Source organism: Melozone crissalis, unplaced genomic scaffold, assembly GCF_028551555.1.
Source record: "Melozone crissalis strain CALT ecotype California unplaced genomic scaffold, PUWL_Pcris_2 ptg000042l_1, whole genome shotgun sequence".
NCBI classification, from domain to species: Eukaryota; Metazoa; Chordata; class Aves; order Passeriformes; family Passerellidae; genus Melozone; species Melozone crissalis.
The window spans coordinates 13,048,797-13,337,154 of record NW_026535820.1 but is presented as its reverse complement, the minus strand read 5'-3'; the positions used below and the strand labels follow the sequence as shown (position 1 = coordinate 13,337,154).

Below are 288,358 nucleotides of genomic sequence, written 5' to 3'. Positions count from 1 at the left end.
TGTTCAGGTGGAGAGTGGAATAGCCCTGAACCCTCCCTTTGCAGAAGTCTTGGCAGAGGAAGGAATGCATCTCTTTTCTTGATGTCTGAGAATATGTCCTCAGCTATGCCTGAAGTGTGGCATCCCAGATACAGACTGATGAAAGCAATTGAACTGATGTTCTTTTCCTTCCTGTGGCAAGTGGAAAATGCCAGTGTAATGCTCAAGGATCAAATAAAAGGATGGAGAATTTTAGCCAGGGAGTTCTGGTTGGAGTCTCTGCTGTTGGTCACTCTGACTGAACAAGGCAAGAGTATTCAGTTTTCCTCTTTTATTTCTACTTTCTAAATCAAATGGGGCATCAGGCAAGCTATACTATTCTTTGAGTTAGCTGCACATCTCTTGGGGTTCAGTTTTATTGTTTTATATTGGCCTTTCTTTGATTCATCTGAAAATTCTTATTTTGCTTTTCTGGCTCAGAAGTGTTTCCTCCCTGTGTGCTGCTCTGCAGTTGGCTGCTGTTGTCTTCCCCAGAGAAAGCTGCATTTCTGTCTTGCCATGTGGATAGAGTATGTGAAGTACTGTAATAAATGGCACTATAAAAATGTAATAGAGTTATGCTATTTGTGTATATATAGTGATCTGTGAAATAAATTACTAATGAAGTGCAGTTTCATTTAGGCTTTATTACTGCTTCACATAGAAAAACCCCATGATGAATGATTCTTTGTCATTTCTGTCATAAACACCATTTTTCTGGGTGGTATAACTCCTCCTCCTTAAATCGTACTCAGCCAAAACTTGTCATGCATGTGTCACTTTGAATAAGCATTTTTAGAAACCATTAGTTAAGGGAGTTGAGGTTTTCTGGGTTTTTGTGTGCAAGTGTTTATTATAAATAAATGACTTCTGTCTCAGCCTTGGTTAGTCTAATGTGTTCAAGAAAAGTTCAGGGACAAGTTAGGAGCTTGTTGGGATGTGTTTTCTGATCGTTTTTCATTTTCAAGTGTTGTGATTGATATCAGGCAGCTATTTGAACCCATGGAACAGAAAGCCTTAGGAAAGATGTCCCAGAATGGAAGAAGTCAAGAACTATTCTTCTGATGTTCATGTTGTCCCTACTCCAGCTAGATTTTTGACGAAGTGGAAGAATAGGGTCATTGCTTTTTTTCCCCTTGGGAAAAGATAAATTGTATCATGAGTTATAATTACAATTTAAATTGATTTCAGATGGCATATTAGTTTAAATTCTATTTCAGTAGCAATGAGGCCTTTGTGTAATTTTCTGTATTAAAAAGGCCTGTAAAAGAAGTTGGAGCAAGTTGGCAGTTATGGTAGATGCATTTTATCAAGGATTTTTTTTGTTTTGATTTGGATTCAGAGGGAATAAGTATGTAGACATTGTTCAAGTCATAGAAACAAAGAATGTCCTGAATTGGAAGGGACCATGAGGATCATCCAGTCAAGCTTCTCACCCTGCACAGGACAGCCCCAAGAATCATAGCATGTGCATTGTCCAAATGCTTCTTGAGCTCTGTCAGGCTTGGTGCTGTGACCATTTCCCTGGGGAGCCTGTTCCAGTGCCCAAACACCCTCTGGGTGAAGAACCTTTCCCTAATACCCAACCTAAACCTCCCCTGACACAACTTCAGGCCATTCCCTTGTGTCCTCATCACCACAGGTCATACCTGAGAAGCAGCCATGTCCCAGACTTGTCTGTTTAGCAGACTGCTCCAAAATCTTGCATCACTGCATACCAGGAACCTCATGACTGAAATTTGAACATCCAGATTTTCAGCTCCTCATTAATCTGTATGGATTCAAAGACTCAAAATCCTTGAAGCTCAGCTGATAAAGAAACCTGTTGGGTGATTCCCTGGGAGACCCACATGACTGAGCTGGAAATACAGAAAACATGCAGGTATAGAAACTATATGGAAGGAAAAATCTCTGCACAAGATATTTAAGTTATCACAAATTCCAGCAAGGTATTTTGCTTTACAGCTCTAATTAGAACAATCTACAGCTAAGGAACAATGGATTTTTCATCAAATACCTACTTCTGACATGGATACATCAAGCTGATCATTACATGTAACAAGCCTTCTTGACTACCTCTCAGCAAATACTCACCTTCAAAGCAGGAAATTTTTCTGTATATCTAGATTGCTATATGGCATCAGTGAGTCTTCAAATATGAATTAAACAATGTATATTGTGCAAGGATGGGTAACAGGTCTGTACAACAGGCTGCTGAAAATGAATGGCACTTGGCAATGTTGTGTCTACACCAACTTTCCATGTTGGTGCCCCTGGGAAGTCAAATTCCTGCTCTTAACACAGGGGAATGGGCAAAAGGAAGGGAAACACACCCACCTACTTAGCTTCCAAAAAGAAATGTAACTTTATCTGAAGAGCAGCAGAAAGCTGAAGTGATTTTACTAATCCTTAGAGTGCTAAACGAAACGTTCTCTCCTGAGTGCTCTGAAAAAAAAGTGTGTCTTTCCAGACTCCATGACTGCTTAACACCCTTCTGATCTTTGACAATTTAACTCTGTCTTGCATTTTCTCTTCTGGCGATACTGCAAATCTTGTGATTTGCACCTACCCTGTCCTTTCACATAGGATGTGAATTTCTTCCTACAAAAATACTTGAAATCCTCCTCAGATGTGTGTTAGGTAGCACTGCCATTTCATCAGACCAAATCTGTTCTGGAAGAGCATTTAAAACAGTAGAGGGAATCACTGTAATAATTACATCTTGTCTCAGCTTTACTTGTTTAATGAAAGAAATTTACCAATTATCTACCTTTTATCTACAGTTTATAGATAGTCAAGTTAGTTACCTAAATTTAAAACTTCAGTATTCTTAAGGAATAACTTAAGGTATGTAGTATTGCAGAAGGTCGTATGAATATTTCAGGTTTGTAGCAGGTCAGTCTACTGAAAAGAAAAACATGATGTACAAATCAAAGGATTCTAAAATGGGTCAAAACCCACCTTATTCTCTTTCTTTTAATTTCTAAATCAGCTAATCCCAAAATAATTATTGCCTCTTGGGTGAGTGCTAGTACTGATATGCAATCACATCACATCATCCTTTTATTTTACGGTCAGTGCAGGTTCTGTGTTTCTGTCTTGGCCTGTTCATTTTAGGTTGGTGCAGTTTGAAGCTGTCACCTTGTAAAGATTCCTTCTCCCCCTGCATTGAGAAAAGGCATGGGATGATGTCACCTAGTGATTTACTCTGTTCCTTTGAAAATATTAAGAAGTAATTTTGGGGAAGGTTATCTGCAGAATTCCAATTCAAACCTTTGTTTTCATGCAGTATGAATCAGCTTAATATTTGTTCCTGTAATTTGAGCAATGATAGCAAAGATAACCATTGGTTTTGATGTACACAAATTACTCCCACTCCCAAGCACATCAGTTGGAATTCTGTGGTGGAGAGTGGGTAATGAATAATACAAAATATTACTTCACTTGTAAAAGGCAAGAAGAGAAGTCTGGTATCTGACATTCTGAATGCGTAGTACTTAGTAGATACCTTACTGTATATTAGTATTTTAGAAGAGAGTGAGTGAGTGAAGCTTGATTTTCACAATTTGCTTTTTGTAGCAATGTAACCATCTACCTGCTTGTTTTATTAACTTCATCAGTGCTCGAGGATTATATGTGCCATTGGTATTTTGCAGAATTTCATTTATAAAAAGACCAACTGCAGAAATTAGTGCTGCATGTATTATTTGTTTCCAGCTTTATTTTAGGTTTCTCTCCATGGAATTATTGTGCAGTGTTAGTTAAATGGTTACCTTATCTTACTTTGCTGCCTTTTTTGCTTATACTGCAATCTTTTAGCTTTTTACTTTTCCATTCTCTATCAATCAGTAGCTTTCCAATATTTATTGTTATGTTCCTGTAAATGTTTGAGTTTTACACTGAAATAGTTTTAGGGTTATGACAAAAGCATTTAGTTCAGAGAACATTTGCAATTGAAGGTTAAATGTAACATATGTCATCTGCACCTAAGCAGATTTAAAAAGCTGTTAAATTGGCACCCCTGTGTGTGCAGTAATTGAAGGTCATTTTATGACACATTTTTCCCTTTAGCTGACATTTTTTCTTTGCTTTTACTGGATAATGTGGACAGCATGGTGTTGTTGTAATGTGCCTTATTTGTACAGCTTTATTAGGGTAGTTCTAATGCAGGTATCTTAGATAGATACCTGTTAAAACTACCCTAATAAAACTTTGGAATTTGTTCATCTATCTAGATGATAGATATTCGTGTACCATCTAGATAGATGAATAAATTCCAAAGATTTAAGCTGCCTTTTCCATAAAAATCTGGGTCTGATTCCTGAGCTGAGCTAGCCAAGGGTTTTCAGACAGATTACTACTCCCAGCTGACCCTTTGTCCTTATGCAGCAAGTTAATACTCATTTTACCTAATACACCTGTATGCATGGTGTATGTGTGTATTTCACAGTCATGTATTAACAACAAACATCAGTTTCACTTTATGTGAGTTGAAAGCTGAAAGATTTTACATCAAAATCCCAGTTGTCTTTAGCTACAAGAGAGCTACTCTTTCAGCTTCCCTAGGCAGTCCAGAAAGGCTCACTGCAATTGCATTGCAATCTGGCTGCTCTGATTGATGTGGTAATGGAATTCTTGTTTGCTTGTTTGCAGTAGTCCCCAGAGGTCCTCCTCAGTATCAGTATGTCTACATATGTGAATAGGAAGCTTTACATTTTTGATTAAGTGTCATGGTTTCATATTTCTACAGGCTTGGTCACTGTATTTCAGAAGTGTGAATCAGCGTTTTCCACCCTGCCACATCCATGTTGTGGAAGTTCTTTTTTGATTTTTAAAGCCTAGTTACAAGGTCTTATCACACTTAAAACATGTCTCACCTTTTAAGAACACGTTTTACAGAGGTGTTAGCAGAACTATTGCATTTGCTTTTGTCTGTAGCAAGGCTAAACTCAGTTGGAACATCTAGTAGGACACAGCAATGGTGCTGTGCCCCTTGAAAGCTAAAAAATACAAGATTCACAGCTGTCTCTACTGCATCCTTTCCCATAAGTCCTTCTGATGTGTGAGGGGCCCTTCACTCAAGGTTGTTCTTCTGATGCAGACTGGTGAAGCTTTTGTTCCCCTCTTGTTCCCTTCAAGCAAGTTTTCTAAAACACAGTGCACAGCTGTTAGGACTTAAAAAAAAGAGGACTTTGTATGCAGAACAAGTTCCTTTTACATGTGACAGAATTATTAGTACTTCAAAAAGAGAACTGATAAAGCACCCCCCTGTCAGCCGGAAAGTGTGTGCCTCACATAAGTGCCTTTTTAAAAGACTGTTCTAGGAGCTGTGTTATGAGAGCATAGCTAATGTGTGGACATAAGTGGTAATGTAAATGGGCACAAGAGACTGGTATGCTGCAAGTCATGGAGCTGGTGAGGATGCTCTGCAGCACTGCAGCGTGCAGTGTGTTCCAACTGCGCCTCCCTTGCAAAGTGCTCATGATTGAGTGGTCTGCAGTGCCTCCAGTGTTGCCACTGTAGGGCTGCACAGGAATTAGATGGAGAACTGAACATTCCTTTCCATTCTGAATCTGAAGACATTCAAGGACTTGAAGCAGGATGTTGGATGCAGGTGCAGCAAAAGGAAGAGCAAGCAGAAGTGATCCATCCTTGCTTCTGCAGCGCTCTCCTCCTCTTCTCCCTTACTCCCACCCTCTCTCTCTGCTTCTCCCCTCGCCTTTCCCTCCCCTCACCCTTTTCCAATATATTTGTTTGGCTTAAGTACAAAAGCATAAAAAAAAGTTGAGACTTTTTTCCTTATTATTTCAGAACATTACTACCCTTTGAATCTCAGATTTCATTTAGTTCTCTCTTGTGTTCAGGACATGCAGCCATTTTTTTGTTTTCTAGTGTTTCAAGCAGTGTTTTCTAGTGCCTAGAGAAAAGAGATTGGATGCAAGATTTTCATTTTTGACAGTCATCAAAAATGACACACTAATTTTAGATGCTTACATGTAACTTCCCCTCACCTTCTGCTTCTCAAAGGTATATGTCTATAATTTTATTATTAAAGGCTAAGTGAATAGACTCTGGTTGTTTATATCCCTTTTCCTGCACTCTTCACAAAATGTGAACATTCTTGGATAATTCAATAATGTTTCAGTTTCTCAGAGTCTCTAGTCATCTTTCCTTAAACAATTTCCATACATGCTTGCCTTGATCACAATCCATATGTGCTTTTCTGCCTGTTTTTCCCCCAGGCTTGCTTATGTGCCTTTTCTAGTACCTTTATAAATACTTGGTTTTTTTCTGTGTGTTCTGACATGCTTGGGTTCACTAATTAGGTGAACTTTGTATTAGGGGTTTTAATTGTTACTTCTAGAACTTAAATGCAGTGACGTGGTACTATTTGCTGCATGCTCTTGGTTTTTTTTTCTATTTTGCATGGATTTTGCTTCATTTTAAAACATGCCTTATCTTTTCATTTTGCCAGATTTATTACTCGCCTAAAATTCTTCATCTAATTTCTTGCATCTGAGCTCAAACAGATTGGATTCTATTGTCTTTTTTGACACTACTGTGTATTGGAATGAATATAGCTATCCCACTTGTCTTCTTGATTTAGACAAGGTCTAAATTAACAAGTCACATTTCATTTTGAAAACATATGCTTGCAATTCTTCAGTTTTACTCCGCATATTTCCCACTTTAGTGAAGATGGAAAAGGTCTTTGTTTCCTTCTCTCAAAGATGCTTCTTGCTTTTCTCCCCATGTCTGAAGCAATTATTCCTGTAGTAGTAGATATTTTCTTTTTCATCCTTTGATGTTTTATTTCTCAGTTTAATCTGGTTATTTTTATATGACTAAAGTAATACTCAGAATTGCTTTCACCATCTGTCTTAAAAATCTGTCTTTTCATTTTGTATTTGAAGGCAGACTGTTCATGTTATGTCAGTGATCAGGTAGAAATGACAAAGAGCTTTTCTTATAAGAATTGATAACTTCATAATCAGAACTAAAGAAAATGAGCCATAATCTGGGTCATGTTACCCTTTACTGTGAGGAGGTGAGACCCATGGAAGAGAACTTATGCAGAGTGAACATGAACACCCAAGCTGAGGTACATCAGAATTGCTGAGAGAGCCATGGAATGAGTTGGTACCTATCCATGTCACCTCCCCGACCTGAATTTGTGGTGGCTGACTTTGCTGTTCTTTCAGCAGCTCTTGAGTCAGACCATGTATTTCTGTCTGCTGTATTTATGTATGTATATAGTGTTGGGTGTATCTCTTACCAGTCATGTATCTCTCAGTGTTACTGTGGATGTTTTGTGGTCACAACAGCAGAAAGGCCCTGGTAATTGCATCTTGTCAGAAGTATTTCCTTTATATTCTTGTTTATATACTTCTTACTCAGAAACTCCTCCTCTGTTGGTTGTAAATACATGGCAACTGGTTAAAGAAAGGATAGATTTTTCATCAGCCATGGCACTGTGTAAATGTCTGCATTTTTCTGTTTGAGATGAGCTGCTGAGTGTTCCTTATCTTCAGGCAAAGAAACAATTGCTGTCCTTTTGTGTCTGTGGGTTTTTGCAAGGCTTGTCTATTTTTTTTTATGTTCTGTGTCTTCAGCTGGATTACTTCTTTCACATTCCTACCATCTGTGTCCTCAAGACATGAAGTCATCAATGTTTTGAACTAAACTTGGTGATTACTGACTCCTTAGCTATTCACTCCCCTTCTTTTTTTGCCTCTCTCCAGGATTACACTGTGCTGTTCTCTGCATGTTTCTCTTTCCTTTTTTTCATGTATATCAGAACTCTTGACAAGCTTTTGCTTCTCTTGAAACAAAAGACAGGCAGAGAAGAAAAGGGGTGTGGTTGTTGCCCTCAAGGGGATCAGCATGTGTGTAGACCTCTTCTATAGGCTGGATGACAGTCTGGTTCAGATTTTAGGGGTCAGGGTCAGAGAAGAGGCATGAATTCCATTCAGTGGCATGAATGCCTTTGTGATGTGAGTTTAACAGACCATCCCATCTAACTCAGCACTCAGAAGGCCACACCTAGAGTACCTTGTCCAGTTCTAGGACTTTGCCTAGATAAGAGAAGGGCCAGGGGCACTTTTATCAGTGTGTATAAAAGGGTATGGCCCTAGCAGAGGCAATAGGTACAAACCAAAAGGCAGGAGCTTTCATATGGACATGAAGAAAAACTTTTTTTTTAGTAAGGGCATAGGCTGCCTAAAGAGGTTGTGAGTTCTCCATCCTCAGACATACTAAAAATTGATTTTTATCTCCATCTGAAGTGTGCTATTATATAGTTCAATAACATGAACATGTTAATACTTTCAGTGTCATTCTCTCAGGTGTGGCAGATGAATGAAAACTTTGTGCCTTAACTTGATAGGTTATCTGTCATGTTCAGGTACTGCCTTTGGATGGGGTTTTGTGCAGCCTGGCCTAGTGGAAGGTCTCAGGCCATGGCAGGAGGTTGAAACTTGATGATCTTTCAAGGTCCCTTCCAATCAAACCATTCTTTGATTTACTGTAGGATTTGCTGTTTGGTACTGGAAATTAGGTGGGTTATTCCATTTCTAGTTTCTAAATCAAATTTGAAAAGAAAATATGGTCATGATTATAGACAGCTCAGCAGAAACATCTGTTCAGTCAACCTTTAAGCAACAACAACACCAGGGAGGCTGCACTAAATGAAATACCCTTTTCATCAAATAAATACTGTTAAGTCATCATGTTCAATATTAAGTCTGGCTGGTTTAGTTCAGAAGCTGTGGAAAGAACCCAGAGGAGGGCACTAAAATTTGCATGAGCCATAAAAATGTCTCAAGAAAAATTACTGGACATGAGCTTTTTAATCTACTAGAACAAAATTAAAACTGAAAAGCATCAAGTGTAATACAATCAATTGCTGTATTTCATACAATAGACAACTAACCCATGAAGTGTTTTGCATACTAAAAGTTAGTATTGATTGCTGCCACAGTTCAACTGACATAAATAGAAGATGATGGATGCACATAGTAGTAGCCATAGTTATATCAAAGAGACTGAAATATTTATGGACATTAAAATTTCCTTTTTCAGTCTTATGCCAGCTAAACTAAATAGAAATAAAAAGCTTTTATTTGACAGCTTTCCTAGTAACTGGCTATTATGTGGTCTTTCACAGGCTTTATCTACATGATCTGTTCCTTACAATTATCAAGGTTAGTTCAACCTCTGCTTTGATCTGATATTTGTTACCATATGGTACCACTCAGATATGACTAAATGCTGAAAAATACAACATCTTTGCTTAGCGCTGAGTAGTGTAGCAGAAACATTACCAGCAGAAATGCAGCCATTGTTTAACAGAACTTGCAGATTTTTTGTGACAGCTACAGCTGCTTTTCCTTTTGACCCAAGTGTATTCACACTCATTCTCTATTATAGACTTGCCAACTGTTAGACCATCCTTTTAGTTTGGTCCCATTTATCACAATCTCTTTTGAATAGTAGTTGTATAAGTGGAAAAATGACTTTTAGATAGGTAATGGCATACTTGAACAGTCAGCAGTATTCTATAGGAAATGGAGAAAGTTACTCAATTATTTTCATACTAGAAATACAAGCAAGTTCACTTTAAAGTATTTTGCAGATGGATAGAAGTTAAGTTTTATAATTGCCCTGTATTATTTAACAAGGAGAGCTCTAGCTGTGGATAACTCCTTGACATAATTGGTTCTCAGGTCATTAGCCAAAGTAGTGAACAGGATAATGATTGTTTTGTATTCTTGTAAAGAATTTAGGCTTTTATAAGTGCAAGCAGATCTTGTTAGTTTCTGAAGAATGTGTCAGTCAGAACATGAGCAGTCCAGAGACTAACAGGAGCACACATAGTAATAAGTTCTGTTTTACTTTGTAGTACCTCATGCTAAAATATCAGCATGGACAAAGTATATGGCCTTGTAATACTAGTCTCTGCAGCCATTCAGTATTTTCCAATGAGAATTTCTGTCTCTTGGGCTTAATGAGAAACCTCTTCCACAGGGTTGTCACACTCAGCCTCAAGGGAGAAGGTATCTACCTTGACTTTTAACATGGCTCAAGCTATCAACTGCTAGTAAAAAAGTTGTTGATGAATAAGTAAGGGTCCTTCCAGCCATCATGAAGCATAACTGGTAACAGATACGATGAGTTTGTGTTTGAGAATGATGATTCCAGAAACTGAGTGTAGTCTAAGGTTTTAATTGTATGCAGGCAAGCTAAGCCATTGTCTTATGAGATCATAGTGCTTCCAAAGGTCTGTCCAAGTGAGGGGCTCTTCCAGATACAAATCACGGGCTGTTATGTTAGACTGCATAGAGTGACTCACTGGAAGGGCATGAAGAGGTTAGAAGCCTGGAAGCTAGAATACAAGGACTGACTCTTGAGCACCTTTCTTTGAAATTGGAGGTTGACAACTGGTCAGAAGTTAAGTATCTGCAAGAACACTTTTAGGTTTTTTTTAATGATATTGTAATAGATGGCAATTTGTTACACCATCTTGAAATAGAAAACATGGCAATAAAGGAAAATTTATCTCATCTTCTTTACACTAAGGCAAAATCAACGTCTGCTTTTCTTTTATATTGGCTAAAGCTTTTTCTGACTGTTCAGTGGTGGATAATTCACAGCCTCTCCCAAGGAAATCTAGTGCTTCATTGTTTTCACTGATAGAAAGCTTTTTCCTCAGGGTCTGATCTGAATCTCTCTTGTTGTAATTCTGACTGGTACTCTATGCTCTTTTTGGCATGTACATGTAGAGTGTGGAGATTGCTGTGTTCCTGTTTCTTTTTCTTGAGAAAAAGCCCATAATAATGCAGTCTTTGTAGACCTAGGGCCTTAAGTCTGTTCTTAGCCTCATTTATCTCCTTTGCATTTTGTATGGTTTCTGAGTTGCATCAGTCAGAATTTAATGTATTGCTGCAGCTCAGCTGGTAACACCAAGGAAAGCAAAACTGATTTCTCTGCTTTTGCACAGTACTCCTGTTTCTAACTTAGAGTTGTGCTCACCTTCTTTGCAGTTGCAAGGTCAACTTATATTCAGTTTGTGAACAATTCATCAATACAAGTACTCTTTTAAAGAACCATTGCATAGACACTTAATTTCCTCATTTTGCATTTCTCTAGTTCTGTGTTATACAAGTGTCAAACTTTGCATTTGCCACTATTGCAATGCCCTGCTTGTCCCTGTTGTTTCCAAAGTCATTCACAAAATCATCAAAAGAATTCTGATGCTCTCTGTACATGCTCTCTGACTGATAGTATTTTCAAATTACTTCCATCTTTTTGTCATGCCTCTGAATACACAGACTCCCAGTTGATAATAAATAAACAATAGTTCCCTAAGTAGAGTTCTTTGAGTAGTTCTTTGGTGACCTAATTGCAATTTATATATTCTGGCATTGCTTGAGAAAACATTAAGCAACACTGCATTGTTATGATCAAGATACACAACTTGTGCTGCTTCTCTTCTATCACAAGGCCATTTATTCTGTCAGAGATAAAATAGACTGATCTGATGTAACCTTCTCTTGAAAAATCTACATTGGCTGTAGCTCAACTCTTGGTTAATTTTCAGGCAGTTGTGTAAGGTGTGATACCTTACATGGGTTAGTGGTGGGCTTGGCAGTGCTGGGTTAATGGTTGGACTCAATGGTGTTACAGGTCTTTTCCAACCTAAGTGATCCAATGATTCTATCTTCTGCTTTAACCATTGCACATATTTTCCAAAGCATGAAGACAGAGGGAAGAAGCAAGGTATTTAAACATAGGTTTCTTGGGTCAGCTAACACCTAACTTCTTCAAAATGTTTAAAGTGCCATAGATTCTGGGTTGTGTCTGCTCAGAATGTGTCCACATCAGTATCTTAGGGCAGCCTAGAGTGTCACAAAAAATAATGGATTGTCTGTTCATAGGCCATGGAGTTCTGAAGCTGGCTAAGTCTGTAAGTCCTCAGCTCTTCCTATTCCCTTCTTTAGACAGAGGTGATACATATATGCTATATATGTATAACTAGCATGTATAAGTTTGTATTTGTACTCATAATTTCTTCAAAATTTGTCTTTTAACAGTTCTGAAATAGATTCCTATCTGGACATTTAACAGGCTACATTATCAAGCCCAGATCATTTGAATGCATTTAAGTAATATTTGTTGAGCTCCTTGCCTGTTCAAGATCAGTTCTGACCCTTTTGCTTTTAGTTGCTGGTATTAATTGTATTAAGCACCTCAACCCAGTAGATTTGTGGTGAACGTTCATGCAAAGAAAGAGGAAGTTTTATCATTAGCTTTGTCTCTGTATTCCTCTAGTATTCCCCAGTGTTGCACAGTGTACTTTTTCTTTCATCCTCTTCTTGCCTTTAATGTACTTACACAATTATTTCTTCTGGAGTTTGATGTGTCCCTTTCCAACTGTGTCTAATTTTGGCCCATTATACCATGTTCTGCTGTGGTATTCTTCCTTAGTAAGTTGACCTTGTTTCCATTCTCTACATGCTGTGAGATCAACAGTGAGATTCTAACTAAGACAATGTGGTCTTATTGTACAATCCCCATTACTCCTTTGCAGGAGGCTTTGCACTCCATGTGGTCAGCATTGTTTATTTAAAGAACTGTGACAGTTTTTTTTTTAACTCCTTTTTCACTATCACCATGTTCTTCAGGATTCTTCCAACTAATTCTGCATTTAGGGAAGAATGCCTACTTAAGTCATATTTTTAAAATTCTTTTGTCATTTCTTTCTCTTCTTCTTTTTTCACAAACAAGCCTAATCATTTATATTACTATCAGTCATGAATTATCACATAATCATTTTGCCACTTAAGTCAAAAATGTCAATTGTCAGCTAAATCTTCCAAGTCCTCCTACATACCATTTGCAGTTCTTGCACTAGTGTTCAGCCATCAAAGACTGAAATAAATGTACCACTTCCATCACATTTTCCTCTTCTTTAACCCCCCGTTTTATGAATAAATTTATTTTGGTAGTGGATCACAGAACAGGATTTATTTGAATTTGATTTGCCCATCATATTGGGCTGTTTATATAAATATAGCATTCAAATTCTGAAGAAACAAGCAAGTCTGTCTATAGAGCATGTTCCTTTTCTCCACAAGGGATGTTTGAAATCACTGTTTACCTATTGCCATATCGCCAAACCTTCTTGGGGCATCACCATGTGTTGAAGATGACAAAGCCATTCTGCCTTTAGCATCTGTTAAACCCCCACTTCATTATCAGTATATGTCTATCACTGCTGATAAAAATATCAACAGATCCCTAGGTTCTGATGATTCCTACAGCCTCCTTGTCACTTCTGATCCACTCAGTCTGATGTCTGGATATATTCTTAAGGTAAAGGTGGTGGGACATCATAAACAGTGAAAATTGTAGTTTTTGCACATGTCATACCTACCAACACCTTCCTGAGGCTCATCACACAGTCTCTGTTGTCCTCATTCCCTCATTTCAGATGTAGGTCAAGTCAATACTTGAGCATAAAGCTCTGCAACGTGTCTGCCTTCAGACAGAATGTCAGTCACTAAAATTGCTGTATCTTCAGATGCTCCATCTGCACTGTACAATAATCACAGGTCAGTGAAATGCTGGTGCCCAGCGCTAGAGAATCAAATTTGTTACAATTTCATGTTACAAAACAGCAGTGGTGTCTCTTTGCACACATAAACAAAATGTTATGTTTCCTGTGTGTGATATAAATGCTCCTAAATTTTTCATTTGTAATATTTTAGAATCTTTAATGAAAAAGCATCAAAATGTATTTTCTTATATCTTCCATCTTTTGTAGATACCTTTGGGAAAGTATGTGAATTATGGGATTGTTCCCCCAGATAAAATATAGAGTTAGTAGCAATTTTTAGAAAGGGTATAAAAAATGAATGGTACTGGACCCTTCATTTAGATGAAGCTTCACTTCCTTTGCTGATTTTTTGATTGCTTTTGTATTTTTATTTTTGGTTGGTTACTTTTGGTTTTGTTTGGTATATTTGTTGTAAGGCTGAGAGAATTGGGATGACTGGGCCTGTGAAAAAGATGGGGGCAAACTTTTTTGCAGAACCTGTTGCTGTGGGACTGAGGGGTAATGGTTTTAAACTGGAGGAGGGTTGATTCAGATTAGATATAAAGAAGAAAGGTTTTTATGAAGAAACCTGGAAGAGGTTGCCCCTGGAGGTGGTAGGTGCCTCATGCTGGAAACTTTCAGAGTCAGTTTGGATGAGGCTCTGGGACACCTGATGGTGAATGTGTCCCTCTGATAGTTCACTGTGTCCCTGCTTATTGCAGATGGGTTGGACTAGATGACCTCTAAAAGGTTCCTTCCAACTCAAACTATTTTATGATTCTAGTCAAATGGCATGATATTAACACATAAGCTTCCATGTAAGAAACATGGTATACTACACAAGAACTGTGTACAGTGGATCATTGGAAATTTTATAAATACATTAGGAGAATCTTGAGTCATTTGAAAGAGATATAGAAATAATAGATTGACTAATTCCTTGTCTTTCTAGCCAAAATCAGATAACCTACCAGAATACACTTATGCAGTACTTGCTGTACACTTAGTAAACACCAATGTGCATCTTCAGGTTGAGCTAAAAAAACAACCCCTACCTTATCTTCAGAAGAGAATTTTCAGTGGAACTTGGAGGAAAATAATTGAAGTAGTTGTTCTAGAAAGGTTACTCAGTTTGTTCTGATAAGAGTGTTTGACATTTGTTTTGTAATGCAAATTGATGCTGGGTTTTAAAAGATATGTTTTGGGATTGGGTGGTTTTTTGTTTGCTTTCAATAAAATGAGGAACTTTCAAAAGCCATTGTGAATTCAGCATGAAAGTATTAATTAGAAAACATAATTCTAGCATTGTGCTTAATCAGAAAAACCCAGAAATTTAAAACCCAACAGAATGAAACATGAATTTTCCAAGAAATGTTTGTTGTTCCAGCTCATTAACACACTGTCTCTGTTGGACAGCATTTTTAAAATACCATAAAAATTAACAGTGTATTTAAGAACTGCTTTATTGGCATGTTTCTCCAAATTCTAATTTAAAGCTGGTGGTTAATTGTGCTGTCTCTATCATCAGGGCTTAGAGAAGTGAATACACTCCATGGCTTCAAAATTTCCACTTTAACTTGTTTGATTCAGGTGAAAATGCATTCTCCAAGTGAAGTACGAAAATATTTCAGTGGAGATTGTTAGCTAACATTATAAAAGGATGACCTCTTAGTCCTTCAAAGTTTAACAGAGCATAAAAGATGTTAGCCTGATTTCACATGACTAGGGTATTGAGAAAAAGCATAAAACGTCTTTTTTAGTTTTGTTGTTTCTGAGGGACTTCTTCAAAACAACTAGACATAAAATTACTTGGGTTTTGTCTGTTCCAACTTGTTCAAACTGTTTTTCACTGTGTAGAAATCTTTAAATGAACTGAAAATGGCTAAATTATTGAACTTTTTTTTAACTTAGTTTAGGTGGCGGTATCTGCTGTCTGCATAGTGCTTTATTCTTTCTATAACATTTCCAAAATTTCTGTTTCATTTGCTTTATCTCTTTGGCCATTATGAGTTTCTTTAACATTTTTGTCCTCATCCTTTTCTCTTTGAGCTTTTTCTGGTTGAATAAATCCTTCCTGTTCCGTTCTCAGCAAGTATTTTCTTTGATCTCAAATTCCTAAGCAAGTTGGGCGAAGTCACTGGGGCTGCACAACTCTTTATTTCTTCCATTTTTGATATTAGTGTCCATATGTGTACCAAGTCTAGATAATGATATCTACTTTCATACATCCCTCTACAATATTTAAGCCTGAAGTGATTCTTTCATGTCATATTAAAATAGACCATTGTAATCTTCTCCTCTAATTAATTAGTGTGCTTCCACATTCTGTATCATTAGGTGTTCCTGTGTTTAGATTTTGGTTGTTCTAGCTACATAAATCTTCCATGAATTATGTAGACCTGTGAACACAGGTCTCTGGAAAGGCCCTTCTCTGCCAGTTAGTCAGAGGCAATGACTACCATGCAGTCAGTCAGCGACTTCATGTATAGTTTGTTGTTCTTACATTTCTTAACCTAAGCATCTTTAACATCATCTTTTCAGTCTTGTGGACATAGTTCCCCAGTATTGTAAGCTGCTGCTGTTCATGCCTAAAGTGGTCAGCAAAGTGTGCATCTGGTTTTTTATACAGTTTACAAATGGGCTGTTATTCCATTGTTAGTTGACCTATAATATTTTCTCTTAGGTAATCAACATAATTCTCCCTTTTTGCTATTCTTTTGGGAGTTTGTTTCCCCTTCCTTTTTTTCTTTTACAGATACTTACTACTTGGCATTTTTTCTGGTCCACAAGAACTAATGACCTTTACCCATGACCTTGCTAACACTTCCTTTCTGCTGTGAGGTTCCAGCCTGTGCTTTTTTTCTCAGGTGAACTAGATCACATTTGAATTTGTTTGGACCTTTTCCTAGCATTTAGCTTGGGATTCACAGTTTCTTTTTGAAACTTTGTTAGGAAATTCTTACCCAGAAACTTGGCACTTTTTTTCTGAAGTATATTAGCCAACAAAAATAAAAGGTGGGGTAACTCTTCCTGCAAAGCTTGATTTTCTCCTGTCCTTACAACAACTGGGTTACAATGAAGCTAATACTGTTCTTCTTGTGTTCACATGGTAATATAACTTGGCAGTCTTTATAATGCTCTTCATTTATGCAGTCTGGTGAAATAGCTCAATCACACTTGGCTGCAGTTTCAAATTATGTTTAATGCAATCTGATAGTGGATTGCTGCTGACAAGTGGCAATCTCTTTCCACCTATTGTGGTACATTTCAGCTTTGCATGAAATCTAATAGAGGTGTGACCTTAGAATAAGTTGGATAATTTTGCTCATTTAACAGAAAGTTATTGTCCACAAATCATTACTTTCCTATGAGATCTTTTCATGTGGCTGATGATATGGCTACACTGTTTGTCATCAGTTGAGCCATGGAGTTTCAGGAGGCCCATACCTTTGAGCCTGCAGTTAAATGTGGTTAAATATTATTAGAATTTAATGTCTGTATGACTGTTTTTTGCAAAACACTGCCAGGCTTAGAGAAAAAAATCTTGAATTTAATGAAGATTGGAGTAGAAAATATATTGGCAAGTGAGTGTTTCCATTTCATCTCCTTTTATGTTGAAACTTAAGGTAGCTTCAGCACCATTCTTAGAGGAACAAAGCGTTGTTTGTTTAGTAAGTTGTGATTCTTTTCTTTGTGACATTGCATCTCACCTTCTAGAAAATTGTGTAACTGCTGGTTTTGACCCTATACTGGTTTGTTTGTTCAGGTGCAAGAGAGACTGGTATTTAAAAATCCCTGTTTAATGTATTAATTGTGCAATTTAAGTATTTCTGGCAAAATTCATTTGTGCAGGAAGAGGATAAAGTGTCAAAGTAGTTTGATTTATACAATAAGTACACGCTCTTTATCACCTTTCTCACCTCACTGGTTTAATTATCTTGGTCCTTCTGCTGCATGTTTCACTGTATCTTTCGGTTTTCCTCTAGTTTCAGCATTAGTCATAGCCTACCTGTAATTAATATGCATGTCTTCCATAACCCACATCATGAGATGTATAGAAACCTTACATATCCAACCCACTTAAACCCTACTTCTGTGACATGTTGGCAAAACAATGCCATGTAGCAGGAAAGCACAGGCAGCAATTCTGTAAGTTCATATCCTGTGAGGAACTCTGTACCACACACATATTATTTCCTTACTATAATCAAATGCCTTCAGCAATGCCTGTTTTTCAGAGTCCGTGCTAATTGCTATTTCTCTGGTTACTACTTAACATCTTTCTGGTTTACTTCTCTGAGATAATTGTGGGACAGGATGTCAGCTAGGCTATGAGTAAATTAACAAAGACTTCTTGAAATAGGGCATCTATTATCAGTGAATATAGAGCTCCATGAGGTATCTGCATCTAAATATCATTCAATGTTTCTGGTATGCCTCTGTCTTTCTCGCTCTTGTTTGAAACAGGCACTGAGAACTAGGGGATATTAGCACTGAGAACTAGGGGATATTACTTAGCTAAATCATCTGCTAATATGCTGGAAAATGTGCTGGATTTCACTGCTAGATTACAAATAGTGTTGTCAAACGTTTATCTCTTACTTACTGGGAAGGATGTGAAATAGCGAGAGTGCTTGTTCTAGCAACATTACCTCTACTGCTGTTTCCTTTCTTTTTAATTTGCTACTTTTTTTACTGTCTATTTATTATGCTAAAGGTGATACCCACTGCTAATTTTCATATAATTACTTTTTTCAATTATTAGAATTCTTTTGAAAACCGAAATATCCTCACAAGCCTGAAAATATACACTAAGTTTTGTGGTAAAAGACAGCTCAACAGTCAGATTGCTTTTAAAAATTATTATAGAAAATACTGTGATTAAGACTTTTAATGTTGTCTGATCACTGCATATTTGACAGATGTAGAAAACACAAATAATTCTAATGTTTTTTCACAGATTCAGTTATGAGTTTATATCAGTTCTTTTGTTAAGAAATGCCTGTCATTCACTCTTTGGCCAATACAGCTTATTAGCTAACATGAGCATTGTGTTTATTTAGAAGCATCAAACTTACTGTCTTCATTGCATCTAATTAATTTGTTTTGCACCATATTATAGGCAGATGCACAAGTACAATAATGATCTTGATTTTTGATTGCATACAATGCCTCTAGACATAGACTCAAGACAGGGCTGTGATTAAAGCACATCAATCAGTTGCAAACTGAGTTATCATCAGTAACACTTATGACTGAAGAGAGCACATTGATGCTGGATTGGTTCACTCCCATTTACAGTAACGACTAGCATGAAAATGCTGTTTTAGTAGTAGTCATTTTGTGTTCTTCCCACTGCCTACACTTCCCCCATTTCCCCTAATTGAAGCTGTGTTTTGATGTGATCTTAGCTGGCGCTGTTTCTGACGCTGTCTTCTGCTACCACGGCTTATTTTCTAGATGGGGAGCGATGGAGTTTTGCGCCTCAGTAGCTCCGCTCTAAATAACGAGTTCTTCGCGTACGCGGCGCAAGGGTGGAAACAGCGGCTGGCAGAAGGTAACTCTCAGCTTGCTCTCAGGTCTGCCCAAGGTTAATTGTTTTTATGAAGAGTGTCTCTTTTTTCTACATTTGAGGAGTACTTTTAGAATAGAAACTGTAATAGACCAGTAATTCAGCAAAAGAGAAATTGCTGATTCCATTTTGAATTTAGAGTACATTTTTGCAGCTTGCTGTGGCAGGTTATTTTGACAGTTAAAAAAAACCCAAGTATTTTCATCAGTGTCAGCCTTGGAAACATGAATGCATGCAACTACACCCTGCCAATATACCCTTGAAATACTGATGGTATATGGTAAATTAAATCTTTCTATGTTACTCTCTGTTTTGATTTTCATTAATTTCATTTGACATTGTTGGATGATTGTATCAGAAATCACTGTATGTCATCTTTGTATTTACAATTTATAATTATCCATATTAAATTAATCCTTGACAACTTTTATTCAATATGTTAGTATTTGTTTTTTAGGAGAATTTACACCAGAAATGCAGTTACGCATCAGACAAGAGATTGAAAAGGAAAAGAAAACAGAACCTTGGAAAGAAAAATTCTTTGAAAGGTTTTATGGTGAAAAGTAAGTACTGAAGCAAATAAAAGGATTTTTTTATATTTTCTTTTAGGAGGAAATGAAAATATAATTCTGTGCTTCACATAGCATGGTCATATGCTGTAAAACTTAATAAAGCAGTTATCAAGAGCAGTCATTCCCCAATATAAGAAGTTGTGGGTAGAATTATAGTCGTGTGTCTGCACTTGCATTACAATTGCATTTTTAAAGAGTCATAAGTCATCCATAAAAATTCATTCCAAAGAGAGCTTAAGACACAAGCATGTGAATATTTTTAATTATCTTTTAAAAGATAGCATTAGGGCAATTCCTCCCTCCTGCAAACTATAAATACAGCTTCTACAGTTGAGAAGACCAGTAGAAATATTTCTTTAATATGTTTTTATTTGTTTTATTTTTTCTAAGCTAGTTGCAGAGTTACTGAAATCAAATAGTTTTTGATTTTTTTACTGAGATGTCCCATTGGCCTGAGAAGAATGTATGACATAGAAAAAATGTTAGCTAGAGACAAATGAAAGTGACAATGACTAGTTTAATTTTAGAAGTGAGATGGAAAGAATAAATAAACACTTTTAATTGACTAAAATTAAATATAGTATCACTCCAGGTGCACAACTGGGGTGAGTCAGCACAATTTCATTGATGATGATGATGCAGCAATGGCATTCTTCAGCAGCTGAGGATTCAGTGTTTATCTTCATTTGTTTAAAAAAAATTAAGGAGATTCACATCTTCTTAAAATCCAAGATTTTTCCTTTTAGAAATTATTTTTAAAAGCTAATTCATCAATACTTAGAATTATATCTCTGTTTTTAAAAATACTAAGAATTTATTAGAAAGTATAAACTAGCTATTTAACAATTAGTGATTTTTTTCTTTTTATTTTTAAGTGTTTTTAATTATATCCCAGAACCACAGAGTGGTAAGGTTGGAAGAGACCACAGTCGTTCATCTGGTCCAAGCTTCCTGCTCAAACAGGGTCATCTCAGAGCACATGGCAGAGGATTGTATTCAGGCAGTTTTCCAGTGAGAGAGACTCCGCACTCTCTGGGCAATCTGTTCCAGTGCTCAATCACTGCATAGTGACGTTCTTCCTCACATTCAGGTGGAATTTCCTGTGCCTCAGTTTCTGCCCATTGCCTGGGAAGAGCCTGACCCCATCCTCTTGACACTCTCCCTTTGGGCACTTACAGAAATTGATTAGGTCTCCTTTCAGTTGCCTCTTCTCAAGGCTGAAAAAACCCAGCTCCCTCAGCCTGTCCTCCTAAGAGAGATGCTCCAGCCCCTCAATCATCTTTGTTGCCCTCCACTGGACCATCTCAAGAAGCTCCATGTCTCTCTTGTACCAAGGAGCCAGAACTGGATACAGCACTCCACCTGTGGCCTCACCAGGGCACAGCAGAGAGGCAGGAGCACCTCCCCAACCTGCTGGAACGCTCTTTGTAATGCTTCCAGAATACCCATGACCATCTTGGCCCCAAGGGTATTGCTGGCTCATGGACAGCTCATTGTCCACCAGGAACCCAGGTCCTTCTCTGCAGAGCTGCTTCCCAGTAGGTCAGCCCCCAGCCTGTGCTGGTGCCAGAGTTATTCCTCCCCAGATGCAGGACCCTGCCCATCTCTCCCACCTGTCAGGCTCCTTCTGAAGGGCTGCACAGGCTCTGGTGTATTGGCCACTCATCCCAGCTTTGTGCTGTCAGTGAACTTGCTGAGGAGGCATCTACCCCTTCATCCAATTCATTGATGAATAACTTAAACAATATTGGGCGCAGTATTGAACCGTGGGGGACACCACTAGTGATGGGCCTCCAAATACAGCCTGTGCCACTGATTGCAACCTGCTGGGATTCAGTCAGTTCTCTATCTATCTCACTGTGCTCAATCAAATGTATGCGTTACACTTAGCAGAAAAATTGTTCAATGGGAAGCATTATTACATAAGTTGTCTTAGTTTTGCTGTCAGATATTTTTCACTTAAGAAATCCAGGGCACAGGGAATCCTTCATATAATTGATTATCTTAAAGATTAACTAAAATGTTTCTGTAGTAACAGTACTACTTCTCACAATCAGCTGTCTTGGACCACTGGGAAATGTAGTGAAAATGAGGCAAGAAATGGACAGATCCATTTTAGTATTTTATTTTGTGCGCCATTGCTAGATGCTTTCCCCCCAGTGTATTTTTTCTACAGCACCTTATCTTTACATATAATGGAAATTCTAGGCTCTAATGTGTCAGACTGTCTTATTGTAAAGTGCTTAATTTCTTAGTCAAGAGCCTTGAGACTTCAGTTTAGTCCAGATGTTGATCCTTTTAGTATCAAAAAATACTAGTTGGGTTTTCAGATAAAGAACATAATGGCTTTTCATTATGCATGTCAATAGAGGAGTTGGTGACTAACCTTTCATGGAGGAAGGGGCTGTGTAAGATCCTGGTGTAGGGCCTTCCACAAGAAGTAGAAGTTTATTACCAGCAGTGCAGGAGTTCTTCAGTCAAAAATTGCTGTCACATGCACAGAGAATGATGCTCATAATTCTGCAGAGCCAGCAGTCCTGCTGTGCTGGCTGAATGCTGGATACCATGGTGCTTGGCAGATAATTGCTCAGTCTGTGATGATACATGTCATTTGGTTTCTTAGGTTTCTGACATCAACATTGTTATGCAAAATGTCATATTCCACATCATTTCCATTTTGACTGAAGTATTGAATCTAGTCCTCCCTGCCCTATCCCCTGCTTGCACTGTTTCATTGCATTCTTCTGCTTGGCTGTCATGTAGACAGATGTACTTTGCTCACCTAAATGCTTTTCCTCATTGTTTACTCACTGACTGGTAGCTTTTACTGTAGATTCCACCTTGTGTTGGTTCATGGGGCAGTCCTGTGCCAGGACAAGAGCTGGACTCAGTGATCTTGTGGATCCTTTTCAACTCAGGATATGCTGCGGCTCCGTGATTCTCTTACCTTTTTTCACTTTGGTTTTTAAACTAGCTTTCAGTATGATTGGGGTGTGTTTCATTTCAGCTATGTTGATTTGACTGAACTCTCAGAATTTGTAAGCTTCCCCAAGCTTTTTCTCACATTCACTATCTGCAAAATGAATCTGTCTTGCAGGCTAACTTGCTCACTTTACAGAGTAGTATTTTTGCTCTGACTGAAGTGAATTTGATCTTCTAATATTCCATAAGTAAATTCAAGTTTCACCTTCTACTTAGGGAAGGACTATTAATAGATGCAGAATCTCTGTAAGCATTTTTATGCACTCCAGTTGATAGCAATCAAAGACTTTAGGGTGCCTTTTCCCTGTTGGCTCTCAGCATTGCATCTTTTGCTCTTTTCTGTACCCAGGCTGTTTATCGTGGCACTGTCAGTTGCAGTTTGCTTCTATCCATTTTTGTTTTTTCCACTTTCTCATATTTGTTCATTTTTCCCCTCTCTGACTTTTTTCAAAATACAAAATATTATTCTGCACTCATTTATTTAGGGTCAGCTGATGCATCTTGCTAGAAATCCACATTCTTCTGGCTTGTTGCCCCAAGATGGCAAGGGTTTTACTCTATTATGTCAATATATTATTTCTTTTCTCACTTTTGAGAGTTACATGTCAGGATAGTACTATCAGCTAGATCAAATCTTTAATTTTGGGTAGACCTCCTCCAAATTTTATTGCTGATTTAATCCTTTTCTTACTTTGGTTCTACCCCCCCCCCCCCTACTATTTATCACAGCACTAGGATATCAGCATTCATATATCCTTGAGTAGCTTTTTGGAGTTTTTTTACTGGATGACTGAGTGCCCTTACTTTACCAGTTGAATCCTGTCCTTAGCACTTTCATTGAAATCTGCTTGCTGCTGCACTCATATTTTTTGTGCTGTTTTGCAAACTTTGGGTGTCTTTTTCTCTAAGGGAAAAGACAGATCAGCTGTTTATTTTGCAATCTGAGATTGCTTTAAACATGCTGATCTTGAGCCTTCTTTAGAAAGCCTTTTTCTTCAGTTTCTTCTTCAACATAGTAGTATTTCCAATACTGAAAAAAAATGATTAAGATTCAGTACGTGTTCTGCTGACCTTAATCTGCTTTATCTTATTTCCCTTACAGTTCTTTATCTTCAATATGTTAGAAGAATGTGTGTATTTGTGTAGTGTCCACGTGACAGTTTCATTCACCTTTACTCTGTCCTTCATTCCTTTGCTGATTTTCAATCCATGAAGATAACCATCAAGCAGTATCTTTTCATGATGTAAACCAGCTAGAGAAAATGGACCGTTGATTCAGTTTTCAGTGATGGAGTGGATTTTTTTTTCCTTTCCCATTTTCCTGAGATAACTTTGTCTCCTTAACACAAGGAATTCTAGAGGAAGTTACTTACTTACCAAAACCCTGGTAAACTAAATTTTACTCACCTAAACTTACAGCCTGAACTTAGACCACGTGGGGAACTTATAGTCTATACAGAAGAAAGACACATCTTCTGAAATGCATTCAGTGTGGGAATTGTGAATTTGCTGCTCTGAATTGCTCTCTAGAGGATCCTTCCTCAGTGTATTGATGGCAAAGGGAGACTTTGTTCATTATTAGTGTCTAGTTGTAGGCAATACTAATAATTAAATGTGCTTTTTGGGATGCCAGTTCCAGGCTGGGTTGGTTTGGGGTTTTTTTCTTGGATTTACAGCTCTCACTGTAATACATCTGTTCAGTGTTTTTAAAACGCACGGCCACAGATTTTGGTTTTTTATGTGTTCTGTACTTTCATCTGAATAGGGCTTTGTATATCTGTATCCTCTGGCTACACACTGACAAGCAATTTTTGCTTCCATAGCTTCTGAATATCTTTTATGCTTGCTTGTTTCCATTTTATTCTTTATTTTCTGATTAAATGATAACAGAGATCTGTTTAGTAGATTAGAAGATCCTTAAGACCATGAAATTTCTTTTAAGGCCTCCCACCAAGCTTTTGTGTATTTTCTACTATTATGGAATTGCTGAGGCATAAAGTCTGCTTGGAAAATCTTCTTAAAGGTGCTGAGCGTCTGTACTCCCACTGGCCTTAGAAGGAAATGAGGATGTCAGAGCCCATACATTTTTTAAAACAATCTTTTTTTTTTCATCTCTTGGTTTTAGTTTTGGGGCTTTTTTGATGTTTTAGTTCTGCTGAAGTAATAAAACTTTATTTAAGCTAGTATTTTCAGGATCAAAGATAAGAAAATCTTCAGAAGCACACATAGTATACATGGTTCCTTTGCACTTCATCTCTGAGAATGAATGCATAGATTGTAAATATGTATCTTTTAGCTCCTTAAGAATGTTAGACTTCTTTCATATTCAGCTATGTTGACCCTAAAAGCAAGTGAAGGAGGGGAAAAGCCCCGAGTTCCACCCCTTAAGGTAAACTGCTCCCACTAGGAGATGATGCAGTTGTGCATTTCTTCTGCAATGGATGCTGTACCAGTGTTGCAATATTGTGCTGGTATTAAAAAAAAAAAACAAAACAAAACAAAAAACCAACCACCAAAAAAAACAACAAACCCAAAAAAAACCACCAAAAACCAAAAACTGGAATGTAGACAGAGAGATTACTTATATTAAAAATATTCATGGTTTTTAACACTTCTAAGGAAATCTCAGTAGTTAGGTTTCCAAAATACATAAAACTGTATATAAATTAGTTACCCACCACTTAAGCAAGCCACTATTGTAAACTTGAAAATATGTATTTTTTGGAAATAAAAAATGTGGGTGACAAAGGTTAGCCTATTCCCTTATCCTTAATGTGATGGAAATACCTATTTTAATTTCTGCTTTTCTTTAGGTTGGGAATGTCAAGAGGAGAGTCAAAGAAGCTCACTGCAGTGCAGAGCAATAATGAAGATGAAAGCAATTCTTTGTGCAGATCTTCTGGCACACCTGGTCCTTCTAAGCAAGCAACCTTTGGGGATCAAGAGGAGAAAGGTGCTAAAGTTCAAGCTTTACCAGAGAGAGATTATAGTCCATCTCATTGTAGTATGGAGCAGGTTCCTGTCAAGGATCTAACAGCAGATTCTGAGGATATACTGATACCTGAAGAATCAGTAATTCAGGAGGAAATTGCTGAAGAGGTCGAGACAAGTATTTGTGAATGCCAGGAAGAGAACCATAAGCCAGAGCATGAGTTTTCTGAGGAGTCTGTAAGTCCAGCTGGCACAAATGAGGAAACAGAGGCAGTACAGCTTGCAGACAGCACTGAGTCCTGTGTCATGATGAATGATGTAACTGATACTGCATCTCGCATTGAAATTAAAGTAGACTTGAAGTCAGAATGCCCTCAGGAGGAGATGTCAGTTGTGATAGATCAGCTGGGGGATTGCATATCACCAGCACGATCAGCTTCATCCACAAACTCTGTCAGCGGTACAGCTGACAAGGATTCTGAGTCTGCAAAAGAGCTAATTGTGCCAGAAATGCAAAGTGCTGCTCTGGAAGGCTCCTTGTTCACTGGTGGAGGCATTGCAGTGGATATGGAGCTTCATAGTGACCCTGAGGAGCAGTTGTCTGAGAATGCTTGTATTTCTGAAACTTCCTTTTCCTCGGGAAGTCCAGAAGTTTGTATTGCCTCTCCTGGAGGAGACACTCAGTCGACTTCAGAGGAGCCCTGTACTCCAGCATCTCTTGAAACAGCTTGCTCATCTGAAGTGTCCAGTTCTGAAAATATTGAAGGTGATATTCAGCAGAAGGCCAGTGATGAAAACTTGAACACACCCTTAATGTCGGAAATCTCTCCGATGTCCACCTCACCTGTAACCTCAGAAGCATCTTTGATGTCAAATTTACCTTTAACATCAGAGGCATCACCAGCTTCTAATTTACCTTTAACATCAGAAACATCTCCAATGTCTGATTTGCCTTTAACATCAGAAACATCTTCAGTATCTTCTGTTCTTCTAACTTCTGAAACATTTATGACAAATAGTTTGCCTCTTCCATCAGAGATATCTCCAGTCTCTAATTCCCCAAGCAGTGAAAGACTTACTCTGCAACAAAGGAAATCACCTTTGTTGGAAGACTCCCTTCCCACTCTGAAAGAAGAAAGCTCTGTCATTCCTAAGGTGGTTCAAGAAGAGAATCTTGTTCAGCCAAAACAACTTCAGAGTGCCCCTGAAAATATGAAAGTTGGTCCACTAACAATTATACCTGATACTTCAGTATTGGAAGAGTCCCAAAGCAAAAACCTCGGTCATCAGCCATGTAAGACACATTCTGAAATTGAGAAATCCTACATTGCATCCATCCCAGAACACATTCCTCCAGAGGTGATCAAAAATAAAAATCACAGTGTTCAGCAAAGAGGTGACAAGAAAGGTACGCTCTTGCCCTCAGAGGTGTCTGTCTTATCAGAAGGATCACTTGGCAAAAATATCGAATTGCTTCCATCAAAGGCACATGATAAACTATATACCTCATCTCTAGAGAAAGCTACATTCTCTGAAGTGTGCAGAAGTAAATCTCACAAGCTAACAGGCAGCACCCAAAGTCGTCTAGAGAGTTCACATTCTTCCAAGTCTTTAGAACCCACAAAATCACCAGAAGCAAGAAATGAAAGTAGAGACCCAGAGATCCCAAAGAGGAAAACAGCAGAACAGCACGGTTTTGGAATCTGTAAAGAGAAGAGAGCTAGGATAGATGATGATCTGCCTACTCGCAGTGCTTCCTCAACAAGCCCATCTGATAAAGAACAGCCGCCCAGAGAGGAGCCCCGAGTTCCACCCCTTAAGGTAAAGTAATGAATAAACAGGGTGGCTTGGAAACAAAATGTTTATTGTGTCCCTCTATGAACTGCATACAGGCACAGTACATGGTATATTTTTGGGGGATGTATAAGGGTTGTTAGTACTGATGGTTTTGCTTTACTATTGCATTTCCACCATGCCAAATTACTTCTGGTACAGATATGTATACACTTGTTCAGTAGGGTTCTTTGCTAGAAGATTGATTTTGTTTGTGGCAGAGCTCTCCAGGATCCATTGGTTTAATCCAATTCAAGATCTTCCCCACCACTCACATGCAGCACTTGTTTTTCTAATTTTATGCTTGTTCCCATCTGTATTTTGTGCTTGTTCCCATCTGTATTTTGTGCTTGTTCTTCTGTGGATGTCTTCTCCAGCAAGCATGGCGAATAAATGTTATCATAACCATTACTTAGAAAAATAACCAGCACCTTTATCCAGCAAGAGAACCAAGAGCCAGAATAGTTGAAGATCCTTTTGCAAGCCTAAGGCTTGGGGTAGGCTGAAATATAAGATTTCCCTGAAGAATTAACTGGAAACAGACCTATCAGGGGGAAGTATCTGATTTATGTATATATAGATACCTTTGTTGATGGCAAAGCAAAGGGCAAAAAAATACACCACCTAAGCAAGCACTCGTGTGTGTATTATACTGCTATGTAAGAAAGGATATTTCAGTTGAAAAAGGTTTTTTTTCAAAACAGAGAGTTCTGTAGATTCAGTTATATATAGGTTCAGTGTTTTGAGCCTTTTAATTTCGTACTTGATGACACCAGCCAAGTTTAAGATCCAATTTACTGTATTTAAGCCATTGACTTTGCAATACTAGTTCCTGATTATTCAGAAATGCCCTTTTCTGCATTTATTTTTAACTTCTGCAGTCACTGAACATTGTTAATATGGCCGGGAGGGCAAATAGACTAATAGGCTTTAATCACTAGTGCAGAAGCATATTTCAGTTAATTTATTTTTAAGAGCAGTGATGCAATTGGAAGTTAGCCCCATTCTGAGTTTAGTGATATTCTTTCATATTTGGAAGGTTCTATCTAGCCTAATAAATTCTAATAACTCTCTAAGAATAAAGGAACTAGATCACTAGGGAATAAAGAAAGGTCATTACTATAATAATAATAATAAAAAATAACCAAGTACTTAGAGCTCTAGGAGTTCTGGTAAAGCAAAGTGGAAACTGAAAAGAGTTGCTGCTGAAACTGAAAGCAGAATGTTTTGAAGAATTGTGGGCAGTCAATTCTAGTGTGCTTTTTGTGTAAAAAAAAAATGGCTCTTGTATCATCTCACCAACAAAAATGGCTCTTGTATCATCTCACCAACAAACCCCTATCATTTGCAATTAAAGGAGGAAAAAAGAACCCAGTTCTTCTAAGTCATTCTGTTGTATGGCTGTCACTTCCCATCATATCTTATGACTACTTTTTCTACAAATACTACTTAGTTTTCTACTCAGTTCCTTTCAGAAGATAAGTCATAGCATTAACCACTAAGTCCTATTGCTAGAGACAGCCAGTAGACATATGTCCATTTTAAGAAATTGAATTTTGTTTTTCCAACCTTGGGGTATCCTGAGAGATTGTATGAGTTACAAAGCGGTTCCAGGGTTCTTAATCCTGAAAAACTATATGCCTAATTGGAAACATCCTAATAATTCCAGTGATTTTACAGGTTATTGTTTTGCTTAAAGTGCTAGGTATTTAAATTTTTTATATTTGTGGGTTTGCTATTTATAGTCTTGAGGATTTAATTTTTGAGGTGTAGTAATGTAAAAGTTATCCAGGGATGTACTAAAGTAAGTCTCTTAAAAATGCAAGTGAAGAAAGAAAAGACATATCCTTTAGTGATTTACTTCTTTTACACCTTTTAAATCCTCCATCATGGAAGTTGGAAAACAGGCTCCGTGGAGATACCACTACATCCTGTCTAATGGCAAGATTTGTTGCCAGATTTATAAGCAAAACACAGCCTTAATCACTGGTGACCAGGGAGAAGGGCATTATGTGATGGTTACTTTTTCACATGTTTGCAGGAAGGGGTTGCTTGCAAGTTCTTGTCCAGTATCACTGCACGAGGCTTGCTGATCATCTCAGGTGGATGCACTGAATATAAAACAGGTCTGACAAATTGTATCTGATAAGCATCATGCTGTCATCCAGTTCAATCTTTCTTCCTGTCAGAAGGATCAGTGTGAGTAGGCTAATACAGGTGTCAGTTATTCACGCTACAGGATGATAAAATATTGAAGCATAAATATCATTAAGTTTTAGCAGGTTTTTGTCCACCTGCATTGAACAGTTAATTCCTTTCATTACCTTTCTCTGACCCGTAAAGAGACAGCTGGTTATTTTAGTGAGTTGATGATCTTATTAAAATTTACTGGGTTTTTTTCTTTTTCTTCCTTTAGATTCAGCTTTCAAAAATTGGACCACCTTTTATCATCAAGAGCCAGCCTGTTTCTAAACCAGAACCTCGAGTTTCCCCAAGTACATCAGTCAGCAGTGGGAGAAACACTGGGGCTAGAACTCTGGCAGATATCAAAGCAAGAGCTCAGCAAGCAAGAGCCCAAAGAGAAGCTGCAGCTGCAGCAGCCGTGGCAGCAGCTGCCAGCATAGTCTCTGGTGCAATGGGGACCCCATGCGAAGGTGGGAAGACAAGAACGCTGGCACACATCAAGGAGCAAACAAAGGCCAAGCTATTTGCAAAGCATCAAGCCAGAGCTCATTTACTCCAGACTAATAAAGAATCAAAGTCACAGTACAGCTCAAAGGAAAGTAGTACCTCATCTCTGGAGATACCAACGACTACTGACACGAAGATTGAAGGTTCTACTGGTGTCATTATAGTTAATCCTAACTGCAGGTCCCCTAGCAACAAGTCTTCTCATCACCGTGAGACCACCACTTTATTGCAGCAGTCCCTTAACACAGCTACATTACCAGAAACTGCTACTGAGATACCTGTGCACAGTTCTGATGAAAATATACCTGTGCCACAATTGTGTGAGAAAATTATTTCATCTACCTCTACTGAAAGTAACAGTGTGCCAGTGCTTTATAATAAAAGTTCAGTCTCTGTGTGTGTTTGCAGCACTGCTATGTCTGGAGCAATTAAAGAACTTTCTTTTGCAAGTTCTGTTGATAAATCCTCTGTGTTAATGTCTGTTGACAGCGCAAACACAGCAATTTCAGCCTGCAATATAAATATGCTGAAAACCATCCAAGGGGCTGATACTCCATGCATAACTGTTGGACCAAAATGTATTGATAACAGTAATGTACCGGTCTCCATAGACAGCACAGTCTTGTCAAACGCCATCGATGACAAAAGGTTGCCAGTGCCCAGTAGCAATGTGAATAACGCGGTCTCCGGTCATTATGCCACTGTGCCAGCTTCATCTATTGCAAGTAACTTGCCAAATCATCTCGCTGGTAGTTCTGTGCTGATTCCCCCAGTGGGGGCTACCAACAGATTTCCTTCTGATAAGATAGCCATAACCAGGTGTAGCGAGCAGAGCACTGTCTCCATCCACACTACCGTCAGGTCAGCTTTAAGTTGCAGTGAGGCCCTTGCAGCAGCAGATTCTGTTGCAAGGCCACCTATCTCAATGTTTACTGGTAACATGGTGACAATAAACTCTTATGATAACGCTACTAAATTGAATGCTGATCTCTTAGAAAAAAGCTCTGGAGCACGAAGCCGGATGGATCTCTCTGGTAAATCTCATCCACTGAGCTTTACACAAACTGCCATGAATAGGTCGATACCTTGTAAAGTCATTGTTGACCACACTACGAACCAGAATTCCAGTCTGTCACTTTCTTCCTCTATTGAAAACGCAGAGAACAGCATTGACCTGCAGAGCAGACCTGTAAGGACAGAAGCTGCCTTACAAAGTATAGCTTGTCCTCAGGTGTCTGTCATAAGCAGGCCTGAAGTGGTTGCTAATGAAAACCTTGAGCACAGTTCCAGCTTTATTGCCATTACAGCAAAGCAAGACAGCAAAAATTTGCAGGCAGGTTGTTCAAGTCTTCGAGAAGTGCCTCTTGCTCCTCAAGATAAATTAATTGAGGTGGTTACTACCAGCCAAGGCTTTGCTGAGCAACTGAGAGGTCCTTCAGCACTGAAAAATGAAGCCAATGCTGCCTGTGCCAATCAGTACAACACTAACAATAGAATTTGTTGGCGTGATGAGGAGGCAATGAATACAGACCAGCCGGTGGTCAGCCATCTTACCTCTGGTAAGCATAAGGAGTACACAGAGCAAAACTGCTTGAAAAATGTCAAAAGCGAACCTTCCAGTTACACACAAATGTCAGAACTGCAATCCAGGAGTCTTTTGACAAGCATTGCTGTTCCCGTTAAACTGGAAACTAATGAGACTGACAAGTGCTTCAGGATGGACACCGAGGATTTTACGGTTCCTGAAATGCCTGCCCAGAGTGCAGAAATAGCCACGAGTGTGCAGCCACTGCAGACCTCCAAGACATCCATTGCGGACTCCATGGAAGACTCCCTGTCCCTGACAACGGAAACCCTAAAGAGAGTGACGAGTGCCGGGGGCTCCAGCTGTCGCTTGTCGTCAGTGGAGGCCAACAACCCCTTAGTGACACAGTTACTGCAAGGCAATCTGCCTTTAGAAAAAGTGCTGCCACAGCCCAGATCAGGAGCCAAACTAGAAATTAACAGGCTTCCCTTGCCTTTGCAAACTACCTCAGTATGTAAAACAGTAGTGGCTGAGAGAAATATCGTTGAACATGCTTCCAACTCTCCTAATCCAGATGGTAAAGGATTTACAGCAGGCAGCATAGCCCCGCTACAAATCAGAAAGCGTGAAAACCATCCGAAAAAGAGGATGGCCAGGACTATAGGGGAACATGCTCAAATTAAATGTGAGCCTGGGAAGGTGTCAATGGACACAGATGTTAAAGTGGCTCCTTGTGTAATTAGTTCCAGCATGAATCAGCTAGGGCACGGACAGCCATTTAAGCAGGAGTGGCTTAACAAACACGCCATTCAGAGCCGGATCACTCACAGCCCAGAGATCAAGCAGCAGAAGAGACCGTTGCCTTCATGCAGTTTCCAGCAGAGCTTATTTCACATTGATAAAAATGGCAGCTTTCACGCAGAAGCCAGTACCTCACATAGACAGCATTTTTACCAAATGTCCATGGCTGCAAGAGGCCCCATTCCTACGGCAGCTTTGTTGCAAACTACTTCAAAAGGCCCACCTGGCTGCAACTCATTTGCTTTTAGCAGACACCTGGAACAGAAGGGTTTGGGAGACGTGAATATTTCTACAGCAGCTCACCAGCTGAGGCTAGGAAGTGTGTTTTCCCCTAATATTCAAATTAAGGAAGGTGATGACATTGCCAGTGCCTCTCAAACTCTGCAGAGTAAAACATTAACGCATCCCCCTGCTCCCCCTCCGCCCCTGCCACCTCCTCCCCCTCCTCACCCAAATGCAGAAGTCCCCTCTGATCAAAAACAACCGACAGTTACTATGGAAACCACTAAAAGACTTAGTTGGCCTCAGCCAGCAAGCATCTGTAGCAATATAAAATCTGAACCTATTTCTTTTGAGGAAGGTTTAAGCAGCAGCTGCGAACTGGGCATGAAACAAGCTTCCTATGATCAGAACGAAGTTAAAGAACAGTTAAAAGCATTTGCATTAAAAAATGCAGATTTCTCTTCCTATTTACTTTCTGAGCCACAGAAGCCTTTTACCCAACTTGCTGCTCAGAAAATACAGACGCAGCACCCACAGCAGCAGCAGCAGCAGCAGCAGCAGCAGCAGCTCTGTGGAAATTATCCAACAATACACTTTGGTAGCACAAGTTTCAAAAGGGCGGCATCTGCAATTGAGAAATCGATTGGGATTTTAGGAAGTGGTTCAAACACTGCCACAGGCCTGTCTAACCAGAACGCGCAGATCCCGGTTCAGAAATTTGCTGACAGCAGCAACGCCGACGAGCTGGAACTGAAATGCTCCTGCAGGCTGAAAGCCATGATCGTGTGCAAAGGCTGCGGAGCCTTCTGTCATGATGACTGCATAGGGCCTTCCAAACTGTGTGTAGCTTGTCTGGTGGTGCGGTAGGAGCTCAGTCAAAGATGCAGTATCCCTTATAAACGTGGGGGAGCAGGACAAAGGAACAGAGAAATTGGAACAGTTTAGGCCACTAATGGTTTGCAATTAGTGGATTGATTTTTTTAACTTTTTTTTTTTTGTTTATTTGGTTTTTTGTTTTGCTTTTTTTCTCCTACATGGTGCTTTCAGAAATTAGTTATTCTGCCTGAGTGCCATTTTCTAGGAAGAAGAGGAAACCTGTAGAAGTAGTTTAAAAAAAAGATAGCCTTGTTACTTAGGCATCTATGAGCTCTCTTGCTGTGCTAAAAAGAAAAAGAAAAATGCATTAATGCATGTAATTCGTAGCTTCTATTTATTTGCACAAAGTGCAGCACATTTTTTCTCCACTGTTTGATATTTGATATGAGCTGCAGGTTAAAGATCAGTGGAACAATAGCACTGTAAGAAGTGGAGTAACTATGCAGAATGAATAACACACTGAAGAGCAGCTGGTGTGAGCGGGGTAGTGGCAAGGTGTGGGGTGCCGACCATTGTAGATTCTAAGTCAGTTTGCAGTCTTTCTGCTGACAAGATTGTTTTCTTCAATTGACTTTCACTATCTAGGGCTAAAATATAGTCACTTCACCTAACAAAAGAAATTTTAAAAAGGAATTTAGATGGTTAGAGAAGTTTCCTTATGTGCCTGCCAGGGACCGTGGAACTCAAATCTTACTCATCATCTCTTCTTTGTTGATTCCTTGAGAAAGATTTGTGGTGAGTTAGCGGGACCAACACTGGAAACACATCGGCTTCAGCAGAGTCTGGAGAAGGTACCTTCTCTGCTGGAGATTAGAAATCTCTTTTCTCTTCCTGTTTCTCGCTCAAATGGTCTTTATTTGTATTTGCCTCTCTAATCTGTCCACTAGGTTTGTTAGTCCCAAATATATATAAAATTAAGGTCAGACATAAGTCATTGGTTCTCGAGGTTGTAGTCTTTTTGTGGCCTAAAAATTATGCATTCTTCTGATGAATGAATAAGGAAAGATTTTAATTACATATTGGTTGAATGTTAGCTTATCATTTCTTTTTCCTCTTATGTGAGTTACTGTATCTAAATAACATCTGAGAGTTTTGCCATTTAAAGTAATTCTTAGAAGTACTTGCAACACTGACTTTGTTTTCTTTTTTTTCTCTCAAAGAAAGTCAGACCCCTTTTAGAAATTTGGAAGCAAAGTGTATTTTTAAAAGGGATACTGCATCTTTAAAGTAATCTTCAGTAGTTATCCAGTACTGTATTTACATTCAGGACTATAGCTGCATTCCAGATGTGCTAGCCACCATAACAGCAGAAAAGAAAAACGGTGATTTTGGAGTCCTATTCACCTAATAGGAAAATATTATAAAGGGATAAAGCACATGCAGTTGCTGGGGAGATGAAAACACTTTGGGTTTTTCTTTACTCCCACTTCCAAGAACACAACATGTGGAGTTCAAGTCACCTGCCAGTATGTGGTTGGGTCTGCCCAAATGTCAGCATCAAGAGAAACAGGTTTTTTTACCATCACAGTAGAACCTCACTAATCCAAAGACCTTACAGCCTGCCCAAGAAAACTGATTTTCCTTGCACAGTTTTAAGAGAGCAGTGTAGTAAGAATGTGTGAGATGTAAGACTGCTTGGTTTCTTTGTGCAGCGAACTGTTGCGTTCTGAAGTACCAATGTGAATGATAGAGCTACATTTAGGAAATGACAAGTATGCTGTATTTTAGAGCATACTTTTTTTGTCTGATCTTTGTGTGCTTTTCATCAGCTGTAACTGGTCTCCCTGGCTCAGGGGCATATTAGTGAGGTTCTGCTGAGTGAAGGAACCATATTTATTTTCTTGCGGGACCATTTTCACAAACATGATAAATGCCGTTTGTTGTCTTAAAAGTGAGCTGGAATATCTACAACATACATTCCTGTCATAGGAAGCTCTATGGTGCACCTTGATGTTCTCTTTTATTGTAATTAGCAACATATCAATATTATTTTTGACACTGTGTAGTACAAAGGCCATTTGTAATAACTAACAAGTTTGTTGCTGATACAATAATATTTTCTTTTTTCTATACAAAAGTGCTCCTTAATATGACATGTGAACTAAGGAACAGCTTCTCAGCACTTTCAGGTCTTCTGGTAGGAAAATAAGCCAGCCAAGCAAAAACCTAAAAGTAACCAAGTGAAAATTAGCATCCACTGCTATGCCAGCTGCGGGTGAAACAGCAACTGGGCAATACTCATGAATAAGCATGAGTGTAGTCAGTTAATGTATATCAGATTCATAGTTGAGGAGCCTTTGTATTGGAATTGTATTGCATTGTATTTATACTTGGTAGAGCTAGGATCTTCTATTTAAAAAAAAAAAAAAAGAGAGCAACCAGTCTTAGACTTCTATTTACCTATGTTTATATAAGCCTGCTGGGAATTCTTATTTCTAGCTCAGGTTTTCCTGTCCACAGCACATAAGTCAATATTTGTTTGTACTTGCATCTTGAAATAGTTCTTGTATCGACTGACATAATACAGAAATAAATTCCGGCCACAGCATAGTTTTCCTTTGTTCGGAGGGTAAGGGTGTGACTAATGTGGTAGGTCACTCATTCATGTCATGTTGTCATTTTTGTATCAGGATTGCAACTTGCATGTGTGAGGTCATGATAAAATGTATTTTAAATGGCATTAGACTGGATGGTGCTATGTTACATTATACAACTGACCAAACTCTTCCATAGTGCAGTTCCACTCCTTTCATTTTGGAGTCATTGGAGATGCACCAGGAATAAATTCAAGCAATTAGTTAGCAACGGTGGTGAAATGTTGTTACAGAATACGTTTAGGGTATGAAAATACTCAAAAGCAACCGCGGTGATGCGAGAGCCTGATTGAATCCTAGCGTGACTGAAAACCTTACGTGGATTTTGGTATCACACAAATGCCTAGGGGAGAGTGACCTTAGGCCTTTGGTAAGAACACAGTCACATTTAGACGTTAATTTTGAATTACTCCTTTTTTTGTTGTTGTTTGATTGTTCAGGTTTCAGGCTCAATGTCATTGTGTTTTCTGATGACCAGGCCGTTTGCACCGTGGGTTGTTAATAGTTTATGCACTGAAAAGTGGTGGAAGAATTACTTAAGAACACACTGCTCTGTGTTTGTGTGTACGTACGTATGTGTCCCAATGTCCAGCATGTATAATTTACCTTTTTTCTTTTGTTTTTAAATCTCAAAAATTGTTCCCCTACCCCTGGAGCAGCACTTTTGGGTGAGAGGGAGAAATGCTTTTTTCTTTCCTCCCTCTTTGTTGTTTTAATTGCATACCTGTGAGATATGCAGATAACGTTAGGGCATTTGCAGTGAGTGTGTTTGTGTGTTTCTGTTCCGAAATAATTTTCCAAGCAGAAACTCCCTTTGAAATAATGTTGAAAAATAATTAAGAAATGGTGAACTGGATGCTCCCTGTTTGCATTTTATTTATCTGCTGAGATCTAGTACATGAAATAGCATTTAAAAGACAAAAATAAAGGTTGAGCCATAAAGTGAAAGGTATATTCTCTGTACTATAGACTTTCTTCTTGAGGGTGGTGCATGTTGTCAGGGTAAGCTACAGAACGTGCAGATGGTTTTTCAGGGCCCTGCAATTCCTTGCACAGTTTTTAAGCTGGTGCATATGGTGCTTTATAATGCAATTTCTGAAGTAAAATTACCTTATGCTGCACCCCCTTCCCCTTGTGAACACACGCACAATTTCAGAATCGTTATTGTAGCCTCTGGTTTAGCAGTTTCTCCAAGGTGTGGTGAAGTACCAGGATAAACACTCGAGATGAGCTGAGAAGTGTCACCAAAAGGGATCATTTTAGCTGACGCACATGAAGGGCCCTGCTCTGAACACTGAATGACTTCTGCAGTCTCCTGGCAGCAGGCAGTGGCTCATCTTCCGTGGCTCTGCGTAGCACCGGGGGGGGGAAGCAGCCAAATATTCAGTGGCTTTATCATGGACCTGTGTGGCTAAATGTTTCTGGATCTATGAAATCCTGTTGTCTTCGGTCATCATGCTTTGTCACTGTAAAACCAACGAAAAGAAAAAAAAAAAAAAAGGCATTTTTTAGTCTAATTTAAGGAGCTGCTTCTTTTATAGCACATAATATTTCGCTTTGTACTATATTTGATAGTTAAAGAATAATTTAGTCCGTAGAATAACTTTGTTGTATTTGTACTGTTCATGAATGTTACAAGAAAAGTGCTTTACTTTGTTGCCATAATTCTCTTGTACTGCTGTAAAATATTTTTTCTGCTTTATGGAAACTTAACTCGGTTCACATTTTCAGTACAGGGTTTTTTGTGTGTATGTAATTTTTTTTTGTCAGTATTCTGAATGTTTACATCTGTTCAACATTAGCCATTCTATGCCTTTATAGGGCAGTATTACTCCTGCAGTATAACAGCAATGTGAAATCCACTCGTACCTAACATGCATGAGAAATACAGATTTATTGGGGAGATCCCTAACGTGCATAGATACTTTTTCTATCTGCATTCAGTGAAGTAAATACCCTCCTTCAGTCCTCTACCAAAGAAAATGTTATCCCCACAGGACAAGCTCGGAAAGTGGTTCTCTGAATTTTCAGAAGGGGGTGTAGTTGGTTTCAGCAAGATTGCTACAGTTTAATGCTGTTATGCTTTGCTTTGTTACCCCACCAGATGTGACTGGGTGAAATAAGCATTTTAGCAATTTTTTGTGTTTCAAGACAGTGTTTTGTTTAGAATTCAGGGATCATGCTTTCTTTAATGGTGCTGTTTGTTTTATTATTTTTTTTTTAAGAAAACAACCTTTTGTTGCCTACAGAAATGACCATTCACAAAACCATAAATTAAATAAAATAATTTGTCTTCATAACTTTTCTCCCTTTCCTTTCCCCTTTCCCTGTCCCTTGAAAATAACAACTTGGGCTTCAATATTAAAATATTCTGGAAAAAAAAATAAAGAGATAAAATAATATTTGTCATTTGTTTATTTATTTTATGTTCAGTGCCTTAGGCAGGAGATCCTCCTTGTGCACGTCCGTTGTATGTACAGGTTGATGAACTAGAAATGGGAGAGAGAAATCATCCCTTTGTAAAGGATTTTTCAGTTACAATGATGTAAGGCACAGTTTGAATTAATTCTGATGTAATTTGATTATTAATCATCTTATACTAGTAAAATGAAACTAGATGTTGTATACTAAGTTGTTTAAGTAGAACAGTTTGTGGATGAAAGGGATTATCTTACTTCAGGTGGTTTATGCTGGGTGTATTTTAGTGCTTTGCCTCTGTCTGCAACCCCGTCCAGAACATCCTTCACAACAGCAACCATCCCAGTGTGCACTTCCCTGATCTCCCATTCCTACAGCAGAAGAAATTAAATGTCCATGTTGCATGAAAGGTGACCAGTCCAAGTTATATTCCTCAAAGCAGTTATTTCCTCAGGTGTGGAAGGCCTTTCTGAGAGGGAAATTCAGTGGCCATTATATTAAATATAAAAAGCCACAACATTTTCATCATGTTAATCTGCACAGAGAGCTTTGAGGACTGATGGTGAGGGTGCAAATGTTGCAGGATGAACAACAAGCAGCTTTTTCACAAGCTTGCTCGCAAATATCCTAAACACCATCTTTTTTCTAGCCTCCTGTCATTATTTCAGATGTGACACCATCTGAGGGTCTTGTTAGCAGCAGATGACAGCCCTGTCTGCCAAAATCTGTCCAAATGCAGAAATAAGGCAATATCAACCTCTGTAATTTATAATTCAGTGATCTTTTATTCATATCCAATAGCCATCTAGCAAACATCTACTGTCATGTAGATAATTTAACTTAGTTTGTTCTGGTTAGAATTGGTTATTTTTGCATGGGCCTGTGCCAAAGCAGGGACCAGCTCTGTTTCTGGCAGTAACAGCTTTTTAAAAATTATTTTATTTTTCACCTAAGCATTGTAGTGTAAATAATTTTTTTAAAGTTCTACTAGCTAAAGATTAACGTTTGTCCTTTCCTTAATTTTAAGCCTGTAAAATAATTTTGTGCATTTTTATTCCATCTTAAAAAATAAGTATTCGGTTTTTCTGAGGGGTTTTCCAAGGACCTCGCAGGTGTTGCGAGGTGAAGCCTTGTGGTTTCTTTTATGTCAGCGAGCCCAGCCTTACGCTGGCGGTTCAGCCAGCAGATGGCATCAGGAGAAAACAGGCTGCTGTGGTCTCCGAGCATTGCTGTCCCCCGGCAAGATGCACAGCACAGAGAAAGCCTGCTGCGGATACTGAGGGTTTCTAGCTTCGTCTTTCCTTTAGCTGTAGCGAAAACAAGCCTTCCTTCCCCCTCCCCAGTCCTGGAACTTGGCTTTCAGTAAAAATTATGCCCTGAAGCTCACATCATCCTTTCCTGCTCTTGGCACTGTCTGAGTTGTGCAGTCTGGAATTGAAGTAATGACACACTGGAAAAAATTCTTCCCCAGGCCAGAGACACAGCTTTTTTTTTTTTTTCCCCACCCCACAGTTTTCTTTGTTACTCGTGGATGAAGAGTGACAGGATAAAGCTCTTTGTATTGAGGGGCTCCACAGAATATAATATGAAGGTATTAGCACAGCTTGGTGTGCAGAGGATGTGCTGTTACCAAGCCTGGCCTTTGCTGGATGGCAGGCTTGCACAGGAAGGACCATCAAGCATGGAATGGAATGGTTTAGGTTGGAAGGAATCTTAAAGACCATCTAGTTCCAACTTGCCTGCCATGGGCAGGGACAACTTCCACTAGACCAGGTTGCACAAAGCCCCATCAGCCTGACCTTGAACACTTCCAGGAACGGAACATCCATATCTTCTGGCAATCTGTTCCAGCATCCCACCACTTTCACCCTATCAGCCTAACCTCGAACACTTCCAGGAAGAGGGCATCCAGCTTTTCTGGGCAATCTGTTCCAGCATCCCACCACCTTCACAGTATAGAATTTCTTGTTAATATGTAATCTAAATCTACTTAAATCTAATCTAAAGCTATTCAGTTAAAATACCTTGGAGCACCACCACCTGGGAGACAGCTTTCTGTGCTGAGGAAGGTAGATAGTCACATGTTACCTGCTGGTAACTGCTTGTGGAGGCAGAGTACATTATTTGTACGGCTGGGTTTTTATAGAAACTGAGCTAGACATAGAAATAAAGCCACATTCATTGAGATAATTCAGGAACCTGGACTTTGGCACTCTGCAAATACATAGAAGGTACTGATAAGAGAAGCTTTTATCTCAGTTAAGTGTCAGGCACTTGCTTTTAAGTATTGAAGGTTCATGATCAGAGCTTGGGAGATGCCTCTTGATTCACCGTCAGTGCTGATGTCAACCGTTGTTTCAACAGCTTCCAAAAAGTACAATCTAGATAGTTTTCCCCCATGACTATGTTGGTCAACATAGTCATGGGGGAAAACTATCTAGATTGTACTTTTTGGAAGCTGATGATACTGGATAAATGTGAGTTTCTGTGTACAGGTCACGTTTATGTTCTGTGTCTTTTGTCCTGATCTTATAGACCTTATTCAATCCATCAGTTTTATCTCCATGTCTTTCCAACAAAAACTGAAATCTTTCTTTAAATATCTCTGGCATCCTCACACGTCTGCCAGCAGGACAGAGAATAGTTTAATATCCCACATAGAAAAAAACAGATTCGGAAATACACTGATTATCCTGGATAGTTGGCTTCTATTAATAATGAATCATTGCTATATTGAGAAAAATAAATGACTGTTGATATCAAAATTAAGGGGAAGATGTGAGGGGTTGGTCAAATATTGGTCCTTGCTGTAGTCTTTTTTGCTTCTGATTCCCAACTGCTCAGATCCATTCAGCAAATCACTTTTGCATTCCCCTTGATTGGGAATTCTCAGCCCAACATCTGTTGTGCAGAATCTTTGCTATTGCTGTTCTGTGCATTTCTGGCATTTAAAGGAGCAAGTCTGGACAACGGTGGAGAGACTTGTAGGCAGTGCCTCAATCTTCACTCATCTACCACTGCATTATGCAGAATAAGATGGAGTCTTTGGGAAAAATAATGGAGTAGCTGTGGAAATGCAGTAACACACTATTCCTCGACTTCCTTACTTGAGTGAAAATCTCCACGCCTCAGTTTTTTTTTTTTTTAATGAGGGTGAGCAGGAGCTGACCTGCAGGAGTCAGAATAGACCATCATCCTAACTTCCATCCAGAAGTGAGCATTTACAGTTCAGCAAGTCCAAAGTGTCCTCAGAATATTAGGAAAACAGAACCAACAAAGATAAAATCATTGAATTTTTAAGGTTGGAAAATATTTCTAAGATCATCCAGTCCAACTCAGTGTCAGCCTAGTTTGTCACAGGAAAGAAGCATGGATAATGAGATAGCATGACACTAGAGAAAAATAATCTTAGTTGCATTTTTGGAACAAGTGCACCTGCCAATTGATTTAAATTTTTAATATCTGCAGAATTGCAAGCTTTAAGAACAACTTTTATAGCTCTAAATTCAGAGAGAAATTGAAATATTTAAGGAAAAACAGGCCCACATCTAGTTGATAGGATAAAATTACGAAAATTCATGGCTACTTTCTTAAAAACTATGATTGAAGGTATTTTTCTGGTTATAAAATTTAAGTTACTGTATGATCAACATTATTCTAATTGGTGGGCTTTGTTTAGATTTTCTAAAATAGGAATTTCACAGCATTAGTTTCTTGGTTATAAAATTGCTTGCACTGCCACACAAGTCTGTTCTTTGTTGCATAGGACAGCTCAGAAAGTAATGCAAAAATACATTCAGTGTCACCTAGTTCAGATAAGTGCATCATGTTTCCTATAAAGAATTAATCTAAGTTGGAGAGGAAATCCTTTTTGTCTTTTCAGCTCCTTCAAAATCAAGTGAAAGGGCAGTGAAAATAGCCATGGGATTCAAGGAATTTGAAGGGTATTACTGGATTTGGGGAAGGTACCTTCTCCATTCTGCATCTTCTAAACTTTTTGAGAAATAATGTCAAGACCTTTATGAAGTGTGGAGGTGACAGCAAAGAGGAGTTATATGTACAATGGTGCCAGTGGTACTCGAATACTTAATAAAAAAGGATTTAGAGAAGCTTGGGCAGAAAATGAAATCACTCTTGTGAGGAATAGAAAGGAATACGTGTGAGGTGTCAGTCACAAGGGGTTCTTCTCTCTGGCATCTGATAATTGTGACACAGTTACAAAAATAAAAAGATTAAGGACAACTGGAGCAGAGCAAAGCATTAGAAAAGTGGGCTATGAAGTACATTTAAATCAGGATTAAATATTACAGAATTTCTTCTGCTGCAAAAAGAAGGCTGATTTTATTCGCGTGATTTAGAACATAAGAAATAGGACTGCCAGAAATCCAAAGGCCAGTTTGTCTCTGGTGCTCCTCAGTAGTCTCACGCTGCTGAGGGTGGTGCTGGTGGTGGTGGTGAAGGTCTGCTTCACCCACCTGGCACAGCCTTCACTCATGGGCAGTTTGTTTCAGTGCTTCACTGCTCTTACACTTAATTAGAGGGCTTATCCTAATGTTTAACCCAGATCTTCCTTGCTGCTGTTTAAGCCCATTCAGTCTTATCTACTTTTCACAGGCATGGAAAATAACTTCTTCCTAGACTCTTTCCAGTCCATTAGATATCTAGGCAGCTTATTTTTCTCTCTTGCTTTTCCATTGTTTAATTTAAATAATCCTGATAATCAGCCTTTCTTGATAGGTCATGTTTTCAAAACTCCTAATATTTTCATTGATCTTCTGTGGACTCCCTCCAGTTAGTTCAGATTCTTTCTGTTTTCAGATGCCAAGAGTAAACTCATTATGTCAGGTTCAGGCCAAGCAGAAAGGTGGGACTGGTCTGCAAGCCCTAGAGGCTAAAACTGTACCCTGTGTCCCAGATCAGTGTTTGGTTTGTCAATGACCTCTTTGACTTGGGTTCAGTTTGGGCCCAGTAACTCCCTGCATCCTTTTCAGTAAAACTGCTTTTAGCTTCTTCTTCCCCATACTGTATTTGAAGAATTGTTTCTAAGTATAGAATATTCTGTTTATCGGTACTTAGTGATATCATAAGCTTTTAAACCATAACTTGAACTTGTCCAAATAATTTTAAAATCCAATTCTGTGTCTCAAGAAGCTTACAGGATTTCTTGGGTAGGTATCATCTGCAAATTCAGAAAAAGAAGACCATGCTATCACAGGATAGCTCCTGTTGAAGGGCCCTCAGTAAGCCATCAAGCCGAGTCTTCTGCTCAGAACTTGGTGTCCCATCACTCATCTCATTGACTGAAATGCTTGCAATGAGCCAAGCCAGAACTGACTCTGCTGCAGTTGCTGCCACGACTGTGTCAGAATGGTTTTCCCCCATTTTTGACTACCTGGTTTACAGTCTTGCCTAGTTTACTTATGAAACGGTCATGGAAATAATGCTAAAAGCTCTTAAGTCCACAGAGCCTGTTACTCTGTCAGAGTGGGAAGTGAGACTGGATTGGCTCAGTTTCTTCTTGACCAATTCATATTGACTGTACCTGTTTTATTTTTTTATCTGTGGGGGTGCAATGAACCATAGTGTTGTGCTAACACTCTTTCAGAGGATTAAATGAAGCTGATGATACTAACTCCCTGTCACACCTTCAGTTTGTTTTTTTTTAATCTAAGTGGTTATTATGTTCATCCTTCCCCAGTTTTACCTGCATCACCTAATTTCACATGTTCTGGAAGATAAGTCCTGTGGCAGAATTAGCTGCACTTCAAGTGCTCCCCAGGGACAGTCCTGATGCTCACATCAGTATAAAACATACAGCTCATAGATATTCTCCCTAACTTAAGACTGAGATGTACCCTTTTCTCACTGGTGCCAATTATGCTAATTATCTGATAATAATCAATATTTTTAGGGGTGGTTTTCCCTCTTCTTTAAGTTGCTGACCAGCTGGCACTTTGCTATTCTTCCTAACTGCTGATGTCCATCAAGAATGCCCTTTTTGTTGTTGTATTTAATGTCCTTCCTGATCAAACTTGACTTTTTTGTTTGGCATTTCCGATTTCAGCATTACAGGCTTGTACTGTCGTTTATCACTTTTTGTGCACTACTTTTCCTCAAGGAAAGAAGTGCTCCAAAAGAGGAAACATTGTTAAAAGTTGTCCTCTGGCTATCACTTATCACTTCTCTGCAGTAAAAATTTACTTGCTTCTTCAAAACCTTGTTTGAACTGAAAAAGAAACACCAAAAAACTTTGTGACAATTGAAGCCCATCACGTAATTTTAAGCTAAATTTTAAAATACCTCCCAACCATTATTGTAAATTTCCAAAATTTAGAATGTGAAATTGGTTTCAAGGTGTTCAAGATCAATAATATACAATAGACAAGAGAGGAGCTATGATATTCAGATCATAAAGACAAACTATGAAGAAAATAGTACCTTGACAGAGCATATGTTTTTATCAAATTAAAGCTAGTCCTGAAACAAAAAGAAGGGTCCATACTGAATATCAGAAAATGAACTGTAATGCTAACTACAGAAAAACAATAATGAAATAGTGAGCATAATGTCTATTTGTTCTAAAACATTAAGAGCCCAAGGAATTAAATCCCTTTTATACACCCCACAAAGATCATTTCAAAGGACTAATTCACCTGTCATAAACACAAAATCAGCTGAACTTCCTCACTTTCTTACACATTTTGCAGAATTTAGTATTTTTGACTGGTTTTCTGTGGCTATACAGCTGGTAGTTATTTGCTCCAGTGTTAGGAAGTGTAAATGGGTACCAGTTCACTATTACAGGATTCTAAATCAACTTAATGCTCATTTTACCTGTGAAGAGATCTCTGTCACTTGTCAAGAAGAAAGAATCTATTTCCTCTAATGTTAATATATGGTTTGGAGCCTCCTCATGCAGAAGCATTACATGTACATGAAGTAAAGACTGGTTCAAAGCATGCACACAGAAAATAAAGAAAACCACCGGCATTATTTATGTTTTGATCCTTTTTTTTCCTTAGAATAGACTGAGATTTGTTTGGAACTGAAATGCATATGCAGAAGGATTCCAAAGTTGACCATCCAACCAACCAAAGTGCAGCAAAACCCCCCCTGCAGTTGCCACTATCAGCCCTCTGCAGTGATGCCCCCCCTGTCACTTTGCCAAGAAGGAGCTGTTGCAGAAAATAAATAAATTCTCTATCCTTCGACCAAGCAGGAGAGGTCTCAGCTTTGGCAGATGCAGGAGTGTGAAAAAAATAAATAGTAATCAGACATTTAGAAAGGAAAAACACTTCTTCTTCATGCCTCAAAAATAGTCTTTCTTCTGCTTGGTGCAAAATGTTATTAAAGAGTATGGGGTTCATACACACAGAACTTCTATCAAAATCAATGTCATAGAGAAGTCGGTTTATTATTGCTTAAATTATAAGGTTTTATTTAAAAAGTGCTTGGTATTAAACAATAATCTTTCCTTATATTTCAAAATTATTATGTTTTAGTTGTCTCCCTACTTGCACTCTAAAACTTATTCATTACACTTTATTACCTTATTTACTCTGGAACTTATTAATGTACTCATCCTCCTACTAAGAGTTGCATGAATTCACTGTGTTCACTCTGGAGCAACAGGGAATGAGCAGAGTTATGTAGCACAAGCACACAAAGTGTCCCAAAGTACATGGGTGGAGTAATCCTGATTATCTCTTAATTACACATGCATTTGTGTGCAGTATGCATGCAAGTTTCATTGTAGTTTCAGGGTATATCTGCCAAAGACTTTTTCTGCTGAAATTACTGTCCTGGTAGGCAGGAGGACCTTGCCCTGCAGTCAGTGTGGACAGCAGGCCATACTGCCTGAACTGCTGATGTCTGGGAATGCTTGTGAGCTCCAAGGCCAACTGGCAGAGCCAGCACTGGGACATTCCCTGGAATGGGGCTTCTTGGAGCAGACCAGAACCTCAGCAGAAGTTGTTCCTACAGTGTATTAGTAGGCATGACTGTGTTTAATTGCTGAAAAAAATCCTGGGTGCCTCTTAATTTACAGTCACAGAAGAAGCCAAGATGGCTGTCAGGATGCACAGGGTTTATTTCCTGTGTGTAAGCTGCTCCCATGTGAAAGCACAAACAGACAAGGAGTCTGAGATGTACCATTTTACAGGCATACCTCAGCCATCAGGGAATGTGGGCGTATCAGAATTGCTGCACGTGCACTAGAAACACACTTTTAGCCTGAAAATTTCAGGCACTAACATGGTAATCCTAAGAGTGGGGCTGAGTCTGTGCAAAGAATTGTTTTAACGTTTGATCTTATTCTTCCTTCTATCCCATTTGTTGCTGTGCTTTGGTGAAAAGCTGTTAAGTGTAAGATTAACATAGTTGCAGATTTCACTCATGATCTCCTCACTGTTGTGTTTCTCAGTTTTTTTCTCATTCAGCAGCTTAACAAGCTTATGTTCCCAAAATGAAAATACAGACGTAGCTCACTTATACTGTTGGGCTCAGCATTACACATCTATCACCTCAACTCTATTTCAGTATAATCTGGTTTTTTTTCCTTTTCTTTAAACATGCTGTGTTAGTCATCTGTACTTCTGAAAGCCAGAATTTACCTCACAGAAGGCAGAAAGAAAAATTCAGATCTCTAATAGAGGCAAGAAATTCCTTTCTCTAGTATTTACAAGACATTTTGGAATTTTCATTGTCTTTTGCAAAGACTCAGTGTTGTATTTTTCCTCAGGCAAGAACACCCACAATATCAGTGCTCTCAGCTTTTCATGATCTCTCCTGTGCCTCAGAAATGTAACCTTTCTCCAGCTCCTCTTCTAACCCTCTGGTTCTATCTCTTCCATATCTTTCCCTTCCTTCTCATTTTACTGCTCTTACTTGCCCAGCGGTGTGGTGTCTCCTGCATCTGCTGCTTTTGCTCTGATTTTTTAATTCCTTGGAGTTTCACTTGTTCAACACTTGGCTGCTAACATTGAGACAAGACTTTGAGACAAGTCCTCATTTCTCAGTGATGCTTCTCTACGAAAGATAGTGGAGACACAGCTGGATGTGTTTGGGATGGAGGGGGATTCTTTAATACATCCACAAGTCCAAGGATCTGCTTGGGAGAACCCCATGGGATACCCTTTAGAGAAAACAAGGTCCAGAAGAACTGGCTGATTTTCAGGGATGACTTATCTGAGCTCAAGAATCACCCATCCCTACAAAAACATAATCAAGCAAGCCAGCAGCAGCAGGCCTGCATGAATGAATGAGGACCTCCTCTCTTTGGGAATAAAGATGTTATCTTTTATTTTCAATTTAATCTTTCTAACACGAGGACTGCCCCTTTTTCCTATCTTTACTTTGAACTTTTTGCCCTGTTTTGGTCTGTGAATCTAAGTCCTCAAGATAAGGCAGTGTGTAAAAACCACATACCAACTGTTGCTGCCATTTTGTGTCTCAGAGCTGTCACGTGGAAAAATGCATAGAAATATGGGGGAAATTTCCCTCTAACACTCAACTAGAACTTTATTATGATAAAGAAAATATTATTAGTCTCATAATTATTAGTTATTATTTATAAATAGTAATTTTATTATTTATTATATTCATTATTGTTTTTTCCTATTTTTCACTATTTAGCTTTCAAATATCCTTCTTCTGTTTGTTTCTCAATTACAAAACAGGGGGAAAAAGCCCACAAAAACTGTTTATGGAGTCTCAAACTTCCCAGCATAATTCATCTTGATCTTGGCTCATGTGAGCTGTGTGAAAGGATGATCCCAACCAATTTCTGCTGAAGGAACATTCAGGGAAGAAAGAAAAAGGAAGGTTCTATTTGGGACCATCCTGTTCATACCATCTCTGGCTTTCCTCAGGACTCTGTTATTCAGGTTATACAAGGCAATGGAGTTCCTGTCATGGGTATTAACTGATCTATCAATCTTGATGAGCAGGATTTACAACTAAATTACTGGTTCCCAAAACACCTGATGAAGACATTTGGTGAGTAGAATTCCAAGGTGTGCTTGGTATGCTGAAGAGTTAAATATGGGTAGAGCCCAGATGACATTTCCAGTAAAAATCATCCTTTTGAACACATTGTATGCTATATTCAAGAGAAGTAATCCTGAATTATACCTGTTCAAAAAAAATTTTTAGAAGTGTTTGTATAGGATTTCAAGTGTGTGCAATAATTTCTTCCTCTTTTCAATCCCTTGTCATTGCTTTGGGATGGGTGAATGGACTCAGGGAAGTTATGTATAAAGCAACATTTTGTTGGGCTAATCACCCATGTTTCTGTAGCCTGTGCTAAGGAATGTAACTCCGGCTTCTCAAGTCTGTTAAAGGATTTGGATTTGGGATTTTAGGATAAAAAAACCTTCTCAAAATCACAAGCTGGAGTTCTGACCCCATTAAGAAATATCCAAAAGGAGACATAGACTATTAGATTTATACATTATTTCTCATTATTTTTATGATCTATACATACCTGATATAGCTAGTTTAATTAAAAATAAAAGTAGACAGATTATTCCGGGAAGAAAATGCTAATTCTTTCCCTTTTGTTTGAAACATTTGACTAAATGTAAATCCCCATTATTTGAATTTAAATGCAAATTACACTTCAATATGTAATTAACCTTATCTTTATTTTAGTCGTCCTAAGAGCTATACTGTACTTTAAAAAATGTAATTTGACTTTCACAAAAGCATGGTTTCACCAGTCTTTGTGCCTGCAATATGAACAGAAATTCATATTTTTCTCATGAAAACTGAGCAACAGCTTATTGAATTAACACAGTAAATATCAGCCCAAGTTAAAATTCACAAAAACACAGGCTGAGTTAAAAATTTCTTACTCTTACATGGATAATCACCAAATTTAATAGATTGAGTGAAAAAATTAGTCTTTTTTTTCTTTCTTTTGGCAATAGACAATCCCAGTTTGATTTAAATTTCTTTCTTTTGGCAATAGACAATCCCAGTTTGATTTAAATTGGAATATAGAGATGGTATTAACTCTTTCTTCGGCTTTTTTGCAACTACCACTAAACCCCACCAATTCAGGTGTCCAGAGCTAATTAATAACTTTGAAAACTTGGTAAGAATTTGCCAAATAGCTGTAAAATTACATGCAAAGGGCTGGAGATAAAAGACTTTGAAGGTTCATAGTATCTAAATACTGAAGATAGGTAAAGAAATGACCTGAACGTGGATTTTTTAATAGTTAACTATTTGGTGAAGGTGTAAAAAATATATTGGCTAGAAGCTAAACTGAGCAATTTAAAGTTATGTTTTTAACAATGAGAGGAAATGGATAAATCTCTGTAAAGAGGTCCTGAAGCATCAAGAGTTGTGGCCAATTCTCCATCATCCATTGTGTGTTTATAAGTCAAACATTTCACTAGGTCTTATCTATTTCAACCATAACAACTGAAAACAGGTGTCATGGGTGGAACAGTCTCAAATGGGGGAAATTTTACTTGATTTAAAGTCAATAAGCACCATCTTCTGATTGAGGTGCTTGGTGGGGATGTCATAAATGAGAAAGTTACTCTTTCCTTCCTGTTTCCCAGGCTTAAGGCAAACATCTCTACTTCTCTTTCTAGCAACACCTGCCTTGGATTTGCTGTGGATTACCCTAAGCCCCTCCTTATTCATTCCATGGGTGCATGGGCAGGTCCTGCACTTAATGGTTTCTTTCTGCTATTTCGTGCTCATTTTCCCCCTGCTCCATGGACACAGTCCCTCAGGGGTGCCCCAGCTGCAGTCCCTTGAGCTGTCCCCACTCTGACGTGCAATGCCTCACCTCCGTGCCCCAAAATCTCTCCTTCCCTGTGGCTCCTTCCCATATCTGCCCAAAATCCCCTCCCCATGTGCCCTCTGACCTTTCTGGTTGCCTTTTCTCCTTTTCCAAAGCGCATTGGAGCAGAAGCACCACGTCTCCTTCAGCAATGAATACTTGCAGGCTATGAGATGCTCGCACCAGTTTCAGAGCTGGCTGGACCTACCTGTTTCCTACCCAGGGCAACCCCTGACCTTCTCCCATGCAGCCCCCAGCTCCCCAAACGCTGCCTGTTGTGCTCAGCACAGCAGCTAAGCTTTTCTTTTTCATAGGTCAGTGTACCTCAGGCTTTACAATCAAAACATTGTCCAGCCCGTGCCTAAAGCAAGGCTGAGCAGATGTCATTTTCAGGGCTCTAAAACAGCTTGTGGTTTGTGACTTATTCTGCCTAATATTTCCTGTTAGCACAGAATAAAGTCATGTTTGGAAGTACCATGTTCTTCTAAACTTATGAGAATTGTTTTCAGCTACTTTGTCATCCTGTTCTGTAATGACAAGAAAGCATATTCCATTATGTCAAAAAAAATAAAGGAATGTAAAAATGTGTATTTTCTCTGAAACTAGAGGGAACATTTCCATTTGCCTTCAATCACTTCCTATTTGGCCTGATTTCAGTAATTCAGGAACTCTTTGCTCAGTCTATAAAACTTCACTGATAAAGCCACACACTTAAAAAAAGGTCCCACTTCAACAAGGCAGTTGTGTCAGTATGTAGCTGTAAACACACTTAAGTCAGTCCTTTTCTTATCAGAAAAGCCCTTTTAAATGCCTAAAAAATAAAGTAGAAATTAGGTTCTCTGAGTGTCTGAAATAGGCTCTTTTTCAACACTCAAAAGCTGCTTTTGCAATCTTTTTGCTACTCCTTTGCAATCAACACTCCTATTGAGTACCATTAGGTGTCAAGGTTTCGCCTTGAAACATAATCTGCTACTGGATTGCAACAAAAACCACTAGGGCAGTCTAAACACAGGAAAATGAACCCTACTGGTGACATTTGTTACTGATGATGTGGGGACCTGATAGATGATTCAATCTGAGAGTGCAAATTCAATACCTGACCCACATGTCACTATACAGAGGGTTTATGTAATTATCATTAGCGTGTTGTTATTTATCCGTGTGTAGATCCTGCTGACTTTTTATTACTTGCTGCTAATGTTGTCATTAAAAATGCATACCAATTAACATAATTTTAACAGGCGACATGAAAAATATCTAATTTAGCTTTAAATTTCAACAGTTTCCTTTATTTATTTTACTTTCTCCGCAGCAATTTCAAAATAACAGTCTGGGTAGGCAATACATAGGTAAATAGTAGCCAAGTTTAGTAATTCTCTTACCTCTGTAGGCAAGGGTGACAAGCTTGTCCTTTTGTGCTAGGCAAATCACAAGCCTATCACGTCTTTGGCCAGTCATTTCTTTCTATTTAAAAAAACCCCAACCCTAGCAGAAATGTCATCTCCTGTTGCAGCATTGCAGTTCCAGGCCCCTCATGAATCACTTGAGTAGATAAAATAGCATTTGTCAATTTCATTATATTGGATTTATTGAAACCAGAAAATTAGGAGGATGTAAGTATATATTAGTCTCTACTTGCCATTTTATTGCAGTACTTAGTCACCCAGAATGGCAAAATTTCTAAAGGTTTACTAAAACCTTTGGAAATAATTTTCTTTCTTGCTTTATTTGATTGAGGAGGCTTAATGATCACAATTTTATAAGGCTCTGTTTCTTATAACCGTAAAAGCCTTGACATTTCTTTTTAGATCAGCTTCTCCGAGCCTTATACTGAATACAGCTTTCACATAAGCTTCAAGATGAAGATAGAAAGTGGGGAATGATCTTAGCAGCAATCTAAAATCAACAATTTCAACACAAGAAAATGATTGCTGTACTCAGGAGAAACCCATTCCCTGGAACTGCTGCCTCCTGTTCTGCCAGGAGGGCTAAGTCCCAGGGGCCTCCCAGATGTCAGAGAGAGTTAAGGACCAAATGTCAGAAATGTTAAAAGGAACCTGTGGCTGGTGATTGGGTCCCTCAGGCGAGACAGTAGGTTGCCTGAGTCTCAGCTTCTTGCTGAAGAACTGTATCCACACACGGCTCTTTCAGTAATAATAGTCACTTGCACTTAACATGTGTAGCACCTTTAGTTCATGTTATCTTCTCTAGCTTGCCTTTGTTTCTGAGCAGATGTGAAATCAGAGCAAGCAAGGTCACAGAGTCTTTTTCCATTATGCATACTCTTGATTCATTAAACAAGAATATGAATTGAAATTGAGAGTAATCATTTTTATACTCTTTCTTTTGATTCTTTTGATTATTTGCATAGACCATGATGAATTGGCAGGGACCCACCAGGATCATGGAGTCTGACTCTACAGCTACAATGAGTTTGAAATACATTTGTGATTTTCAATTTGAACAGAGCAAAATAGTGAGCACTGCTATTTCCAAAACATGCACCTTATCAGTCAGATCCAGTGCCCCACCAAAATCTAATCTTTTTTCTGGCCACTGGACCTGGTAAAGTCCTGATATTTCACCTGATATTGCCATCTGGTGAAATATTAGTCACGTTGCAGTTCCCTTTATCTGGTAAATAAACTACATAGTGTATTTTAAAGGAAGAGAGAGACTTGGAATTTGGAACTTCCATCCATAAACTATCTAGTCTTTTATTTCTTTCTTCATCCATTCCAGCAGTTGCATCTGAAAAATCTTCCAGCATTTCCAATATCTTTCCTGGTTTCCACAGCAAATATCCCAGAACTGAAGCCATACCTATCTCTGCCCTGACGGGGAGTAAGATCCTGAAACACGAGCTCAGCCATACGGAACAGAAGTGAAACATGATATTGATGGAGGTCACTTGTGCAATGGAGGAAAGAAAGTGCTGACACAGTGAATATATTTGTTTGTTTTTATCCATGCTAAGCTCTTGAATGGCTCGATAGGAAAGATTTGTGGCGTATTTCAGTGTCTTTCAAAAAGGCACACGGTGCTGGAAATTGGCTTTTGCAAATGTCACTGGAAAAGGAACATTCTGCTCATTAAGTGTGTGCATAACAAGACTCTGCTCCAAGTGGAAGCTCCCATACACTTCTGTTTTCCGGCTTTCTCCCTTTTTCTTTCCCCTTTTTTATTAATATTTTTAACATGTGTTCTCCTGGCAGGACTTGGCAGATCAAGTGAGACTTACTAGCACTAGACCAATAATGTTAGCTGAAACAAATGTATAATATCCTGTAGTACATTATCTGGTACCACAGGCTTTAGCTCCTTTCATAGCACCACACTTGGGCCTTTGCATCATTATTCTCCTCAGTATGAGGAAGACTAAAGATGGTGATGAGATGGAAAGTGCTCTATTACACTTTCTAGCAGAATATTCATGGGTAGTGGTGTGTGGCTGTGAGTGTGAGGGCTCACAGTGAGGTGTTCAGGGGAAAGGGCTCAAGGGCAGGATGTTGAAACCCTGAACCAGGAGAGAGAAACTGAAATAAGGTGAGGACTGTCAAAAGTTCAATCATTTTTAACATTACTTCTGTGTTATTTCTCATGATGGGGATGGAGCGACTTCAAAAATTATATTGATTACAATTTAATTGGGCATATTTATCTTGGAATGAGGAGCATTTTTCAGAAATGGGAAAATTATAAGTATATATAGCAATCAATCAAATTCTACTTACAACTGTTAGCTTCCTATTTCAGAGATCAAATACTGGGAAAAGCCCTGCAACATGTGTGAAATACATTCTCTGATAGAAAAGTCAGTGAGTTTTACTAGTTCATCCTATGCTTTGTTTTAATTCACAATTTTAAATAAAGATCAGGAATAGCAGCTTCATAAGAGACCTCTATGGGAGTAGGTTTATATGTTAATTTTCAAAATTATCCATGAATAATTTAGAACAAACATTAGATTAGAGAAGTGGCACTCTATCTTCCAATAATAAAATTAAAGAAAAATTAAGAAATAGGTAAGTTTATTTCTTGAACCAACAAAGCAATATTTGCCTGATGGATTAGTCCTATTTAATCAGAACAGTGAGCAGCTGGATAAATCCTAGCTAGGAGAATATTAGGTCATTTGTTAGCCCTTCAGCCAATTACAGCTGCAGCTGCTCTGTGCTATCTTTTTCTTCTCATCAGTGAGCTGCTGCTTTTTTTTCCTGGAAAACATTAGATGATGAGCCTTCAATAGATAAGAATGTAGGGCACAGAGGTCTTACAGCATCAGGGTGCTGGTGGATAAAATATGGTCCTCCTCATCACCCGCAGAGAGGGTCAGTGAAACTTGTTTGTGGAACTGGAGAGCTGCAGGACCAGGGTCCAGTCCTGACTTGGCAAGAAGACAGCTGGAGTGCCTTTTTCTCTTCTGCCTAAGAACCCTTTTTTCTTCTCTTTTTTTAAATTTTTTTTTCTTAAACAAACTACCTAGTTCTTGGGGGTTTATTTTTTCATAGGGGTTTTATATTTATTTAGTTATTTTCATTTAGGCTGTCATTGTAATGGTAGTGTTTGTGCTGAACAGTTTGCTTTGGGGTTTGGGTTTTTTTAATGGGTTTTATTTTGTTAAGAAGCAAGCAAATCCAGGTCATAAAATAGCTGAAAAGTCTTGTCAGTGCTCCTGAAAGTGAGGGTGAGTGGGGTCTTCATCCCACGGTAGTGAAAAAGCTGGCCAATGTCATGTCATCACAGAACCTCTCTGCATTATTTTTCAGCTGTCTCAGGAGTCTGGAGAAGTCTCATTTGTCTGGAAGCTGGCTAATGTTGCCCCAGTTTTCAAGAAGAGTAAGGAGATTACTCCTATTTAATAATAGGGGCCTGTCCATCTCACTTCAGTGATGAGTAATATTATGGAAAAGGTTATTCTGGGAGTTACTGAAAAACACTTGAGAGATAACATGGTCCTCAGTCATGGCCAGCACAGATTCACAAGGGTACAGTCCTGCTTAACAAACTTAATTCCCCTTTATGACAAGGTCACCCATCTCGTTAACCAAGGGGAGATGTGGGGGCTGGTGGTTTCAGCAAAGCTTTTGATGCTGCCTCTCACAGTATCCTTCTGGGTAACCTGTCTGGCACACAGGTGGATAAACACATCATGCAGTTGGTGAGAACTGGCTCACAGGTAGGGCACAAGGGATTATAGTGTATGAAGTCACTTCACACTGGTGGCCAGTCAATAGTTGCATTCCCCCAGGCTCCATCTCAGGGCCCTCTTTAGTGTTTTTATAAATGAGCTGGGTGAAAGACCCCAATTACATTAAGTTTGCTGGTGCTACTGAATTAGGAGGAACTGTGCTATAGAGACCTTGCAAAGAGATCTGGATAGACTCAAGAGCTGGGCAGTCACCAACTGCATGGAATTTAACAAGATCAAGTGCTGGATTGTCCGACTGGGACAAGGTAGCGCCTACAGACTGGGGAGCAAGAAGTTGAAGAGCAGCACAGTGAAAAGGGACCTGGGGTTCCTGGTCCATGGCAAGTTGAACATGAGCCAGCAGTGCTCTGGCAGCCAGGAGGGCCAACCCTGTCCTGGGGGCATCAGGCACAGCATCACAGCCAGGCAAGGGAGGGGATTGTCCTGCTCTGCTCTGCCCTGGGACCGCTTCACCTCGAGTGCTGTGTGCATTGTCAGGAAATACAATATAAAATAGACATAAAGTTGTAAGAACATGTACAGAGAAAGGTGACCAAGATGGCAAAATGTCTCGAGGATAAGACAGAACCACAGAATCAACTAGGTTAGAAAAGACCCTGAGATCTCCGAGTCCAACATAACTAAAAACACCACCTTGTTAACTAGACCATGGCACAAAGGGCCACGTCCAGTCTTTTCTTAAACACCTCCTGGGATGGTGACTCCACCGTGTCCCTGGGCAGCCCATTCCAATGCCCAAGCACTCTTTCTGTGAAGAATGGCCTCCTAAAGATATAATACCAGGGGCTGAGGCTACTTGGTTTTTTCACTTGGAGAAGAGAAGGCTGAAGAGTGGCCTCCTCATAATCTACAACTTCTCCAAGGAGGACAGAGGTGCTTCTCCAAGAGGCAGAGGTGCTGCTCTGCTCTCTGGTGACCAGCAGTAGGACACAAGGAAGGGGAAAATGCATGTGGAGAAGTTCGGGTTAGACTTTAGATAAAGTTTTTTCACTAAGAGGGTGATGAGCGACTGGAACAGGCCCTCAAGGGAAGAGATCATGGCGCCTAGCCTGTCAGAGTTCAAGGAGTATGCCAGTGATGCCCTTAGCCATATTCTTGTGTTCTAGTTGGTCCTGCTTGAAGAACGGGGTTAATGCTCCTTATAGGGCTCTTTCAACTTGAGATATAGTATGATTCTGTGAAATATTTGGACCATGTCACGTGAACTAAGTGTTGAGTTTTAATCAGTTGTACAAGGTGAGATACTGTTTCTTTAGCGCTCTGTAGAGCAAAGAGGGAGGTATTTCGGTACCCAGCTTGGTCAGTCGTGTTTTGTCCCCTCTCTGCCTCACCTGGAGCTTGCAGGGAGCTACTGGTGGTAGCACAGGACTGGACTACAGCTTTGTCACAGCCAGCAACATTTGGAGTTCATGGGACATTCAGTGGCAAGTTATACTTTGCATTTTATTGACTAGCTCTGTCTCAAACACCAGCTTTGTGCTGCAGTGCATCCCCAGGTTACTCCACATGGTAATAACAGTATGTGCTCCTTCTTGTACTAATTTTAAATTATATTTACACAATGCATGAATGTGAATCAATGGAAGCTTGGTATTCCTATTTCAAGGTAGGAATAGCTGGTCAATATGAGCTGATATTATTGACTGGCCTGTTTATGTTTCTGTTATCAAGACATACAGGTAATGAATATCAATGTACAAGAGTCTGCTGAAATGCTTTTACAGTCAAAATCATGGAGGCTGAACATGGAAGGCAGTCTCCCATGTTGGAAAGCAGTTGCCCATATTTTGGTACAATAGATTCATCTGTAATCTAAAGTATACATAAAAGAAGAAATGTGAAATACTCTGTCTTAAAGGCAAAACATGAACATATGTTTCACAGTACACTTCTGACATGTGGTGTCTCACACTCCAGGGAGATTTTTTTTTAACATCAGATGCAGAGCTGGTGTTACAACGATGGAGTTTCCACACGGAAGCACAGTGGAGCCTCTTTTCTAGCTATACTCTACTGCCTTGCACTGCTACCTCCTCCAAATTTGACAGACTGACCTTCTCCTGCCTGTCCTCAGTGGTCTGAGGTCCTAAGCACTTGCTCTGATTCTTGTCTTTAAATCTTGATCTAATCAGGTATGTGTTTCAAGGAGACAATTAGGATTGAATAGCAATTAGGAATGGATAATATGCCATTATTGTAAATCAGGATTACTAAGCATTTACATCGTTGTAATGGCAATATTTGTAGAGGAGACCAAACCAATGACTAGTAAGGGAAAATTAAGATTAATCATAAGCCAATTGTTGGCTTTGTAACATGGCCTCTGCAGCAGCCATGGGGTCCATCTGGGCTGTCTCAGGAGCAGAACAGGGACAGAGCTGTGACTCTGGGAGCTGTGATATGCTCCCTGAGACGTGACATAGAAGGATTAGTAGATCCTGACTAACAGCAGACTGACTGTGCTGACTGGCGTCCTGTGGATGACTGCAGCACAGGCACCAAGTCTATTGTTTGTAATTTGAAAACCCTCTGTTTCTCTTCTCTTATTTTATTAATAGTCTGTAAATATGTCTATACATGCCCTGAGCAGATGTGAGCTTACTTCACTGGTGACAGCTACAGCTTTATTGAAGCTACATAGCCATGCTAATGAGTCAACAACGCACAGCAACAACAACAAAACATTGGTTTTCAGCAAGACTTATTAGCTTGGGCCCAGCTTTAGGCAGGCATGACTGTCTAGTTTTCATTCAGAGCTCTCTTATTTCTAGCTAACTCCAAGTGTGGGCAGAATATAATAATGGGAGTACACAAAATGCCATGCAGGCATAACTCAGTTCCTCATGATTTTAGAAACATGATACTCTTTTAACACTTCAGTTTGAGAATGGGTAATAAAGTTAAAAGGTAGCTAACAGATGAATCAACTCTCCCTGTTTAGAATGGGATTCCTCCTAGAAAATCTCTGTGGTTTATATTTTAGGGTCCTTCATATGAGATCAGTCATCCATATGCTGTCACCTCTTTGGAACCTGGAATGACATTTTATGGTCATGAGATGAACTTCCCATTTCTTGCAAATAGAGAGGCTAATATGGTTCCAGGCACAGGTCACCAGGAGACCAATTTTTTTTTGTCTTGGTGGCAATATGGGAAGAATAATAATGAAGTGTTATATATGCACTAATCTACAAGTGGCTCTAGCACAGTTTACACTGGAAAATCAGAACTACCTCCTTGGGAATAAAAAGGTTTTGTGTCCATCCACAAGGGGATAGAACCTTGCCTCTGTGAAGCTTAGCTGGGGATGCTGACATAAGGGCTACCAGCCTTTATTTTTGTCTCTCATAAATAAATGAAGTTAGAAATACAGAATGGTGGTGTGAATATCTAAATTCATAGACATGAACACTAATATTGTTCCACACTGCTTATGTTGCTTATTAATCCTCTCTGGCAGATTAAGGAACAGGCATTGTGGGGTTTAATCTATGTGCTATGATGAACCTGAAAAATGTTGAAAAAATTTTGAATTCTTTTTTGGCACTATTTCATCAAACTGAATGCAAATTATTTATTATTTGAAATATGAACTCCACTTTCTTTTCTACTTTCAATCAATCTCATCAATGCCATTCATTTTCTGTATGCTGTGACTTTCTGGAATGATCTTATTGCAGAATTATCAAATATGCCTTTGCTTTATCAGGCTCATAAAAAAATTATTGAATGTTGAGTTATTTATCTTTCTTGAGGAACAAGGAATTGCTGATTTTCAAACTGGGTAGTATAGGGGTAAATTTGGTTTAGAGTGAGATAGTATTCCAGTTAGTGGAAGACCATTACAGTGACTTATTACCCTGCACCAAATACATTTCTTTGCTTACCACAACCAAGCTCTTTATCTGCATGTAAAAACAAATCATCTGGAGTGATCCCATATGCAAGGTGCTGACTGCTGCAACAAAATAATTTCCTATGGGCTTTATGCAGTTGGTCCATATCACACCCAGGATCATCTCATTAGATAGCCCACAATTATTACAGCAGTCTGTGGTATTTTCTCTTTCCAAGAGGCATCCCTATAAATGATGACATTAGATGACATTTCGTTAGAAAACAGTGCTAAATTTTAAGCCATGACCTTCTCAAAGCACCAAATCAATAAGCAAGTTGCTAGTAAAATTTTTTTAGCATCCAACCTTCTCTTCCTTCTCCTTCATCTTCTCCTACATCTTCTCCTTGTTCTTCTCCTTTTCTTTTTTTTTTTTGTGACCTGAGTTTGCAGGCGATAATTTGGAAGGCTCTATTTGTGTGTTTCAAATCATTCAGCATTTCTTGTGCAGAATGGCGTCACCCAAGAACCTAAGACAGGAAAAGGGTGGCTGATGGCCTTTGGTAAAAAAGAAAATGTCAATTGGTAGGTTAAATTCAGACTTGTATGCATCAATTCTGTTGCTGGCCCAACAAAAAGGAATATTCTACACAAAGCTTACTTGGATGACAGCCTGTTTGGGAAAAAAACCATAGTAAGCTATTCAAATCTTACCATACATAAAGCCACACTCACAAGGCACTTTTTATTTTTGATCATTTCATTTAAAAAAGATAAGAGTATGCCACTGTATACTGATTAATGCTCCTATACTTTGCAGGATATTCAGAGTTACAGTTGTCTAAAACCTGTATTTCCACCAGTCCCACTGCTTGGATATTCAAGGAATACGAGCTGCCTTCTTCAAACTGGCAGTTCCCCAAGAGTCAGCAGTTGGAACTCTGAATAGAAGAAACAGATTCGGATTTTGCTTGGTACAGTCATGTGTTTCACTCATCTCTGTCATGTTTACCTCGTGCAGATTGTGGTAAGACAGTTGTCGCTCACGGATGCGTTGCTTTTTCCCCATGTATGCAATGTGTGCATGGGAAGGGTTTGGAGAACAGGTGGGGATGACACAGCCATGTGTTGCAAGAATATTCATAGTTTAGAGAGCCAAGAGGGGGTGCAACAGTCTAATCTGACTTCTTGCATCACGTTCTTCTGTACATGTGTGAAATTCTTGGAGAGCAGACATCCCATTTTGATTGAAGCATTTGTTTCATTACCCATGTTATTCAGTAGTCCTCAAAACCAAGGATCTCACTTCTCCTGAGGTAGTAAAACCCTCTTATGTTGAAGCAGGAGGGAGGCATTGGGGTGTTGAATCATAAAAAAATGTGCACACCACCAATGACTGGGTTCCTCTCCAGACCCACACAGCTGTCCTTAAGCTCTTTGTAATCTGTGCAACTGAAAGGTTTTCCTTCCAGTTTCTTGAAATTTTGCTTTAATTTTTTTTTCAGGTCTCTTGTATCAGAACCCTTGCATTTTACTTGCTGTCACATTTTCTTTCACCCTGTGAGCTGACAATCCGGTCTTTGTTCCCCCAATGATTTGGCTTCTTCTTCTAATTTTCAGCTGTAATTCTCTCCGTCTGTTCTTTGTGTCCAACCCCCTATTTCACTCCCCCACCAGCCTTGGTCTGTGCAGCAGAGGAGGAAAATATTGTCTTCCATATTTGCGTTTCTTCAAATAATTCACAGTTTTGGCCATTTTCACGTCTCTCTCTTTCAGTGATGCAGCTTAGTCACTGTTTTCCTACTGTCATTTTAAATTCTTTTTCTTTTAATGACTTTTCTTGCCTTACTAGGTAAGTATTTTAGGATCCAGCCCTGCTGACAATCCTGCAAGTAACATGGGCCAACAATATCAAGCCCATTGGGAGTATTTTGTTGAAGCAGCCATTGCTTTTGAAGTGCAACTGCTTCAGATGAAATTGGTCTTTCAGGCAGATTGTGGAAGACATAAAAAGACCTTTGATTAACTGCATCACCGGTGAATTCTTCCTGTAATAAGTCTGGGAGGGAGACCACTCCATCCGACTGTCATTTCTCTTTCTCTCCTGCTTTCTGTTTTTCTCAATCTGCTGACTAAAGTATTTCCCCAACAAATAGGTGCTTTTCAGCAGTAACTGGTTTTTCCCCACTTGCTAGGATGGAGACCATCCTGCTTCTCAGAGTCCAATCAGCAAAACTTGTCCCTGAGTTCTCCGTCAGCTCCAGTTTTTGTGATTGTTGTGCCAGCAGTATTTTGAATGAAATTACTTAACCTTTCTTTTTTTTTTTTTTTTTTTTTTTAATTTACTTCTTTCTCTGGCATTGTGCAGGAGATACAAGCCTATCCAGCACCATTAATTGATACATTTCCATTGTTTTGCCTTGCTACAGGTTGTGGAGAGTTTAAAACTCACCAAGATTTATCCTAGAGGACGCTCAAACAGTTATGTGTGTCAAAAAGAAAAGTTGTCTTGATAACCCTTTTTTGTGCCTCCAAAGAAATACAGAGCATGAGTCACGCCTGACAGTTGTTTCTCTCCTGGAAGGAATTTAGAAAATATCCTGCACTCCTGATATATTTGTGGAAGAGTATCCCAAAACCTTTCTGCAGTAGGGAGCTGGGGCCAGCCACTAGAAGGCAACATGATCCCACAAACAGCCAAAGCATTTCAACAGTGCTCCCTGAGAGCTGCTTAAGCCAAAACCTGCACTGCTGCTCAATGAAATCACTTCTGCCACTTGTGTGTGTCACGAGTAGGGGATCTGTTAAAAACACAGGAGTGTTCTTGGGCAGTGGTTGCAGCCCTGCAGCATCTGAGAGGCACAACACAAGAAGGGGCAGTGGTCCCTGGTGGCTCAGTCCTGTGCTTTAACAGCATTTACTGCATTTACAATCAGCTGTGTTTGCAATGCAGGCCGATGACAATTTTTTGGAAAAAAACAGTCACATGCCAATAATAGTCCCTTGATTACCATTGACACCTGAAGGCCTGTAGGACTGTGTGAAGGGGATTTGCTGTGCTAACTTGCTTTTGTGAGCTATCAGTAGTAAATAACATGTCCCTGCCAGGGATTTAATGCTCCCAAAGCATGGTTAATATATCCCAATGTCTGGGTGAGTATACAACTACAAAGTAGATGTGGTGCTCCTGCTTCACCTTTTCCTTTTCATCTCACTTGTAGCTGAGAGACCCAACAGATGGTCCTTTGTATGTCTGTGTGCTAAAACTGCACTGTAAGAAATGCCACTAAGTATTTTCTGCCTTTTAATTTTAAAGAAAACATGTAAATGGAACAAATCTTGCTCTGTGGATCAAAAGAACAGAGCCCAATTAGCACAGCACTCTGCTCTTGGAGTGCTGCCCCAAACCAAGCCTCCTAAAGCTCCTAAAGGGACCATCTTGATCTTTGTCATGTTTTTTGGGGGTTCTGATAATGACATATTTTCTTGCTTTTTTCTAGCATTCAATAGGAATTCTACTCTCTTAGTTGTAATAACTTTTTCTCTTTCAGTGGCTTTTTTCTTATGTGTCCATTACAAGGACTTTTTTCTGCATTTACCCCTTTTTACACACTTGTGCCTCACGTGCAGCCTCCTCAGGTGCTTGCCCCTGGCTGGAGGCTGGATTGATGCTGTGGTGTCCCTCAGAGCACATCCTCTTCACCAGCAAAAGGGGAGGGAAGAAAAACACTGAGGGGGAAACATCCTTGCATCAGGTGGGTGACTCCTTCTCTTCACTGTTCCTCCTGGTTTGGTAAGATTGTGGATCCAGGCACAAACCATTTACTCTGGAACCTAATAAGATGCCCAGATTTAATTAAATCAGACAAGAGAGTGATAAAATAATCTTGTATAGCTTTGAGAATACCAGCTCACCTGTCACAAGTCAGGATACATAGCTCTCTTCTCTTTGATGGCTATACCTAACAAAAATCAGGCTTTTTGCACAGGCTTTTTTCACTCCTTGGAGAATAAAAAGTCCTATTTTGTACCAAGCCTCAGAAATAACTCAGAATTGTTCTGTAATGTATCAAAGCACTCTACAAGGCACAGGCATTTGGCTATTGTGCCATAGTACCTTTTTTCATTATCATTGAGCCTGTATGTCTGTGGGGCTCTGTGTGTGTGTGTGTGTGAGATGAGAATTATCCATAAACTCATAAACTAGAAATCTAATTAGGGAGATTTTCATGTCTCATGGCTCAGTAAAATACTCCCAAGACAAGGGCAGGGCAAACCTCTGTTGCTGAAGGACAAATCAATGCTGAGAGACTCTGACTAATCCCTGAGGCTGCTGTGCAGGGGGCAGGCAGGGCTCTCTGTGTGCCCACTGGCTGGCTGGGACACGGGTCAGGGTTTTGCTCAGGCAGGTGCAGAACCTGTTGTTTATTTAACAAGGTTGGTGTCAGCTGCTGCCACCGCTTCGGAGCAATTAAAGAATGTGTTGTTGACTACGAGGTTGCCAGGTGCTGGCTGTCCTGTATGCTGTGACAAGCAGGGCAAAATTTCATGTAAACACCTGCCAGCATCCCAGGCAGACCTGAACTAATGGGCTATTATGTACCTGCCATTAAGCAGTTTGTGGGCTTAGCTGACAGCAACACGTGCACACCAGCCACAGCAGCAAGGGCCTGGAGAGATAAGATATGCCTGTGTTTCCCGGCCTCCAACAGATGCCAGGCCAGGATGTTTGAGAAACACCAACAACCACTGCAGACTTTACCCTCTTCAATACATGGGGCCCAGTCCTTGCACGGGGTGACTCAGTGCTGTGCTGGTGATGGCAGGAGGAAGGTGTGATGCCTGTTCTGGAGCTCTGACAGGGACCAGACCTGCCAGCCACAGCCTGATGTTTCAGTGTGGGGTCATTTTTCCTCATGGAACCCGGATTTGGGTGGGCTTTCTTGCCTCCACTAACGTGGCACAGCAGGTTAGCCCCTTGGCTGATTCTCAAGCATGGACATGATCTCTTCTGCATTAAGTGAGACTCACAGAATTCACAGAATTACTAAGTTGGAAGAGACCTTAAAGATCATTGAGTCCAACCCTAACACCTCAACAAAAACATGGCATCGAGTGCCATATCCACTCTTTCTCTAAACACATCCAGGGATGGTGACTCCACCACCTCCCCATTTCAGAACTTCATCACCCTTTCTGTAAAAAACTTTTTTTTCCTAATATCCAACCTACATTTCCCTTGATGCAGCTCGAGACTGTGTCCTGTCAGTTCCTGCCTGGTGCAATTAGTGTCAGTAGTCACAAATTTCCCTCTGAAAAGAACAGATGCTACTACTGAAAAAAAGAATCATGTGTTTGAAATATTAAAAAACATATCTTACAATGATTATACACTTCTGAGAATGCATAAGATGCATTGTGCTTCTGTTACTTCAGAGTATGAGACTCCCAGGTATTCTGCTGCAGTTGTCCTCTGAGAGCATAACTCAGGAAAGGAGGCCAAAAATGGTTACAGGGTGTTCCTTCTTTGAGACGATGCAGCCAGAGATCAGGAATAGTCTCTCAGAGTTCCTCTCCAGAGTTCTGTGGCTAATGGCCCTCAAGGGACCATTGGCCAGGCAGAAATGGCAGAATGACAGTATGGATGTAGCTCCTGCCCTCCCATCCTGAGTGATGCTGGAGGAGCAGACAGGAGGGCTGGCTCTGGCACAGAGGTTTTCCATCTGGAAAGAAGGTCCTGCAGCTTACAGACCTACCAGTGATAGCAGTCATAACAAGAGGAGGGGGAACAAGTACATTTCCAATTTATTGCCATAAATTAGACCATCAAAGTTTATTTTTCCTGTGTGCTTTAGCACAAAATGGGTGCTTACTTTATGAAGTTTGAGTCAACAGACTGCTGTTTAGAATTGTGGTTTTCTTCAAAAGGAAAAGTGAAAAAGCTTACTCAGAAAGCAGATGTAGCAACAGTTGCTAAAATCACTGACCATGCTGAATTATGAGTCCAGCCGCAGTGACAGAGACCCTCTTCCTGCAAACCCCATCCAACCACTCCTGTTCCCAACTCCATTTGCACTCTGTGATCTCTTCTGTGTTCAGTGAAATGACTGTGTGCACATGGACAGGAATCTGTGCCTTTTGGACTGTTCACTGAATGATAGAAATGCACAGATTAAAAAGATGATGCTATGGATTTCTTTTGTTTTGTAACAGGACAATCCTGATAATATTAGTAGATTAGTGATCCAGGAGTAACTTACCTATGTTCTGTCCTGGGGAAGTGAATGACTCTAATCCAGACTCAGTTTCTGTGCGCTGTGTATGTTTGCAACTGCAATTATTATATATGCATTTTTCTTCCTTATTAAAAGGAAAACCTGCAGTCTCTTGCCCCCTGCAGTTTTTAGTGAATACTGTACATAAATGATTTATTCTTTTCTTTTAGAGAAGGCTTTGCTCTGCACAGCATCTGTCATCTGGGATTTCCCCCTCCCCCTCTTGCAGAAATATAGCTGGAAGCTGTTTGACTCAATCTGAGAACGAGTCAAAGTTGGTTGTATAAAATCCATCAAGCTTCAACTACTCTTTAACATTCTCTTTCATCTGGTGAGGACCTTTGTTAATATGCACCATTTGTGATTAAGGTAGCACTTGCAGGACCATCAGAGGATTATGTGCAGATTGGCTACACATTCCCATGAAATTCAGATTTCTAGAGTTTAAAAAAGAATATTTAAAACCTTAAAATTTTTTTAGTATTTTTTAAATTATTGATCAAGAGAAGTCATGCCTATAATTGCTCTCTGAGACATGATCTCTTCATTTGCTGTATATTGGAGTTGGGCAGGATTTCAGCTGACGCATGTGTTGCCCAACACAAATTAAGATGGATCAAGAATGCTAACCCATAAAAAGTCTCAATTCAGTGGGATGCTGGGGTCTATTTCTGGTAGCTCTTCTTCAGGGACAAAAAAAGTGTGTTACATTAGGTATCACATAGTAGTAAATGCTGTTAGCAAATGCTGTGTATCATGACTTTCACTTTTTATCTTTAAACAAAGTTCAAAGTAGCATTCTGAAATAGAGCTGTCAGGTGAACTCCTGTGTACAGGCCAAAGAAATGTAGTTGCTGGCAAGAGATAAAAGACAAAAATGGAACAGGTAACAGGACAGAAAACTTTGGAAGTAGATGATTGCATCAAAGCAAAGCATGACAGAGGTCGATGGGAAAGAAGATTAAAGTAGAATAGGAAAAGTAATCAAAGGATGTCTTGAGTGAAAGCTGTTGGAGGGTAAACTAGAAGTTGCTGAGAGGGAAATGTTTGAATCAGTAAGTACACACAGTGTAGTTATCCATTTTCTGATGGTCAAAACTGCTCCCACTGAAGTGAGCTCAAAAATTTCAAGAGATGCAAAACTGAGTCTGCAAAGAGCCTCAGCAATCACCACTAGAAAGGGCTCATGCTACCTGCTGGGGCTTTCTGAGCATGAAGAAGAGATGGAAAATCTTGATCAACATGAAGAACACACAGCACAGCCATGCATGGCTTATTGGAGCCCCCTTTTCCAGGCAATACATGAGGAGCAGGAAAAACAAGATGTTGAAAATTGGAGGAAAAGAAAAGGTGAGGTGGGAGCTTATGGCTGCAGCTGCACTTTTCAGACCACAAGGGCCACTTGCAACTGGGAATTACTTTCTCACTCCTAAGCCACAATCTCCTGCATTTCTGGAAAATATAATTTATGGGGAAATTCCATAATTTTTCTAAAGATAGTGCAATTTACATATCACATTTGCATTTTATGACTTATTTGCATACCAGTCCCACTTAGTTGCTCCTCCTGCATTTAAAAATTTCAAATATGTTACATCTATAAGCAAATATTGAACATGTAGTAACAACTACTAAAATCACCATTTAATCCATTGGAACATGTACTATTTGTTCATGGCAGGAATGTTCAGTAGCAAAGGTTTGCAGGATGCGCAGAAATAATAGTGGCATCAGGAAAAGTTTTCAGAGTGAAAACTAGGTACTGGTTTTATGGTCTTCAAAAAGAGTGTGCTGGCAGTGGCTGATGGTTGTTGTGGAGGTTGTTGAGAGGGGACCTGCTATGAGATCATGAGGCCCTTGGCTTCAGAAGGTACTGGCTGGGGTCACTGAGGGGACAGAGAAGCAAGCACGTCTAAGGAACTGTTTCCTGCAGGAAAAGAGCGTTCCAGTATTGAAGGAGAACCGTGGAGTAGAGTAGGGTAATGTAGACTTATTTCTTCTTTTGAATATGATGACTGGCCCAAGGAGGGGATTTCTGTGGGGGGGACTGGCCTGAGGGGTGGAAGGGCCCCCAGAGAGCTCTAGCTAAAAGGTGGGACTCCATCAAGAAGTGTGACACATACCAATTTGTATTGGTGGTGGTAGAAGAACTGTGTATTTGAATTAATTTTTTAATCAAAATCCTGCAGTACTGCTGAAAGCAGAATCCACTCTTGGGGCTGCTGCCTGCCTCAGAAAAGAGAGCAGGTTGTTGAATGGAAGAAACATGGTTGTCTCAGGTGGGACTGGGCAGCTCCTCCATGAATTGTGCTATTTCCCACTTGGAACTGGGGCACATGATAGCAAAGGATGCTCTTTGAAGTGAGATACCCTCACGCTTCATCCACTCTCATCAACCTTCCTTTCCCCTGTCTTCTCTGGCAGTTACTCTGTCATCTCTTTCACCTCCTCTGTTGTCCCTATCTCAGGCTTCACACACAAAGCCTGAGCTTCTTCAGTATAGTGATAAGAGAGTGGAGTAACAAGGGGTTTGAAGAAGAGAAATACAAGCCAGAGGAAAAAAATCTTCAATTGAAGAAGGAATGCCATATTGTTTGTCTCGTGTAGTGTTCTTCTTCAATGAAATTATCTCTACAGTCCATAATTAATTCCTTTTTCTTGCAATTACATCAATTAGCATATAACACAGATAAATTGAAGAGGCAGTATTTTGCCTCCAGCAGCCAGCAGTGCAATATGTTAAGCCATCGAATCATCCATGGTGCTGCAGAACATTCCTCTCTTTGAAAAAAAATTGCCCACCATTAAAGCACTAGCAAAGAAAAATGAGCCAGAAGTTTATGGCAAAGAGGCAGCGCTTCAAATGTACATTTTATGCTGCTAAAGAGAGCCACAGTACTGTGACCAAAATCCCATTAAACGGAACACTTTCTATTTAAATCTTCCCATGACATGATTCTGGTATTACTGCACCGGGGAGGCACATAACTGTCAGGCTTAAAGGCTGCTCTTCTCTCCTTCCCTGGATGGCTCTGCAGACACAGGCTGTCACTTCCAGTCCAGGATCTCAGCTAAGTGCCAAACTCCAGCACAGAACAATGCCTCACCTCTGGCTGTCGCTGAGCCCCTCGGCTTGTGTGCCTTACCCACAAGGCATCACCAACTGAGTGCTCAGGTGACAAAGCTCAAGACTTCTCAAGGAAAACTGTGATGCTGTTACCCCTTCCCTGGGCCACCGGCTCTGCTGTGTCCCTCACAGGATGAACTCCATCTGTGGATGCCTGCCATGGATACAGTGATGCACTTCACTCATGAGAAAGAAGCAGCAAATTTTTTACAGATATAAACCAGCAATTTCACAAAATCTGACAGCAAATGCAACAGTGGCTCGACAAGATTTGCTGGCAAAGAACACTTGGTTATTTATTGCATGGAGGGCAGGGCCAGACAAAACTAGTGTCTTGCCACAGACATGTTTTATGAAAAATCCTTTCCTTAGGACTTTTTCTCCTGAGAAGCTGAGAGGCCTCAGGAACAAAATGTAAACAATGATTATCTGCTGCTGTGGAGTGCAACAGGTGGATCTGTGATTGGTCCATGTTGGTTGTTTCTAATTCATGGCCAATCACAGCCCAGCTGTCCGGACTGTCTCGGTCAGTTACAAGCCTTTGTTATCATTCCTTTTCTATTCTTAGCTAGTTTTCTGATGAAATCCTTTCTTCTATTCTTTTAGTATAGTTTTAATATAATATATATCATAAAATAATAAATCAGCTTTCTGAAACGTGGAGTCAACATTCTCATCTCTTCTCCCATTCTGGGACCCCCACGAACACTGCCACAAGGGAGAGCTTCCCATTAGTCATGAGGTTCAAAAAATATCCCCTTTTATTCTAAACTCCTTTTCAGAAGGGAGTTTTGGTGCAGCTGGATCCAGACTTAGACCCAGACTTAACCAATGGTTTATAACTAAATCATTATGTGGACACAATCCATCCTTTATATCATTTAGCTGAGATTTAAAATATGAGTAACCTATTAATCTGAGAATTACTACTGAGAATCAATTGTGGCAAGAAATCTCTCATTCTTGAGGAGTAATGTTGAGGAACATCCCTGCTCAAGGAGAGATCCTGGAGTGCAGCTCAGAGCTGAGCAGGAGAGCTCCCCAGGCCCCTGGTTGTCCACATTTATGGAGTAGGGCAATGACTTACAGTCCTATTGGCATATCAACTACAGAAGTTAGCTCCTGCCAAACCTGGCTTTTGGTCAAACCTTGACCAGGTCTGTGGTGAGGGACTGGGGATGTTTTACTCAGGTCAGCCCTTGGCTATTGTGTTATTTTCCACCTGCCCTGAATCCATTAGGAGTCAGATGCAGCCATCAGGACCAGATTCACCCCTTGACACCACTGCTGGTATTTATCCCTTGGGCAGGTGTGCAGGAAATAAAGGCCAGATTTTGGGATAAGGGGGAGCTCATCCTCACGGTGCCTCGCCTTTTTCCTCTAGTGGATAGGCCTTTGGCAGTGTTAACCCGGTCAGCATGGAATGGAGAGCAATGACTCAAACTTGGAAGTTTTGGTTGCTGTTTTTGAATCACCCTTTGGGCATTCAAGGCATACTGTGTCTTCTGACCCACACAGAGAAGACTTTCTCATCATGAAGGGCAGCAAAGTGTGCTCTAAGTGTCTGGCATTATCTGAAATGTCACACTTAGCTTTCTGTCAAGGGGCTGGTCCCAACATCTTGAATACACTTAATGCTGGCTTACATTAGGCACTTGTTAAATGCCTGCACTGTATACAGAGTGGAGTACAGCAGCTGGTTCAGAGGGGAAAATGCTTAAATCAATCTTCACAGACTGTCATCCCAAGCTCTCCAAGTACTGGTGATGTTACACAATACTATAAGAGAAAAAAAGAAACATTAATGTTAAACTAAAATCTCAGAAACTTACTTTGTCCACTGACAGGCTAAAATACCGCTTCCTTTTTTATCATTTTGTATTGGAAGGTCAGCCTTTTTTGCTCCCAGTTCAAGAGCTTCAGTGTTATCATAATTTATATGATATAGACAGCTATAGCTACATTTTCATATTTACCTAGTTTGTAAGGTATGTAGAAAACCCATCAGATTTGGGATTTCTCGTAGAAGCAACTAGCAATAGCCAGTAGGTCAACCGGACTGTTGTTTTGGATAGGATGTTAGGTTTGGTTTTTCATGTCTTGTACCTAGATATTGAACTTTTCTTCACGGCTTGATCAGTTGCCTTAGCCTTGGTTTTCTTCCTTCATCCCAGAATATTAGAATTATTGATACAGGGAATTGCTTCCTGGTAAGTGTTCAATGTCTGTCGAGCTGAAATGATTTTATGCCCTTCTTGCAGTTCATAGTGGCATGGTCTCAGAAAGCACACAAAGATCTGAACATCAGGTAAGTTCTTCCTCCAAGGTATTTTCCATATCAGTCCTTAACAACACTGGGCATGCAGAAGTCTGAATTAATATTCATCTCTTCTTTGGGTCAACAGGACTCCAACATCCTTCCTAATGCTCACTGTGTGAGAATTAAACTCTGCTAACCACCCCCTCAAACCCACAATCCCAAATAAGCTGAGAGAGATAATATATTCAAAGGAGTAGGCAGGTTAAAATATGGTGTCTGTCAAGTAACTAAGCCCATACTTGGTTGCAAATATTTTTTAATATTTTTCCTGGCCAATATTAGTATTTATCAAAGCTCCCTTTTGTTTAAGTAAGGACTTGCTGCCTCACAGCCTGTCTGCTTAGTCCTGTAGTGCAGCCATTTAGCTGAATGCATGACACAACAGTAATTACTGTGCCAAACCCAACCAGCTGCTGTTTAAAAAAGAAATCCCCTGAAAATCTAAGAAACAAAACCACTGGATTGTGCCTAACAATGCAGAATTAGACAGTGGAGGACAGGGAAGCTTTATTTGACCATTAATATTCAGCAAAGTAGCAGGGAGACTGGAAATGAATGTCAAAGTAGCACGTTGAAGAAATGCCTCCTCCAAGTTTGTTCCATTGTAAGGCCCCTTCTCAGTGTAGGGTGTTGCCACAGTGCGAGGCACACAGAGAGACAGACACTTGGAGTGAACAAAGGCCTGTCTCCTGCTGTTGCTTAATGCTGTAACTTTTATTAGCAGCAAGTGACAGCGGTTTAGCCTCCCTTCCTTTTTCTGGATGATTACATTCCTAAGCCGATTGACTGCGGTGACTAAAGGCAGCTGTTGATCCACACTCCTTCCTCTTACACACACAGTGGCACACAAAGAAAAGAAACACCAGATTTCCTGTGTTCAGGATAGGCTTACGGTTTTCATTGCCTCAACAGAGGTGAAAAATTCTTTGCTGTATCAGGAGCCCGGGATCCCTAAGAGCAAAGTTTCCACATGCCTAGCAAAAGCAGGTGGGGATGCTCTGAGTTTGGGGGCACAGAACTGAGCCTCCTCCTAAGCTCCCTTCCCTCTTGCCCCAGACATAGGGAAAGGGTGGGAAAGGGGACTACAGAAATAGCACATCATTGGTTGGATTTGGGCTACTAAGCCATCAACCTGGGAAAACCCCAAGAGAAAAAGAGAGGATTAATGAATCAAAATGCAGCCTACATGGTGTTTACACAGAGTTACATGTAGATGTGTAAATGGAATTAGTTTCCTTCTTTTTCTTTTTTCTCCCCCATGTTTGTTTATACCTAGATTTGTTTCCATGCCTAAGTCCAGGCAGGTCCTTCACACCATGCTCAGAAGACATTCAGGACATCTAAAGTGGCAGCTGTCTTTTCTGCTAAGGCTGAGGGGTGCAATGCCAGTGCATGGGGACGTGGATGGTGTTGAATGGGCAGTTCACCGAACTTGCAAGCCATCCTTTGAGGTTGTAAATAGCATTACTATAGGGGATGGTACTGGGAAAGGATTCCTCATAACCACAAAGCAGCTGATAAGCTGGCTTTTCGAGATGTACTGCCTTTTAACTAACTTTGTGTGAGCTGGCAGAAAATTTTACCCAGGAGAAAAGATGAGAGTGGAAATGGAGTTGCAGCTATAATTAGCCAATTAAGCTTTTTTTCAAGGAAAAACATGTCTTAGACATCACCTTTTCCGCTGTGAATTAATGGAAAATCCCCAATCTCTTTCTGCAAAGATTTAGGTGACCAATTTCCTGCTTCAGCCTCTGTTGTCTGTGATGCACAGTAAATACATCAGCTACAGGTCTCAGGAGAGGTTGATCTAATGAGAAGGCTCCTGCTTCTGTCTTATCTCAGGTGGGAGGTAATTTACTGTTTAAAGGAAAATGCAAGAGCAAGGCCTCATTTGCAAAAAGAAAATACAAGTAAAGGAGTGGTCGGCATGTTTTCTCCTTGTGCACAAACTAGTGAGGCAATGCGGCTCTAGCAAAAAGGGATCTAACCAAAAAATTCAGATCTGCACTTTCCCCCCTGACAAAGCTGTGGGATATCTGCTCAGGAGTCTTTCTAGCTAATGCAAAAATACACCTTTCTAGCTAATGCAAAAAATTCCTCCAGGTGAAATTCAACTGAATGTGTCAAAGATGCAACTGCAGCTTTTAAAGGGATAGTTGCGTGGGAAAAAAAACCACTTTGATATCTCCAAATGAAGTTTTCAAAAATGGTTAAAACAAAATGTACTTTTTCCACCTGTGCCATCTGTTTTACTGCTTTGGAAACTGCAATAGGGAAAAAGTTCCTTTCATGTGCTAAGAACAAATAAGAAATGCTGGTATCCTTACTACCTTTTGCTCCTCTCTCTCTCTTTCTCTATCCACATACCTAAGCTCTCATTCATATTTGAGTGACATAAAATGATTTATGAAGTATTGGCCAGACATACAGTTTGAAAACTGATGGAAAAGCTTCTTGATTCTGCTTTGTGCAGTGTGAAAATGGATTTCTGCACAGTGGAAGAACTTAACAGGGATGACAATTTGGTAAGTGACATTGTTGTGGTAATTTATTTAGAGGAGAAAACTTAGACTGGATCTCAAAAGCTTGAGTTGGATAATAGCTCACTGGTAAACCATATCCTGAGACGTGAAAGCACTGCTGGTGTGCTGTCAAATAGGGAAAGTCTGTTCAATAATGAAACAGGACACACTAGAGAAGCAGGTGACTTTCCAGGTGGTAATAGGAGTACCAGTGTGGGTCTGAGTTGGAAAGGTCACAATCCAGGGGAGTTAGCACTGAGGAGAGGAAAGATGCTGCTTTTTGTGAAGGTGCCAGGAAGCTGCTTGGTTTAGAAATACCTTGGAAAATTCTGCACCCTTTGATGGAGTGATGTGGTAAAACATGTTATTTTAATTTCACCCAACAAGTACTGATTATAGTTCCTACAAATCTGTTTTCTGTGTGGATGAAACAGATGATATAAGGTGAGAAAGTGTGCAAGTCACAAACCCCCTGATGATGATAACCACATAAAAGGGTTGAAATTGTGATTCTATTGCTTCTCTCCACATCACCTTCAGTCCACCCCTGGTGTCTTCAGAAAACTCCATCAACTATTACATTACTTCAAATGAAAGAAACTCAGGCTTAACTTCAGCAGTCCTTGTAGGATATGACTGTGGAAGCTGCTTGTCCGTGATGAGCTTTCCAAAACCTTGGGCTAAATCAGCAGCTCTGCCTTCACAGTTCTCCAGCCAAAGCTAAAATGAAGCGGCTTGTCTGGACTGCAGGGCACAGGAGCCAAGGATGCCACACTGCCCCATTCCACATTGATCCAGGCTGCAGCTGCCCCTTGCAGACACTGCTGTGTCTGAACACACGCCCTCCTTTTGCAAGCTGCAGTGATTGTGCTCCCCATGTGAATGGACATACATCAGTAATCATTTCAATGGGAAACAAAAATCCCATTCTTGGCAGATTTTTTTCATCATTCAGGAGCTGCATCTATTTATTTTGGTTATATCTACCAGTAGGTGTCATGCTACAGCAACCTGTGAAAATTCTTGGTGGAGCAGGAGATAAAGTGGTTAAATAAAAACTAAAAATTACAGAATTTTATTTAAATCATTGGATGCCATTGGTTAAAAGGGTGGTTAATTTTGCTAGATGCTGTCACACAGATATTACTCCCCTTGTTTTGGATGTGCTGCAAATGAAAACCTCTGTCATTGCCCCCAAAATTTCTTTTTGATGCCTGTGGAATACACCAGCTTCTCTTCTTCCAGGAATGGTTTCCTGTCCTTCAGTAGGACACACTAAGAATGGGGTGGGCAAGTGACTGACAAGTGACATTCTCTAAAGAAATTAATGATAACCTCTCCTTTGAAGAAAGAGATTGAAAACAAATGCCACACAAATTTGCTATATCTAAGAGCAGTCCACTCAGATATTTTTGTCACACACATCAAAGCACAACTCTCAGCCATGTCCATTTTTGTGATGGCTTTGGTTTCATCCTTCTGGGGGAAAAAAAATGGTCTGGAAAATCAATTAAAAGGAACTGTGATATGCCAGATAGTCAATCAGGTGCCTGTGCTAACAAGGATTGCATCTATTCAGAATTGCTGCAAATTACAGCATGACGTGAGTTTTCTCTCACCTTTCCAACGGCAAGCCTGGTGCTAATGCCAGGCAGGGTGTTCAGTTTTTCAGGCTTTTTCCTGCACAGGCACACTGCATTTTAAGAGTAAAGTAGCAGTGTTTTAAAGTTTGATCTGATTGCTGGCCTGATGACTTCTCCTGAACACTTCTCCTGCTCCCAATAAAGGCATCTGTTAAAAGTTTTTTGGTGGCTTTTTTGGTTGGTTGGTTGGCTTGGAGTTTTTTTATTTATTTTTCTTAGCCCTTTAAAGGTTGGGAAAAAACCCCCAAACTCACCCCCATCACATCACATGAAAAGGCGTGTTGCTATTCAGTGAGAGAATAAAAACTGAAGTTCAAAGTCTTATCAGAACTCTAAACCTTCCTTTGTCTATCTGTGCTTCATGATGTCTGCAAAGTTCTTAATCTAAACTTCAGGAATCAGGCAAATCTATTCTGGATTTTTAAAATTATTTTTGCAATCCATATTTTTGAATCTGTTCTTCAGTCTTTAAGACATTTATGTTTACAACTTAATTTCTAGATTCTTAAAGGGTTAAGATGAAAAAACAAATGGAGGCTTATTAAAAGGATTCCTCAGCACAGATGGAAGCAAAAAATATTTAAGAATATGCACTTCATTTTAGTGAAAACTCCAACCCTGCAAATTCAGTAAAGAGGGAGTGTAAGAACAAACACAGCATGGAGGTTAGGAAGGTACCATGGTACAGGGTTAACCTCAAGGAGCCTGTGAGTGACTTCTAGTCAGGCAAGACTGGAGGGAACTTTTTAGTCAGACTCACCAACACCCACAGGAAAGCCCTTGTGGACCCCCTGACCTGGAGGGGCTGATCACCCAAGTCTTACTTGAGCGTTGGCTGATAAGCACTGCCATCTGCAGAACAGAACCAAAACTTCTTAATTGGTAATACAACCTCTTTGACAAGTGTGGGTTTTACACAGCACACCTCCAGCATGTCATGCTGTCACTCTTGAAGGAAATGAGACAAGATCACTACATTATTTTGGTATCTCAAAATACTCTGGGAAGAAGTCTGGTCTCTGCTGAATTCAACAACAGTGAAATATTCATGAAGAAAAGCTACCACAGTAAGCCTGCTTGTCACAACTAGCCCACTTCAGAGTGGTTTACCATTCCTTAGCATTCAAGCTGAATCTACTACTTGGCAACTAAATGTTACAAGTGAACATACCAAATTAGCTAGCAGGTTTCAGTGGATGAACACAGAGTCTGTTGCACCCAAACCAAATGTTTACGTTTTTTTTTTAATTGGAGGAGTCTCAACCAGTTATGAATGAGCTTTTAACCTTCATCCTAGACCTGTCAGCCTTCTAGAAAGCAACTTATGGTCAGAGTACATGTTGCAGGCCTCCCAGCTCAGCTTGGGTTGCTGGAAGAACTATTATAATCAAAGATGTGTTATCAACTGTCCTGCTTTTGGCTGGGGTACGGTTAATCATCCCAGTAGCTGGTGCAGTGCTGTGGTTGGATTTAGAATGAGAACAGTGTTGATAACACACTGGTGTTCTAGTTGCTGCTTTGTAGTGGCCAGGGATCCTTCAGCCTCTCATCCCACCCCACCAGGGAGCAGGCTGGGGGACACAGGAAGCAGGACAGCTGACCCCAGCTGGCCTGAGGGTATCACACACCATATGGCTCCATATATAACCTGAGGGAGGGAAAAGAGGGACAGCTGGCCAGGACCACTGCTCAGGAACTGACTGGGTGGTGACAATTGCACACTCTTTGTGACGTTTGCCAAATCCTGAAGCTATGACTGAGGTGAATGCTTTCATTTTTATAGAGATTTTCAAAGGTCTTAGCCTGAGATCTGCTGCTCAATGAGTTCCATTCATTTTCCCATTCAGGAGTGGCCCCAGGAACTTTTATTCACAGCCTGGGACAAGATCTGCATAATTTGTAGGTAGCTGTTTCTGATAGTTCATGAATATAAATTTAGTGAACAAAAAGTGTGCCCTCTCAAAATGTGTCGAGTCTTGACTCGAGTAACTTCAGTCTGCAGAGTCCTTTCAGGGCCTGGTGCTCATCCAGGCACCTAATGCCTATTGATTTCTGTCATCATATTTTGCCATTCACACTGTATTACCATAACAATGACATCCTCTTATTGGAGGGGAGAAAGAGAAGCCCAATAAAATTCAGTATCCTTGTTAGTATCTCATGTTCCCCAGCAGAAGAAAATAAAAAAGTGTTCTTTTATAATGACAAGGATGGGCAGATGGCCCTTTTTAAGCAAAGAAGATAAATTTTCACTGCTTTACATCCTAAAAATGTACCATCTTAGCACAATGTACAGAGAGACAGCTAGTAACCACATTTCTCTCTCAGTTTCTTGGCAGTGGAATTCTCTTTCAAGTTCTAAAATATCAGCCTGAAGTCTCAGTGACAGTGACACTTATACCTAAGCTGTATCGTTCCACAGAGATTTTCCAAAAATTTCTGAGCCCAAAAATACAGGGAATGGAGCACCCAGCCAAAAGGCCACTGGGAATGAGAGCTTTTCTGTAGCACCACACAGAGCTTGTAACAGGGCAACCCTCAATATCAGTGTAGGCTGGGGAATGGGTGGATTGGGACTGGAGAAGGACTTGTGAATACTGGTGGATGAAAAACTGGACACAAGCCAGCAATGTGTGCTTGCAGACCAGAAAGATGGACACATCCTTGCCCACCTAATGTAAATTGTGGCCTCCTCTGGAATTCCCCACACAAGGAACTCTGGAGTTCCCCAAACACAGATCTGCTGGAGCAGGTCCAGAGGAGAGCCACAAAAATGGTCAGAGGACTGGAACACCCACCTTATGAGCAAATGCTTAGGGAGCTGGAGTTATTCAGCCTGGAGAAAAGAAGGCTCTAGAGCAGCCAGAGCAGCCTTTTGATAAGTAAGAAGGACAGAAAGTTATTTTTCACCAAGGTCTGCAGTGGCAGGACAAGGGGCAATGGGGGCAATGATTTTAAGCTGAAAGAGGGTAAATTTATATGGAATGTAAGGGAGACATTTTTTACAATGAAGATGGGGAGGCACTGGAACAGATTACCCTGAGAAGCTGTGGATGTCCCATCTCGGGAATGTTCAAGGCCTAGTTGGACAGGGCCTTGAATGTTGTCCCTGCCCATGGAGAGAGGTTGGACTAGATGAACTTTGAAGGTCCACCCCCAATCAAAACCATTATTTGATTATATGACTCTACCAGAATGTAAATGATTTAGTGTTTGAACCATTAAACTTTAGTCAATAACCACGTGGTAGTTTTTTAATTGACCACAATTTCAAGCCCTTTATCATCATTGTTTGTGAGGCAGCAGAATTTAAATGGAAGGGACACTTAAATGTCTTCTTGACACCTGAGTCCAAACAAGAGAGTGGATTTATGCCATAGAGATTTGCCCCCAATAGCAGAAGAGACCTGGACTCCATAAACTGTAAACAAACAATACTAATAGCAATTTGTTTAAAAGGACAAATCATATGATTTTATACTTAAGCATTGAGACAAATTTTCCAACTCTATGCTAGATATTAAGGATTTATATTAAATCCCTAATTTTATTTCTATTGTTATTTATCGTTTAAATCAATTAATATGTGGCTTAATAAAGTATAATTAGATTGGACAGAGACATTTAAAAAATAGCCTGTGCCTCTAATTATTAGAGAATGGCGCTGAGAGTTAAGTATGCCTTGTAGCTTGCAATTTTCAAATATCAGGTGCAGCAAATGAACATTGTTAAGGCTGCCTGCTGGCTAGGGCAGTAACAGCTTTTCTCAGCTAGAAGCTATTTCACCTACAAAATATGAGAGGAAATAAATAGGTCAAGCTCATGGTGCTAAAGCACTGTGATCTGGGAACCGCAAATAAAATAATTTTAAAACAGTTGAACAATGACATGTTGGAAATATTAATGATATTTATCCCTCCTATTTTTCCAATTTTTCCTGCTGCTTTTCCTGCTATGAGTACTCCACTATGCACGAAAATAAACAGCACCAAGAACTGATTAGTGACCCTACAATAACAAAACAGCAGCCTCGCAGGAAAAAAGGAAAAATTATCTGATACAAGTTTCCGGGGGAGCATAAGGAAAAATTTTTATTCCTTTTCTGGAAAATCTTGAAAATTCATTAAAATGGCTTCTTTTTAATTACCTACTGGAATTTACCTCCCTGCTGAGTCAAGAAGAGGAAGACAAACCTATTTATGTGCTGGATTCTTTTCCCAGCTCTCCTTACACCTAGTTGGCTAAGTACAGCAAAGATATACTTACAAAAATGTTTTATATATAGTCACAGTAATTAGAACCCTTAGACTGTGTTTCCAGACATCATTAGAAAAAGGAGCAAAAATTTTTGCATAGAATATCTTTATCTAGACTCGGGGAAATCAACTGAATTATGTGGGACAACATAAAGTTTCTATTCACAAAGCAGTCAGTAATTTTACAGCCTTTCCAGCTCCTTTGTGCTCCTTCGTTCAGTGGTGGAAAAGACATTTAAGTAATTTGAGAAGAGGTAAAAAAAAACCATTTCTGCACCCTGAAATACAACATTTGATTTAGTTCTGACCATGGAAAGGGGTCAACAGACCCAGGCATTCACAGGTTGCATGGCCTCAAGCAACTAATTTCTCTTTTTGCCTGCTATTTTTTAATGATGTATCATGCCACATGACATCCTTCTTGGCCAAAAAGAAGTAGGGGGAATTGGGGTGGGGCACACCCTAAGTAGCCTGGGGATCTGTTGGGCATCACGTCTCCTGGTGGGAAGTGATGAGGGATTACCTCTGCATCCCTTCTGCTTTTTCATTCTTCACTTACTCAGCTTGACCCAGTTTTTTCCCTCACTTTTGCTCTTTGGATTTTTTTCCCTGCGTCACTGTGGGGAGGGATTGAGAGGGTGGGTGGGGACTTACCTGCCAGGCAGGGACAGCCCACCACAGCCTCAAGCTCTTATAGGCCATGGATGTGCATTTAGAAATCCTTGCTATAGGCTTGATCTATTCTTCTGGCCTGCTGTATCTAGTACGTCTCTATCTGTTTTACACATTATTCAGAGACAGGCTACAAGGCTGTGAACAGCAGATCTTGTCCAGCACAGACATTTTATATTCTTACATATTTAATCCAGTAACCACCTGTATGACATTGCTTGATTTCTTCCATTATTTCACAATTCTTTCTCACATGCTGGTGTTTTTCAAAAGTGGGTGGAGCCCGGACTAGATCCTGACTTCAGGATTTATCAAAATCAGCTTTGCTTTACATAGAAAACCATCTTCTTTATGAATGCCTCAGAAGCCTTTAAAAGCCAGATTCAGAGGAGCTTTAACAAATTTATAGGGAGTCTTTTAACACAATGCTAGACACTTTGAAGAAATAAAATTGCTCCTAATTTTCAATGAAGTTTTACCAACAAAACCTACCTCCACCTACACTGTACTGAGCAGTGACTCAGGCCATTACAGCAAAAATATCCACATACTTTAGTATAACTCTGTTTTCCAATTAGTTTTATAGCCACAGTCATGTACATGTTCACCAGCTTTCCCTCATCATGAAAATTCCTTCCCTGGAGAGGAAGGGCAGCTTTAGAATGTCAAATACTTGCTTACCTCTGTATATTCTTTCTGTAGCTTCTGATACTCACCATGGCTGGTATGGTGGTGGCATCCTTCAATGATAGGCAGCAAGGTGCCAATCTGGATAGAAAACATTTGACTCCAGATCTCTTTTCATGTGCTTCCAGTTTCCCAGCAGGCATTGAAAGCAGCAAACCAGTTTGATTACTTGATAAGCTAGCCCAATTGTCCACTCTCACAACCCAAAGTTGAATCTAAAGATATTACCCACAGCTGTCCATGAAAACTATCCTGGAAATCAGGCAGAGAAGAATGGATAACTGACTTGTCTTTCCAGTGTGTATGTAATCCTAAAAAGGCTCAATTCACTCTGACCATGGTCAGGTTTGGTACTTAACTCTGTAGGGAAGTTTATGGACATTATGACATTTTCCCACCATCCCTCCCGGCCCAACAATCCCTTGGAGACTAGAGGTCTGACAGGACCACTCACAGAGTAACTCCAGGATGGTTGGGAAGATGTGAGGCTGTCTCTATAAGGACCAGCACCTGCCAGTTTGATGAAATTCTGTGGTGAGACATCCATCAAACTTGAAGCACTAGTTTAATAAAGATGTTGAATAGAAGGGTAATGCTTTTCTGAAGGCAGCCTTAAGCAGCCATACTCAGTGGACACTGGGTATGTCCCATGCTGGAATAAACTGGCCTTATCCTAACAGGAATATTTAGGCTGAGGTTACCAGGCCTCTGTTACAGAAGATGTGAATGAGAGAAAGAAATAACCCTGAGGTTGTTTCTGGGTGCCTGAGCAAGATGTTCTCCCTTGTGCTTTTACTGCCTTAGAATGTTCAAAGCAGACACAAAGTAGGGGGCTCTGAGACCTGGATTCAAGAGGACAAATTTCATTGCAATGCTTGGATCTAGATTTTCACATACAAAAATGGACAGAGGTTTATGGTCTCTCCTTCACTGGATGGGTCTGAATTTCAGTACCCTCTTAGAAGAGGAAGTTAAAGCCATAATTGAATCTGTGATTGTTCCAAAGAAGAAATTAATAAACCCAGTACTTAGGGGTAGAAACAGCTCTAAAATAAAAACTCCCATCTGTCTGATAGAATTTGGTATAGACAAACCACTTGAGGACACAGTTAAGTATCTGTATAAGACTTTAGAGGACATCAATTGCTCCTATGATTGAAGGAGACCCTAAATATTCCAGAGGAGGCACCCAGAAGAAGAGGATCTGTGTAGAAGACATAGTGTAGAAGACACAGTGAGCTATCAAATTAAGCTGGGAATAGACCTGGAAAAAGGAAAAACTACTCATGGGCCTTGAAGGTTGTATGGTGACCCCAAACTTTCCTACTTCTCCCTCAAGAAAAGGAGTAATTGAGGGAGAAGAAAGAGCAGTCAGAGGACAGAAAACTGAATTAAATTTCTTACCTCCTTGTCCTCTAGCTTCTTTTCCTTACCTGGATTTAGCAAAAGAGCTTGAAAAGTGGTGAGGCTGCTCATCTGAGCAGAAACAAATGCACCTCCCAAGTGATGGGCAACAACTGGTAAGGATTTGCAACAATATTCTCATATCCAAGAACAGGGGCCTCTAAAAAGACATCCAATAGTTTTTTAAGAACAAATGTAGAGTGGCAAAATGGTGTTCCCTCCAGCCAACTTTAAATTATATATGCTAGTTACTCAATCCTACTGGATTTACTAAGTAATTTTGAGAAACAATATTTGAGGGGCTGCATGAATTGGACTGGAAGGCCATTTTCCCTCTTTAAAGACCATTACAGTTATAGCCTTAAATGTTATTCCATTTAAATGTTATAATGTTTCACAATCATGTATTTAAACACAGAAATCTGTTTATTTACCCAAACAAAACAGAGGAAATGATTCCAGCCCTCAGGTTTTGAATTCTCATTTAAATATGTGAACATGAGTCCACAACTTAGAGATGTTTGTGTATCTATGTACCTCCAAAATACTCATATTTCATAGGCTTTTTCACATTAATATTCACCAACAGTATCACAAAAGTTCTTTTTCTTTTACATAACTGTAAGCAACAGTAATTCTAGAAACACTAGAGAAAAAAAAAGCATAGCAATGTCCACAGTTACAAGAAAAAGTGCACATTACTTGGTCACAATCACAGTCATTACTTGGAAAACTATATGTAACAAGTAGATATAAAATATCACTGATGCCTTAAACTCATTGTCAAAAACGGAATTACATAAAATTTTGTACATGAAATAAGGCAAATTTAGGAATGCACAAGAAACTTGTTATTCAACAAAAGCTAAACAACAGAACAGATAGTACAATAAGCATAAACTAAAGTACCTTTTCCTATATACTTAAAATGAAGCCTGCCATAGTGCACAAAGAAAACACCATTAATGTGTAATCAATATTATAAAATAAGAAATAGAGGGGTTGGGAAGAGTGGGGAAGGGGAGAGAAGAGTTTTATTATAGTTGCAGCTGCATCCACTTACAGTTTTGTACAGGTTTTAGCTAGGCCTGGGAATTATACAAATTATACCAGAAGTGTCAATGACCTTCCTTGTTAAGAATTTTGTTTAAATTAAGGAAAAAAAATAAATACACACAAGAGTGCAAATTTTCAGATTGTCACTTGCAACCTCTTAACATTCATCATCTACATCCAATCACAACTAGAGGGACTTGTATAAGACAGCAGCAGTGATCATGGAGTCAGATGAGCTCACCATAAGAAATCAAATCATCTTTTTTTTTTTCTCAACGATATGTCTTTTTTAAAAAACACTCAACTCTTTATTAATTGCTAATAAAGCTGCAATATATTACAGAATGGAGTTGAGAATGGCATGAATGCAGGAAATGCATACTTCCTTTGGAAGGTATTCCATAGATGACAATTTACAGTACACAGGGGAGGAAATTATCCAGCATCAAGAGTTACTCGTTGTAGAAAGAATATGAAGTTGGGGAGAAGGGCACAGCCAGGGATTCAAGAGAGGAAGGGGGGACTTAAAATAGCTCCTCAAAACATTTCCAGGACCAGTGAAAAAGTTTACCAAAGTAAAAATGAAAAATCTTGAATGAAAACAAAAATCTTTTGTTTCGTTTTTTATAAAAATTACATTTTTTTTAAAATACAAGATCCTTTTAATTGCAATTGTGCCCTGTAGCACAGGACATTTGGCAATGTTTTGCCATATACTGCAGCTTTAAGTCCAATGAGTCAGTATCACATTCCACTAATATTGCACTTGGATCTTGAACCACTTGTTTTAAAAAACCATCACAGCATCTTCTGTTTCCTCCACTTGTTAGAATGAGTTAATTTCTAGCCACTTTTTCGATATTTATGCTGACACACTAAAACAAAAGCAATAGCCTGGACACAGTAAAGTACCTCGGAAACACCAGAGGTCGAAGTTCACTTGAAGCACCTTAACACATCACTTTATGGATCAAGAACAGTGTGGCATTATGGTAATTAACTCTCCTAAAACACTGTGCAGTAACTGAAGTGTGTGCTCTGGGAAATCAAAATGTCATTAGTGGAAATTCTGAGATAAGACCAAGCCAGTGTGATGGTCGCATGACTCAGTTCTGCTGCAAAATAAGGTTTTCCAGTTCATCCGCAGAGCGCAACAAAAACGCGGCGGATTCCCGGTACCCTGCCACAAGCTGCCTCACTGCGTTTATCTCGGTGGGACTCAGCTGGGGTCTGGAGCTGGAGCTACTGGAGGATCCAGAGCTGCTTGCTAACTGCCTCTTCATACTGAGATCTGTTGGACCTGCAGACAGCAAAGGGAAAGAAAACAAGCTTCAGATCGCCTGCCAGAGACGTTTCACAGGTTTGTAGATATAAATGCAGAGTAGTAGGAGCTGCTCTCAGCTGAGTGCAAGCAGCAGAAAAAAGCAATAATTGTTCTGTTACCAGTCGCCTTGACAGGAACCACAGCAATTTATATTTATGTATCACAGACCCCACTTACAGAACATGAGGGGCAAGTCCACTGCCAGCAGAAAATTACCCTCCAGGGGCATATTCCAACAGTGTGAGCCACTTGCACCCCAAACGCTGCCCTGGAATCTGACAATGGTGATCAGGCAGAAGGCTCATCTCCTGTGCCTCCCCAGCTCCAGCTGCCATGGTGGACTTCATGGCAATATGCACACTTGCAATTTTTATCACAAAAAATCCAACTTATGTTCTCTAGACAGCTATTTTCACATTTTATGCTTCAATCAGCATGTGGCCAGATTGAATCCCTTGCAGACGTAGATAAATGGTCATCCACATGACTTGCCTGATGCTGTCTGATCACTTACATAAATAGCTGCTCATGAATGAGATTAGGCTGGTGACAATCTGGCTGCCACAGTGAGGAGCACACTATCATCTGTGAGGGCTGCATACAGCTGGCAACACATTGCAAGGATCTTGTAAGGCCAGAACACTGACAAGAGATTCTGCAGCAATCACCATGCTGTTGTATTGGCAGCTCACAGCAATATGCTTAGCACTTCAAAAAATATTCTCAAAACCATGGAATGCTCAGGAATGCTGTCTTCATATGGAAGACAGCATTCCTGAGGGCAGTCTGCAGGCTACTGTGATTGGCAAAACATCTGCCATCATGAACTTTGTCTTTGTGTGGAATTTCCCTGGCTATTTAATCAGTTATTAACCAGCTAAGATGCTGGTGCTTTAATGAAGTGTTTAAAATTTCCATTTAACACTTTTTTTTTTCTTCCTGGAGTGTAAATTTGGACAGGTAGAATTGGACTGAGGACTTTTTTGAGCATATAGAGAAGGATATAGATGGCAACTATACCTATTTAGCAAATCTGGGGAATATTGCTCTCTCATTTTGGCAGTGTAGGAAATCTATACTTCCAGCAGGCAGAAAATCAGACTAGCCTGACCCTAATCTTAATACTCTCCTGGAAATTGGGATCAAGATATCTAAAACAATGTATCTTGCTTTCCTACGAGAAAAATGCCACTCCTCAATTTGATCAGTACAATATATGTCAATGCCAAGATTTTCCAGCAAAGACTGGAATAATTTTAAGATTTAGTATGTTCACAGAACACACCAATTCATACTGTGGAGGTTCTCCTAAATAATCCCACAAAATTTATAAGATTCAAAAACACAGACTCACAATCATAAGCACTAATGGCAAGAGATGCCTGATTTTCAGAAGCTGAAGATCTGCTCATAAACCTTATTTAACTTTCTTTCTTATATATCTGTGCAGAGGTACAGGTGAGACCACAAAAAATGTGGAGACTGCCATGTCCCTACAAAAACTGAAGTTAATGAAAAATCTCCCCTTGAGTGAATAAAAGCAGAGCTGGGACAATGAAAAGAAACTACTCAAACTGAAAGGGCCCTATTAGATCTGATTTCCTACTACACAAGTAGAATGAGCAGCACTTAGCCTTACAACTTGTATTACCTGGTTTTACACCAGTATAAATGAACTGACTTTTAAATGACTTCCAGTGTACAGAGGATAAATTAAGCATAATTAGCTCTGTGAATTTGTTTGTTGTGACCACATGCTGTTGGAAAATGATGACTGTGAAGAAGCTCAGAGGATATTTTTATATAAAGTCTTAACCCAGCACAGGGAAGAATGGTATACCAATCATAATGCCAGGTGGTCTGAATGGTTCCAGGCAGTCATTAAAGGCTTCTACATTTATTGAGGCAGAAGTGAAAAAGCTTCCACTGACGCATTGAGGCCATTGTGATCCATATGAATCTACTTTAACTTTTATGTTCTTTCCTTGAGTTTCATTCATGTCACTGCCAAAAACACACATACACACACATACACACACACACACACACACACACACACACAAAATATCTGGCAGAACAGAGCTTCTGCAGGAGATCATTTCATTTTATGAAATCTTAACTGAAGGGCTTTTCTCATTGCTAATCCAGATTTTAAGTGACAGAATAGGATATCAGTTTATGTCACTCATAAATAAAATACACATGGAAATGTGCTTGGTCATACCTCTCAGGTTTTCCCTAAACAAACTGATGGTGCACTGCTCTGAAGGGAAAACTAGAGCACTAGAGGAAAACTAGATATCTGGAGAGGACCAGATATCCATCATGCACAAACCAGTGTATAAATCCTCACAAGTCTATAGGGTCACAGTCATTTACATAGTCTGAAGACCTGGCTGGCTCTGTATTCCTAGATGTCTGAATTAACTTTCATGAAGAAAGTTCTTTAATTCTTCAGAATATTTATCTTTGCATCCTGAAGGTACTGGAAAAAGCCAGATGGCAGACTGCACACACAAGGAACAACCACAGCCCAAAAATCCTCTTGGTCTGGGAGATTTCTGTTATGTCAGAGCTCTTGTATACAAAGAAAATAAGATATCTCAAATTTTAATGTACCCAGCTCCTTCAAACTACTTGGTGGGCTTATTATTTATTTTTTTTTATTTACCAGGAAAATGGGATTTTACTTCACTCCCCAATTCCTGCCTTGTACTTAACAACTCCCATTGCTGTCCTCCTTCCCCCTCAAAAAAAAACCCTCTGAGAAAAAACCCAGAGGAATACACACAGAGAGAAAAGTTTCATAGCTATGATTTTGGGACACTGAGAACACCCATGCCTTTTCAGGAAGGGAAGCTGCCAGAGAACTGCACAGAAAAAAAAATCCAATGCTTCATGTGGAGATAAGGATTTTAGCTCCTTTAATTATGTTATGTGACCCCTCCATCTCACCTCTAAAGCTTACCTATGACAGCCCAAGCTCTATCTCTGGGAGAACACCTCACTCAGAGATTAGTCCCAGGATGTGTTATATTGGTCTCAGCTCTTAATAGCTATGATAGACACTCACTGACAGTAATAGAGATTCTCAAAGGTGGGCCAGGCTGCTAAATACTAAAATATTGTAACTTATTTGTAGCTTCATCAGTCATACCTGGTCATTTAAAAACTAAGGAATAAGTGCAACACATAAGTGCATTCTTGTACTGTAGATTTTTCTCATGTGATTTTATGCGAATCAGCTACTGAAATATGGAAATGTAAACCTTATTCACACCTACCATATCTCTTTAATCAGAAAAATTAATCACAGCTATTTTGAAGGCTTAAAATAGCTGGTTAAGAACACTTTATGTCCATCTATATCCAGAAGCCATCATGACAGGTTACTAAATCTGGAAAAAGCCGAACAGCTTCACCTCTATGTCTTTTAATAACTCTTTACTATTTCTTTAGTCTATTTAACTTCATTTATTAAGCTGCCAGTCCTCACAGGAACGAGAAAGTGTATATTTGTAAAGACAGAAATCTGAATATTTTTGCAATGAATTTTGCAGTGTCAGGTTCCTCCAAGATGTTACTGCACATTTTAGCATACTGCTTCCTATTCTGGAGTACTCCAGGACTATTAAAAATCTTTATTGCAAACATTATTATCAGGTTCCACAATGTCTGCTGAGCACGCAAAGATTAAGCATATATCACAGAGATTAAGACACGAGACTTATTTCCATTTTTTTCTTTCTCTTAGTACATATTGCCATAACATGAAATTGTCACCTTCCATGTTTCTATAACAGCACAACATTCTTACAAGCAGTGGATTAAATAAATTGCTGAGACAAACCTTTTCTTTTATACTCTTTCAGAAGACTAAACACAGATTGTTCATCTGCCTCTTTTTTAGGCCACCTGATTGACACTTTAACATGGGAATATTTTTGATTTACTATCTCTGTCCAGTTACATTGACTTATTTTCCCCTGTGAGGTGCAATTGTTCTTGTTGGAACCACATCAGGCTGAATATGAAAACTCTAAAAACCCACTCTTCATGTGCTAGACAAACATTCATCAAATTAGCTGCTAGAAATGTCTGCCACTAAACATACAGTGGAACAAATGGCTTTTTTCTGTAAATTACAAGACTTTAATGGAACTAGTTACTGCCTCATGCACTACTCATTACCAACGTGATTTATATCAAATTCCAAAATACGGGTCAGATGTAGATGTGTTGATACTGATTGCTTAGACACTATCAACTGTCTCAACAAAATTCCCTTAAGAATTGTATGTTGTCACTGGGTAGCTACCAATCTTATAATTAGCAACTACTAAAAGAGTAATAAATGTGTCAGTGACTCTCAAAATGGTTATCACCATTGTAGATAATAATGTAGAATAAAAAATAATTTTAAAAAGTGTTATGTGCTTAAGCATCTACATTTTTTAATAGTTAAGCAACCTTTTTCAGCAGTGATAAAGCAAAAAGCAGTGACACTTATTTAGAGAAAAATACATTTGCCCATACTTTGAAATCTCTTGTGTGTAACTTTTCTATGGCACCTTTTCTCCTCTTCATTTTTTTCCTCATGAATGGCTTTAGGGGAGAGATTTGACTGAAAAACTTATATACTGCAATAAAACAAAATAGAAAAGAATTTATCAAAGTATGCTACCTTTTCTTTCTGAATCAGATGTATTTATTGTAATAAGAATGCTTTATTATGATTTTATGTATCTGTCAACGTTTCTTTTCCTCCTGCCTTCATACATAGAGCAGATGTGCCTAAAAGTATTGCTTCAAGTGCCAGGAAAAATCAAGAAAACTGGAACTGATGAATTGGACCTCTTAAGTTCCTTTCTCCCTTCTACACCTCTCCCTCTGGAAGACACATCTTCTGCTACTTTAGACAGCAGGGAAAAAATGCTGTCTTGCCTGAGGAAATTGATATGAAAAACACAGAAATGCCTACAGCCATCATTCATTTTCAGTGATCAGGAAACACAGTGGTCTGGGATTAAATGATTATATGAGATCCTCCCTATCCACCACAGGAGATTAATCATGTGGTGTATACTGTGTTGCCTTAACAGTTGTCACCTCAGCTTTGTGCAGAGGTAGGAAAGTCAGATTCTGCCCAGTACATTCCATTTCCATCCCTGTGGTGGGAATGGAGTAGTACTTGCCTGTGCCACATACCTGACAATTTGAAGAGGATGAGGAAGGAGGAAGAGGAATGTAGGGAAGGTCTTAACAGAAAATTCAGCCAGCATTTTCCAGCAAGAAGTTCCCTTTTGCCAAAATACAGGTCAAAACATTTAACTTCTCCCAACCCCACCTTTTGGGTTTTCAAACGGGATTAAACACACTGTCCCAGGTTCCTACATCTATCACTTTTGATCTGTTTCTTCATGCTCCAGGCTCTGTGTTAGAGACAAACTGTGTTCTCTTTCCCCTTTCTCCACTTTGATGTCATCAGGGTAGCACTGAGAACACAAGACTGAGCAAGAATAGAGGTATAAAGAAGACCTGGAGAGAGGAACCACAGCAAAAACCCCATTTAACTACTACATCCTGGCAAGCCAACCTGTGAATAACCCACTCAGCACCTTAAAAACTAGCTACATATTGCATATTCTCATCTGTTGGGGTTTTTTCCCCCTAGTTTGCCACCAAGAATATCACCAAGTTCATCACCACCATCAATCGCGCAAGTGCCAAGATTTTACAGAAGGTTACATCGTGAACAAATATTTAGATGCGGAAACGAGGTGCCTTCCTTCCTGCTGACTTGTTCCTCATGAACAAGTGGACAAGAGTGCTCAGTACTCCTCTCCCTGCTGCAGATCAGCATGGTTGTGCTGGTCCTTGGAGGTCAGCAGCACCTGCCCTGGGAGGCTCCCCCAGCTACACCACTGTCTCCAGCAGGGCTGCAGCATCTGCAGCACCAGGATGCAAAGGACCAGGAAGGCAGACTGGCACATGTAGGAGGCCTGGCTAAAGCAGGGAAGAGCTGGGAGGGCACAGCCTCTGGAAGGAACAGCAGGGAGGGGTGAGCAGTGTGGGGGAAGTCCCTGAGCCACCAGCTGGGCCATCATGGTCTGCAGGCCTGCCCGTGGGAGAGGAGGCTGAAAGAGAATCCGGCCAGGATCCTGCCAGGATCTGCCATGGTGTGAACATAATGGAATTCAGCCAAAGAACTCACCTGAGCTGGAAGGGGACTGGACGTTCGTGGTGCCTGGGATGCAGTGCTGAGTTGTGGCTGTGGTGGAGGTAGGCTGCAGATCTGTGGAGAGAAAGGGAGACACAACACACTTTGTCTTACTGTGACATGAGGGCATATCTTGCATGGCCTGCCCAACACTGAGTCTGAAATACCCTCTTTTTACACACACACAGAAGGAACTGACTGACATTTCTGGCTAGAAAACCAGCCAATGATGCAGAAGAAAGTTCTAAATCACCTCCAGGCAACCCAGCTATGGCAGCAGAAACACATTCCACACTCTTAGAGAAAACAGACTTCAGGAAATGAAGCAACTGCAAAGACCATGGCTCCAAGGAGCCCAACATGACTTCAGAGAGTGCTGACAGTCATCAGGAGAGGGCAGACAGCAGCCCCCTGGCCTGAAATACATGGGGAGACAAGCCAATCCCACTGCCTCAGGAGACGCCCAGGCTACATGCAGGGACTTCAACAGTTCCTGGTGGTATCAAGAGCTTTTCCTCTCAACATTATCTCCTGTCCTCACCCTCCTGCCCTCAAGCTGGACTCTTCTGAGCTCAGTCCAGGAATGACAGAAGGAGGACAGCTGAAGCTTTTGTGGCTGGCTAAGAGCTGGCAGACAAATTCTGCATTCACAGAGCTATTGCACCTTGGAGATTCTCCATTCAGCTCTGTAACAGGAACAGAGGAGCTGTGGAAATCCACCCTTCTCAAAGAGTAGCTCTCCTTTACCATCTAAACAAATCAAATACAACATGACCAAAGGCTTCTCCCCAGCCCATGTACAGGCTGACAGAGACTCTGTCAACCCACAGATTGCTTGGTGAATATTTCCAGCCAAGCTGGATTGGCCTAAAATGTTTAAAAGGAGTGGGAAAGGACACCGTGGTGCTGTGAGACCAAGCCTTTTCCTTCTGTGCTTTTTTGCCTGCCCATAATACGGAGGGGTTATTGCACAAGCTGCTACATTCTGTTTGCTCATATTGAGCAGTTTCATGAAGGCTTGCCCCATGCAGTTGTGTGAGGAGCTAATTATGGCTCTGTAATTAGCCATGTGGAAGGACTGACCTCCCCATGAGGAGGGAAGCACTGCAACAGCAGGCAGAGAGAGGTCCCTGAGCCAGAGCCACCAAACAGTTGGGCGAACAGACAGCCACGTCTGTAAGGTCAGAGTAGGGGTGAACTTTATATGGAGGAAATAGCCAAATTAAATGAGTCACAGAATACAAAATACATACATCAGCTGGACTACTAGACAGAGAGTTAATTGGACATTAATTATTATATTACTGTGGGGGAAGGTCCAGAAATAGGTAATCAAGCAGTAAGTTTTAGATAGCTATTGCAGCTATTGCAACTTCTTTTTTTTCTGTTTTAGCAGACACAAAAAACCAGACCTTATCTGTTTATACACACATTCTGACTGAGGTGCCTATTTGTTTTTACCCTAGGAGAACATCTGTAAATGTGACAAGAACATTTGATAGGTTGCTATATTGAAAAGGAATTGCATTTCTAAATTAGTTCTTCACTCCTGAAAACAATTCACTAGTAAATATCCTGTTCTCCAGAGAAGTGTGTCATTAACCATTTTAACAGCCTTGCATATGTTTGGAACAAGAGCCCTTGAAACAGTGTAATGATTGCAAACAAGGGTCCTATGAGGTCTGTCAGGAGGGCAGTGGTTACCTCCGTCAACTGCAACTCCAACCACTCCTCTTGTCTACCAATGGACACATCATTGAGGACTGACAGATCTCACTGGCCTCAGAGTCCTCCCACTTCTCCTGTGGGGAAACCAGCTACCAGAGCCAGAGCAATTTCCCCTTAATATCTGAGAGATAATGAGGTTGGCTCCTCATTGGTTTTGCGTCAGTGAGACTGAGGAATGGACAGAGTTGCCTTTCCACAACTTTCCTAATGATCTTCCTGATATGGCAAGTGGATCACAAATCACCAACCTAACTAGACTGTCAGCATCAACAACTGGTTTCCAAGTCCTGGCACACAAAGACCTTTGGTTCCCAGAGCTTACGTACGTTGACTCATGTAGGATCCCTGTGGAGAAGATGGGCACCTTGGCACAACCTTCCAACTGTGCAACCATATGAGAGAAGTGCAATGGCTTACTGGTTTTTCAAAATAAAAGGACATACGGCCAAAATTGTCCAGTGAAAGTAGGGAAAGGCAAGGAAGAAGAAATGTTTGAGCATATGTCTGTATAAAAACCTCTCTTGAGCTTTAATTGTGAAAAAACACTGGAGTCCTCTGTGTGAAAGGCACAAAGAAGATGTGGCTTCTAATCAAAAGGCAAGACGAATTGATGGCTAAAAATATGTGTGGTTGGATGGCGGGTGCTGCTGCCTATTGTCTGCTCCCAACAAACCTCTCCTGTGATGCTACAGATGGTATTTAATTTGTACATCGTTTTTTAAACTTGCATGCTGAAGCGACATAGAATACTTTTGCCTAAACCCCGCAAGTCACTGCAAAGTGGGAGTTATGAAAATGGATCCTCTTACAAGAAGTTTGAAGGGAAAAACAAGTACCAAAACAGTTGTGATTCCTCACAGTTTAAGATTATATAAGCCAGGACAATATTGATGGCTTTTGCTGACAAATAACACATGGGGAGCTAATCCTCCTCTTAGCTGGGCAAAAGAGCAAAAGCCAACTCTTTTCAGTGGGAACTGGTTCAGATCCTATCTGGTCATAATGTAAAAGACAATTTTAAAGTTCTTGTGCATTTTCACAAACAAACCCAGATTTCCACAGCTTGTCTTACTGTGATGAAAGTATTTGATCAGAGACCATATTCAGTGCCTCAGATGTGCTCTTCATGTATATGGAAACAATTGTAATCATCATTCACACTGAGTCAAAGACTTTTGACAACTAAAGTACTACCTATTTAAAGACTCTCGAAAACTTAGCACAAATCATCCACAGACCTTTGAGAATTCTGCAGGCAAGGGGTGAGGAAGAAGATGTGATTGAAGGTCCTCAGCATACCACATTCCAATAACTCCTTGCAGGCTGCAGCCCTGGTAGCACTTTGAAAATTGCTGAGCATGCCGAATGTAGAGGCTGTAGCTGAGCAATTATCATCTAGCCTAAGTCAGCTGCTCTACCTGAACTGGCACTCTCTCCTGCCAGACAGGGATCAGCCAGGGCAAAAACCCAGGGATTTCTCCATCCTCTGAGACTTTTCTTTAAATACAGTCCTGGGAGTCAATAAAACCTCAGGCTTCCAGAGGAATTGCATTTCTCTGACAGAGAGACAATACCCTTTTTATCAGAAGGGTATTGCTCTGCATTTGTACAAAATCAATATGAGGGATAATTTCAAACAATACTACAATTTGCTTACATTTTTATGTTACAAAAGCATGCCAATGTAGGAAGAAAGGAATGTTGTCTAAATAAATGATACCACTTGTTTTTTTTTCAGAGGGACATACAACCTCATGGTGACATATTTACCTTGTCATTTTTAGTGTAGGGTATAAATGAATATGCTGATTGCTCATTTAACACTTGTTATGCCAGATCCTTATCTTCAGTAAATTAAAGTAGCTGGTGAGACCATGTGACAAATCTATGTTAATTCATTTGTGTTATACAATATGGAGTTGAGTGTTTTGAATCTAGAGCCAAAAATATACTATTGGCCTCCTTTTGTGATCAGTGTAGGAGAGGACAGTAATGATAAGGTCCTATAAAGTTATGCAAACAGAGTGAAGATCTAACCTGGCACTTTTTTAATCAGCTTTGTTAGAGGCTTATGGTTCAGTCTTGCCCAATTGTGTATTAGTCCCTGGAAGCTGGAAAGAGACTAGCATGCAGGGAGCAAGGATTTTGCTCACAGTAGCAGTTTGCAGGATTGTGCTCCTGCTCATTATGTGATAACAGCCTGTGGCTATTGAACCCGATGGACTAGCTTTCTGTACAGCAGGGGCAAATACACATCAGCACATATACATACAGCCACAATTTGTGAGGAAACTCACCACTACTAGAAGCATCATTGAGGTTTAGCAGCCCACCTCCGAGCCCTCTGTAGCTATGGTAACTGTAGGTCCCATTGCCGTTGATGTACAACACTTCCTGCGTGCTGGAAACAGCTGATGTTGAGTAAGTGACCTGGGCTGGCTCCTGTTTGCACTGCTTGTCAGCTGGAGCAGCCTCATCCTGCAAAAAAAAAGAAAAGGTTTGGAATTATGGTTACATTTCACCTTGCATGTGAAGGTCTTTTCCACTAAGATTCTACATCTATTGCTTTTACAAATGTGTAATGCGTGTTAAACAAGCACAGATATATTTCAGATTTACAAATATCAGCATAAAAGAAACAATGGAAATAAGCAGGAACACAGGTTTCCCAAAAATCTGAGAACATTCATTTATTTGTGCTCCACAAACCAGCCATACTGATTCTCAAAGGAGAACATGTACCCTCTCACCCTGAAGAGCTCTTCTTCAAAACTCAACTCTGTCCAGAATAGTGGGAAAGGACAAGAAACAGCCATTTCCTGAGTACTGGAGTGACTCTTACAAGTCAGAGAATCATATATTTCTTGATAAGATAAACCAATACAGAATGCACCATCTACTTATTTGGATGTATCAGTCTCAGAAATGACAGAAGGAATAGAGGAATGGAATAAAACTGCATTCTTATGTTTGGAGAAGTTTAAGTGAGTGTCCTTCCACACAAAGGCCATAAAGTAAGGATGCCTTCACAAAAGTGACTTGAGTACCGTGGTTATCTGTGTAACAGCAGTGTCTGTTTGTACACCAGGAGCTTTCCTCAATGCTTTCTGTTTGCCTCTTTTATGATTGTGCCATATTTAACAGAATTTAGCTCAACAGCCCTTCAATTTTCCCTGAAAGGAGATGCTTCAGGTGAAAGTGTATTATTCCCCATTTGTACTTACTGTAACTACTGCTTAGAGTACCTCACTTCCATTCATGATCACAGAATGCCACAGTAGCAACTTTAGCAACAGTAGGTGAAATAAAGAAAAGCATTGAGAGAAGATTGAACCCATTTTAGTAGTTGGAAACAAGGAAAACTATCTCTGTGTGACTGCTCATCCTGCCATAGGGACCTCAGTGACACAAAATATGATTTAGTCTGTATGTATTTGAACATTTTCTTTGCTTCTTGAATTTTTTCATTGGTTTTACTTTCTACTCTCCTCTAATCAAAACATATTTCAGTGTTTTCAAATAAAATAGTTTCAAATAAAATGGACCTATGGAAGTTTTGTTTTTAAAGGACCTTTTCAGAGTAGTTGACTGAAAAAAAAATCTGCTAAAATTACCTCCCCTTTGTGTAGGATATTTTGCTATTTTATATATACCTCTACTGCACAGCTCTTTTATGGTTCATAAATATACCAAACTTATTAAGAATTCTATAAAATTTCTGAAAACTTTTTTATAGTTTTTTCTTAGATCAAATAGTTCAAGCAGTGTTCAGTCTCTGTGTTGAAGTAAAAAGGGCTGTGAATCCTATATGCACTAAGAGCAATTGTTGGTTTCACTTCTCAAGAAGACACTATCAGCATCTCTTAGATGAAGACATCCTTGTCTTGCAGGTATTTATTGGTGAAAGAGACTTTCACCTGAAGCACAACTGAAAAAACTCAGGAGAAGGGATATATGTTATTAACAGAAATTCTAATATTTAATATGGAATGCTGAACCATTAGACAACTAATACCATAAACAATAAAAATGGAGCCTCTTGGGCGGTATTATGAGCTAAGGCAAAATTTTACATTTTTAAGAGAGTTGGCCAAAGTGGTCTCCTAAGCATTTCCTTAAGTAATAATAATCTTAAACAAACGGCCAGAATTGCAATGTATTTTTGCCAGGAATTCAACTTTAATAACACTTACTTTTTATCTCCAAAGGTCATTGATATCTCTTATGAGAGAAAATATATTATTTTCTCAGAGAACATTCATAAGCTACACAGTAAAGTTATATCTTGGCAACATAGCTTAACTCATCGTCCAAAATTTTAACATTCTCAAGACTCAGATGTTCTGCCTCCTTATGTCTAAAACTGAATTATACTTCCTGCCATAGACTCACTCAGAGCCTCATTTTTTTTCACAGAGCTCAACAGCAGAACTTCTGCAAAACCATCAAGGACTAAGCTGTGTTCAAGGGGCACAGTGCAAACAGGACTAACTCCTACAGCTGAGCAGAGTGTCTCAGGATTGGTGTCCTTATCCTCGCTGTCTGGAACCCACAGATTTGCTGTCCCTGATTTACATGTCCTCCAGAGCCTCTCTGGTGAGGGCACTGAAGCCTTAACTGGAAGTGTCTTGCAGAGCAGATGCACAGAGCTCCTGGCAAAGCCCAGAAGGCAGAGCCTGGCTGGAGGAGGCAGCAGGAGAACTCGGTGCACGTCGGTGCGCACCAGCCCACGTGTTTCGGAGCACACGGCCGAGAAGTGGGAGACCAGAGCTCTGGCTACTTGTCGCTAAGCATGGTGAAGAGGCGGAGAAATTGGGATGCAGGGTCTCAGCTGGCTGTGGTGAGGAGGGCCCTGAACTCAGGGCTGCCATCTCCTAGCAACCAGGCTCCAAGCAAAGCTGCGGTGGGAGTCGTCGCGGGAGCTGTGCCACTGCGCGGGAAGGAATGCACAATTCACAGCGCTACAGAGATTCCCCACGAGAAGGGAGCATGACTCAGGTCTCCCTCAGAAGCGCTGCCCTGGGAGGCTCCCTTCCAGCTCCTCCCTAACACAAAATCCACAGGTGGCTTTGAGGTCAGAAAGCCAAGGCTGGAGCTGTGCTACTGAAGGGGGATCTTTGTACAGAACTGATCACAGCCCTACAAAACACCGTGACGTGCCAAGGGATGGGGCTTGAGGTGGAATCTGGGCACTCCGGTGGGGAAGGAATTCTCAGGCAGGCTAAAGGAGTTGAGGATGATGCTGCGACCAGGACTCCTGGTTCTGCATATGAACTCTAATCTCTTGGCCACTAGCAAAAGGAGGCTTCCTCTAAATATTACACATCTCTTTAAACAGCACACTGATCACCTGTCCCTAAATGATGTATAAGTTGCCATACATTTCAGACACTAAATCTGATCCTTAATTTTGTGTTTACCTCAGTCTTCATGACTCCAACTACATGCAGAAATAGGGCAGGATTTTTGTCAAGCTTTTTCTGAGCAGGCTCAAGCATCAGCCCTACTGGTAGGATTATGAACCATGAGCCTGATCCCAGGGGGTTAGATGTTGCCTCTCATACATTCCCCTGGGATTTAAGCATTTTTTTGGAATTTTTTTTTTTTAATGGTCAAATGGCAAAGCTGTGCCATTTTCCCTTGCAGCCATACCAAGGATAAAGAAGCCTGTCTCTCTTTTTCTTGGGGATGGAGAATATCAATATCATATTTATTTTGTATACCTGAGATTCATTCTTAATAGATTCATTTTCTTCATTCTTTTCACCTGAAATGCCTTTGATTTTAAACTAATGTAGAAAGTAAATATATTGTTCTTCCACTGAAAACAGACATCTTTGAAATATTCTGTGTTAGTTATTCAGCACCTCCTGTTTCTCCCTATATAATGTTTACACTGAAAAGGCTTATTTATTTAAATTTTTATTTTAAAAATACCTTGATTTCAAGACAATCATTAGCAATTAACTAACCATTTAGAGACATGTTTGACCTAACTACATGGAATATATACTGTTGTCATCATAATCATATACTAAACTTTTGATGTATTAACTAAGCATTTTTAAACTATTTATAATTTGCCTTTAATAAGAAGAATGACCAAGGTGCAGATAAAACATCTATTCATCTAGAATTTGACTCATACTATCTTAATTTAGTATAGGCCAAAGGAAATAAATCATCCCTCTAACAATATTTCTCTTCTGTATTTATTTTGGAGGTGAAGACATTTAAGTTTGAGCACATTACCTGCAAAATGATTGAAATCAGAATATGGAAAAATATTTTGTAGGTACAAAAGCATACTAAAATAAAAACTTATCTATTGGCTTAAAAAGAGGACGCATGAAGTCCTTACTTTGATCCTCAATTTGATATATACCAGAGATATTTATGTCTCAGTTTTATGTCAAGGTCTGTACTGAGAGAACACTTTTTTTTCCCCACAAAAGAGGAGATAGAAAAAATATATTTGATTTTATTTTTAATCAGGGGAGCAATTTAGTAACCCTCTGAGCACAGTACATCCTAACAAAATTTTCCATGAGCTGTTGCATAACCCATATATTGAAGAAACCCTTCTTTAATCTGACTGATGCTCTGAGCAGCAAATGAATAGTTTACAGAGGAATCACTATCCGCAGTGACATGATGTTGGTGCAGATTGTCAGGACTGTGGTACAAAGAGCAAGGCTCACTGGCACTTCCCAGCCTCTTGTTCCCCTGCCAGCAGAGGGACAGCACACACAACTCTTTTAAAACAGTCTTCATAGAAGCATCTTTAGCAGTGTCACTGATCCCTTCTGTTCCCCATCTCCTTTACCACCTCCAACATAACATAAAAAAAGAAATAATTTGTGAAAATCGAGAACCCTGGCAAATTTATGCTACACTGAGTTTTGAACCCTTATACACACAAGTGTCAGAAATTCAGTGTACTCCAATTAAGAGAGAGCAGTACTATTGCCTTGGCTTCCTTGCTAGCAACAGGCATTGCTAAAATGTAAATGTAAATCCTGACAGGGAGTGTGTGTCCAGATCAACTCACATGGCCAGTGCCAGCTCACCACAGGGCTAGCAAAACTTCTGCAAAAAGAGTATAAATAATAATATTCCAAAAATGCAAAGCTGGTGACATGCATAGAGCTACTGCTTTCAATAATGCAGTACTTGCCAGACTGACAAATCAATGACTCTGAGAATAACAGCTTTTAACTGCCCCTATGTCAGCGTGATTTTTTTTTTCCTGTGAATTAGAAAAGAGACAGAAAGGCAAACACATTTTCACTTCATATTTCTTGATACTGCCTTTTTAAATAAGTTAAACTGAAAAATGTGGATTGCTTGTTGTTCTTGTCAATAAATGCTTCTTTTAGAATACCACTTTGAGGTTAGGAAAGCTCAAATACAGATAAGTCTTCAAACAAATAGGCAAGCATATTTGCATATGGTCTTCTCTTTTTTCAGCATAGGAAAAAAATTCATTCACTTGTAAAAACAAAGCAGGCTTTACTTTTTTTTACTTTTTTTTTTTTTTAGGTTTCAGTAGCTTGTAATACAGCTTTAGAAGAAAGGAGATAAAGTTTCATATGTTTTTCTCATTTGAATCCCACTAACTTAATTCTACAATCAAAAGTAAAATAAATCGAAACATATGATAAAACCACATACCACTTTTCAAAGCATACTCAATTAATCCTTACAATACTCCTGATAGATAGGACTTTTATCAGTTCTTTGCAGATGGTGAGATTCTGCAACAAAGGCAACCTTAAGCTAGAGTTACCTAATAAGTAAAGTTCTTGAGTTCTGCAACCATAACAACATAATGAGCTTCTCTTTGTGTAAATTAATTTTTAAAAACACTGAAGTTCTTAACTGGAAACAAACTCAAAAGTTACATCACGAGACACCCTGCTATATGCACAGAGGATTGTGGGGCTGGGAGTTCTCTGCCCATCTCAGCTTTTGCACAGAGAAGAAGCTGCCAGGGTAAGCAGCCATCACCATCTGCATGGAGCAAGGTATTTAAAGGAGGATAAACCACAGGAAACCTGGCTCCCACTGAAGGGCCCAGAATCTGGCCCCTTCTTAGACACCAATCTGCTGTTGCCAGGATGAGATTGTGTACACCTTGTGCTCTGTCTTGGCAAAATCCCTGAGGATTTTGCTTCTCCAGTCTTGTCTTCTACCCTCCATCTCAGTTTCAATATTCTTGCCTAGCAAATCCTAATCTCTCCTCTCTAAATGTCTCCTGATTCCAGATACCTGAGCAGCTTCAACACCTCAAGGCCTTTTGTTTCCTTGTTTGTATTTAATCAGTGTTACACCCACTGATGGTTCCATTTGAGATTTTCTCTCTATGCTCAGACTCCTATCAGTATCCTAATCCCAAAAATCTTGTCCCACAGGGAGCAAAGTCAGGTTCCATAGTTAGCTGGAGCAGCTCCTGGTTTCAAGTCACATTATTTCTCATTAGCAGTATCTGATCCTCTTTCACCACCAGTTCTTTAATCCACCTGGCCAGTTTCCATCCCACTGCCAGCCTCAGCTTGCTCAACTTCTCATAATGTCACTTTACCTTTGTCCCTTGCTTTCACTGCTCCTGTCACCCCTCACCAGGCTCCAGCCCCAACACTTTTCTCCTCCCTTCTGCACTGAGATCAGAATTTAGCAAATAAAATACTTTGACTGTGTAAAGATGTGTATCCAGTGTTACATCCTTGGTATAAATGACATCATGTTGTCAAGAACAAACATAGAGCCTTTTTTTTTTTTAAGCAATAGTAAATATACTTAAGGACCAAACTGCCCTTACAGGATAAATTTTTTCTCGTTCTTGAAAATGGCTGTAATTATCTCTGAAAGAGTTCAACAGATGGAAGGCATAGAGAAGAGTAAATGTAATCCCTGTGGGCTGAAGGTCATGAAGCTATCATTGAACTGCACCCCTAGTATTGTAATGGGAAATGTCAGGCAATCTTAATAAGTGACAATTCTACCAACTGCTTGGATGACACACATTGTTCTGACAAAATACCGAATCTTTTATTAGCTTTAATTACATTAAAGTAACTCTCTAGTGTTTAACCCAGCTTTTAATTTTATGGCTAATATCCTGGAAGCCTGGACAGCTAAACATTACTTTGGCATATCATAGTAGCCTAAATTTTCCCTTAATTCTGCAGTAAGGCTGTTGACTCAGTGTGCTTAGCAGTAGCGGAAATGGTATTTCTACAAATGATGGATGTGAGTTTTCACTTCAGTTTTGGTTTCCATTGCACATTCTTTCTCCCCTCTCCAGTTGCTAAGGTTTGTGTTGGGATTACTACTAAATAGACTACACTAAATAAAGCCTGTTCAAGACTAGTGAGGCTTGAAAAAAAAAAAGAAAATATACCTGCATAATTCATAGTTTCATAGACCTACATAATTTCCTAAGTTTGACATCCAAGTGAAGCTACACAGTAGTCCTTTGCATTGGCTGACCTTCACATCTAAAGTACTGAATATTTATAGTCCTGTAAAAGGACTTCTTTTAATATTGTAGGATGTGCTCTTAGAGCTGTAAGCTCAGCACGGAGGCAATGTGAGGCAAGACCAGGAGAACTTCTGTACCCAAAAGCTTATCTAAGAAAAGATACTACCTTCCCCAGAACGACTTATTTCTCTTACAGTGGAATGAACAAAAGCCAAATTTTCAATTAAGTCAGCAGAGTTTTAGTATTCACAGTAAGAAAAGCAAAGCATTTGCTACAGACTCTGAATTTGCACATAGAAATGTTAACACTTGTGACCTGTTTGCCATGTGGCACCATGTCTTCTTACCTCTAAACTATTTTGAATAAAGTTCTACAGAATTTCCAGTACTTATGTTGAGGGATTATTAATAGAAAATTAACATCTGCTTGAAATTTCAACTTGCTGTACCAGACCCATAGCTGAAACCTGAAAAATGAGTGCTAGAATCTTAGTCTCTTTAGGAAAACACTTAAAATATAACACAGCAATATTTTATTGAAAGGGAAGAGTTCTCTTTAAGAGTTCTCTCTAACCTTTCAAGACTTATGCATATATTTATATTTATATTTGTCACATAATATCTCTCCATGGGTATTTCTCCACCTCCCAGGTTATTCACAGTATCCCTTAAAATGATGCATCTATTGACAGTCCCATAACCTGGTGTCCAAAACCGTCAGTACAGATAGATATAACAAAATAATTGCATCTTTAGACAGATTCCTTCCCCTTTAAGTTTAGTTACCCTCCAAAACAGCATTGCAGGAAAAGGTACTAGTTTTATGGATGAGGTCTACTTACAGCCAGCAGAAAGACCCCTGAGATTTTATCCAGAAGTACTTAATGCAAATTTGAGCAAGCTGGCTAAAATAAAACATGAAGTAAAGTTCAAATAAAATCACAGAACTCATGCCAGATATTCCTTAGACTGGGAAATGTTTTGATAATTCAGGAGTGGACTTAGCAGTGAAATCAAGTGGGACATAATTGCTGTTCTTGGGTTTGCACACTATTTCTCCTCTTGTAAGGAGCAGCTGGGGGATTGCTAAATTGCTTTCCACTCTGTTATCAGATCTAGACTGTGTTTTTCTCTGCCACTCTCTCTGCATTATTTTCTTCACTTTTACTTACTTAAATCAAGTATGTATAAAAAATGAGAAAGCCCACTCTTGTGTGACATACTACTCAATTTGTAGCTCAGTTGGAGCTGGCTATTCCAGCCAAGCTGAACACTCATGCTTTAGCTGTGAGTCTATCATCTCATCATTACATGGAGAGCACATCAGTCTCAGAGTAGAATTTTCTGGCCTGAAAACCTGAGATTACATGAAAAAGTGCTCCTAGCCTGCAGAGGCAACTGTAATAAACATGTCACTGCCAGAGTCTAGGTACTAATGATGATTTTGCTTTGAAGTCTAGTATAAAAATTTTTTTCATACTTCTGATAAAAAAATGTAACTAGAATTTTTTAGATGGTGGTGAAATATTGATACAGTCTAATTGAGGTAAATTGAGTGAAATACAGAGTCCAGTTAGGCATCTAAACTGCCTGAAATACTAACAGTGATGTGGAAACTTGAAGAGTGCCTATGAAAATGTTAAGTTAGCTGCCAGCACTTCAAGGATCTCCAGACTGTCCTCCTAACACAGGATATAGAGCCAAGAAAAGAAATCCATGCTTCAGTTTCAGGTTAGAATGGCATAGGTTCCTTTTGCTCTCAGATTATTAACTCTGAAATGAACTGTCACCATCAGTGTTGTCATCAGGCATCAAAAATGACATCAGCCAGTGCTCAACAAGAAATGAAACATGAGACTGACATGGAAAAAGAAGATCAAAATAAAAAGGTGCTATTGTGTAGAAGAGAGATAAATGAACCCCAGACTGCTTCATTTCTGATAGAATGACACATCATCTATAAACTGGAATGGTTATGTTAACCTTAAATAAAAGGTTGATGTTTTCAGACCGCAGCATTTGAGTCTTGTTTTTTCACCACTGCCACATCATCTGCAGTACAGCAAACATCCTTTGAGAAAGGTATTCTATGGCTGTTGCAAGGAGCTGCTGGAGAACCACTTTTGCTGGAGCAGTACTTAAGCAGACCCTCACTGTTCAGTCTGTCAGCTTTTCAGTTCGTTATCCACTGTGGTAGCAGAAGTGCAACAGGAGCTTTCAGAGGCCACCAGTGCTGCTGGCTGAGCATGGACACATGGGTGAGCTACTCCTACAGTTTAGTTAACTGGGATGCTTAGGCCCTGGGGAAAGAGAAACTGTTCTACTAAAGGACTGTATTTCTCTGCCCAAATGGAAAGGGATAGCATTTATCCTTTCCTGTGGCCCTTAAGATAAGGGCCTTATCTTTAGTGAGGTTATAGATAGTTGATTTTTGAATATGCTCTCCTTGGTGTGGCTTTTTTCCCATCAGGAATAAAGGAATATTAAAAAGCTTAAGCTTAATGATTCAATGGAGCAATCCCATTTAGGTGGACTAATGGTAGAAAGTGGCCTTGCAAGTTAATTTTCTCTATAGCTCCTGCTGTTCTTTTCTTAGGTTGCACCACCATAGCTTTCATATCACAATTCCTAAACTATTTCATCAGCTATATTGGTCATGCTCTTTCTTTTTCTAGAGAATTTTCATATATGAAATCATTTAGATAGCTAAGTATTCCGTCATTACTAATTGAAAGTTGTCTTAATATACAGGACAGATGCCCAGTGCAAGACTGCACAATGCACCACAGTGTGTGCACAGCAGGGACTTCCTCTGTGCAAATCTAAATTATGTCCAACAATGGCTGGCACCAGGTTACAAGCAGCTTCAGACATGTTAAAGGTAGGACTGGGCCTGGATGAATATGGGAATTGTGCCAATACCTTTGGGTTTTGGCAAAACTCCTGTGGGTGACAGTGTATTTCACAACATACACATGACATTTCCTATGGAGAAAGCAGTACAAATCCAGACAAAGGTGCCGTGTGAAGAGCAGAAGAGTCTTCAGCCACCATTTTCTGCCTTGCAGAGGAGGACAACAGGAGAGAGGGCAGGTAGAAACTTTTTCCTCCCTGTTATACCAGGAGAGGGAAGAAGATTTTTAGGTCCCAGGCCTCCTACAGAATTTCTTCCTCTTAGGACAGGCAGAAAACAAAAGCAGATTTTACTCTGACCTAAAGAACAGCACAGCATGATCCTTGCCTTGGACCTTATGACAAGTTATTGATTGAGGCTTTGTTTTTAAGTAGGCAACCTTGAGAATCCCCACCTCCTCTATTTACACTTCCTTACCCACTCCCAGCCCCCATTTCCCATTAAAGGAAAGGAAGTTTCCCTTGAAAGACTACCCCAACTCCTTCAGCCTCTGAGGGGAGAATATGAAAGGATCTTTTCCTTCCCTCCACAGAGCTCTCAGTCTAAGGTCACTCAGGACACAGGACCGTGGGCACAGGTTTGCTAAACCTGCTGTTTCCTAAGAGAATTCATTTTGTATATGCCTGATCCCAAAAGTGAAGCACTGCATAATGAACTGCAGGGCCTAGGATGCCCCTGTCAGAATTAGAGTAGCTAAAAATCTGAAGAAAATAAAGGTAAAAATTCAGGGGAAATGAAGTAGAGGTTATGTCATGTTTATTCTCATCTTGCTACATAAACCCTCTCAAAGCCAATTTCTTTGCAGAGGCCAGCACCTTGCAGAAGATCATAGCTTCTGATCATTTTTGCTGCTTCTTTGTTGACAGGCAATACTAATGGAGGAGTCTGAATATCTGACTTTTCTTCCAAAAGAGAAACAACATATACTGCAAGGAAACAATGTTCTCTTTTGCCATCCCAGGAGTGGTTTTGCCTGCAGGTAATGGTGGTGAATGAATCAATGTTTTACTGGAATTGATGTGTGATGACAAAGGCATAGCAGTACTTACTGCTGAACCAGAAATATGCAAAGCAAGAGGAATTCCTCCTTTCCTTTGAGAGTGTAATCCTCTCATTTAGAACAAGCCTTGCTATGCCTCAGGCAGCTCCACTTTTATGATAACAATCAAGCATTTTACTCAGTACTTTTCATGCCTATGTGTATGGTCCTAAAGAAATTATCTCAGTAAGGTATTCCTGCAGGAGTTTCTTTCTCCCCTTGCCAAAATGCCATTTTCCAGTGACTGTGATGGGCAACATTTTCAGCTGGGGTAGATCAGCATTACTCCATTCAGTGCAGAAGGACTGTGGCACCAGAGCACCAACAGAGAAAATCTTTAAACCTATGAATCAAATGTTTGGGAAGCACACAAGGAACAGTGTGTGGGAGTGCTGGAGCAATGCTTGTGCCAGCTTTGCAGATTTATTACTACAATATCATCACGGTCACCATAATTAAACCTCCCACTATAGGTCCCTTCATCTACTGCACTACAACTGGCATCACTCCCACCACTGCCAGCCTATTTTGTTGACACAAAATAGTTTTCCATTCTCCTGTCAGATCTGGGAGATTGAGATACGACCACTGAAAAAGGCTCTATGGAAAACTATGGGGTATATGATTTGGATTTTGAGTGATCCTTCCTATTTCTCTTCTGCTCCAGACTTCCTTTTATTATTATACATCATGGAGTGTCTGTCAGGAGGAATGGGCCAAAGCACTCTATGTTAGATTCCAAATTAAATTCTTCTTCATTTAGAAACAGATGACGGCCTAGACATGAAGCATTTGAGGTCAATGCTGAATTAACTTCCTCATTTTCAACTAATTAAAAATGTCTGTGTGTTCCACTTTGGAAAGGAAGAAAAGTAAGCCCACTGCAGATTCCATCCTTTTGTTTCCTCAGGTAAATTATAGTCAAAGTTATAGATCTTCTGGGGGAAAAAAAAACCAAAACACCAACAAGCCCTGGTTTTCTTGTCTGTTAGAGAGTGAGCAATTGCTTTTTTTTACTCACTTAATGATTGATTCTTCTTTTCAAAGGTAGGTTCAGATATTTTAAAGATATTTTACCCTGTGTTTGAAAAATTTGAATGCTAATTATTTTATTTCAAATCTGCATTAAAACCTTAACAGCATGTTTGTGGAAAACAAAATTCTTTCTATTAATTCAATGCAGGGTGTCTGTTAATGAACACTCTCTCAGGCAAAACTTAACTTTTACAGTTTAAAAAAAATATTTTAAAAAGAAATGGCATTAAAAAAAACCCCAAACAAACCTGACCTCTGCACCCTGTCTTCAACTATTTTGTAGAAAGAGAATATTTTGCTACTGAAGAAGACTTGCTCTAATTTTTTTATAGAACTTTATAATCCTTTAACTTCAGTGCTGTGAGGCTTCTGTATTTTAAAAGATTAAGTAAATAAGAAGTGATGTTTGGGGCATGGCCTTTTGACTCCATAATCATCAAACCAAAGTAGCATATGCCATTGGAAGAAACAAAGAATGAACTTTGACTGGCCTTTGGAGGATGCACTTTCTGATTTGCTTTATTAATGGAGACAGTAAAACTGAAGCTTAATATGAAATACCATGAGTAATAAGCATGAAATATGTGTACTGCAGTGCAAATCTGTTCCCCAAATATTCTCATTTCAGGGGAGAATTCTTTTGGCACAATGCCTGGGCTGTTGGCCACAGCCTGCTTGCCTGCCTTGTCCTGTGCCTAGCCTCTTTAGCAGCTGCTGCTGCTCTCAGGCACTGCATTCAGCTCCTGCTCCCACAGCCTATTATAGGTTTAATTTTTTTCTTAGAAAAATATGTTTCTAAATTTAGTTTAGGACATCAAGCCAGTTGTTGAATCACAAACATGTTCCTGCTACCAAACATAAGCAGTCTGTGCATTCACTTGTACATGTATTTTTCTGTGGGCAGAACTGCATTTCCTAATTGAGGAACACTTCTGAATCCATTGTGCAACTGATATTTGGAATTTAGGATTAATTTATGTCTCTCTCAAACCTACTAAATTGAATTCAATAACCAAAACCAGAATTTGCCTCTCTTGAAAAATAAGGGCTTGCTCATGCACACTGGCTTTGCATTGATGTCATTAAACTGGCCCAAACTCTGCATGATAGTGGGGATTTACTCACCAAAAACATTATTCCCTGCCTGTGCTCTGGGCAGGGATGTGTGTGCAATGGAGTCATTAACTAAACACAGGAAAAGAAATACATACCTGTGTCTATGATAGAAACATCTGAAAGGCAAGAAAATGCTTCACATTTAATATCCTCTTGCCATAGGGCAAGAAAGGAAGGGATAAGTAAAAATGTTCTCTATTCCTGGCTTTTAAGGCTAGGATAACAGAAGTCCTGACTCTAAGCCCTTGATCCTCAGATGTGAATAGAGAACTCTTATATCTACATGTTCATTGGCCTTTTCTTTTCTGCCTCCTTGACATAAAAAGAATGTTAAAGACACCTGGAAGAAAGCTGTTCCCAACCCTGTTCATTTTCATTCCACCTATGGTAGGAAGGGGGATAAGATTGCTTAAAAGTTCCTGTTGAAGAAACAACACAATATTCTATTTTTGAGCCTTCAGCTTTGTCAACCTCCAGAACAGAAAATTTACATTGACATCAATTTTACTTCACATTCAAGATCTTATTGCAGCTCAGGGTGCCTTAAAGTATACTCTGAAATCAGCAGCTTGAAATTCAACTACACGCGCTCAGCACAAAGAGCCTGGAAAAATACAGCATTTTCTAATTGAATGATCTCTGTGTTGAGATGAAAAATTAGCTCTTCACCTTAGGGCCTCACTGAAAATCCAAGGCATGAAATTATTTGCAATTGCATGCCTTGCACATTATTCCTTTCCATTGCATGTAGCAAATTTAATGTAGGTTGGTCTGGAGTGTGGAGGGAGAGGGGCTGCCCTGTGATACTTGGCATCCTCTCCAGCTGCATCTGCTAATGACAGAGTCCTATCCAGCACTGCTGAAACCAGGAATTTTGCCACTGACTTGAAAGGCAGTAGGATTTTAAATTACAATGCATACCACTTATTTTCTTCCCCTTGACAATATGGCCAGTGCATTCTGGGTAGGAAGCTAAGCTTCCCCATACTTGTACATAATTTGATCTCCTGACAATAATCCACATGCAGCTAAACGGTGCCTGCATAACATTTTTTGCCTCAGTGGTTAAGGCCTATCATTTGGAACCACAAAAATAAACCAACGACCAACCTTGAAGTAAAATAATCACTAGGTGGGGAAATGATGGGAGTGAACAAGGCCTGAAATGCAAACTGGAGTGTGGGTATCCAAGGGCATTACAGTCATCTTAGTGATAATTTTGAATGCAGATAAAAAATGATAAAGTACTGAAGTACAGAAGTCATTCTCATCCCTATTAAATAGCAAATCACAAAGAGATGTCTGAGCACAAAAAGCTATTACTAATAAATCTTCTGTAGTGTAAGAGGCATTGAGCTCTTTGCAAGTTAAGTGACATTTGCCTCTTGTGGATTTTGGGATTTCGATTTCTATTTGTTTGCTTTATGTTAAGTGAACCATCTGCTTCCTTTTGCTCTTTTCTAAGACTCCAGAAACCTCCCATTCTGAAGCAAAAATCACTTTGAGCTGGAATTTTTCAGGTCTTACATAAATACAGAGCAGAGGTAGGACATGGCCCTATCCCTCTGCACAGCTGCCACTTGGATCAAGTGCCTTTTTTCTTCCATCCTCTAGAGCAAATTAGGCTCCGTGAAACCCAGAAGGAAGGGAACTCCTGATGCTTTCTCCTGCACCGCTTACAAGGATGTACAGTTGATGTGCTCTCCCTGCATACTGAATAGCTGTGACAAGGACTCCATCACCCTGACACAAAACCTCTTCTTTGTGCTCCCTCTGCATTTGCAGCTTTCTGCCACAGCAGCACTGCCTCAGCAGGGCATCCTCCAGCATCAGCTGGGAGATATTTTTGCATAACTCCCTTTTCTGTGACCAGTGTTGTCCAAATCTGCCCCATACAATATATTACCCTATACTACCACTATAAATAACAGAATATAGAGAAAAATTTAATACCATACAATTTTTTCCTTCCTCCTGGGAAGTGTATTGATCAGGAAAGACAACACCACACAATCAAGGACACAAATGTATATCTTTCTTCCTTCTTTCCTGCTCTCTGAAAGGAAATACATGAGAAAACTCCTCAGTGTCAAGATTTAGAAGCTGGGCATTAATTGCAAAATTCTCTCTGTCCTCCAAATACAAAGGTTTAAAAGTCTCTTACCAGTCACTGCTGAAAGCCAGATACAGTGATCTTGCATTAGAGGTCCATGCCCTCACTGCAATTTAGATTTTTAATTCATTTCCACCAAAGCAGTTTCACAATTACTTGTAATTTGTCCACCAGTAATTTCCTCTCTTCTTAATCAAAACACAAACTGCTCCTGGGCTGCAGTAGCCAGATGTTATTTTTGTCAATAAAACGGTGCCTGAAGAGTCTTTCTTTATGTCAACCCCCTATTACATGCAGCAAAACAGCACCAGAAATTGGCGGAGGCAGGTCAGTAACATCTCCTCACAAACCTCATTTTTTAAAAAAAAATTAGGAATTAGATATAAACAGAAGGACACACCATAGCAGTGATTTCCTAGTGGCAGTACATGTGCACTTTTATTAATATTCAGATGTATTGCATTAGCACAGAACCTGTATCCAGTTCTGCAACCAGCACTTGTACCAATCTGCTCTATTCAGGTTGCTGCTATGACAACATCCAGAGTCAAATGTTAGGTCAGCTCCCAGCATATGTCTCTAGGCCATAATTCATTTGTCAGAAACCTAATAGCCACCTATTCCTACTCCTCCAACAGATAAAAGCAATATTGTTAAAATGACAAAATGCTACAATATCCTATAAGCCTAGTCACTGAAAACTTTAGATTTTCTTTGCTTTTATCCCCCAAAACAAAAACAGCTGAGAAGGATGTGTTTGAAGCGCCTATTTGCAAACTTACCACAAAATCACAGAATAAGCTGAGTTGCAAGGAACCCATCAGGATCATTGAGTTCAACTCCTGGCCCTGCACAGACTCTAAGAGGAGTCCAAGAGTTTCACCATGTACCTGACAGCATTGTCCAAACACTTCTTTGGTGCTGTGACCACTTCCCTGGGGAGCCTGTTCCAGTGCCCAAACACCCTCTGGGTGAAGAACCTTTTTCTAATTTCCAACCTAAACCTCCCCTGACACAACTTCAGGCCATTCCCTCTGGTCCTGCCACTGATCACCACAGAGAAAAAATCATTGCTTGCCCCTGCTCTTGCTCTTGTAGTGAAGTTGTAACTGCAGTGAGGTCTCCCCTCAGTCTCCTCTTCCAGGCTGAACAAGTAACCTCAGCTGCTCCTCATACAGTTTAGGATAATTAAATTATCTCTTCCTCCACCACAATGATTACTGATATTTAATTTGCCTGGTTACAAGTCACAGCATAGTAAAAAAATTACCGCTGTCATCTCGAAGAGATTTTTTTAAAAATTGCATTCAGTGTTTATCACAAAGAACTGTTTCATAGCATCATAGAGCATAATACTCAGTCAACATAGACTTGCCCTTGTCAACTTGAAAAGCTCAAATAAACAAAGACTTTTTTTTTTAACTGAGGCTAGCACATCAGGTCAGTGTATTGTGAGGACAACACCTTTATCAGACTATAAAGTTGTCTGACTACTGCTATTTTCATGTAGTCACTGGAATGAAAGGAAAGTGTACCTTTTAAACCCATATTTTTAAAAAAATTAAATGCAGAATAACTTTTTCTCATCATGTATATTCTATAAATTATTTATGGACAAGCATTCCATGAAGAGACTACTAATTTAAAGAGCACCAGCCCTGACTGAGAAATGCCATTTTTAGGATGGGAAATATGTGAGATAACAATAACTTTCATTTTCCTCTGAGCTTAAGTTTTTCTTGGGCTCAACTTGTCATTTGCTGTGTATCTGCAATAGAATCACACATTGTGTGTCCAATTACTTGGGGCATAAGGATGAAAGAAGTGTATGTAGCTCCCTCCTTTGGCTGATCAAAAAACTGTGCATGCCATTGCAGCTTTTCCATGCCATTAGTCACTGAAGTGGAGTCAAATGGCTAAAATGACATGGATTGAATCCAGGAGAGCATCCAGGCCACTGGCTTTGCAGTCATATGGGACCACTATTCTATCTGCAAATATAACAATGTATTCTCAAAGGTCCAGATTCCTAACTGGTACAAATCAACATGTTGTGAATGAAGCAACATCAATTTTCTAAATGATCTGGCTAACTACACATGACATGTCCATAAAAAGGTTCATATACTTCTACAGTCATATTACTCTGTGATTCAGTTCTTTTCCTGCTTTCCTATATTCATCATCCCTCCTCATTCCCAAGTGCTGACATTTTGTCTTGATTGCCAAAAACTACTCATTTCAATTAGAGAAAAATGCTCATTCATAAATTTTGCAACATGACAGCGCGCAAAAAGTATAATTTCTAAACCAAAAACCAACAAAATGCAGCTCTTACAAAAAACCACTTGTGTCCAAATGAAGGAGAAGGCATTTCTTCCTACTACCATTCTTATGTGGTTTTCCACAGATAGATTTCATCTAGTTCATCTTCTTTAGAGAAAATAAAGTGGCAGGTGCTCTTGCATACTGTATATAAATTATTATTTACTCTTACATCTTCCTTTGAAGACTTTTAATTGGTTTTTGGGGTTTTTTCCTTAATTTCAGATGGAACAGTAGCAACACTAACCCACCTTCACTTTCTCTAGAGTCCCACAGCCCAGTCCTGCTCCACACTTTCATGTAGGGGTTTTACAAAAAGCACAGCACTCACTTATCTGTTTGGAAGAAGCAGAGACTGAAAATGGTTCAGGTCTTAGAATAAAACTTCCATTTTTGTGATCAACAATGAATTGAGCCACATGACCAAGGTCTCTGGAGTGCAAAAAGCAGGCATCCTGCCCCTCTGCTCACTGCCCAGGACATAATGACAGCATGGCTTTTCTCAGATTTTTATATTTATTTAACCATTCTTCTTTTGTCCAACCAAGACACAATTTGGTTTGTAAAGTGAAGAGCATGGCAAAAGAAGAGTGGTTATATTGTTCACCATATGCAATGAATACAAGTGAAAAGGGCTGCATTTTAGCTCTACTTATTTTGTTACATTACTCCCTTGTTCATTGTAGTTCAGAACCTCCACTAAATGCAACTGCTTCATACCAAATATTGCTAGATGTAATAAGGATCTTGAAGGATTATCCCAGGAGAATATCCAAAGTAGCACAGAAAACCTTAAGGATTCAGATAATGCCTCTTCTATCTTTAACTGAAGCAAATCATGTAAGGTTGATTCAATTATTGTTTCAGAATTTTTCATCAACTGTGATCAAAAATGTGTTTAAAATTCAAAAGTGCTGCTATTTTTCAGTATCCAGACTCAACAGAGGTGATTTGTAATGAGACACAAAAGCTCTTCATTGCCTCTGTGCCATCTTCCTGATTTGGACTGTGAAAGATCAACCAAATTTAGCCCAGTGTCACAAGCATTTCACTGTTCAGCAGTACTACCAGTAAACCTAGACAATTTTAGCATATAAATCTATAAAAATTGTGCCACAGAATAAATTACTTTTGGTACTTGGCAGAATTTAAAGGTGGAAGTGACAGGACTCTTCAGTTGGGTAATAGGTATCAAATATATAACTTCTCAACACTAAAGCTTCTGGCCAACCAAACAGTGCTTGATCTCAAGATAATGAAAATGCACTGGAGCTTAAGAGAGCACTTGAGTAACATCTAACATAGTGAGACATCCAAAGCATTGCAGTCTGAGCTACCACAGCCTAGCAAATACATTGATGTTTTTTAAAGAGAAGTCTCACAAACTGACAATGCTTTTATTGTTGCAGTTGGGAAATTATTGTTGCAGTATTGGGAAATTACTAGTTTCCTGGAAGACAAGAAAGCATTTATTTTCCCATTAAGAAATAAATTCCTGGCATGAAAAAAAACCAATGTTGAAAATAAGTCAGTGATGCCAGTGAAATTAGATTTCATTAACTTATTTTTAAGATTGGATTTTTGCTGGCAGAAATTTTCAGCCTTGAGTTAGGAAATACAAAGATCATAAGGTAGACTTAACTTTATCACTCTTAACACTGTCCCAGATCATTGCAACTATTAGAAATACTTCTGGAAATTAATCCATGTGATGAAATATTTGTATGTGTAGAGACACATACACATAAGGCAAGGTTTCTTCTGAAGAGAAAACAAATGGAGGCATGGGACTGTAGGTATATATAGCCAGTCCTTAACATTCTTTCACAATACTTGTGAAAGAAACAGAAAATACTCATGAGCATGGCCAACACTATCTGTTATAAAAAAACTGAGGTCTTCAAATGTCCCTAGTTTTGACTTTTAAGCTGCTTACTTCTGCTGAGCAGTAACTGAGATGGTTTTTCATCAAATCACAGCTAAAATTAACACTCTAGGCAACAAACTCATTTAATTTGGAAATTCCTGTCATTTTTAACAAATGGACTTCCATAAGGGACATACATGCAAGATACTCAGAACTTCCTGCTCAAGGCCTGTGTTGTGTCAGGGAGAGAAGGAATACTGGAGAAGAAAAGGAAAGGGAATAAACAAGACAAGAAAAGGAGTTCAGGAGGCTGCAAGGTTTTACCTTAGCTTCAGGAATGGACATAACACTCATGATGTTCTTAATTAATTCATGATTTATGGGCAATATTCTGAAAAAGGTGGTGGTAGGGATGCAAATTACAGAATTACAGAGCCCTGTAGGCTCTATTGCAAGAGCCCTCTGATATCATCGAGTCCAACCTATCACAAGAATGTTACCACATCAATTAGACCATGGCACTGGGTGCCACATCTCATTTTGAGGCAGATCACCTGTCTGGAACACAAAAGGCAGAATTTCACTGTACTATATGCAAGAATAAAGTAGCCTTGATGCAATGCTTCTATCAGCTCTGAGGGGAAGTGCTGAATGAGTGCCCTTGCCAGATCCTCTTGGCAATCTACTTTCCAGGACTGTCTAATGCTTATCTTCAATTCGAAAATCTCTTTATATAATTTATGAAGTGGTAATTTTCATAATCAAAATCTTATTTATCTTACTTCCCCTTTCTCCCTCCCAAGTTTTCACTGGCATCCTCAAAGCCTGTCTGAAAACAAGGCGCACTTTTTTTTTTTAAAGAGCTATAGAATAACAAAACAACATGATGAACTGAACTTTTCCAATTTTTCTGTTTAAGAAAAAAATCTAATGAAAATATAACATTTTAGATTTATGTAAGAAAAGTGAAGGAAATTTAATAGTAACTTAAGAAGAATAAGCAAAATAGAATCCTTTTACCTATTAGTCACACTCTCTGCATGTGAGGATACAGATTCAGTTCTCATCTCAGCAGATGAACTAAGCACACTATTGTCCATTAAATACCACACTCAGAAAAACTCTGGAATGCTGTGCTCTCAGTCTACTTCATTAATTTCCCATCCTCAGAATAAATAATTTAATTTCAATGGAACTGCAGCTAAACCCAAGGTTTTCTCCTTCTCTAATGACTTATCTATTCCACCCTGAATGTTAAATTTCTTACTAAATTTTATGAAGCTACCTAACACACACTGCTATATTTTTTTCCAGCATGTTCAGTATATCTACTCAGCATCTCTGCCCTGAATTCACAAGTAGTTTTGCAAGCACCAAAGTTACACCAGCTCAGATAATTTACTACTTGCTGAATCAAATGGCTGGCGCTATTTGCAATTCCACTGTGTTCCCAGAACTCACTGGCAAAAAGGGGGAAGAGCTGAAGGAAGCAGAACCCAACACCCATTGTTCATAGGCAGCTTTGCTGCTTTAACATCACCGTTGCAATTAAGGCAATCAGTTGGGAGATATTCTGACTACAGATTTTTAATTCTGTAATGAAAAGTAAAGATATGCCTCTCCCCCCAAAGATGTTATCAAGTCCTTGCGTGATACTACTACAAATAAAAGAAAAAAAATCCTATTAATATGGGTTTTTTACTTCTGACTACCATTTAAATATTGATTTTTGTTTCAACAGGTCTCTGGCTCCCTGAGGAACATTATGGGATTCTCACTCAAATCACTTAAACTCTGCCTCACCCTGGCTGAACCAAGGGATTGAGCCACTAGTTTTGTGCAATGAAAGTAACTGATGTTTGTGCAAGTCATTTCTAGTTCCCCTTGGGCTAAGAGCACATTGACTTTGTAGCTTTTTATTATTACTGAAAAATCAGAGAGAAAATGAGGGAATATAAAACTTGCACAATCTGAATGAGCACTGCTTCTAAACTAAATTATATTTAGTATTACAGTGCTTTGACATCTCATGTGATTTGTAAATCTTAAGGCAAATGTAGCACAATAATGAAAATACTAGCAAAAAATATCAAAGCAAAAAGAAATAGCAACATACACTCTCAGATCCTAAAGTACCCATTTTATAACTATAGCAGTAGTAATCTTTTATACAGTTAGGGCATGACCTGAAAGAACTCAATGGACTATGCATAAAAGGAAAATGTTCTTTTAAAAAATGTTCTATTCCACAAAATAAAAATTCATCAGATATGACAGAAGCACATTTTGGAACACATGAGATATCACTAAGATTTTTACTTTGTTACAATCACGAAGAGAAATAAAGCATAATAGTCATTGTAATATGAATGTTAGACATTCACTGTGTCTGTGGAGTGAGGAAATAATCAAAGCCTGGAATGAACTACCAGTTAGATTTTTAAAAAACTGAAAGAAAACGTGCAATTTCCAGAAAATTAAAGGCAATAAAATTGTAACATACACAACAAAAAGTGAATAATCACACACACACAAAAAAAAAAGAGCTTTAAAAACTCACTAATAAGTTAATTGACAGCATTTTGTTATACAGCATTGCAACTTCTGTGTTTCAGGCAAATAGCGATTTTCAGTCAATAATAATATTTCACCTTCTATTTAAAATACATACACTTTTTCAAAGAGAATATGTGCACAAATAAATACACTGATTCATGGACACATGAACCATTTCTATTATTTATGTACATTATATCCACTCTATGTTCAGTTCTTTTTAATTCTAGTGCAGGCATTACACATTATGCTCTGAAAATCTACAGCCATCAAAAAGTAAATATATAGCTTTATCCAGCTGGACATTACAAATATATTAGACACTCTGACACAGCTTATGTAAATATAGACAAAGACATGCTTGTGTATTCATTTAAAAAAACCCACAGCTTTTGTATTTTAATTAACCTCGCTAGCAAGAAGCATACAAGGCACTGCACCACCCTTTTGCATGGCACCCTATGTAAATGAGTCCAGTGCATTGATAAATATGGATGTGGCAGACCCCCAAAGAGCACAGTACCTGCTGTCTATCCAAGCGCATCCTTTTTGCAGCATTTCTGCTTTCACTCTCACAGGCGGAAGCCAGGATACTCTCTGCAACTGCTGAAGTAAGGTGTGAGGGAATAGGTCGTGACTATGGAAGAGAAAAAGAAACACAGGAATTATTCCCAGCGAAATCCACGACATCCTTGTTCAAAGCACACCGTACCATCACCTAGGCAGGAAAGTCCGCTCATTGAAATGCAGTTTATACCAACAAAACAGGGAAATGGAACTTGCAAAGATGAAAAATGAAACTAGTTAGATGTTAAAGCTGCAGCTGATCCACAGATCCACGAGAAGCCCTTTCCCCCCACAGCTCTATTGTCCACTGTGTTTAGTCTGGCTCATTAAGCTGTACTTTGAACAGACAGTGGCATATTCTCTGCGTTCCAGCAGCACCCTGGCCGTCTGATTCTTGTTAAGAAAACTGAAAGGCTTTTTATCCTGTGCAGCATGTGACAGAGATGAGTAGTGTTTTTTTATAGTCATAAAAAAGAAGAAAAACCCAAAAAACAAAACCAAACAAAACAAAAAAACCCAAGTGATAGGGTTGAAACATCACTCAAAACCTAACAGATTGTCAGAACATTTCAGAGCAGCCTCAATCTGTAGTATATGAATATTTGCATTCCTTGCTGCAACATGACTGATGTGATTAAAACGACTTTAAAAAAAAAAAATCTGTTTTTCTTTGGATAATGCCAGCCTTCCAACACTCCAGATATTTTGTTGTTCAACTAGATACGGTTCATTTTTCTGATTCAAAACCTGTCATTACTAATTTCATAGCATTTACACATTTAAGGTTAAAGGTGCAGTGAATCCCTCCAAAAAAGGGAATGATTGAATCTTTTTAGCATCATTGTTGATTATGAACTCCAGTATGATCTTGCCTACCATTTCATTAGGAAGAATATTTACACAGCTTTTTTTCCCTGATTACATACAAAACAATCTTCCTGAAAGATGATGCTCATAATAATCTTCTTCATTAATATACAAAGACAAATCAGAATTACCAGAAATAAACAAAGTGGGGATAACAGCAGAGATACTGATGCACATATAAGCCCATTACAGAGACTGCAATTTACTGAGCCCAGTTCTGAACTTCCACAAATGTTCAAAGCTTCATTGAAATCAAATTTACATTTACCATGTAAATTTTTACCTACTGAGGCTATGGCCATGTGTGAGGGGGTTTGGGTGTGGTTTTTTGCTTGTTGGTTTTTTTTGGTTGGTTGGTGGTTTTTAGTTTTTGGTGTTCTTTTTGTTTGATTTGGTTTGGTTTGGTTTTTGAAGAGTTTTACTTTCTTACTACCAAAAACATGGATATGAACCTGATATGAAATGCCAATTAATTTCGGAAGAAAATTTTGAAGTTATTCCCATTCACTTCCTAGACAACAACCTTAAAACAGGTTAATTGTATGGGCTCAAATGATTTTATGATTTTATGTTTTCATAACATTCCAGAAACTGAGGATCCAGCCATTATCAGTATTAGATTGTTACCTTTAAAAATTGAAGTCCATTTACTGACTTTGGATATGCTCTGCAGAATGCCAATTTTAAATGTGACACTCTACTGTCTCTAAAGAATGTGACCACAGTCTGTCTGGGACTGGAAGATGAACTAGCTTTCAGAAATAGGCAGGGATTTATGGGTCTTCCTCACTAGTGCAATAGGCTTATTTATCCCCACTTCCATGAGAACAAGCTCTCTGGCATCAGCAAAGCAGCACTGCAAGAAAGGCAGCCAGAGGCTGCAATACTGCAATAAATTACACTTTGATTGATTTGACAGAACAAAGTACTGAACTTGTTTCCAGTTTGAAAATAATTCAATCCAAGAGATGAGGGACACTGATGTAAGCCCCAGTGTGATGACAGAGGTTAACATGACATGCAGTACAGACACACACCCTACTCAGAGCTCCAGAGAACAAAATAAGTCTTTGCAGAAGGGTTTCACTGAAAAAGCATTATATTTAATAAACTGCCTCTCTGGAATGGTGATGTTACTCTGAATTTGTTACCCATCCCACTAGATCCCTCTCTGTATTTGCTGGCCAAGTACCACTGTACCTCAGTGGTTTACGTATGTTCAAGGTGCCCTGACTCTGTTGGCTGCATGGAAGTCTCACTGTGGTCCTGTAACAGGGATGTTCACATAATGATATTCTTGAAAAAATGTGAGCAAACACCTGGTTAATTCCTCCAGCTCAGGTCTTCAGCTAAAGCTGTAACTATACCTACACATCAGTGGATTTTTAGAAGGTGATATGTGAGCCAGAAAACCTAATGTTCTGACCAAAAAGTAAATTGAACACCAGTTCTCCCAGTTTATTTATTTAAGGGAGAGAATAAGTTTATTGAAGTGTTTTATAAAACAAAAAATAAATTATTATTATTATAAAAATCAAGCAGTTATCTTTGAAAAGGAGTGTAGTGGTCATGTGCTCACTATTGAAATATTGAACTCAAGTTAGCACCTGCAAAAAAGAGGAAATCTCTGGGTACTGGAGTATCTTCCTCTCAAAACATGTGTTAACCCATAATTTCTCTCAATCATCACTGCAGCTGGCTGTTGATATGTTCATGTCAAGAACTACCCAGAGTGAACCTTACGGAAAATGTGATGAATTCATGGCCCAAGCACCTGGGGAGTGAAGTACTGTAACAAAGCACAGGAGAAAAATCATCTGCTCAGGGTTCAGGCTCCATCAAGAGAGCTCTAGTGTGGCACTGAATGAGAAGATGAACACAGTCCTCTGTCACCAGGAGCAGAGCTGTTAAAAAGGAGATTTTTCTGCTTTGCAAAATTTTATATCTGTTAAGTCTCAGAAAGATCAATTTTGAAAAGCCTTGCCTGAGAGGAAAAATTACTTTGAAATAACCACTTCAAAAAATTGGTTTTAAATAAACTGAATTAATATCTCCATCTTCTAAGCTCAGAAGACCCTTTCTGGCTCAACTCAGCTTCCTTTTCCTCTCTACTTCTGATTATTCATGATCTCTCTCATAACTACAGCTGTAAAACCAATTCTGTAAGAAGCTCAAACATCCCTGTTGGGTTCTGAACATTTCTCAATTCCCAAGCTGAGGGTGAGATTCAAAGGCCTTGGAAAACATGGCAAAAGTGATATCATTCAATTTTGTAGAAGGAAGCTTGCAGATCTCAGCCAAAAGGACATTTTGCAGGTTCCCAAGCTACCTTCTGCAGAGTTGAGAGCTGAGTGCTGGTTCCTACAAGTTTGGAACTACAGCAGGAAATGTGGGAGCCAAGGAGAACTTTTTCCAAGGGCTCCCAGACTGCCCCCACAATCCCTGGATCCACAACCTGCCAACTGAACTAGCAGAAAACCAGATTTAATTGTATGTCAAAATAGAAAATCCTTGACAAACTAACATTTCTTAAAGGGGAAAATAAAAGGCATTACCAAAAAATTCCCAACCAGATTTAACTGGTTTGGAATGTGCTTAGTGTTGTCTGAGGCACACCCTTCACAGCTCCAGTCTGGTATTTCTCTCACTTCACAGTGATGTAAAGCAGGAAATAACTATTCTGGAACAACCCATGTGTAAAACAAAAGAAAAGAAGAAATCCTGTAAATTAATCTACCAGAAGTAGCAAATCACAAGGCAGGATAACATTTTTGACATTTTGAACCAAGAACAGATGGAAAAAACGTGAAAATTTTAATAGTAACTCTCAGGTGAAGAGATGAATAAAACTTCAAAGGAATCTGGTGAACAGTGTAAAATACAGACCTTCTGAGAAGACTGTATGTCTATCACACAAAAGCAGTATACAGAATTGCTTTGTATTTACTTGGAAGCATGATACTGCTCGTGACTGCCCGAAGCAGGAGTCACATTTTGAACACACATCCGGTTTTGGTTTTTACATCTCCTCAGCTGACACACAGCTTACATCCAGCCTCTAACACAATGCAGGTGAAGAGCATTCTGATAAACTATGTAAGGAAAACCTGCTAGATTGCATGTGCACATGGATGCCTTTGTTTATAACAATTTCTGAAGTGACTGACATTTAGGAAGTGGTTGAAATTCCTTCAGTAACCCATGGGAAATGACCACTCATCTCCAGTCCTCCCATATTTGAAACTATTTTGAGACCACCACAGAGCCTGTAGATGACAATGACAACAAAGCAACATGCACACTTAACCACCTTATTGGATATGCACTTTTGTATGCATTTGTGGGACATAATTTTTTTTGTTTAAATTGGTTTGAACTTTTTATACACTCATCCATTTTTCTCTTTCTGAAGAGTTTATAAATCATTGACAGATATACTTTTGAAAACTGCCTAATGGAAAATCAGATAAGTCAATACTTATTTCTAGTCTAATAAGTGCTGTTTTGCCTTAAAGTATGTTAAACCTAATGAAGACCCTTTCATGACTTTGATGCTCCTTAGATCTGGGTATCAACAATCAAAGCATCTTACAACAAGCCTTTCTGGAGTTACAGAGTAGTCCTGCAAGGTTGCTGAATTTTAGTAGTTGAAATCTGAAATCCTTGGCCTAGTTCATCTAGAAATTAGCTCTCTTGGTATAATCTCTGACTCTTTAATAAAGGAGAGACTAGCCTGTTCAATATGCTGTAAAATGTGCATTTTCATATAACAACTGTATGGAGCATCATGAAGTCTGCTGTTTAAAGTGAGGTACTATTGCAGTATCTTCATGTGAAACACCAAATTTTTTTTCTTCCATAGTCACATAATTCTTGTATTTCTGCACAGAATCTAAAAAACTTCTATGTTTTAATTTCTTATGTCAATTTTTGGCATAAATTTACTAATTATTGATATACTACATAACTGATTGTATTTCAGTCTAAACCACTAGGAGCAGTATAGTCACTAAAAAGAATTTTGCAATTTACTCTGCATGCTGTCCCCGTGGTTAGAGATCCATTGTCCTCAAAATTACTCCCTTGGCATGTTTTTGAGATCCAGTAGCAGCCAAAGCTGCCATACAAAAGTTTGGTCTACATACTTTCACACTTTACATTGGTCTGGCTCAGTTCTGAAAAAACACAGCTATGTTTAGTCAGATAATGGGCACACATGTACCCCTGATGAAATGCCAGACACCATAAGCTGATGTGTGCATAAATACTACCTTCTAGTTTAGGCCAATTAACACTGAAAATTACATCTTTCAGTATAACACAGTTGGAAGCACATAAACATGCAAGCTACTTCATTTTCTTCACAGACACAATATAATAATATTACTTCTAATATAAATCATAGAGTCACAGAATCATTTAGGTTGGAAAAGACCTGTAAGACCATTGAGTCCAACCATTAAAACAACACTCCAAATTTCCCCCAAGTGCTGCATCCACATTTCTTTTAAACACCTCCAGGGACAGCAACTCCACCATTTCTCTGGACAGTCTATTCCTATGCTTCACCTTCAAATGAAGGAATTTTTCCTAATAGCCAATCGAAATCTGCCCTGGCACAAGTTGAGGCCATTTCCCCTACTCCTATTGCTTGCTACTTGGGAGATTAATATAAATGTGAGAACAAGGAAATATTTTAACTATTACTCAAAGCTGGAAAAAAAAATTTTAAAATTTTTCAAAGTGATTTGGCATCCAAAATTGAAGATGAATGCCTAAAATGCCTCACTGACAGTAACTGAATTTTTCCAAAGGTACCACTAAGCACTTCTTGGCATATTGGTCCCCCAAAAATTAGATACTCCATAGTGCTCTCCTGCATGTCAGCTTTTTCCTCAGGTATTGCAAGACCAATTCATTCCCAAAATTAAATACTACAAATATGCCACAATTCTTTCATAATAAATTATTAAGATCTAACACCATGTCCTAAAATGCTCAACATATTTGTAACAGTGTGCAGTATCTAAATAGCACTTTTTCATAGAAAACATGCAAAATAGATTACAAGACAGGGAAGACATGATCTTCAAATAAGAGTTTTCAATCAGAACAATGCAGTGAAATGTATAACCAAACTTTCGTGCACAGCAGAATAGCAAAGGACTCAGAAACCCTTTTAAAGAGTATTTTTGAATTTAAAGACTGAATGAAGTACAGCACTGCACCATATTAGATAAACGTTTATAGTGGTCACAAACTGGAAGAGGGTAGATTTAGATTAGATATCGGGAAGAAATTCCTTGATGTGAGGGAGGTGAGGCACTGGATTGGGTTGCCTAAAAAAGCTGTGGATGCTCCATTCCTGGAAGTGTTCAAGGTCAGGTTGGGTGGGGCTTTGAGCAACCTCCTCTAGTGAAAGAAAGGTGTCCCTGCCCATGGAAGTGGGGCTGGAACTAGATGAATAGTAAAGTCACTTCCAACCCCAAACAATTTTGTAATTCTATGATTTGTTAGTACAGAATCATGGAATATGAACAACTGGACTGACATTTTAATGCCTGTAGCCCTACATTTCAGTTGGATTTGATATGTTTTGCTCAGTCTCATGGTCTTGTGATAAATACCCTGTTGTTAGAAGATTCAATGAAATAGCTAGAAATATTTTCTTAAATGGCGGAAGAGGCTTTTTGAAACATCTAGTGATGTTCAAATCACGTTTTAAAGTTTTCAGCTTTGAAATACATTGAATTGAAATATTGCACCGTGATTATGATGATACCTAAATAAATCCAAGTATATCTTAACAAATCCATATTTCTGTCTAAAAGTTTAGCAAATGACTCTTTCCAATCAACCACCATGCTGCTGTTGCTGCTGCTATGCCCACATATGGGATCAAGTCTGGCTCTGCCTATTTGAGCAATTTCAGCAGGGCTAGTGGAAATTTTAAACTACTTATGTGAACAACAGCAAGAATATCCATCTGACTATGTACATAAAAACTAAGTATTATGTCAAAAGCAGTCATCCAGGCTTCATTTTTTGTTTCATTGTTGACTTTTGAGACACCCAGGGATGAACCTCTCCAGACTGGTTCATCTAAGTGCTTCACTGACTGCTGAGGGGGCCAAAGTCACCTAATTTCTCTAACAAACCTAGGCACAATTATCTCTATTTAAGATTTATCTGGTATTTCAGAGTGACAGAGAACTCCAGGAATCATCCTGCTGACCAAACTCCTTCTGAGTCAGGTGAGGATTGTATTGAACACTGATAGCACCTTACTAGCAAAACTCCAGAGGAATTAGGAAAACTGAGCATGATTTAATATTATTTACTGTTTCCCCTAAAATAATACACTGAGTTGGCTTCCTATCCTTAAACCATTGGCACAGGCCAGTTAATCAAGTAACACTGCATCAAGAGCTCTCAATCTAAGTCAGAATCATAGTATCAAAAACCACTGAAATATTTACTTTTTTTTTTCTGATTTCAAGCTTACAGGTAAACAGATTAAACGTTCTTTTAACCTATTCTTTGTTTTTCAATAAAAAATTGATTTTGTTCTACATCAGAGCTTACTGCTATTTCAGAGGGGATTACTTTTATTCTAAATTCAACAAAAAATTGAAATAAATGTCAAAATTTGGTTCCTATATTTTCCTCTTTCACAGGATGTAGGTAGAAGACTAAGTCCTATCAGGTTAGTAGGTATTTTTCACTTTTAGTTTTAATCCTATTTTTCCAAATACCATGCCTTTTCTAAGCTAACTTCTTCACATTATGCAAGGCTAAGGGAAAAAGTGTTACATCTTCAACTCCTCACTTTTCCAAAATTGCCTATACTTTGAAAAGTCACTAAAAAGCAAAAGTTATCTGGGGAAGATTTAGCAGGAAGTTCTTAAAAATCACAGAAGTATTCACTTAACTGTTCTGTGGTGAAAAAAAAAGAACAGCATATCTCAGAGCCTTAGAAAAACTGATCCTAGAATATTTTTTCAAGACTATATGAGATCTAATGGTAAAAATCAAATTTTATGAGAGAGTAGCTTTGGCCTATTTCAATTCAAGTTGCCCATCAGACTTAAATAAGTTAGCCACTACCAAAAGAGGGAGAGATGCTAAGAAAGGGAAGTGCCCAAATGACAGAGTTTGGGTATAATACAAAGCAACAACTCTATTAGTATTTGTAACTTCATGTAACTGCTATTGTGATAATTTTCTTAATGCTTCCCAGCATGTTAATCAATTAGACATGCATCCCCGATTCCACAGATCCTCATTTTCGTGAAAACACTTATGACCTTTCCAGACATAAAAGCCTGGAGGACTGAAAACCCAAGTGACTGCAAGAGCAGCTGGACTTTTCAGCACTAAATTCAGTAATCATTGAAAGGTTCCTCTTTCTAAAACTAGAAAAGGAGAACCTAGACACCTAACCCAAGTAATCTTAATGTGGCAAATTTCAGAAAACATCCCCCTTCTGGAAACCAGTTGCCACCGAAGTTGCTCAGTCTCAGTACAGACATACGACAAGCCACTAGACACATTCAAAACACCTTGATTAACATGAGCACAGTTGCAAATTGTTAAAACACCTCCCTCAGCCAACTGGCACAACCAAGTGACAGCAGCAGTGAAAGACACAGAGCTTAGTTATTTGTTCTTGAGGCTGGCAATAGGACAGAAGGAGCTGGGATGAGCAACACTGGGACCTGGATCAGGAACTGTCTTTGGTAAGAGTCACAGTGTGACTCTTCTCCCACACATCCAAACTTGTCTTTGGACAATGAAATGCATTTATGACTAGCCTTTCCTCTCCAACACAAAACACTTTGCTCTTTGCTACTATTGTTTTCTATTACAGTAGTATTTAGAAGGAGGGTTTCCTTTTTCTTAAAAATAAAGGAAGGATCTCTTAGTGAATGATAAAATCTTGTTCTTGCATTGGGATGCTCGCAGAAAAAATGGCATATCTGTGAAAAATATACTGTAAGACGCACTTTCAAATTGAATGCAGTGAGATTGATCATAGGAGATTGTGAAGATGGGAAGAAGCAAAGAATAGTAAGAAAATGTAACTATTAAGACAATTGAACCTCATTTGATTATTTCTAGTATCTAAAGTTTTTCTGGACTATATCTAAATAAATGCACAGCACATATCTCCAGCATCTGTCTACTAACCCTTTTTAATTGGCAATTCTTTTTCACAGAGGCTGGGACAAGTCTAAACAAAGGATTTGAAAAACAGTGAAACAGGCCATCTGAATATTGCAGGGAGAAATTTTCTCCTGCATACCCTACAGAGGTCACAAAACACCTAACATATATACAGGAATTCTCGTTGATATCAGTCCTTGAAACTGAGGAAGTAATTTCTTTCTTTTGTTTTTGGGCTAATGAAGAGAAAAAGAAATAATTCCTTTAAGAATATAAAAAAACTTTTAAGTCCTCAAAGCAATACAGCACAATGCAGGCAGAAGCACAACCTAGAAATCCCATCCAAAAGCCAGTGATTTTGGTATTTGACAGACTTCCCTCCCAAGGAAAGCTTCTGAGCAAGATTGTGGAATTTAGTAAGAGAACATTCTCAAGAGTCCATTAGCAAGAGACAGCGGGAGGAGAAAAAAATCTTACGATTCATGAGAAAAACTGAGTGCCTTATTGAGGTATGAACTTGTGTCAGAATGAAAACTGCACAACTACATCTGCACAGTCAAATGGGCAGAGCTTTTCCAGTGCAGAAAGGGAGCTTCTCAAAGGCATATTTGTAACAAGAAGCTATGCAAGCTGCCTGAGAGTCCACAGACAGCTATCTGTCACAAAGAGAAGCAGAATAACTACAAGCAATCTCTTAAACATAATAATACTAAGAATCATGTTAATTAACAATATGAACACTCATGAGACTGAGCCTGTTTTATTGCCTCAAAGCTAGAACTGGCCTGTTATGCAGCAAGAACTGTCATTGGGATTACAGGCAGCAAATAACTGACAGAATCAGGCTCCAGGCTTGCTTTTTCATCTTTTTCATGCAGTTTTACACTAATTTAACACAGTGTTTACATTTTCTCTTCACTTTCCAATATGGCACTGTAGATAACTGCAAGGTTCCACACCCAGTCTGAACTGTCATATGCCATAAAAGAGAATATTCTCTTTTTCTCGTTCAACTAGATGGTCAAAATGTAGCATTTTTGAACCTGAACAAAATAAAATACTTGTATTTAACATGTGTATAGCAAAAGACATCTCCTGTGGAGGTTATTATCTGACACCCTATTTCATATAACAATGGTACTGGTACAGCTGCTGAGCAGATCATTATTCTGGTTTGCTGTATTTGAGGGTAGCCCCTTATTCAAAACATCACCATTGTGTCCTTTCATGATTGTTTTGAACTAATGTTATTATCCAGAAAAAATTATTCTTCTCCATTACCAAGATGGTAAGGATGTTTAAAACAATCAAGTAGTCAAATGCCTCTGTCCATGGTAGCATTTTTAAAAATGCCTGTAATCAAGAGTTGATGATACAGTAACTTAGAAACCAGAAAATAATTTAAAAACCCAAAGGGAAACACACTAAATTTCAGAATTATTCAAGACATACACATAAAATGCTGCTTATTCTCTTAGGAAGCTGATGGGAGATCCTCCAGAGACTTCGGACAGTCTTTGGCTTGTATTCCTACCTGCAAACAGGGACACAGGACAAATATCCCTTCAGGCCCAAGAGGGCTGCAGTCTTTGGCATGTGTTCCATTGCCTTGTCACTTCCATTCATGGGCAAAAAGTCAATGTTTTAGAGGGTGAATTGTTTGTTTTAAAGGACATAAAGCCTATCATAAACCGTTATTATAAAACCAGGAAATCTTTCTGAGCTATAAAGATTGCCTATCGGGATCATATTCCCAATAATCTCTGCTCCTTTTCCCCTTCCAGGAAAAATTTGATCCTGCAACCTTTGTTCATATGAAAGTAACATTTGCAAATGTGCACTAAAGTCAAGCCAACCCAGGTCTCATGGATTAGACTGCAGCCCCTTCTTCATATTGCAAAACAGTTGAACAAATCTTTCAGATTACAAAAATGAGCCAGTTTACATAACTGCTCATCAGCATGAAAAATGATGGCAATAAGGCCATAAATTGGAACAGAGAGGAGACTTGCTAGCATTGGCTAATTTTGTAAGTATTTTCACTTGAAAGTAAAGCTAAATAAAATATTTGTCTTCATGAAAGCTGAAATTTATGTTGATGAATTATTGTCAGTGAGTAGATGCAATTTAATACTACTTAGTATATTGTAGGAAATATTTATTTTCTATCTGTCCTTTTTTGTTTGTTTTGGTTTGGTTTTTTTGTTAGGGCTAAACAATCTGCCATGTACACCACCAGTCAATCTTTGGCACTTCTGGCTGTACAGATGTCCTATATTCTACCTTTCTTCATCTGAGCTTCCATTGTTCAGAAACAGTGTTATCCCAATGTTTCAAATAATAAAACCATGCCGTTGATTTGAATCCAAAACACACACAAAAATTTAGTTTCTGTCTTTGCTTTTGATGTTATCAAATAGTGGTCTTACCCTACAAATAAGCTTGATATTTTGTTCTTAAAACTGTCAGCTACCATCTTAAACAACATATGGTACTCATAAATATTCTGCAAAAAACTGCAGGAAAGAGAAAGACAGAGAGAAAGAGAAAAACAGTAAAATGCAATCATCTCCAATGATTTTAATGTAATCAATGGGTTTGCAGATGATTCATTAAAAAAATGGTATGTTTAATCACTAAATGATATCTATTTTTAATAATGAGGTGGTTTTGTGGTCATCTTAAGGCCAGAGAGGTAGCTAAGACATTAAACACAAGGTGTGTAGCTATTTAGTTTCTTATGACTTTCCTCCATTTTGGAAATACAGGCATTTTCTAGAGATAATGAAGCTGCCAGTTAATGAGAAGTCTTTATTCACCCATTTTTGTGCTACTGAGTAATATTAAAATAACAATGTCACTGTCAGTTGTATACCAATATAATCTTCATGAGATTTGGTTCAATTATAACTACTAAACCATTGGAATGCTCAAATTGTAAGTTTGACCAAACATGTTTGGTTTACAACCATTAAACATGTTTTGCACACCTATATATCAACTGAAAGCTTTCAAAGGAGTGACTTTCACTGATAAGCAATTGGCTAAGGTGTACAAGAAAACACCCAAAGCCAAAACCATTGCCACTATGATGTTACTTCACTGGGCATTTTCTTGAGGGTCAGTTTTACAGAGCTCACTGGAATCCAGCTAGCAGAGGCATTTTAGAGAAAAATTCATCTTACAACATGACTTTTCTGGGCAAAAATCTGTCACTATAACTTAAAGCAAGAAATAAGTCACTGTATAGTCCATAGTTCAGTTTCCCTCCTTATGCCTTGCTTTGCTCTTCTTTTTCTACAGATCCATATTAGTTCATTTTGTGAACTCTACTGTCTTATAGCACTTTTAAATTGAGGGGAATAAATTCAGGAAGAATGAAGGAGGGAAAAAAAGAAATCTCTGACCTGGTATTACCAAAAAAAAAAAAGAAAAAAACCAAACAAAAAATAAAGACGCTAAGATGAAAACAAAATAGTGCCATGGATTTACATATGGGGTTTTGATGGAAACTAGGGCTGGGTTTTAAGTCAAAACTCACCATCTCAAAACCACTTCTTTTCATCCGCCTGCAGGACTTGAGGTAAGTACGTATGCGTTTTCTGGCACGCTCTTGATACTCAGGGAATTGTCGCCTGCATGAGTCAATGATAGCCTGGATCTTTTCTTTGGGCTGCTTAGAGATTGGGACCATTCGGTCCAAGTTTTCATCTACAAACAGCCTGACAAACATCTGTTGGCAAGAGGGAGACAGAGGAGATGGGTTTGGAGGGCAGCTCTCTTCTCTTCCTAGCTTCCTGGCTTGATTACTGATAGGAAGACAGTTTTTGTTTTCTATCCACTGAAGAGCTTTGTAACGGGAAGCCAGAAATATAAAGCAAACAGTTCTTTAAAGGGTTATTTGGGGTGGGGGTGGGTTGGGTTTTAAAAAATAGACAAGAAAAGAAAAGTCTATAGGATACAGAACTTGTGAGATAAACCAGAACAGACTGTGAAAATAGGCACTACTTAAGTTCCATTATTAACAATAAGCTGTGATTGCTAATCATTTTATTGAACTGACTCACATTTTTTTCTTTGTTTGAACAATTGCTTGTGTTTTCATGCATAATTATATACATTGAGAAAGCAATAGAGAACAGCTGACCACCAGAATGGTCTCCTGACAAAACTAGCTACAGCCTCTTTCCATTCAGTGGGTGAACATGCACATCCACACAGCCACACACATGGTCACACATGCACATAGAGAACAAAGCTTTGTTTTCCTCACTGGTAAAGATGGCACTCTGCCTCAAAATTCTAAATGAAACACAGCAAATCTGTCGTCTGTTGGCAAGAGTTTAATGTGCATTAAAATAATAATTGAAATAAATCCCGCAAATTAATGTGCCTTGTCAGACTTACCCAAAAACAAAAATGCAAAAGGAACAGAAGAAGTAAACAAGGTGAGTGCAAGAGGGCTTACGTTAAAAGCTTTCAGTCGCTCAGCTTCTACCCCATCTGATTCATTAACCTTCTCAGGATCCTCTTGCTCATCATGGTCATCCTCATCCTCATCTCCTCGATTCAGAGACAGATCTTCAGCACCTCTGCCTACACTCTCATTCTTGCCAGAGTCATAGCTTGAATAGCTATGTGCAGGGGACTGAAAATAGAGAAAAAGAATATGCTTGCAAAAATTCTCAGCAAAAATAAGGTCTTACTTATCAAAAAATTCTCAGTAAATATTTCAAGAATTCCATGAATTCTTTTTATACTTTGTTCAACATAAAGCACTCCTAATCTTTCCAAGAGCAAACAATGCACAATTATATTAATTTCAGTACTTTAAAAAATGTGACTGACTGCAAATTCAGTAAATCTATTAACAAATTAATTACCCATGATGACTACAGTTAACATGAAATCTTTGCCATACAGCCTAGTGTAAATACTACCTACAGAAGTTTCTTATAAATACTAACTTTTTTGTATTAAACAAAATGTAAATAAAGGATAGTTGATTTGAACAAAACTCCAAAGAATTAAAATTTAAACATTTCAAGGCAAAGAGGATTCATGTAGGAAATACTGTTATTCAGCCAATGAATATTAAATATTATCAAGAGATGCAAAAATTTATTCAAAATAAGGATATGATTATGTTCTAGTTTCACTTGCAAAACCCCAGAATTAATTAGAGATATGTAGGTTTACATTTTGAATGCTCTCTGAGAATCATGTTGTAAAACCATTTCCTCTTTGAAAACCAGCATTCAGAACTTTCCCCTGAGCAGAAATTCATTTGTTGGATAAAACAGATGACCATCTCAATAAAGTGTATCCACTTGTAGGACCAAAAAATTTCCAATTAACAAAAGTTAATACAGTGCATTTTCCCTTGCAATATCAAGTCCTCAGCTGCCTGTTCCCACTGCATACACTTCAAACTGCAGACCATATAAAGGCATCAGTAACAGAAAGCCTTCCACAACTTAACATTCTACAACATAAAACTTAAAGATCAAAGCTTTTCCCCAGCCACACAAACATATCAGACAGTATCTTCACCAGAGTCATCAGATTCACATTTAGGTCAATCAGAGCAAAATTTTATTTCTATATCTTAATGCTGTAATATTTCAATATTTTTGTCTCTTGCTTCAAAGCATTCTGTAGTCTGAATCAGGTGCCACATGACAAATTTCACACACACACACTTTTTTTAGATGCCTCCTCCCTTAATGTCAGCAAAAGTCAGGAGCATAATCCTTCAAATAAAAATACATTTCAAATGGCAAGCCTTGAACCACATTCCAAGCTTCCTAAAATTATCTTTATTTCAGGGTATTTCACCAGCCAGAGAATTAATCTGGACAGTGAGGTAGAAGGTAAGGAAAAACAAAACCATTCATCCGTAAGGTATATTTTTTTGCCTTATAGTCTTACTTCAGCTTCTTTTTTTCCCTTTTCCTGTTTTCGTTTCCATCTTTGGTCCTCTGTACAGAGTGTTTTAGAGTTACTTGCCTTGCCTTAACAGCATTCATATTCCAAGCCTTCCTTTTTTCTATATCCTCCCAGACTATATTCTCACAGTACTCATCCCCTGGAGTTCCAGTTTTTAATCCCTAATGCTCCTAATATGAGAATTTGCACTCTCTCTCATCCCCTTCCCTGAATCTCTTCACTCTCTGGATCACTCTTCATTCCCTAGACCCTTACAGCAGAAATAGGAAGAGTGAGAAAACATGAGAACAAACCAGAAGAGCTGTCCTGGGGATAAAAACAGCTTCAACAAGTAGCAAGCTCAGCACCACCCCTTCTAGGGCAAGGAATTAGCCAGAGTTCAAGATGGCAGATGCAAGATGGCATGGGAAGATAAGGCTTGCAAGAGCAGCAAAAAACAAAACTCCAGTTCTTGATACACTGATAGCTTGTCTTGTGAAGATGCTGAGTATCTACATTGCTGCCCAGTCAGGTAAGTTCAGGGTCCATCCTAAAGGAGGTGATGGCTGTGTTTTATCAGAGTGTTTAGCATGTGTGAGCAAAAATGTTTAACCTGGCCAATGGCTACCAAAAGGCCAACAGCTGAGCCTGGTAGCCTGTAACAAAGAGTGATTTCCCTTAAACCTAAAGAGATTATCAAAAGACATGTTTTTTAAAAAAAGAAAGTTACAATGAATTAATTGCTACGTTTGTACAGTGCTATGCAGTAGCAGATCTGACCTATGCTGCAAGACTTGTTCTTCTGTAGTTTTTTGTTTCACCCATCAATATAGCTGTATAGCATGCAGAAGGCTTTGAGATAATCAAAAAGCCATTTCATGTGCTAGGCACCACACAAAGCATAGAAGCTGCTGCCCTAAAGAAACCTACTAACTGAAATCCTTGTTGTGCAGACACTTGATCTCACATGTGTCATTTCATCAGACTAAATCCAATTAGACTACTCGTGTGCACTAAGTTAAACAGATGCAAAACTGATTTCAGTATGTACATATGTTTCGGCTAGATGCCAAGATCATAAATTATGCACCAGCATTGCGATTTCCTTTTGTGAAGGAAACAAATTCAGGTCAAAATGGCTTAAGTATATCTTTTAAAAATGCAACAGTCGGGATGATTTTTTTGTTTTCAGCTCTGTTTTGTTTTGTTTAGTTATTAAAGAAAGTATTGCATAGAGAGCCCTGCCCAACATCTTCTCTAAAGTTTTTATTTAAACAACAACTTTAGCATCTTAAATGAAGTGTGGGGAAAAACAGTGAGAAAGTTGCATGGCTGGAATCCATTTTTTATTCACTGTGAATTTGAAGACTGAGTACAGTACCAGGAAAAAGAGGTGTTTTTCTCCTAGCTGTTTCATTAGCAAACTGAGGAAGAAAAAAAGCTCACTGAGTTTGCAAAAGCTCAGTTAAGAACAAAATTTCTACCTTTCTGTATTTCTACACAGATGAATACTGATTCAGAGAAGAAAGAGATGTCTCTCACTTGTGTTGACTCTGCAGTTGTGCAAAAGCCAATAAGGATTTCCTTTTGCTACTCTGTTAAATAGCTGCAGTGCTAAACAAGGGGTGGGAGAGTAGAGGACAGATCATAGTTCATACACAATACCCAGTTTTAGGTTTTGCACTGTCCTTTCAAAAGGCTCCTCCCACCTTTGACAGACAGGAACATGCTCATTCAGATTCCTCCACAGACTTTGACAAATACATTTTATGGTCCTGCAGTAAACTAGACTGAAGTGAACTTGGTTAAAATGTTTTGGTTTTGCTTGTTTGTTTGTAGATTTGTTTTTTTCCAATATTTGCCAGTCTGCTTAAGACAAGAGTCAGTTCTTGGTTTCAGTTCACCACCTGAAAGCAAAAACCTTTGTGCTGACATGAAAGTATGAGCATGGAGGGAAGCATACACATCTCTGTTGATAGCAATGAAAGATTACATCTTGGTGGAGTGGAAGCATTAGTAAATGTAAGATGTTTCACAGGTGAATGCTTTGTGCTTAAAAACTGAGGGTTGGAGAAAAAAGTGACAGCAATCAGAAATTATTCAGCGAGAACTTAGCCAAGGCTAAAGACAAGATTATTTCCTTCCCCAAACATTTAGATGATTATCCAGCAGTCTTAAAAATACTGAGATGCTGCTATTTATATACCCTTTCTAGAAGGTTCAGAGTTCATTACCTTCATTTCTTCCTTGCAATAATAAGTACTAGGCAATACTGCTTTATCAAAATGAAAGTAAAGGTTCATGCCTAATGACCTATTTTTAGGAGGTTATAACATGAAATACCAACCTCTTTCTAAGACATTATAAGTCAGCAACAACATTCACTTGAAGTCAAATCATAGAAGAGGAGACCTGGGAGGACATCACAGTATCACCTACTTTATCCTGCTGCACCAGAACAAGGTCAGATGGTCACTCCTGACCACTGTTTCCCAGTGTTTATCTTAAGACTTCCAGTGCCAGAGATGTTATGCATCCCCCAGACAACCTGCACCAGTGTTTCACTGTCTTCAGAACTATTAAAACGTTTTTAAGACCAACCTCTGACTTTCACAAATGTATTAAGCCTATTTCTTTTTCATGTGTCTACCATAGATTGCAATGGAGGAAAGGTGTGGTTTTGGGAGAAGAGAGCATTTTCTTCCCTCTTCATGGGACTCTTTCCAACAACTGAGGACTGTTATCACATCCCCTCCCCTCAGTCTTCTCTTCCCAATAAATTCATTTGTGCTATGAAACCCATGTTTTTCATGTATATTTTCCATCTGATTTGAAACCTTCTCAAAGAGCAGCTCCCAAAATTCTAAAATTTGATGCCTTTATATGAAAAATATATTTATTTTTTGATCAATTTATAGCATGCTTACAGCAGAAAAACCTTATCCCTTTATTTGCAGAAGAATACTCCAAAGATGCAAAAGACAGCAGTGCAGAAACCCCACAGTTGCCAACAGAAATCGGGCTGTTATTTTATGAGGACTAAAGCAGAAGTAATCTGTAACATTTAAAAATATAAAGTCTACCAAAGTGCCTCAGTGCCTGCTGGGGTTCAACACTGGTGTATGGCCATTGGACAGGGTTTGGAGGATGACACCACATGAACTCACTGCAGGAAGCTTCTCCCAGCAGAGACTCTTGGCTACCCTGGTGAGTGTACAAAGATGGCACTTGATTACCCAAACAAAACTAATTCAGTGATAGAAAGCTAATTACTGAGGGTGACTATTTGAAATGACCAAAAACTGGAAAAATCATATCTTTGTGACTTTAAAAATGCCAACATGGAACAAACGACACCACCTTTTCAGGGAAAAATGCTTCTGATGGAAGTGTGGCAATTCTTTTTTTTTTTAAATGAAGCTTCATTTTTCACATTTGCATTACATTTTACATTTACATTTAGATAGAGACTTTTACATCATTTTGAGTAGTGTGCAATTCTTTCAGTTAGTTACATCAGACACTCACAAACCACAGAACTCCTGTGAGCAAGAGAGACTTGAATGTTTGAAGAGCTGGCAAGACAGCAGCAGAGGTCTCCATGCTGCATGGAAAGGAAAGGGGTTAGGAGGCAGGCAGAGATGAAAAAAGTTTACTGGCTCTGCATGATTCTCTTCTAGAAATCTGCCTCAACATTGGTAAAAGTTACTAAATCATTTTAATGAATACATAAAACTATATTCTCAAGCTGACAGAATTCTGCTTGTTCCCAGTTGTACATCCAGCCCTTACTTCTTTTTCCTACATTTCAGTATTTCCCTCTCTGCCACTGAATGCACAAAAATCTACAATTTCAGCAACTATTCTTGCAAATTATGTGTGCTTTTCTGTATACTTTCCCATGTGCTATTGTGTAGCAAAAATATTTTCATAGAAACTATTCCTATGACACAGAAAGGCATTAGAACATTCTGATGACAATGGATTTGATTGCTTTTTTCCAAAATTATCAATTAAATTAGAACTTTATTTTAATTTTTTTTCACATTTACATTTTTAACTGATTCTACATATGACAAAGTTTTTGAAAAATTCATAAAAGCTAGCTTTTGGTAAACTCGTATGAGTGAGAAGCATGCCTTTGACATATAAAAAAAAATTAAAGTTGACCTGAAAAGTTAAGGGAAAAATTCATGTCCTATAACTTTCCCTTAAAAATATATTTGAAATTAATATTGCATTGTTAGAGTTCCACTTCATTCCTGTGCAAACTGTGAGTTCTCCGTATAGCAGGAAACTTGCCTACAGGAGGTAGTTGTGTTTCACTTTGGTTTAATTTTTTCATTAAATTTATAATACTTGTAATATAAATAACACATTAGAAAAAATTAAATATTTTTGGCATATGCATGCTCTTTTGTTATTGAAATACTTGAAACCATAAAAAAAAAATCCTAATTTTTTCTCCTCAATTCAAATAGAAGGCAGGAGGCATAACTGAATACTCAGGTTCAGCTATTGTCATAAGGAATTTGCTATCAGCTTTTATAGATAGAAGTCCAAGTCTCTATTATTTTGCATTAAAAAGCCATTTTCCTTCCACAACCTCTCTTAAATCCTATGCTTTTCTATCTTCCAGACTTTACTGTTATTATGCTTTTTCATGGCCCCTTTAAACATTCATATTGTCACATGTGTGGAACTTTACTGTCCATCTCTTCTTTTCTCATTTCAGGGAAGACTCTGAATTCCCAAATACAATTCCAGCATCTCATCATTTATTTCAAGATCCAATTAACCTCCTTTTTATAAAATCCTCACATATTTGTTCATCTTACCCATATCTTTGCAACTGACTATGACCAGTTTGCTCCCCTTGTTGCACAAAAATTGGCCTTTCCAGCTCCTTTATAAAATTTCACCCTTGATAATGGAAGGCATCCTTGTGTGCAATTCTGCTATTTGGAGCATGAGGACAACAGCATTTTTATGGGAAGAATGGAGAGCTGAAAGCTAGAGTTTCATAGGTTTGACTCTAAAAAAGTGTTATCTAACATGTGAAGTGTTAAGTTGTAAAGGACTTTTTAACACAAAACTTGTATTACACTGAAAGATTAAAAGATCTTCTATCTTTGCTCTGTGTTAACAATGTGACTTCCAGAAACAAACTGCTCAGTTATTTACAATAGAAACTAAGAAATAAAAAGGTTTTGCTCCCAAATTATCCTTGGCATGATCTTCTCTCCAGAGTCATTGCTTTTACAGTAGTCCCTGAGAGAACACTGACTGTTTCTAAGACTACGGGCTCATCCTTTCTCAGTAATTTTCCAATCTATGCTATATTATGTTTGCTTATAATATTCCTCTCAACAGAAGCACATTTATTAGCCATAAGGAAACTATAAATTACCCAGACACTTTCATTCCAGTGGGTTTATCTGGATAAATAGAAGTTTTGATAATTGAAAGATAAGAAATAATTGAAAGACCATCTGAGACACATATCTTCCCATGCTATTTTCTCCTTTTAGCTAAAATACAGTCTCTCCTAGGCCTCTCCCCACTGGTATTGACCAACATCAAAATACATCACTTTACCCTAATAGAAATAACCTCAAAAATTTAATAGAGAGTAAAAACAGAGAGGCAACTGAGAATTCTCACTCAAGTAGAAGAATAAAGTGTATTTACAGGCTATAGTTTAAAGAGCTTCTTTCTAATTTTTCCACAACCAATCTCTTATTACCTAATTGGGCATCTCCAGGAAAGCTCCTGCTCCTTCACCAGCCATTGTACAGGAGGAGAATTCTTGGGGGAATCAGAATAAGTATCTCCAAATCCCCCTAGTGCGCCAGTATTGAGAGTACCAGAGCAGAGCTGATTCAACAGAGCAGGAGACTTGGCTGCTTCTTAGCTACTAAATAGCTGTTATTTTACAAAGCTGTTTTAGTAATGAACTTTAAGAACTCCTGTAACTGATGTAGGAAGACAGGCATTTTCAACCAAATACTAAAAGAACATATTAATACAATCATCAATAAGTAGTCATATTGCAAAATGTGGCTGGTGTGTCTTTGAAAAAAATATGATGTCCTTTGCGGGAGTTGAAAAGTCAAACTGAAATGGTGACAGACTCAAATAAAAGACTAAATTATTTTTGGCATCATACACTGCTATTTTGAAGCTCTAAAAGAATCTGACAGAGTTTCTGAGAATTTGAGAAACATAGGTTGCCACATAGGAAAGATTCATCACAAAATTCTGGATTTCTGCAAATTGTGTGCCAACAGAATATTTAAACCTTTTCTATAGTGCACCCAAAATCAAACCAGAACATCTGAATTTATTTACACTTTTTAAAGATCTTACATTGCAAAATAAGAAAAAGAAAACAACAACCTTATTTTATTATCAAAGTCAGGAACACTTCATCAGTGAGTTTCCAAGGACAATAATAGCCCACTTTGCAGGTAGTGTCATAGCTCAGTGAAGCCAAGAGCCTGAGAGAGCCCCACATAGTTTTTGTGCTTGTGGCAAAATCCATTATCCTAAAACTTCTATTGGAAAATTGTCATGTCCAAGTTTTGGTGAAATTTTGGCCTTTTGCCAAAACTCTTTACTGTTTTTATCTAGATACCACAGTTTTCCCTTTGTCAGGGTTTAGGGGAGTTTATTTTCCTTTTTAAATGAAATAGCAGCAGTTAATATGAGGATTAGTGAACATTTTTCTTAAGGAATATATTTCAGTGACTAAGGTTCACATTACAGGAAGGTAATGGGCATTTTTGACCAGCAATTCTTTGGTCAATTGTTAGACAACTGGCTGGTAAGAGCTACAAAACATTTTGTAAAAACACTGAACTATTAATTTCTTCTCATTCTATTTAAATTGAGAATGAAACCTCAAATGCATGCAACACATTCAGGAAGCCACTAAAATGGAGAACATTTTGAAGACCTGAATATCACAATGACATTTACAAGGTAGGTCCCAAGACTCTCGCTCCCCTCTTTGCAGCCTGTCCTTATCTAACTGACAGAGGTTTAAAATATAAACATGTCAACAAGGATAAAACAGGCAAGCTCCAACTCTCCAGTGAGGAAACGGAAGAATCCCTGACAAAACCCCGTCTATCAATTAAAGATCCAACTTACACACCAACAGTGCTCCCTATACTGTTTGAAAATATCTCAACCTGCTGCCAGCTTTCAAAACAGAAATAGTTACTGAATACTGCAATGTCCTCTAAGTCTTACTTAGGTAAGAAGCTAATGTCAGCAAAAACCAGAAGATAGAGGAGTGACAGAATTTCTTGAGCAGTAGCTTAAATGTGCTAAGCTTATTGTTTCATTTCTGTGATTTTAATTTCTTATGGGTGTCTGGATGTAGGGAAATAATGTTGCCATAAACACAGAAGAGCAGGGTTTCTTGTCAACACAGCATCACTGGATGCTCTGTTTTAATCTTGAGCATATTGCTGCTGGAAAACATAAGAAGAATCCCTTTCCTCACTTTAACAGTAAGGAATAAAGGGAATACAGAGCACATGCAATTCACTGGTTTAGTCATAGGCCACTTGTCAGACATCTACAATTAACTAGAAAGCTGTCATAATCTTTTTTCCCCCTTTTGTGCTATTCTTTATATTCATGCCCTTTGGTTCAGTTTCAGCCATTTTTTCCCATGCAGCTTTCTCCTAAATCTTTTCATTCTTTATCTTTCAACTCATTATGCCTTTAGTTCCTTTTTGCTTCAGTCTTTTCTTGATTTCTTCTCTTGTCTCTGATGCTATTCCCTTCATTTCTTCCTCCCTAAATTTCTCTCTGCTTCCTCTTGCCATAAATTTAAGCTGTGACATCAAAACAGTTCAATAACCTGTTTTCTTCTTCAGTCCCAAAAAGACATAGACCTGTTGAAGCGAGTCCAGAAGAGGGCACCAGGTTAATCACAGAGATGGAGCACTTCTCATACAAGGAAAGACTGAGAAAATTGGGTTTTTTCAACCCAGAAAAGAGAAGGCTTTGGGGTGACCCACTTGTGGCCTTCCTATACCTGAAGGCACCCTACAAGAAAGATTGAGAAAAACGTGCCCTATTTACAAGGGCACGTAGTGACAGGACAAGGGGAAATAGCTTCAAACTGAAAGAAATTAGGATGAGATTAGGTTTTGGGAAAAAGTTCTGTGAGGCTGGTGAGGCACTGGAAGATGTTTCCCAGAGAAGTTGTGTATTCCCCATCCCTGGAATTGTTCAAGGCCAGGAATGATGCAGTTCTGACTGGTCAAGTGACAGGTGCTCAGGTCCACAGCAGGGGGGTTGAAAGTAGATGATCTTCAAGGTTCCTTCCAAAGGTCAAGGTTCCTCGATCAAGCCAAATCATTCCATGAGTCTACAAAATATAGGGCTATCTCCTCAAGTCCCAAAGCAAGAATATACACTTGGAAACTATGTGTTTATTTGGAAACTATGTGTTTATTTATAAATAACACCCCTTGAATCTATGACTACAGGTGAAGTCTTGCTAAGCATACTATGACCACAGAGAATGTAGATTTTGTACCTGCCCCTTTAATTCACTGTCTTTTTCTTCCTCACAGTCCTTATCATGGCAGTTTTCTACTCCTTTAATGGAACGAAAAGTTCCCAAGGACCAAATACATTCACAAATGAAAGAGCTTGAATTATATCAGGAATCCAGAAGAAAAGACTGATTTTTGGTTGCTGACACTCACCTTGTTCTCCTGTTTCTATTGTATCCTAGAAAAGCTGGAGATGGAAACTGCACAAGAGGCTTCCAGGTTGTACAAAGTTTCAAAAGACACTTCTAGAGACTGACAGCAGAGGCAGATGCAGAAATAATAACACATCACTGCAGGGTTTGTGTGCTGTAAGAACAGCAGACAAGAGGATCACTTGTTTTCAATAGGTAAAGAGAAAGAAAGCAATGAAGACAATGGGTACCTCTGTCCTATCCTTGTCAAGACTGGCAAAAGAGTGCTATTTGACATCCAGGAACTCAGCAACTCCCTATAAGGTCTGCCTAAGGCCATGCAGCAGCTGGACTTATTAAGCACGTCGTTATATGCTGAGCTGTGCACCTGTATTTTCTAATACAGAAGGACATGCAGCATTTTGTATCCCAGCTCAGATGAGAAGGAAGAACACAGTGCACACAACAAAAGTTGGATATAACGAGGAACTAGAAGTGATGATTGGGATGAGAGAGGAAAAATTTAACAATGGACTTTTCTTGGTATGCTCTTTCTGAACTCATCATAAGTTCTTCCCTGAGCTGATTTCCTCTTCCTAGTTTGTTCCTACATAATGACATTTCATAATTTCTCACACCTTTCTCCTTTCCAGTCTGAGCATGGCATAAGTGCAAATAATTGGGAAGGAGATTAATATCAATTGGTGGAAGCAGTGGAGAAGGGAACTCCAACTCATCTGTCTCCATCATTTAGGAGAATTTTAGGCCCTCCCTCCTACAGTTTGTGTTGCTCAGTCACCACAATCCTATGCCAGAATAGGTGAGAGGAGACAGTCCTGTCACTCTTTCTCTTCTGACCAATCATTTACATCTTCAGAAGCACACCTTAAAGGAAAAAACCAACAAAAAACCCCAGTAACAGTAACATACTGAGAGACAGACTCAGGAAAAAGAGCAAAGCAATTGATAAATGACAGGAATGTAACCCAAAAGAATCTGCACAGTACTGAACAGCCATTTACAACTGATCATGGTCATAAGATGACATATTGAAGACTGATTTTTCTAGGGGGAAGCTAGAAACACAACAGGAACACAACACAAATTTTTTGCATATGCAAGAGAGGAGCATATTGCCTAGTGAGAAGTACAGGGTACAATTTGAGAATGCTTGTTCTTGCTTTTCCTTTTGGCCTTTTACCTCTATCTGCTTATAGCAGCAATCTTTAGCAAGCTTTAAAAAATTCACTGGAGGTAAATCAGCTGGATTGTCCCAATGAGTAGCCCTGAGAGACAGAGGTTAATGGCCCTAATTACTGCTTAAGGACCAGGTGGGAAGATTTAGAACTTGAGACCAATCAGGAAGGGACAGATGAAGGCAGGGCTCCTGAGCCAAGGGGGAGGCCTACTCTTAGTCTGCAATAGTCTGAGTAAGAGAGGAGCAGCTGAGATGTCTGCAGCTGAAGCTGATGGAATAGATTACTGATTAGTTCCCTACTTATCTACCACAAATAAATCTTAAAGATATGCATCTCGTAAATCAAGTAAATCTTGTAAGAAAGGCATCTAATTTGACTCTCCCTGTTTAGGGAAGGATAAACAAAACATTTATCATAAGAGTAAGCCAGAGACATTGCTTGAGGTTATCACAGGACAGCAATCATGAGAATGTTGCAGGAGAATTCCTTATAAAGGCAGTTTCTGCCTATTAGCTCTCCAGTTCAATGTATCCTTAAGACTCACACAAAAAGACCAGGAAGAAACAGAAACAACAAAAGAATCTTTCCATTCTAAATCTATGCTGACTGTGCTTCTGTTAAAGACATGGTCTGACATTTTGGGGGTGGAGGATGGAGGACAATATTATGAAAAGCATTAAACCTGACTCCCAGAGGAGGCTGCTCAACAATTGCTGCTCAAACTACTTAGGCAGCCAATTCTAGCAAACAACACAGTTGAGTTGAAGAACAAATGCTCTTCCCCAGAAGAGTCAGACAGGTCATGATAGCCCCCTAAATCACTACAAATATTATTAAATATATCTATTGGGTGGTAGCTTTCATGGTATCCTCCTGAAGAAACCAAAAACTGTCCTTGTAAGCCATAATTTTACCTGCCCAAGATGGTACAAGACTTTCCAGCCCATACAAACATTAGTATACATTTGATACAAAAGTGAGCTGTTTTGGTTGGTCTAGCCATAAATGAGCCCTGAGATTTTATATGTTGCCTGTTAAACTCTCAAGCTTGTGAGAAGAGAATCAGCCAGGTTCCTCCAGGATAGCATGGCACACTGTAAGCTCCCAGAACAGCTGCTGCTTAGAAAGGAAATTGCACTTACCCACTTGATGCCATGCCCTAGTACTCTCTGTGATTTTTTTGTAGTGGAATAAACTTTGTTTACTGCAAAATGGTTCTGTCACTTGGTACCTGGAGCTCAGTTAGAGGGAACCATACAGCCATCAAGCAGCACTGAAATTTCCAAGATGATCTAATAGACCTGGTCTGTAAAGACTCAAACTCATTACAATAAAAATATTTACCTTCTATTAGGAAAGATAACTTGAGTTGTGAATACTGGGACCACTTAGTTACATATATTCCCATTAGGTAACTAAATCACCACCCTGCCATGGAGAATTCCCCTATCAGAGTATAAAATCCTATTTGGCAAAACTCCACCATCGCCAAAGATCACATTCAGTCTACCTTCTCGTAGAGGAAGAATTCTGTGAGGAAACCAGCTAGAATTATGCCAGAAAAATTAAATAAATCAGAGCATACAGTGCATTTTCTCATATTGATATAATAACTCAACACCTGACTACGGAGAACTGAACAGCTATAAAAACTGCTTTTTATCATTAATGTGCTGGTTTGACCAGGAAGTAGGAATTCTGGGATGCAGCATGCAGAATTCCCACTTCCTGGTCAAACCAGCACATTTCTCCAACCCAAAATATTTAATCTTCCACATCCTGCCACTAAATTCAGGCAAAAGGGATTTGATCTTATGATAAGTCAGCTTATCATATGAAGAGAACTAGCTGAAAACTTTAAATCTGGATCTGAGCTGGACTAAAGTTTTATAGGTTGTTGTCCCTTTCTACTTGTTTTCTTATTTTGTGTGACTACTATTGCATCCTTAGCTTCCACAGATGAAATTTAAAGAACAAACAGGAAACCAAAATAGAAAACATTTCTTAAAATTAAAGGAACTCATCTATAGATCTATTTTTAGAAAGTGAAAGATTTATTTTTAGTTGCACCCTCTCTTGGTGCAACTGCCTACGCTAGGTGCTCATAAGTCTCCTCTTTCACAGAGCCCTACTGAGCTCAAGGCATGCAGTGCTGTGATCTACAGGCTGAGATCCTTCTGGAATACAGAATGTAACTCTCACTTGTTGCATTTTACTAAACTTAAATCCAAGAAGCACAGAATTTGAGGGACAGGAGAGTTTTCTGTAAACATCTCCCATCACTGTCGCTGGAATTGGCATTGGTTCTGCTCTGTTGTGTGGCCACATCATGGATCAGAAAACCTGAGCAAGTTTTATTAATGCCTGAGCAGGAATCAATTTTAAAAACAGAAAGGCAAAGATAACTTTGGTAAAGTTCCTCTTTCCTAGTGTGTACCTGTAGTAGGGCTCTATTGGAACACGAAGATGTGTTCATGTGTGGCATAGGATGCTAATAGCTTTGCTTTCCATTATTAAAAAGTAACACACAAGCAGTGGAAGCATTTAGAAACTGATTTTCTCTGGCAAATACGATCTCTTTGGCTTTGTCAAGAAATGTTGCAACTCCAGTAGTAGTTTGTAGATGAATGTGATGATATGGGCTCAAGCCACTGAATTTTTCTATGTAGGATATGCTTTCAACAGTGCCATAGGAAACAAACAAAATACAGAGACATGACTTGTGCTGGCAGTCACAGCTTACCTCTACAAGTCCTGTAAAGAAGTAGCTTTAATATCTACTCACTGATTCCTACACAGAGATATCCATTATATTATATTTAAACCAGTTTATCTTCAAAAAAGTAGAGCTGAAGAAACCTGACATCCTAAAGATATGTCCTAAATCCCCAAATCTCACCAGTATGCATTCTTCATTTCACTCCACATCTCTCTCACTCTCAGAGGGCAGGACTTTGTGGGTTGTTGAGGGCTGGGAGATCACTCATTGCCCCAGCAGTATCTGCCTCTCAAAAGTCCAATTCCCTCATGAAAGCAAGTCTCTCTACTTGAGCCAAATGCAAATTTTCACAGCTCATAGCAACTCAACATTGCCAAGATTACTACCTTGTGAAATTAGATTCAAAGGTTATTCAGGGACAGAAAAACTGACAGAGCATAAAGCATCCCCTTTGGAGAAAAAAAAAAACCAACAAGACAACAAATAGCAACAAACACCTTCTCACATTGGTAGAATAAAATGCACCATATGGATAGCATAACAGCACTTTTTTTGTATAAAACTTTCCTGGCAGACAAGATTTTAGAAAGCATTTTTTACCTGGGACATAAGTAAAACAAGAACAGTCTGACATATATCTCTAAATAACACTTTGCATCTAAATATATGTTTATGGAAAGCTATATTTTGAAAAGACCTAACAAATACCTTGCAAATTACGGCTCTAGGTAGAATGAATTTCACAGGGGTGTGTGGGAGGTATCCATACAGAGAACAATCCCATATTTATTAGCCACTTCCACAGCATTATGTGCTCTAATACTATTAATTTTCTGGATACATATACAACTGGAATTATTAAGAAGTTCAAAGCATTGAATAAAATAGGGGAGATCTTTTTTTATTTATTTAACATAATTTAACCTCACAGCTTGACTGAAAGCAAAAACTAAAAATTGATGATTACACAAAACCTGTTAAAAGTATGAAATCACTTTCACCAAAAACTTCTGAAAATGTGATGCTCTTTAAAAGATTTAACTTTCCAAGTAGCTGCTTCTATTAAATAAACCTATGAGACTCATAGGTTAACTAATATAAGAACAGAATTTCAGTGCATACACATATTTCTTTTAATGCACCTCCTTCCAAGGTCCTGTTCTAAGACATGGATGACAAATGGACCATCCAGTAGTTTTTAATTGCTAATAAATTCTGCATTACATGCTTAATCAAAGTTCCCCACGAATTTTAGGATGATCCCAGCTGTTATTAAAACTGCAAACCCCCAGGTTTATAGACTGAAATAAAAAAAATTTTCCTCTTTACCACTCAGCCTTTCAAAAGTCAAGGGGAAAGATACACAACCCATCATAGGACCCAAATTTAAGCTTTCTGCCTTATGTTTTTCAGATATCATATTTCATAGGCTTTAAATAATTGGAGCTACTTGGAAACACTATTTACCCATTAACTTTGCACATGAAAAATGGTTGGTCCTTCACTTGATCCAATCACTGAAAACTGCACTGCCCTCAATTAACTAATTCAAGGTAAGATGTTGTCTGCACTTTTTTTTTCCTGGTAGGATGAAAGGCTTTAGGGTAGGATTAGTGAGGCCCATTAATTTTGGAAATTAAATGCCATCCTTTTGCTTACCTGTATCTGCCTTTCCACCAAAGTCAAAAGAAATCTTACAAACTACTTTGTAAGATAGCCAGCTGTGCCCTGAGCACAGCCCATGGAAATTTGCCCTTGCAGAGTAAATACAAGTTCTCCCCTGTGACAGAGGAATGGGCTCTGAGGTTAACATTTCATTTTGTACCAACGCCACTTAAAAAGCTCTTACACTTTCTGTCATTAATCCACACCCTAATCAGGACCTTTTATATTTTTTCTGTCATTAATCCACACCCTCATCAGGACCTTGCATGATTGCACTTTATTTTTTCTGACCACTTCTCCTGAGACCCCCATCTCTGTGCCCCTTCCCAGGAGCCCCAGTGAAGCTGAGCTCTACCATGAGCAAGAAGGGGCCAAGAATGTCCCAGGCTGCTCCTGGCTTGCTCCCTGCCCTTCCCGCACTGAGCTGTGGCCTGCACACCCCCTACTGCTTCTCTGCTGGTCAGTGGGACCTGCTGCTGCCAGCAGCCCTGCCCTGCCATTTGCTACATCAAGTCTGCATAATGTTTTTTCCTCAGTTTCAGAATTTTTCCTCCCTCTGATACTTTGTCAAAGGTAAAGCAGTAACCTGTAATGTACGCTTACAAGACCAGATAGGAAATATCTTCTATTCCTGTCAATCTCACCACTTGTTCTAGTCAATAAATTGTCTTTCTGAGTGGTTTGGGTGTTTTTTCCTGAAATGAGCAATTACAAGAAAAGGTCACTGAACTAAGGTGGTAATAACATGAAACTCATGAACTGAATTTTGAATGGGCAGCTTTTCTGACTCCTGTATTAGCCTTTGTCTTCACATACTGTAGCAGAAGTGTAAGAAGAGGTATTGAAAGTCATGAGATCATCTGTTGGGATAATCCTGTATAAAGAGACGATCACCATACAGAGTAGATCCACTTTTCGAGCTTAATTCTCTCAATAAATAATTATGTAGCAAAGCACAGTATAGGTGATTTGGATTAACATGAAAGGGTGATTAAACTGGAGTTCACAACACCACAGGAGACAGGGGGTAATAATATTAAGTCATTTGTGCCAATTGGGAGGAACAGGCAGATGAAGTGAAGGCCTAAAACAGCTGCATGGCAGTGAAAATGTTATGTGCTGGTGACAAAGCCCTTTCAAAGAAGAAGGAAGGAAGAAGGTGGTTATTGCACCTTACCCTGACTCTGACCTGCAGCAGAAGGATTCAGCAACCAGGAGAGCACTCAGCCAAGCAAGCTTTATGAAATAGAGCATTGTGAAATAAAGATTGTATGGTAAGAAGCAACATTTAAGGAGGAATTAAAACAATTTGCTTTATACAGGTACACAGATGCACATAGTCATATTTCATACAATAAATTGAAAATCCAGATTTGAAGTCCCATGCTTCAGTGACTTTATTATTTTTACTTTGACTCTTTTTTTCATAATTAAAAAGAAAAAAACCTAACTGCTAAATAGCTACAGAAAATTAGAATATTCTAACACTTCTACAACCTCTTCCTCCTGCAGTTCTCTCACTTTGAGCTACATACTCAGTTCAATAAGTAAATGCACTATACAAGTAAGCTGTATGACTGAATCTAAGTAAAGCATTCAACTTTAGGTCAGTTAAGGTTTAATCACACAAATACTAATAATGTAGTCCATAGGCTCTCTTGAGCATACATAAACATGATTTTATGATGAGGTCTGGAAAGATTTATCAAGACCATCAGTGAAAATGTATTCCTCATTGTTCCAACAAAGCCCAAATTAAAACAAACATTAAAAACCAGTGATTTGAATTTTAGCTCTGCTAATAAAACCAGAGGAAACTTTCCAATGGCTACTCAGTTGAAGCTGACTCTGCCTCTTTACCTTAACTGAACAGGAATGTCTGAAGATAAGGATTCATACTGTGATTAATGTTCAGCTATAACACACAAGAAACAAATGGCTTCTCCAGCTTTTCTGGAGAAATTGATTGATTTGCTTTGGGAAAGGAATTATGCCATGCCTGTATTTACCAACCAGTAGACATGTTTGCCTCACAAGACCAATGTAATGTTAAGCTGATTTATTTTTATTGATGTCTTCAGAATCCCAAGCGTGCTATGTAAATCCAAAGAATTTAGATATAGGAACCTCTGGCAATTAAAATATTGATGAAGGTATAAACAACTTATTCATGTTGTATAAAGTTATTATGAAGAATTATCTTAAAGAGACAGAATAACCTAAAGATTGTATTACCTATATAAATTATAGATGTTAAATGATAAATGTAAAAATTAACACAGTAGTATCCTATATATTTCAAGGATAAAAATTTCCACTAGGAAAAACATAGTAAAAAGTGAAGCAAAAGTTTTGAAGATTCTGCCACGACTGCCACTGCCTACACTACATGGAAAGGAAAGTTCTACTATCTCACAGTTAACAGTAGACTTACACAGTCTATTCTTTTTTAGTTTACTATTTCACATAAATAGCCCAACATATAAGTTCTAGGTACTGTAAACATTACTATAACGTTAAATATGGAAAAATCATGTAAAATCAAAATCTAAACACAGGAATGGAGAAACAGACTAAAAGCAAACTACATACTCCCTGTCAATTTAATACTAAAGAAAAAAAAGAAAAAAGAAGAAGAAGAGGAAGATAAAGAATTATCTCCGCAGAGCTTAGATATAGCCTTAAAAACTACTTACCTCTTATACTAAATAGAATGATCTTGAATTGGCATAGTGAGTGCAGTAAAAATAAGTATTGTCCTGGAGTTTATATCTCAGACCAGAAGTATGCAGGGCTAAGTACTTAAGATTATGAAATGCAGATATTTAGGCCAGGTTTCTCAAAAGCTTAGGCCAGACAACTGGCAGTGTGAGATGCTAAAAGCCTTTTTGGCTCTTTAAGCATTCAAGACACTCCCACCAATTCACAGAACCATTGAACATGACCACTCAGTTCTTGAACAGAAGAGAATAGTTGTCACCATTTTCCTAAATGACACAATCACACCTCATATACTTTCAGATTCATTAGTACATATATTTATAAAATGAACACCTACCTTACATAGACATTTTTGGGTAATGGTTGACTAGTTTCATATGAATGGTTTGTTGCAATCATTGCAAAAAAATTTTTTCTCAATTCCAACTTAACCTATAAAAAGAAGTTTTATCCACTGATAAAACTTTTATCTTTTGATAAATGTGCTTTCCAGAGACAACAACTTATTAATTGGAAATAACCACCGAGATCTGTGATGAAGTCATGGCTGCTTTATCTCTAATAAGGTAATTCCATCTTTATGCAGCAAATTTTTCAACTCCTCAGTGTTTTGTTACTCATTTAGGTCCATTAGGAACTCCAACATCTTTTTCCAGTATTACATAAACCTGTATATTATGTGTTTTCTGAAGGCAGGGTGGACACTTAGTTGAATGAATAGAGGTGGATATTATAAAGGGTCTAATGAAGCATAGAGAAGCATCAACCTTGTGAGACTTATCTTTAAGCTGGAACTGACACAAGCAGCATATTCCAAAAGATGTCTGTATGTCATTCCTTCATGTGTCCACCTCCCAGCTGAGCCAAGAGGGTGTGAGTTAGCACACACGCCACAGACTCATCTAACTTCTTTTCCACTAAACACAGCTATTCTTGCTAAGCAACACACTGAGGGAAACAGGAATTTTCAAAACCTTTATTTTAGTCATTTAATACAGCTTTTGAAACAGGTCCAGTCCCACAGGGCTCCATCTGCAAAAGATTTTTTGAGAGCATATGACTAACTGTACAAAGTGAGACAAGGATAAATTCATTCAGAGGGGGTCCAAAAAAACATATATCTCTGATTAAGTAACAGGGCCCAAAGAATATCCATGTGTCCTTTTGAGAGCCAATGCACAGCTCACAGTGTGAGGTTGTGGACTGACGACAGACTGTACTGGGGCCATTCATGGTAACCCCTGAGGAAATCAACTCACCTTTCCTTGCTTTTCTTTTATTAATCCTGAGAGGGTGCAGCCCAGGAGCTCAACAGTAGAAAGCAGAGGGAAGAAATTCTGAATAGTTCAGAAAGGGATCTTCCTGGTGGAGTCAGACAATTCCCAAATGCCATGGGAAACACAAGAGGAGGAAACACATTACTGCATGACCTCTACTAAAATATAAAATGGAGTCAGAAGCAATATACAAGATTTCATCCCAATATTAATTAAAACACACATGAAAAACAATCGCACTCTTGTCTGCTAGAGCACCTGTACACAAAGTTGTATGTTTGTATGCAGGTGCCTTAACAACATGAGCTCTTTCTATGCTCCTGGTTCATCTGTATGATTCCATACTTTGGTTCATGGCCACTGGATATGACTGTTTTCATCAGACAAAGGGAAAAAATATATGAATATATATATATATATGTGTATATATATTGTGTGTGTGTGCATGTATATCAAGAGAACAGCATGTAGGATTTTCCATCACATCTGGGAGTAGCTCATGGCATATTCATGATGAGAAGAGTTGGTGAGCACAGACTGAATAGGTATGAAGGGACACTGAGAATGACACTCTGACCAAAGCAGCTGATGAGAGGAAGGATTTCTATGAGAAATATTCAGTTGTACCACGCCAAGATCCAGGCAACAGCTGCAGTATTTCACAGAAACACTGTGAGCTCCAAGAGGCAGCAGCTTAGGGAAAACTCTAGAGATGCATATGGAATTCATCCAGTATTAAAATGTTTCATGGCATGCCACACTTACATGGGTGAAATGGAAACTCACATCAGTCACAGATTCCTACCTTTGGCTGTATATTTTTATACCCTTTCATGAGTTCCCAGTGAAACACAAATGTTGACTGTTTACACAGCTCTCACAGACCAGTTTCCAGGATCTGTTACTGATTGTGCAAGAATACCATTCTGTAATATTTGTAACCATCAATGTCTTATTCCTTACCATGCATTTAGAAAAATTTTTTGATTGCTGTCTTTTGACTGTGTTTAATAAACATACAAACATTTCACAGCTTTCAATGCCTACCTACACCACTATCCCCTGCCTGCCTCAATAACTAATGTAGATGCTGTTTTTTAATTGCTTCTTTCAAGTATTCAAAATCAGTCAGTGTTAGAGATGAAATACAAACCAGGATGTTTTGATGAAACATATGGCAGACAAAACCTCAAGCAGACTGATAGGGATTATTGGCAGTTGTTCTTTTTCACTCCCCATTCTGCGGGGAATAAGATGCTGCTAGAGACCATCTGGGAAATCCATCTAGCAAATCCCTTGTTGTTGTAGGGATCTAGGACATCAGCCATGATTCCAGCTCCTCACTGTTTTCAGTGGCACATTACAGCTGCAGCACTGTTGTTTTCTATGGGGCTGAAAGTTATTAACCAGAACTCAGTGGACAATGTGAATTGAATTCTTGCATATCCTCTTGGAGCAAATGTCTGTTACCTAGGTTCCCCTTTATAGAGGACTAGATTCAGTAATTAAAGTTAATTCCTCACAGCCCTATATTCTGGTAAAGTAATACCGTTATCTTTTTCTATTTTTTTTTTCATAAAAACCAAAATTTAAGATAGGCGTTCCATGAGTCTTCAGAAGCAGATGCAGGAGAATGACCAGAAAATTTGAAGCAAAAAGAGCAAGCAACAAAAGGAAAGATGAAAGAGAACAAATTAGTTAAATAGTTTTAAAGTTGAATTCTACTTTTCTTTCCTCTACTAAAAATTGACCTATTCACTTCTCTCACATCACCCAACAAATCCAACTGCCTGAATAAGTCTCCAAAAAAAATATTCAGTGTTTTAATGTAATTAATTATTCCCAGCAATTGCTATGGAGAGCACACAAAAGCACAGCTTGAAAGTGTATCAAGCATTCGGCAAGACATTTGGCTACTGGCATTCATTCAACAAGACAAAAAGATTAGCAAATGAGATATCTGTAAGACAACTAATAAAAACTATATTTATTTTAAAATCTCATCAATATATTGTTATAAATGTCATTAAAGATAAAAAATCTTTGGCTTCTTTCCTCTCTTTTGTCAGGACTTGTCTTGGCATGTAGAAAAGAATTCAATACCAGAAAGAAAAAATTAGGACTAACATTCATGATTATCAACTTCTTGAATAACAATATAGTTTTGAAGGAGTTGAATGTGTAGAAAGTAGCCAAATAGGAAGCCATTCATCAAAGATTAGTTTTGAGGATCAGCTCTTCAACCTCAGCATCTGAAAAATTAAAAAATGACAGTTCATTAAGTGTAAATAATATTAAGACCAAACACAATCACAATAGGTAGCAATTATTGCTGGCCCGTTATATCTTGCTCAATTTACCATCAAATAGTGTTTAATCTTCCAAGAGCAAGATTTGCTCTCAGTCTTTTTCTAGGTGGCAGAGAAGCTGCATATGTGATAGGAGAAGAAAAAGGAGCAGCAAATCGTTTAATGTGGTAAGACTTCAACACAAATTCAATTTCCTTCCTAATGGGGAAAAAACCCAACAAACTACAACAAAAAAACCCCCACAAAAATAAGAGTTAGGGATTATAACAAGGTTCAGCCTTGAAAGTGTCTATCAGGAACAAATCTCAGCTGAATTTGCCTGAAAGGTACAGACATGTGTTCCCAGACTGATAAGTTATAAAATGTTCTTGGCTGTAAACAGGGAGGGAAGTAATTTCAGACCTTACCTCTTTGATTGCAGAGGCACTTGATAGCTTTCTGGCTTGTCTGAACAGATGTCCAGCCTCTAAAAGCAAGTTGGAGAAAGTCCTGCATCTCCTTCCTGTACAAGTGCTTCTTGTTCGATATGAGTGACGAGAGACTCCAAAGGTAAAAGTGGATGAGGATAGACAGCTGGATCTGAGAGCAACACACATTCAATCTGGAATCAAGAGCACCACTTTCTGCTACTTGACCCATGTGCTCTTCCTCCTTTAAAAAGAAACCTCTGAGAAAATTTCTAAAAAGTCCCATCAAAACTTATTCTCTTCCATGCCAGCTTTACATTAGCTGGGATTTCATACACATATGGAGCCAGCTTGTGTTCTCCATTACAGGTATGTAAATCTGGAGTGGCATCTTCAGTTTCCATTTAATTGACCTGGAGTTACATCATTGTAATGAATGCCCTGCAGGAAATCAATTTCACTTTCAAGAGCTTTGAGTGAACATGAAAACCTGCTACTAAATGTACTTCCAATGGGAAGAATTAGACACAGAACTGATGGTATCATAGACAAAGGACTTTGATGAATGTGACTGTTAGAGAATGCTACAGAATTCATATTTTCTGACAAAGACAACACTGATTTTTATTTTTCATGCAGCTGCAGTGGCATGAAAAACATGCTCTTCAAAACAATTACTTATTTAGCCATTTATTATGGGTAACCCCCAAAATCAGAAGATGCAATTCTGGAAAAAACAGTGCTCTATAAAACCATAGTTGTTACACTTGAACAGTGATTATTAAACCACTAAACTAACATCAAAAGTTTTTTGGTACTAAAGTTTCTCAGTGCCCTCTAACATCTTCCTACAAAAGAGCAGCAAAAAAAGAACTTTTTTTCTTCATAGAACAAAGATGCTTTATCCAAAAAACAAATAAATTGACTTTTAGAGTCAGAAAACTGTGATTTTTTTAGTTTGCTTGTTTTCTAAAAGTAGGGAAGAGTAAAATCAAGGTGCCAGATAAAAATGGTAGAGTAAAATATAAAGGACTCAGACTTTTTTGGAGCAACTTCTAAAAACCCTATGCATGAAGCAGAAATTCATTGGGAAAGAGAAAAAAACAGGCTGATTCGTAGGTGAGTGGGCAGAAAAAAATTAGGAAGTCGCAAAACTGCTTGCATACACTTTTTGTTCTCCTTTCATTGAAGTTCTCCATGCACAGGAGAAGAGAACAGGCTTATCTTCTACTGTAGTGTATCTATCTCCCAAGAAGAGAAAAGTACTGACATGCCAGTGACCTTTGCACAAACTTGAGCATAGCAGAGAAAGATGATACATACTTCAACAGAACCCTTGAGCCTGCCTTCACACACCAAAGTTGTGAGATGCAAGAATAAAGATATAGCCTCATATCAACTACACATGATGGTGGTAGGGGTGGATTCTGCCTTCAGTTCACTTCTTTTATCATCTTTACTTCTAAATCTCAGTACAAACTATTTCCACAGATTCAGTGTAAAGCAGCAATGATGGAACCAATGACTGGGTAGCAATTAAGGCAAAGCTGGAATATGTCCCCATCCTCTCCTCAGTGCTACAATTGGAATGGTGAAAGCAGACTGGACCCTAGTGGAGCTGCAGACTCATTTTGTGCTGGTATCTCATTCTTCCAGAATGTTTATAATGCAAGCTTTGCCTTCTGCCTCACTCCTGCTGTTTTGTCAAAATCTAGTATGCCACTACTTGTAGTAACATGTTCTAAAACTTTCAAAAGACTTTGCTTCACTCTTCATAAGTTATTATGACAGTAGCGAACAGTATTTCATGCTAAGTCTCTTTCTAGTCCTAACAATTAAGCCATAAAATAAAGCTGCCAAACCCCTGGACTGCAGACTCTCAAGATACTTCCATAAACAAAACAGCAGTCAGTAAAATATGGCATTGCTTGAACACTTTCTGTCTGACCATGGAAATTAAATAAAATGTACCAGTTAGACCAAATAAAACCAAAAAAGTCTAATTTCTTCTTATGCCATACCTAGGTAGTGAGATCCAACTTCAAGCAAGGGAGACAATGACAAGTTCAGAGGAGAGACAAGATGGAATCAAAAGATCCTTTCTGACAGGATAAACTCTCAATCCAGATTAATTATCTTAACTTGAGTATTTAGCAAAATAAACTAGATGGGGGAAAGGGTATTTTCTTTGTACTAAAAACCCAACATACAGAGTTTAGTGGTATCCTCAAAAGAGGAAGAGGCACTTCTATCTTGCCCTTTCCACCTTCCCTCCTGCTTAGAGCTGAGGTAACCATCTCATATAAGAACCACAGCACAACGCTCCCATTCAGCTGAAACTTGTCTATTCCACTTAAATATAAATAATGATGATGAATGAAAAAAAAATTGAATTATTAAGTAAAAAAAAAAGAAAGGAAAAAAACACCAAAACAACACCTCCAACACTGTTCTTAATAACATGCAAATTCCCAAAGTCTTCCTTTTAACTCCTGCTTCAAGTAGCTGCAAACTTGTTTAACATTTTATTAACAATTTTTTAAAATAAATTACTTCATAAGTTTCTCGATAGGCCTCTATCAGCCTCAATTAAAAGTGCACTGCAATTCCTAAGGATTCCATTTGCTTTAGAAAAAGCCATATGGTTTCTTATTTTCTGACCATGGTCAGACAGAAGCACAGGGAACTAGGCAGGCAGTGACTCCATTGCCTCAGAAACACAATGTCAGATATGATGATGTTCACTGGATTTAAGGAATGACCTTCCACCTTTTGCTAAGATGCAATCACATCTTTTAGAAGAAAAGAGAGTGAGGAAGAAATTCATCGAGATCTGCCTTGCTCCTCATAGGTGGTGTCTATCTGTGGCTAAATTCATGTGCACTTTTGGAAACCAGAAGGTTTCACCACAGATGACCACAGGCTTATCAGTATAATTGCATACACAGGTCAGGCTGCTTGGACAGTCATGCCTGGTTTCCCTTGGTAATGAGGAGCTCCATCAAAACAGATGTTACAAGATTCTACAGCTGGACTAATCACTTAAGATGACTAAATCTTATAGTGCAGGAGCTTCAGACTTCACCCAGGACCTCATACATGCTCTGGCTTTCAGATGCCACACAAGCCTTTAAATACTTTCCTGGAGAGGGGCCTGAGTTAAAAGCAGACTGTGCCAGGTCAACCTGCCATAGTGCAGACACATCCATTACAACAGTAATGTGTAAGTGTTTGAAGTTGCAATTGCTGGAAGCAAACAGCCCCCAGCAATGGCCCATGACAATAACACTGTTCTTTACATCAAGAAAAAAGGTTGAGAAACACTTTAAAAGCCCAGCATTAAAGGAGAGACAGAAAGATTTTAGAGACTACATGAAAACTCTGCCTCATGGTGATCAACTGTAGCTATATTGACATGCACATTAGAATGCAGTATTAGAATTAAAGGTTATGGTATGCAGCAATCATTATTTACTGTTCTTTCCTTTAAAACTATGTTTTACTTTTCAGACTTAAAGGAAACATTTCTTATCTTGTGCAATTCATCAAGAAGCCAATTCTACACTTGAGCTAAACATAATGCATATTAACTTAGCCTACCATACATCCAGAGGGACTTGAGGCGTCCAACTTTCTACCAGAAATTTCATCTGGTAGAAAGAAAAAAAGCCAACTGTTTGCAATTAGTAGGTATCTGGTCAAAATGAGCACATATGTTGTCCTTGTAACCTCATTTTAATGCCTCTCCTAGGCATCTATGATCAGTAGCATATATTTCTATCTGGAAAATTCCACAATGAGGTTTTTGCATATTAGGAGTGCCCTTTGCAATACAGACATAACAAACCATTTATTAATCCAGGTAAAATAATGGCACAATGTAAGTATGACTGGTGAGCTCAAAAGCCTGTTTTCTCGTACTGTATTATAATAACATTGTTATCCAAATGCAAAAGAGATAAAACCATTTGAAACAAGGAGGCTTGCTGTATTTAGTGAAATAAATAATGAAAAAGAGATAAAGCTATATAATAACTTTTCAAAATAAAATATATGGTGCAGGAAGTAGCAATAACAAAAGAATCTAATAAAAAACAATAAAAAACCTCAGTGCTACAGAGACTTCACCACACTCATACAAAAACCCAGATGGCTCACACATAAGTAATGATCTAAAATAATTTATATGTGCATGTAACTATTTGAATTCATACAACCACATTTGCAGAGCATTTGCTGATGAATACTTTCTAAGTGATTTCTAGTACAAAGACTCAGACCAGGTAAGTTAAACTTAGGTATGTGTTTTTTCAGCTATGCAAAATTTCACAAACTTCAATTTAGCCCTAAATGGTTGTAGAAATTTCTGCTGCTGTGAACAACTAGGTCTTACTGGAGGGTCTGTTTCCTAATATAAGCTCAATAAAAGTACATATATATAAAATGTATATACATAATTACGTGTACATATATGCATTAAAAACTATGAAAGCCCATTTTTTCCTTGCACAACAAATTTTCAGTAAATAGTAAAATATTTTGTATCAGATCTTAAGGTTGTTACAATTTGCCAACTCCCTCCACGGTGCTCAGGTCATGATCTTTTTGTAAAAAGAAGAGATTACCACACACAGTTACTGGCTGAACTGAGGATTAAAAGTAACAGTGTCCACTGAAATATCATGCTTGTTTGAAGAGTGCTACTAACACCAGTTTTAAAAGCCATATTCTGAAGTAACTGAACCAAGCATTCTTTAAATAATATACTGTAGTTGTTCATAGAGTTATCTAATCTCCAGTTATTTATCTAAGTTTTTTTCAGACAAGAAAAAAACAAACCTTACTTTCTTAAAAAGCACTAATTATGTCCTCTGTGTCTATAGGCATGATAATAGGAAAATGTTAAGTGTCCCTGTTTTGACAGCCAAGATTTTTTTGAAGACTAATACCACTATTTTCACAAACTTTCCCTATAGCAAAATAGGTATGGACAAGATGAATATTCTGAAAATTTAACTTCCACAAAGAAATAACCATTTTCAAGAAATATTTCCCTTTTAGCACTCACATTTTCAAAGCAAATATGATGGAAAAACTACCATTTTTATCTCAACAGCTTCTTCTGATCAAAATTCTGCAGCAGATACAAAATTATCTATCTATCAGAACATGTCAGCCAAGAGATCCTCCTAGCTCCATTCCTTTGCCCCTGAGTTTCACAGTCTTGACTCCCAAGAGAATACCATCTTGTGCAGGTTAAATGGGACATTGAGGAAGCATAATGTATTTCTTCCTTCGGTACTAGCCCATTAATTCAAATATATTTAGAAACTAGATATTTTCTTCAGTAACTCATCTTACAAATCTCTAACAAATTTTGTTTATCTGAGGATTGTGTTCTTCCTGAAGTCTTTACTCTATATTTGATAATCTTTACTGCATATCTAATTAATCATATACTTAAATGAACTCTAAGCATCAACATGAGTTTCACTAGGAAAAAAAGAGGAGACAAATCTGCATATTGTTGGCAATATAGAGTGGGCAGGATGACAGCAAGTGTGAAAGAATGTATTGATGTGGGGGATGATTCTGGCCTCAAAATTTGTAAAGAATGAGATGGCTTTGATTGTCATCTAAATTCATTATAGATTTTTAACACTTTTTGATACATTTTTCTTGCATCTGAGTTGGAATTGATTCAAATTGGAAAGTGAACATTAGGCTATGTTCTTGTCTTAGCTATAAATGAGTGTCACATTAAGACTCCTCCCCCTCTTTGCCAAGCTTATTTGTGTATTTGCAAGAGTGATGGCACAAGCAACAACATACCTCAGGCAAAAGAGCCTGTGTGTCTGTCAATATTTGGGTGATGAGCCTATAAAAGGTTCATTAGAAGAATCTGCCCTGAAGCAAAAGAAGATACTGTTCATATCAGCCAATTTGAGACCCACTGTGCAACTCAAAGTACTGAGTAAATCCAGCACTGGGGTTCATACACAGGCAGAGACTACAGCTAGTCAGAACATTTTCCAGAGAATGCAAGTTTGTGAGAAAAAAAGTATTCCATACAGATAAACAGTTTTCATAAAGATTTCATGGAGAAGTGTTGGGATACATGATTTGCTTAATGGCCATGAGAAAGACCAACAATCTCCCATTTAGTCTCCCTTTGTTCTATCCACTAAAACTTAGGTACTAAAGTTACAAAATCATGACAAGTTTTTATTTTTACTCCACAGGCAATGAAGATAGGAGATAAAACCTTAGTATGATTAAATGTTGTTCTCTGGATATCACTCATGTATTATCCCTTTCTAAGTATGCTTAAGCATTTTAACACTCCTGTTTCAAAGCCCTGTAAAAAAATGTCCCCATTCAAGGTATATCTATGCTGTCAGGCTACTGAAAGCCAGTGAGTAGCATTAATAGTCTTTGGATCCAGGACTCACATCCTATTACTGCTGCTGTAAAAGTGGTAAGCCAGTTGGTCATCAGATACTAATTTAAAAAAAAAAATGGAACGTGTGACCAGTAAGATCAATGACTAAATTCTATGACATATGCATTTCTTCACCCTCCCTACTGTAGGCCCTCATGAAAAGCACCATCCTAGTAAGCTAGCTAACTTAATCTGTGAGATCTGTCTTTATCTACAAAATAACACCCTTGCTTCTCCTTACCTACACAATAGAAATGACAGCTAAAAGCCCTCAGGGGATTACAGCTTCTTAAAGGAAACTTGTCAGTTTTAATTCAGGTTAGGTGCCTGCATAACACAATCATGAAGAAACCAAATCAGTTCCTTTCAGATGTTGATAATTCACTGGTAGGAATTATCTTGGCCATACATACTTAACATTCATATGGATTAATTCCTGTCCAGGTTTTGGTGAGAAAGAGTTCATTTTCTTCCCAGTAGCTGGTATAGTGCTGTGTTTTGGATTAAGTATGAGAATAATGTTGATATCATACTGATGTTTTAGTTGATGCTAAGCAGTGCTTATCCCAAGTTAATGATTTTTCAATTTCCCAGGCTCTGCTGGTAAGCAGGTGCACAAATGGCTGGAAGGGAGTAAGCCAAGGACAGCTGACCCAAACTGGCCAAAGGGATATTCTGCACCACAGAGAGGATTGCCCAGTATATAAACTGGGGGAGCTGGCCAGAAACTGTCAAATGCTGCTCAGACACTGACTGGGCATTGGTCAATGGGTGGTGAGCATGTATTGTGCATCACTTGTGTTTCTTGGATTTTATTCCTCTTTCCCTTTTTGTTGTATTCTTTTCATTACAATTATCAGTACTAGTAGTAGCAATATACTTTAATTTATTTCAATTGTTAAACTGTTCTTATCTCAACCCATAGGTTTTACCTTTCTTCCATTCTCCTCCTGACTCCACCAAGGCAGAGAGGGGAGTTAGAGAGTGACTGTGAGGTATTTAGCCAGCTGGGTTTAAACCATGAAAATTCTACAGATACATAATAGAAGTGATGAGATGGCCATCTGTAAATATACATACATATATATCTCCATATTTTTATATATATACATTTATATAGATCTAATATTATTTACATACTTTTTTTTTTCAAATTGGTAATGTAGACCATTCTTAATAAATTATAAAATTGATAAAAATCATGTCTGATGGAGAACTACACCATTTTTGCTTGTGTGTCAGCACAATATATTGCCTATACATATATATTCACCCATGTACATCCACATACACTTAATGTACGTATACATCATATATGTGTAACAGAGCATACAAATCTACGTATGGCATTTAAATAATGATCTGACAAACATTAGACACATCACATTAAGTGCTTAACTGGGAAAAACCTTTAGTTTGGCCTCACAAATCTTTTTCTTTTCTGAACTACATGCTTCATATCTGGACCGTGTGGAAGCATCTTACCTTGCTTCCATTTTCTCTTGCCTCTCGTTCCATCTTGAGATCAGAAATTAGGAGAGTCTTGTATTTGTTCTTTCCATTACTGCTGTGATCATCTAGTCTGTATTCCGAAGTCAGCTGAGCAGAGAGGGGACTGTCACTCAGGTTCAGAGGCTGCTCATCCTGCTCCAGATTTGTTTTGCCATTACTGTTGGTTTCTGCCATCTCCCTGCAGTGTGTTCCCCCTGAAGCATTGGAACTGTGTCCCACGGTCTCATTGCCATTAAAACTCTCTGCAGCTGAATCATCTATTAAAAAAGAGACATTTTCAGTCACATGCCACATAATCATCTCTGTCCAGTTCAAAAATAATTTATATATTCACAATGTTTTTTTCAAAACAGAATGAAAGCTGTTTCTATTACTAGCACCAGTAAATTTCTGTAAAAAGTGCAAACACACTCCTCCATGTTTTCAAGTAAAAGGTTTAAGTAAATCCATAAAATATTATTAAGTAAAGGGAAATTGTCTGGGCTGACACTTTAGTACCACTGTGTACATAAAGGATAATCACAAAGGATTTTTAGGGACAAAGTGATAAAGTCTGCCTTGATCAATCTGGCTGTCCATATGGCTATGGATCTATTTAGATTCTTATACCACATTCATTAGTGCACTATCACATATTTCTGAAATCAACAGAGGTGCACATGGTACTCAGAGAAAATCTGAATCTCAGGTTTTAAGTGTGCAGAACAGCATGTGTCATATCCATAAATATCTTTTTGCAGAGATACAGTGTAAATAAATCTGATGTGTTCACTGCCGGCAGCAGAGATTGCACTAGAAGAGCTGATTCCTGAAATAAAGATCCTGTCTTCATTTTGTTCAGGTGTCCATTCACTTCTTTCATTCATTGTGTGTTATAATATGCTTTAAAATATTGATAAATAGTGGACTAAACTATAAGCCTGAACACTCCATCCAGAAACTCTGGATTTATCATTGTTACCCTTATGATTTCACAGTTGGATTGTATGATTTTAATATGTGTCTTCACTTACTTACAGATTTGTGTATCTTGTCAATACTGGAATTTGTCACCTGTCCTACCACTCAGCCCTTCTTTACTTCTAAACAATCTTTTGGCCAACAGCCTATTTAGTAAAACATTTTTTTTTTTTCAAAGGATTAAATGGCAGTAGAATTTGGCACTCACTTTGCCCTCTTCTTGTTCTCTAAAGCACCTCTGAGATGTCAATTTACACTGTTTTGCTCATGGTGCAAACACCTGCCCAGTGCTCTACAGGCATTTGCTTATTGCAGACTATGAAGCTGGAAACAAACTGGGAGGTCAGTAGTCAGGAATGCATTCAGATTGAAACTGGAGATATGAAATGAGATGGACCTTCATATATTAGCACCTTAATGTACCATCTTTTTTAGGCCCTTCTAAACAACTTCTATGGAAAAGGAGCAAACACATTTATACACATGAAGAATTTAAAAAACCCATCAGGACACATGCTTTAACAGTTGTGCTCAGAAATACTCATGTTTTAACTACATGATTAATCAAATTGTTGACTCACCATCATTATTACAGTAAAAAACAACTATTCACCGCTCTCAAATGAGATTTTTAAAAGAGAAGAAAATAGTGGATAAATGGGTAGTGATCTAATTCAATTGAATCAGAAAAGCCAGAGACAAGCTATCATACATCATTCTCTTACTTTCTGCATCCAAAAATATTTTTATGCCATAAATATATACAGGACTGGGCATGTAGTATGACCACATTTTTTTAAAATTGCTTTGTTTTGTAAACCTGGGAGAAAAAAAAAATCGAATTTTTTAACAATACAAATTAAGGGTCATAATTTAAAAAATTGTATTTGAGGACCATTTTTTGTTGTTCTAAAACAGCTGTATAACTAATGGTTACAATAAAAAACAACCAACTGTGCTTTGGTGTGTATCACTTTTACATTATCTCTTGGGAATACCAATGTATATACAATAAATTACATAACATTCCTAGAATAAGACTTTTAAGTGTGTATACCAAACAAACTTGTAACATAGCAAATGCTGCTTGAGGATTTCAGCTATGTTAGTGAATAAAAAGATCAGGATTTATCCTTAACAAATCTTATATCATGCCCTGAGGCTTTTGTCTTCAAGGCCATAACATATAAAAAAGGCTAAAACTCGAACATACTCTCAGAAATAAATCAGCAGCTTTACTACTCCAAAATAGAAAATGGAATTCTAATATAGAGTCTTTTTTTTTTTAAAGAAAATAGACACACTTCCAACTGATTTGCTCTGATATAACAGAAAGAAACCCAGATATTTTTTAACAGAGAAACACTGATTACTGTTGTGTTTAAGACTGTTAGCAGATAATTGGCTTCTTGATTAACAGTTTAAAAAGTGACAGTCAGTTTCAAATTAATTAAATCAGTTACTGAATGGGTCACTGAGTGAGGGATGCTCTTCCCTTTGAAGGGCTCAGAAAATTCCCTGCTGTAGGCAGCAAAGACAGAAACAAGTGAGTAACCAGAGGATACAAAGAGCCACCTAAAAGGTGGGGGCACTGCCTACCCAGCAGCACACAGGTCTGATCCCTCGGGAATTTCTGTGTGCTGGCACTCCAGTGTCCTGGCTCATGCAGTGCAGAGGAACCACCAGCAGGACACAGAGGGCTGGATGGGAGTAATGGGAGCTGTGCTAAGAGCTAGATCCAGGAACAGCCAATTCTCAAGCACAGATGTTAGTTTTGCCCAGCAATAATGCTTTCTTTTTTTGCTGCCCTGTATGACATATAGTTGACAACTAAACCTTACAAATTTTACATTCTTACAAATGTGTGGGAATATTACAATGAGAAGAAAAAATAATCTCATGTTTGTTCTAAAACATGACCACTCTATGTTGAGTAAATGTGATCAAGCATTGAAACAATAGAAAAGTTTTATAAGATTTCTGCTTTTCTTTGCAAAAGCTTAAGTTACTTGATGGCAGATCTCAGTTTCTACTATAAAGTCAAATATCTGTTCTTACAGTAATTTAACCTTGCTTGTTAGAGATGGGAATTTGTCAATATAATGGTCAGGAGAATGGCCACAATAGGTATGGTATAAATTACACTTTTGTCAAGTAAACAGAAATATGTATTTCTATAAAGGAGATGAAGAAAAAATAGAAAGTGGTTTAGCAATAGTTTCTCACAGATGTTACCAAGGTAACCAGATTACAAGGTTTAGTACATTCCTCCTCCCTGGGCAGCTGTCTATTTTTGCTAAGAATGAGGATACTTTAAAGCAAGAGTTTCTCAGAAGATATCATAAGCACAAAACACATCAGGAATGTCTGAGTTTGGGGAAAAAGGCAAGAGGGTCTTACCCAGGAGAGGAAAGTGATGTTCATCCTTGGAGACAGGCAACCACAGCCCAAACACCTCCTAACCCTGCAGGGACTGCAAGCACTCATGGCCATCATAGGGATGCCAAGGGGCAAGAGCAGATCCATGGACCAGTCCCTCACACCACATTCCCCAGTGGCCACTGCCTCTGCCAGGGGCAGGAGGTGAGACCTCAGCTCCTGACAGTGCCTGGTGCAGCTGCTGAGTGGGGCTGCACCTAAAGCAGAGACTGCACTGGGAGCAGCAGCTTGCTCACAGTTTTCTCATCTTCATCTATCACAACACCTCTGCAACAATGAACTGATAATGCCAAAAGCCTCTTCTCTTACCAAGTATTATTTTCCCCTCCATCCAGCAGAGGCACAGTGGCTTGGGAAGAGCTCAGAGAAGAAGGGGCTTTGTCCAACTATGGCCACTGGTCCCTGCTCCTTGTTGGGAATTCATAGAGATGAGGTCCACCCCAGAGCCAAGGTTGATCCCAGCCTGGTGCACAAGGGGCAGCAGCCATGAACCCACTGCAGAGCTGCCCTCCCACAAACAGGAGGCTCAGCAAACCACAGCATTCCTCTCTGGGCTCACTCCAGCCTCCCTTCCCACAGCATTAAACACCACTGAGGCCAGGGCAGCACATTTTCAAATCCTGTGCCTTGTCTGAACCATCCCTGCAGGGTGAATTATATGGAAAGGCTTCCAGAGAAGCCTGCCTCAGATACTGTGAGCTGAGAAGGGGGAGGGAGAAAGGGGCCCCATGCCCTGCATTGGGTATTAGGGCAGTCATAAAAGAAGCTGTGGGATGAGCTCACATCTTCATCACACCCAGGAGTTGCTTTTATCCACAAGTATCAGCAATGACAGAAAATCAGCCATCAAATGCTGCTTGCTCAGGGCAGAACATGTCTTTGGGAACTGTGCAGCTGTCAAGCCTTTATCCAAGAATGCTGGAAGGCTGGAAGTAAATCTACAATTGGTTTTGTTACTTAAGCCTGAAAAGGGAATCTATCTACAAAATATGTATTCATATCTGAAAACAGCAAACTGGGGCCTCCTTCACCTATGCAGAGATCCTCTTCCATGGATTAAAAAGCATCACCCCTCTAGCAAGCAAAACATCCTAAAAGCAGAGGGAAAGTATCTTCGGATCAGGCAGCAGCCACATTCTTGCTGAAGCATAGGACACTCTCTAGGCTTAGGCACAGACTTCTCACTTATGGATCAATATTTCTTAAACCTCTTGGTGCCAACACATCCTTCTTTCACCTTGCACACTGCTCCACACTGTTCTTGTGCTCTGCTCTGAACAACACCCTTTGGACACCTTTAGTTCAAGTATTCTCCATGTCAGAGGTAATCAATAGAACAAGGGGTACTGGCTTTAAACTGAAGGAGAGTAGGTATAAATTAGATATTAGGAAGAAATGCTTTACTGAGGTACTGGAAAAAGTTGCCAGAAGTTGTAGATGCCCCATATCTGGGAGTGATTAAGGGCACAGTGGGCAACCTGGTCTAGTGGAATCCTGTTCTACAGTTCTATGATTCTAATTCTCAAAACAAGATCTACAGTGATTTTTTGACTTCAAGTTAATGTCTTATCACATTGCATTACAGCTTCCAGTTCCTCCTTCCAGATCCCACTGAGACCAGCAAGATACAAAGTGACACCAGATTTATTTTTGAAGACATGAGAATTCCAGATTCCTGTTGTGAACTTTCCAAGTTCATTGCAGTAATCACTGTGTTGGCTTTTCTCTCTGCTTTTGAAGGAAATTTGGAAATGGGGGAAGAAAAGACAATGCCAAAGAAAGCCCAAGCAAACAGATGCTCTGAGTTTTGATGCTTAGAATTATTGCATTCTTCACTTCAATTCTCTGCCTCAGACATTCACATTATCATGGCCTAAATCTCCACCCCAACCCAATTTCCCTGTACATCTTAAATTCTGCAAGGTGATATCAGTGGCAGCTGGTATTTTAAGGACACTCTCATTTAGAGCACAAAACTAGGTCTTAATTTATAGGAATGTTCTTCTACTTTCTCCTATGATGTCTAGATTTATGAATGGGCCAACAGCATATACAGCTAGAATTAGAGATTCTTTGGTTACAAGTTAACATACAGTTGTTCTACCCTAAAAGAGCTGTCTTCACACTAGATATGTCAAATGCTCAACACTGTTCTCAGTAAGAGTTCTTTCTTGAGGAAAGCAAGTTGAAGTGTGCACCAAATCTTGCTGGAATAACAAGTTCATCAAACACTTGTTTTCTGAGAGCACATATTTAAGATCTGAATTCTGATATAAGTGTCACTGAAGTACTGTGAATCGCTAACCAAGGTACAAATATATACTCTCACTTGTCTCCTTGAGAGAAAAATCTCCAGATGTTCTAAAGGAGCTCTTAGCTATCAGTTTCATACTCTAAATCACCCAGAATTCTTCATATTCCTCATATTGCAGGTAAGACAGAATGAGTTAGCAAGCCATTCTACATTAAGACAAATCTCTGAATAAATCCTGACCCTCTCTCATATTACCTCTTAGATGAGAATGCAATTAAGATTTGGAACATGCTTTTACAGTTTATACAGTTGAGATTTCAGCTACCTGGAACATATTTTACTAGCCAGCAATGCACAGGGCTGGGCTGCAGCTCTAACAGCAGTAGTGTGGCACAGTCCTGCAATCATACAGCCACATGGAATTTCAGCTCCACTTTAAGGGCAGATATCCTGCTTAGGAACCAGTCAAAAACAAGGGAAAGGCAATTAACCTTACAACACCTTTGGCTATTTTGAGACAGTCTGACTGCATGAGGGGACCCTACAAACCAAAACTACTCCTGATAATGAGTCTGATTAATCACCTAAAAGAACAAGGCGCTTGTTGGGTTCATTCTCCTCTAAGGAACAGAGATGGGGGAGGGCCCACATGCAGACAGACACTGATGCCTGCAAACTCTGAGGTAGCAGGCACTCAGGTTAAATGAACATTTTGAGTGGGCTGCTTGTCGACAGAGCATCTCTGAGAGCAGCAAGATGGGTAACTGTTCCTTCTAAAAGGAGGAGATTGGAAGTGAATGAGCTGAGTGGGATGAGTGAGACTGAAACTTCTTGCTGTGCAAATGCAGGCTGTCATAACACCCACTCTTAAAGATTGTCTACCAAAATCCTGGATGATGAAGGTTGCTTTAATCTTGTTGGGCTGGATACCATCAGCCCAGACCTTGAAAACACCACTTTACACCCTTAGCAATCCAATCCATTTGAACATGATCACATGCAAGAGGCAGTACTGCAGACCAGAGAGTGGCAGGTTCAAGACCAATTTTGAATTGCCACGCTGTTCTCCTTAACCTTTCGGCTTCAATAGTGCATGTGCTTTATTTTCCTATGTTAAAATACAACTTTAATGAAAATAATACGCTGCAGAAACAAACATTATAAACGAAGTTAAATTCCTTCCACAGTTCCACAACACCAAGGCAACCTTCCTAATGGGGATTAATGAAAAAAAACACTCTTTTGGTAGCAACAGACAGCAAGCAGTTTTGGAAGAGGAACACCATGAAATCAGACAAAAGGTGGCGTAGAGTGCTGACTCACAGAAACTTCTGTAGTATAAAATATTACAGAGACTTTTCTAAATGAACTGATAAAAAGGCAAGGACACATTTCACACCCACCACTTTTCACAAGGATTGTTTATGTATTTGGTTATGCTTCATTTCCATCACAGGTCATGTTTGAAGCATAAGTTCAGAACATAACTTAAAAGCCAGTCCAAATCAACCTTATCCATTCATCATCTCCATTCCCTTTCACATTGTTATACAGAACAGGGGTTGAATTAATGGAGGTACAAAGGTGATCTCAGACCTCCCCATTTCATAAAGTATAAGAATGGCCATAGTTTGTGAGATAAAAAATCCATTTAGTCCAATATCCTATCTCCTAATCAGTGGTTATTAGGAGATGTTTAGAGAAAACCATATACAATTCTTCCTCCTGTGGATTCCTGAGCCCTTCATAATTTCAAATGCAATTTTCCTGAGCAGGATGTGGCTTCTAGTTATGTGCTGATGCTCAACATGTTTTTTTCCTTCCAAGTAACCAGCCTTTGTTTGAACCCGTATTAATCTCTCAAGCATCCTTCTTTGCTCCTCAAAATAAATTACTGCCACTCTTTCTGTTTCCACTGTCCTGTATCAAGGAAATAAAGCAAAGGAATTAAGAGGTGGACAGAGGACAGAGCAGGGTGGTGTGCACAGAGCTCAGTCCTTTTATTCCCAGTGAGACTGTGTTTGGTCCATTACAAGAACATGTATTAGTTATCCTCTTCAGTTAACCTCAATAACAATTCTTTTTTTCCTTCTGACATATATGCTTTCCTGATGGCATTGCCTTCTGTGAATTCAGCTGTGGAACCCACTGCATTGAATTTAAATCTGAAATGTCCATCACTTTCAGTGATACTTATCAAAAAATTCCTTACTGTTATTTTCAGTGGTGGAGGAATAGGACAGGAGCTACTTCATACAATAACTCACTGCATGAGTTTATGAAAAGAAAAAGAAACAGAGAAAACTGATCCTTAGCCCTGTCAACTAGAGTACGGTAAACCTGATATACACATGCACATACACAGTGGAATCAGCATTAGCCAGGCTGTAAATCTTATTTCATTACTAAACAAACATTTCAGTAATTCACAATTTTCCATGGGTAAACATCTCTTCTTGTTGGAGGCACAAAACAGGAAGCTATTTTATTCAACTATAATGTTAAATAACAGAGCAGTGAACAACTGCCACTCCATGTCATCAACAGCCATCAGAAAAATAATACTGCCCTGTCAGTCAGAGCATTATAGAAGGGCTCATTTATAAAGCTTCATGAGTGACTTGCGCATTTACTTTTTTGCCTGCAGAGCGACTGTCCCTGCATATGCACAGTAAGGAGATGAAGGAGATGTCTATTAGGAGGGTACTGCACACATAAATAACCAATTTGAAAGCTCACTGGGTGCACAGTGCCTTTATTACCACTATGTATCTAGCTCTTCCTTGCTCTTTGGCATTTACACTTCAGAACACAGAGCCCTTACTGCCTCTGGAGAGAAAAATCCCTGGTTTTCCCCTTGCTCCAGAGAAACCTCCAGGGTGCTTTTTGTGGCAAAGATTCTATCAAGCAGTTCTCAAGGCAAAAAAACTGCAATTCTTCTAAAAGTTTTTATGACTCATATAGGATCATGTTTGACAGGCAAAAATGTCATCTGGCAGCAAGAGCATGGCTTAGAGCTCCACTCCTGGGCAAACACTGCAAGAACAAGCAGTTCCTTCTCAGGAAGGACAATTCTCAGCCCGACAACCCTGAGTGGTGCCAGAGGTATTGTCTTGTGCTCATCCCAAAGAGGACTCCAGACTGCAGAGCAGTCTATTGATAAGAATCTAGGAACTGAGGAAGCATGGGAGACAGGCAAGCAAATAGGGCTCAGGCAGGTAAATAGGACTCTTAGGTTTGAGGGTCACTAAAATTCCAAACCTGCACAGGACACATCAGCAACAAAGATGTTTGAGATTGCAATGTATTGTGAAAGGGAGACATATGAAGCCTTTTCTATAAAAAAGAGGTAACCTAAGAGATCTTGCACTCTCCTCTTCCTTGTCCAGCAGGAAGAGGCTTATGCTTTAGCAAAAGCAGCAGCTGCCACTGTTCCTGGCAGCATGAAGAAGCTGGTGCTGTGCCAGTAGCAGACAAAGAGTAACATGTAGGTGCACACTTGGTGCCAAAACTGCAACACAAATGGAGCTGAAAGGAATTATGTTAAATTTATCTACCATTTGGACCTAGCGTGGGTGTGTGGTGTAGAATTTTACTTCATCAGGATTTGCCAGAAGACAAAAGCAAAGAGGAGAAATCAAGTTGGAGTCAGTAGAAGTTCTGCACAGACTGGATGCCCCCAAACCTGGAATTTTTAATCAAGCCCTTTAAAATAAACCCCACCAGGTTTAGTGTGTTGTGTGGGTTCAAACAGTGATGTCAGTCTGAATTTCTTTCTGGAAGGGTGAAGCCCTGAGCACAGGCAAAATAAGTAATTGTTTGACAGCTCTGCATCCCCTCAGCGAATTGCTGCCTGCTCTTCCATAAGAGCAGAGGCTATGGAAAGGCTCATTATACCCCCTTCATCAGGAAAACTGGGAGAAACCATAAGAATAAACAGAAATGGCTGCTTTGAGCATTATATGTCCTTAACAACATTTAACCCACATTCTGACCTGGGTCCCCAAAGTTTACAGAACAAATTGCTGGATTTGCCTGTTTGTTGAATTCCAGAGAGCTTAGTAGAAGCTTCCTCTTGAAATATGAAAAAGCATATGTCTGTTAATATTGTGCTTGTCACTAGATGACCATAACAGAGTAGAAATAAGGAAAAAAATCTTACCTACCAAAAAAAAACCCAAAAAAAAAAACCACCAAAAAAAAAACAAAAAACAAAAAAAACCAAACCAAAAAAACCCAAAATAAACCAAGAGAGAATTGGTAAAATATACTGATACATTCCCAGATGTACAAAAAGCAAGAGCTCTGCTGAAGTTCAATGGATTCTAGTATTGTATTTCAAGTTTTATTTCAGAACTATTTTGAAGAAGACTTGCAAGCATTTTTTATTTTTTGTTTGCAATTTATACACATTGTCAGTAGTTGCCAATTGCTATTTAGGCACATAAAACAAAGAGCAACTGAGATCAAAGTGCCCTGTCAGTCCAATATTTTGAGTATCTCTATAATAATAAAAATAGTTCAATTGAGTTGATAGCATAACTCTCAGTAACAATATTTCTCTAATAGTTCAGACTCATTAGAGTCTTCATGATCATCATTGTCACTCTATAGTTCAGAATTTCAAAATTACAATCTAATTTTCTTGTTTGGTTTGTTTTTTACACAAAAAAGTATCATTTAAAGATTTGTATTATTTAAATTAAAGCAATTTTATTGTTGCTTACAACTGCATACTAAAAGTTAGGACATGAAAACTCCTCAAAAGAAGTGAAAACATTTCCTATAATTTTCTTTTTTTCCCCCTAGTTTTCATTTTATAATGTTAGTAAAATGAGGCAGGTTTTTGCAAAACATTTGTTTTTCACTCTGGAACAATTCTGTCAGATCCTTTCCATTCAGTTGTCTCCACTCACATTAACAGAGGAAATTTTCAGGAAAATTCCCTACCGCAGCAGAGAGTAAAATAAGTGCCTCTGATAGTCACATACAGAAATTCAGTTTAAAAATAGGCAATAAACATGCCATTGGGAAGAAGTAGAAGAAAACTATGTGGAATAGGAAGTAGGAACTTACAGCCTCTGTTCTTCTGTGCAGTGTCTAGTGCTAAAGGTGAATTAAAACTTCCTCAATACATTAGGAAAGTGGATTTTAGCAAATCTGAGAAGCCAGAACAGTAAATATGCAAGTGTAGGACTCCACCAGGGTTGCTCTTTCCTTATTTAGTGGCTGTGATGCAATTAATGTTTTTGCTGAGACAGAGTCTCTGTGAGTCAAGTCTACAACTCTATTACAGATAAACCATAAATTCAGAAATTCAATGAATTCCAGAGCTCAGAAAGCTGCTATTACAAACTTCAGCAAATAAGCATGTCTGAGGGATATAAATTACATGTCCCATTTCAATTCTGCTTGCTTTTGATTCTGCCACTTTAAAATGCTTATAAGTGCCCATGGCAGCATGTACATTACTGTTTCCTGCTTTGAGTGTGCCATGGGTAACAACAGTAAATGGTCTCCTCACTGATTAAATGAAAACACTATTCTGGTCACACAGGACAGCCCTTGATAAAAACCTTGGTCTTTCTTCATCTGGCAAGCAATCATTTTTGAATGGTTATACCCATTATGCCTTTCCTATTGCATTTTTTACTGTGTCAAGTGTAAGTTAAAAAAATTCAGCACCTCCAGTGCTTAAGTGCCAGCCCAAAAGAATGCAAAAGGTGGTGAGAGTCAGCAGTGCTAAAAAAGTCAGCAATGCCGCCTGAACACAAAAATACTGCCACTGAGGTAAAGGACAGAGCCTATTTGGAGCCTCTCTAGCATGCTGACTACAATTATAAGGCAGAAAAATAAGCAGTGCAGATGATAGACCTCCCTGTGATCTGAAAAATCTGTTTCAAGTAGTAAATGTCAAAACTGCCAAGTGAGATGTATAGGCATTATCAAAATTAAGACATTAGAATCTGCTTGGAAGTTTACAACAGCTTATGTTTCTTCCTACTACAGAACTGTATGAACTTAGGAGAATCCTGAAATATGTAATATAACTTGGGTTGAAAAATGGCAGATTTGCAAACTCTATCCACAAATGTCTATAATGTGAAGAATTTGACACCATTTGGATGGTATTACACAGAAGACAGCAGAGCTCCCATGAGGTATGAACACTACAGGAAGGTGTCTTCTACCTTCATTGAAGTCATCACTTTTAAATCTCAATTGCCTCATAATCCTACAGATGTTGATTTCCAATGTGACTGAAAAAAATTAAAACATGCTTTTCAGTTTGCAGAAACTATTTTCAGGGGAAAAAACCCAAAGAATCAACCAATTTTTTTTCATCCAAGTCAGTAACTTTATTCACAATTCCCAAAATATAGATGAGAATTTGGTTATACATTGGCAAAAAGGGGACTAGAATAAGAGGTATATGAACACAAAAAAGAAAAAAAAAGAAAAAAAAAGAAAAAAAAGGTTTTACTGGATGGTAAGTTGTCACAACACTCCTGTCAGGCCAAGGAACTATGATTCAGAGCTCAGAAAATTCACAAAGGATCTAACAGATAGCTCTGGCATATCTACTGCTAATCCTCACCAGAGCTGTGGTCTTGAAATGTTCACTGCCAAGCCATCTGACTAAGCAATCCATCTCTTGTTTCAAACTTTCCCTCCCAGTGCTATGCCCTGGACTCTGCTTGGGTGGGGAACAGAGCAAGTATGGGAGTGTGTAATGAACAGCACTGGAAATGAAAGATTAAAAATTGAAAACTTTTGCATGAAGGCTGTCAATTTACACTTCCTTTCTGGGAACCTAATGACAAAAAAACACTCCAGATTCTTGAACTCAATACTATTTAGCAACTTTCAAAAATTTTGTTCTCATTAAAGGCAGTCAGTTTGCCCTTAATGAAACATCACTGAGAGCTAGACTCAAAACCAGATTACTCAAAAAGGCCAGAAAATAGGGCAAACAGAATTCCACCCTTCAGAGAGAAACTATGAACTGGTTTGCTATTCTTTGCAGACTGGTGAGATTTCTTAGGAAGTAAAATAATTATTCCATTATTCTAATTCACTTAAGGGCTTCTGTTAGCCCAGGAAATTCAGCAACAGCACAGTCCCCACAGCATCATTGTTGCACGTGCTTTTCCTGTGCTTTACACTACTGATAAGGTACCATTGCCAATGGCATTTAAGAATGTTTTAATATCACCAAATCAGTGCTATTCTCACTCAAATTTCAACACTATTTATGTACAAATTGTTTTTAAATGTCAGAGCATTAAAAGGGAAAGAATAAAATCTTACCACAGTGTCCAGCTGTAATACCTTCTTGGCCTCCTTATGATATGGGACTGACTGAGAATAAAGGACAGCATGGAATTGTGAAAAAGGGCCATTGAGCTGGCCTAACAGATCTGTGTGTGGAAACCAGCAGGCTGCTCCTGGTAAACCAAGAATTCTGTCCACAGATGATTTTCTCTGTGGCAAAGCTAGCTTGGAGAGGAAGGGGAAGCCTGGAGTAAGGGCACTCACAGATATCCTTGGTGTTATTTTAAATAGAGAAGTGAAGATGAAGATATTTCAAAATCTGATCTGTAATATTTTTTCCCTTTGCACTCTGTAAACAAGATTATTTGGCCCATGGAATACTGTATATTTTGAAAGGATCAGCATTGTATAGCTACTTTAATTTAATTGAAATGCACATTAGAAATAGATGTATGACAAACAGCTGTATGGCAGACCTGTTCCCAAGCTTCCAGAAAACTTAGAAAATATAGTGTTTGCAAAAAACAATTATAAGAATGAACAACACTTCTAGTAATCTTTTTTCTGTTTAGATAAATTGCAAATGTCCCTCAAGACAACAGAATCCTGACAAATTCTTTCAAATCCTAGATCATTACTTTGCAATTCCTAACATCCCCTTCATAAACTGTTCACCTTCCTTCCTAAATAATAATTACAAACCATTTCTGAGAGAACTGGGTTTTTTTAAAGCTAAGTTAAAAATTTGTAGAAGCAGAACATGGATCTGAAGGTGGGTGTGAGAATAGATTAACCTTATTTCTTCTGAGTGGAAAGTTTTTACCACTGTATAGAGCAGAAAAGTTACTTATGCTGAAACACACGATTTCAACCCTGATCATGAATAGAATGTTATTCCTTATAAGTATTACAGTCTTGGGAGGGGGGGCTTTATCTTTTATATCCAATGTAAGAGCAAACATTAGGACCAACACTCAAAAGAGTGGAATGCCTTGTGTGTTCTCTTTCACAGAACACAAGCAGGTTTTTCCTCTTCTGCAATTGCAAACAGAAGCCATCAAAAGAAATAATACAACCAATGCAATAACAACAAAAAAGCCAACAACCTAAGGGAGAGCTGTGAATGGTAAACACACCACAATCAAATCTATTAATTGCACTTCAAACATAAATTTGATTTGTTACTGATGGCACCTGGTGGTTCAGGTAGGGCAGCTTTCGGAGACTGTTCCATATTCTGCATGTAGGAATCATCAGAAATTTCAGATGATTCCTACATGCAGAATATGTAACAGTCAACTTTAGATGACAACACATTTCCTTGGTCCCCAAATTACAAAACAATCTGGAAAAAGCATGACTTTACCACCCCTGATTAAGTGTGATGGGCTCCAGCATACAGAAAACTATTAAGACAGATCAAAATATATGTCAGTTCAGGTACTTAAATTTCACCTGTCTGAGCAAAGAAACAACTTTGTTATCAAAGTTATCAACTTTGATTCTGCAAAACATGAATAAAAACATTTTGAAGGACTCAAAGCACAGTCTTTCTAAAAGAAAAACCCTCACTTTACTACCCCATGACAGATACAGTGGCTCCAGTACAGGAGCATTTAGAAGGTGGTCTAAGGCTATCATCTTCTTTAGAAAAGTCTGCAATACCTGAGAGATATTCTTGGCATTCCTCTTTACGCAAACAGATAAATACAGATTTTCCAGTTCCTGATCCTGTCAGTCAATGTCACCCTAGGAAAACTGCTCTTGGAAGCTTTTAAAATATTGGTCCAAAACCTTTCAGGCTCACTCAAGAAGCCTTTGAAGATGAAAATTTTCTCAGAGCTGCTTTAATTTCAACATTATCTTCTTTTGTTGAAGAACACCTGGGACAGCTCTGGTTTGAAATATTTTCCAAAAAATGACAAAACCAGTTGAATAATGTGGTGAAAACCACTGGAAATCACTGACACTAAGCCCCTTTTATGTAGATGTCATCTACCAATTCTCAGGTGGCCTGTTTTCCCAAGAAATATTTATTCTTAACCTCAGCACTGCAATCTGCAATTTCTGGAGATTCCTACACCAGGAGTCCTTGCAAAACTCAACACCACAGCTGCTGATGCAGGAATTGAAGATAAAACACAGGGATTAGAGTCTGAGCTTTTGTGTCAGACATGAACATACACTGACAGCACATTTGCAGACAGTAAAAAGGACTGAATCTGTTTGTGCATCAGGTGGTAACCAAAATAGAAGCCATTAAAAACAATCTTCAGTAGTTTACATAGTAGTAAAGAGCAGAATGGAAGGACATTAGTGAAAATCGCAGCACTCTTGGTCTAGGACTTGAATATCCAAATGATAGTTTTGATCAGATCCCATTTAGTTTGCTGCTGACTGGAGGCTTTCACAAATCACAGGTGCAATCAGTGGTTGCCATCAACCCACACATTCAGCATTTGTCTTCTCCTCAGCGTGTTTCAGAAAACAATTTCAATCATAACAACTAGAGAAATGACAAATTCAAAATTACCCATTATTCACCTACAGAGAGACCATTAAAGGGATCCAGATAATAATCTATTTTCAAGAATGATTTTGCAAAGATAAAATAAAACACATTACATGTGAAAAGATCGATCACTCATAACCTGTACACACATTCATCCTCCCATCCCCTGTAAAAACTTCCAGTGGACTCTTCTGGCAACAGAACAACAGGAACACTGGATTCCTACTGCATGTAACTTTCTACTGCAACAGACATTTTGGCATTATTGATATTTGGAATCTAAAAAAAAAACAAAAAAATGTAGCATTGCTATTGAAGATATATGTGTTTCTCTCATCTTCCTAATAGCCACCTGCTGTCATGACCTGATAAACAACCTCTGGAAAAGACAAAAATATTCAGATTACTATGGATGACAGCATAAAAAATTAGAATAATGGAGCTGCAACAAAAACAATCACACTCCTTTCAGTATTAGTGCTGCCAATAGACTGCATGTAGAATCTCAACTACTGTCAGGAAAGAGAACTTGCCCAGGAATTCTTGGTTTCCCTCCCTTTGTGTTTGACCCTTTTAAAAATTAGCATTGCTGTTTTGCCTAGCTCTTCAGCTAATATAAAGGACCTACTCTGCAGTAAGCCACAGAGCCAGCAGCACAGCACTGAGAAAGCACTTTTTAATTTACTGCTAGAAAGCTAGCCAGAAGAACACTGGGCTCAAATCTACCTTTGGATGCCTATGATCCTAATTTCACTAGAATCAACAGGACCCAGCAGGTGCAGCCTGAGAAATAATTTAGTCCATTAAATTCATGCAATTTACATACAATCAGTACCTTCAGAGGTTTTCTTTTGAAGGGAAAAGGAAGACAAAGGAGGTTTAAAATAATCAAAATATTCCCATGTGGATGGCTATTACTGTTTCAAATTAGGACAAACTTTTACCTGAAAAGATATTTTAAAATATTTCAGATAATTTTAAATTTAAAAAATGATCAAAATATTTGAATTCATTTTAAAGACATTAAAAAACTCAATAGATTTAAAATAAGTGTTTTAAGTGAAGGTACACTTCTTTCATTGAGGTCCACTTCTGCTACCATCAAACTGACCATTTACAGCGTCTTTGGAAACATTATTTTTATATATATGTATATATATATGTACACATTTTAAAGAAAATAAGGATATAAAGAGGCAGAGATGCCTCAGGAAATAAGATGCCTTGCAACCAAGAAAAAATATGATCACTATTGCTGATTTCTTATTAAAATTTGTAAGATAAATCTCTGATATGTAGAGACACACAGACGTTGCATATGAAGTCTATATATAGTATAGAAGTGTGATTTCTGCTATTGATTTAATGAGAATATCAGCAGAAAGAGCCCTTCTGGGACAGAATAAAGTTTGTGGCTTTATACTTGAGGATGCTAAAAGACAGCCAGGTTCTGCAAGGAGCAGTGTACCACCCAGTAAGTGCTGAGCATTTTATCTATTTTTCCCTGAATGAGAATTGCATTGAAAGACAAACAAATTCTCAGTCATTAATTCCAAATGGGGGCTGTAGGCAGATGCTGTGCTGTGCAAGTTTTGGGGGCTATTTTTGCAATAGTGAGAAATGTTTCAAGGAAATAGAGTGACACATTATTGACAATATTTTTCTGTTTGGTGCCATAACTCAAAACCTTGTTCTGATGAATCAGTATATACATTAAATCATCCTACTTACTTTTATGCATGGCAAAGACACATCAGAAAGCATTATGTTAGCCAGTTAAACATCTGGCTAGCAGACAGCCTGAACACTAGGACACAGTGGAACAGGGAGAAGGCAGTTCAGGAAGAGTGTAATACCTGTTGGGAGTGGGAATGATGGGCAGGAAAGGAATGAAGAGAAAAGCTTGGGCAGAGGACACTCACCCACTGCTGTAGGGAAGCCAGCAGCTCTCAGAATGAGAGAGTGCCAAAGAGAAGCCCTGAAAGAACGCACAAGTTCTGGTGTTTTTAAAAGTTTAGAAACTCTGGCATTTTTGTATACAGCAAATAGAGTCAACTTTGCATTTTAGTTTCTGGTAACTCAAGGAATTTCAGTTTATTTAACTGATACAGAGTTTATACAGAAATTTCCTCAAGTTTGGTGGCCTGGACTCCTGAGTGTGAGCAGCCTCTACCAACGGTACCTGCCTGTGTGTAATACAATCCCACTGCTACAAGGAGCATTCCAGCCCTTTCCCTGGAAGAGAATGTGGACACAGGCTATGGGTTTGGATGCATGCTTTGAAGCTCACTGCCTTTCCTCACATGCAGGTAGTTCTGTTTATTCTTGTCTAAAAATGCAGATAAAAAATTCAAGTCCCTTTGTGAAAGCCCCTGGTAAAACTTGGACTAGATTCCTAAAATCACACACTTTGTAGAAAGCAGAATAAGATAATGTCTGACCAGCCAACGTTACTCCATTTAGTACAAGTTAAGTGCTGGAGAAAAAGAAAAGGAAACAAATCAACACCTTAAGACAAAAACAAAAAATAATCCAACTTTCCAGTTAATTAATTTAATAAAATTACACACAAGGCAGAAAAGCTGTGCATTTAACAATCTCAGTAATTTTAAAGGCTATAAACAGCCACAAAGACATTCTCACAGAGATGGGGGAAATATACAATGAAACCTCTGGGAAATCTTTCCCAGTGTGTTTTTTATCACAGAAGGGACTTTTTAATCACTGATTTAATTTGACACATATCAAGAAATAATTTCATTAAAAAAGCATTTATTTGATGAATTTGTTCTTACCCTGATCCCCACTTTGCTTTACATTTCTGTGGAATCCCTATCACCCATATGTCCACCACACATTCAAGGGTCAGCCTAAATGATGACTTAAAGCTTCCATACCCTTTTTGTTTATTTTATAGTCTTCCATAATAGATGTACACTGGCTAGTGACGCTGTTAACTGCAAAGGAGACACAGTTTCTTTGATTATCAGTGTTCTCACTATTTGGTAGAACAGCCCAAAACAAGAAGTTTGAAGAGAAGACTGTTCTTGTGCTAACCAATCTGCAGCTTACATGTGACTCTGTCTGAGCTGTCCTGGGAGGGAGGAGAAAAACAACCACTGTCCCTTAACTACCCATGCCATGGACCCAAAACTCTGGAAAGATAACAGTGCTCTTTTATCATATCAGCATGATGATTCTGCTTTTAGCTCTATAGACATACAGAGAAATAAAGCATGTGCTGTTTCTTTAAGCAGACTGAGAGTGTGTTTACTAGGATTTCTCAGCATTAAGCTTTTGAGATAGGAGGAAAATACCAATCTTGCAAGGTGAAAATAGGTCTTTAACTTCCTCAGTGTTATATTATCATTAATTACTCATGGGCCTCCTTAAAACAAAGACTCCACTTGTCTGCATATGTATATGCTTGTATGTATTGCAAAAACACACAAGCATGCATACATTTCATACATGTAAAACACATATGCATAATAGATATAAGTTAGAGGGTATAGCTATGTAGAAAATAAGCATTAAATAATTATACAGAGGCATTTTTGATTAAAATCAGAAAAGATATGCATAATAAAAATGCAAGAATACGTAGGTTGAATCTATAAACTGGTGGAAAAATTAGTCTAGGAAAAGCTGACAGTAATAAAAAGCAGACAGTTAAAATCTTACTGCAAACAGTCTGGTTTAAAACTGGGAATCCTGAGCATCTATTAAAGTGAAATGCAGGATCATATCAAAGAAAGGCAGAACATTAAAATAACCAGAAATGGAAAACCTAGAATATCCTCTGTTTAATTCTACCAACAAGAAAACAAACACAAATTTTACACGCTACATCACGTCACACAGCACCATAATTCAGCTACATTAAAATGAGTTTTCCTCAAAGAAAATCTCCTGTTTTGACTACACCTTTAAAAAACTCAATGTTTGGGTTATTATATGAAGAAAAAACAAGCCTGCATCAGGAGTTGTAATTTTTTATGCTTAATTTGATAGTTCAGCACTTTTGCAGTTGAGTTTGCAGCACACACAGAGCAGTTTCCTCGCGCTTTCCCACTTATTTTTCAGCAGCCAGGAATTCTTAAGCACCCTGCACAGTGCACACACAATTTGTAAGGCACTCTCCTCATCACTTGTTCAGCTTTATGCACCAAATGAGACACGCTTCAGGTTTCTATGTGCGCATCTCACAATGATGCTTTAAAATTTTATCACCTAGCTTCCAGGGAACTGAGGCTTTGAATCTATATTTGAAATACCACCTGAACGGGTGAAACATATTGGTATTCCACACACAGCCTCCTGCTGTCATTCCACTGCTGGCATGGGACAGTCTTCACCAAGACTTAGAAAACCTCATTCAATATTCCTCTCTGGAGGATCTGACACTTACTGTGAATTCTGCTCTTCAACTTAAATACCAGTGTCTGTGGCAGGCCAATTCTATCATTGCAGATACAGCATCCCTCAGGCGAGGTCCAACCTTTCTCTTGCAGTGCACCCAGGGATTAGCTTGACTTCCCCTAAATTCTCTCCAGTGCACAGTACAAGCTAATCTTTCCTGTAGGAAGCAGGAGATGGGGTTGCCATGACAACAGAGCACATTCTAGCAGTGGGACCACTGAGATGAGCTGAAAAGACGACAGTGAAACATGCACTCAGCCTTCCTCCGGGGCTACGGGCTCCTTCCTCCAGGATTTAATTCCCTTGCAAGTTTACTGACAGGCTAGGAGGTTGATTAGCTATGTATTTTGCTGTGGGGAGATTACTAGTTAAGAATATGGTTGAGAGATCATAGCATTATTTAATGAAACTGCCATTCCTCCTTACATTAAATTGCTGATTTAAGCGTGGCTGCTTTTAAACCGCCGCTCTTTCATACACATTAGTCCTAGTCTTGTTCAGACTAACATCTCGCTGTAATACAGTCACACACCCAGTCTTGTGCTTCAGCTTCAGTTTTCCAGCATATTAGGCACGTTTTGATGCTCACACACACACATGCTCATGCACACACATGCACACAAAAAGCACAGTGTAACATCTGTGTTTGGAGCTCAAAGGGTTCTGCTTGTGGGGGAGGGGGCACCGAGAAAAGCAAGGCACAGCAGCCACGTGTCTTATACAAACCACACAACAGCCACAATAAGCTTTGGGAGCCCTGTTCATCAGGCAAAAGAAAATTGAGTAATCTATACTGTAAATATCAGCTATTTTCAGCCCCAGAATAATGTCTGAATCCTACACTTTAAAGATTTTTTTTTCTCAATGAGAATAATGGAAAGCTTTTTAAGCTCCTGCATTTCAATTATTTACACATTTTTAATTGCTCGATCAAATTTTCATGCAGAGGGTTTTTCTTTGTGTTTTAATTTCTCTTGCAAAATCAGACAGCACATTATTGTGGTAAATTCCTGGGGGCTGGACCATGGCAGTGTCTTCTCCTGTTATTTCAGAAACAAGCATGTCTCAGTGAGCTTATACCTTAAAGCCACAGCAACCGAGAATTTTCAGTTTCTGATCATGTTTTGTAAGCCATTCATTTGCCCAGGATGGAATCCTGCCTCCTTTGTCCTTCCCTTTTGAGCATGTGACATGTGTGGCCACACACTGAACAGCCCATCATCAGGCAACACCAGTCCCCTCGGTACATGTAAAAGCTTAACCTATCCAAGTACAAAAGATTTGGCTGTGGATGAGCCAAAACCACACCATCTGCATCCATTTCTCTCTCCGGAAATTTGAGAAGAAAAGAACCTCCATAAAGGTCTCTGACACAAGAAAGAGAAGGAGCCAAGGGGTTGCATTTAGCCAGAATTCCTGTAGGCAGGGAAGGTGGGGGTGGATGAAACAATGGGAAGATGTGGAGCAGCTTTCCCTCAACAGCACATTATACAGGACAGTTGGCAGGTCAGTCCCAACTAACTTCATCTTGGCAAAACACATAAGGCCAAGAATTTGGCTGGAGAGGGAAGGTTCTGTGCTGGGGAGGCACCTTGATGACTGGAATGTGTAAGGAAATTTTTGGGAGGTCTGGGAGGACGGGGGCATGTGGAAGCCTGGGCAAGGATCTCTCAATGATCATCAAATCACTGGTTTTATCCTGGTACTACACTGATTGCATTTACAATGAGAAGCCCTCTGACAAAACCCAACCAAAAAACCACCATACAATTCCTTTTCCAAGGCATTGCAATATCACACCTCCATAACCTTGGAAAGTATCTCAGTGTTACACAACCCCTTTAAAGTTTAACCTTAATTTGGATTTTACCATGTGTCAGGAATATATATACACACACAACAGTATCTCTCAGAATCTGCTGGCTCTGACTCATCCCACAGCTTGCTATGAAGATGAATTACTCCACACAGTATAGCACCTGTATTTATTATCATCTAATTAGCGTTAGGTTTTACTTTTTTTTCTACTTTTCCACTCAAGTTCTATCCAACTGGAGAAATGCCAAATCATGTAAGAGACATATGGTTTTGCTTTTGAAATCATCCAGCCAGAATTCCCAAATACTGAAAAATCTTTGCTTAAATAACTTTCAGTTTGAAAGACAATATTTTACACCTTCAATTCCAGTGGGAAACACTGATATTTGTAGGTATGCAAATTGGTTTTGAGGAAAAGGGGCATATAATCAGATGTTGAATGATGTTATAGATTTTTCCTGTCACATGCTGTCTCCTCACCATCTAAAAAGAACAGTTAACAGCAAGATTAATGCTGTGAAAATAGCTAAACTACTATTATGGTTAATGAAAGTAAGGTTCTGTTTCTTTTTTTTTCACAAGCTATGACTGTAGAAACCAGTAAATATTGCCCTTAGAATGCAATCATTCATTTCTCACTGTTCATGTGCAGATCTTCCATTTAACAATACTGTATCCTGTGTTCCTGGAAATTCAGTCTTTCAGCCAGGTACAAAACATAAGTACTACATTCATTTAGTTGTTGGATAGGGAATGGATTCCCCTGCTGGCACCCTAAACAATTAACACCCAGTTACTAAATTTGGCCCACACTATTCCTGACCACATTCTTTTCATTTCTCGCAAAAACTTCTTGTTTTTTTTCAGATGAATATCCAAATCATTCTCTCAGCAGGAACACATGCTCTTACATAGATGTGAAGTAACAAGAGGAATTTAAATGAGGTAAATTTGGAGATCTCCTGGAACACCCAAGAGCTTACAGGTATTCTTATTGTATCCATATATCCCTGGGTATATCCAGGAAAAGACAACTGTTTAAGTGAACCCAGATGGAACATGCCACAACAGGGGATAAGATAAAATGAAAGCTGAGGACATGTATGTAAGTGGTCTATTCTAACTAAGAAACAACCCTTAAGTGTAACACCCCAGAAGCAGAGCAGCACATTTCTAAGGCTTGAGTAGAATAACCAGCTCTAGGCCCTTAGCAGAAAATGCCCCCACCAATCTCTTAGGTCTCTCCCAGCTTTTTCAAAGGTAGAATCTACCTTTATCAAGATTGGAGTCTGAATTTTGCTCTTTGTTTATCCTCTTGCTTGTAAGAGGATGAGTGGTGAATGCACAACAGCCCCTTTTCCTCCCAATAGGACACTCACAGCTCAAAAACAAGATGTGAAAGGTCAGAGAACACATCTTGTCCTGTGTTTCTGCATAAGTTCGCAGCTTTGACCTCAAATGAGGAGTCTGAGGATTTCATATTGAAAATAAACAAGAAAAAAGACAGGAAAATAAAAATAAAACTATATAGAGATTCAACAAGAAAGGTGGTCATGATAAAGCAAAGGCTTTTGTTTTGATTTCCTATCTTTTTCTTTATTATGCTTAACTGTGAAATCATAATTGAATTCTCAATTTTATAATATAATTTTTATACATAGCTGCTCACAGAATCCTTTGAAATCTGTGGATGAAAGAAAATATCACTCTGCTTTTTAAGAACTATTCATTTGAGATTAAACAGTGCTAAATGCTGAGCCCTGAACAAAAGGCTTAAGCACATTTAAGTCTTGCTGAAATTGAGCAACAGTGCCCAGTACTTTACGGGATGAAACCTGCAATTTGGAGGTTTAAATCACCTTATTCCCTACCCTTTCCCTTCTCTTTTAAAAGATACCTTGGGAACTGTGATCTTGCTTTTGTCAGATGAATTGGTCATACGGAACAGAGTGACCTTCAGTCCTCGTGCAGGGACACCCAGTGCAAGCTGTACCACCACCTCCTGACAGCAAACACAGACTTCATCTTCTAAGCACAGAACTAATGGCACACAGCTAATCACCTGCATACACCTGAATTCATAAATGAAAAAGATGCTTTTTCTTCTTTGCCTCAAGACTGTAACAAAATTGTTCTTAATAAACACAATCTGGTTTGTGGGTTTTTTTAAATGTGTCATACAATTAAGCACTTCCCACCTATAATTTTACCACTGGATCATTTAGGCAATTGCAGCACCTCTCACAGTTTTTTCCCCCCCTCCCTCTAGTTCCTCTCAGTTCACTGACTTTACTCAAGGTTTACAGATAGGAGTAGGTATCAGCAGAGTAAGTGTTCACGACCTTTGAATCAAATTATTTTGGAAGTAATGACACTTTTCAGAAGACAGGCTTTTTTTAATATGCAAAATGATAAAGAATGCTGTGATTTCATTCCAATAGACAAAGGAACTTATACAGAAAAACTCAAACAGCCTGTACTTGTAAAACTGTAATATAATTTTATCTCCTTAAGCAAATGCTTTGCATATTATGACCACAGTGCAAATGTAGAAGTACTTGCTGAAGGGATAAAGCCACCCTATTGTGAGACATGGGCAACACTGAATGAAATTAAATTATTTATACACTGAAATCATAAATGCAAGATGAGGTCAGATGTCTCAGTAGGATTTTTTTTCTCTAGATCTTTAAGATTAGTTTATCAGATTGGGAGTGGTGGAGAGGCCTAGAAAAGATAAGACGCTCTTTCAAATGTTTGTTGCTTATACAGTTTAACAACTGAATTTCATAACTTTTCTAAACGGGCAGCAAGACTGAACTGAGAAATCTCCAGAGGTGCCTTCCAAATTCACTTATTCTGTGATTCTGTGAGTTACATTGACTACTTTGTGGCAGTACAGTCTCTGGTGAGCAAGAGCAACAATAAAAGATTTCACCATACTTCTGTCTGATAGACATTCTTATTCAAAAAGAGGATATACAGAAAAGAACACTGACTTTGAAATACATTATATTTCCAGCAATAAGCCCTTAGCACTCTCCTGCAAGAGGAAAAGAACAGATACACTCTCCCAACACTGACACAAGCCAACAGCCACAGGCAGGATGGAGAAGAAAGGGAGCGTGTTTCCCTGACTTACCCTCCCAATATCCAGCTCCATTGTCACAGAATCCTGGAATCAATTAGCTTGAAAAAGATCTCTAAATCATTGGGTCCAACCTTTGTCACAAGGTGACAATGCAGTCATTTCTTGAACACCTCCAGAGACAGTGACTCCATCACCTCTCTGGACAGTTCATTCCAATGTTTGAAAATCCTTTCCATGAAGAAATTCCTCCTGATGTCAGACAGAGTACATTGTGTTACTGTGCTCTTGCAGAGAAGCCCTGTTCTTCAGGGCAGCTTTGTACCAACGTGACAAGTGAAGATCTCTGATTTTTTTTCATCTGCAGTACCTTGGATATCAGCTGCAGCATTGCAAGATTCACATCTGCTATCTTCCATTTCAAAGCAAGATGCTTTGAAGGTCAGGTAATTTTTTGTCTACCTAAAATGTAAGTGTGAGCCTTAAGCTCAACATTCCCAGTTAGGAAATTCAAGGCACTTGTACTTAAAATATTTAAATTAAATACTATCTGGGTACTATCACAAAAAGGTTGCATTTAGCACCATGTAAATTTGGACAAATGGAAATGTTCAACCCTCTGAGATAAAAAAGCAAACTCATATTTTGCAAGCTCAGTATTCTTGCTGTTATACAGAGTTGAAGTATACCTTTCAATTTATAGCACAAAACATGCCAGAGTTCAAGGAGTGTCTGGATGACACTCTCAGTGATATGATTTAGGTTTAGACAGTTCTGTGAGTTCTGAGAGTTCAAGGAGTTGGACTTGATGAATCTTATGTGTCTCTTTAAACTTGAGATATTCTATTGTTCTCAGATTCTTATATTTACATTTAACACTATTAAAGAAGCTAATTGATTTCTGTTTATTATTATGAATTTTGCTATACAAGCTCATGTCTTTGTGCATAAGCTATACAAATGGGCAATGTATCATGCAGTAGTTTTCAGACAAAAAAAACCCAAACCTCCAGGGTATTTATTGCTTTATTCTTTCAGTATTCATCTCTTCACTCAGAAAGCAGCATCTCTGTGACACACTCTACAGTCTGACTTTTTCAGCTGATTTTAAGAATCCAGGAAATCTAAGCTTTTATTGTTTGAGCATTAAAGAAATTCAAATACTACCTTTAGTTAAGAAAGGAAAACCTAATCTAGATTAGCTTTATTGAAGCAACTTCTGCTTCATTGCTCATATTTATGACATTATGGGAAATTTTCAGTATGATAAATGCTTTTTCTAGTGCTCATGGTTTCAAATGAAATTAATTTTAGAAGCTGCATCAAATTTCCTTCTTATTACTCCAAATCATGTCACTATGGTACTATGGATGACCCCCTGTGCATTTCTGTGTTTAAATGTGTTTATGTCTGTTTTCAATGTAACAGGAAGTCTGGTTTCCAATTATTTAATACTTGGTGTTCTTAGAAATGTACAGCTTCTTTTCCCATATATATCAATTTAGTTTACTGTTGAGGAGAAAGACACTGACATAAAAGAAGTTGGAAATGGATGCAAAAACATATAATGAGATGACTGAAGTTTCTGTAAACAAACAATTTGGAAAGACCAAAAATGCCCTTTTCCCAGTCATGCCAGGCAGATATTCTATTTAAAGCTTCCTGAATGGCTTTCACAGAATCACAGAAGAGTCTAGCTTGGAAGGAACATTAAAAATCCTCTAAAATTCTAACCCCTCTGCCATGAGCAGTGATGCCTTCCACTAGACCAGGTAGCTGAAGTCAAAGCCATCTCCAACCTGAGGCCTTAAACACTTCCAGGGATGGGGCATCTGCAGCATCTTTGGAATAACCTGTTCCAGTGCCTCACCACCCTGGCAGGAAATAATTTTTCCCTAATATGTAATCTAAATGTACCCTTTTTCAGTTGAAAGCCATTTCCTCTAGTTCTGTCACTATATTAATTATTAATTCAGAGCAGGAGAAAACATAATTTTAAATAATTTCTGTCTTAAAGATCATGGTAAATAACAAAGTTTACATAAACCTTATTTGCTGATGATGTTTCTCATGGAGTTGCCATTTATGACAGACACATGGAGAAATCAAGATCAGGTAATACAAAATGTTAGTGGCCCAGAAAAGTGACAAAAAAGCATCCCAATTATTTATCTTTTAAAATCTAAGGATAAATACTTGGTAAAAGATCATGAAGATCAAGATTGAAAGTGAAGCAGCTTATGCTCTATTTCTTTGCTTGTCTATAAAGCAAGAAGGATATGCTATCCAGCTCTGGCTTGACACATCATCATACTCAAGGAACATCCAATATGGGGAAAGAATTGAAAATTCACATTTTCCTTCTGGTTCAGTGGACATCAGGTATTTGAAAGAAAATTTACTCATGTTACCCCATGGCTGCTGAATGACAACTGAAGAGGAAAATAAGGTAAAGAAAGTGCAAGCTGTAAAACAGTTCACAAACTATCAGATACAAGCTTTCAAGCACAGCTGATCTGTGTCCAAATACCTGCATTGGTTCTTTGCTTGGCTATGAGGTGCACCTCTGGAAGACTTCTGTGAGATGATGAAGCAATAACATTTCAAATGGACATGAGGAAGAGTATGAAGAAAACTACTTCCTCTTGAGTTTTCCATCTTGTTCCAAAGTGCTGTTAAGTTTCATCAGCAGGTATAGAAAGAATAATTCTTTGGACCTGATAGATGCAACAGCTAAACTAATTTCTAGAGGGGAATTACGTAATTCTCATTTAAATTGTTATCTTACATCACCAGAAGAGAAGGCAGTTGACTGGTTCAGAACAGTTGGCATTAGACTCAAAGAATGATATGAAGAAAATATTTCAAGGACATCTACCCTGAAGTAAATCACTTAGGCACTGCAGATAAGAAAGAAAAACAAATGAAGTTGAGACATGAGAGCATTACCTGGGCCAAAATCTCTGCTTACTCCATCTGCCAGCTACTGCTCACAGATAGATGTCAATGTTAAGGAATATCTAATAGGGTCAGAGGGGGGTTAGTGCCATAAAACTGACCTAAGAGTACTCACCATGGAGGAGGAATGGGAGCGGGAAAGGGATATCACATCCACAGCATATCCTCTAAAACAGAAACACCAACCAGCCTAATGTCCCCTATGCAAGCCCAAAGAGATGAGGGTAATATCAATGCCTATTGCTGCCAGCCTGGTCCCATCCATGCCATGCAGCAGAGGGATGTGGTGGGGGCTATTGTTAGCTCCCACCCACACATCGGTTCTCAAACTCCCACCAGTAAACACGATTCAGGGAGACTGCTCCCCACCAACGTTCACATTACATAAAGGCTTTGATGATATCAAAATGAGAATGGCAACATTTTCCTTCTGCATCTCAGACTTACAGATTTTCAGTAACAGAGTAAAGTCCCTTTGATTTTTTTTTTTTTTGTTTTTTGTTTTTTGTTTTTTGTTCACATTTCCTGCTACCAAATCACTAAAAGGTCATGGATACACAGAGAAGCACTGTCTAACGCCATTGCCCTGGGGTGCTGGTTCCTCATGAGGAGGCTGGATGTGTGCTTCTGGCTTGCTTTTGCAGAGCTGGTACACTGGTTTGACATTGCCAGCAGGCACATCTTGCAGGGCTGCCTGCAACACCTGCGTCTCCACTGAGCTCTGCCTCCCAGGCACGCAGGAGTGTGTCACTCTCTGCACAAAGAGGGGGACGAGGCTGGGCACAAGCAGCTCCAGCTGCAGCACGGTGCAACCCCTGAGGAGCACACCTAAGCGCTTCAGTGCCTGTTTGGGGGAGGCAGGCACATGCAGACCAGGCAGTGACCCCTCACAGTTTACTTTTTCGTTTAATGAGCATCACCAAACAGAGACAGGCTTTTTGTTTTAGAGAGATTGCTCTTGCCATCTGAGAAAGGTTAAGGAAAAGAAAGTCAGGGTGTCAGCAGTATACAAGAGGGGAAATAAACAGAGAATAAAAGGGACTGAAATTAAGAGCCAAGGAGCTGCCTATTCTTTGTCCTCAAGTAGTTTTTCTTTTGTTTGGTTAGCCTGGGTTGTTGGTTTTTTTTTCATTTCAGCTTAATATATATGTACAGGTGTCTGCATTAGGATTTACACGCTCCTGCTTGCATCAGGTCACCATTACAGTAGCAATGTACCCATACATGTGAGTTCCCACAAAACCCCTGGCCTAGAAGGTTACTGCTGGATCAAGCAGGACAAGAGAGAAAATACATGGATTTAAAGCAATATTATCCCTTCCATTATCCAGACAAGAACCAAGACCAAAAAATCAAGAGATCTGACCAGGGCAAAGATTGCTAGGAAAGAAATGCAAACGTTTCAAATGCCTAAATCTGCATCTCCCCCTCTCATGACCAGAGCAGGGATTGCACACTGGTCACTTCCATAATGCTACTTTTGCTGTTAAGCTATTTTTTTCTACCACACCAACAAAGGTAATTTTTTTCAGAGGTACATTTATTTCTCTGTGTAACTACTGGTGCATCTAATAACATAGTCTTCATTAAAAAAAAAAAAAGTTGAAAATTGTCAGCATTAACAGACTCTAAAAAGCCTCAGGATGGTTGAATTGAGCATGTTAGCACAAAATAATCAGATGCTTTTCAGTAAAGAATTCCACTTCACTGATGACAAAAAGCATATTAAGCAATTAGAAGAGGTAAAACAAAGATTTAAGTCTCACTCAGTGTTTATGAGTGAGGGTAATTAGGACAACGTAGACCAAAAATCAAACAGCAAGCTTGCAATACAGTGTGCAACTGAACCTGCCTTTTCTTCCTGTTTTGCTACAGTTTGTCTGATGCTCTGCTAGGTGAAGGGAATCCCATCACTTATTTTGTCTGCAGGACTTTGTTTCCTTGATACTATGCAGTGTATTCCATCAAGTATTTGACATCTAGATGTGATGTCTGGAAATCTAAAAACAAGCACAAATAATCACAGTGGGTCAAGCAAAGATTCATGTGGCCATATATCTCAATTTTAAGCAGATGTTGGGCAGAAGACCGTACAAATGGCAAAATACAATGATTTCTCCCCTACTACATCCTTGCAGCTTTCAGCAATCAATGCTTCATCATCTTCTCGGAGAGAAGTTTTTAAAACAGATATTGAATAGCCATCAGGTGATCTATGCTTTAAGACTATGTCCACTTCAGGTTTTCTTGCTTCTGAACATTTTATGACACTAATACCTCAACTTAGTGATTGCCTGTGTGCAAAAATGCCTTTTTTAGATTTTCATGATCTCACTGCTTGATCATCTTATTGTGACTCAATTTTTACAGTATGAGAAACAGTATATAATAACACCATGTTTACCACTACACACCACTTGCAACTGTACAAACCTCTGCCATACCACTCCCTCAGGCATACTTTTCCCTAAAATGAAATGTCCAGGAGTTTATTTAATGTCTCTTAATTTCACAACTCTTTCTTTTATACACCTTCTTCATAATGTCTTCTCTAGGCCTAGAGCATTTTGTGATAGTATTTGTTTTGTAACATAAGTTTTCAAGGTGTGATAATGCAATTAAGTTCAAGGAAGCACACAGAATGTAACATGATAATGAATTCATATTCTGCATGCACATTTTTTGCAGTGTTTAAGCAGAATTTTAAGAAGCAGAGAAGATTTTAGCTAACGTTTCTCCCTAAGTGTACAAATATGAGATCAATTTATGTATAAAAGATTAACAAGCTGTAGATTGAGAAGTCCAAATCTGCTACTCTTCCATAAAAAGCTATCAAATTCTTCTGCAGAAGAACATATAAGCTGTTTTTAAGGTTCACATCAGTGGCTCTGATGAACTGGACCCACACTACAGATTGTCAGGATACACAGAGATACATTTCCAACTAAGAAATCCTACACAGGAATACAGCAAAATTTAAACTCTTTAAACTCTTCCCTCCTCTGTTTAGCATACACCTCTAAGAAATGTCAAAGAACACATCACAGATGACCTCAGCTTTTGTATGGTAAATAAGGATAAATCCTTAAGAAAGCTTATTCCCAAACAGTATGGAGTGTATAAAAAACTGAAGTTACACATGCAAACGGGTAGGAAGCCAAAACTGTTCTGTCAGTAAACTATAATATACCAAAAAGAGGATACATCCTAACTGTATCTTCATATTATTGATTCTACAGTTAAGCCTTAAAATTTCACAGTATGAAAAGATATTGGCAGTCATTCACTGGTTACTATCCTAGAAGATCCCCAGGAGGTGGTATTTATTTAGGTAGAAAACTATTTCTGAGGATAGCCTCCTGGGAGATCCAGTACATCTCTTCCTGAGCCTCCCGAGGGGACAGCATCAGACAACCACACTTCAGCATCCTGCAGTACAACACAAACAACATAATGCAGGACATTCACTCAGGACAAGCAGACAGCCTCTGTCAGTGGCTCATTAGGCTGTCACAGCAAGTGAAGGCTTCACACAGGGATATTAGCATTCCAGTCACTTAATCTACAGTATATAGAAAAGATGTCTTTTCCCTTCACATATTTACATGTATATTACTCTATACCAGAGGGAAACCCTTTCCAAGGCTTTCTTTCACCCAACTTGCAGCACACAAACCCAGGTCCTGTCTCTAAGGCACAGGCCTGAGGCTATTTAATTTATAGACACTCTAGCCTTAAGTGAAATACACAGTATGTCGATTCAGTCAATAAAACCAGCACCAATTATGGCTTTTTCCAGCATAGTATCCATATCCAGTTCGCTGTATCTCTGGTATGTAAGAAATGCATTTTATATGAACACAGGATCCCATTTAAGTTGCCAAAGTTTCTGATTTCACAGATTAAGTGAAAAGAACTGCATAAACCTGAATTACTTATCCATAAGTTTCACTTTCATATCAAGTGCCCCAAATTAGAAGCTCAAAATTCTCAAAATTACTAGAGTAATAATTTATAAATAAATAAATAAATCCCCAAATCTGCATTGTTTAGCAAAATGGATCTTTGCATTTCATTTAAGTATTTCATTGGGTCTTGCTTGAATGAGCATTTCTGCTTACAGCTTGCCTAAAAATCAACCACATTTTCTGGAGAACTGAAATTAAAAAATGAAAAATAAATAAATAGATAAATGGATAAACAAAACAAAACAAACTATAAAGCTCTTCTTGTTAATTTAGTCAAACTTGTTGGCAACAAACAAGAGGAGCTGGAAGCCATTGTGCGGCAGGAACTGGAGCTTGATGATGGTGGTGATACAGCTGAGTGGTTTTGGGTAAGAATGAGGGGGAAGGCCAGCAAGGCAGGTGTGATGGTGGGAGTCTGTTATAGACCACCCAAACAGGATGAAGAGGCAGATAAAATATTCTAAGGGTATATGGGAGGAGTCTCACTATCACTATGTGTTTTTCTCCTGGGGGCCTTAGATGTACCAGATGTCTGATGGAAATACAAGACAGCAAGGAGGAGACAGTCTAGCAGGTTCCTGGGAAATGCAGAAGAAAACTTCCTGACAGAGGTGGTGATTGAGCCAGTTGGGGAAAATGCCCAGTTGGACCTGTTGTTTGTGAACAGAGAAGGACTGGTGTGTGCTGTGATGGCTGGAGGCCATCTTGGGCATAACAATCACAAAATTATAGTTTCAGGTTTTGGAGAAGTAAGGGGAGGTGTTAGCAGGACTAACACCTTGAATTCCAGAGGACAGGCTTTGGCCTGTTCAGGAGACTGGTGGATAGCATCCCTTGGGAGGCAGTCCTGAAGGGTAAAGGAATCCAGAAAGGCTCAACATTCTTCAGGAGGGAAATCCCAAAGGCACAGGAGGAGGTTGCCCTCATGTGCAGAAATATGAGCTCATGAGGAAGAAGACCTGTCTGATTGTTCATTAGCACTTGCTATGCTCACTACTATCCCTTTTATAGATGTGGCACTTAGGGGCATGATTTAGTGTTGGACTCAATGATCTTTTCCAACAACTTCTACGATTCTACATCTGTCAGTGTGAGAAAAGGTTGTGTTTCTTGCAGTGAACAGTATTTCTCTCATCTGCTTCTAATGCCTTTGTTTCTGCCAGAGGTCCCAGCCTGGGATAGTAGTGAGCATAGCAAGTGCTAATGAACTGTCTTTTGACTCCTCCTCCTCTGCTTGCAGAGAAAGGAAGCCAGAGGATGGAAATTCGCCCCATTCTATCCAGGGAAAAAGGATAGTAAGGTGCATTTTCCAGGTCCAAATATTCTTTTTTTCTCCACAAACCCTTTACTTGCAGAAACAAAAATGAGATTGTGAAGGTGTTCACAATACTGCTGACAGACACAGGGAATAAAGCTTTGAAGAGATGAATCACCAGCTCTGGGGAAAGAATAACTAGAAATTCAAACATCTGGAGAAAATGCCATGCTGGCTCCATCCTTTCTGCCATATAATTCCATTTAAACACTATATTTTAGAGCTAAGAAGAAAAATGTTCCCATTAGTTTTGCTACATTGAGACTCTGTAAGTAATGCCCCATTAGCCTCACATAGCTTACATCTGCTTTTACTTAAATATGAAAAACATAATAGCCCATGCCCATGGTGTATCTTGTATCTTTTCTGTCCCTCACACTTATCATTTTTCAGCATTCATTCCTCTTGAGTATGGGATGTTCAGGAGGAAAGCCAGACAGTCACAGTATTTTGCCTGCTGCCCAGCACTTTAGGAACAACTACAGTCATCACAAAGTCTGTGTGTGGACCTAGCACCAGAAGAGTATCTGGGGACCATTAAGAGAGAGATGATGATGATGAAAACATTAATAACAAACAATAATAACAATTATAATTATATGTATTTCTCAACTAGATGAAAACAGATAAAATAATTTTTCATCCAGGAGCTATGAGGTGGATGCTAATGAACAGGGTAGACAAATGTCTGGAGAATGCACCCTTTTCCTCACTTTTCCCAGCTACTCTGGCTAAATCTGGTTTGCTCTAACCAGCTTCACTGAGAAGACTTCTTTGGAGTCCTGACAGCAACTTCACACTACCCTTCCCCTGAACCCCTAGAAAGGGCAGAGCAGCTCCACCACCTGCTCTCTCAGGGGAATCCCTGTTGGGATGCTGGCTCCACTCCTGCAGAGAGACACCTCCTAGAACTGCCTTGAATGAATCTGTTCTTTTACCTTTCATGCAAAGGACTTACTCTCCAACAGTTCAATGAAGAAAGCAAGGTTATTCTTAAAAGAACTAATTTCACTGCTCTTTCTTAAGGAAAGCTTTGCCCTCGTCATGTGGCATTTCCTCTTTAAACTGAAGATGGAGAGAAATTAAATATTTCCACAAAGGGCAATAAGTGAGAACTATCTTGGGCATGACTTATGTACACAGTGGACATTTACACACAGGTTTATGGAAAACCTTAGTTAATCATTTACACTGAGTTATTCTGCTATAACACTAACAATTTCCTCTCCTATTAAAGAGGTGTACTCATACTAAGCACTCTGACTAGTGAGAGGCAGGTCTGAATACCTTAATAAATATTAAGGTTGACAGATGCATCCATCAGATTTTTTCCCAGTATAAGAAATAGTCCGAAAAAAGAGACACACTTTGAAGGTTTTCTTTACCTTAGCTATCAGCCACAAGCTACTGACTTCACACACAGAACTAACTGAAGTCACTACACTGTCACAGCCCTCATCTTTCAGTGAGTGAGGAAAACTATGCACAGGGGGAAGAGACAGCATTAGGCTAAGAACTGGGGGAGAACAGCAGTCACAATACAGTCAGAAAACAAACAGTATTTCACTACAAGACCCAATAGTCACAAAATATACAATAAATATTTCCACTAAGATGTATCCCAGTTCAACAAAGCACCTAATACAGCTAAGTACACATCAGGAAAGTTTTACAAATGTTCTGAATCAAGCCTTGTTTGTATCCTTTGCAGCTGTGACACTGCCTGTGATACCACCTTATTTCACAAAAAAACCCAAAGTTGTCAGACACCAAACAGGAAGCATCATGAGATGAGATCTGAAGAGTCTTACCCTCCTTCTGAAACTCACAGGCTACTGTTCCATGACTTGTTAGGCCACAACAAAAAGGATGTAAAACATGTTGCTGAGTGGGAACAGACAGCCCTGTTTAACCATTAGCTAGATCTCAAAGGGGTCTTCTCATGCCCCAGCCTGAATCCCTACAAACTCTAGGTAAGGAGCTCATGAATCGCAGAGAATTGCAATTTACTCCTTTTGTTTGGTTTTGGGTTTTGTGTTTGTTTTGACAGAGAAGAAATATTTGTCACCTGATGGGGAAGTCACTGGAAAAAAGTCCTTAATGTTACTTTTTATCCCTTTTGTCCCACTGAGTACATTCCTGCTCCTGTGATGAATAATTAGACCTAAAGGAAAGGCAGCAAAATCTACTTCCCACTTGCTGTTAGACATTGACAAGGTATCATACTACAGTCACATAAAAGAAGGTTTGAAGATTGATTTATTTTCTAATAAATAAAAAAATCCTCAAAGGCATATAGAATTCAATAATGCCATAAGAAGCCACTAATTGTAGAACAATTTCATTAAAACATTGTTTGCTTCAAGGTTAACCACTAAGAAATATATTCTACCCAGTGAATTACTTTTTAATATAGTTGGCAATTTTCTAAGTCACTCTTCAGTTGTGAGTTTAACATTTCAGCTCTTCCCTATTTCAGTTAAATATGACTTAATTAAAAACAACTCTCAGGTTAAAATTCAGATAATTTAAATTATACACCTCACAAAGCAAACTGCATTTAATAAGAAGCATTTTCTTTTGTATGAAACATTTTTAATACTTGCAGAAATAATTTATGTTGGTGGAATTTTGATATCAGTAGACCTCTAGTGGCTATTACAGTAATTGATGGTTACATTATGGTTTTAAATACAAATATGCCCTTCAGAAAACAAAACAGGAGAAAATCCACAAAAGAAAAACTGCAGAAAAATGTTATTAGAGTTATTAACCCATAGTAAATGCCTACATAATTTCACAACTCTTACAAAGGGAGTAGATAGAGACCTGGTTCTCGTTGATTTTTAAGAAAATTACACAGCTAAATATCTTTGCAGATTTAGTCATCAAAACCCAATTCTGAATCAGAAGTGGACGTTTTAAAATTTTCTGAGATTAATACATAAATATTTGCCAAATATTCTGAGGGACCTATTCAGAAATCAAGTCTTAAAAGGAACAGGGAAGCTCTTGATGGCTCCCCAGCCAGGGCAGGAGTCCTCACTCTGCCCACACATCCTGCCTGGAGATACCTCAGATCTGCAAGTCAGAACTGGTCTGCAGAAGGCTTGGGACCATCCCCAGTCTGGACTGTGGGACAGGAGGACATTGCCACATGGTGTAGCTAGCCATGACTCCAAGCATGAGAGCCAGACACTGTCATATGTAGAGCCAGACATTGTCAGTATTTAGTAAAATATCTTTTTTAATGATTTTTCATTCATTTTGGCTAAACTGTCATATTGCAGTGCCTATCAGCAAGTGTAAAATAGATAGGATACCCTGAAGTGATTTAGTAAAGGAACCAGTAAAGGGCAAGTCTCAATGACCTTTGAAAAATCAGTCTACATTAGCTTAATGCAATCTCAAAGACATGGATTTCATGGCTGAATAAGGGACGCTCAGCTGTAAAGTTGAAGCTTTTGCTCATTTAATTTGCTTATTTAAAGTTTTTGTCATGACATTACATTCCCCTACATTATCTAAAATGCAGCTCAGGATTTTTATCTTTCCCACACTCCTCAATAGGAAAGAGTCAGATTTTCCACCAAATCCAGAAAGGCAAAGAGGACAATCTATATGAATATATCTGCATATTAGCCATCTTATCCTTCCTGCCCATGTGACTAGTTAAAAGGCTTTTGTGATATTTAGGCCTAACAAACACTTAATGGCTTTTACAGATGGTATTAACTATCTTTTTCTCTCAGGCAATCAAAGGGGTTTATCTCCTAAGAAGAAATGCTTAGATTCATACCGTATTAGTAAGAAAGCAATATTAAAATCAAATTCTCATTGCCTGAGGGCCTCCCACTTGCCCATTAAGAGACTTCACTTTAGTTAGTTTTCTCATACTATTTCTTTCAGATACATTTTAGATTCAGAGAAGCTATCTCCCTCACATAGCAGTACACCTTCACACTAAAAGCAAAAAGTCTAAATCAAAATTGTTCAACAGATTTCTGTGTGGTCTCCTTCATATGCTGATGAAAAAAATGATAAATCATATGAACAATCTGAAAAGTGGATTCTTATTTAAAAGACAATTGTGTCCACCTGTGCATGAAATCTACTGCGTTCTGATGGACCTTTGTGTCAAGGTGGCTTTCACAACTTAAAATCGTCACAAAAGCATGATTTTGCACCAATTGTGTAGATTTAGAATATAAAGAGTATTCAGAGAATATCTTCTATTCATAACTTTGCACATATTTGTGTACACTAAGACAGAAAATGCAACACTGCCAAAAAGGTGAACCTTTAACATGCAATAGGGTTTTTTAAAAGGATGGAAAACCTACTTAACCAAAGGCAGATTATTTGAATGAAAGAAACAAACACTGTGGGAATGAGTCCAAAGAGCCATGAACACACACAGGGAATTGCAGTGATGCAAAATATGTGTGCCAGTGCAAAAATCTCTCCCCTCAAGGAATATCCTCCAGCACATACTCATTGAACTTATTCTTGACTGATTATCATAGGCTATGCAGTTCAAAAAGAATGAGTTTAAAACATTTGCAGCTAAGCATTCATATTTTCAAAGAGGTCAGCAGACAAACTCTTGGCAGTCTATGTCCAATAGCTGTTTATTCAGACAGGATGATTGCTTTTCGTTATCAAATCTTTTCCTAAGGATGTTAGGAAGTTGTTAATGATAAGTTTAGCTGAGCAACCTGTGCACTGTTTATTATTCTTTAATCTCTATTAAAACAGTATGTTCCTTTCTCCTCCAAACCCAGGAAGTATATTGTGCATAAATGAGAGGTGCCTACAACTCAGAGGATTCTTGACACGTCCTGGCAAGAGAAACATGGAATCAATCATTTAATCAGCTAAAATCCCTATTCTTACCCTGCTCCTCCCAAGCTTTCTCAGAGCCAGAAGCTGAGGAGAGCCTGTAAAACCTTCAGCTCTTCCTGTGTGTTCCTGGTTGCAGTCTCTTTGGAACCAGAGCAGTGAGAGCCCACACAATGGGCAACAGCTTCACTGAACTCTGCAACTGATCACACAGGGGCCTCTACCTCAGTGTGGAGTCAATAGCAAGTACCAAACTCAATGGAAAGGGATAAAGTTTGAGCCCACTTCCAGGTGTGTTTGAAGTGGTCCTGAAATGGAACAAGGGTCAGAGTGTCAGCAGCTCCCATCTGAGAGACAATAAGGAAAGGCTGTGTGTTTGAGGCATTTTTCTGCCCTCAGCTGACCCTGAGGGGACTCCAGCCCAAGGCAGACGCTGCAGCAAACTGAAAATTTGGAATCAGAGTAACTCGTGAAACCATCCAATATTATCTCTGCTGCTAAAGTCCTCTCCATGTTGCAGGGTTCATCAGTACTTTTCAACTCATTTAGGCTAAAGAGGTGGATGTGCAACCCATGAGCTGCCAACACTGGCTAATGAAGACCTAGAACCAGGGCTCAAGCTTAAACTACTTTTTTTAAACAAAGGCTTTAAAAGGGTTCATTGATGGCCATATTTATAGCAAAGAACAAAGGAACTCACTGGATTTTTGTGTATCTGCCAAAGCTTGCCTGCAGCAGATCCATACAGCTGTAAGGAGAAAGCCAAAAGCAAGGCCTCAGCCCAGCCTTGGAAACATCAGCAACTCACAGCTTTCCTGTGGCTTTTTATGTAACCATGTCATGCAGCCAGCGAGCTCTTACCAGAGAGGAAGCTTCTAGCCTATCCTTCCTGCACAAATGTGTCACCAACAGTGCCTGTCACACTTCAGGCTGAGCTGTAGCAGGCAGAAAAAAAGGCTCCTACTTCGGATACCTTTGGCCAATCCATATGTTCTACTCATCCTTATATTTGGCATGTTTAGGGAATCTAATTTAGAGTAGTAAAGACTATCTCATAAGATGTAGGTGGATCTTAAAATATCTTCCAGATTTCTGTCTTAGTGTAAAAGCTGTTCCTCCTTAATATCAAAGGAGTGGATTTTTTGAAAGAAAAAGAAAATTATAAATATATTCAGTGCTGAATCAGCGTGAACATCCAGGGGAAAAGACAAAACAAATACAAACAGTTTTCAGTGTTCCACACTTCCCTTCCAAAAACTGGTCACATTTCATTAAGGTGTAGTTCAGATTTAAGGTGGAATTTTTTCCACTAATTCTACAACTTATTCCCATCAGAGCTTGTAGTTGCCAAAAACCCTCCATCATCTCTCTTCACTCTCATGAAAGGAATATGACAGTAATGTCCTTCCTCCTGTTTACCCATTCACCAGGGTTCCAGGTTACAGCCATCAATAAATTCCAGCATCACCAAACTGGAAACTGAATTTATTAAACCACATGGTTTGGACTTTTCTGTTTTATTTTGGAGGGTGCAAGGTATGTTCTGGCATACTGCTTCTTCAGTCATGATGCAACTTCTGATATCTCCAGCTTCTAAATAATACATATATTGCTGTGATGCAAAGCAACAGACATTCTTCATCTGTCCAAGTCCCCTCCTCTGACAGAAGACCCATCTTGTCTTGCCTCATTTCCACAGCTCCACTAACCTTCTGATGTATCTAGGGAGATGGGAGAGTAACCTTCCTGAGCTGTGCTATCTCTGCTAATAGCTCTAAACCTCCTGGCTTAATGATGCTCTGAGTCACTGGAAAAAGCTGACACTCTTGTATGGATGAGTACATGTAACAAAGACAGTAACACTCCTCCAAATGCTCCCAATTAAAAAGGCTTCCTTTAGTACTACTACTTTGAACAATAAAACTACTGAATCAGACCTTCAGCTTAAATGCATAGGCAAAAAAACTCTCAGATTGCTTTGAAAAGATACTCCACATGCAGAGGGTGGGTGGAAGAGGTGACAGCATCTCTTTTGAAACACAGACAATATAATAAGGCATGCCACTTATGCCATGTTACTGACTTGCTGGTATTCCAAAACAGATTTTGTTACACTGAAATGACACAGGTGTTTACCACAAACATCTATGTGGTTTCTCCACTATTTGAAGATGAAAATGAAAAGTGAGTGGACATCAATAGGTTTCCTTTATTTCAACTGCACTTTGGACTGACATATTGTGCTAATAATAAAGTTAAGATTGCATTTTTCCTGCTTACAGGAATGCACTGACAACTATCAACTGTGACAGAAATCAGTATTGTAAACAGAAAATAATTCCTCTTTTTAAAAAAGGTTAGGACCTCATTTGCTATAAACACAGAGTATAATGCAAGACGTCCAAATTTGCCTGCATTGGTGTTTTTCTTTCACACACTGGCAAGTAATACTCTTTTAAACACCTTCTTCAGGGAGTAACTAGAAGACAACTAGCAAAACTTCCCCAAGAGTAGTGGTTTAAAAGGCGCCAATGGCAGAAGAGCTCTCCCTCTCCTTCTGCCTCTCTGCAGCATTCAGAGGTCTGACTACCACTTATAACTCTGTCAAGGCCATCACTGCTGACTCTCTTCCTGTCCAAAAGGCAACTCTCTGGAAAACTGCTTTTCCTTGCTGCTAAAGCTGACTAACTTTCTCATCTCATACTCAGAATCCAAACCAGAAACAAGCAGGAAGATAGGTTACCTTTCCATTTGGTCTACTCTGGTCCATTCTCCTCAAGGGGCAAGCCTTTAAAACACAGCATCTTTTCTTTTACTACCATTCTCCTTTCCCATGACATATTTTCAGCTGGCAAATAAGCAAACATGAAGTATTGAGGAGAATTATTTCAGATTTCCTTAGATTGAGAACTAAGGATTATTACAAAAACTATTTCTCTCCTGCTAAAATCCACACCTTACAGACAAAAAAAGCCTCAGCATTCTTCCCCAATAACTACATGAACTTGTGAAAAAAATTGCTCCTTATCATCTGACACCAGTGCACAAAGCTTTTTACTCCAGAATTCATTTCCTTCTCAAACTGTCTTGATGTTTAAATGATAGCAGGGGGAAAAAGCCTTTTAACAAAAAAGGCAGACAAATGAAAGGTGGTAGGAGGAAGGAAACACCTCCTGATCATATTCCAGTAACAAGAATATCCAGCTTTAAATTATTCAACCCACTCTTCAATTTTGGGACCTTTCATGATGCTGCTACCTTATTGGCTGCCCAGACAGGCATGGCAGGAAAAAAAATTTTCCACCTGAAATGATCCAGAAGTCTCCTTTCTTTTCTGACAGAGGTCTTAAAAGCTGGAGTGTATGTGTTCTCTCCTTGATTAGGGCAATCAGAGAAATAAAGGGTGGTTTGAGATGGAACAGACATTGAGACCAGTTCCATTTTTCAACCCCCTGCATAAGCATGAACACCTTCAACTAGACCAGGTTGCTCAAAGTTCCATCCAACGTGGCCCTGAACATTGCCAGGGATGGAGCATTCACAATTTCTCTGGACAACCTATTCCGGTGCTTCACTGCCTTCATCATAAAGAAAAAAAAATTCCTTATGTCCAATCTAAAACCTATCCTCCTCCAGTTTAAAACTATTATCCCTTGTCCTGTCACTGTATGCCTTGGAAAAAAGCCTCTCTCTCTTTCCTATATGACATCTTTAAATATTGAAAGGCTCCATTAAGATCTTTCCAGAGGCTTTTCTTCTCCAGGATGAGCAGCCCCAGCTCTCTCAGCTTGTCCTCACAGAAGAGTTGTTCTATCCCTCTGACAATTCTTGTGGCCTTCCTTTGGAGCAAATCTAACATCATCTTTCCTGGAGCTGCACACAGCACTCCAGCTGGATTGTCATACAAGTCTTCTCCACTCAGTCTCTGATCTGCCTTATACAGCACCACTGCAAATGGCTCTGAGAGGAAGGCCCTATGATTCCCCTGTCCTGTAACAGAAGAACACTTTGAAGGATGGACAGAGCTTCACTATGGATTCATATTTATTTTTTCATGAACATATGTATATATACACATGCATATATATATAATTTATATATAAATATATATTTTATATATAAATATATATATTTTATATATAAATATATATATTTAAGGAAGCTACTTGTACAAGAGACAGACATCCAAATTTATTTTTGTTGCTGCATCCCTGGAGGAAGAATGTGCTGTTGAACTGTTTTAGCTACTGCTGTCCATCAGATAAAACCTGTAATATTCTAATAGGAGCTACAGATACGGACATCTGTTGTTTCTCACTGTTGCCTCTGCTGAGGAGATAAAAACAAGCTGGTAGAGATGGCACACACTTTGTGATACATTTGAAACACATTCAAGCAAATTCTTTTCCATGCACACCAAAACAAGAAAGCAAGACATGCCACCACAGGAAAGTATCCTTCAAGTACATAAACAACAAACAGAAATAGAAGGAAAATACTGGCCCTCTGTTAAAGAGGAAAGGTGGATTAGTCACCAATGATGCTGCAACAATTGAAGTTCTAAGACTTTCCTCACCTCTCTCTTTACCTGCACTGTTGGGCCTGGCCTCAGGAACAAAAATCCAGGTTGATACAAACACAGTCCGCTTGACTGTAGAGGAAGATTTGGTGTGGGAACTATTACAGGAGATACTATTGAGTACCCACCCAAAGGTGTTGTTAGGAAACCTGGCTGACATTATTTGAGGCCGCTTTCCATAACCTTTGAGAAGCCTTGGAGATCCAGGGATGTCCCAGGAGACTGGTAGAAGACTAATTCCACTCCCACCTACGAGAAGGTCTTACAGGAAGATTCAGGAAGGTATAGGCTCATCAGTCTCTCTTCAGTCCCTGGGAATGTTACAGAACAAATCCTCCTAGGGGCTATCATATGTCAGATGAAGCACATGATTGGGAAAAGCCCAAGGCAGTGTCACCAAGGACACATCCTACTCGACAAACTTGATCACCTTCTACAATAAGGTTCACTTGATGTGGGGCAAGGTGGGAATTGTCTGGCTGGATTTCTCCAAGGCTTTTGACATGTTTACCCACAGCTTCCTTCTGGACAGAGTGATGTGGTACGATCCACAGACATGCGGTATTTGTTGGGGGTGGGGTTCTGGCTGACAGGGTGCACCCAGAGGGTGGTGGTGACAGCTCCTTTTCAAACTGGTACCTACCAGAAGTGGGGTCCCACAGGGATCTGTGTGGGGCCCAATGCTGCTTAATATCATCACAAATTATTTGGAAGATGGGATCAAGTGTACACTGATAAAGTTTGCTAACACCAAACTGAGTAGGAAAGTGGACATTTCAGAAGGGAGAGCCAGACTGCATTTCAATCTCAGCAACTTCCTACACAACATTTCTAATTCTCTGCTCTCTGTATTTTTCCTCAGAACTGATTTCTGTTCACATCTGTGTGTACAGAAAGGGAAAAACAAATGGAAATTCATCCACCGTATACTCACATAGGAAAGTAAAATAAGTCACATTTTCCTGCCTTGAAGGGTGGGGAAGGGAGACAGTTTTCACTCTGAGCAGGAATAATGGAGAAGTCCAGAGAGTGGTTTCTCCTCATTTTTTCATTGAGGTTCCAAGTATAGCTAATTGCAGTATTCCCAAGAGACAGTCAGACAGTATGGGAGACTAGATTTCTTCCTGACCCACAAGACAGAAATATCTTTAAAGAAACTCCTTATTATTAAGAGAAATTCATTCAGCAAGGCAGAAAGAGTTCAAATAGTTATTTCTCTTCTATCTGCCTACACATTAAAACAACCACAGACACTGGTATGCTAGCATCTGCTTCCCCCTCATAAATGTGTACTGGATGATCCGTTAGGTCTGGGATCATTCTGGCCAGTCTGCTCATGCCCAGGTGTTAGCCAGATCACAAGCAGCACAGGGTCCTACAACATATTTCAGCTAAAAAGCAAAGGGCTGCTGTTCCATTACAATATGCTCAACTGGGACATGCCAGACTTGGGACATGCCTGTTGTCCTTCTCCCCAAAACCATATTGCAGAATTCTTTTCTATTCACAGAGGCTCACATCAAGCACCTACAATAAACAGCAGCTGCACTAGAAGGCCACAAAGCCTGAAGAAAAAACAAAAAGCCATAAACTGAGCAGAATTGCCGCACAAACTATTGACTTGCATCTGGGATGGGGCAATCCTGGTTGTGTGTACAGACTGGGGACTGAGAGGCTGGAAAGCAGCACCACAGAAAGGGACTTGGGGGTCCTGGTCACTGGAATTTGAACATGAGCCCTGGCAGCCAGGAGAGCCAAGCATGTCCTGCAGTGCATCAGGCACAGCATTGGGCAAGGGAGGGGACTGTCCCACTCTGCTCTACACTGGGGTGGCCTCACCTTGAGTATTGCGTGTAGTTTTGGGCACCATAATATAAAAAAAGATTTCAAAGTACTAAAGAGCATTCAAAGGAGAGCCACAAGAATGGTGGGCCTTGAGGGGAAGCCTTTTGAGGAGTGGCTGAGGTCACTTGGTCTGTTCAGTCTGGAGAACAGGAGACTGAGAGGAGACCTCATTGCAGTCTGCAACTTCCTTGTGAGGGAAAGCAGAAAGGCAGGTACCAATCTCTTCTCTCTTGTGTCCAGTGACAGGACTCAAGGCACGATGCTGAGTCAGATTGGCTTAATTTGTGTATCAGGAAAAGGTTCTTTGTCAAGAGGGTGTTTGGGCACTGGAACAGGCTGCCCAGGGAAGTGGTCACAGCACCAAGCCTGAGAGAGTTCACAAAGCATTTGGACAATGTTTTCAGGCATATGATGTGGCCCTTGAGGTGTCCTGTGCAGGGCCAGGAGTTGTACTCTATGATCATGATGGGTCCCTTCCAACTCAATTTATTCTATGATTCTGTAATTCTACAAGTCTGGATTCTATGAGTCTATGATTCTATGATTCTATAATTCTATAATTCTATGATTCTAGGAGCTGGACTACTCTAAACCAGGCATTACACTGGAATGGGTTCTAAGAAACAGAAAGGGCAAATAGGCTACCACTATGCATCCAAGTAAATTATCCATGTAGTAGAATTTCTTCTCAAAAACCCGTGTTCTTCTGTGTGCCCATGATAGCATCAGAGCTGCCTGTAAAAGGCTAGAAGTGTACCCAGTTTCTAGGTGGTGAAAAATTGTTTCTCAGAAAAACAATAGTTTTATCATTTCCTTTGAAAAGCTGCATTTAAGAAAGCTCCTATTGAAATCAACACTTTACAATGCCAACAGAGATAATTAAGTTCAAGGATCACCATGAAACACTCTTTCTTAAATTATTATGAGAAACTTGGCCAGGCTGCTGTTTCACTCTTTGAAATCTATCTGTGCCATTTGTCTTTAAATGCTGTCACTAGCGTTCCTTCAACTTCTAGAGCAAGTAATCATTGTAGGCCCCACTTTTTCTGGGGGTTGACTGTAACCACATTGCTGAATGGATGGCTCAGAGAAGAGAAAAATATTTGTCTGTGCTAAGAGACTTTACAATATCCATGCCTTTGATTAAAGTAGGACATATTTGCAGAAGATACAGTAATATGTACAACTTCAAGTCTAGGACTGCAGTCCCACAGGAATAATCAGGGATTATAGCCTGTTCCAGGAATCTAAGAGGAGCAGCTCCTGGAGAGCATGTATAAGTAGTACCGAACTGCAGAAGTGTAGCAGAAAGAAGAAATGAAGATACAGGAACAGACAGAGCTTGGCTAACTTGCTGAATTAAAACTTTTCATCGCTGCATAAATTGCACTGATGGTTTAATTAAAGAGAAAGCAGCAGTTTCAGTGCCCATATTAACTACTTCTGAATTCGTTCAGCTACAGAGTACCTATTATGAAAACATGCAGGGTTTGAAAATATTATTATGAAAACATGCAGAAACTTTGTCTCTACTGGAGTTCCTAGAAATTCACATTATTTACTTCAGTAGGATTTTCATTGCATCCATGTATCTTGGAGATGATCACGCTGGATAAAATATCTAAAAACTAAGTCACTAAAAGTCAAAGTTCTTTTAAACTTCTGATACAAATACAATCCTTGGACAGTTACCTCGGAGGGATATCTTCTAAAAGATGGAGGGATATATTTTTTAAATCTTTTACCAATTGTTTTTAAATAGACAGAAAATCTAGAAGATGGATGCAGACCTCTAAACTATTCAAAGACTATTACTAAGAATTATAGTTTCTTTATACACATGCAAGGAGACTTTTTTTAAACTAATTTGAAAGCACTGGTTGCTTCTATTTACTTTCTAGCTCTTTAGACCACACTGCTGCTCTCACTATTTTTACCACCTCCTTTTGGAGAGGGCTTATTTCTTCCACTCCAAGTAATTCGCATTAAGAGTTCCCACATCATGTAGTTCTGTCTTTCCTTCTCTCTTTGACAGCTTGCAGCATCAGCTCCCTTCAGAACAACCATTCATGAGACACTTAAATAGTGTGACATAACAAACTCACTGTATGTCTTTGCCAGTTAAGTCATTAAAATTTTATTATACTTCATTTTTTGATTCTTCTTAGAACAGTAACTTTGTGTAACTGAAATGCCATCTCTTTATATTGTTTTTGCAGAGCAAAAAAAAAAAAAAATCCCAGTTTGCATCTCCTAATTTCTTTTCCTATCAAACTAGTAATGGCAATTATCACTTTTAAGATCAGTCTGTAGATATCATGGTTTTATTATAGCTTCTCAAAGCAAAAAATCAAATTTTCTAATCAATTATTGCCCCAAGGTATCTATTAATATTGCCTTATTTAAAAGCTGCTAGTGAATCTCATGCCTTTTTTTTTTTCCTGGTTTATGATCTTTTTTGCTTCTCCTTGCCAATATCTACACTTAAGAAAAATTCAGATTTCAAAGTACAAAAAGCTAAGCATAGAGGTTTGAATTCCACCTTCCAGTCAGAAGGAATGACTAATTTTACAAAAGTTTAGCAGGGATCTTGGATGGTTACTAACAAGGATTGCTCTGCCTTCTACTTAGGGAACCCTACCCAGTAAAGCACACAGGATATCAGAAGAGTTATAAATTCAGTAGAAGCAGTCGCTAGTCCTCCAGAGATGCATTAAACTGACTCCTTGATTTATGTCAACAACAAAGGAAGCTTGTAAAACACTGAAGTTTAACTGAGGCACTGAGGAAAGACTTTAAACACAGAGATGGAACTATCTCCATAAGCAGGAACCTCTGCAGTAGAGGCTGATCTCAAGGCAATCTTTCTGCTGGAAAGGCACATTCTGGTTGCGAGGGCAGTGTCCTGATGAAAGTGGAGAAAAGCTTCTTGGAGCCAATTTAAGGCATCAATTTCTCTTCAGTTCTGTGCACCTAAGTCTGAAAGTTGTATATGACATATATTTAGCTTTTATCTTAATTTATTCTATTAGCAATGCCAACGCTTACAACTGAGGTTCTGGGCTGGTTTCTCAGCATAACATATAGTAAAGCCAACAAAGGCAATTAAATAGTGTGCTCCTCCACATCTTTTCCCAGAGTGGCTCTGAGTAGCTGCTGAAGTCTGTCAGTCTGTCTGTCAGTCGGGAAGGCTGCTCCTGCAGTGGTCAGAATTTGTCAGTCTCTACCTGGCATGCAGCAGTGGAGAGACTGCCTGAGCCTCACACACCTCCCAGCAGGCTGTTAACCAGCCACCAAGGCTGAAAAACTTGTAAAACAAGTCAAGCTCTATCCTAATCTGATGCTAAATTTAATCATTATTTTATCTTTGTGTCTCCAGCCAGCCTGCAAAACACCTCTACTATCTTTCTAACAAACCAGGCTATCAGTGTTCAGGAATACTTGGAGAACACACTGGAGTTCAGGCTATCCTGAAACTTTCAGGATGATTGCACCTTTTCTTCCATCCTGTTATTAAGAAGTGCCAGAGATGGCATGTCTCTCTGCCTCAGGACAACAAATATGGTGACTGTCTAGCAACATTAAACCAATTATTTGAAAACATCTCTTCACAAATCTCAGGAAAATATATATAACCACTTCCTATGTATTTTAATATTCCAAAATGCTATACTGCTGAAAAAATACTCAATTTTTTCTTGCAATCAAACTATTTTCATTGGGTTACTAATTTTAAACATTCAGCATTGCAAAAATTTTATCAAACACTAAATGCTTCAAAAAAATTCTATTAAAAATATCTTTCACAAGACAGCCCAATGTCTCCAGGGAATTTCCTGTTCAGAAAATAATAAATTAACAGCTTCCTTAATTAAAATATAACACAGTGAAGAATCAATGGCTAAATTAAATTTCTTTAAAGCACATTCTTTTACATTCCTTCTCCTGAAAAAGAAATGCTCTATTATATTATTCTATGGTATATGTAATAGGAAAAAAAAGGGGGGGAGTCAATGCCTGGCATGCATTTTAACAGTAACTATGAAAAAAACCCTCCGCTTCTACTATAAGGAAGTAGACAAATTAAATCAAACAATCTGTGCACATAGCCTCTGCTAAAGTCAATTGGTACATATGAAAGGATAAAATGTATTAAGTGCCTTTACTGGAAAGCAAAACTAAATCTCTGTAGCAGAATGCCCCTCCTTTTATTTGATTCTAAAGAGAAATAGGAGGGAACAGCCTGAGATATGCTAAGATAGGGGGAAAAAACCAAAGGATATTGACCCAAACCAAACAACACTTTCAGAAATCCAGATAAGCTTAGTTACGAGGATTTGCACACTGAAATCAAAAGCAGACTGCCTTCAGTTCATGCATAAGGAAGAGATAGCTCGATGGGTAGTAATATTGCCAAAGTGAAATACCTTTTGTTACAGGACATGTACAACACTAATACAATTGTTCTGAAGATGCAAAAGGACACGGGTCTGCAGCTAGCCTTTTACACGGGGGCAAGCTTCACTTACCTCTAGATTGCTGATGTAAAAATGAGTGGCTGTGAATAGAGTGAATGGTCTGCAAGCATTTTAGTATTACTTGTGAAAAGATAATTCTAATTTCTCAGCTATTATTGGCTGCAAGTATTGCCTGATGTAATTATGGAGTAATAGCTGAGAACCTGATTGTAACCAACAGTTAGTAGTTTGTTGCTAACAAGGCAAACATGACAAACAATTTTGAGGCAATTATTGTCATTACAAGCCACACTCAATTGTTCAAGGCAAGCGTAATAGAAAGTGACAGTTGTGCAGCTGGGAGGGTGGTGCGGGAAACAAGATTGTTCTCTGGTTGCAACAGACCACTCAGACTCTAGCAGAGAGTCTGCTCAATGCATAATTCATGTTTAATAATATTTTAGTCTCTAAAGCAAATTACAATATAAGATAAGAAACAAACAGAGACATGTAAAAAAAAAATCCCACAAGTTATTATAAGATGGAATAAGACACACAGAAAAAACATGGAGCAGGGGGGAGATGTTCACTAAAGCCAACTCATCAGATGCTTGCAAATGTAAATACAGTAACTCTACATATTAAAAGAGTCAGTTATAAAAGCAATCCATTTGCTATGCTTCAATGAGATGGGGGCTCGTGTCCAAATCCCAGTTTGAGACTGTTGTATGATTAGGTAGGTCCAGGAGGAAGGAAGGAGGGCTCTCCATTGAGAAATGTTGATGATTAATTCTGAGCAAATTTGAATTGTGTGTAGAGTCAAAGGAAGATTTTCATCCTCTCTTACAATAGAAGTGCCTCATGTATCAGCTCAGTATTCTGATGACAGTGCACACAGCAGCTGCCTCGTCAGCAGCCAGTCCATTAAAATACTTGATTTGCTGAAAATTCCACCCAGCTCTCCTCAACAATATTAAGGGCTGAAAGTTTCTAACACAGATGCAGCAACATTTCAAGCTCTTGCCCATGTTCAGTAATATTCATTGTCAGTGACATTGTAGCACTGTTCAAGTGTCATTACAGTGTCACTTGTAATGCCTTTTGCACTGATAGGGTATAATTTCTAAAGAAGCCATTAATGCACCACTGAAACTAGATTTCCAAAACTCTCTGACTGTCTGGTCATGTTTTACCATTTTCCTCCTCCTTCTGGTCATGTTTCACCATTTTTCTCCTCTTTCTTAAATCACAGAATCAGAGAATGTTATGGGTGGAAGGGACCTTAAAGATCATTTAAATACACCCCCCCCCCTTCCCTGCCATAAGCAGGAACACCTCCCACTACAATGCATTGGTTTATGCAAATAACAATCCATCAAACCAAATCTGATGAGCAAAATCACTCCAGGTGCAGCTCCACTGAAGCAAAATAGCATCACATGCCAGCTTCTCAGGTACACTTTGACTCTGCTTAGGTGAAGGTGATACTGATGTTCTCAGACAGAGCAACATATTATAACTAACTTCCTGTCTAAAGAAACCTCTCTGATTTTGACATCTGTGACACACTGCAGTGCAGCCCATAGACTCACTCAGAAACAAATATGTGTGACTGCACTATCTTTTGCTTTATTCAGTAAGAAAGCTGGTGACTGCAGAAGGTGGCAGAGCAACAGCTGCAGAGACAGGAGACCTTTGCCTCTGTACATTACATCTGTGCTCCTTTTTCACTGCCATGAGACAGGCAGACATCTTAGATTTTCACTTTCAGAAAACTAGTATTTATCATTTCACTCTGGGTGATAAGAAATGAGATTATTTCCCAAAAGTTTGCAAGTTTCAGTGGCTTGAACGAGACTGGAGGGTCTGAATATATCACAAAATTGTCAGATCGCCCAGTCCTAGCTCAAATGTAATTTTAAATGGTCTGCCATTTTACCAAAAAAAAAAAAAAAGTAATGCTTTTTCTGTCCTCTTTATAAGTTAACATTCTTAATCAGCCAAAACCCTCTCTATTAAGCAAAAATTACCTTTTTCTTCACAGTAAAATGCTTATTAATTTGCATGTCCAATGTCTTGTATAAGGTATAAGCATTATAAACAACTTTAATAGCATTTTAGCTTTGTTGATATGGATCTACAGCTTGCAAATAAAACCAGTCAAGTCACAAGAAGTCCCTAAAATGAAAAGGCTCTCTAAAAGTATATGAGGTGGCATCTAGGAAAACTGACAGACTGCTTCTTATTTTATTTTTAGTATTTTTATTAAGGCTTTACGACTTCATGTGGTAATGTCAGTCTATCCCATATACCACAGAAATTTCAGGTGCTTTGCTTGGAAGTCTAAAGCAGTAAAGGTTTTTCAGTAAAAGATACCTAAACTCTGCAAACAGTTTGGCTAACCTTTAGTGGGCCTTTACTGAAGTCAAGTGGACTTAGGCCTCATTCAGAACAAGGACACTTGTAAAACCTGTCAGTGCTTGAACAAAAATTAAAAGCACAATTCTCCTTGATGCAAATTGATTTTATAAATTAATGTAAAATAACATTTCCACTGAAAATTCCTAATTGCCAGCAAAAAGAGTTTTTTTTAAAATCCAAAAAGCATGGATTTAATGCTGTGAATCATCTGCTCTCATGTTGACTTTGCTTCCTCTCACTTTACTCAAGATCAAGAGCAGAGCCAATACATTGTCAACAGCATAGACAATTTACTCCTTTATGCTCTTTCACTAATCTGTCTTCACTCTGGCCTGCAGTTGGCACTTGGACTCATATATCTTGAACTTAAATTGCTTTGAGAAGAAAGAAAAGTCAATGTTTCAAGAGAAGGAGTCCAGGTTTCAGTGGAATAAAGACAAAAGCAGAAAGAAGTAAAACACTACAACAAGTTTTGAATGAGAAGATGGGTTAAATTCTTGGCTTGGACTTTGTTCAGACAGAAAAATCAACAGCAAGTCTGCACTCTTGCATAGACAGTCAGTTTTGACAACTTAATCAGCTAATGTTACTTATTTCAGGTGAAGCCATTGTGTAGAGATTATAGCTTTGATGCAGAAAACAGGTATTTAGATGGCTGACTCCAATACTTGCATCTGTCACAAACACAAATGAGTGAAAGGAATAGTTAATGTTAACAGCCAGGTTTCCTACATCTATATTGTATAAAAGTGGCAATTTTAATGCCACAATGCCTAGGAAAGAGAACTGACACCATCTAAGTGATCACAAACTACTCAAAGACATAACTCTCCATTGCATTACAATATTATTGCTCAGTTTTCTGTAAATTAGAAAAAATACAACTAGAAAAAGCCTATTAATATCTACATCTAAATTGGCAGCACAAGCCCTGTTATAGATTGATTTCTGACATATTTTGTCATTGTTAGCTCCTATATGTTTCCACACAGTGCCTGTGAGGGGTAGTTGTGTGTATGTATATATAAACATGTAACTAAAATTTTCTAAAAACTAGATTGAAGAGAACACAGTCCCTCCACCCAAATCCAGACTAAAACATATCACATAATCAGTGATATGTTTTAGTATACCTCAGTAAAGTGAAAAATACTGAAAATAAATCAATCCTGCATCTTTCAGTTTGAGTTACAGTCAAATAGTCTTATTCCTGACTTTTACTTGATAGCTCACATAGTTAAAAATACCCAAACAATAAAAAATGCATTGTCAAATTTATATTTAATTCTCCTCACTTCTAAGGTTGTATATGCTCTTAACTTCCTCTAATAGAGCATCCCCTTACATATCTCGTGTCTTGGTAACTAATGAACTTCCCCAGTGAGGAGAGAAACACACCCAGCTGCTCTGCACAGGGCTCCAGCTAACAGGCAAGGGCAACAAAAGTCTTATTTTCACTCAGGGTAGAAGCTGTTTCTGCTTCTTTGAAGGCCTATCTAGAGGTCACTTTTCACTACAAAAATAATTTTTTTAAACAGATTGAACCACTAACTTAAAAAAAACAAAAAAGCTCCTTTATTTCCAACTCAGTTCACAAACCTTGCCTGCTGTCTGTGGTCTAAGAGGGGCAAAAGGGTTTGATCCAGCAACATCAGAGCCCCAAGAGCATTATTAAGAGAAAAGAGAATTAAAGACAGCTCTCAAGTTGGAGCTTTGCCTGCAGATGAGTTACACACAAGGCTCACTCCAAAGAACCAGCTTAGGACACAGAACTGTGTCATGTCTGGGGAAGCAAGAGGCAAGCAAAAGAGAAAGGAACGCATGAGCAATTTGCAGCTCTATTATCCAGCTGGCTGCAAGAGAAAACACCTCTGAGGCACTGCTGAGCAGAGAGCCATACCCCATTCCCAGCTGGGCAATGAACAAATTGTAAATTAGAGCTCCTTTCCTTTTCCATCTCCCCAGGGAAGAGCAGCAGCCCTTTTCCAACTCCTACCCCACTGTTGCAGCAGCCCTGCAGGTGCTCAGGATTTTCAGCCATTCACCAGCAGGTGTGACTCAAGACCCTGTTATTTAAAAGTGTACAAAGGCTAATTTAAAGTGGGAACTGTCCTTAGTAGTATTGCAGCAACTTCAGGACCACGGATGCAATACACCAACTCTCCACTCTTTTCCTTATTTCCTTAATTCCCTGTACCCTTTCCACTCAATAAGCTTAGTACAAGTATTATGAAGCCTCAGTCCCCTTGCAGAACCCAGGACTTTTGTGCAGTGCCAGCACCCATCTAGTCTGAGCAAATATGCACCTTCTGTCTCTGTGCCCTCCCTCCTCAGCATTTTTCTCACCTCCCATGGCATTTCTGGGTGTAGAAGTCTATTGCTTTCAGCTGATACTGTGAGTTGCTCTCATACTTGACTTCATTCTATTTAGGTTCAAGCAACCCAATCATGAGAAACAGGACACAGTATTGGGCTGCAACACATTGAGAAACCTCAGGTTAAATTTTCTAGTATGAGCTCTGTAATGGACCAATGAAAAATGCCTGTCTAAGTAGGATGCAAGTACAGCCCCAAGGGATGAGGCTATGAAAGCATCATATTTCTTTTACATAGATAGTGTCAACATTCTGATGCTCTGATAAACTGAATTGAAGGAGGAGCCTCCATCTCTCCCTCAGTAGCATGACCCAGCTCACTGTTACATTCCTCTAGGGTACACAGACTGTTTATATTCTAGTACCAAATCAATTTAAATGCATAGAAAAAAAACCCAAAAAACCAGGGGATGTCCCAAAATATTCTCATGCTATTTCACATGGAAAACCAGGTAAGTAAAGTGATTAAACACATCACCTTTAGGTACACTGGAGTTATCCTTAATCCACTCCAGGCAGCAGTTTTCCTAATGATTCCCAATAGCAAATTATCCTCCCAAAGAGAGCATGCTTGGAGCAGCAGAAGACCCGTGCTGTCCTATTCCACCCCAGACACCATTTCCAACTGCATGTGCACAGGCAACCTTATGCAACAGCAAATTTCCACCTGCCAGGATGCAGCAAACATAATTCAGATGAGGCAAATGCCAAGTGTCTTTGTGTATAGGCTGAATGTGGTGGCTGATATAAACTTTCATAGACATGCAAAGTGTTTGAGGGAAGGGAGCAAGAATCACTTTTGACGCAGTCTCATGCTTTGGTGATGATTTCAGTGTGCGTGCGCTATAATTAAGGATTAAATTTGTAAAATTTTACAAGGCAGCCTATGACAGCAGAAGGGATTGTACTGCTAAATTCATTTAAGTTCCCTTTTATTTTCCCTCTTTTCTGTTCCATCTTCCCTTCCTCTACCTCTCATATTATTTATTTTCTTCCAATCTTATTTTTTCCTGCCCTCTCCTCTCCTCCTTCTTCCCCCCCCCCACTTCTCTCATGTCTTTCTGCTCCTCCTTCAGCCCCTTCTCCCACATCTGAAAACAGCAGTGCTGCTATAACTAGCCACACTTAGGTTTGCTACCTGACAACAGCTAGCAAAGGAAAACAATGAAGCAGGGAGAGTGGCTATTTCAAATCTCTCTATCAGCAGATGTTTTAGCCAGAAGACACAGCAAAAAATAGGATTGCCTTAGGAAGGTGAGCAAGTGCCATCTGGGAGGAAGGGAGGGAAAGCTGGGAGATTTAAAGCCATACTGTAAGATCACGCTGTCTGAAGTTCAAAGACCACAGTGGATTTACTTCCCATCATTTCAAATAGCAAGTGACAGATTTGCAGCATTTTATCATTCATACTTAGGTTCTAATATGATTACATGTGGCACATGAATCTGGTTGCAGCAGGTGTTAAGATATGTATGACAGGCATTTCTTCACAGGTTACTGTACTGAGCTATAATTTTTATTTCAGACATAAGCATGCATGCAATTATTATTAAGAAACTATATATGTGAAACTTCTACAGCATAGTATTGCAGTGAAAGCCAGATACATTAAAAAATCACCTTCCTAAGTATCCCTGTAACCTCTAAGTCAGCAATATTACTATATTATTCCTGTGAAAAGTCAAATTTCAACAGAAAAGTGAACTATCTTTTCAGACATCATATGCATCAGAACTCCTTGTCTAGTGAACATATGTAGACAGAAATTGGTTAAAAGTTGAAAAAATTGTGATGGCTTGAGGACACTCAGACAAAAGGCAGTTGTGGTTAGAATCTGGCCTATCAAATGATCACAGACATCCTACTCCTTCCTTTGTTTGGAGAGCAACCCAGATGAAGATCCAAGCCATCACCAGGTCCTACCAGCCACTATGCACCACATCATTCTCACCTAAATATCTTACCAGCTAGCAAATGACCATGATACATGAAGTGCAAAGCATCAAGATTAGTCAAATCCCATACATTTAGTGTTCAAGATAAATATAAAAAGCATTTCTGATTTGGCACATATGATCAGGAAATTCCCAAGTAGCAAGTACAGAATTCCAATCAGTTGTTTCTAATGGCAATAGAACAGACCTGCACTTTGGGTGTTGAGCATCCATGTGCCACTCCTGAGCCACTGTCACAGTCTGTAGTAGACAGGCTATTTGTGAGCTCCATAATCCAGACAAGTTCATTCCAAACCAGACTCATTTATCTTGCTATATAATAAGGGCTGAATCCAAAGACTACAAACTCATGTACCTTCAATGCCAAGTCAGTTTTATCTCTGACCAAATAGTAGCTTTGTGTTATAGAAAAGAAACTGTTAACATTCAAATGTGCAATGCTGCTTGGTGTTTTCTCATCTTTTGCCTCTATTTCTCCATAGGAATTTGTTGTTTTCATCCTGTCTTCTGAATATCACATTCCAGTTCCTATCTCCCAAATAACCAGCTTCTGTGACACTACTCTCCCTCCTCGTGAAAACAACTTTCTCAGTTTTCTAGGTTGACTGAGAAAGGTTTGAGTTTTATTTCCTTTTATTCCTGAGCATGGTCACACTACAGATGTATATCTAGAAACAGTAAGATAATGCTACTTAAGATATAGTTGTCTAAGCACTCACCTGTTGCCTAAGCAACAAATAAATTAACCTGAAAAAAACCCAAAAACTAATTTCTTCTTCTTCATGCTGAGATATAGGGAACGTGTACTTCAAATTACCTAATGAATCACACTATGAAGAAAAGCAAATTCTAAAAGAAAACACAGAATGGAAGCAAAAACCAGGCAATGCCATATTTTCTGTACAAAATGAAAGCCTTACCATCCTGCTGGCCCTGGAGGTTCTGAGGACTTTGCATTCTCTCCTCCAGATTTGAGCTGAGGTCAGAGTTTACAGCTGACATTCTAGTTGAGTCACTCATATCAAACTCATCACTTTCTATAGAACTTTCATCCTGCAAATAGAAAGAGACATGTTAGAAAACATGGTGCACTGTTCACATTATATGTGCAGCTCATTCTCTTCCCATTTGTTTCACTCACACATAGTGTGAAGTGTAATCATGTTAAACATTTTTGTACATAAGAAAACAAGCAGAGGACATCAAGAAGAGGAGAGAAACTACAGCATTTATTTGGTATGATGGTCTGATAAATGCAATTTGTTCAACAATGAGGATACTACATAGTAGTTCCATAGTATATTCCAGAAAAGAATTGGTAACTAGAGACCCCACACCAAGCCCTTGTTATTCAAATTTGGCTGAGGAGACCTCCCTATATTCCCTGCCTGAATCCTTTACCTTTCCCACCTGGAAGTGACCCCTGTGAGTGACCCCTGTCCTGGTTTGGGCTGGGATAGTTACTTTTCTTCCTATGAGCTAGTACAGTGCTATCCTTGGATTTAGTGTGGGAATAATGTTGATGACACACTTATGTTTTGGTTGTTGCTAAGTAGTGCTTACTCTAAATCAAGGACTTTTCAGGTCTCATGCTCTGTCAGTGAGCAGGTGCACAAGGAGCCAGGAGGGAGGCCAGGACAGCTGACCTGAACTGGCCAAAGGGATATTCCATACCACAGAGCATTACTCCCAGTATATAAACTGGGAGGAGTTGACCAGAGGGAGACTAGCAGGGCATCATTCAGTGAGTGGTGAGGAATTTTATTTGGCATCACATATCTCTCTTAGATTTTATTCCTCCTTCTCTCTCTCTCCTTTCATTACAATTAGTAGTAGGAATAGTGGCAGTAGTAGATTTTGCTTTGTTTAAATTATTAAACTCTTCTCATCTCAACCCCTGAGTTTTCACTTTTTTTTTCTGATTTTCTCCCCCATCCCACCAGAGTGGGTAGAGGAGTGAGAAAGCCACTACATGGTTCTCAGTTGCTGGCTGGGGTTAAACCACAAAGACTCACAGGAAGATATTTTCAAATGGCAACATGACCTGGTAGGAATCCATGGTCAAATTCCCTTGACATGATGTCACACTTACACTCTGTTTAAAGAAGCATCTATGAAAATGAGAAAGCCTATAAAAGTTCTGAGCATGGTCGTGACAGTCAGTGGCAAATAAAAGTAATATAAACACAGGAGAATCATTGTAAATTTATTCTACATTGTACATCTTTAATATGATTTACCCATCAAGTCCAGTTATAGAGCATTTTATAGGGATGGTAAGAAGGGCAAAAAGTAAAAGTCCTGATCATTATCCCCACTTATCAAAGAAAACAGTTTTAGGCATAGTCCAGAAAATATTCAAATACATATTTGACTTCAGTTGCTTCAGTCCCACTGAAGTTCACACATCCACTCATGGATTGGAAATTAAGTATCCACAAGTCTGGCTCTGGAAATGGCTGAGGCAATGTACAAACCTAAGGCAATATATTTTCAGTAACAACTTTTCTGATGGTTACTGCTGTTAAGAAGAAAAGTACTTGAAAGAGATGAGAGAAAACTATGGCAAATAGATTTGTACATCCTGAAATGTTTGAAATAGTTTTCCAATTCATTTTTATTTGCATTTTCTCATCAAAACAGGACAAGACAGGATTCTGACTATTTTTTGTGGGTTGTTCACCAGAACTGACCTAGAAAAATAGCAATCTCTAGAACATTATTTACTGTGTACTTGTTGTGAAGTGGCTATTACAGGTATTAATATAGCTGCTTGCTTCTTTCTGATGTTAACTCCTAAATCAGTTCCTCCCCTAGGTCTCAGCAGTGTTTCCAGGTTGTATGGACATTTCTCCTGTTTCCAGAAAGCAAGTTCCCTGCAGTAATGACTCATGTTAAATTAGGATGAAGTACTACAAATGCCATTCAGGAGCAAGAGTGGGACAACACACAAAGTGAAGCTGTTCTGCACTGCCACAGCAGGACAATGACAAATAAGGGAGTAAACATACCTTGTTCTCAGGGATTTGTAAAAAAACAAATGGAAGAGTGAGGGCTTCTCTAACAGGCACCTGTCTGTCTGGCCTTACACAAGGTAGCAGCACCCAGTCACAGCAGCAGCAAACACCCAAACACTGCCCTCACAGATGGACCCTGGTGCCCACCAGCCTCCTGCACAGACAGACAGGGCCAAGGCACACACATACCAGATGGGTCTGAGGCTTAGGGAAAATGCACTCTGCTTGTTCAAAGAGCAAGATAAGAAAACAAACTCCCCCAGACCTTCTGGATTGCTGTGTCTCTGTTAAAATGCAGGGGTAATTCTCATTGAATCCTGCAGGAACCAGCAAGCAGCAGCTCACATATTTCAGTTCTGAGGTTAGGCAATTTGATGGGCTCACAGAAAGAGGGCTCTGGCTGACACTTGCACAGTTATAAAACAACACACATAGGCAGCCTGTTTGCCTACAGCACTGCAGAATACCTCCACTTCACTTCCCAAACTGTGTACACCTCTATCTGTGTAAACCTCTATTTGAATCTGCATGGACACATGAGCATGGGAACAAAAACTGAGTACCTATGGCATCTTTATAGCAGTTGTGGCACAGCTCTAAATTCCCACACAGTGGTGAGTTCTGCTTTTAGATGAAGCCAGTTTCCCTCTCATCAGTGGTCTCAGCTTAAAAATGTGGAATTGAAGATGAGAGAATTAGGAGATTTCAGTCGTTATGCTAGCTAGCAGCGGGATCCAAGTTTACTCCTGTCTCAATTCCACACAAGAATACCTATATGATTGATTAAATCTTTCCTACAAACCCAAGCCTGTTTTTTAAGTGCATGAAATAGTTTGAACCAGATGTCTTGCTCCTTTGTACTACAACATTTTCCCTGTCATTTTGTTCTCAGGGCCAACAAATGTACAGCCCAGGGAAAAAAGAAAACCTTGGCAAAACCATGATTTGAGAAAAGACATAAGGATTATTTTGAGAACTTTACTTGTGCCCACTCTGTTCTGAAAAGTTATTATTACTAAAACATACAAAAATTACTTTCATAAATCCAAAACTTTCCTTGTGCCCACTCTACCCTAAAAAATTATTATTAATAAAACATATAGGAAATTAATTTCATAAATCCACTGCTGCAGGCATTTCATATACAGTAACAACAGAGCTACAAAACCAAGCTGGGCAGGGAAATACCCAGCAAAGTTAAGTCCTGCTGCCTCCAAATCATTGTCACTGGCTTGTCTAGATGAAAAACTGGTTCAACAAAAATTTCAGTCATCAGACCAGAAAGACTGCACCAAAACATTCAGGCTACAGAAGACCTGTGGCATGGGGTCCTGATCCAGCATGAATCCTTGACCCTGCTGTGGAAGTAGTAATATCCAAAGGGAAAAGGTGTAGAAATCAAGGAGTCCTTTAATTCCTAAGGCTACTGCAGAATAAAACCTCTTCTCTCCTGCTAGTTGAAAATCTACTTCGAAACCCCTCAAATCATCAGGAGACTCAATAGAAGGAAAAGATGACCAGGCCGTATTATGCATTAAGAAATTTGTGTTTGGGATCTCTCCCTACATCCTCTGCAATTAAAAACAAGGGTCGAACTGAAACAAGGATCCTGATATTTCTAGAAAAGTGGTGAAATCCCCATTCTAGGGAGTGTTGAATTAATGAAATCTCCAGCAATAGCCCATACCTACTTATTGGGAAAACAAATCTGGCTGACTGCACAAGTCAGAAGTCAGTCAGGGTCTTGACACAATCCAGCAGTTAAGGTTGTTTTTGAAGGCTTTCTTTATTAAAAAATATCTTATAGCTGAACAGGAAGACATAGAATGCAGAACTGGGTTTTTTTTGCTGGCTTCTATTTGGCAGTTTAAATGGCAAATGAACAAACTTCTAGCAAAATGAGGTTACCACAAATAATTTAGTATGGGCCTGAGAATTGATGGAGCACTTTTTAAGATCTGGGAAAACTGTGAATAAATCAGAGAAAGCAAACAACCTTTGAGAAGAAATAAATCCAATCCAATCCAAATTCTTCATGAAGAAGCTTGATTCTCAGTCTACTTCTCCTCCTCCTTTTTTTCTGCCTTTTTATTCAAAATTTCAAAAGCAACTCCTACTCTTATTATTAAGTTTTTTGCCTCAAAGTTTTCAACTGATGTTGCCAGGACTTTCATCACTGTCAGTGCCATGTGTTGCATCCATCATGTTTGATAGCCTTGAGAACACCATAGCAGTCATTTCAGCTGCTGATGGTATTGGTTTCTAAAAGCAGACAGTGGAAGTCACTGCTGGGCACAGAACAAAGTCTCAAGTGAACATGCTGCCCACATCACCCTTTCCACTGGTCCAGTGAAAGAGCACCTTCAGGCAATTCAAAATACACTCAGTACCTCCAAGTACAGAAGGGCCATAAGTCATATTTTCTCTCAATCTGATTGCTTGAAAACAACCCTGCCTTGGCTTCACACTGACTATTTTAGCAACAAAATTATAAAGATGGGATCAACAATCATCTTCACTTCAGTTTCCTAGCCACCTGAAAGACAAGTACAAAACAACACAGCAGAACAGAAAATCAGCCTTAAAAGATTTCAGGTTTTACCTCATCTTGCTGTGAATTTAGTAGCTGCAGCTTCATGTGTTTCATATAAGCCATAGTAATGGGCATGTTGTAATCAATCATACTGGTCACCAAAGTTGGAGGTTTTCCATTATCTGGAAAAAAAATATTATTGTGCAATATATGTTAATTGTGGAGGCTATGTCAGCCTATTCTGCAGTTAAAGTCAGACTGTTATATTATTTAGCTCTAACTTTTGCATTTGCAATTGCTTGTGGGCTGTAAAAATGGAATTGTCCCAAAAAAAAAGGAAAACCAAGATCAAACCATGAAAACTGATGAGCTCTTCTACCCTAAATGACTACAGCCCATATACCCTATCTATTTCTTATGCTTAAGCTCCCAAACAAACATTTCCATAGCAAAATAAATTATTTCCTCCAGATAAAACCATCTTTCTATTGAGGGTGCAGGGTGCATTACACTCCATCCTTCAGTGAAAGCAGAAGATTCACTACCTTCCAGCTTAAGTAAATGAGATGATCTGACTTAGTGAACTGTTACAAGTCTACCAAATTTATATGAACCCTCACTTAAGCTAGGAACCTCTAAATGGGTATTAGAAATGAAATTACTTTACATCCCACTATTTGACACTAAAACTACCTTTATGATCCGCTCCATCTGGGTTTAAATGCATTCTTTTCTGGCACTCTGAGCAGCTCATTAGAAATCGTGTCACCGCTTCTCTCGGTAGGAAGGCATAGGTCTCCGAAATCTGAAATTAATAACAAAATATAGGTGTTATTATGTAAGCTGATTGAGCATGATTTAACAGACCTCATCATCATATTTCCAAATAAGGCACATTATCTTTTAATGCCAGGAAGCACAATGAAAGCATGTTCTGCACACTATGTAGGATTTCAAGAAGCATCTCTCCAATCTGCCTACTTAGCATCTAATGGCTACTAACAGTTGGTACTGAACAAAATCCCACTTAGATCAAAAGGGGGGTTGTTTTCTGTTTACAGTTCATTTCAAATTCCTTTCAACAAAAAGATTAATATATAACAAAAAAAGTTGAAGAGAGACCTTTTTTTAACAGCCAATGCCAAAAAAAGAAAGCTCTTGTCTTATGTGATCTATTTCTTTTGCTGCAACAATACATGGACAGATATAGGACTTGATTGATTAGCAGTAAAGAAGGTTGCCTTACTATTTTAACTTTGTACTTGAATTTTTGTGAAAATTTTTTTCTAAAGCTTGTGGTTTTGTACTTTGGAGTACCTATGTTATTTTTACTAATAGTTAAAGAATTTGTGAACCAGTTGATTTTAGAGACTCTGCTTTACCCGGCAATATTTTGAAACAACAGATTTGAGTTGTTTCTTGGTTTCAACAAAATTATTGCTTCTAACCACATACTCACACATAGGTACCAGAGGGATTTTTTTCTCTTTTGAGAAGGAGAGGAGGAAGAAGTTGTTACTGGTTTTAAAGATTGCATTTCCCTCATCCCAAAGGATGCATCTGTCTTTACAGACATTTTGTTTGCTGAAAAGGACCTGGAGGCTGGTGCCAAGCTGAAAATGAGCTAACAGCATACTCTCTGATCCCAGACAAACTACATCTCATACTGGCTACTTTAACTGTAGAGCCAACAGATCAAGAAAAATTATTATCACTCTCTACTCAGTGCTGGTAAGAAAGCAGCTGGAATAATGTGCCCAGGTTTCCCCTCAAAGTTCACATTCTTCTCCACACTTCAAGAAGGCTGCTAAGAAGCAGGAGATGGCTCTGAGCCAGGCCATCATAGCAGCTGGAACCTAAAGGAAACCTTGAAGGAAAGGCTGAGGGAGATAGATTCCTTTCATGTAGGTTATGAGGCCAAGAAAGATCTCATTTTAGTCCACTGCTGCCTGAAAGGGAGTTAAAAATCTGTAGAGAAAAACTCTTTATAATGTATATCTAGGGACAACAACAGAGGTGTCTTGGGACATTCAAACCAGACATCAGCAGAGACTGTTACACTGCAGTGCACTGGAGCAGCTTTATCAGTTGGGTGGAGTTTGATGAAAACATCCAAACTTGGGTGTTTTCAAGCTAATAAAAGGCAAATGCATGGCTTTTCTGTGATTCCTTAGATATGTTGATGTATATACGCTGACCAGTGCAAGTGTTGTAATGAATCTCTAGCCTCTTTTTTCCCAGCTATGGTGACTATGTTATTATGGAGATAATCCTTAATGGAAGACCAAGGCCCAGCAAGAGAGATTAGGAGAGTGAGTTGTTAATCTGTTTGTACTGCCCTACTGTAAAACCTACAGCAGGATTTGATTTCCTATCAAGGACTATGCTGAGATGCAAGTCACACTAGGAAGTGAAGAAGAATGGAGATGGTGTGTATGAAAGTGTGGCTACAGAAAGGACAAGATCACAATTTAACTAGAATTAAATGGGATTACATATTGTCCTAACCACTTCTGCCCCTTGAAAGGGAGCTAAGAGGAGGAACGATGGTCAGTTTTAACTTTCTTACACTTTTCCACTTGGCTTGTCTCCTACTTAACCTATGTTGAATTTTACATTTCCTAAAACTCCATGGATCAAATTTATCAGTCACAGTATTTTTGAAAATAGGTGGAGTTTAAATTAGTGTTTGTTGATGTGATGTGTGTCATGTCAATACATAGAAATGATGCATTATAAAATGGGAATGCAAAATATACCATCATGTCTATAACATTGGTTTTTAGGCTATTTATTGTTGTTGTTTTCTTATATAATGAAAATCTCTTTGGGAAGGGAGAAGAGAATTAGTATAAAAGCAAATATTGTTCTGTGATAAAAACTGGCAAAGATTTTTTCTGGGCCTGAAACACCTTTTCTTAAAATTAAGGCACTAAATGAAGCCACTTTTGAATGGGAGGTCCTACTAAAAATATATTTTTAGATTATTTTTTCCTGTTTTTTATACCCACAGAGCAGATGCTTATTTACCTTTCTAAACATGAAAACACTGGTTATGCTCATGCTTTACGGAAACTAAAAAAAGAACATAAAGCCAGCTAGAATTCAGTATTGAACAAATTGGAAAGCGCAGTACACAGCAACCTCTCTCTTACAACATTTAACATGCTTAGCACTGTATTGAAATTAATGGAGCTTACCAATGGACTCATTAGTCCCCTGCATTTGATAGGAATGCTCCATTTATTCTAATCAAGCATCTCTGTCAAAATTCCAGTTCTGCTCAAACAAGATGAAATTCCTCCATGGAGAGAAAGTGAGCTAAGGCCCAGATTTGGTAGGTCTGCTCCACTGACTATAAGGGAACTGGGTTTTATAACTAAATTTGTCCATAGAGCAGATGCTTGTGTCTCCAACCTCCCACTGCAACACAGTTTTAAGGATGCCCTTCCCTAAATAACTCCAGATTTCACCAACTTCCTCCCCTGTTTATTTTATAATTTGAATCAATCACTGACATTCCTAGACTTCAGTCTGTATAAATTGGCATAATACAACAGGAATCACATTAAAAGAGATACATAAGGAGCATAGCCCACAGCATTCCTTATTCTTGTTGCCTGAATATATAGAATAGAAAGCTATCTCCAACTTTCACTGCCAGGAAGCTGATGAATTGTCTCCTCCCAACTGCACAATTTCACACCCCCAGCAGTGCAGACCCTTGTTTGCCTTTCCTCCCTACATTATAAGATGCAGATAGCCACTTGCTGGCTCTGGCCGAGCTATGAACCAGCTGTAGCCAAGAAATGCTCAACCAAATTAGCACAAGGCTGAACATAAAATCCCATATTTCAGCTCTCAGTAGAGTTTACCAGATTGTGCACAAGACTGGACTGATGTAATTCATGGAGCTGGCTTGTATGTGAGTGTTTCAGAGAACAACCTGGAGGCCTATGACACCTTCTAAGTAATTACACAAAAATACCTGAGTGGTCTGATTTCATCAGGAAAAATGGTTTCTGTCCTTTACTCTATCCAAAAGAAGGAAGTAATGACTCAGTCCTTGCTGATGTTGTATCCTCTCACTGTCTTCTGTGGCCCAGCTCCTAGCCTTCTTCTCAAGGCTATTAGCTAATAAAACATATAGCCAGACCATCTTTTTTCAGTGATGTGTTATAAAAAAAGAATATGGTTTTATTGTAAATCCATGCCAAAAAAAAAAAAAAGATTCAAAGATGAACATACTTCTACATTTTAAGAAAAACTAAAGCCAGAAAAAAGAAGTGGGAGATATTGCCTTATTTACATTCATACTCTGACAAATCAGACTGTCATATTTTTGGCATGACTTACAAGAAATTTCTAATGCACATGCCCATTCCCATCAAAGACCAATGAGTGCTGATTTACCATATTGATAAAATTACTTGGATTGATTAAAAAAATATTATAACTATACTTTTCTCAAATATATAAGCTCTAGAAATATCCTTATGGGATTCCTTACTCTTACTTGAGTTTTTATGGCACATAAGTACATCTTCTGCTGCTTGTAGAATGTGTTATCTCATAACTGGATGTGTTCTGTATCATGGAGAAATCAGAAAACCAGCAAATTCTAGCAGGTTTGTGTTTAGGTATTGCATACTAGGTATAGCTATTATAGCTATATGCCTTTTTACATTGTAAAGATATATGAAGAAGAAACAGAACTTCCAGAGCATTAAGCAAAAACCACAAAAATTACACAGGGTTTGTTTAAGCCTCAGAAATTAAAAGATAAGAGGCAAGAATACAGTCCATGCACATCTACATATGTTTGGCTTTAACTCTGAATTGAGAGGAAAATGAGTTGACTTCAGTGGTTCCAGAGTCAAAGCTTTTATGATCTTACTTCATCATTAACAAAAACTTTTTGGTATATTTTGACATATATGACTGCATCCAAAGCATCATGCAGCAGTGAAGGCCAGTCTAGGCTTGTTTATTGGATCCCATGAAGAGCACAACTAGCACAGGCAAGTAATCCACTACCTGAGCATGTAATCTGATTTACATTGGAGCTAAGCAATGAATGTCCTAATTGTCTGTGAGAAGCCTATTTCATTCCTACTGCATCACTACAGGCAGGAAAAACAAGCAAAGTTTCCTTTTTGCTCTCCCATACTCAGATGATTTAAGTGCAGGATGTTGTGATGATGTAGCTCTCAGAGCTAAATTTTTGCTTGGAAAGTTAACAAGTCCTAAACTGAAAGGCAGATTTTAGGACACATATGGCAGAGTAGGAAAGACAAGTGTGAGGAGAGGGAGTGAAATTTTGCAAGTGAACCTATTAACCTCTAAAGAATTAACATGGAGGGTGTATGTGTAGTCTGGAAGATACAATGTGTCAGAATAGAGATTTTGCATGTGCGTTTGTATTTTTTTTAATTAAGGAGGGTAAAGGGGGGAAAGATGATCAAAAGACTCCAGGAGGAGGGAAAGAGAGAGAAAGATAGGGACAGAGTGAAGATGGTAGTCTGTCCTGGGCCCACAGCCATCAAACCAGGTGGCATAAATTGGTTTCTTGATGACAGGAGGGCAAGGCAGCCAAGGGAAGCCCTCTCCTTTCCTCAGCAAGAGGTCAGAATGGAGGGCTGACACAGGAAATCAGATCTAGCACTGCTGGGAGTTTTAGCAAGAGCTTGCTACCCTGCTACACTGTGGGAAATGCTGTTCCCTCATGTGCTAAACTTGCACTTCACAGCTCCCTTCCCTTCTCTCCTCATCTAGCAAAAACTGCTTTCTATGAGGGAACCAATGGGAAACACCTGCTAGTGGGACAATTGCCAGGACACTGAACACTCACCCTTTGCAAAGAATCAGGCTCATAGAGTAAAAGTGCACGGGGCTTGGCAGTTTTGCCATGCACACAAGAATGTTGCGGATGCAAGAATTTAGGCATGCTAGGGCCCTGCACAAAGCTCAAGTTCTTCTACTTCCCCAAGAACAAGTCTGTCCTATACAGAAAACAGCCAAGCCCCAAACCTACTTTAGCCCTGTTTGATCAGGAAGGATATGATGTTATCTCACAGAGCAACCTGTCAAAAAATTATTTCCTGAGGAAAACACACTCAGTGTGATGCTCACAGGGGACTCAAAGCACATTCATTTGTTTTGGGAGGGAAAATGAATTACTCCCTGTTTCTCAGTCTCAGCAAGGGTTTTCTTAGGCTGACAGGAGAGATGGGAAGCTACACAAAAATCTTGATCCAAAATCAAGAAACATTTATCACTGAAACAGCTGGGTGAGGCAAAAGACCCCAGATATTACTCCACATCTTAAAGGCTCCTGTTAATGCCTCAGATGTTATATATTTATGTACTACCTATCTTATGAGAGCCTTGTCTCAGACTGCTTTCCCTTGACACATTAGTATCTCCCTGTGTTTTACAAGCCTGCTTCTTCCAGCTCATCAGCCCAGTGGCTCTTTTTTCACTTATGGGTTAAGAGTCTTAATAACCAACACATTTCACCTGCTCAGACATGACAACCCTCACTCACAATTCAAGTTCACTGCTGTAATGTTTCAAGATTTTGCACAGAGACTCACAGACTCAACAGACAGATATTAGATCATCCTTCATAGATAAAAACATCAAGTAGAATATCTACATAGAATTAAAGGTGCCTAAGGTAGCTATGAGACTTATACACAGCTCTCAGCTAGATGATGCACTTAGTTGTGGGAAAATGTGTTCAGATATAACATAGAAAGTTGAGGCACCTTCTCAATTGTTTAAATTAATGAAAATCTAATACCTTTTTTAAGGATATCAAAATAAAGTAAGGAAAGTCAAATCTATTCTGAAATATAGGGCTTAATCACTTTGCCTGGCCTGACAGCACCAATAGCTGGGCATGAGAAGTAACACAGATGTTTTAGCTTGCCAGCCTCATCACAGACCATTTGCACTTCTTGCAAAGTGTGATAAGGCTATTTTTTCCCCTGGTTTGCACTGAATCACAGAGTTGTCCTGACAGCTTGAGCCTGTTGCATTATGCTGCTACTGTAGCCACAACTTTTCCCAGTTACTCCCACCTCTGATATACCTTCAACACTTGTATTTAAGTTGTAGACACAGATGAATAGTTTAAATCAAGAAATGTAGTTCTACAAAGGCACAGAAAGCCTGCTATGCTCTTGTTGCAGGCCTTTCCCAAATACACCAGATGGATTCTTTTCCTGAACACTTCTCTCCCATGCGTCCCCATCCCCAGTTTGATGCCACAGTTCTCCTTTCAGAGTGGGATGTCTATACAGAAATAACTCCCTGAGAACACAGAGTGAAAAGCACTACCCCAAAGCAAAGAGCTCCTCTTAGACACTGAGCTGTGGCAGCACCTGCTAGCAGAGATACCCTTGTGAGATCCCGGTGCTTTCTCCTGACAACACTGCTGGCATCAGCATCTCACTCCACCTCCTGTGGAGGCCCAGCAGAGCACCCAGGGGAATGCAGGATAAGCATGCCACTCTTTGGGCACCACTGCTTCCCCTTGCCCTGAGGAACATGCTCTTTTCACCTTCCGCATCTTCCGAGTCACCTGTGCCCCTGCTGAGCAAGCGACTTGGCCAGGCCTTGTGTCACATATCCTGCCTTTGTCAGGGAATTATCTCCCAGATCAAGATCCTCAATGTTTTCCCTGTTTGTAAACTTCCCTGGGAGCTGGGAAAGTAGCTGAGTTTAAAAGCACCACATCAATTATTCCTTCAGTCTGGCATACTTTGGATATGATTTAAAGTTCCTGGTTTCATTTTACATGTATAAGCCACCTCTGGGTTATTTGCTGGTATAGCTCTACCTAAAGTTATGCTGGCAAGGAAAATAGCACATCAATCTTACCTTGTATATGAGTCAGGTACCCAAAATGAACACAAAACCTGCCAGTTAAGTAGGACACTCCTCCTGTTTTGCATATTTTCAAGGTTACTCTCCCACATCATACACATAGAGTTGATACAATTCCCTTCTGCTCTTTTAGTATGCAGAGGAGAAGAGAATGGGACCTTATTCTAAACTTAAATATTGAAGGACAGAGGCTTTCTTAATTTATCTAGAGTGTTTGTGGCAAAAATCCTAAAGTTTGAACTTGGTACATTGCTGCCCCAATTAAAATGAAAGGCTCTTTCCAGTACTCTGCTTTTTAAGAGGTCTCAAGTACCACATCCTATTTATCTTCCTGCACAGTGCTAGTGTAGGAAGATCCACACAAATCAATCAGTTGTAAAAATATCATGCAGTTAACATAAACAAGGCAGTGCAGATTCCCTAAATGAGTTTGTCAAGTGTTCTGAACACATTTTTAGAGAGACATTCTGATGTATTTTAGCACACCAGCACCCAGGGTGACTCTATCAAAAATTAAAAAGACTCTAGCTATACCAAATTTGTAACTCCATGTAAATGCAGACAGTAGTTAATCAAGTCACCTTTGACAATTTCATTACCCTTACAATCATTCTGAAGTGTCTTCGGAACTTTGTGTGGAGCAGGTTTTCTATTGAAAATGAGACTCACACACATATAAGCAAATTAATGACTTAAAATCTATATGTTCCAATTCTCAAGGGCTGTGCCATTAATTTTTCAGAAATACTTAGGTACTGAAAATCCATGACAGTATTTATGAACTTCAGAAGTTCAGGAATTTTGTACCAAACTTGTGGTGTTTTCTTCCCATAATTTCTCTGTTAAAAGGTTTTTTTAGGTTATCTGGTGAGAGAACGGAAGCAATGGGACTAGATCATGCCAGGGGTGAATTACAAATAGCAATTGTAGCACAGAGTTTGTGAAGCACATCTCCTATAAAAGTTCTTCACTCAAACCATTTGTTGAATACTTATGTATGACAAATACATGCAGAGATCTCAGGGATGATTCACTTCTGACAAGTGAAAAAAGAAACAAGACTAAATTAATCTTGTTCCAGATTCACTTAATGAAATTAAACCCCACCAAAGTACTTCAGTTTGATTTATAAAGCTTTTAAAGTAAAATGTTTTGGGAGACAGTTACCTGAGATATTACCTTATTCCTCCTTACAGTGCCACAGAGGAGGTAGATACTGCGTGGCTTCCTGGAACAGACTGACACTATATCTCTTAATTTACTAAAGGCATTTTCATGGACAGGCCCAGTAAAGGAGCATGCCTTTCCCCAGAAGGTCTGGGGGTTTGATGCCTGTTTACTTAACCTAATTCTTATGTCAGAATAGAGAGCAAGAATTGAAATTTGTTTCTTCTGGAGTATTTTTTCCATTTTTTAATCTATGGAAGCCTTTCAAAATTATATATGTGAATCTTGTCACTGGGAAAGGCAACTCAATGCCATTGATAAATTAATATACAATTAAATGAATGCACAAATATTGCAGACTGACAAAAACTTACATTTTGGCATCCTTAAAGATGCAACAAGCTAATGTCTCAATTTCAATAAAAGTTGACAATAGATGAAACTACTGTGTAGGCTACTGAATCTGCACAAATAGTTCTTCTCACCAAAAATACACTAGTCTTTTATGCTATTCACAATAAACAAATTTCTTATCTGACCTGCAATCATGGGATTCTTACAGTAGTAAATATTATACTTGGCACACATTTGTGGGATGATGACTTGAAGTATTGTATTTACAGTTGGCAGCATTCCTTATAGCTGTATATTATTCTAAGACATTTGTGACCTATACCTTTGAACAGCCTACTGAGGTAAAACAAAATAGAAAGAGAAAGGTCAATGGAAAATATCACTTTTCTAATGCTTTCTGAAAGAGAAGATGAAGTATCAAAATGGCTGAGGTGCCAGGTGAAAATTAATTTAGAGAGTTTGCGTTAGATCACCCTGAAATAACACTCCAAGCCCTACAACAGCACACCCAGATGAAAGATGTCTTCATATGTCTATCTTAAGGTCAATACCTCTGGGAACAAATTATAAGAAATTTTGCCAAGAGCTTATCCCTCAACAAACCATCTGAAATAGCCTATAAATAAAATATCTGTGAAGGGATTCACAGATATAGAGAAAAGATTGCTATAGGGGTGAAAGAAACAGTAATGGAAAAACAGCTATTTCTTACAGCCAAAATTGAATCAGAAACCTGGAGCTTCCCCATATTCTGGTGACCTCTGATAAAAAACAGCTCACATAACCCCAGGCTGTTTTTAAGATTAAGAACTGTGTCCAGGGTGATAGGTCACCTCAGGGCCCTGTCCACAGCTCCCTGCCAGCCTCATCCCACTGGGACCAGGGGGAGAGGTGCTTTGGATGCCCTGCAGTCCAGTCAGGGGTATGTGATGGGACCTGGCTGGTCACCCCTGCCCTGCCACCCAGGGAGAGCCCCTGGTGCTTCAGCAACTGGAAACAGCTGGGCAGGTGGCTCAGGAACAGCCTCCGAGTGTGCCTGGCACTATCACAGCCCTGCACATGGAAAGTTAGTCACCCAAACCCAGGCAGGACCATGCATTTTAAGCACCTTGGGAGAGTGCAGCAAATGTTTCATTAGTTCTCCATGGGACAGCAAAGTGTTATATTTGTGTCACAAATCACAAAAGTCATTTATAGCTATTTTAGGACTATGATGCAATTAAAATTTTCAAAATAGTATTTTCTCTCTACTCAGCCACTTTATGCAGGAATGGGAGGTGCCTCCTCAACACTCTCATTATTATACTTAGTAGTTTTCCAGCCCTTTGAATTTAGGACATGCACAAGTTTTCATACCATTAAATCATTAAGTATCACTTAGTCTGTGGCAATAACCTATAAGGCACCTTCATTTATATGCTGAAACAATTTATATGCTGAAACACAGGAATACATTTAGCCAAATTGTGACAATACCTTCTAAGTCTGCTTTAACACTTCATCCATTTAATAGCAATTAATTAATTCAGAGCTATTAGAAACCATTATAGAAATAGCAAATTCTCTTCTTGTACCAATGAGAGAACGTCTAGTGAAGTCAGTGCATATGGCCCTTATTATACAGCAAATGTGATTTCTAAACAATATGCTTTCATGCACTAATGAAAGATCTCTGCAATCAGTTTGAGTGAGGGTGTCAGTACTAATCTAGCTGGGGAAAAAACCCCACAAATCTCATGCCATGTGACCAAACCCAAATAACTCACATTTTTAGACTCATGTTCACTTTACGCTGGTTTTTGTACTTACTGCTTTATAGGTTCTCTTTTGTCCAGCATGTTTTCTGATTTGTTCTCCATTGGGCCCAGTTTCAACATGCATGGAATAGATAATGTCAAAGAAATCTTCTACGACGGCCACCCGCCGTAAAGACAGCTTCTCATCTACACCTACTCCATCCTGAAAAGGGAAAAAAAAAAGAACAGAAAAAGTAAGGGAGACAAGATGAATAGACAAATTATGATAATCATGAGACACATTATTGTCCTTTTTTAGAAGGGAGTTAAAGACCCATTAATGTCTGAAGATCACCCACCATGCAAATAACAGACGCAGTATTGTAGGAAAGCTGTGTGATGAGAAGGATCACCCCTGCAAGCAGCCCATTTTGCCAAACCAGGGCATTTGGCTTCTTGATAGGAAGTGATCTTCCACTCCAGTATTTTAAAAAACAAAACAAAAACTATCTGTGCTTCTTTCTCCAAATGCAGAAACATGATTCAAAGGCAGAAGCTGTCTCAAACGCATGGCACAAAAATGCATTATGTGGTTGTTAGCAAGGATGCAACAGCTCTGTTATTCTCTCACTCCCCAGTAAATCTGTGCTGAGTATTTCATAAAGATGTTTAATAAAAGGTTTTAATTCAAAGAGCTGACTGTAATTATGAATATGAAGGAAGTTGTAATAAACAATTTGCCCTTGCAAAAATTGCAAAGACATACTATATGAAGACATACTACATGAAGACATACTACAATATGAGGAAAAGAAAGGGGTGTTTTAAATAGTTTCTACTTTTGCACACAGATGTCCAGTTGGAAGAAGTGGAAAAGTGAAAACACCTAGCATCTGATTTTCAAAAGTGATAGTGTCAGGGTAGCTAAACACTTCTGAAAAGGAACAGTCCCCAACGTCTCTGAAATTAACCAGTGCAGTTCAGCTCCCGCCCTTTTAACAGAACCATCCACATTTTGGTGGATGTTTTGTTTGTTTTACAGCTGCCTATGGATTCAGTTCTAATGAAGGAGCAGGAACTCACTTTTCCAGAATAGAGATCTATCAAGCAGGCTGCAGTTTGTAATACACCAGTATATGAAAAATAAAGTAAGAAGGGCCAATTCACTTGTACTCCAACACTGTATTCAAATTTAGATCTTTGGAGGCAGCAGTATAATCTAACATTCACTGTGTATTTTAAGCAATAACAGTGTTCCAAACTGAATATATTTTATAATACCATTACTGCTCATTTAATTCATGCCACAACAAAACTGATTTACATGGGCACTTCTATGATAAAACACATGCAATTATGGATGCAGTGACCAAATATAGACAAAGATGAGAAATTAAAAGATAATAACTCTGTATGACTCCCACTTGCTGCTCCCCAGATCATGACTTCTTGCTAACCCACGCCACCAAGTTTGCTGTATGTGGACAAACGTGATTCATTTTTCTCACTACCCTTATTTTAATTCCAGCCCACCTAAATTTTTCATATATTTCAAAGGAAGAACCCAAATAATCCCAACGGCTCCAAAGAACCTGCCAGGGTGATAGAGAGGAGCTCTGACACGTTCCTAGTAGCAATGGAGAAAATGTCAATTTTACACCTTTAGAGCGTAACCTTCTAAATGCGCATTATCCCAAGTGACAGTGGGTTAGGAGGTGTTGATACACTACCAGCCAAACAGGCTGTGCCCTGTCCTGCTCTAGTATGCCCAACTTTCTTCAGAGAGGTCCCTGCACAAAGCTACATGGTCTCTTCCATTGTGTTCTTTATCCCCCGGAGACAGATGGACCTGGGCAGAACCTTGGCACATGTGCGATGAGAGAACTGTCACAGTTCTGGTGGAAATGACTGTTGAGGATTGAGGGTGGAAGAACATGAGAAATTTGCAGGGCAATCTCAACCACAGGTTAAAGCCTCAGATCTGCTAGGAACAGTTGTTCTGAGAAAGCTGCAAAGCTCCCAACCCACTATCAGTTGCTGACCACTAGCTCAAAAACTTTGTGGAGTTGTGACAGGTTTGGGTTTAAGCATCATTAAGACTTTGCTTGGCACTATCCACCACCATTGCCTACTCTTAAAAAAAAATTGCTTTAGAGATAGGGCCGACATTAAATTCAGATCTGTGCAGCTTTAATCTTTAGGGGAATTCACATGTGAACACTGTAGGGGGGCCCATCTTCAATCATTATTTTCTCACCACCCAAACAGCACAGTGGGATCCCTGATGATTTCAAACACTCTTATTATGACGACAGTGTTATCTCACACTGCTCTCCAAATACTCAGAAGTTTATAGTGTTGATTAACTGACAAAGATTTAATCTGTTTATTACTAATTAGCTTTATTTTATGAAATTTCCTACGAGGGAGCTCTCTTTTTTAATTAAAAAGAAATGCATTACAACAATATTAATTTAAAACCTGAGATGCCACCTCAGCAGAGCTGACACATGCAAACATTATGAATACATTTAAAGAAGAAGCTCAGAAATGAAGCTCAGTTTGCTGCTTTTGGTGGCCATAGTGTGCAGTGCTGTTTCTAATAGTCCTCCTACATCCCTCCCCAGACATCGACACCCAAAGGTTGGCAGTATGAGCTGGGGGTGCTCTTGGAGAGGTATTTCTCCATGTAGATGACTAAATCAATAAGCATTGATAGTACTTCTAAAAAAAACACAGAAGTAGAGTCTGCACAAATTGTCATGACTCCTAATTGAAATGCTAGAAAATGAATACAAACTTTCCAAACTTTTTAAATCAAAAAGAGCAGGAAAGAAATGGCTTAAACAGAGTAGAAACTGCTTCAGGGGGTGTAATTAAATATCTACATCTGCAACTTTATCCAGTGGAGCCTGGACATGACTGAGTTGGCTTCATCCTGCTTGGTGCTAAGATAATGAGGTAGACCTTGATTCAGAACACCTGCAGTGCTGTAGGAGGTGCCAAGGTGCTGTGAGTGAACTGCTCAGCTCATCCAGCAGCATACAGCACTGGGCAGTGCCATAAGCCTCAGCTGCAGAAGCAATACACCAGATGAGTGATTTGAATAGGGTAGCTACTTACTGACAATTTTGATATTCCATGCTGACATCCCAATAGGTAAAAAGCTGGGAAATTTATAAAACTTCAAATCTCCATTTAAACCATGAAATCTCTGAAGTGGACACAGTTGTATCAGGCTTTCCTGCCATATGCCATTATACTACACTTTTATCATGAAATTGCTATTTTATAAAGACATTAACAAAGCAGCTCTGCTTTATAAGCTGACTTTGGGTAAAAATTTTCACAGTGCCTAAGGGGACAGGTTTTTAGCTTCAACTCAGGCTAAAAAAAAACCTGAATGAGAGAATGCATCATAATGCTATTCCCATGACTGAAAGGCTATGAAATGTCCACAAGGGACAGGACAAGTAATAGGCTTAAACCACAGAACAGGAGATTTACATCAGACATTTGGAAAAACCTACAATTGATGGGGATAGTCAAGCTCAGTAACAGTTTGCCTGGGGAGGCTGTGGGATGTATATCATAGGAGGATTTTGAGACCAGGTTAGGCAAAAATCTGTCAGGGATACTATGAGTAAATCCTGTCTTGGGTAGACTAGATATTAATTGAGTTTCTTCTTGATAATTCTAGGAAGCTTAAATGCCACTTTCAAAGTGAGTTGGGCAGTAACAACTCTGGAATAGCAAGGAGGATATTTATAAATCACTGAGGTATTTTTAGGACTTTTATTCAGCACAGAAAGGGTCCAAGCCTCACTTTCAAAAATGACTTAGGAATGGAAGCCTCACTGAATGCTTTACTTCAAGCATTGAACTTAGACTCTCCAATCTTTCAGTCCATTTCATCCCTCTCCTTTCAGCCATCACTGAGGTGTGCCACGCCCTGTCCTAAACCAGTTTTCTCAGATGCCTCTCTGGCCAGCAGTGTGACACACACTGACAAACCACCTTCATCCTTATAGCTGCTGGAATGATTTTAATCTCTATCAGTGAGATTTTACTCTTTGCATTACAGTTTTTCCTGTTTACTCTTGTTTTTATGTATATCCAGAGATTTTCCTGTGTTCTTAGGATACAAATAAAGAAATGTTTCCTTTCATTTTAAGCACTACAAATTCCATTTGTACTCTGAGATTAAAGTTGTTTTCTCAGGGTTTGGGTTTTTTTTGATATCTAGACAAAGAATAAGTTTCTGAACAGAAGTGAATTTTACAGAGACTTGTGCGCCTCCCAGAAAGTGCTAAGGATCTCTATGAACTAGGATGGCTGGGGAGACAGGCAGTCTCTTTTATTGGGATTGAATCTACAGGACTTGTCACAGTAAAGAAAGGAAGAAAGTTTGCTAGTAAAGCAAATAGATAGAACTCTTAAGGCAGCAAAAAATCTATTAAATGAAAGGTTGTCATTTTTATAGCTACTTTGCAGAGGAGAAAATAATTTAATACAAGCCTTTAAAATTAATGCCACTGAAACAAGAGTGCTTGTAATTCCTTGCTGCCCCATCTCCTGTTGAAATTTCTAGGAGGAAATAGGTCTCATAAAACATCCTCTTGCTTTGTGAATGAATATAACTATCAGCATCTTGACAGTGTTTGAAAAATATTCCTATAAAGGCATGATAGTCAGAAATAGAAAATAAAAGGAAAGTCTTGGTTGGTAGTTTTATAGAAAATGTTCAGGTCTATAAAAACCTCTGTTGTAAAAGCATCAAAGCTAGAAGCACCTAAAAAACATTAGGAGTAGATGCAAATAACAATGCACCTAAATATTTCATTACATAATATGAATCTCGTATAAATCTAAGACTGCTTTGAATGCAGAAATATGATGTGCAACATTTTTCTCATATAATCAGTTCAGACAGCAACAGAGTTAAAGCTCATTTATGCCCCCACACCTCTGCTGACTCGTAGCACATTTTGAATTTCCCCTGGATGAGAAAAAAAGTCTTTTGCTGACTGAAACACCATACTCTGAATAAACAGAAAGTTTTGCTCATAGCCCTACACGTTGTTAGTTCATGCATAATGAGCTCTTGACATGATTGTATGTTTTACTCCCTCAGGGTTCAAGATACAAAAATTTTGTATGGAAAGTGTTAGGAGGAAGCAATGGTAGTTGATGTATAACATGAACCCTATATATCTGTCTGCAGAAATAATTCAAAACAAATTAACAAATTGAAAATCTCATTTTACATTATTTCTTTTATCTGCTTGTTCAGTAAAATAACTGTAAAATATATTGATATTTAAAATAGGGATGAGCATTTTATAATGCCTCTTACTCCCATAGAAATGAACAAATTACTTTAATCAGCCCATGTATTTGAACTCCCAGGTTATGAGTACATCTATTTGAATATCTGACTCATTCCTGTCAGCACAGTGAAAATTCACAAAAGAGAAAAAGTTACTAGTATTTGGTAGCTATTATTAAGTAGCCTAAAATAAATAAACTGATCATTTCTATCCATTTCCAAATGGATAGATAATAGCAAAACTATATTTATTATTTGAAATTTACAGTTTCTGTTCGTCATTATATCATGTTTGAACAGCAAATCTCATTTTTTGCCAGCAGATGGAGACAGGAAAAATCAGAGTTATATTAAAACAGATACTCCAAAACAATTTCCAACTGACAAGTTCTCCCTTTAGAAAAAAACATACACTACAAGAACTAAAAAAATAAGCTAGGACATGGCAGCAATGAGTCAAACTAATTGTAGATATAGATCATGAAAACAAAGAGAATAAAGTGAAGCAAAATGGCAAATTAATTTACCCTTTGGGATGAGAGACTAAAACTAAACAACAGACACAGAGTTTTGGTGCATTATGAAAGCTGGAGGTGACAAAAAGTTCTCTTACTGGATTGGCTTGATAGGTGAGTACAAAACAACCAATACACAAAATCCAACAACCAATACACAATACTGAGCAGAAGTCCCTTTCTCCTTTATCTCTTGAACTGTTCCAGATGATGGGAAAGCACCAAAGCCAAATCTCTGTCCATAAACAGAGGGTGGGTGCCATATAAGTCTAAAATATCCCACGCAAAAGGGCTACCCTACTATTGTTTCAGGTGAGGCCATCATCTGGTGCGGATCACTAGCTCCATTAAATTACGCTCTATCAAGTAGAGGGAATGGGTTGTGAAACTCAACTTGCCAAATTGTGAAAGGAAGGTCTGTCACCTGTCTTTCCTTGCAGCATGGTAAAATAGGCCCAGAGATTATTTCAGGATACACAAAATATTGTCAAGGGTATTTTCAGAGGTTGCTTTGGCATGAATAGGATAATGACCTGGCCAGTGGTCACTGCAATAAATACGTCATGCTCTTTCCATATTGAAGGGCAAAAACTTTTCTTTCTCATCTCTCTTCAGAAGTGTATATGGATAGCAAGAGGCAGAAACTGATGCACAGGAAGTTCCACCTGAATATGAGGAAGAACTGCAACTCCTGTGCAGCGACCATGCAATGGGACAGATTGCCCAGAGAGGGTGTGGAGTCTCCCTCACTGGAGATAGTCAAGAACTGTCTGGATAAAATCCTGTGCCATGCGCTTTAGGATGACCCTGCATGAACTTGGAGGTTGGACCAGATGGCCACAGTGGTCCCTCCCAACCTGACCCATTCTGTGAAAGGTAGATCTATCATCAGTGAGAGTGCAGAAAATATTTGAACTAAAACATGGAGTGCATGTACTGACTTTTGAGTCTCCTACCAAAAACAAGCATGGACATGGGAAACAAGAGATAATTTCAAAAAGATGCCTGCACTCAGAGCCTTGAAGGAATGGCAGGAAACCCTGTGAGGAACACAGGACAGCCAGAGCCCTGATTGCAGTTCACTCTTCACAGTTAAGAGCTGCTCCTTAACTGAGATCTGAATACCTTTTTCCCTCAGCACCTGATTATTTTTTCCTTTGATGTTTAAACATTTACACAATCCTTCTGAACAAAAGCAGGTCAGAAGCTGGGTCACACTTCACTGTTTGTGAAGTTTGGTAAGCTGCAGGCTACCCAAACACCACAAGCTGGATCTCTATCAGCAAGCAGGTCACCACAGAAGCAGCACATCTGCGAGCAAAGCACATGATACCAAGGAGCACGTGCTACACTGTAAGCATTTCAGGATATCTCTAACCTGGACCTCTGCAATGGGCACAATTCTGGTCACAACCCAGTAGGTGCATGTCTATCAAGTGCCAGTTTGCTTTCACTGAAAGAAATCTGTTTATATACTGAAAAAATATTACACTGTGAAACAAAGACCAGCAAACATGGTCAGGAGCTTTGTTCCAAAGACATGCATGTTTTCCAAACTAAATGCCAATATAAATGCTGACATACCTTCCTTAATAAGGCAACAAGATAGGATTTTTCACACACACGTATTGTGATGAACATTACCCAAACTGATGAGAAAAATATGTAACTATCTAGCTCAGGGACACACATGGCCCTGGTGTGACTCAGGAGATCAGAAAGAAGCTGAACAAACACTTATTCTAAAAGAGATATTATTTGCCACATTAGTCCTTCTACAGACCTCCCTCTCTAGCAAATTCCTGCCTACTTGGCCTGTTAAAACAATAGATGATGCTTCCATCATTATATGCAGTCTGATATCAGCTGGCTTTTTTTCTTTTTTTTTTTTTTTTTTGACAGAGAAAGCAAAGTAAGGCTCTATTCTGTCTACAAGAGTTTGTTGAGTTCGTGTATTTAGTACATGAAAAAGTAACCCAGGCACTACATGCATTATATTGAGCGAAATGTAAAATGTATGTGACAATTCCAATCAAAGCAAAGCTAGAACTGGACAGAGAGAGAGAAAGAGCACATATAACACCTGCAGGTTGCAATTCAAATCTGAAAAATTACCATTTATAGTAATAATAATAAAAAAAATCTGCAGATTTTAAAGGAAAGCAATTTCTTGAATTACGTATTTTTATTTACATGAACTTAACTATAATTTACTTGTGAATTCCTAATTTTGAAAAATAATCTCAAAAAATTTCTGATCTTAGGAAGTTTCAAAGAAGCTTATATTTTAAAAGAGAAGCAATAACTGTTTCTTTTTTTGATAACCAGATTGTATTATTTCCTGTTCCCTGAAGGATATTGTCTCTTTTCTAATGGGTTAACATTTCTATTAGAAAGAATTTAGTTTTGACATTGAAGTTGATTTTTTTTTAATATTCATGACAGGTCTGGAAATATCCAGCACACTTCACTTGCCCTCTTCAAATTTTTAAGCAACTGAGAGCTGATAAACCTAGCTTGGACATCAAGGGTAACTGAACAGAGAGCCAAATCTAACTGAAGCCTTTTTGTTTAAGTTCACATTCATGACCAAAGTTTGAATGCAGGTATTCCTTCTTCATGACTCATTAAAGGATTCATCTAGGTATAAGGACTTTCTACCAGAATTTTCTGTAATACTATGAATTCTAAGAAATTGCAGATTTTGAGCTAAAAAAGCTGTCAACATTTCAGTTCTACCATGAAATAAGATGAAAGTGCGTGAAAATTCATCCCATTAAAGTAACATTTTATTCTTTTACTGAAAGTAAAACTGACCATAGATGTAAGTATTAAGATAAGTATAAGATTTCTCTTAAGACACTAAAAATATTTCAAAGACATTCTGAGGCTGGAGGTAATCTTTCTGTGTACAGATTTCTTCAGCTGCTGAAAAAACTGTAAACACACCATCAGACACAGTAAAGAAATTGAAGGATAACAACTCACTGAAGCACAAGTGTCCACTAAGTGTATGAATACTGAAATGACATTGTCTTTTTCATGTATTTCTACTCTTCATGCATTTTATCTGCTAATTATATCTGCCAAACTGTAAACAGTTGCTCCAGGACTTTTCCAGCAAAGACTGCAATGCCAAGCTAAATGCTTGGCAGGAGAGCTGCCTTTTCAGTCTCACAGCTAATCTGGAAGGGTCAGCCACTCCTGGTGAGTGCTTTAAAGGGAAGGGACTTCAGCTCCCCACTCCAACAGCTCAGCACACTGTACAGCAATTTCCATGAAACTGTCTTTTCAAAAGTTAGTAGCAATTATAATATATACAAAATTTAGTTTTCCTTTCGTCTCAAGATAGTTCTTTGTATCTGCTGAGTATGAAAAGATTTGCTTATCCTGAATAAGAATACAAGGATAAACCAACTAATTCGCCTCAAATTTTTTTTGACTCTAGGGGATTTTAAAATGAATGGGTGTGAATCCTAGTGTGGGCCTGCTTAGTATGTTCAGGGCTTTTTCCTAAATTATAAGATCAGGTATTGTCATCAGCTCAGAAAAAAGAAAGGGACAAGCTACTAATTAAACATTACCTCTTAACATTCCTGTCATGCTCCAAAAATGAACAATCTCCCAATTATAATTTAAAGTGTGCTATACTTTACAGGTATTCAAGCACTAGGGGAATGCAATGTAGATCTATAATGCCACCTTTTTTCAGACTGATGAAATGCAACTACTGTACACCAAAAGTAACCTAACACTAAAGTGAAGTTTAAGTAATAAGAACTCATTACCCCAAAGTGCTGCCTGTGAAATTATATATATTAAATATATATATTTTAAAATTATATTCCAAATACTCATAAGCCTCTGATGTAAGGGTGTTGGCAGAGGGAGCTTTTTTAATACATAATGTGAAATGCAAGTGCCAAGTGTTACATACTGCAGTGAAGTGCCAAAAGCATACCACACCACAGATCAACCCTGCACAGTGACAAAAGGTCTAAATAAAAAAAAAAAACCTTCAAAATTCAAGTTAATTGATTCAATATTTCAAAACTCAGGGAAAGAGGATTAATCAGAGGACTGCTGATGGGATTTAGTGGTTTTGTGTCTAGGTCTCTGGCTGCAACTCTAGCAAGGGCTTTTGTCTCTAAAGTTGCTTCCTCCTTTTACGTGCTGCCTATGGCAAAGAACAGCCTTGGGGTGGCAGGGAGATGACACGTGTGACCTTATCTTTCCATCCATGTTTCTGCAACAGCTGTTCCCTTGCTTATACAAAATGAGTTCATGGTCTCAGCACAGCTCCCAGAGGACAGCTGTCTCCATCACCAAAACCCCTGCTACAACAGCCCATCAGGTGCCATTAATTGGTAACCTCATTAAGGTCATCAATAAAGACACTGGGGATCAGATTTTAAGCTGCACTGGGGCTGCACAGGCAGCTTAAGGAACAGAAAACATCAGTGGCTTTGCACCACCCATGCATAGCCTAAGCACTGGCTCAGCAGCCTCGCTTGCAAGGCCAAGTGCAGAATAATGACAACTGTCCCCAGCTCCAGTGGCAAAAGTGACAGGAGTCTCCAGGGCACTCATGTTCCGCATGTGGCCTGGTTCTCTGACCACATTACCAACATACTCCCACACCGGAAAAAAGCTGCTTGTTGCAGGGAGCAAAGAGGTGCTTCCCAGACTAAACACTCCTAGAGAAAAAATTAACAGCCTCTAATGGAGATCCCTCTAGATTTCTGCAAGGACAAATGAGCAGATTATGAAGGGGCTCTCTGTAATTGCACAGGTAATGTTACCTGGCCAGGGACAGAGGCCACTGGGGACTCAGGGTCATAGCAGCACAATCAGAACGCAGGGTCACTGACTTCAGCCTTCATGGGCTCTCAACAGCAGCACAGTGCCAGCCCTGATGATGTACAAATATCAGCAAAGTAGGAACTGTAGGGGTTAGGGTCTGTTCTCAGATGTAACAGCACAGTAACCAGAAAAACCAGGCAAAACATTGTTACAAAATCTCTCTACCAGGTTTGAAACAAAAGTAGTAAATATCATGTCAGATATTGGCAATAAGTTTTTGGTGCAGCCAGCAATGCCATGAGCCAAGTATCTAACTATGTTCTTCAGGAAGATTCTTCATGGAAGGGTATGAAAATTTTCCTTTCAAAAAGACAGGAAAAAACCAAAAGTTTTTTCATTCTCCCTCAGACCTGAGGGAAAGCTTGTACCCTCAAAAGTATAATTAAATTAAATTAATTGGTAAATAATGAATATTCCCTTTTTTTTGTTTTTTTAATATTTGTATATGTGTGCACACAGATCAGGCTTTATGAAATTAGCTCAGCAGGCCTATGTGGGGCTCTTCAATAACTTATTTGTTGAGATTTTCTTTAATTGAATTACATTCCCAAATTCTATCACTTTTTTCACTCCTGCAACACTTTTCTCTCCTGTTCAACCTAGGCAAGGACAAGTGCCAGATGCAAAAATCTTGTGTTTCTGTGAGGAAGTACTGTTGCAGATAGTCAGATTATTTACACCACTTTTTTTCCTTTTCTTCTTCCTCCCTTCCTCAACCATAAACAAAGTCTACAGCATGAAGAGGCCAATCCTTGCCAGCAGAACCAAGTTTTGAAAAACACTGCTCCACCATATGTTCAGTCCTGACCAGCGTGATAGTTCGGAAGCTGACATCTGCAGATGGGGAGTTCATACCACCACTCAGCACAAACATGCTGCTACTGTACACTGAAGTCAATACTAGCCAGACTTTGCTTAGGGGAAATTTTCAACACTGATCTACAGTTTCACCTTGCCAACTAATTTTTGTTACACTGATGTAAATGAAGTAGATATAAAAAGAATCTCAGAGAAAAATGGTGGTGCTGATTGAAAAAGGGAGTCTCTGTGAATCCTTTTGGTAATCTCCTTTAGAAGGAAAACTCTTCTGTACCAGATATTGCATTGAAACTGTTGATGTAATAGAAAACACTTGCTAATGTTACATATGATGGACCTTCATGAAAGCCCATTAAATTCTATTTGTCCTATAGGATCATGCACTGCAAGGATACAATGACCTCAAATAGTCCCCTGAACTTCTCTGAAGACCCAATTAACTCAGTTTTTCTCTGAAAAAGATATATCAACCTTGCAATAAGCACTGCATGAACCAAAGTCTTTCCTGCCTTTTCTGATGCCCTTCTTAAAGCAGCAAGAATACTCTGCTTAAATGTTTGTGGGAGTGGCATTGGTACTTCTACAGAAGCACTAAGATAAAATGCATTTTCCCTGCTACTTTTACTTTTTCTCCCCCTTGCTCCTCTCTCATTCCATCTGCAGCTCCTCATGCAGTCCAAACACTTTTTCCAGGGCTTAAGCAGATTTATGGCTAGCAATTTCCACAGGGACTCTGTGCATGTTCTCTCAGGCATGCCCAGGCACCAACACTCATCAGAGGGCTGGAAATCAAAATCTGTGTCAGTTGTGCCACTGGCAGTGAAATTCCATGAGTTCACGTTTGTTGAGTCCCTCATTCAGGCCTTTACTGTATTGCAGTGCCCTTCTTCAAAAGGCTGTATCTAAAGCCTCTGCGTGAATTTCCTTTAAAATGTTCTGCAGTCTCATCTTATATGCACATCTACCATTGATTATTAAATGGGAGAGTAAATGGAATCATCTTCCTTTATTATGTTGCTCTGAAACTGAAATGGACAATGTCTGGACTGTAAATTCATAGTAGAAAGAGCTTAGATGTTCAGTTATATGAATTTCACTCAGAACTTTTCCTATATCAAATTTGGAGCATGCCTGAGCAGCAAACAGTTCAAAACAATGGTAACTACAACACTGACTTTGCAAATTCTATTATATTGAGTAAATTCAGCTTCCTAATTTTTATAGATATTAGCTACCTAATTTCTTTTTAGTGTAGATAAGAGATACCTCTTTCATCCCACTTCTGATCACTAATGATGCTGCTCATCACCCTAATTATTTTTCTAAAAAAATTAAGGGAACAGCCAAATAATGAAGGGGACCATTATTAGCCCAACTATACTGCAAGAACTGGTGTTTTGAATAAGTGGGTAACCAGATTTGCCCAACATCTGATGTAAAATGAAAGACAGGCATTCAGAGTATTTGCAAGTTGGAGACTCCCTATTAATAAGATGCTTGCAAGTCTCTTCCGTAATCCAGGCATGCCCATGAATTCACTACCATACACTAAGCTTTGCATGCAAATATATATGATATGAGATGAGATATATTATATGATATTATATATAATATTAATATACAAATAGTACAGTTGATGAAAGAAAAGAAAATATGCAGATGAAACAGTCTGCTCTGTCTAATAAAAATCATGCTTATTTTGTCAGACCTACAATGGGTAATATGCAAACTATGCAAAGCTTTGTAATTAATAGTACAATTCTGTGCTCAAAACATGAACCAAACACTCTATTAACAATTCTCTGTGAGCATGTATCCTTATTTAAACTTTCTCTCTTTACATAAAAAGAAGAAAGTTTAAGTTCCTCAGTTGTTTATAAGAACAGGAAGAAGAGTTGAAAAACAGGCTTAAAATTCAATTATGTTTAAACACAGTATAATGATTATATTATTCATGAAGTTCAGAAGAATTTGATAATCTGTCTCCCAATCTTAAACTACTGTGTTCAAACTGTATCAAAACTGTAATTCACCAGTATCAAGTGACCTGTGCATTTTCTCACTTGCTGTATATGTTGGCTGTATTATGTTAATGGGACACAGCACTTGCCTGCCTTCAGCACTGACAAAAAAGTTCTCTTCCTCTCATGACATTCACATGATGTGTACAACTTGACTGATGGATGTGCCAACCAACCCAGAGCTGGTTGTAATTGACAGTTTAGCTTGAATTTGTCATATGGGATCTCTTGAGCTGGAAAGTACTATAGAAAATTAGGGACAGATGAAAGAAAAATCAAATGGGCATTTAGTCTATCCCTGACAGAAAAGGGACTGTCTTCTGTTGCTCACAATGTAATTTCTTGTCCTGTCATAAATCACTCATCTGTTCTAGATTTCATCTGAGACACTATTTTACAGACTAGCAGGAGTAAATACAGAAACTTTGGCTGAGCCTGTGCCAAGAGCCTGCCACAAAAGCTTTGCAGACTGCTGTGCTGCTGTTTCTTAGTTATGCTCACTTGGAGCACAGGCATGACACTAACCCTCTCTAGGGCTCACGGGAGAATAAAGTTCCTCTGTCATACTAGATCATATCTGCTAAGAAGGAGTTAGCAAGGGCCTCTTGGTGGCAGTGAGAAATAGGTGATCACCTCCCTCAGGCTTTGTCATGTCACTGCCTTGTTTCCAGCTTATCTCCCAATTCCAGGAGCCCAATTTCATCTCCTACCAAAAATAGCTTCCCTTGCAAGGAGTTCAGCACATTCTCTCTTCAAAAATAATAGCATAATTTAAAATCCCATTGAAGAATCACAGAATCTTCTGAGTTAGAAGGCACCCACAAGGATCATCAAGTTCAACTCTAAAGTGAATGGCCTCTACAGGGATCACAACCCTTAAAATATTAACAGCATGCTCTAAGCATTTTAGCTAATCTCAGGGTAACATTGATTTTAATAAACTGTAGCTCAATCTTCCAAATTGTCCTATTCTCTCCTAAATGATGTTTTGCCTGCAAAGGACTAGGGGCACACCATCATCATTTTCATTCCTCAGCAAATGCAGAGATCACAGTTTCACATACATATCAGAGATGGCTACAGTTATAAAGCTTCAAATTTATCTCATAAGGAAAGCCAACATCTGTTTTCATCTTGCTGACAACATGAACAGCAATGTTTTTATTCTGCTGAACAAAATATTAACAAAGACTGAATTTTCAAATGCATATTTTGCTCCTTTATGCATTGATCCAACATTAAACTGCTTCTTCTGGTATACTGCTATACCTACAAAAAGCAATTTGGTTATCTCAGACTTTGGCCATTTCTTTATGTCAGGTTTGAGTCTTCCTGGACTACATTTCCCAAGACACACTGCAGGAGATCACACATTTTGTGAAACAATTAGTAAAGCCAAAGCTGCTAGCGTAGTAGAAATTCTTGTGTCACGTGTCTCTCTTTGTAAATATATTACACCCACTCATTTGCCTGCACTTTATAGGAGCCACTCACTCCAAAATGACTGAAAAGGCTTTGATGCACTTGCACCATCAGAGTCAGCTATGAGGACTGAGTGTGTACTTCATCTACATAATTTAAGCCTTGCCTGCTCTAAGAAAAATATGTTATTACTTTATTGACAAACCACATTGGCTACCCAAACCACATACAAGGCCAGTTGTTAAGTAAACTCTAAATTCAAAATTGTATGTCTACAACTGCCAAACCAGCATGGATCACCAAGAAGATTTTTAAAAGACCATACAGGCAAGCCCTGTTCTGTTCTGTGCAAATAGCCTATTACAGTACTGGATTTTGTGTGTTACAGCCTTTAAAAGGAAATGACACAGTAATTTCCTGCCAAATCAAATCATTTCTGGCATAACTTTTCATTGGGGGTATTCTGCATGTATCCTGAAATTTGCTTTCTGGGGAGACAACAGACACAGCTGCACATCTGGTAAATATGTGTGCTTGGTTTTCATGTGGGGATATACATGAAATTAAATTCAATTTGATTCAAGAGTATTATACTGCCATGGCAAGCTGCTAAATGTATCCTAGGAAAAATGAACAGACCCTTGAGGTAGCTGTCACCAGCTGATACAATGAGTTTAGGTTGGGGTTTCATTCTGTATCTGGAGTTTTATCCCATCCATCTATTCCCTACTACGGCCCTTGTTCCATCTTGTTCAGTCATTATTAACAGTAACCTGCCATCTGAGAGTACTTCACAACACAATGCCATCATTACACTCTCCTCCAGGGGTCAGGAATATTTTTCACTCTTTTTTTTTTTTTTTGGACAGATACATTTTAGGATTTCTGATGATACCACAAAAATAATCTTTTTGTATTTCACTCAGATTTTGGATGTTGATGTAAAAAGCATTGCTCCATTTCATTTTTTCCTACTAGATTTTCTGCTCAGATGCTCCTTTTTTTCCTCCCCCCCTTTTTTTTTTGTCTCCTTGTTTCTGCTTATAGTTTATAGATGTTCCTTCTCCATCCAGTGTATGTTTCAGCCTGTATATTCACTGATTTTTTTTTAATCAATTAAGACAACACTGTCCAGGTGAGCACCCTATTTTTTGCTTTCATCCTTCCCAGAATTGTTATACAGAGCATCATGAGTTACAGAGACAGAATCATAGAACCACAGAGTGGTTTGTGTTGGAAGGGACCTTAAAGACACTCTAGTTCCAATCTCACTTCCATGGATGGGGACACATTCTACCATATCAAGTTGCTCAAAGCCTCATACAACCTGGCCCTGACCACTTCTGGGAACGGGACACTCACACTGCCCTGGGCAATCTGTTCCACTGACTCATCACCATCATTGAAAAAAATCTCTTCCTTCTGTCCAATCTAAATCTGCCCTTTTTCAGTTTAAAAAGATTGCCCTTTGTTCTGTCACAACAGACCTGGGGAAAACTCGCTGTCCATCTTTTCTGTAAGTGCCCTTCAAGTACTGAAAGGCCACAATAAGCTCTCCCTGGAGCTTTGTTTTCTCCAGACTGAACAGTGCCAATTCTCTCAGCCTGTCTTTGTAGGAGAGGTGCTCCAGATCCCCCAAATCATCTTCATGTCCCTCATCTGGACCCACTCCAACAGACCCATGTTTCTTCTGTGCTGTGGATTGCACCTGGACACAGCCCTTCAGGTAGGGTCTCATGAGAGCAGAGCAGAGGGATGGAGTCACCTCCCTCAACCTGCTGATGACTGTGACCAACTCAACTGATGCTATATCAATTCTCTGAATTAATCCTTGTGAGTTATTGATGCTCTAGTTACTGTAGAAATTTATTTTGCCTTTTTGGTCCCACAGAAGTCAATCTATTACTATTAAGAGGCCAAAAAAATAATGGCATTGAAGTTGCTTTCACATTTGGTCCTCCTGTGCTGCTGTGTTGCAGCAGAAGGAATGTCTCCCACTGAGATGGGACCAACAGGGTCTTCAGCAAGTTTACTAGAATGCTCTCCTTCTCCAGATCTTGCTTTATGGTGCAGCATACTCACACAGCTTTTTTCAGGTTAGCTTTTACAATCTGGTTTGTAAACTTCTGAAACTGAAGCTTCTAGACTCCCCTATTATGAGGCCAAGTTTTATAAAATGTAAGATGTATTCAGTGTTCCTATCTCTATAATTAAATTTGTCTGGTTTTGTTATTTTGAGCACCTTCTGAATTTTTTTCAAAGAGCTTACTAGGCATTATGTTGAAAGGATTCTGCTCAAATTATATCCCTCATTCTCTCACTTTGTTTTAAGGATAATTACTTAACTGATATTTGGATTAATGAAATAGGGTATGGAAAATCACTAAATTGCCCTGAAAAATTTTACAATTTATTTTAAAAAAACCCTGCTTTTTTATTTCCTGGTTTCTAAGTCTACAGGGTCCACTTGGGAAATTTGCAGAGTTTAAAGTGGAAGTTCTCAAACATGAGCCTGCAAGACCATTTATTAATTAATAAATCAAGAGTCTCTAGAACCACACTAACTACCCACACTTTAAAAACTCATCAATCAAAAGGCTGATAATGAAACATCCATGGTCCTTGAGAGATTTTGAGAACTGACAAGGAGTTGTTGCTAAGACAATCTTTTCTATAAAGCTGTGGGGATTGCTAAAGGATTTTTGCATGAGGGGATTTTTAACACAAAAGTAGAATTTTCACAAGCATTTGACTGGAGATGATATTTTAAAAGAAAAAATTACAAACACCATGAGACTCACAATGAAATAGTAACAGTTGATAAGACTCCATTTTTGAGCTACTTTAACATCTATAAAGAAAAAGAAAGTTGCCTGATCTTTTTTGACATTGACATCTTTAGGATACAGATACAGTTTTGTGGTTAGTTTTTCATAAAATAATTAATTTTTTTTTTCATGTGTGATATTACTATTGGTCAGATATCTTACTAACTTTTTAGGTCCCAGAAGCACTGTCTTAAATACAAAAGGAGTCTTCCAGCCTTTAGTGAAGATGATAAAAAGCAGTTTTCTCTTGTTATGGGTAAAAGAGAAACCTCTTCTCGTACTTGGGGCTAAAAACATTCCTCTTATCTACCCACTCTCCCCAGTTTCTGGGCTGTCCCATTGGCTACATGGCAGAAGGGATCCACAAGTCTTCCTCAGAGGAACAGACCTGGTTTCAAAATATATCATAATATTTGCATATCAGGGGCCCAAGTCCATGTTTTCCTATCACAACCATATGCAAATGTTTTTATTGCCTGTAATAGCCAGTGTAATACCTTGAGGGCCAAAAACGGAGCAACACTATTTTCAGCAACAGCTGTAACTATATACTAGGCTACATACCATACAGCCACCTGCACAGGGTAAAAAAGCACCAGGGCTGGTAGCAAGACATGTCTCATGTGCTGGGTTCTGGCAAAAGCAGAAAGCAACAGTGAACACCAGCAGTGACAGTGGCACGGGGTTTTATTTCCATTCCGTGCATCTCAAGTCACACCAACCATGACACATTGCTATTTACAGCAAGTATTTGTAGCTGCTGTGACACTGCACAGCAGGGTCTTGTGTGGCATCACGGTGAATTTTCTTACGTTTGGGGCTTGTTTCCAAAGTCAAGGGTTTCCTTAAGTCAATATCATAGTTCCCAAGGCCTGTGCTGGCCACAGGCTACATGACCATGATGGAAGTGCATTTTAGGTGTGCAGGACAGCCCAATGCAAGAGGTACCAGCTGTATCAGTGCATACACACACTAGCAACACAGGAACAGGGCTGGCTGGTGCTGAAACCCATCCATGTCTGCCCACACAGCTCCTCCAACAGACGAGGGCATCACCAGCCAGTCCAGAGGAGGGCCACAAAGCTGATAAGAGGACTGGAGCACCTCCCCTACAAAAACAGGCTGAGAAACCTGGGGCTGCTCAGCCTGGAGAAGAGAGAGCTGTGTGGAGACCTCACAGTATCTGAAGGGAGCCTACAGGGAAGCTGGAGAGGAACTCTTCATCAGGAATCGTAGTGACAGGGCAAAGAGCAATGGGTACAGACTGAAAGAGGGGAAATTTAGGTTAGGTGTTAGCAAGAAATTCTTTACTGTGAGGGTGGTGAGACAAGGGAACAGGTTGCCCAGGGAGTTTGTGGATGCCCCAACCCTGGCAGTTTTCAAGGCCAGCCTGGATAAGGCCTTGAGCAGCCTGGTCTAGTGGGAAGCGTTCCTGGCCATGGTAGGGTGTGTTTTGGAGTAGACGATCTTTAGATTTCATCCACCCCCTAAGTCCATGATTCTATCACCCATCCATCTCCAGCATAACGCTCCCTGTGCCTGCAGCAAGCACTACGCCGGGTAGGCACAAGGCATTCATCGCACTGAAAATAAACTGGAGACCATGTTCCACTGTACCTCACGGTATTCCCTGCCCGCAGTGGGTGCAGGCTGACGGCTGCGCAGGGGCCGTCCGTGCCCACCGCGGCGGCACAAAATCCCCCCTCGCCGCAGCCACCCGCAGCCCTTTCCCCGGAGGGCCGGCACAGCCTCTCGGCCCGGGATGCGGCAGGCGCGGGGGGAGCGGGCCCAGGGGCGGCCGTGGCCGCACAGGTGCTGCCGCAGCCCGTCGCCATGGGAACGGCGCTGCCGAGGGCGCGGTGGCCGGGCCCGGCCGGGCCCCCCCGCCCGCCTGTGGGAGCGAGGAGCGGGTGTGTGGATGTGTATATGTGTGTGTGTGTGTATGTGTGTGTGTGTATGTATATGTGTGTGTGCGTGTGAGAGTGTGTGTGTGTGTGTGTGTGTGTGTGTGTGTGTGTGTGTATGTGCGCGTGTGTGTGTCCCGGAGGTATTGCACTGTTTCCATAGGAACAGGCGGGGGGAGGCGATGGCGGCACAGCCGCACCCTCTCCCCGCTCCCCCTCCCCCGTGCCCTCAATGCCAGCCCGAGCCCTGAATCAATTAATGGAGCCGGCACCGGGCTGGGAGAGGGCCGAGGCCTGTGCCCCCTCTCGGGGCAGCCCCCGCACCCAGCTGGCGTCGCGGCCGCGCTGCTTCCCCGGGGGGACCCCGGGACGGGGGTCCCCGAGGGGTGGCCCGGCAGATGGTCCCTCCGCAGCCGCCCCCGTTCCCCGTCCCGTCCCCGGCGAGGCGCGCCCGGGGAGAGGCGCTGGGGAGCCCCGGCCGCACCCCGGGGACACCCGCGGGGAGAAGGGGCGGGGGACACGCACACAACAACAACAACAACAAAACCCCGTCCCCGCACGGCTGTTTACGGCACCATATGGCTGCAGGGGGAGGGGTGAGGGACATGTCTGCCGAGCCGCCGCGCTCATTATGTCCGATGGAGTCACGGTCACCGCGCCTCCGCCGCTCCGGGGCGCGGGGGGACACCCTGCTGCCGGGGGCTGCGGCGAGCCCGCGGCCAAGGGACCCCGACAACCCCGGGTGGGGACTCCAGGGAGCAAACACACAGCGGGCTGGCTGCCCTGGAGCGGCCGGAAAGGAAAAAACCAACTCCCTTCCCCAAAGTCTCTCTCTAGATCTGTTAACATCTATGTATAGCCTCTGTGTAAACATGAATATATGGGATAGAGCTCTATTTTGGATCAGCAATACTTGAAACGTGAAAAGGAAAATACGAAATAAAAAGGTCTCCTGTTGTTTTCTTGGGTTTTTTTTTTTTATTGTTGGGGTTTGAGAGGAAAACCTGACCCATTTCGGGGCATCTCTGTCTATGGTTGGCACGTAGGAAGGGCTGGGATGGAAGCCCTGGGCATCAAACGCTAGCCCGAGATCCACAGCGATTAATGCTATTTTTTCTTTCCGAGCGAAGCAGCCATTCATTTCAGAGTAATCCTTGCTGCATGGCGCTGATGGAGGCACGCTCGGTGCAGCGCGTCCTGCTTCTGGAGAGCTTTCTCGGCCGGGGCAGGGAAATGCTTTGAAATGGCTTATGTCTTTCCTCTCAATGATTCATAAGATAGGTGCTAAACCTTGCCGTTATTAGAGAGATAAAATCCACAGACTATGGGGTCTGATAATAGGCAACTATACTGTTACCCATATTACCTTGTAAAATTGAAGTATTGATTTTTTTAAAGCATGGTTTGCTGCTTAGCAGACCAATCCCACTACTATTGTAGTCAGTGAGATTTTGCTATTGACTTCAGTGGGAACAGCTTTTTGCCTTTAAAATGGTCTATTTCACATTATTATGGTAATATCATTCAGCAATTCTTAGAATTGGCCTTCTTGGCCTTGGACATTTTAAAAGATTTATGTAAAAATTACTTCAGCTCAACTTCTTCACCTCATTTCTGCTCATGTTTTGTCCAAAGTTTTGTTTGAATAAATCCAACAGATAACTTTGTGTTCCAGATGGTTGTGGGTGGACTGGACCTAATAGATTCTCCAGTTATGTGTGTTTAAGTGTTTTTTTGTTTTGGTTTGGCTTTTTAATTTTACAGAAGCCTAGATTTAGAAACCCATTTGTAGATCTCCTGTTGTGTGCAGCTTTGAATGCATTTGGTTTCTCACCAAAATAGCATGCCTTCCAAAGCAAGATTAAAAATATTAAAATGCAGCCAGCACAGGGAGTGGTTCAGTTCGACTGCTGCCACAAAAACAGGCTGATCCTCTTGCCCATAGATAACATACATCTGAATCTTGGCACCTGCCATTGGATTGGAATTCAAAATGAGAAACAGCAGGCCTCGAGGTCTGGAAATAAAGGCAGCATAGGGGAGAAAAAATTTTCTCTGCCTATTAGTAAAAAATAAACTGCAGCAGTAAAGACCAATGACAAGGACTGAGGAAAACACTGTGGGCATCAGATAGATACTGGGGCTATGACACAATGGTAAGCATGTCCAAATTCAAAGTGCTAGGTGTATCTAGCACCTGTATTAACTGTTTACCTATTTGTGTAACTAAAAGCTTTTTAGTGTCTAGCAACATTCTGCTTAGCTACTTTTTGCTACGTCATGCTGTGATACTCATTGAAATAACTGTTGACTAATAGACTCCAATTTGTAATAAATGGATAAATGGTCGGGAAAAGACATGTATCCAAAATTCTGCTGATATCAAATTTCCTTGAGAAAATGCTTCCCCCTATGCCTCCCCCGCTGGCCCCCAAAAATTGTTTCATCTTCCACACATTTCCCAGGCAGTTTTGTTATGCAGTCAATATCTTAAGGTTGTTCTGTGCTTTTAGGTAGCTGACAGGTATGCCTAGCTGCCTAAATACTACTTTTGAAGATCAGAAGTAGTTTTATTAGCCAGTTAACAGAAAGCATCTGTCTTCTTTTGCCTGCTTTATTTCATTAACTTTATTATTATTATTGCTATTATTACTGTGAAATGTGTAATATGTGTTCTCTAGGTTTATTTTATTTTCCTCAGCCTCCATCTCTTCCAAGGCTGACTTTCTTGCTTTAAGGATCAGCTCATAGGAAGCTATTAAGCCAAAGTTTGTTTTTACTTGATTGGCTTTAACACTTCACTCCATTTGCTCTCTCATCTCACTTTCCTTCCACTCTTATTAGAAGCAGGATTGCTCTAATGCAAATATAGTTCAAAGAGACAGGAAAAAGAGAAGGAGATCTGAATTCTCGTCATAGCAGATGTCCTAATGCAATATCCATAGAAAAGGGAGATTATTTTAAAACAAGTAAACAAACAAACAAACAGTGTAATTGAGGGTGAATATATGTGTTGTGTGTGCTTACTTTATGAGAGATGCTCATTTATTTGACTTAAATATATGTATGGCTTAAAGGATTGAAATCAAGCTCATTCTCTGGTTTGGTTTATTCCTCCTTGAACAATCAGAACTTGGGATTTCTACAACAGAGAGTTGTCTGCACAGTGCACTGCATTGAGTGCACTCTGATGTTGCAGAAGATTATAACCAAAGAGGTGGGAGCAGGGTGCCCCTGTTGTTATTTTAGAGCTGGATTTGGCCTTGCTGTTACTAAACCTTTCTCGATATTTTTATACATTTTATAAACTTCTCTATATGCTTGTTAAGCACCAGTCTCTGGCACATTGGAATTTACCTTGGCAATACCAGATAGCGCTGACATATAAATTATTCTTCACAAATAGAAAACAATATTGTCTAAATGTATCCTATGGAGAGTTCAGTCATTGCTACCCAACACCAGCTGATGGGGGCATTGAGTGCCCAGGGCACTGGATTTTGGGTGGACTCCTCCCTCGGGCACTGACCATTGCAAAGCCCAAGCATCAGCCAGGGCTGCATCATGTCTTCAAAACAGGGCCATAACCTTTGTTCCAGAAAATTTGTGAGAATTATTCACAGACCTTCTGCTGGTCTTGTCCCAGGAGGGGATTTCACCCAGCTTGATTTAGGATGACAGGGTGGGTCCTTCAAACCTCACAAATGTCACGGGCTTAACTCCTTCCAGCTTCCTTCAGCTACAGTTTTTCAGCTTTATTGTAGGTCTGTTGGTTCACTCTTTGGATCTATTAGGCAAAATACTAATTTACTTTAAAATATTATCACTTAATCATCTATATTGTACTTTACTTATTTGCCTGCTTTTAAATTACAGCAAGAATGATAATGCAAATTTCTTGAATGTTTTGAAGTCTGTATATGTGAAAATTTTCCTGACTTTACATCCATTAAAATTAAATTTACTAAAAAAGAACTCTTGTAATTACCTATAAATTCATTAAAGTTCAATGATAAGAAGCAGAAAAAATACATAGTTCATTACAATTCTATTAATTGAAGTGTTCTACTTATTAATAAAATTTGACCTGCTTTCTCCTATTTAGGAATGCTTTTTCCTACTCAGCTTTTGAAAGCAGTCCTTTTGCTTCCAGTTCAAAACAGAAGATTCAATTAGGAACACAGGTAAAACAGTATTTTCAGTTCCACAGTTTCCTGGAAGTCTGTTGTATCTTGCCAAAATTGGGATGAAGAGAACAATACTGAAATTTTCTTATAGAGGGGCAATTTAAAAAGAAGAAATTAGCCTTATTTTAACTAGCTTCATTCACTTCCAAAGCTAGCTTTATTTATATTGCTTTATAATTTGCTTGGATGCAAATTTAACTATTTGAAAGCTCCCTATATGCCCAGTTCAACTCTTAGTTACACCAATACAATGATAATGAGGCCTTCTACATTAGTAAGATGTGGCAGAGGATTAGCATAAGTTTTCAAAAAAAACGCAGGGTCATTGTGCAAGAAGTTTACAATAAACGTCCTTTTGAAAATTCTGGTTTTTGCTGCTGCATTCATACAGAATTTACTATCCAATTTCCTTGTTGGATAAGCCCAAATTGAGACAAAAAGGTATAAGTAGATGAGATCTGCCTGAACTACAGTTTTTAGATGGATGGATGGCATTCAAATATGGCACTCATTAAAAGAATGCTGACTGTTTGCTCAGTAAAAATTAAATACTTCAGTATTACAGCAACCATAACCAGGGGGCTTTACTGAACTCTCATAATATAAAAAGATAAAGGTTATCAAAAGATGTCATAAAAAAAGATATGACTATGTCTACATTAAAGGAGGAAGGAAGGAGCTACATTCTTTTTTCTTTTCCACTGCCATTTCTTGAGAAAAGCAATGGGACAAGTCATCTAATTATATATAAGCCATACTTCCTAGTCCCATTGGTCAAAAAGCAAAGGCTTTCAGAAATTGTCATCATTTGAACAAGCTATTTCCTCTCATATTTGTCATTAATTCTCAAACAATTCTGCTCTTTTTTCTTTTCTTCCCACCACTGTAAGGGTTTGGAAATAGTCTCGACAAATACACACACTCAAAAAGGTGACACAGGTAGACAAAAATACAGAGGTGAAAGCAGCACATTCCTTCTCACCACAAGTGCAGTAAATTGTAAACCAGGGCTAGCTCATTGCAAACTTTCTGTGTAAACCACAACAATCTCACAGTTCACATAGTGCTGGACGTCAGAAACTTGATTGTCTCCCTCCTTCCTCCAGGCCAGTGATATCACCACAGCAACGAGCCACAGAAACTGCTACAGCCCAAGTGACCAACAAACCATCTAGTACCAGACTGCAAGGGAGTCTGCAAAAGATGTTTCAGAGCTCAGTAACTGGTAAATAAACATATTCCTAACCAAAATACTGTGCCTTGTACAATAACGACCAATTTATTTTCCACTGCTATAGCATCAGTCAACCTAAGAAGATATACCTAAAACTTATTAAGCTATTCATGAAACAAGAGCATGAAGGCTGAGACCACCAGCACTGTTAAAATTCAGTACAAAGTGGAAGGGGATGAGAGGATGCTGGGATTTCAAGATGCCCCACCAGTCTTTCCTTGTGTTGAATGGATGGGCTGGAGCATGACTCACCCTGACAGAGGCTCTATGGGACAACACCTGGGGAGAGGCTGCAAGACACCAGGTGGGAGCCAGGCAGAGCTCATGCCATCACACCAGTGCCCTCACTCCTGGTGGCACTGAGCAGGAAGGGCATGAACATGACCTTGTCCTCACTTCTGCTCCAGCCTGCAAAGCTGAACTGACATAAAGAGCATGCTACATCCTTATGAGAGCCACAGAGCTCCTGTAAAATCCTTGGAAGAAATTTTGGATTAATCAGTCAGGGTTTCTCTAGGGACAGCAGTGCAGATTTTCCATTCCCAACACTTTGGTTTATAAAAATGGCCTAGCTTTGAATTTATCTTCTGAGATGGTTGTCAAAAGAGCCTTGGGACATGAAATAGAATTTAAAAGGGTAGTGACTGAATTTCCTCTGCTGTTCACCAGTATTTACACCACACTATTTCTCTCACTTTCTTTCTACCTCTTACATGTCAGTTTTCTGCTGAACATTTTTTCTCTTAATGTTTATCTTTTTGGTATATAACCATTTTTTTTGGAAATAACAATTTTAACTATTTCTCATGTAAGTACCCTTTTTCTTTGATGAGCTTGGTTACCCTCCATGGACCTTTCATCTCTTGCAACCTTTTAGAGATGAGATAAATACACTAAGCATGCCATTAAAGGCAAGGACATACCATTTAATGTATGAGAATAATAAGTTTTCAGTGTTATTCTCTATACTTTTCCTAATGCCAATTTTTGTTATATGTGCCGTGCTCATTTTGGATACACTTATTGATTTGTTTGAAACCATTCCTAAATATTTCCCTTGAGATATTACACTAATTCCCTATATTTTAGATGTGATTGAAAGGCATGAATTCTTCCTTTCCTCTCCAAAAGCTAATATCATGATGGCATAAAATGTAAATTATCTGGCAACGGTCTGTAGGGAATTCTGCCTGCCATCATTTCTCCCTTTTTTTCCCCTTTGTTATAATATTTCTATTTTAGCTCCCAATTCTTCTTTGACTTAACCTAATTAATTTGCATTTCCATATATATATATATATATATATATATATATATATATATATGGAGGGGAGCTGTTTACATACACACATTGGAGTGCATTGCATAGCTTTCAAATACTTGCTGTGGTTTCCCAGTTCTTCATCAGTTTTAATTTGTCATCATTGCCAAAGCTACAACCCTGCTTTAATAAAGTCTGTATCAGAAGGGTTTCATTTCAGAAGGAAGAGAAGGAAGCAAGAAACAGTTTTCACCTGAAAATTTCTGAAAGATTCTTGAACACAAGTTAGAAAAACATCATTAACAGCCACAAAATCCAAACTAGTTCCCAACCAGCTCCAGTTCATATTTACGCTTAAGATAATTTTTAATGACTCTTACTGATTTTTTTCTTAGTGTTGACATATGGTTCACTATCTCTTATTTCTGTGAGCTATCTTTACTACCCAGTTTTTCCCTTTCTAGTACATTCTTGTCCATACTGTTGCATCATTGTCACATATAGTGGCAAATAATATATTTTAGTAGTATTTTAGGTACTTCATTCTTAAGTTCTTTAGTGGTTTTGAATTTGTGCAAGTTGCAGTGATGCCCTGCAATATCATATCCCCTCTTTTTTAATTCTCTATTTCTGACCATTTTTCAATTTTATCACCTGAAAAATGTAAACCCAGGGTAGATACTTCTTTATCACCCACATCAGAAAAGATACACACTGAAAAATAAAGTTTTGTGAAATGTGTTTATAGTCCTCATCTTTCCTGTCCACTGAAACCTCTGGCCATGCCTTAGCTGTCCTTCTCTTATTGAAACTAATTACCTGTATAATGATTTGCCTGTTACTCATCTTCTATCAGCTCAGGGTAGTGAAAGTCCATTCCTAAATGTGATTTCCTATATACCAGCACAGTGCTGCTTAACCCCACAGATAGGTCATGATTTAGTGGCAGCTACTCCAGCTCTGGCTCTGCCTTGAACAAAAGTTTTCCTCAAACTGCACCTGGCATTATTAGTAATGGTAAGTCCAGAGGCAACAAAAAGAGCAATCACAAGTCATAATTACTTAAAAGTTTTACAGTGAGTTAGATTCATAAGTCATTTAAGTGCAAGTAATCTCACCACGTAAATTTTCTCTAAGTACAGTCAAAATGTTGTAGCACCCATGTCTGGTTTTAAAATCTCTGGGGTAACAAAATGTACAAAAGCTTCAGACATGCAGACCTTACTATCAATACAACACATAAAACCTCTCTTTTCCCTAAGGAGTTTAATTACAGGCTTTTAAGTAAAAAAGGTTGAATGGGTTTCATCCTAGGCAGAAGTAGGTCATTTGATAAATGTTGCCCTTCCAAGTCTATATAGAATATTTGTTTCTGAAAAAAAGTCTCTACTTGAGGTTGAGTCTGACATAGATCAGTTTTATTAAGTAAACTGTTCACTACAGGTAGCCCCTTAAGCTGAGGAGTATCCACATGTACAAGGAAATGTTTCAAACACCCCATTTGAATTTCAACAACTAGGCTGTAATCCCAGCAGATGCACACAGTAACTGTCAAGTTTTGCAGCTTGCAGAGTTATTGAATAAGCAGTCAGAAGCCTGTACAACTGTCTGTGACAAAGTTGATCATCACTAAGAAAATCCATGTGCATCGGAAAAAATGTTCAATGCCATAACTTGTGGCATTTCTTTCCTCTATATTGACAATGCCTGGATATTGTATTTTCATAAACCATTAAAAAATACCTTGCTAGTGGAATTGTAAAGTTTTGAGATTCACCTATTTAAAGAGAACAAAAAGGTAATTTAAGCAAGCTGCGGGATCACTTTCAGTGCTCTTGCAGGACAATAGCAACAACTCTCAGTGCACCAGCTACCACTGCCTGAGTTTTCTAGAGTCAGAGAGGCTTCTAGCAGGTTTAAAATGACACAGACAAGACAAAAACATCTTTTACATCCTGCAAAGCTCTACTAATTTGGGCGACTGTGTTGACCAGTCAACCTACTCAACAAGGAACACAAGATGCCTGTGCTGCTCTGTGATGTATGGGAGGCTGCAGAATCTGCTGTAATCCTCCCTCCTGGAGAGTGTGCTTCCTGCCATGCTGTCTCATGATCTTTCTCCACATCTACCTCATTTATACGCTCTGTTTATTTCGTTCCTCTTTTACCAGCAAACTCTCAACAGGTGTATCCTGCATAACTGGGGAAGATTGGGACCCGAATAGCTTCCTTCAGACCAAACCTAACAGCTGCTAGTTGCCTCCTTTCAACAGCAAACAAACTCACAGTTCAGTGTCAGCCAATTTGAATTTATTTTTGTAGTGCAAAATGAAATTTGAATCATTAACTCCTACATTCATCCAGCACTGGCACTACCCTTCTTCCCCCATGGAAGCCCTTTCTACCTGCAGTGTCTCTGTGTAGTCTCCCCAGATCCTGTCTTCTTTCAGTCTAGAGTTGAACAGCAATGGTGATCACCCCAGAGGACAGGGAAAGAAAGTTTCTCCATAAAAAGATCAGAAAAAGTCCTATCAGGCTTTTTCTGTAAAAAAGCTGTACTGATGCCTAACAGCTCATTTTAGCCCTAACCTTCCAGCTTATTTCCCACTGATCACATAGCTGTGTAGCCACAGAAACAGCACGCGGTACATCCAAAGAAAATCGGGGCTGGAGCATCTGAGCAGCAGCCCCTGCATCATGACCAAATCCACTGCAGCTTCACTGACAAGAGACTCAGGGTAAGAACGAAGAAACAAGTTCACTATCACCTCTGGCTTCTCAGCAAAGGTTCACAGAAGCATGAAAATCAAAACTTTATTTCTGATTACTGGAAAGATTTGGGCTTTTGAGCTGCAAGTCTGGCCTTTGCCCAGGTGATAGCACTGTATTTTTCATCCTGTCTCTCATTACATGTGTATTTATGGGATGGATACATCAGTGCTAGGTTTTGTTTGCACACTGCTACACTCTATTTCATGTTTCTAAAGTCAAGTCAACATTTTCTAACCTTAAAACACTTAGTTTTTAAAAATCTGCTCTCCTTGGCTCATTTTTCTTTGAAAATTCCAACTCAACATTGTTACTAAGAAATCTCAGCTCCTCCTGTCCCTTTGCCTCTCTCACACACGCATGTGGAGATGGCATCCTACATATGGGTGCTTTAACATTTTTTAATTCCAGGACAGAGTTATTCTCTTTATTCATGAACACTCCCCTGAATGCCTGCATTAAGAGTTGCCAACTAAACCAGTTTTGTTCCATCTGCTGTGACCATTTTCCAGCACTCCCTCTCTGATTCACCAGCATCCCTCCCCACCGGCTCCATCGGGAGGTCTGCAAACAGCAGGGCAGAGGCTGCGGGGAAAGGGAGGAGACACAGCTCTGCAGACCTCAACAGGGGTTAAGGAAAATGTGGCTGGCAGCTAGAGCAGGGGGGATATGGCAGGGTTTGAATACCACTCCTGAGCTTGGAAGGTGCATTTAATGGGACTGTAAAACTCCTGCAGCATTGTACCTTGGGATAAATTATAGCTCACCCTCGGCGTCACCTTTCTGCGGTACTTACTGCCATTATGTGCTGGCAGTTCACTGGGCTACAGAGCTACCACTGTACATTTGACAAACACTTCTATAATTTTTTTTCTATGGATGGGTACAAAAATGGGGAGAAATGCAAAAAAAAAAAAAAAAAGCTTCTTTTCAAATTGCTACAAAATGCCCTAAAATAATGAACAATTTTAAATGTGAGATAGTTTAAAGCAATCAATTTTGACCTATAAGCTATTTATGTTGTGATCTGTTTTTTTCTATTGTTCATAAACAGAGTAATCTATCTAAAAAGAAAAGGAATATAAACTGTATCTATCTACTATTATTCATGTCCAACAGAACAAGAGGTGGGTTGGGACATAGCCTGTTCCTTAGAGCTGACTGGTCTATAATTTTAAGCCTTAAATCCTGTAATCAGGTTCAGTAGTACAGCCTTGCACCTGCACAAAGCCTTGCTGGTCTGCTAGCAGCAACCCATGAGGTACCAGATCCTCCTGGAAGATCTAAAGATTAAAGCTAAACAAAATTCGGTTTCAGAATGAAAGTTCATTCTGTGCTTATATTTGGAAAATATAGAAGAAAACACAGGAAAATTCATACATTAGGTCTGTGATATCATTAAAGCCAATGGAGTAATTTCAAATTAGTAATGACATAAAAGTAATCTGAACTTGGCCTTTGAGGTTATATTCTATTAGTTTGCTAATACTGTGTAAATTTTATATTTAAAGGCTATCCTGCAGTCATCTTGGCCCTTCTTTTTTAAAGGAAAATTCTGCTTAAAGTCTGCTGATACAGCTTAGGCTATTATTTTATAACTTCTTTTTTAATCAAGACTAATTTTTAGGGTCCATATTTGTGTCCACACACAACATCAAGCCAGAGAAAGCAAAGTGGTGAGGAGAAATTTGTTTTCAAGCTGCCAATCAATAAGTAGCTCCAGCTAAAGAAACTACACAAAAAAGAAATTTTAAAAATACACCATAAAAATCATGTACATAGTTAGAAAGGATATCCTACTAGAGATACTAGTTCCATACCCCTCCTCATGGTTGGTAAGTACCAACTGTTGAAAGTCTACAGTAGCAACCATTTGGCATATTTGTTGGCCTAACCTGTTTTATTTATACAGTGTGTCCAGGCTGGACATCATTTCACTGCTTTCACAAAGTGCAGCTTGGGCTTGATGCAAGAAAACCTTCAGTGGTGACAGAAACAATCTGAAAAGTTGCAGAAGTGAAACACTCACTAGGTAGCATACAGGAATACCTAAAGCATACAGAAATACCTTATTGTGTGCTGTCCCACTCTGGACCTAAAATGGCTGTTTTGCAGGGAATGTTGTTGCCTGGTGACCAAAAGTGCATCTCCTAGGCCACAGAGGGATGTGAACATTCAGAAATTGATTTGTTCCTGTTGCTCTTGAGGAGACCATACCCGTAAAATAGATTAAGCCAGCACATCATCATCTATGCATTCTCCTTGCTGGCATGCTTAAACTTGATACTGAAGGCAGGCCTGTGATTTTGAGCTACTTATCAAGCAGGCAAGGGAAGAGCAGAATACCTCATGCACTACTGCCCACAGAATATGAAAGAAGACCAAGGCTGAGCTGCTGTGAGGCTGCAAGACACCCTGCTTCAATTAAGTCTGTGTTGTACATCTAGGCTGTTCCGGTGCAACCTCCCAGTTGCTATCAGGCTCTCTTTCTTTCATTAGAATCAAGTAGTTAATTAGCCCCAGCCTGTCCTCTCTCCTTCTCTCTTTCCCTTTAACGCAGCAGTAATGATGTCTAATTACCAGCAGCAGTGGATTACAGCACCATCAGGAGCAAATCTCTCTGGCTGACAGCAAAGCTGAGCAGCAAATCTTAAAGCTTCAAGGAGAGAGTAATTCCTAACAAAGTATTTGAATATTTCCTTATTTTTGACCAGCTTGTAACTGTAGAGTCCAACTTGCAATTTCATCCGCCCTCTTATTGAACAGGGAGTGCTCATGCAGTGATTAATTTTAAATTGAAATTAATTTTACCTATGGTGAGATCAAGTAATGGACAAAAAGAGGGAGAGGGTGAAGGAGAAATTCACAGTTTGGAGCTCTGCTACCTTTTGGGGCTGTCTCTGAGGACAGGCCCAAATGTATGGGATAACCATGAGAGAGGGGAGGAAAAAACAAAAATTATCACAAATTTAAAAACTCTTAAATAATAATTAAGAGTTAAAGAAATGACAGAATGGGCTTTTAAGGCTTACCAACAATTACTGTCTGATGAAAATCCAATTTTTTCCCCCTGTAACTTATCATTCCCATCTGGGCGAAATTCTAGACCTCTTGAAGCCAATAGGAGCTTTGCCACTGACTTTCTCTGTGCCAGGGGCTGCATCCTTGTTCTGTCAAACATGTTCTTTCTGAGCCTTCAGTGCCTGGCAGGCACTGCCCCAGCCCTGGCAGCAGCTCATACAAACCACTGCCACCCTGTGGGTCTGCTCAAATACTCCTCTGCCTTTTGTGCTGGGATGGTGACACCAGATTCATGGGTTTAGGAGGGGCTGGCAATTGTTTTTCAGAGCTGAATGTTGCAGAGCATCCCCTTTTCCTATTTTTGTTGCACAACAAATTTCTGATGGCCAGCAGGAGGAAATTGTATGTATGTATTCTGAAAAGGATTATATATCATTGCTCAGGTTATATACAGATATTCTGTATATTCTGATATTACAGATAGATCATGCTAACTTTTCCTTTCTTGATTTCATTGCCAGTCCTAGTTTTATTAGAATTCCTGCTTGGTTGCTAAACTATATGAAGAGAGTTACTCCTATATGAATATAAATACATGTATAGGGGCATACAGAGACATTCACAGCTAAGGGTGTGATTCCCACAAATGTACATAAGGTAAGACCTGCAAGATGCTCGACCTCTCACTGAAATCCCTTGTGGGAAAAAAATAAAAATAAAAATTGATTCTGTGTTCTTAAAATAGAAAACAGGATGGAAGGTGGGACTCCAGGCTTTCATGGCCTAGCAAAAGTGAGAGAAAATAAACAAGCTTATCATCACTGAGTCTTGTGTTTCAAAGGACCAGAAAAGCACTTAATTTTTAAATTCAATTGTGTAAAATAAGGGTTATCCTCTTTATTTAGTAGAGTAGTCAATGCCATTTTTAAAAATACTGAATTTGCTTATAGTTTTGAACTCATAGAGAAAAAAATAGTCTTGGGAATAAACAATCTTGCCCACTGGCCCTTCAAAATAGTTATTTCAGTGAGCAGAAGAGATATTTAAAAATACTAAGCTAATTGGAGACTCCTGCTTTAGGCAACCTTTCTGTTTTAAATTGTATCTATGGTACTGTCTGGGCTCAGAGATGAGCAATCAATCTTGTAACACTAAAATAGAGATCTGCCAAATCATCTGAATCTACAGACAGACCTGAAACACTTCAGTGAATAAAAAACCATAGAGAAAGAAAAAACTGTCCAGAGCTTCTCTTTTACTTTAAATCTTCATATTGAAGATCTCCTTAAAATTAATTTCCCACTTCTGCCTCCTCAGAGCCACGACGGCGCTGATGACAAGGGGGCAAATAGAAGGCAGCCGCTGGGAATGCCCAGGTTTATGACTTCAGCAAGGCAAAGAGAGGCAGATTTCCCCGGCAGCCTACGTCACAACCCAGCCCAGAATACTTTCCAAGAAGCCCCCTTTGCTGCGCCACCCAGCAACCTTCCCGTTAGCTCTGGATAAGCTGCCACTCCAGGAAAAAAAAAAAAAAAAAAAAAAGAGAGAATATTGCTCATCCAAGCCAAATGCCCAGGCAGGAATATTTTTAATTGCCGGGTTTCCTTTCTCGGCTCCCCCTCCACACCCGCCCCACGCACAGACAAAAGAAGCTTAGCTTGCGTGACCCAGCGCATAAGAAGTAAGAATAATGATACATTAAGAGAGTTCAATAGGCAAAACCTACTTGCAACCAACAGTCCCCATCTTCTTAAATAGGAAAATCTGTCGCTCCTGCCACCACCAAGCATAATAGCTCTCCCGCTGTCAGACCTGCGCCGAGCCCGAAACGCCAGCGCCTGCCGGGGATGCCACGCTACCCTAGCGCATCGAACGGAGTGCTGAGGGACTCCTGCGACCCCGCAAAGTGTCACAAAACGCACCCTTCTCCCGGCCATGCGGAACCCCGTCCTCCCTTTGTTGAGCATCCTCTCTCTCCCTCCCGCCGCCCCTCGCTAGCGCAGCCGGCGCTCCACAGCCCAGCCGGGCACATTCGCGGCCGCTCGGCGGCGGCGTCAGGGCTGCGGGATAACAATAAGGGGGGGGAAAAAGGGATAAAAATCATACTAGCAACAAATAAATAAATAAATAAATAAAGCCCAGCAGAGATCCCGGGGAACCACCGCCCGGCGCCGCGCCTGGCTTTGTGCCAGGCAGGGTACCCCCGTGCGCCATCCATGCATCCATCCATCCATCCATCCATGCATCCATCCATCCATCAGCGGGGCCGCTGCCCGGGGCGCGGGCCCAGCACAATGGCCGGAGCGGCGGCGGCGGCGGGACAATAGCGCACCCCGAGCCCGCCGCAGCGGCCCGGGGGGGACGGGAGGGACGAGCAGGACGAGGAGGACGAGGAGGACGAGGAGGAGAACGACACCGACCCGGCGGGGCGCGTTGTGCGCACGATCGCTTTAAATAAAAGGACCCACAAAGACCTCGGCGGTGTATAATGTGACAGGCAAACGCAACATGGTGATGATGACTTGGGGGAAGAGGGAGGAAGGAGCCAACTGTGGCTGCGGCTCCCCCTGCGCCTCTCGCTCCCGGAGCGGGCTGCAGCGGCCGACATAGAACAAGGAAGACAATTCTCTACTAACCGTGGTTTTGACTGGCACGTACAGCACTTGCTTCCCTCCTCCAGCACCACCACTGACCTCGTCCGAGTTGCCGAGCTGGAAGCCTTTAGATTTGACCCAGAATTTGAATTTGGCATTATCCGTGGAGCTCGACTCGGAGCCGTTCAGGAGCTGGACGATCCGGTCGTATTTTTTACGGGTCACCGTCTTGGTTTTTCCTGAGTCCCCGTAAGTCCTGAGACACCAGTCCTGAAACTGGCGGTACATGTCCCGGTCGCTGCTCTCCATAATCTCCTAACACACACACGCACACATGCACACGCCGGGGCGCACACACACACACACGGACACGCACACAGACACGGGCAGACACACGGACACGCACACGCCGCCCCGAAGCGGGCCGGGGTACGGGGCCGGGCCGCCCCGCCGCACTTTGCACCTGTTCACCCAGCGCTCATGAAAAATGCATCCACCTCCGAGCCGGAGCGAAGGAGGTCCCGGTGCAGGCAGATCCCAGCGGATTTTTTTTTTTTTTTTTTTTTTTTTTTTTTTGTTGTGGTGGTGGTGGTGGCTCGGGGGGGGTGGGGGTCGGGAGCGGGATGGGTGGGGGGGGCAGCAATCAATTCAATAGTGTGGCAATGTTCTCCTTCATTATTTTTTTTTTTTTTCACAGGAGGCAAAACGGATCTGGTGGAGGTTCCTCTTATCCTTCCACTGTACGTGATCAGTCTCTTTAATAATTGTGCAAGGCAGGACTATCCCACTGGCTCCAGCAGCAGCGCCTTACCCACAGAGGGTTCGGTTGGATAAATAATTAAAATCCCATCCCTCGGCTTACCGAAGGAAAAAGAAAATATTGACTCGGATCCTTCTTCTTTTCCATACATCAACTGCACCCGGATTCAACCTGGATAGTGCAGGTGAAGAGGAGGAAAAAAAAAAAAAAAAAAAGAACGGAAAGAAGAGAAAAAGCCCACCCTAGTCCGCCCCGGCAGCCCTCGGCTGTCTTCTCCGAAGGCTTTCTGAGCTTTCTGTCTCTGTCCTGGCGGGCTGTGCCTCTCCCCAAAGCCGCCTCGCCGCGCAGGATGGAAGAAGCACTGAAGGGCACACTGGTCTCTTTGCTCCCCCTTTATTCCAAGGCTGGGCGGCTTTGCTTCAGATATCCCCGCTCCGGGCATGAAGGTACTGGAAAGAAAGAAAGTTCTTACCTGCTATTTTCTAAGCCTAATGCATCCGATCCGCGTTTAAAGTACATAATTTTTAATTTTTAAAAAATGGTCTGTGAAAATTTCACTTCCTCATATTGAGTCCCATTGAATTTTCATATGCCCTTTCAGGAATTTTCCTCTGTTTATTTACATAGCGATCCCAGCCGATGGAAGGAAAAAAAAAAAAAAAAAGAAGAAAGAAAGAAAGAAAACCCATATATATGAAACAGGCTTGGATATTGGACCAGAGGAGAGATCAGTCCCAGGAGGATGTTGGTACAGGAAAGGAGGCGGCTCTCGTTGCTCTGCCAGTGTAATGATGGTGCTCACACATGTAGGACTCCTCGGGTGCGGGGTATCCTTTGGTCTCTGGGCTAAACTGGCTACAAGGCATTCAAGTAAGTTTGCGTGCGGATGCTAAGCATAAACCCCCTTTTTGTAAAGGCTGGAAGAAGAAGAAGAAAAAAAATCCTGATTATTTTTTTTTCCCCCTCCCTTTGCCACAGCTTCAGTTCACGCCGGAGATCTCCGCGCTCCCCCGGTCTCCCCCGCCGCGTCAGGCAGGACACCCCCTCCGCGGGGGGGGAAAAAGGCTCCGCCGCGCCGATTCCTCTCGTCGCCTCTCCGCGGCCGCGCCCGCCCGCGCCTCCGCCATCCAGCGCCGGGCTCCGCGCCCCCGCTCCGCAGCCGTGCGGCACCTCCGCGCCTGGGGCACGACCCGGGCCCGCGCCGCCCGCGGGGTGCGCTCCGGGGCCGCCGCTGCGCCGCGCCGCGCTCGGCTGGGCTGGGCTGCGCCGCTCGGCTGGGCTGCGCTCCGCGCCGGGCTGGCGGCGGCGGCGGCGGCGGCGCACCGGGCCGGGCCCAGCGCCGCTCCGCGCCCCCCCCCCGCGCCCTGATTGGCCGCCGGGACAAAAGTTTCTGTGGCGACGGCGGCGCGGCGCGGTGACGGGCAGCGCTGTCCCATGTCGGGATGCTCCCGCCTCCGCGGGCGCGGCGGGGCGCGGGGGACGGCGCGCACCCGGCCCGGGCCGGCGGGGGGTGTGGGGGATGCGGCGGGGGAGAGAGAGGCGAGGGCAGCGTTTCCATGGCGATGTCTCCGGGCGCAGCCCCCCGCCTCCCCGCGCGCAGACGGAGCGAGGGGATCAGCTGACACTTCATTAGCTGAGGACCTAATTATTGCTTATTGGAGCAAGAAACGCGCGCAGGGCCGTGGCGGAGGGCCGGCGGCCTCCGCGCCTCCGGCGGACATCCCCTCCGCCACCCCGCCCGAGCTGCCGGCGGAGCGGAGGAGGAGCCGGCGGTAGCGCGCACTTTGCGCCGCACCGGCCGGCGGGGCCGCGGCGGGCCCGGTGCGATCCCTGCGGGACACGTGGCCGCCGCTGGGCTGGGCTTTCCCCGGGAAACGGAGAGCGAAGCCTCTCCGCCGGGCGGGGGCCGGGCCGCGGGGAGGCGGCGGAGGGGCCGCGCTCCCGTGGGGCTCCCCCTGCAGCGCTCCCCGCATCTCCCGGTGTCCCCGGGACCGGGCGCGCAGGCGGCTCCGGGGAGCGCAGTCGCGCCTTCGGCCCCGCTCGGCCGGCCGTGCCCGCGGCATCGCACCCCGCGCTGTCGCACCCCGCGCTGCGGCGGCAGCGAGCGCTGCCGCCCCGGGTCGCCGCTTGGTGGGCGGGAGGGGAGCCCAAAATCCACCGCAACCCAAACGCGTGCAGCTTTGGGCTCAGGGCGCTGAAATGAAGAGGGCTGCGGGGTTCCTGTGCTGTGCCTCGGGTTTCTTCTGCAGAAATTCCACCTGTGTCTGGGTATCCAGTCTCTCGGGGCCTGGAAGGGCCCAGTGGAAAGGCAGCTGTGTGTTTTTCCTGCCCAGATCTAGGCCGTAGCGAGCACCTTAGTTCACTCTCTTGTGTCCTGCAGAAAAAGGCAGTCATGGGCTGTCGTGCTGTTTACACCGAGCCTGGATTTCTAGTGCAAAATCCGAAGGTGCTAAGAGAACCAGGAGAAGCCCTGCCTCACACACCCCAGCCAGGACATGCTCGTCCATTGGGCTGTGCATGGGCACCTTAACCTGGCCTGCATCTCCCCAGCTAACCCAGCTCAAACAAACCTGTCCTCTTCTCTGTCCCACTCTTTCTTTTCCCCTCTTTCCCCTCTTCCCCCAGTCCTATGTTTGCTTTTCTGCTTTCTGTCTGGAAGCCCCACCTCAGACACAGGCAAAGCTGGGACAAGACTATTGTTTAAAAGCAGCACTCTGAAGGATGTTTGTGTTGCCAAAACCTTTCCTGCTATCTGTAAAATCTGAGAGGACAAGCTGGCACAATGGGCAGAGAAAAGTAGGACTTAGAGATAACCCAAGGAGGCTTGAGAGTTTTTGTTGGCCACAGGGCTCGTAAATTATCTTGGCAGCCCCATTTTAGTGTTAGAGGAGCACGGGACTCCCGTCCATCACAGGATGTAGAGGCGAGGCAGTAACAAAGGAACTGCTGTGCAGAAGGGGAGCAAGGGGAACCTCGATGAACTCTTACCCAGCAGGCTTTACGAGATGTAATATTGCTTTAATGTGCCATTAGATCTACATTTAGAAAAAGGGTCGTAACATGGATTGGGCTGCACTGCTAAACAATTCTGTCAGATAATTGTTCTCAACCCAGCCTCCTGCTGAGGGTCTCAGTAACTTCCGTATCACACTGGTACTGTGCTGTGACTGAATCCAAAGTACGCACACAAAGCAAAGGGGATAAAGGAAGATGTGACAGAGCCAGGAGTGACGATCCAGACTGTTATAGCATGGATGAGTAAAATGCCTGAAATAAGCAGGCATGGTTTAGTAGATCAGAAATAATTCCATATCCAGGAGTATCACTTTGGATCCTGTAAAGAGCCCTGTGCCTTCTCAGAAGAGACACATTCCTAAATTCAGTCAGGCTTGGACCATGCCTTAAAGACCCTGGAAATATTATTTATTTTTTCAAACTGTTTCAAGGCAGGAAAAAGAATCACAGAATTCCAGAATGGTTTGGAAGGAATCTAAATGATCTTAACAATCATCTGCCATGGGCAGGGACCCCTTCCACTAGACCAAGTTACTCAGAACCCCATCCAACCTGGCCTTGAACACCTCCAGATAGCACTCTGGGCAACCTGCTCCAGTACATCGCCACCTTTACAGTTTACAGTCCAGAACTTCCTTCTCATATCGAATCTAAGTCTTCATCTTAAGGCCTTTCTCCCTTGTCCTACCACTACATGCCCTTGTGAAACAAACATGGGGGTAAAGCACCTGTGGGGATGGAGAGTAGAAACTCAAGTAATATTAAACGTGGCTGGATTTCTTTCTCTGTTTTACAGTTAAGATTTTTGATTCGTGTTGTTGGAAGATATGGATGTTTCATGACTGCTTCCAGTAATCACTTGGCCAGAAGTCCTAGGAGCATCCTGGAACACCACCCACCCTGCCAGACAATGGATCAGCACAGGATACAAAACTTATTCCTACCCTAAAGAATTGGTGATCTAAAAACGGGCAATTACATGGTACATGGCTTCTCTTTCATATAAATATACGTTGTAGAGTGTATTTGCACAACCTATACTCATTACATATATATAATGTGTATGTGTATAGTAACTTCAACAGAATTTATACGGTGAATTTAGAGTGCAGATTTTTAATCTCCCATTTTAAGAACTTCTGATACTCTGAAAGTAGTACTATCAGGTTATATTTAAGTAAGAAAAACTACCTGGGGTTAAGTTCACTGTCTGCTTTGTGGTGGGTTTTTGTTTCAGAATTAACAGAGTTTAATTACACAGTCTGGAATCTCCTTGCAATGAAAAGTGCTTGCACAGATCATCCTCCTGTCAAGAGTTGTAATGACAACCTGTTATTCAGCTGAAATTGAAACTCCTGTGGCATCCTTGAGTAGAGGGACTGTGTTGGTCCTTCAGTGCCATGGACTGAGGCTGTTCTGTGCTCTGCATTTGCAGAACTCACTTGCCTCTGCCAGAAAATGAAAGTTTCTCTCCTCTGGTGTGGAGACACCACGTCCGTGCCTTGCTGGCTTGATTGCTCTGCAGCCAGCCTGAAACAATACACCACCAACAGATGTGTGAACATTTCCATTCAGTGGAATGAAGTGCTAGCTGCAAAACAGAGTTTTGGCTATTTGAATTGCCTCATGTGCATCAAGCTGTGAAAGAGGTTTAAAGTAAATCATGAATATCATAAATACTGTATTTTTTGAATTATCAGCTCTAACAAGTCCACTGGCACTAGAAAGTGAAGACAGGCAGAATGGGGCCTGATGTCTCTCATTGGAGTTACCAGGGTTTCTAGATGATATTACAATCTTGCAGTGACGTGGAACTGAGTCCACAGAAAAAGCGGAGAGATATTTTCAAGTTTTTTAAACTTGCTGCAAAATAGAGAGTAGGTTTTTGGCTTAAATCTGTCATCTGACTTCTACCAAAGAGAATTGTTTGGAAAACATGCACCATATTTCAGCACAGTGCTTGATATGGCATTACTGGATGGCTAAGGGTACACTTTGAGGATGTGAATTTCCTGCCTCTTGGGTTTTTTGTTCATTGACATAGCGAGAAAAAATTATTTTGACACTTCTGTCTTGTCATGTCCATGAGTTACGTTGGAAAGCCCCTTTCTGTGCAGACTGAAAATCATCCATGCTGAACTGACAGAAGATGTGCTGAGGAATAAAGAAACTGCAGCTCCAAATGGTTTGCTTTAAACTACATACCTGGTGGTGCTTTTCCTCTCTTCTGGAGAGAATTTCAGTGGAAGTGTCCTGTTGTGTCCTTTACAGCCCAGTGATGGCAGCAACAATGAGCACTGCAAGCCCTAATGCTTGTGCAGGTAGAAGTCAGTGTTCACACACTGCATGGGCTTGACTCTGCTCTCCTCCTTTGGTCTCACATACCTGACAGACTCTCCTGAGTGGTTCAATAATCAGTCACCTGATTGCATTTGGGGAGGTAGGACTCTGCTGTGACACATCTTCCCTGAGGAGAAAATAGTCCCCATTCCACTTAGTGATATTACTGGCAAAGGACCACTCTAGAAAGGTATCCTTGATGGCAATTCCAAGGTATTTGCTGCTTAGGAGAAACTACAGGTAGTCAGAAACTACAGGTAGTACTACTTGGTAGCACTAATGTATGAAAACTTCAAACGGAGGGAGTTTGTCTAGGTTTTGATTTATCTACTGAATGAGCTATCATGGAGCAAACCCTAAACTATTAATTGCTGTTCACATTTTTTTTTTCTACAAATTGTTCCCAGTTCCAATATTCTTCTCTATTTTTCTTAGGTTACTGCTGATTTTGGAAAATTAAGATGAGGTAGGCCGAAGCAATGACTCAGAGATGGCTTATAAGAACCTACTTGCTAAATATTTGGGGGAAAGAGGCTGTATGTTTCTAGGTTTATAAAGGAATGTGAGAATGAATTCATGAAATGTGGGAATAGTGTCAACCAGTGTTCTGGTTAGGATCTTTTCACATGGAGTGATGTTGATGATGCCAATGAGAATTATGCTGGGATATATTCTGTCTTTATTTTTTAACAATCTTCTTTGGCGACATTCGGGATCCCTTGAGAAAATGCTCAAACTCACTTCCCCTTCATGCAGTTAGAAAACTCCAGACTTGGCTTCATTCTACAAAGCTGCTTTGCTTTAAGTAGCAGTTCTGCAAAACATAACTTCACATATTTCTTTTACTCTATGCTTTATTACTGAGAATATTTGCATGAAAACAGGGTCTTTGTTTAAAAGTTCCTGCTTCTTATTCATCACAGCTCGTTGAGTTGGAAGCAATTACGGTGCCCTGTACAGAAAGCTCCGATCCCTTCAGAACAGAAAAATATAAGCAGGAATTGACAAACTTTAAGAATATAAGCTCTTGTTTTCATGAAAATTTCTTCATTTCCTTGGTAATAAAAAAGGAAAAGGGAGTAAATATGTGGCACACTATGAAAAAAAAAAAAGAAAAGAGAATGTTTCAAATGTCTTAATGTTTGTATATGGGCACTGAAAATTTTTTATTGTTATAGTGACACATTCAACCTTGCTTGTTCTCATGCTAAAGAAGGTGTGCACAAAGGTGGGTTTTTGGTTTGTTTGGGTTTTTTTGTGTGTGTGTGTATAGTATTTTTTATTCTTTCTACAGGTAATGTATCTTTCTCAGCTAAGGCAAAACTAATATAAACCAGCTACTAGAATACCACCCAGTGCGTTGTCTAAACCAAGCCAGGACTAATAAGGTAGTGCTGTAAATGCTAGCAGTCTATCTCTGTTAGTGTTCTCGACTTCATTGCCATGGAGGGAGATGTGATAATTGGAAAATGTTCCAGAAAGTTTCAGATATGGCTCCACAGCCATTGTGTCAGGCACTACCAGACAAAGTCAGCACTGGAACAGAGAGTGCTTAACCAGCTGCCATCGTCCTGCTTACAACAGGATGGAAACTAGGGAGGAAGCAAAAATGAAGAGAATTCCTTAATCTGAAATATTTAGCAAAATGCAACATTAATCTCTCACTGGTATAAAATACAAATTTTACTTTTGCATTTGATCCATACATTTGCATCAGCAGCGTGGGGTCCTCCTGACTTCACAACATTATAGACAATGATAACAAAAGACCAAACCAGAGGAAAAGAAATTACTGTTGTGTCTCATTGTAGATATTCCTTCCTTCACTGTTTGCACAGAATCACAGAACCACAAAATAAACTGAGTTAGAAGGGAGACACAAGGATCATTGAGTCCAACTCCCTGCACAGCACCATGCCCAAGAGTCATACCACATGCCTGAGAGCAATGTCCAAACACTTTTTGAACTCAGCCAGCCCTGCTGCTTTGACCACTTCCCTGGGGAGCCTGTTCCAGTGCCCAACCATCGTCTGGGTGAAGAACTTTTTCTAATATTGTTCTGACACAACTTCAGGCCATTCCCTTGAGTCCTGTCACTGGTCACCATAGAGAAGAGATCAGTGTCGGCCCTTCCTCTCACAAGGAAGTTGTAGACTGTGATGAAGTCTCCCCTCAGTCTCCTCCGGGCTGAACAGACCAAGTGACCTCACCCACTCCTCATACAGCTTCCCCTCTAGGCCCTTCATCATCTTTGTTGCCTCCTTTGGATGCTGTCTAATGGTTTAATGTCTTTCTTATATTGCAGTGCCCAAAACTACACCAAACATTCAAGGCGAGGCCAGCCCAGAGCAGAGCAGAGCAGGACAATCCCCTCCCTTGCCTGGCTGTGATGCTCCCCAGCACAAGGTTGGCCCTCCTGGCTGCCAGGGCACTGCTGACTCAGGTTCAGGACCCCAGGACCCCCAGGTCTTTGACCATGGCATGGATTTCCAGCATCTCATTCCCCATCTGTGCATACATCCAGAGTTGTCCCCTTCCAGGTGCTGAAAACAGCACTCACCTGTTGCAGAATGGTCTGTTTGTCGGGTATGCGCCATGTGTCGGGTGCAGGGAAAACTTGGGGCTCAATATGAGCCATCAGCAAGTTACGTTTATTGAAGAGAGGATCAGACACTTATACAGCAAGTAATAAGCTTATGAATATTCTGTAAGCCAAGCGATCTATTGGTTAAACTATACCATCAACTCTTCCTCATTCTTTTGGGCCTACATTCCCTATTTCCCACATCTCTCTGTCTACTTGTTATCATACCCAGCTAGGCCCAAGGACACACTGTCTTGCAGGTGCAGGACTTGGAATTAGCCACGGCCTTGTACTTTTCCAGTCTCTAGTCAGCTAAAATCCCAACACTCACCCTTTTTGAACTTCATATGATTAGTGTTTGCTCAGTCCTCTGATTTGTTGAGGCATCTCTCCGGGGCCTCCCTGCCTTTGAGGCAGCAGCTCCTCCCAGTTTTGTATGATCTGTGAACTTGTTCAGTATCCCTTCCAGTCCTGTGTCCGAGTGATTGATGAACATGTTGAAAAGCACAGGGCCAGGAATGGAGCTTTGTGGAACCCCACAAGTGACAGGTCACCAGTCTGATGTCCCCCCTCACTATAAGCCTTTGTGCCTGACCCATGAGCCAGTTGTTCACCCCTCAGATCATGTGCTTGTTTATCCAGCTGTGTGCTGGATGTTTCATCCTGAAGGATACAGGGAGAGACAGTATGGAAAGCTCTCCTAAAGTCCGAAAAGGTTACATCAACTGGCTTCCCTTCATCAACCATGTGTGTTACATTGATGAAAAAGGGAAATCAGGTTTAATAAGCAGGACTTTCTCGTGACTGTGACCAATGACTGCATTGTCTTTCAGGTGTTTATCAATACCTCCCAGAATAATCTCCATAGCTTTGCCAGGCACTGAAGGGAGACTGACAGGCTTGTATTTCCAGCATCCTCCCTCTTACCCTTCTTGAAAACTGGGACAAGATTTGCCATATTCCTGTCAGCTGGGGACCTTTCCAGATTCCTGAGACTTCTTAGAAATCATTGAGAGAGGTTCTGAGATGGCCATCGTCCAGCTCTTTGAGAATTCTTGGGTGAGCACCATCAAGCCCCATAGATTTGTAGGGATCAGCTGGAGAAGCAGATCCCACACAATTTCAGCATCAGCTGGGAGTTGATCATTCACAGAGTCATGGTCCTCCAGCTCAGAGCACTGAGACCCCCTTGGTCTGACATCTGTGTTGAAGACAGAGGCAAAGGATTTGTTAAACACCTCTGCCTTGTTCAGGTCTCTGTTTGTGAGGTGACCATTTTCATCCTCTAATGGGACAATGTTATTTCTACTGCCTCCTGCCATTTATATTTGAAAAAAACTCTTTTTATTTTTTCCCCCTTTTCTGGAAGCTTCAACTCCAGCTGAACTTGGATCACACAAATTTTCTCCCTACAGGGGCAAACAGAATCTCTGTATTCTTTCCGTGCCAATTAACCTTTCTTCCACTGGGCATACACCTTCCTTTTTAACCTTATTTCCAAAAGAAGAATCCAGTTCAGCCAAGCTGGCCTTTTGCCTCGCCTGCTTGACTTGTGACATTTGGGAATTGCCTTCTCCTGTGCCCTTAGGAGGTGATGTTTAAAAAGTGACCAGCACTGATGGACACCAGCACCTGCAAAAATGTTTTCCCAGGGAGCTACACTTGCTAATTTTCTGAGTAGGCTGAAGTGTTCTCTCCTCATGTCCAGAGCTGAGGTTTTGCTGGCACTCTTCCTCCTGTTGACAGAGATTTTAAAATTGATCTCTTTGTGGTGGCTGTGGCCAAGACAGCTGCCAATCTCCTCTTCACTCATGAGATCCCCAATGTTGACAAGAAGCAGATCAAGGAGGGCACCTTTCTCAGTTGGCTCCCTTAGGACCTGTTCCACAAAGTTGTCATCCAGGTTATTTAGGAATCCTCTGGCCTGTGTTGTACCTGCTGTGCAATGGTCCCACTTGATTTCTGGCAAGTTGAAGTCCCCCTTGAGGACAGGGGCAGTTGACTTGGAAGTGTCCCTTAGTTCCTCATAAAATAATTTGTTGGCATCATTGTCCTGGCGAGGAAGTCTATAGTAGACTCCCACAATGACATCCACATTACTTTTTTGTCCCTTTATCCTTATCCGAGGCTCTCAACTGCACCTTTGCCAACTGCAAGCTCCACACATTCTAACCCTTCTGTTACATACAGTGCCACCAGGTCCTTAACCCAACTGATGTTGTTTCACAGGTGAAATTTGCTCAAAGCACCTAACATTTTTTGTCACTGCAGTTTTACTATGAGGTAGCTATGCTCTTTAAGTGAGAACACCGTGCACATTTTGAGGTTATATGGCAGGGTCCTAGAATGGTCATTAGAAAAGTGCCCTTTCATAAATTGTGTTATGGTAGCTTCTGACTTGGTAATATTTAGGCACTGATTCAATGTTCTCTATAAATTTATCCTCAAAACACCAAATTAGTGTTGTTAGTATAAACCTTAAGCAGCAGAACAGTATAAATGGTATCTGCCCTCACATGACTGTTCCCTGCTGCCCAAAGGCAGCTTATTACTGGAGCACACACTCCTTACTCCTCTCTGTTCCTGCTAAACTGCTGAATAATTTTTACTCAGTATAACCCCATCCTGAATAACAACAAGAAAAGAAAGATCATTAATGTTAAAAAGTGAACACAAACATCCAAATTGCTTAAATAATTCCCATGGCAACTGGGAACTTAAAAACAGAAGTGGACTGCAGATCTCCATGACCTTCAAGAACACCTAGTTCCAGCCCCTCTGCCATGGTCAAGGACACCTTCCACTAGACCAGGTTGCTCAAAGCCCCATGCAACCTGGCCTTGAACATCCCTATCAATGGAATATCCACAACTTCTCTGGGCAACCTTTTCCAGTGTCTCACTGAAGAATTTCTTCCTAAAATCTGATCTAAACTTGCCCTCTTTCAGTTTAATGCCATTCCCCTTTGTCTGTTGCTACATGCCCTGGTAAAAGGTCCCTCTCCTGTGCTCTTGTAGCCCCTCTTTAGGTACAGAAAGGCTGCTCCAAGGTCACTCCAGAACCTTCCTTTCTCCTGGCTGAACAACCCCAGCTGTCTCAGACTGTCCTCGTAGGAGAGCTGCTCCACCCCTCTGATCATCTTCCTGTGGAACAATGTCAAATGCTTTGCACAAGTCCAGGTAGATGACATCACCAATTTACATGAAGTAAAATTGGTCCAGACCTAAGAAGAAGTTTTGGGTTGGCTTGTAGGATTCTTCCGGGTGGCTGGCTTGGTTTGTTTGTTGGTCTGCTAGTCTCCATGTGCTCTGTCTGGCTGGGTTATCCCTCAGGAGTGAGGAGAGGATCCCTGAACAAGGATGGTCCCTGCCAACAGTAGAGCAGTGAGACACTGCCACAAGTTAGGTAGAGAATTTTGGGGCATTATATGTAGAAATGCCCAGCACAGGGAGCCAGTGATAGTCATCATTGTGTCCTGCAAACCTCCCAGCCTGGGAGTGCAGGCCTGGAGTGGACGTCTCCACAGGTCCCACCTCCTGTAAGTACCTTGTACATTTTAGTAAAGGATGGTCTACAAAACAGCTGTTCTATATTTCCCACCCACTCTAGGGCTCTCCCAACCCTTTTTGCCAATGTGGAAACATGCAGAAAGAAATAGAAGTCTGCAATAGTTTTCAACAACAGGGATTTAGCTGTAGTTCTAGTTTCTAACTGGCTGTGCCCTTCCACAAGCTATGCAACAAGGAGACACTAAGATGACAGCACTCAGGAATTATACAAAGTATGAGCCAAGGATTTCCCTGTGTCCCTCTGGAGATCTGCCAGAATCCCAGCATTTATCCATACCCACACCTTGTGAGTCATTTGCTGACAGAAGCAGGTTGAGTTAGACCTCAGAGTGCCAGTGAGTTTCCTTAACTCCAGAGCAAAGGCCACAATCAGTCTTAGGACAGTGAGGTTTTAGATCAGGAGGAGCCAGGTGTCACCATGACCATTCTGCCCCTTTGATACAGCCCCTCACTCTGAGCGGAGATATGGAAGGAAAGGTAGAGATGGAGCACAAGTCAGCACAAATGCTTATTTTATTTCATTTCACTCCTTTTAAGTAGTGGTATTTCTCCACCTGTTGTCCCCAGCCATTTAATGACCACTCTCTAGTACACAAAGCAATGCAGAAATGGTTTTAACAAATATTATCCTAGTGCTTTATCTTCTGGATGCTTAAAAGTCTCCAAGGTACTTCTGAGACTCATCCACTGCTTCTAAAACCTGAGGGATTCACCCGAACCAGCATGTTCTCATATGTAATTAAGATTTCTCTCTTTCCAAGAGGGAAAGACCATTTAAAAAAAAAAAAAAACCAAAAAAAAAAAAAAACCAAAAAACCCAAGCAGCCCATTGTATAATGTTTCAAGGCTCTGGAACAGAAAAAAATGCTTAATGTGAAGGCTGGCAGGAATATTTCTATTTATGACCACTAGCCCATAGAGAACAATGCTGCCTTAGCAAAGTCCTCACTCTGTTTAACATATACTGAACTTGGCAGTGTTAAGCTATATATATTTTCATAGATTTCTGATTGAACTTTGGATAATGGTTCTTATGAAAGAATGTAACACTGGAGGTCTTTGTACTTCCCACAGCTATTTTTCAAGCCAGAGTTGTGCTTTGTTTTCTGAAATTGATATCCTCATTCAAACAAATATGTGATAAAAAATGTGTTCATGTGTGAAAAAGCCATATGCAGTGTTGAAATTCCGGCCAACTTGTTATACAGATACTACATGCTGGAGAAATGATGACTCAGTAGGGGAATTTTGCTCTTCCCATAACATGCTCCACTTCATAAGCAACACCTTGCCCTCACTTCTCTTACTGCTGCCAGGGACTGGGGAGGTAGAGATGTGCATGGACATTGGCAGGGTACTTAAAAAGATATTCTGCTGTTTCCACTGTGGGTTTGGTTTCGTTATAAAAGGGATATATAAAAATATATATGTTCTCTCTGTGAGATCAAGTACAGCCATGGTGCGTCCCAGGCTCTGATGGGAAGGAAGAGGCATTTCAGCCTTGGCCTCCAAATTTGCATGACTCTCTGCTCTACAATCACCTACTGTGTTGTGTTTAGCACAGGCAGAAAGTTACCTGTTGGTGTGTTACTGACCTTCTACTTCACACATTCATTTTGGTAATTAGTCAGAGGAAACAGAAAAAGGACAGAGGCTGAAACTTGTTCATCATACATAAGGCAATGCTGGCTGGCCCAGTTTTTCACCTTGATTTTCTCTATCATTTGTATTTGCACATCTGGATTTGTGAAAGAGGTGATTCTAGCCCATCCCTTGCTACAGACCTCAGGGAATTAACTGAAACACAGTCAGTGTGTCTGTATCCTGGGAAAACAGGGGAGGGGAGGGGAGGGGAGGGGAGGGGAGGGGAGGGGAGGGGAGGGGAGGGGAGGGGAGGGGAGGGGGTAAAAAGAAAGAGAGAGAGAGAGAGAGGGAGAGAGGGAGGGAGGGAGGGAGGGAGGGAAGGAAGGAAGGCAGGCAGGAAGGAAGGAAGGAAGGAAGGAAGGAAGGAAGGAAGGAAGGAAGGAAGGAAGGAAGGAAGGAAGGAAGGAAGTAGAAGAAGTAATGGTGAATAATTTGGCAGAGAAAGAAGTAATGGTGAATATTTTGGCAAGGGTAAATTTTCATTCCAAGGTTGTGAGCCAAAGGGTCAGTGCTCTGTAGCTGCTGCAGGATTTCTCAGGGAAGCTGTGTTGCCTCTGTATGGGCAGAGGTGCAGTGGCCACTGAAGTAGTGTTTGCTTCTGCAGTTCACCATAAGGGACTGGTGGCCTACAGAGAGAGGTTCAGAGAAGGGTGACAAGAGGGGAAGCTTTGTCTTTCAATGAAATGCTTAAGTACATCAATCTATTTAACTTAACAGAGACAAGGTTAAGGGGAGAGTTGGATATAATTTATAAATTTCCTGTCTTCCTGTAGAGATAGGCCAGAAGAGTAGAAATTTGATAATATATGGCATTTTGGTCAAGTGGAAAAATGCCTGACAGGAACCAGTGAAATTTGAAACTAGACACATTTTAGCATGGAAGGAAATTAATTATTAGAACAATTTACCAATGATTGAAATGGATTCTCCATCATTAGGCATTTTGAAGTTGGAAATGATTGATTTTCTCAGAGAAATTGTTCATCTTGTTCCTATAGGAGTTAACTCAAGAAAAACCTGTATCCTGTATAATACAGGGGAAACATATGATCCCAAATAATCTTTTAAGCTTTGGGGTCTATAAGCTTGCACCAAATAGCTAATGCACAGCTGCCTATGTCCCGTGTTCTCCTACTGTAACTTGTAAGTATGATTCAAACATTTTTCCCTTTGTTTACATTTGCTTGGGAAGGACTATAGCATAAACTGATGCTCTTGGGGGGAATATTTTGTCTGCCATATGGATTCAGAGGTTCTAAGGCTGGGGAGCCACTGATCATTTGACTTGAGTAGCTCCAGCACAGAGCATCATATTTCACCCCACCATGCCTCCAGTTCTTGGGGAGCTGGTGTCTCATTGATGACACAGAGCTGAGTGAGTGGCTGATACACCTGAAGGATGTGTTGCTGTTCAGCAGGACCTCGATTGGCTGGAATTTTTGGCAGAGAGAAACCTTATGAAATTCAACAAGGGCAAGTGCAGGGTCCTGCCCCTGGGGAGGAATAACCCCAAGTACCAGCACAGGCTGGGGGCTGACATCCTAGAGAGCAGCTCTGTGGAGAAGCACCTGGGGGTCTTGGGGTTGGCCATGAGCCAGCAGTGCTTTGCAGCCAGAAGGGCCAATGGAATGCTGGGGTGCACCAGGAGGAGTGTGGCCAGCAGGTTGAGGGAGGTGACCGTCCCCCTCTAGTCAGCCCTGGTGAGGCCACATCTGGAGTGCTGTGGAGACAGGGTCCAGTGAGGGTCACAAAGATGATTTGGGGTCTGGAGCATCTCTCTTACCAGGAGAAATGTGGGAGCTGGGCCTGTTTAGTCTAGAGAAGACTGAGAGGGGATCTCATGAATATATATAAAAATCTCAAATGTGGCTGTCAAGAAGATGGTGCCAGATTCTTGTCAGTGTTGCCCAGTGACAGGATGAGGAGCAATGGCCATATACAAAACCACAAGAAGTTTCACCTCAATATGAGGAGGGACTTCTTTATTCTGAGGGTGGCAGAGCATTGGAACAGGCTGCCCAGGGAGGACATGGAATTTCCCTTTCTGGAGACATTCACCCACATGGACACATTCCAGTGTCACCTGCCCTAGGTGTCACCTACCCCCTTGGCAGGGGGCTTGGACTAGACCATCTCCAAAGGTCCCTTCCAGCCCTTACTCTCTGTGATTCTGAGATTCTGTAACTGACAGCAGGTATTTCCAAAAGGCACGTGGGTTATAGTTCCCCATGACAGTACAGGGAGAAGTGGGATGCCCCACTCCTTGTCTATCTCACTGGAATATGAGCTCTTGATTTCTCCAGGCTCTTTTGTAAAGTAACCCCAGATGAAATTTGAAGAATGAGATTCTGCTGCTGCTGAAGCTAGAAGAAACCTTGTCTTGGATTTAAGTGAATTCCACTAGACAAGCCAAAATGATGCTGCATTTGCCACATTGACAAAATTATCAATTAATAGTTCTTTGTGGATTTTTTAATGCAGAACTAAATATAAAGCAAGACAACACTGGATCTCTGTGAACAGGACCTCTCTATTCCCAATCACATTTCACTGAGGGGTATGACATCAAAAGGAAAAAATCTACTTTAAAACAAGCAGGGAATTTTTTATTTCAATACATGTCCAAGATCTTCCCAGCCACTGCATCAGACCATACTGTCTAAGTACAGCTGAGTGTCTGTCTCTGAGCAGTGCTCAATGCAAATGTTACTTGACCTAGAAAATTACTGCTCACGAGGAAAGGAGAACCCTTCCGACATTTTGATGGTAAGTCATGGAGACCAACTATACAGAGAACTGTAAATAAACATTACTTCAAAGTGTAGCTCTGGGCAGTTCTGTACAGTTCATCTGAAGCCATTACAACATTTGGAGCTATATAAAAGAGCCAAGATAGATGAGGGAATGTCATTTATTACAGCTGGAAAAATGGAATATAACAGTTTTTCTAATCAAAGAGGTTAATTACTTTTTCCTGCAAACTTTGTGTCTTTGAACTGCCACAGATACAATTCTGCCTCTTTCTCCACAGACAGTATTGTTAGTAGAACTGATTTTAAATACAGCACTAACTTCTTGAGAACTAAAACAAAAGCAATGACATACGCATGTGCAATTTAAGGCATAGGTGAAAATAACAATTATTTTATATTATTATTATAAAAAAAATTTATGAAAAATTTATGAAAAATTTGTTTATAAAAATAAAGCTCCTTCCCTCTCTAGCAGATCTGGGTAGAAATAGCATTTAAAGGATCCACAGGTTGAACTATTCACGTCAGTTACTTACTTCACAGAATAAAGTTACTTACCTCACAGAATATATACTTTTATTAATTTTATCCATGATCAGGTTGAATCTATTTGCTATAATCATCCAACTCCTCTTTGTGAAGAAGGGTCAACTCATAACCACTCTTTTTAACTTCATATCAAGGTATAATGAAGATAATTAAAAAAAAAAAAACCACCTTTCATTTTAACCAGAAAAAAAGTAAAAGAAGATACTCTACAATGAGTATCACATTAGTTTTCTGCTAAAGTTAGGTGGCATCAACACCGTAAGGAAAAGCAAAAAATTCCCCTCTCCCACTTTCCGTCTGAAGCCCAAAACAATCACTCATTTAATAAATGACTGTAATGTAGAGCTACACTTGGACTAGCATGTTAAACACCTGAATGAGGCTCAGCCTGCACAGGGTGGGAGTGATTCAGATGTGAGTGATCTGACTGCTGCTGATGTGCATTAACAGCAGGGATTAGTCAGTCAGCTCCCTGCCAGCTTCAGGTGGCAAAATGAGCGATAAGTGGCGATGCCTCGTAAGGCATTAGAGAGTTTTGGAGGATGAGGGAGAAGGAGGAGAAATTGCTGCTATCTGCAGTGCAATTTAACAGGTAATAGCAACTTGGAAGAATTAAAAAAACCACTCAGAACCTCACCTATTTGCAATATTGTGTGCATTAGGTGATTAGAAAGTGAGCCCAGATCACGGTAGCAACAGGGCAGTTCTTTGTTTGACCTGACACCCTGCTTAATTTTGGTCAGGACATCCACAATGACCTGATTTTTTTGATTTCTCTTGCTGATTTTTTTTATAGCAGTCACTAAACATTTAGTCAGAAATTTTGCTAATAGCAAAGAACAGCCATCCCTTTGAGAATAGTGCTCAATGCAATGGGCATAGTCTGGACATTCAAGATAAACTCACTCAGAACTCTCCAGTTAGTGGAAAAAATCATCATTGCAGGCCAATATTGACAGATCTAGGGTGGTCTCTGGCACTGGCAAGAATTAAACGTTTTACACTTAACTTTTAAAAACAGCTCTTCATATGGGAATTTTGCAATCTTTAACTGACCTTAAAACACTAATTTATGACAAGTTTCTAACGCGTAGCTTCACTGTTGCTAGACAAACCTACACTTCAGGTTTATTACACTTCAGGTCTGTGTGAGAAGTGTACTGGTCATAAGGGATTTGCCTATTCTGAGACCTTCACCCCCACTATCATACCTGTTTTGGGAACTGGACTGCTGCTAGCAAATATGGGTAAAAATCATTTATTGTACAGTGAGACTTCTCAAGGGAATGATATGTCTTGCTGCCTTACACAGGTTCTGAAAAGCATTTTGGAATTACACAGCAATAAGATACAAAAATCACCCCATTTATCTTGCACCCTGAGTCTACACACAGGGCCAGAGCTAAGGGCATGTCCACCAGGAGATCCCAGAGGCATTGGGATGGCCAAAGCTTCCCTTAGCAGTAGCTTCTAAGAGGCCTCAGTGGGGTAATTGGCTTTGTCTCCTCCTCGAGAGGTTTTTGACATGCTGGAATGATATGGACATCTTTTCCAGATTTCTCAATAAATTACATCCTGCCTTAAATATTGACGTGCACCCTTCAGAGGTCTTCAGTGAAGGAGGGAGATTTTAATGAGCAGGCAGCATCAAGTCAGGGCGCTTTCTCCTGGGGTTTTATGTAAGTGCTGCCAGCCAGAGATGTGTGCAATGACCCCGGAGGTGCAGAGCTGCATGGCCTGCTCCTCTCCTGCAGCTTCCCAAACCTCTTGGGCAGTTCCCAGCTTTGCAGGAGCAGAGGCAGGGCTGGGGGCAAAGCATTGGGTGGGCAGGGCTTGGCCACTGCATGCTTCGCCCTTCTTGTCCCCTTGTCCCACATTCCTGCTTTTTTCTACTTTTCAGTATGCCTCCAAATATTTGTTTTGTGGATAACAGCAGATGCACAGTTATATTTATCTGCAGAGGTGATTACTTAAAAAACCCAAATCGAGCATTGAAAACTGAAAAAGCTTTAATTTAGCCATTATATAGATAACATTTTTCAAAGAAATTATCTCCTTGAAAGAGATGGTTTCTTTGTGACAATAATGCTGTCATATAGGAGGGCACATTTACACCTCAGACACCAGTAGAAGCATTTCTTGTACTGTTCAAACCAAAACACAATCATAGTTTTTAAAAAGGAGGAAGCCACTTTCTCCTCTAATCCATCAATCTGTGTAACACCAGTCATATAATTTCATCTGGTTTTTTAGTATCCCAAACACTCAAAGTATCTGCTCAGGAAGACACATATTAAAAAAACCAAGTCATCAGGTCACATGGGAGATGGGGCTTTCATATGACAGGTTTAGCCTCCACCTGTAACTAATCAGCTGTCTCCCAGCTGATGAGATAAGGCTAACAAGCAGCTTACTTAATAGAGGGAAGAGACTGGGTCATGTTGAGGATAAGGGTCTGTTATGCAAAACTGGCTGATTTACTGGTTATCTAGGTGATGGTACAGAGCTGGAAGGAGTCAGGTGGTAAGATCTGGCTTACCTATTTT

The 288,358-nt window shown here is 39.6% G+C and overlaps 2 protein-coding genes and 1 long non-coding RNA gene across 9 annotated transcripts in view; 2 read left to right on the top strand and 1 right to left on the bottom strand.

Moving 5' to 3' along the window:
* ASXL3 (ASXL transcriptional regulator 3) overlaps window positions 1-34,236 on the top strand; it is a 122,212-nt gene extending 87,976 nt beyond the window's left edge. For all 3 annotated transcript variants that reach the window (XM_054284596.1, XM_054284595.1, XM_054284597.1), the window contains 4 exons: window positions 19,076-19,172; window positions 19,645-19,750; window positions 25,555-27,493; window positions 29,922-34,236. In XM_054284596.1, coding sequence (XP_054140571.1) covers window positions 19,076-19,172; window positions 19,645-19,750; window positions 25,555-27,493; window positions 29,922-33,611 — 5,832 coding nt within the window. In that variant the 3' untranslated portion in view covers window positions 33,612-34,236. The remainder of the gene's footprint in view (window positions 1-19,075; window positions 19,173-19,644; window positions 19,751-25,554; window positions 27,494-29,921) is intronic.
* A 48,549-nt stretch (window positions 34,237-82,785) lies between these two features.
* On the bottom strand, window positions 82,786-269,133 carry NOL4 (nucleolar protein 4). 4 transcript variants are annotated; one of them, XM_054284740.1, is made up of 12 exons: window positions 268,641-269,133; window positions 233,905-234,054; window positions 223,375-223,486; window positions 222,751-222,863; window positions 218,052-218,184; window positions 161,622-161,905; window positions 131,228-131,407; window positions 130,301-130,492; window positions 117,683-117,796; window positions 95,008-95,188; window positions 90,977-91,057; window positions 82,786-84,738 (listed from the first exon to the last, which is right to left on the bottom strand). In XM_054284740.1, exons 1-12 carry the CDS (start codon window positions 268,905-268,907, stop codon window positions 84,545-84,547), a joined length of 2,001 nt encoding a protein of 666 aa, XP_054140715.1. In that variant the 5' UTR covers window positions 268,908-269,133; the 3' UTR covers window positions 82,786-84,544. The 4 variants fall into 4 exon arrangements, with proteins under 4 accessions (XP_054140715.1, XP_054140717.1, XP_054140716.1 ...); XM_054284742.1 differs by lacking the exon at window positions 268,641-269,133 and adding an exon at window positions 267,731-267,833; XM_054284741.1 differs by lacking the exon at window positions 130,301-130,492.
* Window positions 268,761-274,575, top strand: LOC128942338 (uncharacterized). 2 transcript variants are annotated; one of them, XR_008483616.1, is made up of 4 exons: window positions 268,761-268,847; window positions 269,296-270,228; window positions 273,170-273,355; window positions 273,611-274,575. It is a non-coding gene; the product is annotated as an uncharacterized LOC128942338 (long non-coding RNA). The 2 variants fall into 2 exon arrangements; XR_008483617.1 differs by lacking the exons at window positions 273,170-273,355; window positions 273,611-274,575 and adding an exon at window positions 270,337-270,495.
* Window positions 274,576-288,358: the final 13,783 nt, after the last annotated feature.

Bases quoted from the DNA above. Each gene is read 5' to 3' on its own strand.
- NOL4 (XM_054284740.1), bottom strand. From the start codon at position 268,907: ATGGAGAGCAGCGACCGGGACATGTACCGCCAGTTTCAGGACTGGTGT. The intron at 223,487-233,904 runs GTAAGTACAAAA...TATTAATTTCAG, and splicing joins AAAAGAGAACCTATAAAGCA to ATTTCGGAGACCTATGCCTT. The intron at 95,189-117,682 runs GTACTGTGCTCT...TTTTTTTTGCAG, and splicing joins TGCGCTTGGATAGACAGCAG to GATGAGGCTGCTCCAGCTGA.